The sequence below is a fragment of the Xenopus laevis genome, chromosome 9_10L (genome assembly GCF_017654675.1).
Source record: "Xenopus laevis strain J_2021 chromosome 9_10L, Xenopus_laevis_v10.1, whole genome shotgun sequence".
NCBI lineage: Eukaryota > Metazoa > Chordata > Amphibia > Anura > Pipidae > Xenopus > Xenopus laevis.
The window spans coordinates 86,631,866-86,920,223 of record NC_054387.1 but is presented as its reverse complement, the minus strand read 5'-3'; the positions used below and the strand labels follow the sequence as shown (position 1 = coordinate 86,920,223).

At 38.0% G+C, this 288,358-nt stretch overlaps 3 protein-coding genes across 18 annotated transcripts; 2 read left to right on the top strand and 1 right to left on the bottom strand.

Annotated features, from left to right (window-relative positions):
* Positions 1-11,032: 11,032 nt before the first annotated feature.
* Positions 11,033-63,409, top strand: adarb1.L (adenosine deaminase, RNA-specific, B1 L homeolog). Of its 6 annotated transcripts, none has more exons than XM_018234540.2 (12): positions 11,033-11,429; positions 45,215-45,241; positions 46,353-46,412; positions 50,063-50,137; positions 52,721-53,652; positions 55,523-55,637; positions 55,787-55,955; positions 56,784-56,932; positions 58,106-58,274; positions 58,584-58,765; positions 59,997-60,175; positions 61,403-63,409. In XM_018234540.2, the coding sequence occupies exons 3-12, from the start codon at positions 46,376-46,378 to the stop codon at positions 61,577-61,579; spliced, it is 2,184 nt and encodes a 727-aa protein (XP_018090029.1). In that variant the 5' UTR covers positions 11,033-11,429; positions 45,215-45,241; positions 46,353-46,375; the 3' UTR covers positions 61,580-63,409.
* Positions 63,410-105,745: 42,336 nt separating this feature from the next.
* Positions 105,746-116,195, bottom strand: pofut2.L (protein O-fucosyltransferase 2 L homeolog). 2 transcript variants are annotated; one of them, XM_018236101.2, is made up of 9 exons: positions 115,136-116,195; positions 113,544-113,794; positions 113,044-113,188; positions 111,438-111,548; positions 111,293-111,359; positions 110,614-110,739; positions 108,462-108,642; positions 107,983-108,106; positions 105,746-106,121 (listed from the first exon to the last, which is right to left on the bottom strand). In XM_018236101.2, the coding sequence occupies exons 1-9, from the start codon at positions 115,315-115,317 to the stop codon at positions 105,968-105,970; spliced, it is 1,341 nt and encodes a 446-aa protein (XP_018091590.1). In that variant the 5' UTR covers positions 115,318-116,195; the 3' UTR covers positions 105,746-105,967. The 2 variants fall into 2 exon arrangements, with proteins under 2 accessions (XP_018091590.1, XP_018091591.1); XM_018236102.2 differs by lacking the exon at positions 115,136-116,195 and adding an exon at positions 114,118-114,416.
* A 20,558-nt stretch (positions 116,196-136,753) lies between these two features.
* map2.L (microtubule associated protein 2 L homeolog) lies at positions 136,754-275,669 on the top strand. 10 transcript variants are annotated; one of them, XM_041577170.1, is made up of 18 exons: positions 136,754-136,808; positions 163,029-163,073; positions 203,475-203,537; positions 215,174-215,237; positions 223,254-223,539; positions 238,673-238,786; positions 243,186-243,263; positions 246,850-247,077; positions 248,623-252,147; positions 256,874-257,080; positions 257,261-257,395; positions 260,253-260,308; positions 262,712-262,856; positions 264,234-264,574; positions 266,823-266,915; positions 267,837-267,918; positions 270,537-270,649; positions 271,848-275,669. In XM_041577170.1, the coding sequence occupies exons 5-18, from the start codon at positions 223,284-223,286 to the stop codon at positions 272,061-272,063; spliced, it is 5,589 nt and encodes a 1,862-aa protein (XP_041433104.1). In that variant the 5' UTR covers positions 136,754-136,808; positions 163,029-163,073; positions 203,475-203,537; positions 215,174-215,237; positions 223,254-223,283; the 3' UTR covers positions 272,064-275,669. The 10 variants fall into 10 exon arrangements, with proteins under 10 accessions (XP_041433104.1, XP_041433105.1, XP_041433106.1 ...); XM_041577171.1 differs by lacking the exon at positions 203,475-203,537 and having other exon boundaries at positions 136,781-136,808; XM_041577172.1 differs by lacking the exons at positions 136,754-136,808; positions 163,029-163,073 and adding an exon at positions 203,141-203,346 and having other exon boundaries at positions 248,635-252,147.
* The last annotated feature ends 12,689 nt before the right edge of the window (positions 275,670-288,358 follow it).

Sequence of the window (288,358 nt, the reverse complement as noted above, 5' to 3'; positions counted from 1 at the left end):
AGAAGGGGAGGAAATAGGGTTTTACTGTGATGTTCTATAGAAATGTGTTAGTGCCACATGCAGGGAAAGCCTCTGCTTACAAAATAACATCATTTTATATTAGTTGTGTTACAGAACAGACGTATAATTAGTTCGTGTTCCAGATAGGGGTCCTGGTCCAGCATTTGCCCTGAAGACCATGGGTCTCTATATACACCCCTTCACAAATAACCCGGTCCAATGGCACTTTTTAAATTAAAATAATCATATTACTGTGTTTTCTGTAAGCAGACAATAATCTGGATTTCTACTAAAACCCCACATAAAGGGGAGGTGTGTCAGGTAAAGGTTATGGAAATATATTAGACATCCTTTATTCTCCTGAGGTTAACCTACACCACTCGCAAAATTGTGGGGGCCTGTGATTATTTACTTGCCACATCTGAATCCCAATTTAGGCCAAGGGCAGGGGTGGAGGGTGTGAAAAATATGCAGGGGCCTGGCCCTATTAAGCCATTGGGTATTCACAATTGATAATTGTGATGTCTGAGTTGCTGGGTGTATCAGTGTACATCAGCCCTATAACACAAACTATATTTTCACCCAAATCCTTCTCAACATTTGAATACATTTCTGCTACAGTAAAAATATCTACACTTTATAAAAATTACCTTTTTAGCTATATAATCATTATATATGTATTTAATTATATATTGCAATATAACCATGGCAGCAGAGTATTCAAGTTTATCGTTTCCATCAAGGCAAATTTCTTTGGCTTAACCTCTTGTTGCATGTCGCATGCAAAATTCAACTCTCTGCTTCTGTCTGCACTGTATGAAGTAATAAAGCTTGTTGTACAACTTCAAGGTAGTTGAAATAAAATGGGAAGCTCTGTGACCACACATACCAAAGGTATAGCATTACTTCAGAACTAAGTATATAATTCACCATGCTTAACTTTGTGTCTATGCTCTGTGGCCTTTGCTCCCTACTTCCCCTTTGCTTAAAAAGTTGTGAATGCTACTCACACAAGCCAATCAGGACTCAATGCTAGCCCAGAGGAAATATGGAGTTTATGAGGCACTAACACATGATTGACAGCTTGCCAAAAGTGGGAGGACATGTCACAGTGCCAAGACAGGGTAGCAGTTTAGGTTGGTGATATCTTTTGCCCCAAGTGCAGAATTGTGATTGCACTTACAAGATGCAAAAACACAGTTACAAGGGGCTCTTTAGATTGTAATTGAGAGTTAAAATGCTAATACTTTTTCCAGCAGATAATGGTATCTGTTTCTGAACTTGTCATGATTTAGGGACTACAGGGCATGTATGGTGGACCTGCCCTTGTGTCTTTCGTTTCTGGTTTGCAATTTGTATTTTTTTTCTGTGCTTCATGTTAATCTGAAGAGAAACCCATATGAAGCTTCGGATGCTGTCCTGGAAGGCTCAACTAGTCAATTGTATATTTATGGTAGCATGACAGTTAGTAGTCAGATCCTGAAAACAACAGTCACTTAAATTTCCTTTGAAGCAAAAATAGATTATATATTTGTTATTTAAAAACTAACCAGTATCACATAAGATAAACATACCTTATTCAAGAAGATATGGAAACCATGGATAGATTACAGATATGTAAGAACATGTTTTCACAGCCTCCTTTCACTTTAAGAGTAGATAGACTGTTCTTTTTTTCATCTTAACCTTTTCTTTTGTGAATTACATATGGGGGCCGATTCATCAAGCTCGAGTGAAGGATTCGAAGTAAAAAAACTTCGAATTTCGAAGTGTTTTTTGGGCTACTTCGACCATCGAATGGGCTACTTCGACCTTCGACTACGACTACGACTTCGAATCGAAGGATTCGAAGTAAAAATCGTTCGACTATTCGACTATTCGATAGTAGAAGTACTAACTTCGACCCCCTAGTTCGGCAGATAAAAGCTATCGAAGTCAATGTTAGCCTATGGGGAAGGTCCCCATAGGCTTGCCTAAGTTTTTTTGATCGAAGGATATTCCTTCGATCGTTGGATTTAATCGTTCGATCGAAGGAATAATCCTTCGATCGTTCGATCGTAGCATTTGCGCTAAATTCTTCGACTTCGATATTCGAAGTCGAAGGATTTCAATTCCTAGTCGAATATCGATGGTTAATTAACCCTCGATATTCGACCCTTGATGAATCGGCCCCATAATGTATTATCATATTATAATTTAACATCTCTGAATCGTTTATCATATATCCACTTTGTAAGACCAATTTATATTTTTTACATTATGTAAAATGTTATCAATACAATTCAATGTAACGTATGTCCCTACACTTGATAAGAGTATCTACTGTTACCCTAATGTTAGTGTTGCAACCAACTATGATGTTCTGGGGGATCGTGAAGGACAGCTGAATGAAGGGCTGACAGTAAACACTATGGCCATACCTGCAGGTAACTGTATCATACCTACACCCCCTTAACTGCCACACTTCTGTCACTCTCCATGCACAGCAAATTTCCCATGGGTGCTCCAACCCACAGCAAGATGCTAATTTTGGGCTTTTATTGTCTTTTAACAATTATGTTCCATTTGCTGATTGGAGTAGTGGTTTTGGGCATTGGAGGATAATAGATGCTGAGATGGAAGGACATGCTGTAACAGGCATAAATGTAAAATATTCAGAACCATAAAAGATAAATGACTCTCTGCATTGTTTTGCAGTAGACTATGAGAAATATCTTTTATGGCAGACAGTTGACATTGGAAGAAAGGAGCAGCAGCGCTCGAATCCCCTGCCGTATAATTAGTTTGTTAAAAATCTTTTCTATAGTGGTCAATGATATAGGCTAAAAAAACGCTCACCGCAGTTATAGTTTGGCTCGGGTGCGCTTGCCCCGACCCCTCCGCTAATAACACTCCTCCAAAATCAGAAACATGGGTCACTCACCGCTCCTGTTTGGTGGCCCGGGTGCTGTGCCCCGAACCCTCAGCATAGAGGAGACATTGATTCATGAAAACCAGCAGATTGGCACGCACTCAGCAGGACTCCATGCAGCGGTAAAATCACTTCACTTTATTACACAAACATAAGTCGTCCTAACGCGTTTCGTGTGTTCACACACGTAATCATAGGCATGGGTGCCTATGATTACGGTCTTTTTGAATTCGAATTTCGAATTTTTTTCAATTCGAAATTCGAGCCATGATAAATATGCCCTCTAGAATGACTCAGAGCTCAGTCCTGCTGTTTGTTCTTCTCCTAAACATCACCCATATTATTATTAAAACCTTACAGGTTCATTGGTCCATAATAATAAGGGACTGTGTATCGCGTAAAACTGTGAACTGTGAATAAAGCAATGCAGTCTTCATCTACAGTATCTTGGGTTCCTATACAGCCCCATTCATATAATTTGATTCTGAAAAGAAATCAGCTGGGAAATGTGATCATTTTTACAGAATATGCTCACCTTCCAGTTAAGTCAAGAAACATCACCTGTGTTCTGTCAAAATGTTATGGGGAAACTGCTCTATTAAATATTATTGTCATATTAAATATTATTTTCATATAACATTGCTTCTTGCTACAGCTTTATTCCCTTCACATATTTTCATATCAATCAATTTCTTTGTATTATATTGGTGCTACTGTTAAGTCGCTGGGGATTTTAATGTCACTTGTAAAGTAAGCCCATATTTGCCAAACAGATTTAATATTTTGTGGAGAAAACATTCACAGCTCCAGCCAAGCTCTATAGCTAAATCAATGCAATACAAATTGTAGGCATTGCTATAAAGAAGTACCCAACTAAAGAATTCATGGAACACCAACCATTCATTTAAAGAAGTGATCTGTATTCTGAATACACAGTTTTTTGTCCAATATGTCAATGTCAACCTACAAGGAATGTGCATGGAATTTACTGTAAGAAATGTTTTAACTCCTATCTCTCTTCAATGTGAGGAAGACTTTGATTTGACTTCAGGGATAAGGCAGTTAAAGACTGTAGGCTTAAGTGTGATTAACACTTAATAGCAGGCATGGGAAGGTTGCTGTAAAGAAAAGGTTAATTTTATATGCTTACCTGAGGTAGAAAATTGCAGTCAGCGAAGTCCCTGACTTGATTGAAGGTCCCGGGCGACAGCTGGGTAGAAAAGAAAGGCGACTGGTGGTTAGCAATCACGTGACCTAAAAGAAGGGGTATTAAAACCTGGTTCGCAGCCTAGCTTACCTGTCAGTCGGCGAAGATCGGTGAAGGAGGAGCATCGTCAACATGCTGTCCAGATTTGCACCCACCCGCGCACCCGGTTGTGTAATATATTGAGTATATGTTGTTAATAAAGCTTATAAAAAAAAACAAAAAACTATTGTCGCAGCTGGAGGAAAAATTTAATTTTGTTATATAAGTAGTTTCCTGGCCGGAAGAATCAAAAGGCGGAACTATTTGGGATAGGCTACCCAATGAATGAATTGGGCTGGCTAGTTTATGTATTTTGAAATTACATGATATGTAATCTACTAATAAATTCTGCTGCGGCCATTCTCCAACTAAAGTATGTTGTCATGTGTATTATTTGATATGTGTTATTTTCTGTATTATAGCATACCGTTCCCATGATCTAGCTCTGTAGCAGAAAGCTCAAATAAACAGAAAATCAAAGAATACTGGAAACTGCAATACATGGCAGCACACATATTTATACACCACTTCGTCTTCACTTCTGCATTACTCTGGCACTTCACATAAAAATTTACTTTTCTCTAATTACTCAGTGATGCTCCGTAAAACTGAGCAAAACTTTCCTTCTTCTTTGGCAAATGTGAGGAAGATTTAATACATTTGTTTCAGTGAAAAGACATCTAATGGTGTGGATGTTCCTTAACATATTCACATGAGCAGCAGTAAAGCGCCCCTGAAGGAAGAATTCATAGACTGTAGGCTGTGCTGCCAATAATCACTGTAGACTCTGCTCATTAATTGGGACTGAAGGCACTGACAGTACATTGGCCATGTGCAATCAGTGGATCAAAGTCCTGTCTAGACAGCAAACCAGGCCACTACGACAATAATCAAACAACTTCTTATTAACCCATATAGGCCAGTGCACTGAAAATGGTTTCATTTCTACTGATTTGTGTTTAACTGCACATTGCATTTTTTAATTTGTAAGAGATCATGGTTAAACATGATTACAACTCAGAATATATATGATATAGCAGCTAAAAATGCGTGTTTACCCTCTCCTACAACTAACAACTCTGCAGCAAAACTGACTGCACCCACAGTAAAACAAAAGAATAACTTGCAATACTATTTTTTTTTAAATAAATTCTTGTCTCATTCTTGTGTACTTTGCTAAAATACAAACATCTCTTCTAAATCTGTGTATTTTAGCTTGACTTTAGCTTATGAATAAAGTAAGTAAAGCCCTAATAAAAGTACTATACATTGATTAAATGGCTACAATGCAGTGACATAATGGAATCTCTTAAGGATTGTTGCTAATCCTATACTCAGTAGTTTGTAATAATACTGCCTGGCAGTGTGTCAGTGCATTAAAGGAACAGTAACATTGAAAAAATGAAAGTGTTTTAAAGTAATTAAAATATAATGCAGTGCTGCCCTGCACTAGTAAAACTGGTGTGTTTGCTTCAGAAACACTACTATTGTTTATATAAATAAACTGCTGTGTAGCAGCTTATGAACTATAGTAGCGTATCTGAAGCAAACACATCAGTTGTACTAGTGCAGGGCAACATTGCATTATATTTTTATTACTTTAAAACACTTTCCTATTTTGATATTACTGTTGCTTTAACACACAAAACTCTCCACACATGCACAATAACAATGTAGGCATGTATATATTTTTGCACAAATTGTTCTCATCCACAGTTGATCCACAGCTGGGCACACAGCTTGGAGCAGGTCCTAAACAAGGGGTAGACAACAACAATGGAGACACCAGCATAGGGCCCAACTATTAGGAGCGCAATCCTAGATTGTGATGTAGTTGTTAAATATTCACTTTCTTCTGAAAAGGATTTAGACATATAGAATATAACTTTCTTGCTTAAAGGAAAATGTGCTTGCGTAGGCAGTAGCCAAGGATCTGAAAACACATTTGCCTTTAGGTCAGATTCTGGCCTATAAAAGTTTATGGAGACAACCGATTCAAGTTAATAAAAACACTGAGAGAGCCGCTGTCCACATCCATTGCAGCAGTGTCATTCTTTAAGGATTATAACAGAACATTTTCTCTACAGTTAGTTTTTAATGCATACTCCTAGTGGCACAATGCAAAATACATTATTCTTATTATAGTGGTAGAATGAAACATATAGTTTTAAGTTTCAATACTTACAGGTTGGAGATGTCTGTCATTATATACATTTTTATAAAAACCTTTGCATCACTGAAAACCCCAGGCCTCCTTTCTAATTAATTACTTCTTATGCACCAGCCTACTGCATGTACTTTCCCTGACTAATGCTTCCATTTAGATTAAGCATATATTCCATCTGTGATGTAAAGGTATGTGTCTGAATCTGTGCTTAGAATTTTATTTTTGTAGAAATGTACAGCCTAGGCCTAAAAGAAAAAATCTATCCCTGTACTCCTCCCATTTTGTAAATTCTGAACATGGTACTTATTATTCAGACTGAAACAAGCAGGGTTGTAACTATAGCAGCCTGGTCCCACTTGTGAAAATAAATACCGGGGTCAGTGATATGAGCATAAGTGAATTACTTACACCTGTACCTTATTTAGGTCATTGTTGTTTTGTGTGAATGATGAGGCTAAGGGACAGATTTATCAAGGGTCAAAAAGCTGACTCTATTTTGGACTTGGCTATCAATGCTCTGCTCAATGCCCCTCTTCCCTCAGAAGTGCTATCACTTTGTCATATAGTGTATAGGTAACTCTCCACAGGTCTGATGATTTTATGTTTGCTTTTAATTACGCCGATGATTGTGGTTTGCACCGTTTTTGCACATTGCACCATGCTCTGCAATTACTAATTGAGCCCTCAAATTTCTAAGCCAATGGTAAAATTTTCTGTGTAAGTCAATGCAGGTAAGTTTTAAAATGTTCATGTGAATCATGCAAATATTGCTTTGGAGGGTATTTTTACGAGAATTTAAATAATTTACCTGTGGCTACTTTCACTGCCAGCATTGCCAAAGCCTCTTAGTTGTTTTGTCCCCTGCACTGTAACAATCTAATCAAATGGGTTAAGCTGTCCTCTAGAACAAAAAAGAAGGTTTTTATAGGGGAGGCTAACCTTTATAGATCATCTTATTGGCATCTTTTTCCTACAAAGCTATTATTGTCATATTGATGCTACAGTATATCTATATTATGACAATATCCAACCAGTGATCAGGGGAACAAAAAAGATAACTTCAAGAGAGAATTCTAAGAAGCATCACACGTGGTATAAAATCCTTATGTTCTATCAAGACATGGGAAACATCTGTGTTCTGTATACTGTATCTGTAAAAGTTACAGCCTGCTTCTTTTATACAAAGGTAATTTGTCTGTTTCTTTAAGTGAGGTTTGATTGGTAAAGGTGACCTGGTTAGTGTTTGATGATTAAAAGGTTACCATCTGGTGACCTGGTTTCTGTCTGACAAATACCAAGCCACACTCAGAATAATGGTATTATTATAGCTCATTTGTACAGCAGTGTACGATACTTTGGAGATCATTTTTATGGATATGTCAAACCATTGCATATTTAGTGTGTAATTATAGTAGCAATGGTGATTTATCTTTTTCAGAGGATCTACTGTCATAACAAATATTATGGATTGTGGGGGATTTTGGAGAAGTTTTAATATCTAGTATCTAGCTCTAAATCAGAGTTGTCTAATTAATTGCTTGATGGCTGGCTCCCCCCACCATGAATTTTTTTTCCCGGTCCTTCAGCCTGCTGATGAAAGTCACAGAATTTATGAAAACCCCCAAGTAACTGAAGCTAGCTCATGGATAGACGTGTGTAAAACAGATTATCAGCGCACTGCATTTATTCCAGTGTAGATTTAAATAGTTACTTCAGAGGTACAAGATTGTAACTCTGTCTGAAGTAACTATTTAAATTCTGGGGAGTTCAACAGCAGGCTGAAAGACCGAAAAGAAATCCATGGTGGGGGGGCAGCCATCAAGTTGCACTTTAAGAGTGCAACCAATAGGCATAAAATAGACCTCAAAAAGCAAAAGAGTTAACATGATTGATCTACTGGATTATACTGGAGATGTGACATGATGTTTACAAATTCTTTCTGTTCTTCTTCAGGACATACAAGTTAGTAAACTCATAAACAACAAAAAATCTTCTTCAAAAAGAAAGTAGATTACAGACATCAACTATGGTCAAGAGTGAGTTTATTGTAATTTCATCAATATACGTTTGTACAGTACACAGTGAAACAAAACAACGTTCCTCTAGGACCATGGTTCTACACACAACATAGATGTACCGGACAACAGACAAAAAGTGCAAGTGCAAACATATACAACTCCTGCAAGACAGGTCAGCATAGTGCATAGTGTGTGGATCCAACGCCAACTTCTTCAATTGTTTTTTGAGTAAAGGTGGCAATATATGGGCTGATATAAGATGCAGACAGACTAAGTCAACAGCTATTTGGGCTGTGTATGGGGCCCTCCGATGGGCTTCCCCTGACTGATATCTGGTGTAGATTATCTAGGTTTAAGAATCAGTCTGTTGATGTGGTTTTGGTTTGACTGCCTGTATTCTCAGCATTGTGATACGATATTGCACACCTCAAGGGAAGAGATCCGCTCGTTTGACATGCATGGCTACTTAAAGTCTCTCAGCTGCTATTGTTCTTTCCACTTATTTATATAGCAATGTCTTAACAGAGATTATTCATCAGTCCCTGTCCCAGCGGAGATTACAGTCATTCACACACAGTAGTGCCAATTTTATCAGGAGCCAATTAATTTGCCTGGTTTTGGAGTGTCGCAGGAAACCCACATAAACTCAGGGATAACTCCTTGTAGATAGGGCCCTAACTGGGATCAAATTTAGGACCTGGCCAATAATGCAACGCAGAAGTGCTACCCACTAGCTTCCATGTTGATTTACTATCATTCAAACAGGCCTGTATCTAGTTGGCTCCTGATAAAATTGGCTCTACTGTGTGTCGATTTGATAGGGACCTTAGATTCTACACTCCATTGGGGCAGCAAATGATGTATAAAGCCAAAATTGATCCATCATGCTTCTCTCACTACCACCCTGTTTCCCTTCTACCGTTAGCCTATAACTTCCTGGTATATCTTAAACGCTTTACCCTCTTTCAGTTCAGCACATTCACCAAGTGGTCTTTTCTACATGACATTTGTGTGGAGGTGTTCCAAGATTCTGCACTTAGTCCTCTGTTGTTTTGCCTGCCCCTGGCGTTCCAGATATTTTTAGATTTATTTAGGTCCAAATTACATAGAATTCCTTCTTAATGAATTCTCCCTCAACCACTTCAAAACTACACTCAAATGCTACCTCTTGTACCGCTTGCACACAGTGGTGTAACTACAATACAACAGAACTGGAGGTTGGGGGGCCTGGTGGTCTGCTGTATTGTAGTCCTCCCTCCCAGGCCTCCCTCCTACGTTAAACTTTGCAGCCTGGCGCAATCTAGCAGTGGCCCAAGCAGCAGTGGGAGGGGGGTATACTCAGGAGGCACTGTGAGCATTGGGCCCCTCTGCCTACCCTTTGCAGGGGGACCCGACGTGTTTTATTTATGCCACTGCATACACAGAAACTGATTCAATTTTGGCACCATTGGACCAATCCTTGAACCAATGTTAATGGCTGCACTCATTGAGGGCGAAAACTACACGCCCTTTTGACATCAACGTATTCACTTTAATAATAAATAAGGTGCCAAAACACTATCTGAGCATATATTCATCTCTGCATGTTGGGATTAAGGTTCCTGCTCACCCACCCGCCTCCACTTGCCTCATCCCTGTAGTAACCTGACTCACGGCCTGCTTTCATTTACTGTCATGGTTGGGAACGTGCCTTCTCATCGTAAACTGGAGAGACATGTTGGGCATAGCAAGGATTCTCTAGAAAGCAAAGGGACCTTAATCCCCAGAAACGACTCCAACACCTCAATCTGGAACAAATTGGGTCAGGGGTTGAATAACTCTGCCATAATAAGGGGCAAAGGACTTGTCCATGTCAGTTATATCATCATGGTGTCCTCTCAAAAATGTATTTCTGAAATAAAAAAGAAATGTATATATATATATATTATATATATATATATATATATATATATATATATATATATATATATATATATATATATACACATACATACATACAATGAAGCTGCTCTGCACTCCAAATGTCCGTATTTCTCAAAGTGCTTTATTCCATAAGTTACACCAACATTTCGGCTCCTGTTTGGGGCCTTTTTGAAGATGTTGGTAGCTCAGATGTTTATGCGCCATTCTTACATAACACCAAATGAATGAGTTTATTTCAAAGCAGGTCCAGACTGAGATTCCAGGCATTTTAGGTACACAGAGGCCCAGTGTCTCACAGACCCATAAATCGTGAATGTGTCTGGCAGTTTAAAGCAGCCCCCTTGGGATTTGCCAGTCTCCAAATTGCCATTCAGGGCCTGGGGTGTGTGTGATTTTTCCCTTTAACATTTAGCAGTTATTTTCAATAGAAACATTTAACTTTTGTTGGTTGCAACATTCCATCCTCTGACCTGTATTAATAATTGAGTTAATTAAAGCACAAATGTACAGCGCTGTGTTATATTTATACATAATAAGGCTTTAAAAACTCCACTGAATTCTCTTCCCAGAGACAACATAAATATACTATTAGTACTACAGGCACATCATGGGTTGCTTTGAATAAGTCCCAGCCATTCAAGTTAGCAAAGCCGCTAATCCAAGATGGCTCCCCTCTGGCTCTAATATCACTAGCTGAGCGGTAGCCTGGCAATAGAGGGCGGTATTACCGGCAGCCGCGCCCCTAGTTTCTGTTCCATTGTCAGCTGTACGGTGCACGCGCAGTAGGCGGTGGGCGGCCTTGTAGACAGCTGTGCGTGATTGGTTGTTGTCATGCACGCGCCGAGGCGGGAGGAGCTGCTAGGTCTTGCTGCCTGTGAGCTGACAGAGTGTACGCGGCACCGGGAACCATAGACACCGAGCTCCGGCGGAAGGGAGAAGGACTGGCAAATTTCGGCCACCAGCAGAGATAAGCCGAAACGTCGAGTTCTCATTCAGTGCAAACGAGACAGCGGGTGCAACAAGAGACTGCTCGAGGAGATCTGCTAGAGACCCACCATCTGCCCGAGGGCACGCACGTTTCATCCAAGGGAACCGGCAAGAGCCCGCACATCTCTACACTCCAAATCCTGCCAGGCCCGTGCCCTGCTCCGCTCTCATTAGGAGGTAAGATCTCTTATTGCCGGGCTACCTCGAGCCCTCAATCTGCTGAGCAGCCGCATTTGCCCAACTTCAATTCCCAGCAGTCTAAGTCAGTCGCATGCGGGGGATTCTGGGCGTTGTAGTTCAGTAATGACTAACATGGCACAAGTTAAATATCCTCTGGTTTCTGATATATCTAAGGTCTCTATAAACCACAGCCCAATGATATAACCCATTGGCACAGACACTATTCAGCCTTCTCTCTCCTGAAGAGCTGACAGTCTATTATAGCACGGGGAACATGGGAAAATGTAGAGGCTTTGCTTGTATTTGATGTTGTTACCCTGCAATGAGTAACATAAAGGGTTGTTTGCTTCTCACATACTCCTCATTCACTGAATGCAAAGAAGCCTCTCTGTTCAATTCCAGCAGGGCTGTAGCACTCACACATTTCTGTAGGACTTAGTAAAGAACCTGTGTGCAATGCTATGGTTTCAGTACAGACACATTTCTGTAGGACTTAGTAAAGAACCTGTGTACAATGCTGTGGTTTCAGTACAGACACAAGGGGAGAAACAGGGATGAAATCTCATTCTGGACTCTCTACACATTTAATGACACTTTAACTAAAACTGCCATCAGGTAGAATTGGTGGTAGAAATGCTCCTATCTACCTAAAAATTGTATCTGTCACCTTTTCCCATAGTAATCAATGGGACGCTCTCAGACTAAAGCACACGTAGCAGTGACAGGCAGACAAAAGCATATGGGCAAGGGCCACCTGTTACCGTTTTGTGCGTTTAGACAGAGCGTTTCCCCCCAAAGCTCTGACAGGTGAATGGGATGTTTGAGCACTGCTGTTTTGTGCGCCAATAACCTTGGGGTTGAAACGTTTCTTCATATAACATAGGGGCTGTGAGTGCAAAGAAATAATGTATTTACAGATGCTGGACAGACAGATATGCCCTTTTATGGTACATATAATGTTTTAACTCTATGACGTTGCTTGCTTTTTATTGGTTGTACAGCACAGGCTTAACCAGTCACTGGCAAGCTGATCCTATTGATATGTTTAGCATGGGGTGCTACTATAGAGGGAACACACAGGACTCAAGAGGAAAAGGGGCCTATTAAGGATACTGAAAGCACATCTATTAATCACTTCCTATGAGAAAAGAATGTTCACAGGTCATGAAATTTGAATGCAAGAGAAAAGTATTTTTTTTTGTTGTATAAGAGGGTTCTTGTGTCAATGAAGATGCCCTAGTTATGATGGGGGAAGAAATATTTTTTATTGGTTGGCCCAGGGACTTTTAAGTTACACTACTACATTTATTAGCCATATTGATTTTTGTGACTTTATACAGATTGTCCCAATAAGGTGGTTTTGGGTTACTTTCCACAGTAAGAGTGCAATCCTATTAGGGACCAGGAGAAATGACCATTTAAAACATGTGTTAATGATCCTTATGAAAGTATCTGTAGAAAGCTTTGTGTTGACTTTCTTTGGAGAGATAGTGACCAGATCTAATTGTGGCTACATCTTTAAACACTCTACCTCTAGATGTTAGGAATGCATTTATCTCTCTGTTGATAGGAAAGAAAAAATGATATACAGGTATGGGACCTGTTATCCAGAATGATCGGGACCTGGGATTTTCCAGATACCAGATCTTTCTGTAATTTAGATCTTCATAATACACAAAAGCCATGAATATCCTGTAAATTATATCCTTATAAAAGGTGAGTTCTGATGTTATCAGTTATAAACGGTGAGTAGTGATGTCATTTGTCACATGACTCACTGAAACTTGTGTATTATAATAAAGTACCCCCCAGTTGTAAAATAGGAGGATATTAGAACTTACCTCGGAGTTCCATGACCTGTATAAAAACACTCGGCCTTCGGCCTCGTGTTTTTATATGGTCATGAAACTCCTCGGTAACTTATAATATCCTATCTATTTTACAAAAGGGGGTACTTTATTCACTATATATATATATATATATATATATATATATATATATATATATATATATATATATATATATATATATATATATATATATATATATATATATATATATATATATATATATATATATATATATATATATATTAGATACTGAACTCTTGTGTCTGGAATTACTGTTTTTCTGGAACCTGACAGTTGAGCTGCTGTATGCATAAAGGGCAAAATTGCTATTCTGCTAAATGAATGCTAAATCAGGCTTTAAAGGGAAGTTGTCTGTTTTTTCTAGCATAACATTTTTTTTTTTTTTTTTTTTTTTGGAAGAGAGCAGTATCCTTATTCTAATAGTCCAGACTCAAACCAATTAATTGAATTGCTTGTTAAGGAGATGCCCCAAGGGCAGAATACTGAAATTTAGAATCACTGCATATTCATCTGCCTAAAAACAAGTTCCATACTTATGTGTTCAGTAACCTTTAGAGCTACATTGTAGTTTACAAAATGTGTTCTAGTATGCTGCAGTTTTTCTACTTACATCCTACTGGGTCTGTCTGAACAGGGGCATTTATACCTTGTTGGATTGAGTGCAGAAGCCTTTCCTGGACAACTCCATGTCATACTTATTGGGATAGCCCTGCCCCAGTGCTCCCATGAGAAGGACCCTCCCCAAAGCTTTAAAAGCCCAACCCCACCCCTAGTCCAGTGTCTTTTTTTGCTACTGCTTCAGTTTATTTTTTGCTCCTGTTAGAAGCAAGTTTTTTTTTTTTAACCTTGGGGACTCGGGTTGGTCCTGGTAATCATTTTACCCCTAAGCACATTACCTCAGGTGGAGTCTTCAGTGTTTTATCATCTGGATCAGGTAGGCACAGTGTTACTGTGGCTAATATCATTGGGTTTTCCTTGATCCTTGTGCCCTCAAGCCTAATTATATCCAGGGCTGTGGCAAGTGCTATGTCCCCCCATCCGTATGCCTAACTGGGCATGTCTAAAAAGCGTCCAACGGCATTGGGGTATATCACCCATACACCCTTATGATTTTTACGGATGGAAGAGGGAGGTGGCAGTTAGTTGCGTTATTCTGATAACAATATTTAGTTAGCGGCCCGAACCTTATGACCTCCTTCTCTTTTTTTTCCCCCATACGGGGGTATTATTTTTTTCTTCTGGAGGAATTTAGGTTTCAGAGCCAGCTGCCTCCCTCAAAAGACTTTCCCAAGTTTGAAGTAATTTGCAGCCTCCAGGGTTAAATAAAAGAAAACCCTGTGGTCTTAAATCTACTGGCAGTTAAAACTAAAATTAAGCTGGGAATGCCACCTTGTTTCCAGAGTTTCTTAACTCTTAAAAATGTATGAGCCAGATTGGCCATTGGAGGAACTGTGCAGCGACAATGCTGATATATACGTGGATTGAGTGCAGAAGCCTTTCCTTTTGTACATATGTATAACCTCCGGGTTCACCTGCAAGAGGCATACTTTTGCCCGCTGGCCAGTACTATAAAGAGAATGCCTTTCTAAAGCCAGTATAAGACTTGGTGAGGAAGTAGCTTTTGTTGAAAACATACAACTAAAATCTAAAGAGCATAATTAGGATACAAATGAATCTTTTTTTTTGGTTGGCATTATGGCAAAAATGAATAAGAAATGAATAATATGTATGTTGTGTAATTGCTCTTGAAGATCTTCACGAACACTTCAGTTTGCATACCTGAATCAATAAGACGTGACATTTGGGCATCTTTTTATGCTTTTCATCTAACTGTCCTTGGTGGCTTCAAGGGCTGGGGACATCTTTGTAAACGGTTTTATTATTGTTGGTGGCAATTGCAAATGCAACCTGTCATGTTATGCAAATGCCTTCATTAAAGCAGCATTAGTATGGCATATAAAGGGAATGGCATTCATTTAATTTACATTGAGATTGCTCTGCATACAGAAAGCCTGCTGCAGCATTCTTACACCATCCCCCATCCACAGACCTGTCATGAAGCTGATCACAGCATCCTTTAGCTCCATACTTGCATGCTTGTTCACGTATGACATGCACTATACACCAGTTTTGTTTCTTGTTCAAGAGAGGAATTGATTAAGTATTCAAAAGGAAATGCTTTCTTGCTTTTTCTTTTAACATTCCGTATTCAAATTTTTTTTTTTATATGTGATTGAAAAATGTATAATGTATACGACTTCTGTGAATTTCGTAGTAAATGTTGAATGGCCAAGTGGAAAATACAGCAGTTGAGTCTAAAAGACTTCAGATTGCATTAGTGTCTCTTGCATGCCAGTTTATATTTTGTAAACAGGGAAATGCATGACTCGACCAAATATAAAACCATTTTTAAACCATTAAAAAAATATATGCTGTTGCATATAAAAACAACGTACAATGATTTAGACATCGGAGTATGGATTCAGTTATTGAAAAGGAGAGTGAGATGAGCAGTTCTTTTATTATAATGTTTGTAAGCATGGATGGCCACATTTACCTTGGACCTCAGATTGTAGGATCTATTTGATTCCTATAGGCATTAGAAATAACTTGATACACAGTAGATACTTGTATATAGCGCAAAGTTCTAGCATTCTTTGTTCCTCGCATCAGCTTTCTAGGTTTGCCCTTTTCCTCCTCTACAATAAAGTTCAAACACCGGGCCAGTCCCAGGATTGTGGGTGAGTGGTGAGCATGCTCTAATTTTGTTTTATGTGCATTATGTTAGATTGTGGTATTCTTAAATATAAGTTAGGTGGATATGTAGGCAGAAAACAGCCAGCAACAGTTAAGGGTTGATGCCAGTGTGTTCCCTATTGGTGGGACATTAATAAATTTCATGATTAAGGGCTTAAAATAGAATAATGTTTAGAGTGCAACTGCTTCTGTACTGATTATTCCGACTACAAAGATCAATGCATTGGAATCAACACATAATAACTTCTGTTGGAGTCAAATCCAGCATACGGAATTACATTCAATGTGTCGTAGACTGCCGAAACAAATTTACTAGTTAAAATGTGCAAACTGTGCAAAGTTAGTTAACGGGCCCCTAAAGTGTCGAATGCAATGCCAACAAAAATAAACAAATCCAAAATATGAAAGGGCTTTGTACAGGTACTCTAAAGGAAAAAAATAAATGGACTTTTTAAATGTGCAGTTACTGTGCAATTTTAAAATACTTGTCTTGCAGGGTCCTGTAGGGCCCCCAGATAAGAACATTAGAATACAATAGAGTGCTTAAGTGGGGATAAATTGGGTCAAATGTCATTATGCTGTACTAGGGGTTCACCAAATCCAGGATTCTGTTTGGGCCAAATGTAAGCCTTTTCAAGCAGGATTTGGATTCATATAAATCCAAGTGCCTAGCTGAACTGAATCTAAACCCTATGAAAATCAGAAGGCTAGCAAGGTGTCTGGCAATCCCCGGTTTATTGGAGGCACTGGTAATAGTATGTTGTAAATTATTGTCACATCTGATTTAGCGGGTGAGATTTTTCTTGATATTTTGTGAGTTTTGGATTGTCTGTTCTGTAAATGTAAGTACTAAAATGCTTATGCGACCTTTTAAAACCTTAAAAATTTTAGTAGGGATTTGCTGTAATTTATAAAACACAAGCTAATTTTTTGGAGAACATAAAATACTAATAACCCACCCAAATATCCCCTACTGTTCTTGAAACCCTGTTTCTAGCACTGCAATTGTTAATACCAGCTATTGTATGCAACAGTGTAAAGGTGGCCATACTCAGGTTGATAAAAGCTGCTGACTTGGTCTTGCCCCTACATCATGCATTCCCAGTGTTGTGATTCCTTCATTCGACCCTCAGTGGGCATATCGGGAAATTGTGATGTGCGGATTGACCCACCAGTTGGGTGCGTTCAGGCTGAAATTTGGACAACCACTTTGGGTCAGGCTGGGGAAGTACACTCCTCCACTGCTCCCAAAGATCTCATGCCCTGGAACCAGAGGCAAGTACAGAAGTAGCTTACAGAGCGGGGAGACGTGGGTATAGGTCTTCTAATGGCAACATTTTGCTGGTTAAGGTATTGTGGGTTAGGGTTGGGTGCGGATTGAGTTTTTCCTGACCTATACATCACTATCAGAAAATATCCTCCTGATGAGTGGATCTTTACATTGGGACCAACTTACTTTGTGTTTTTGTTAGTTCAACAGACAATTTATTTATTATATTGTAATTTGAACACATCTATTGCACAAACATGCATGTTGCTGTTGGGAAAAAGAACGCAATAGAAGACTATGCTAAAACACGTATCTGAAAGTTTGTGGATACAACTGACAGAATAAAATAGAATCCATTACCTCATACGTTTAGGTGCACTTGCATCTCCTGCAACTCAAGCGTATCAAATGCATGAAAAAAAAGCCTTGAATCCTTTAGAGCTGCTATGTATGGACTATATGTTGCATAATGCAGGGAATTGGATTATAGAATAAATTGGCCAGCTCAATTAATATGATAACTATTACTTTGCAGTCCAGACGGTGTCTTGCTTTTTTAAAGGGGTTGTTTACCTTCTAACATTTCAGTTCAGTTGGTTTCAGATAGTTCACCAGAAATAGACTTTCTCCAATTACTTTCTATTGACTTTTTTATGACTGTTTTTCTAAAATTTAAGTTTAAAGTTTAAATTTTTACCTTTTGTCTTTCTAAAGTATGAAAATTGATGCATTTAGTTGAGACATTTCTTATCTTTGGCCCTGCTGAGCAGAATCCCTGAAGCTGGCCATAGACGCAAAGATACAGTCGTGCAAAATGATTGCTGTCTGTCAGTTAATGGCTAGAACATCGTCTGGTTTTAATTTTTCTTATTTTGATCTGAAAAGTTAATGGTAGAACGTTGGACTAAAATGAACACAAAGAATTAAAGGTGCACGTCTATGGCCAGCTTGAGTTTCATTAAAAGCAACTTAGAATTGATACAATAGTTGCTAATACTGCAGAGGCTGAGAAATGTATCCTCTAAATGTTGCAGAATTGTAACCATCTAGATTTGAAATAGACTGGAACACCAGAGACAGGAACATTAAAGGAGACATATAGGATAAACAAACAAAGCCTAATTTTGTAGGCAATTATGAATGTGTTGATGTCACATTGTGCTAAAAATTAATATTATATTTAAAAATAGCACCTTTATTGTAGCCCTTATAGATGCTGACTGGTCCATATTTCAAATGAGTGGTGGGCGTGTCCTAACGGTTCCTGCCAGAAGCACAGTAGGCAGCCAATCACAGCCCTGCAGAAGCAAAGACTGACTTCAGTTCCCTATCAGGTCAGCCTAGCTGCTGATTGGTTCCTATCCTACAGTACTACGTGCGAGTGCCGCTGGCTCCCCAACGCAGCCAGACAATTCAGCTAGCAGGAAGTGGAATAGATGGGCGGGACTAGTAGGGCTTTTGCAGAAATTTGTTGGTGTTTTAGTGACGTCTGTGGAAGATGCATTTACCAAGGCAAGTAACTTTTTGCAGCACCCTGGTGCCTATAAAGAAAGAATCTTTTTGCATGCCATGCTATACCTTCATGCTTCACTGCTTTGTTATTCGGAAACAAATAATGTTGCAGTCATAACATATCTCCCTGCCAGCTAGGCAGTCAGCAGAGGGGTACAGGGGGGACTCCAGGATGGTGCGCTGTGTTTTATGTGTGGAAATCACGGGGCCCCGTACAACAAAATTATTGGGCCCCCATACACCCTGCCCACACCACAGTTAAAAGACCACATAGAAATCTGCGCTAAAAAAAGGTAACCCTCCACACAGGGGTGCTTTGCCAATGAGGCGAGTTGAGGCTGTCGCCTCAGGCGGCAGCGCCCCGCTAGGTACCAGGGGCAGCAAAAATGCTGCTCCTGGTACTTTAAGAGCGAATTTCCGGGGGAGGGGGGGGGCAGCAGTAACTGCTGCTGCCTCAGGCGGCGGAGGGGCCAGGATCGCCCCTGCCTCCACACACACAAGTTATAAAAAGCTATTGATGGTCAGGGCCCCCTTAGAAGTTAAAAAAAAAAATGTGATGCCAGGGCCCCCCATAAAAGTTTTTTTTAAAAAAAATTGGTTGTCATGGGCCCCCTAGAGGTTAAAAAAAAAATTTGTTGACCAGGGCCCCTTACAAGTTAAAAAAAAAATAATTGGTGACCAGGGCCCTCCCTATAAGTAAAAAAAAATATTGGCGCCAGGGTCCCCCTTTTTGCTGCTTCAGGACTTCAATTCCGCTCCTTTTTTCGTGACTTCCGGTATTTTCGCCACTTTGGCTATTTTCGTGGCTTTGGGACTTCTCGGCGCTTTGGGACTTTGGCTGTTCGTCTTTTCGACATTTTGGCTGTTAGGAACTTCGGAAGTGCAGCACGGCTTCTGTGCTGTCAAGGGGGGCCCGGCTCTTTCGAAAAGTGCAGCAGTGACAGGCCACCTTCAGGCTCGGGCCCACTACTCTTGTACCCCCCTGATGGCAGCCTTGGTTGTGGGACAGGCTCACTGGGAAATGGGCTTAGGTTGGATCATGGGCATGGTTTTGGCATAATGGAACATGGTGGTTGAGGGGGCACGTTCTACTTGTTGGCAAGACCCACCAGATAGAATGCCTAGATGATCAATAATTTAGGCCCCAAATTAATAGTATAGGCCATAGGATTACTGATAGTGGCCCTGCTGCCAGCGACCACTGCACTCTTTGCTAAATGTATATAGTATTTCTTTCTCCTACCTGCTTCTGCAATTACTTGTGATTTTGGTAAATTTTTAATCCACTAATTTTTCTTTGAGAAATGCTATGGTCAGATGAACAAGATTATGTTTAATGATGTAATATCTATAGAGAATGCTTAGTGGTCTTGTATATTCTATAGGGTTGGTGTGTGCAACAAAGAAAATAACTAATGCTTTGTGAGTGACAGATTGCACGCTTTGTTCTTGCTTAGTTGTAATGTGTGACGTTTCTTTGGTGACAGCTTTGCCATCTGCTACTTTGATCTATGAACGTTTCCTTATATATTTTTACACTTAAATTAGAAGTTGGAAAACTTACAGAAAATGTAGTGTATATTTCAGTCTTGTTACTGGAAGAGCAAGAAAAAATATATAAATAAATAAATAAATATATATATATATATATATATATATATATATATATATATATATATATATATATATATATATATATATATATATATATATATATATATATATATATATATATATATACACATACACATACACAGGTATATGCATATATGTATGTATATACATATATAGGCTTGTTGATAGCAGTAGTTCAATATCAGCTTGAGCTCTGGGCTGCTCTGATCTGCTGCTTAGGAAAAAAATAGAAACCTTTTCTCAAATCTTTCCTAAGCAGAAGGAATCCTTTTTTTTATTTTTTTAAATAGTCAACTTCCTTGACTATTTGGTGGTCAGACTGGTTGGAAAATTACCAGTAAGGGGTGCTGTTGAAACAAAATTAATTCATGTTATCAGTATCTGTATCCTTTAATATCTTTGAATTAAAAATAATAATAATGAATATACATTGCAAAAGTGTTTAAAATAGCACCCACATCAATTTTCATTCACTTTTTTTTTAATTTAATGTTCACTTATCCTTTAACACTGTATTTATTTAATTTTTCAAGTCAAATAAAAGAATAAGGTGCAAAATTGACAATTTGGTATATCAGGTAAAGCAGCGACTCCCAACCTTTTATGTACCACGGGCCAGTTTCAAGCAAGACCATTTTTACGAGTACCGGGGGTGGGGAGGAATAAAGATGTGTGGGTGCATTTCAGGCTTACCAAAAAACTGTCCAAACAGTATTTTGGTCCTTATCATGATCAGTAGAAAGCTTCCTGGGCTTTGCACAGCTGTTGTCATGGCAATGGCATGTGAGGAAGCTGGTTTTGCAGGTCATTACAGGCTCTTTCATTGTTTTTGCAGATGGAACCAGAGGTGGCCCAGTTTGACACAGCCTGCGGCCCGGTGGTTGGGTACCCCGGAGTTAAAGTACATAACAGACAGATTATTCATAATCGCAATTATATCAAGATTAATAAAATGTTTGGTAATCTATGTGGTAGCATCTTTTATCCAAGACAGTCAATAAATCGAAGATTAGCGCTTACTGTTTAAAAACCTGTTTACAACAGTTGCTCTTTCTTACTGGCTAATGGGTGTGTACATGTGCATTTGACTGTACCTCAAAAAAACTTACGTCAGTGTAAATCTTTCTTTGATGTTATTACTAATGTCAGAAGGGCTCATTAATCGCTGCCTGCCAAAAGCAAAAAAGTAGCAACCATGTGGCTAGCTCCTATTTGGATCTACATATGAGTGCCACACTGTATGACCTGATTAGAGCCTTAAAGGAGAACTAATGCTCGGTTATGAATTAAAATGCTATAGCATAATTTATATCCGCTACTGCGTTTGTGTTCCTGCTGTATAGTTGAGCTTGGCACTGCTCAGTTCTTTTTGCTTCCATTCCGATTCATGTGCAGTTGCACCTATTGACGCAGAGGAACCCTCTCACTGAACAGTTATGTACCATTTGGCCCCCCCTCAAGTCTCTGACTAGCTCAGAGTTAGAGAGCTTAAAAGCAGGAAGTATTGTTCTGGCTATTATGTTAGACATCCAGTCACTTCAGCCTTTATACATTACATTTTCGACTAACTATATTAGAAACTCCACAAAAAACATAACTTAAAAGCTTTTTGAAAAGTTAACATAATTTTAAGCAACTTTGCAATATTCATCATTTAAAAAATATGCAGACTTTTCATGATTTTTAATGGTTTCTGACCGTTCCCTAAGCCTAGCCACTTGCTCTCCTGCTGATCTCTCTGACTACTTTGCTGAGCTAGCTGACTACTGTTACTTTGTATCAACAGCCAGCTGTACAGAACGCATTTTAGAACATCATCAGGGGAAATCATTGTCCTGCATGCTATCTCTTAAGCCAGAGGAATGCGACATGGCATGCTTTTTTACTCACCCATCATCCGAAGCTGATTTCACACCTCGTTCCTCCCTCCTCAGCCGTCGGCCCTTGCTCCTCACTCCTCAGTGTGCGCATATTCAGCCCTGTGCCCTGATTATAGTTACTTGTTCATGCCATTCCTTTTAGCCAATAGGCGTTTTAGGTTTTTTAATTGCAGCAATCAAATTCGAGCTACAGCTGACGGCTGAGGAGGAAGAAGCTAGGACCCAGGACTGATGGCTGAGGAGGGAGGAGCAAAGACCCAGGACTTATGTAGTCCTAAGCCTACATCCTCCAAACCCCACAATTCACTACACACATGATTTCAATAAGGAAAGGAACATCACAGTGCAATTCATTTTGGTTTAGGTAGTTCCTGCATGCTGGCTGTAAACTGTGGAATAGTTGTTTCCATTTGTAACGTCAGTGTTTTAGTTCCCCCCTTCCCTGCCAGGATTTCAAATGATGCAGAAAGAGAACTGTTAACCAGCTAGATTTCAGTATAGAAAATTGCATTTATTCATAGTTTTTGAAGAAATCTGTAACTGTGATTGATTAGGGGTTTCTGTGTTATTTTGGCCTCTTTATCAATTTTTGGTTTGGAAGTCAGAGTTCCCCTTTAATATTGGTCCTTGCGAATGTTGTATTTTGGGTAAAAATAAATTCTAATTGCAATGTAAATTGCGCTTTGCTCTCTGCACTGTCGGTAATTTGTGATTTGATTTGTTTTTATAAGAAACCTGACTGTATGCAGTGAAATTCTCCCTTCATTTACTGCTGTTGAAAGGAATTGTCAGAAGGTTCCTAACTGCTGGGCAGGGAAACAATCATACTTATGAACAGCAGAGGGAGCCCCCGCCTTACTTCCATGCCATGCAGAACTCCAGCAGCTTTGTTTGTTTACCTGTAGAGCAGTCGGAGACTGTGTGGAGATTTTTATTGGATTTTATTTTGGCTTTACAACACCTTTACTGTATACAACTCCAGGTGCAGGGACAAAGATCATGGAGCCAGATTTCAACTGGTTCTGCAGAGTTGGAGAAAGTTTGTATTAAACAATACAAAAACTATAAAATCCACATTAGATTACATGACAACACAGGACCCAGTGCAGTCTGCATATTGTGTTTATTAATCAGTCTGTATTGGCTTCTGGCAGATATTATTCGACTTGTACTGTTTTGATAATTTATGACAATCCCTAAGCAGCCTAGACCTCACTGAACATGTCCATGTGTTTTGGTCTTGCAAAGATGTTTAACAAAGTTACAAGAAGGTGACCCCCTGTGGCCAACTTTGAAAGCATAAATTATTTGTTTGATTAGGCTTGTGGTGCAGTAAGTTCATGTTTACGTTTAGTAACAAAATACAGCATTTCTGGCCTTATTCAATCTCAGACTTTTCTTCTTCTTTAAAAGCAAACATCTTATTGGTTTCTATGGATAACTGCTCCTGTCTCAGGCCCACATATTGCATTAACACAAACCTCTTAATGTGATAATTAGCTATAGATATCATAATGGTGGCTGATATTTTGCCCATAAATTTCAACATAAAGCAAATAAAATCTTAACTGACTAATATTATCATTTTGGTTTTTGGTGTATTTTTTTTTTTTATAGTTTCATCATTCAGACATGACTCATCTGCCTTTTTCAGTGACTAACCGTCTTCCAAATATTACTTTTAACACAATAGTTTTGTACCATGCATGAGTTCTGTTTTCATACAGGTCATGGAACTCCAAGGTGACTGCTAATATCCTCATATTTTGCAAAAGGGGGTACTTTATTTATTATAATACACAAATTTCAGTGTGTCATGTGACAGAAATGACATCTCTATGCTCTGTTTATAACCAATGATATCATTCAGCAGTGTTTATAAGGATATCATTTACAGGATATTCATGGCTCTTGTGTGATAATTAAATCTTCCAGCTGGACATCTACTGTATATATAGCACCAGTGTCTTGTAATTAACAGGTAGAATAAGGGCCTGATTTGTTATTTTGCACACACCATGTTTCTTGTAGTTCTGTGCTGTGTATTTTATCAATGTTGTAATCAGGACATGGAACTCCCTTGCTGATGCTAGCATTACATGCCTGCTTTTCACCGTTAAGCTTAATTGGTATCGTTCAGATAGCAAAGATGACTTCTGCTATCTGTAAATAGACTTTCTGAAACCATTAACAATGTCAGATTTGAAAATTATTACTCGTTTGGGAACTGGAACACTTATCTTTAAAGCAATATTGTTTTAATGCATTTTCCTTCAGCGTATTTAGATCCTTAACTCTGAGTGATGGTAGTTTTCTTTTTTGTTTGATATTGTACTGATGCTAAAGGGGTAGTTCACGTTGAAACTAACTTTTTGGCTTTTGCAATGTACGTTGGAACTATTTATTTACTGTGTGTGCTCAACCCCTATTATTTTGTAGATCCATTTTATCCTTTGAGCTCTTGAAAATCAATAAAAATGTATTGAACCAAATTAATGTTTAGGCTGCCATAAGCATCAGTATTCTAAGATCATTTATAATCATTCCTCTTTGTATAATATTTTACGTATTTGCTTTGTTTGGTCAGGGTGACGCAGTTGCTGAGGGTGCAGACAAAGGAGATTGAATATATGAGGTTGTTTTTCGGCCTGCGCTTAAACACCGGTTGGTAAACCGTCCAGTGTGGCTTTAGATGAAATACTGTGAAGGAAATCTGTACATTTAATATGCCTAGACATTGCTTTTTACTTTCTTCCACAAGCAGTTCATTCCATTCACCTTAAAAGCAGGACAGGATTTTCACTTAAAACTTTAAAGGAGAAAACCCTGATTTTTTTTTTTTTTAAGCAATAATGAATAATACATGGTTTTGGTTTTACTTGGGGCTAAAAAAATATTATCTTTAAAGGACCAGTAACATCAAATTTTTTTTAAAAAAAATTAGTTGGTATACCACGAAAAAAACCCACCAAGACTAATTAAACTTTAAAATCGCACAGCCTTTATTAAGAAATAACTTACCGAAACTCCGCTTGCGCTCCTCTTCAGAAAAGACAACACGGCGACGATTCATTGTTCGGCACTCAATTTCACCTCACTGGCTATTTCCTATAAGGAAGGCAAGGAGGAGAAATCGCCTTTTCTGACAAGGAGCGCAAGTGGAGTTTCGGTAAGTTATTTCTTAATAAAGGCTGTGCGATTTTAAAGTTTAATTAGTCTTCGTGTTTTTTTTTTCTTGCTATACTAACAAATTTTTTATTTTTTTGTAAAATTGATGGTACTAGTTCTTTAACAATGGCTCCTTTATTGGAGCTTCCTATAGATCTGCTACAGTAGCTGTCTGTGTTTCAAATGAGGGCTTGATGTATCCTAATGGTCCCTGCCAGAAGCATAGTAGAAGGGGGACCTAGCTGCTGATTGGTTCAAAGGTTCACTTGTAAGTCAGAGGGGTCAGTTTCACATGAACTGCAGTTTTGTATGGGGAACTAAAGGCGCCCAAAGTTTTCCTATCTGCCTTTTTGCATAAAATATACTTTTTACTTTAGGGATCTCTTTCTAGAAACTAGATTCGGTTTCCTACATAGCTTTTGGCTCTCAGTTTGTCAGACTTTACCATTTTAAATTATTTAGTTATAGGCATTAAAACGTTAAGAATAAAGGTTATAGTTATCTCTAAATCTGTCTGTTTTTTGAACCAAATGTAAATGTTTGGTGTCTCTACAAGTAAAGGCAGATGTGCAATGATATATGCTGCTTGTTTTGTTTGTTAAACTATGTCTGTGTATAATTCTGTCCTGTTTGTTATGTAGATTTCAGCCAAATGGCATGGCCATGTATGAATTTTTTTGTTGCGATTTATGTGACACGGCCTTTGACAACTGTTTCTTGCTACATTGCCTAGGAATAAAAAGCTTGATTCCTCTTCTAGTAATTGTATGTTCCTTTTAGTTTCTAAGTGAATTTTACATTTTCAGAACTGTTTTAAACTAAAAAGATGCTTTGTCTTGTATATGCAATCACATATGAGCTCACATTTAAGGCAGTAATCTTCAAAAATCATGCAAGTCTTAGGGTAAACATCTATTCTGCTTCCCATGGACAGGCCATGTTTAGGGAACTAGCCCACCGATATGTCACCTGTATACATTACTAGAAGAAATCAATTTAAGGACACCCCTAAACTTTAGGAATAAGACATTTTTCGCAAAACTTCAGTCAGTGTACCACAGAGCTCCACAGCAGTTACAGGTTCTGCTTTTTTTGTTTTTGTGCCCCTGGATTCCTGGAAAGTACAGTAAATAGCAGTAGCACTCATCATTGACCTGAGGTTGGTGCGGTTGCCATGAGAGACAGGCATATGTTATAATGACATGCTTTTTAGTTCAAATAATTCTTTTTGCCTTTGTCATTTGTGATTCAAATAATGATTGCTCCTTTATAACAATGTGTGTTTGTTACTGGATACATTAAATGGAGTGGTATAATAGAGAGTGGCAAAAGCACACATGGCCTTCAAAAAAATAATGTAATTTTTATTCTGTCCCCAAATTTTAGCATCTGGTAACATTGTGTTAAACTGATACTGACACATTTTTGTCATTCACAGGAATCATGCCAGCATCGCTTAGAATAGTGGTTTCAATTCCTTTCATTCATTGGAAAGTTACATGATTTCTTAAATTCATCAGTTCAGCTGTACATGCCAGTAAATAAATAATAAAAAACGTTATTGTGGGATACCCGCTTCACATCTATAGGTATGTGAGACCTACATTGGTGGGTCTTACTGTAATTTTCTTTTGTTTTCCTTTTTTTAATTGGGTTTATACTTTTTTTTTTTTTCCCCTTTCAACATCCCTTTTTTCCTTTCATGTTATGATTATGGCTTAGAGGAGAAATGCAAGGATTACGTTAAGGTGGTCATACTTGGTGAGATCTGTTTATGTAGGTTTAGGAAGGGGGGGGCGAACGAGCAGGTCTTTGCTAGTTTTGGCTACCCTGTTAATGGCTTAATCTGGCTGCTTTGATGCTTTAAGATGACCATACATATGGAGAGGTTGGCGAGGTTGTCAAATATGCCTACCTTGAGGTGGGTGATAGGTTGATCCGATGGTGGCCCCTAGGGCCCAACAATCGGATCTTAATGAGGAGAAATCAGGAGGTCGGATTAAGGACCTCATCAACGAACCGATCCGGTCCTCGATCCGAGGACCACATTTTAAGCTTGATCAATTGACATCTGACTGACTTTTGTCCAGATATCGATTGGAGAAGCCCATCGGAGGGCCCCCATACACTAGGCATTAAGCTGCCAACTTAATCTGTCTGCAGTTTATATCTGCCCGTGTATACAGCCTGTAGGCAGTGATCAGATCTTATGAAAGACCCATGAAGTACCACCTGCTGTGGACTACATTCATAGCATTATCCAGCCTGGTTCATCAATATTTGAATGAGAGTGTATTTTCTAATCATCAGGAAGGGTTGCAGACTGTTCAACCTAGTTAGCAACCAGATAGTGCACAGACGTCCCTGCCCCATTCTCCGGCCTATGCTTGATAGGAAAGCAATTAATAATGCACGTAGCCAATATTCTCTCTAACTTGTGCGCTCATGCCCATAAGTTTGTATGCACGCATATTATTCAGTATTTATTTAGACCAAACACCAATTTTCACATACAGTTTAAAAACAGTAATTAAAGAATCAATAAGACTGCAATTGTAGGATTTCCTTAAATGCAGAGAACCTTTGTTAAAAAATGGATAATAATTTCTAAATATATCTGTAATGTTATGTGTTTAAAACTAGGGCAATGAGTGTAGGAAAGCCATTATCTAGATCAGTGCTGTCCAGCTAGAGACCAAAGGACCAGTTGTCACCCTGGCATTTTTTAAGGACCTAGATATAATTTTAGTATACTTTAGCCCCGCTTGTTGGCTAACCAACGTCATGGAAAACATGGGTAGCATCAGTTTAGATTCTGCTGACCCTTCCACTGGTAAATCCCAAGGTAATATTGAACTGTATAGGCTCTGTGGAATGGCAATGAAACTTTGGCACACCAAATATGTTTTTTATGCGGTTACGATCATAGAAGATATTTACATAAAGAAATGAAGCAAAAGGCAAGTTGCACGAATACAGATAAACACACAAAAAGAAAAATAACACTGCTGACACTATTGAAGCAATAAATGCTATCCTAGCCCATATTTGCAGACATGCAGTTTCAAGCACGTCAATCCTGTAACTTCTCTTACTTGTGCAAATTCAGCATGTCTTTTTTTTTTTTCTTTCTTGCTCTTACTTCTTTCTTGGGCACAGGCCTGTAATGAGCAGTCCTGTATGTTTTGGCCCACTTTTCCTTTGGTCTCTTGGGCTCTCCTGCAGCTCTGTCCTTCAGCCCAATACTACTCTATTTGCCTTGGCTTCCTCTGGCTCGGTTTATCCTTTGGCACAGAGACAAATGTGGACATTCAGGGAGATTAGTAGCCCAGCGACAAATGCCTCTTCTTCTTCTTTTGTTGTTCATCAAATCAGGTGTGTCTAACCACCACGGAACTACAATTACTGCTTTTGCTTAAGACAGATGTGATATATGATCATTTTTATAACATGCCACTAAAATCTTACACAGTCTTCACAGAACATAAATAGATAAACTTGTAGGACATTTTCAAAACATGGTTTGTATTTAGTTTACGAGGCTCTGTGGCACGAATAATTAATGAGCAACATATCTGTAGAAAAAGGTACCACTGTAGACTGGTGAATTAATACTGTAACAAGCAGTGTTGCTATAGTCCTATCAGTACAGTCAAAATGAGCACTACTGCACACTGTTAAATTAATATTGTTACAATCAGTGCTCCTGCAGACTGGTGGATCAATCTTGTCACAGTCGATGGAGGATTAATATTGTTGCTATAGACTTCTGATCTTGTACAACTCCTGTTGCTACCATTGGAATGGTTAGCCATGATAGTTCTTTCCACTTTGTTCTACTGGGCTCTGCAAGGATGTAAATTGCTAGACATTTTGAAGCAGGTGCCTTTTTAGATGGCCCTTATTTCAGCTGTTTATAGAACATTTGCTTTCTTTTCTGAGGCAGAAGTAAGCATGCGTAGTACCTCAGAAAGCTACGTTACAGCTTATGTCACCCAAGATTTGTCACCGTGGCTTTTAAGAGACAAGAGGAGGTGAAAAAAATGCTGAAATTTGTCTGCCAGCGAGGTCTGTAAGAAACATATTCAGATTAGGCCATCCCAAAGAATCCCAAATACACTGTCCTCTCCATAGCCATCATTAGAAGACAATTCTAAATCTTAGGCTTCTTTATAGCCTATAGTTAGCGTTGCTGTACTAATTATATTCTGTATTTTACTGTTTTTTTGCATCTCACAAGGCATTGGCAATTTTCCTCCACAATCCGTTTCAGACGAAACATTTATTAAATAGATACTGCCACCATGTGGCATGTTCATCCTGATACTTTCAATCACAGGTTTGTATTCATGGATCTCCTACTTTGTCATCCAGTGCACTAAGTTTCAGGAAATAGTGTCGTTTTTGTTGTTTAAATGGCATATTTGAAATGGACCTATCATCAGTTGGCATGTTGATTAAAAAGTTCAGATCTTTTTAGATCAGCAATAAAGACTTGTAAAGAATGTTTTATTTTGGGGGGGGGGGTTGCCGGTGTTGCAAGATTTTAGTTTAAACTAATTTTCCTCCCTTTGGCGTTTTCCAGTAACTGTTCAGCAGCTCTAAACGGTTGCAGTTTTCTACATTGATTGCAATTTTTACATATCATTAGGATATAACAGTTGACTTAAGTAAACCACTGGGCATATGCTCTTGTTTATAGAATCTGCAACCTCTATTACTCAACCTTTGTTACTGAGCAACTACTAGGAAACATGAAGGTGCAAATGTATTTATTTTTTTTGAAAAATGTTCAATAATTAAAAATTTTAAGTATGATAAAAATCATTATCTCTACTGTGCTATTCAATATCAATGGAAACAAAATAAAAAAGGATGTTTAGAAAACTTTAATATGTTTTTTATAGGGAATGAGAACTTTTGGGCTGGTCCCTCTTCACCTCTTGTATTGGTTATTGTTTGTTTTTCATGTATGTTTAATGTTGACACCCATTCATTGTACAATGCTGCAGGATATGTTGTTCATTTTATAAATACATGTTAATAATATTACAATGGAAGGAGGCTTCTTTAAATGTGGTGTAGGTTAGATTTATGGTAGAATAAGTTACATTATTCTCTACCTGGGCTTGTGTGCTTGGACATGGCAGGATTTGTTGCTCAGTTCAGCAGAGCCATGGTTAAAAAAATGCAGTTCATCTTGGTATCTAAATTTAAATGAATTAATACAGTCACTCTGCAATAAAGCTAATATATTTTGTAATGTTTTAAACAGTAGGTGGTGCTGTTGTTTCAGTTTGGTCACCCAAGTTATCCGCCTGCTATTATTCTATCATGTACATATTTTACAGTTTCCCGATTTTCATGCGAAGTCTGCTGAAAATCAAGTTGTGCATTCTGTCTCCTTATAAATATTATACAGGTATGGGATTCATTATCCAGAAACCCATTATCCAGAAAGTTCCAAATTACGGAAAGGCCTTCTCCCATAGACTCTAATTTATACAAATAATCCAAGTTTTTAAAAACGATTTCTTTTTTCTCTGTAATAATAAAACAATAGCATGTACTTGGTCCAAACTAAGATATAATTAATCCTTATTGGAAGCAAAACCAGCCTATTGTGCTTATTTAATATTTACATTATTCTCTAGTAGATTTAAAGTAGAATTCAACCCCTCACTGTGAAAAATCCCCACTGGCCCCCTCGGGTGCCCCCCTCCTGCCCCCCCCTGCTAAGTGTTACCCCAGAATTATGGCCCCTGTAGGATCACTGACCGCACATGGGCGCCATCTTCCGGCACCTCGTTAATCTTCGGGTCTTCTTCCTTACCTTCGGTAATTTCCGTCACTTCTGGCACATGCGCAGTTGTCGCTATCCGGAAGATTGCTCTCACTGCACATGCACCAAAAGGGCGATCACTTTAAGAAGATTACCGAAGAGAAGAAGATGCCCTGAGCTCGGTTGCGCTCACCGTGGAGGGGGTTTAGTTTTAGTTGTATGAAGATACAAATTAAAGAAGGATCCACTATCCAGAAAACCTCAGGTCCCGAGCATTCTGGATAACAGGTCCCTTAACTGTATTTTTATGTATTAAAGCATAGTGGAAGTCTGTGGCATCTCTCACTTGCCGTGATTGATTTTATTAGAATTCAGTTAACCTTCAAATGTGTTTTTAGAGTGTGGGAAGAAGCCAGTGTATCCCAAGAAAACACACTCTGGCGTTGGAGAGCATACAAACAAATAAGTGTTCTGGTGGCATTTAAATTGACTGTACTATTACCCAGCACGCCTTTGGGAGCTTAACTAAATATAAATAGTGTGTTTGAGTCGAGAAAAACTCAACCCACACCTGCCTGTACCTGCCTCCTACCCTCTATATATAGACCCGCCCAACCCTGCCGATGACTAAAGGGACTGGCCAAGTCCAAGGGTATAAAAGAAGGAAGCCATCAGTGTAAGGCACTGAACCCACCCCCGACCAGCAAAAGGTGTGCTGAGGTCGGCCCGAACCCACCTGACCCACAGGCAACAGGTAATGGGGCATATGGAGCAAAGTAAAATGACAGCTGCAAATCTGGCATTCTCATGGTGTAAAATTGCACACCAAATTGGACCTAATGTATGCAGAGCCCCCTGCACCCACCAACAACAAACTGCATGGACCTCAAGGGTTAATGGCTGAGCCTAAAATTCAAATTCATATCCCATGGCCTGCTAGAAATCACTGTAGTTGGATGTTCTTTAATAACAATGACAGTATCTCGTTAAACCCTACACGATGACAATATTTTCCCTGAAAAAAAAAAAAGTAAAGACCCATTTTCAATAGACCGTTAATAAAATGTTATCAAATCAGCTCAATCACATTTGTCTTGAACATAAACATTGGGGATAAAGCAAATATTGTCAGGCTTTCTATTTTCTCTTATCTGAAAAAATAGAAATTAAAATAGCTCTTGATTAGAGAGCCGTTCCCTTTGGGGCTACCTGGATTAGTAGCTGGTGGGGACATGGGACCAAGCTGAAGGTGAGTTTGGGTGATAGTTGAGGAGAATGCCTATTTGCTAGCCTACATACTTTGGAAATCCCCTGTTGAAGGTCAGTTAGGGTAAGGTTTGGGGTGATCATTTATTTGTTGTACTAATTTTTAAAAAAATTTTTTTTTAATATGTCAGATTTTTAGCCATGCAAGTTTGATTAGACACATCTTGCTACACATTATACGTGGTTTTAACGTGGGGCGATTCTTCCCTTCTTTTTTGCCAAATTCGGCAAAGATGAGCATATTTGGTGATTTACCTAAACCAGCAGTTCTTTCTGTATGGTAACGATAGGGACATTGAGTCTTCTTCTTCTGAGCAAGATTCATTCAGTGATTTCATTTGACCAAAGGTAACTGCTTTCAGTTGAACATGTCCCAAGTTGCATGCACTTGTATAAATGGGCACAGCAAGAGACACACAAGGCAAAGGATAAAATACCCTCATCACGTCTGCAGTAATGTATAATGCAAAATATTATCTCCTTGTATCCTACAAAAGGTTTTCCTCCCTGTTATTTTCTCAAATAATATTAAGTGCACCAGATTCATCAGAATTCTATAATATCAAACGCTGCTTTTTCCTTGTTTATAAAAAATTAAGAACATTTTTTATTATAGGGTTAATCACCACTGCCTCTTGGCTAATGATGAGAGCAGTATCTGTTGTCAAGGCATTTGGTATGCAGGTGATAAAAGGAGGGGCATCACCTCATGTAGGGGTTGGCATATGTGTTTCTTGGAGCGAGGGTGCCTGCTAGTAGTGCTTGTGTGCTCCTTCTAATGAGCCAGTATGTTACTTTAATACTGACTTATCCACACTGAGTTTTAGCACTCTGACAACCTTGACTGCAACCAGTCTGGAGATTTGTGTTTGCCATGGCATCTCTGCTGGCTGCTCCTTGCAACATAGGGAATCTTTTCTGCCTTGTCAGGCGGCGTTTTAAAAGAAGGCGCAAGAAGCGTTCTGAAAAGAAAGGTATGGTATGCAGGTTCCTTTTTTTAACTCCGTTGTATTAAATGATAGTTTACTCTTGTAGATTGTTCTCCTTTGCTGTAGGTCTGACTGTAGGACTGTCTTTGACTGTTCTTCTACTTGTTTGTGTGTATAAAAAAAATAACACTTTGCTGACTGTGTGTACAACTTACTTATATATTTTTTCACCCGATGCCATAGTCCAGGCTTGTATAGTTCTTGCAGTATGCTATGACACTTGCTAGATTCAGTTGTTAAGTGGTTAATAGCATTTTTACTTTATAACATTGCAATGGATGATTTGGTTTAAAACAAGATAATTTCATCTGTGAACCTACTGTGGCTTTAACAATGTATAATGTAGCGTTATTTACTAGGGATGCTGGATAATGATTCGTACATGAAGTTTTGCTATACAGCTGGCAAATGTCGACATTTCCAGTAGGTTTATTTAGTTGGTACAAAATACATGCTGCTCCATTTTATTCTCAAAATATCCCTAAACAGCACTCTTTTGCCTTAATATTGTAATACGTATGAATAAATAATGCTAGAGTTTTATTATGTTTTATTTTAATAGATATTTGAATATTTAATAGAATATTTGACTAAATAGTGATGTTTCCCCTGATACCTGGAATGCAGTTTGTGATGCTAGCTTCCATGGCAGTGGAGAGGTTAATGAATTTATTACACTTATCAGTCCTTCTTTTAAGTATTTCTCCGCCATAACAGAATTATTAGAACAGCAATTCCCTTGAGTGTCAGCCTTTAGCCAAATAATTCATATGCCTGCCTTTTAGCTGTGAAATGAGATGGCTGCACAATATTCTTATTACAATATCAGTCGGTGAAGAGTTTTGCTAGAGCAGCATTTAATTCTCTCTGTGTGTTAGCATTTTCACTATTTGAGACTTGAGAGTAGAGATTTTATGTATGTTCCATGGTAAAGCTTAGTTTCATTGGAAAAATATCTGATGTGGAGCTTTGCAATTTTTGGGTATGAACTTCACCAGTATGTATATTAGGAATATGGTATCCGTTATAATTCTTCTACTTCACTGACCCTTTGTAAATGTAATAGGGGTGACTAAGACTATAAGCTCCATACAGACAGGACCAAAGTGGTGCTATATAAATAAAAATAATAATTAAAATGTGGTGCGTAGTTAGTGATTATACCTTTTTTCTATAATACTTTTTAATGTTTACTGCTCCTTTAGTAGTTGTAAACAATATTGCAAATAAGCTGTTGTTTTAATGCATAAGAAAATGTACTTTTTTTTGTTATAGTGTGATACCATATCTGTGGCATCACTGTACAGGCTATGAGAAAATCCAGTTTTCCCCGCTATGGAAAGGGCCATTTACACCCTAGTTTGGCTGACCATGTAAACACTGGCATGGTTCATATATCAGCCAAAGCTTTTGTTATACAAGTTATTTTGCATTTTATCACAGCATTTCAGAGCTACTGATGACCTCTTAATATCAAAAACCACACTTTTTTAAAACTTAATTACATACAAAATGTTGCATCTTTGCAGCAGGATCTTGACAAACTGTCAATCTGGGCAGCTAAGTGGCAGATGAGATTCAATATCAAATGTAAGGTTACGTACCTGGAATGTAAAAATCTGCAAGCCAATGATTCGCTGAATGGGACTGCACTAGGCAAATCCATAATGGTAAAGGACCTTTGAATCCTTGTAAATACAGGTATGGAACCTATCTAGGTTGCTTGGGAACTGAGGTTTTCCGAATAAGCGGCTGGAATATGAATAATAGAAGGCCAGAATGGAAAGCTGAGTAATAAAAAGTAACAATAACTTGTACCTTACAGAGCATTTGGTTTTAGCTGGGGTAAGTGACCCCTATTTGAAGATTTAAAGTTGTAATTCTAACATCCATCAAGAAATGGTTAAGTGAGTTATCTTCTAAAAATCAGTTATGATACTGTGCTATTTAAACACGTCCAGATCAATTCACGGCTAATTCCAGAATTTCACCTATTTAGCTGCTCCTTTTATTCTGTTTGTAAGCTAGCTTTAATGCCAGTGGGAAGTTTGCCTTTGGTGAAGTTGCAGATGTATTGATATTTTCATTAAGGGTACTTTGAAAATAAGTGTTTAAGTGATCCGCTTGTACTGTTGCATTCCACTGCTCAGAAGCTATTGCACCAAGATCAGTAAGGGCAGCACTGAGATCAAGAGGTACTGCTCAACCTCTGTACTCTAATCAGCCATCTGCATAGCATTAATCCTGTTATGATTACTATATGATTACTACTGTGAAAATGAAGGCTGGGGATGCACAGTAGCAAGTGAACTCGGGACCAATGAAAAAAAGAGAAGATGCGCTCCAACATTTGCTCCAAAAAGAATAAATCTTGTACTCTGTACAATAAAACTTTTTGAAAGTACGTTTACTACACCCCAGCAAATGTTGGAGCGCATCTTCTTTTTTTTCAATGGTCCTGGATATTGTTTGTGTTGAGTCAACGTGACGGAGTATTTTCTACAAACCGAGTGTTTTGAATTCCACTAACTTTCGCAAGTGAACTCAGCGCTGGGCTTCATCTTTCTGATGTTATGCTTCTGTAGTCTGCTTTCATGGAGCGATTCCAGCAGGATTCTACTGAACTGTATGATGGACCGAGCACTTACTTTGGATTTATATAATTATATCTATAGTGGATAATGTGCGTCCTACTTTACTCTGTATAGGTTTTAATGTCAGATTACTAGTAATGTGCGGTAGTAGTGTGCTGAGTGGCCCGAAACCTGCGGTACCTTCAGGGTTTACCCACGAGTCGGGTGGGATCGGGCTGGCTACCACAAAAAAAAAAATCTTCGAGTTGAGCGTTCCCTTCCACTCTCCCTGCCCCCACAACTTCACACTACGGCCTTCCGTTCCAAGAATTTATAGACTTGTGCCTGCCCTGCGCCTTTCTTGAGTTTGGGGTGGGCGCAGGTCTATAAATAGAGGGGACGGAGAAGGCTGGGTTCAGGTTGGGAGGAGGTGATGTGCTGGTCGGGAAAATCCAGGGCTAAATCCTTAGACTCTGTTTATGGTCAACTCAGACTCCACTGTTTTTAAAGGAAAGTGTAACAAAGTCATTAACATATAATGTATTGTTGTTTTGCACTGGCAAAAGCTGTGTGTTTGCTTCAGAAAGACTACTATAGTTTATATACAAGCATGGGGCCAGACATTCAATCTGGAAAAAAGAAAATGCACAGGTTACATTTGGCACCCTCGAGTGCAAACAGACTTTCCTTCTCCTTTAATATACTAATGTGTTTTCCATGATGATTGAAACAAGACATTTTATCACTGCCAAAGCCAAAATATAAACCACATCCTTTGGTAATTCTAAACAAAAATCAAAGTTAAACTACATAAACCAAAAACAATTGGAAAACCTCAAACCACTTCTATATTAATTGAACCTGGCATATATCTGTAGAATAGCTGCTAATTAAAATCCAAAATTAACTAAAGTATTGTTCTTAGAAACAGAATTGTTTCTGCCATATCCTCCTTCACAAAAACTCTTAAATCTGATTTGATTTTCAGTGCTTGTATTTAAAGTTATTAGGAGTCTGAGTCGGTACCAGATACCCAAAATTGCTTTTGACTCCACAGCTCTGGGGAAGAACTCAGCCTGCACCCAGGTTGCAACCCTAAATCGTACCCTAACCTACAAAATATCCCACACCTAACCTGTACCTGTTTCTTCTTGCTCTTTACACTACTTCTGAGCATGCCTCTGGTTCCAAGACCCAGCCCTAACCTGCAATGGTTGGCCACATTTCAACCCAATTTTAATCCAAGCCCTCCTGACCACTGGTAAACCCAGTGAGGGTTTCTGGTCAACCCGCACATCACTACAGGTCATGTAGCTCTGAGTTGACTTCTAATATGTTTATAACTTTTACTGCAGGTACATTATTCATTATAATATACTGTTCTTTATGTTCATATTTTGAGAGAGCTCACTCCCTTTACTCCATAGCAACATTCCTGCCCTCTCTTCCTCCTCCTGTATGTATCACTGTGCTCCCTGCAACTTACTGTTCCATCTCTGCTCCTTTAGATACATCTGCTCCTCTGCTGCCTCCCAATGATCCTTTCATTAAGTTGCATTCCATCTGCTTTTTGGCTTTTGCATATGTCTGAATGAGTTCAGTCTCATAGGTAAGAATGGGCTGTGCATTATCCTATGCTCTCTTGTGGTGGAACATGGACGAAATTCATCACAGAACGCACAGCGTGTGTAAGGTCCTAAAAAAGTTATTGTATATGAAAAGTGTTTGAATTTTAGTAAAAGAAGCTCATTCACTGATTAATGTTGGGGATTACTTGGGGAATGTCCGTTTTTAGAAGCATTTTTCTCCGGGAGTCCTTTGGCAGCACAGGGACAGATGGGTTAATGCACACTTCCCTTCAGGAGGCAGGATGGCTTTAAAGAAGTGAATTAGTGATGGTCTGCCCCTCAGATCCTCCTCTTCCCTGCATTAGCCCCTCCCCTATTAGTTTTTTGCCATCCTGCTCCCAGGAGGTAGGATGTGGGAGAGCTCGGCTCTCCAAACATCATTTTATTTTACTTTCTTTTCCTTTCTTTTATTATTTTTATTTTTTTATTAGGTTCTTCAGAACAAACTGCAGTGTTTCAGAGGGTGTTTTTATACCCATCTCCGCTCCACTTACTACAGCATGCTACAGCGCTGCATGGTAAGCCAAAGAACCCACAAGCTCGCAGAGTAGTTTTTCAGACATGCTGCAGCGCTGTCTTACTCTCTGCCGCTGGTTTCAGGCATGCTATAGCGCTGCCAATAACCACTACCAAAACAAAGGTATGCCTTAGCGCTGCCGCATCCACGAGTCCACAGGATGTGTTCACCTGTGTTTGAATTTCGCGCCTTCACATTTGGCGCGCCTCAAGCCAGAGCGCACTTCCGCTTTTGCCGACAGGAAGTCACTGCAGTTAATGCGCACAACGGCAAACACATACGCCATCCAGTCGCGCACAGGAACGCTGCTCAGCGTGATCGCTGTCTGTGAGGTGACGATTCCTTAGTCGGCGCTACTATTAACGAAGGGGTAGGTAGCCTTTTTCTTCTGACAAAGGCCAAAGATTCACGGGATGGTGGGCAATCCTCACTACGTGATATTTTATTTTGCAGGACACGCAACCTCAACTGATATCCCCTGCTCCTATTAATTCCCATAGCCTCTTAGCTACGGAACAAGGGGTATACCCCACAATCATTTTAATTGGAAAAATATTTTTCTGGGGCACTTATTTTCTGCACTTACTTTCTGCACTTCTTATACCTATTTTCCTAACTCTATGGCCTAACATGGCATCTGAGCAGTCAAAATCTCTAACTTCACTCACAGATACTGCAGAAGTGTCCAAAACCAAAGAATCCAATGGCGCAACAGCCAAAAGGTCTTATAAACGCACTAAGGACATAGAGCAAACTTCTAAGAAGCGTAAACCCTCAGCTGACTCAGAACAGTCAGTAGCTACTGGGGAGTCCAGTAATCCACCAAAACAGATTCCGGACTGGCTCCAAGCTTTTCAGTCATCAATCCTAGGCATGACTGCATCCATTGATAAATTGGCATCTATGCATACAATTCAACACACCCAGGATAGGGTACACATGACCTCAGCCACTTCTTGTCCTCCTTCACCAAGTCGGCCTGACCATTCACAGGACATATCCTCTGAGGAGGAGGGGATTCTGCAAGAAGCAGATAGTGACTGGGAAGACGAAGTTTCAGAACAATCACCGACCGCTGAACGCTCTCATAAGTCACAGACAGATGCTGTCAATGCCCTTCTATCCGACATGTTCCACTCCTTAGGCATTCAAGAAGAACACAAAGAAATCCAAACTTTGGACAAGCTTTTCGGCTCTACTCAAAAGAAACAAAGGAGTTTTCCTGTACACAGTACAATTACTGACACCATTCAAAAAGAATGGGCTAACCCAGATAAACGCTTCTCCAAGGATAAGAGATTGGACACATTATATCCCATTGAAAATTCTCAAAGGGAAAAATGGGACACTGTCCCTAAAGTAGACGCACCAGTCGCACGTCTAGCAAAAAGAACTACCATCCCACTAGAAGATGGAACTTCTTTTAAAGACCCAATGGACAGAAAAGCGGAAAATATTATGAAACACATCTTCTCATGTACGACATCAGCCTTTAAACCCACAGTAGCTTCAGCCTGTGTCACACGCACTCTAGTACTCTGGTTAGAGGAAGCGTTAACTGCAACGGACAATCCTGATTTTGACATGCACTCCCATTTATCAAAAGTTACCAATGCTGTACATTTTCTCTGCGATTCTTCCATGGACATTCTTCAATTATTAGCTAGATCATCAGCTCTATCCATAGCAGCTAGACGATCCTTATGGATGAAAACATGGAATGCAGACCCAGCATCCAAGAAAAACTTGGTTGCCCTACCATTTAAGGGAACTTCATTATTTGGACCCGAGTTAGATTCACTCATTTCCAAAATCACAGGAGGTAAGAGTAACTTCCTCCCACAAGACAGGAAGGGCAAATCACCATTTCCACCACAAAAACGGTCCTTTCGGACATCTTCCTTTGGCCGCAGAATGCCTCAGCGTTCCCAAAATCAAAACTCATATCAGAACACATATCAAAACAGCTACCCAAGCACCTCCAAGGGATTTCGGACCAACAAGAGACCGAATTGGTCCTACCAAAAGCGTTCCTTCAAAGGAGCGCCAGACAAACCGCAAGATCAATGAAGATTACTCTCCTACGGACAGGGAAACTGCGGTAGGGGGACGCCTTTCTCTGTTCAAAGGAGTGTGGATTCGTACCACTCCAGACAAGTGGGTACACAAAGTAATTTCAGAGGGATACAAAATGCAATTCGCAGCATCACCCCCTCACCGGTTTATGCGTTCCAGACCGCCAATTTCAGCGGCAGCACGGGTGACACTGCAAAAGGTCTTAGGGGACATGCTGGCCACAAAAGCCATCTTACCGGTACCACTGCAAGAAAGGAGACACGGGTTTTATTCAAACCTTTTCCTAGTCCCCAAAAAAGACGGAAAAGTAAGACCGGTATTAGACCTGAAAGCTCTGAACAGTTATCTTTACATACCAACATTCAAAATGGAATCCCTCAGGTCTGTGATCAACAATGTGGAAAAAGGAGACTTTTTCACATCCATAGATCTCACCGATGCATACCTGCACATCCCCATCCACAGAGATTACCAAAAATTTCTGCGTTTCACAATCCTCGGTGGCCACTACCAATTCCAAGCGCTACCTTTCGGACTCGCCACAGCGCCAAGAGTATTTACGAAAGTCATGGCAGCTCTAGTAGCACATGTGAGACTGCAACACCTGTACATTCTACCTTACCTCGACGATCTTCTTCTAAGGTCACCATCCTTCGAAACAGCCACCTACAACACTCAAAGGTGCCTCCAAATTTTACGAGATCACGGCTGGATCATCAACCACACAAAGAGCGTGTTAAGTCCTTCTCAAACGATCATTTTCCTAGGAGCACAATTCGACTCCAGAACACACACAGTGTCCCTCACAGATCAAAAAATAAGGAAGCTGAAGGCAGCCGCGAATTATGCTATAACTCACAGACAACTGTCAGCAAGAGGAACCATGCACCTTCTAGGGCTTATGACGGCCTCCATAGAGCTCATACCATATGCCCGATTTCACATGCGCTACCTCCAACTAGAATTCCTGCAAAAGTGGGACAAGCTTCATCACAATCTCGAGGCCCGAATCAACCTGTCGCAATCTACCAGGCAATCCCTGAAGTGGTGGCTCCAAACACGAAACCTCAAGACAGGGAGGATTTGCTCGATCAAACACTGGTCCCTCGTTACCACAGACGCCAGCCTCATTGGTTGGGGTGGTGTTTACGGTCACCTCAAAGTCCAAGGCAAATGGTCACCTCCAGAAAAGAAACTGCACATCAATGTCCTCGAAATCAGGGCAATCTACCTGTCTCTATCACACTGGACTCACCTGCTCAAGCACCGACCAATCAAAATACAATCCGACAATGCCACAGCAGTTGCCTATGTCAATCATCAAGGGGGCACGCGAAGTGTGGCAGCGTGGCAGGAAGCTCAGCGGGTACTGCAATGGGCAGAAAACCATGCTTGCATCCTGTCTGCAGTTTACATACCCGGACAACTCAACTGGGAGGCAGATCTCCTCAGTCGCCATTTTTTGGATCCGGGGGAATGGTCCCTCCATCCGGAAGTTTTTCGCCAGATCACTGCATGCTGGGGAAACCCACAAATAGATTTAATGGCGTCAAGCTTCAATCATCAGCTCCCCAGATACTGCTCCAGGTACCGGGACCATCAGGCAGTCGCGTTAGATGCAATGGTAACACCATGGACGTTCGACATGGTTTACATTTTTCCACCAATTCCCATGATTCATCCGATTCTACGTCGACTGAGTCTGTTCAACACCACAGCCATTGTGATCACACCATATTGGCCCAGAAGAGCCTGGTTCTCGGATCTTCTAAATCTGTCGATCGCACCACCATGGCATCTACCTCTAAGGGAAGACCTGCTTCTCCAGGACCAGTACAGGCATCCCAACCTAAAACACCTATCACTAACGGCATGGCTCTTGAGAGCACCATCTGGAGGCGTAAGGGATTTTCGGACAGAGTGACAAAAACTCTTTTGCAAGCTCGCAAGCCGACAACGGCATCCTCTTACTACCGTATTTGGCGAACGTTTATGACTTGGTGCCAAAATCAATCGTTGTCTCACTCCACCTGCAGGTTACCTATTCTACTCGAATTTCTACAAGCAGGACTGGATAAAGGGTTGGGAGTCAATTCTCTCAAAGTCCAGGTCTCAGCCCTATCGCTGTTTTTTCAAACCCCTTTGGCTTTTCAGCAAGAAGTTAAGACCTTTTTACAGGCGGCATCCCACATAAATCCACCTTTCCGACAACCCACGCCGCCGTGGGACCTCAACCTCATACTCAAAGTACTACAAACGAAGCCATTCGAACCACTGGCCACTACCAGCCTACAACTATTGACATTGAAGGTTGTCTTTTTGGTTGCTATTGCCTCAGCCCGCCGGGTATCCGAATTGGGGGCATTGAGTCATAAACCACCTTTTTGTATTTTCCACCAAGACAAGGTAGTTCTACGTACTGTACCAACGTTTCTACCGAAAGTCAACTCTGCTTTTCACATAAACCAGGAGATAGTGTTGCCCTCCCTCTGCCCGAAACCTCAGACGGAGACTGAACGCAGGATTCACACCCTGGATGTGGCGCGGGCGCTGAAGTTCTACATTCACAGAACTACAGAGTTTCGGAAGACCGAGGCACTTTTTGTTCTATATGGATCCTCTCGCAAAGGTGCAAAAGCATCCAAACACACCATCGCCAGGTGGATCAAACTTGCTATCACCAAGGCATACCAGATTCGGGGACAACCTGTTCCTTTCAGGGTCACAGCCCATTCCACACGAGCACTGAGCACGTCCTGGGCCTTATCTAACGAGGCATCAGCAGAACAGCTTTGCAAGGCGGCCACTTGGTCGTCACTCCACACATTCACAAAGTTTTACAAGTTCAATGTTTTTTCATCTTCAGACGCGGCATTCGGTCGCAAAGTTCTTCAGACAGTTATTTCTTAAAAATGTTATTGACCTGCCAGTCACTGCCATGTTAGAGCAACTTCGAGTCTAACTTCTGTTTGGTACTCCTGTCTGTTTCTTTTTTCTCTATATTCACTGCCCACCCTTCTTCTATGCTTTGGGACTAACCCATCTGTCCCTGTGCTGCCAAAGGACTCCCGGAGAAAAGGGGATTTGTATTACTCACCGATAAATCCTTTTCTCGGAGTCCTGTCAAGGCAGCACAGGGAGCCCCACCAACAAAACATAAACACAAAATTCTCTATCATTTATACTGGTCTACAGCTATGCTAAACGGAACTAATAGGGGAGGGGCTAATGCAGGGAAGAGGAGGATCTGAGGGGCAGACCATCACTAATTCACTTCTTTAAAGCCATCCTGCCTCCTGAAGGGAAGTGTGCATTAACCCATCTGTCCCTGTGCTGCCTTGACAGGACTCCGAGAAAAGGATTTATCGGTGAGTAATACAAATCCCCTTTTTAGAGGTCTGTAGTTAATTTAGTAAGAGCTTTTTTAGCCTATAATTCTTGATATTTCTCTAAAACATGTCCCTGAAACAAAATATTGCTCCATAGATCTTGCTTGACATTGGGTTGTGAATCATTTTCTATTATGAAGTAACAGTAGCCTTGAATACAGATCTGCTTTATTCCACACTGGAAAATGAATATTGAAAAATGTATTCATTATTGGGAGACTTATCCAGGCGTGATAACTGCCATGGCTATTATTCTCATTGGCATTTTAACTTGATAGCAGCTGGCTGTAATCAGGCCTGGTGCTTTATAAGATTTCTAATTCTTTGCTGTTGCTCCAAAGTGGTTATTAACATTTTTTTTGTAATCTTATTGAATTTCATGTTCTATTTCCTATAAATCATGTTTAAACATCATTCTTTTTAAAGACTTTTTTGTGTTTTAGCTTCATGTTATACCTCATTGCTCAACGAGAGTTTACAAATAGGGCTTTTGCAGAACATTCTTTTTGTCTATTAAAAATGTTGTTTCATCAGCTAAATGGAAAACTGAAGAAGCTCCATGTGGGGTCCTTGCAAAGTATAACCTGAGGTTACCAGTGCACAGATAAATCCCCCTGCAAAATAAACCGCTGCTCACAAGAAAGGCTGACGAGAGGGAGTTGTACACTGGTAATCTAACTTCAGTTTCCTTGTTTGCCCTGTTTAACGCAAGAAAAAAAACAGATTTTTTTGTGATTAAAAATAGGCAAAAAGTATGTTTAGCAAGAACTAGTTTGATGAAGGCTCACAAGTAGGGCCGATTTGTTGGTCCTTAGCCACTAATTATGCAAGTCTTGTGTTCTGCCAAGTATGTGACTATTGTGTGCACCCAGGCATTTGTCCTACTATACTGAGTGCAGTTATTTTCCCATATATATTCGTGATGTACGGGCCGGCCTGAAACCTGCAGGACTGTGAGTTTGGGCTGGCTTCTGCACAAAATCTTTGACCTAGCATTTCCGGACCCTAAATTTATAGACTCTCGCTCGCCCCTTTTGTGACGTCACTATATATATATATATATATATATATATATATATATATATATATATATATATATATATATATATATATATATATATATATATATATATATATATATATATATATATATATATATATATATATATATATATATATATATTAAAAAATACTAACAAAAAATAATTTAATGAAGGTTACAGACTATGTAAGTCCTGTGAGTGCGGCTCATTTTTGGGTATTGTGGATGATTTGCTGACTCTGCACCCAGGCATATTCATTTTTTTTCAAGAGTGTCGGCTTCTTGGTGGACTATATATAACCAATTTTTTTTTTTTTAAATTAACATAGACATGATTAGACAGGAGACTTTTATTCTGTAAAACAAAAATGTTAATCTATAATTCCATACTGAAATATAAATTTTTTCTTTTTTTGTTTCATTTCAGGAATTCTCATCAAATCTATGGCAGAAGGTAGGACCTGAATAGATTACTTTGAAAACTCATTTGATAACCTACCATTGTTATTCAGCTTCTATTGATCTGTCAAAAGAAAACTGGAATGAACCATCTTTGTGGTAACCATTATATATGACCTCTTTAAATTATATGATGTAATATTTCTAATAGTGTATTATAATTTTATGTGAAAGATGATTCCCAGATATGGTGTGCTTTTCTTGATTTGCATATTGCAATGTAGCTACTAGAAGTTACTTACAATTGTCCATGTTTGTTTTATGCTAAACCGTAACAAAAAAAACCTCTCAAAATGAATTAATGTTGCACTCTTCTAAGCTCTTCAGAGCACATTTGAGATATACAAGAATTCCTTTTTTCTTTTTTTCAAGATATTTGCACATGGCTGCAGGTTAAAATATTAATGGAGAAATGGAATGTTGTGATGTTTCACTGTTTAGAACATGTCAGAGCATAGAAGAATCATCTGGACAGTACTAAGCAGAGCAATAACACATTCCATTCCAATTATTTTTACTCCTCTGGGACTTCAAATCAGCCTGCCCTGAACTCTAACATCCCATAAGAAAAGACTGGCTGACAGCTGAAAGCTTTCAAATTAGTTGGTACTTTTGGAAGCTGAAAAAACTTTCAGAAATGAGCTGCTTCCTGAAAACACCAAATAATCTAGTCAATTTTCAGTAAAGTGCTAAAAGATGACCTTCTGGGAATCCATAAGGATTGGCCAGTTTGAATTAAGGTTGTGAATACATCTAACCTTTTATACGTTTTTTTTTTATAATCTAATACCAAACCCAGCTATTGATTGGTTAAAGCCCAACCACTATAAAAGAAACACACACTGACAGATGTGTGTGAGTTATTCCCATTGCTATTTGGCAATGTGTGGGAACGGTATTGTCAGTGTTTTGGTCACCAATGACAGTTTTCCTAGTTGCCAACCTTAAATATATTAACCCTAATATGACTGAGTTAGTTATTGAACTGTAATTTCTTTGTAACAAGTATACACAGTGATTAATGTTCCCATAGTAAACTTTTAATTGCTTATGTATATTTGCTGTTACCCTCCATTACCTCATGTTAATTTGGCCATTTGCTTTAGCTGAAAGTGTCCATAAATGAAAAATGAGAGTAAGAATATTCCATTACTCAATAAAATCAGGTAAGCATTATACACTGCTTTATCTCCTGGCCCAGACACAAAACTTGGAGTCACATGTTTAAATGTGTGGATTATTTCACTTGTTACTATTGCTGTGCAAATAGCTGTTTCAGTGTTCTTAAAGGAAAACTATACCCCCTAAATGAATACTTAAGCAACAGATAGTTTATATAAAATTAAGTGGCATATTAAAGAATCTTATCAAACTGGAATATATATTTAAGTAAATATTGCCCTTTTACATCTCTTGCCTTGAACCAGCATTTTGTGATGGTCTGTGTGCTGCCTCAGAGATCACCTGACCAGAAATTCTTCAACTCTAACTGTAACAGGAAGAAGTGTGGAAGCAAATACATAACTCTGTTAATTGGCTCATGTGACCAAACATGCATAGTTTGTTTGGTTTGTTTGTGTGCACTGTGAATCTTACAATCCCATGGGGGTTTCCTTATTTTTTTTAATATGGCAATTTTCTATTTATGATTACCCAATGGCACATACTACTAAAAAAGTATATTATTATGAAAATGGTTTATTTACATAAGGCAGAGTTTTACATATGAGCTGTGATCCTTTTTATAGAGACTACATTGTTTGAGGGGTATAGTATTCCTTTAAAGAAGAAATAAGACTGGGAATGAACTTTTGTGGAATGTATTGCCCCAAATAATTTAAAATTGAATTTAAGGATATATTCTACAGTTGAGAATTTTGAAAGTATATACTTACCTTTAAATACAATTTCAGGTCTGCTTGCAAAAATATTTAATTGGCTTTCCATGCCTGACTGATAGAGCTTTTATTTCACGTGATCCTGATTTGCTCAGTGCAAAGCCATTAAATATGCATTTTTCATATCATGGATGGTAATAATGTAGTATATATTTTATTTTGCTATAACTTACTCCAATCTATTTTTGATCAGAAGAAAGTTATCAACACATTGTATCATGGGACAAAGGTAAAGGTGTCAGCATAGCAACTTTGGCAGTTTACATCAGCAGATGCTTGTGATTTATTTTGGTTAGTGTTTATAAAGCTTGGTTGCATACAGTCATCACTATAAACATATTTAATTAAGCATTGAGGTGCTGAATTACAAAAATTTTAGCTTCAAAATTTTTATTTTTCCAACAAATGCACATTACAGGAAAGTGTGATCACTATTTCCCAGCCCGCAGTAACAAGTTATCAAATATACGATTTATGCCTTAGTCTAGTGAAAGTGTATATTAATTAAGGACAACAATTACCCACAATCATTAAAAAAAAAAAAGTATAAAAGAAAAAAGATTCCAGGATGCTGTCAAAATAAGACCTATTGTATTTTTACATTTATGTTCTGGTGGGGAAAAAGAGAGAGAGGGAATATAAAAGGAAAATAAATGATAGCAGGGAGTGTGTACTAAGTTGTGGAAGTAAAAATATACCTTAAGTGAGCTAATGATGGTGGTTAAAAGGAGTGCTGCAGTCAGAGGCCACAATATGGAAAGGTGATTTGTGGGCTTGTTTCATGAACATGTAAAACACAACAGTGTAACTGCTTCTGTGACCCCCAGACCCAATAATCCAAAGGAGACTCCACCTTACATATTAAATTTGACACAGGTGTTTCTTTCCTTAAAGGAGAACTAAAGCTTAACTGAAGATGTAGGATAGAAATGTTGTAGATTGTTTGGGTTTCTGTACCAGCCCAAGGCAACCACAGCCCTTTAGCAGGGAAGATCTTTGTCTCCAAAGATGCTCCAATAGCTCCCCATCTTCTTTACTACTGATTCACTGCACATGCTCTGTGCTGCTGTCACTTACTGAGCTTAGGGACCCACTCACAATATACAGTACACATAACATATAAATGTCACAATATAAGGCTGATTAGTAATTAATACAGATCATTACTACATGGCAGCACAGAAACCAGTGCAACTAGCATTAGAATGTAATAATCAGCCTTGTAGCATCAGATTATATTACAGACAACCCTTATTTTCTGCTTGATAATTTGCAACAACCCCCAAGCTTAGCTTCTCAACAGCTGCTCAGAGCCCATTGAGCACTTTCCAAGATGGTGACTCCCCTGTGACAAGTTTGAAGTCCTGAATCATTGCTGCTATTGAAAAGTTGAAACTTTATGCTGGTGCAATACGTTCAATATATAAAATATGGCAATTTTAACCATAATTATTTTTTAGGGGTTAGTTCTCCTTTAATCTGCATGGTCCAGTTCACAGTGGTCACAAAGTGAATTAGATGGATGTTTTACAAGCAGCCATGTGGTTCTAGACACATCCTTAGATACACATAAAAGCAGGCTTTTATGCATATTTAATTGTTTTAATTCAATCCAGTTGTTTATTCCTCTCATGTTTATTCCTCTCAAAATTATGGCTGGACTGTTTCTTTCTTTTCGTCCCTGCTTTCAACCATTCTGGGGCTACACACTGCAACCTGTGCTGCTGCAGGGTGATCAGATATCCATGAGGAGGTCAACAGGCCGTAGACCTCTCGTGATGGGTCTGCTGTTGATCCGGTTGTTGACCCTGAACTCAAATGATTGGAAAAATGAATAACCCACGATTACTTGGAATAATTAAAATTAAGAAGGGATTCAAGAGTATAAAAAAAGCCATAAATCCTTTATAACTAAAATGTGAAATAAATAGTTTGGATAATTACATGAAGGTATGGATGAAAATGAAGCGTGATATAAAGATTACTACCTCCGATGTCTTTTGAATTTTTATCAGGCTTCATTTGTTAATTTTGAATTATTAACATTAAATATAATAAATGTTCAGAGACGGCAGACTGCCACTTCTTATGAAAATTACTACCGCTAATGTCTTTTCAATTTTTAAGAAGTGGTACTGAGGGACTGTACAGATCTTATAATGATTGCAGACAAATGGGGGAAATGCTGTAGAGGAACGGGATCCCTTATCTGGAAATTCGTTACTCATAAAGCTCTGACTTACAAGTACATCTTCTGCAGACACATTTTAAGCAAATAATTGAAATTTTAAAAAATTATATATTTTCTTCTCTGTAATAATAAACCAGTACTTTGTACTTAAAGGATAAGTAAACCTTTAAAATAAGTGCAAAATTCACGAGGGGGCTATTCTAAGCACTTTTGCATTGTACATTCATTATTTATTTATTTTTAGTTTCCAAGATATTAAGGGATACATGTACTGTAAATATGAATTCATTTTGTTACAACAGCGCCACCTGCTGGTCATTTCCCCACCATTCTGACCAAGAAGTCAAGGAAGTTGTCAGGAGAAAAAAAGAGGCTGCTCTGATGTTCTGCTTAGGAAAGATTTGAGAAAGGTTTCTATTTTTTTCTTAAGCAGAAGAACATCAGAGCAGCCTCTTTCTTTCTCCTGACAACTTTCTTGACTACTTTGTGGTCAGAATGGTTGGAAACTGACCAGCAGGTGGCACTTTTGTAACAATTCATTCATATTAAAGGACCAGTAACATCCAAAAAAATTTTTAAAAAATTTATTGTACATAACAAAAAAAAAAACAAGACATATTTAACTTTAAAATCACAAAGTCTTTATTAAGAAATAACTTACCAATACACCGCTTTCGCTCCTCTTCCGTTGCAGTAATGCAATACATATATATTTTTTATTTTGCAGAGTTAAGCAGTATCCGCCATTCAAGAAACCAGCAAAAGTATTTTACAATGGATGTTGATGATGAAGAAAATCTGAGTAAGATATTGGTTATAAGGGCTTCTTTATTTTTTCCTTCTAAGCAAAGTTCTTTTTAATATTCTAAAAGTTTGCAGATTCATTAAAGTGCAAAGCAATCCCTATTCACTGGAGGTGCCAGTATGTTAAACATCCCCAATAATATTGGTGCTACATATATTGGGTTTGGCATGCATAGTTCAACCATATCAAGAGCTCTGCATAACAGTGTCTTGGGAGCCCTATAGGGGGTGACACAAAAGAAAGCATTATGCAAAAAGACATGTCTGAAATTTGTCAGAAACCATGAGCGTGATCCTGTTGTGACTTAAAGAAAGGCTCCAGAACCAAAATGGCCCAATTCATATAATGTTTCTTGTTTTTTTGTTTTTTTTTATTTGGGGCCACAGGGGAGGATGAGGCAGCTGGATTTAAGGGAATGTCTTAATATGACTCAAAGGGCAACTGTTGTAAAATTGTAATATAAGCTTCATCATACTGAAATAAAAAAAATACTAAATACAATCAATTAAAAAGTCTGTACAATTTCTGAAATAATCAAGTTTATCTTCACTATCCCCCTCTATGCATCTGTTTCTATTCATTCTGTCTTCTTGCAGGAGTTGGCAGTCTGATTTTCATAGACCGTTAGATCTAATACATCTTCTAGCCAAAAAAGAGCACCCCTAAAAGTTATATTGGATCTAACTGTCAACTCCTGCTCTCCTGAATGAAGATCGGCAGATTCTGAGAGGAGGAGAGTGGAGATTAACTTGATTATTCCAGAAATAATTCATAATTGTATTTTTATTTTTTTATTTATAATTAGAAAATGTCTTATTTCAGTATTATAACGCTTATATAAAATTTTCATTTTCGCAATAGTTCCCCTTTTATAAACTTGTTTCATGTATGAGTGATGATTGATATCCCTGCAGTGAGCTCTAGCTTCAATACTAATATTTTTTAGGTTCATGTATTTGAGCAAATTTGAGCATGCTATATAGAGTAAAAGTAAACTGCTAAAGCAATTTTTTAAGCCACTTGTTTTTGTTTCAGAAATCAATCAGTTATCAATAATTAATTGTTAATAGTTATTAATAATCAAACTCTGACCTTATTGTTTTGCATCATCTTATTTATTCAAATAATTCTCCTACTTTGGATCTGTAGTGTTTAAGAGACATAAGGCGGCCGTGCTCTTTACAATTACAAATGATTGCAGGAAAGATCGTTCGTTCTCACTTCAAACGTTAAGAGCTAAATCGTCAGATATGCAGGTAGAAACAATAGAATTCTACCTCTATCTGATGATTCAGCATTAACATCTTAATGATGGACAAGCTCCTTCAAAGGCACCCAATAATTTTCTGTCTTGGCCGATATGTTGATTTGTCTCCCACTATACATTCCCTGAATATTGTACAAAACCTTTTGTTTTCCATGATAATACCTGTGCTTGTATGCCCTCCTATACACATCTTTGTTTACCTTGTAAAATGGTTCACCATAGATTTCTTTTGCTATTTCTTGGCACCGTAAATGTTACTTACTTTTGTTATTTATAACGGATGTCTTTATTCTGTTGTAAGTGTAATGTTCCCCCAGTGGGACTTTTTGTAGATATGTACACTGTACCCTCCGCTGAGATTTTATTACCCTTTTGACCTTGCAACTAAATTCTATTTACTGTTATTGATTGACTTATTTCAGTGTTCTCATCATCCCCTTTTAGCTGGGTGCATCGCCAAGCATTTTCTGTAAGCCGCCCAGCTCTGCACCTGCATCAGAGCCTTCTGGGGGAAAACACTGCTTTATAATTATTGGGAAAAGAAATACAGTGCTATTATTCTAGTTTTTATTCTGCCTTTTTCTATTTAATCAATGTCAATATAATCTCCTAAATGTCTTTAATGCATCAACCCTTAGTGACTATTTGCCTTTCTTTGGTCTGTTGAGCGCCAAAAGGAGTAACCTATCAAGCTTTTGCTGGAGGATGTTATAAATGAAAATTTAGCAATTATTCCATCAACTTTGTTGGCTGGGTAAAGTGGTGTGTGCTTGCTTAGTTTATCGAATATTCCTGAGAAGAATAACCTACGTGAAATATCAAGTAATGTAAAGTCCCACATCTGTCTTTAAATATTCGTATTTGGGTGTTGTGTGGTAAGAATTTGAGATATCCATTTTACTGCAGAGAGAGCAAAAGATAAATTAGAATAAAAACAATGTCTCTTTCTTTTTTGTAATCGTTTTATATGACAATCATTTATAATGATCGGTATTATTTGTTTGCCGATCGCGGTTCATTATTACCGACCTCTTAAACTGCCACATTTTTAATAGGAATACATTTTTAAAAAACAGTTTGCTACTGGTATGTAGTAAACTTTAACATAATGTTGTAACATATGGGATGTGTTTAAGGTATTGCATTTTTTTAAAGCCCATAACATCATTATGTACTTTAGAAATACGCTGCCACCATTCTGTGACCACACAACACTGAACCAGTGACAAAAGTAGATAAAGGAATCTATAAATTTTGCATTTACAAGATCCTGCGACGAAGGCGTTGTAAGTTACTCTTTCTGGGCACCACAGGTTCAAGCAGCGCTGATGTTAAGGAAAATCGTAACCTGGATGGAGCTTCAGCAAAAGTCGGAAGTGGCCATGCTACCGGGGAAGGGGCTCAGCTTTCCAATGGGAGTGAGGGAAGCAACAGCAGGAAACGGCCTTTAGAAGAAGGCAACAATGGCCATTCCAAGTTCCGCCCAAAGAAGAGGAAGAAAATCCCAGGCCCTGTGTTGCCAAAGAATGCTCTTATGCAACTGAATGAAATAAAGCCTGGCTTACAGTACAAGCTTATATCTCAGACTGGACCTGTACACGCACCAGTCTTTATTATGACTGTTGAAGTAAATGGACAAGGTTTTGAAGGTTCTGGTCCTACTAAGAAGAAAGCTAAGCTTAATGCTGCTGAGAAGGCTTTAAGGTCATTTGTGCAATTCCCGAATGCATCAGAAGCTCATCTAGCAATGGGCAGAACTCTCTCTGTTAATACTGATTTTACCTCTGACCAAGCAGACTTTCCAGATACTCTGTTTAATGGATTTGAGAAACCAGAACATTCTGAGCATGTTTTTTTCTTGGGATCTAATGGCAATGAATCCTTTAATCCAGCAAGTGACTATAGCTTATCAATGATTGGAAGCAGTAATTTCATTCAGTCTCCCCTTCCAACACCATCTTTGTTCCCTCCAGCTAGTGGAAAAAATCCTGTGATGATTTTAAACGAGCTTCGGCCAGGCCTTAAATATGACTTTGTCTCTGAGAGTGGTGAAAGCCATGCCAAGAACTTTGTGATGTCTGTAACTGTAGACAATGAAACATTTGAAGGATCTGGAAGGAACAAGAAACTTGCAAAGGCAAGGGCAGCACAATCTGCTCTTGCATCACTTTTTAATATGCACTTGGATCAGACGCCTTCCAGACAGCCTATTCTAAGTGAAGGCCTACAATTACATTTACCCCAGGTATGAACAGTATTTATTTTCTTTAACTCTGCCTTTACTTCTATTTTTTTGGAACTTGCATAACACCATAGTAATGTTTCTGTTGAAGATGAAGTTAGTGACTTGTATATATATCAGATTCATTGAGTTGCATTTCCCCAAATATGGCAGTCCAGTTACTCTAATAATCACTAATATTTTATATAATCACAAATAAAAAATACAAAAGCCTCTTTGTACGTAATGTTTTCATGTAATTTTAAACCTAGTCCTTCATTACCACCAACTTTAGCATGGATTTCCACAGCCTGGCTGTGCGTTCCACTTCTGTGCTGATGTAATATCTACACATTTATTTAGGGCCTTGTAGGAATTTGTCTTCAGTTTATCTAATATTGTGAATATACATTTTCCCAGTTATCCATTTCAGCTTTGCATATGAATTTTTATCTGACTTGCCCAAAGTCTACATTATATTTTTCCCATAGCCTTTCTTTAGTGCTATAATAATATTACAAGAAAAACAGAATAGGGCATCAGCTAGAGTCCTATCTGCCTTTGGGTGACATCAATACTAGCGTGGCCATCTGAAAACAGATATATCGGAGAAAAGATCTGTGGAAAAACTAGAGCAATGAGTTTCCTATAACTCCTATAACTAATGCTGTGTTGGACCCGGTGTTCTGTGCTAAGTACAATTCAGCAGAATTTAGCTTAAATATGCCCCTTTCATTTGCTTGGCCATCAATGAATATTTTTACCAGTTAATTCTTCTTCTTATTGGTACTTTTTTTCCTGATGTATTTGCTGTGTTTAATTTAGAGCGTGCTATTGGATTGGGAGTTAGAACATGTCTTGACTTTGAAGATGTTTTTTTCACTACCATAGTTCTTTGTGGTTATTATTTAATGCTGTGCCTTGTCATACTTTATTCTCTATACTATACCATGATAAATCTGGGGTTAGAGAGAGATTCTTGTTTCTATGGGTTGCAGGGTTTTATTTTATGTTCATGTGCTCTCAGGTTAATAAATATATTTTTAAACATTTGCATTTTCTGTACCTAGGGATTGTTAGGTGTAACCACTGCCTATAATAAATGGTTTACAGTTAACCTGCTGGAGCTCTTCTTCCTTTCTTTTTTGTTTTTACTGTTAGCATAGTCATGACTGCCTTCTAAATAAACTACTAAGAGGCAGGTATGAATCAGACCTTCATTCCTAGGCCATTTTAATTTTATGTTATTATGCCTAAAAATACCCAAACCAGTATAGTTATCCAGCTTGGGACTCCCTGGTTTACTGCCCAACTAACATATTCATATTTTAAAGTATTTTGTGTTGATGTGTCAACTGAGAGCACCAAATAGGTACCATAAGGATCATATACGTACTTGGATGCTAAAAAGTGCCAAAAAAACCATTTTTAAACTGTGCACCATGTCTTCCTACATACACAAATTGCCTCTAGTCTCTGCTGTCCGAGCACAGAGACCGGAGGCTGTCTCCGTGAATACAGTGCAGCCTGCGTTAAGCAGTGCTGTATTTCTAAAGGGGTGGTTGGAGGAGGTACCTAGGCATATCTACATCAACCTCATCTTCTATGTAAACTAAGGAAATCTCTATATTATCATTTTGCAAATGGAGCTCTTAGTGCTCCTTTCATAAATAAGCCCCATATTCTGGTCATTTAGCTCTCTGGTGGATCAGCATAAAGCAGGACTTTGTTGCTGCACTAAGGGTATAAGTGTACTTTCAAAAGTAGAAGACGGATTAAGGCAAGGAAGAAACTTGAGCTAGATGGGTGTTTCCTATAAATGTGTGACAGTACAAGTGCAAAGTCTGATGCTTTAAAAAACAGTCCTAATTTCTATCCTTTCTTGTGAATATAGGTTCTGGCTGATGCTGTTGCACGCTTGGTTGTAGACAAATTCAGTGACTTGACTGATAATTTTACATCACCGCATGCACGTCGTAAAGTTCTTGCTGGAGTTGTCATGACAACAGGTAATTTACCATGTTAAAAAAAAAATAGGTGCTTTGCTATGGAACTTTATTCAAATACATCTTCTATTCTGGTTTCTTAATAGAATGATATAATTGCCATTTTCTAACTAACACAGTAGCCTGTGTGTGTTTTTTTTTTTCCTCTGTAGGAACAGATGTGAAAGATGCCCAAGTCATATGCGTTTCCACTGGAACGAAGTGTATCAATGGGGAGTACATGAGTGATCGAGGCCTTGCTTTAAACGATTGTCATGCTGAAATTATATCTCGCAGGTCGCTAGTCAGATTTCTCTACACGCAGCTCGAGCTGTTTTTAAGGTATGCAAAAAAATCTTCATTTTACCTAGTTGTATAGTCTGAGAAGAGAAAACTGTATTTTTTGCTGGTGATGGGGTTGCCTATGCAGTATCTTAAATATATGTAAATGCAGCAGCTCGTCTTTCTTTCTACATTTAGCCTTTTTCATGTTAAATACCAACCTTAAAAAAAATCCCCACTAGATATATTGTAATGTACTGTATATAGAAGGTATCCATATGAATGCAGCCAAGGTTAGTTTCATCAATATTTCGGACCTTGGTAGTACTGGTATAGGATCCCTTATCTGGAAAACCATTATCCAAAAAGCTCTGAGTTTTGGGAAGGTCATCTACCATAGAATCCATGTTAAGCAAATAATTCTAATGATTTTCCTTTCCTATGTAATAATAAAACAGTACCAAGTACTTGATCCTAACAAAGCTGCATTGATCTGTATTGTTAACACAAGTCTATTGGGTTTATTTAATGTTTAAATTGTTTTTTTTAGCAGACTTAAGTTATAGTAATCCAAATTCTGGAAAAATCCCTTATCTGGAAAACTTGAGGCCCCAAGCATTACTAATAATGGGTCCTATACCTGGACGACCATTTTCCAAGGGTTTTGTTCAAAAGTTTTTTTTCTGCAGTTAATTTTGACTGCATGCTCCATATACTGGCAGAATGCAGAATCTCTTAATACTTTTATTTTAATTTAATAACTATTCATAAGTAACTGCATTCACCAAAGACAGTTCAGAAATTAAACTTTTGTGGTGCGCAATATGTTGGCGCTCTAAAAATACCTGATAAATTATAATAAATAAATAATATATCATTGTGTTCCAGCACTAAGGAAGACCAGCAAAAGTCTATATTTATGAAGTCGGAACGGGGAGGATATAAGCTTAAGGATAATGTTCAGTTTCATTTGTACATTAGTACATCACCCTGTGGAGATGCTCGTATTTTCTCACCGCATGAAGTTGGACAGGAAGGTACTAGTAAGACCTATGTTTCTTTCCACAAAACAGATATTTTTATATACTCACATACAACAATACGATATACAGTCAACATAATAAGATTTCTTGCTGTCACAGAATTTAAAGGAGAACTGGCAGAAATGCTGCACATTATGTTTCATTGTTCAGTACCAGATGAAAGCAATCACATCCCTCTTTGGAAATCTGTGCCACCAAATATGCCTTAAGTAGCTCCCCATCTTCTTTTCTGCTGATACCCAGCACATGCTCTGTGTTGCTGTCATTTACTTGAACTTAGAGACCAACTCACAATATACTGGATATATATAGAACCAAATGGTTCAATACAAGGTTGATTAATTCAGATTTTCATTGCATGACAGATCAGAAACCACTGCAGTTAGTGTCAGAATTTAATAATCAGCCCTGTAGTATCAACTACTATGACAGACCAACCTCATTTTCTGCTTGCTGCTTTGTGACAAGCATCCAAGATAGTGAGCTACTATCACAATTTTGAAGACCTGGATCTTTACTGTTGTAGAGATGCTGAATCTTTAAGCTATTTAGTATATAAAATATGGCATTTCTAGCCATATCCATTGCTAAGGGTTTAGTTATCATTTAATTATATATATTATTTATATACAGTTGAGTGCGAAAGTTTGGGCACCCTTCACCAGATTCCATAGTAATAAATAACTACTGCAAATGTTGATGCAGAGTTTATTTCACACATTTTAAAAGTAATCTGTGGCATGTGCAAAAGTTTGGACATGAACACTGTCTTTGCAAGGTCCTTGGCTGTAATATCCATTATACTATAATAGCCATTAGGTGTTGTCACCTGTTGACATTTGCAAAGCTTAATAAAATCTCTAACACCCCAAACTTTAGGCTTTCACTCAGCAGTCATGAGCTCTTCTAAACAATTGAATGAGGATCTGAAAATGTAGCTATAAAATAATGCCATTGTAATGTCTTAAAGGAATTGCAGTTAAGGAGAACTGTGGAAGTGAAGACAAGATCTAGAAGACCAAAAATAATTTCATACAGAAATATGTAATTTGGCAAGGGGTACGCTAAGTTTGCTTTTAACTGAAATACTTTGAATACAGTGCAAATACAAAAATTATGAATTAAGTACAAGAAAGTTTTCACGTCCTTTCTTATTAATCTTTTTAGACCAAGGCGATCGGCATCCTAACCGAAAGGCAAGAGGGCAGCTTCGTACCAAAATAGAGTCTGGAGAAGGGACCATACCAGTCCGATCAAGCAGTACCATTCAGACATGGGATGGTGTTCTACAAGGAGAGAGGTTGCTTACAATGTCCTGCAGTGACAAGTTAGCAAGGTAAGCATTTAAATGTCATTTTACAAGGACATAGGAATTGGAATAACAGAAATTGCGCACGGTATTACCTTTCTATGACAGGTATTCTTTACCATTCTGGTCCAGGTATTTTTGAGTTACTATATATTTATATAGAAATCTGTTGACAACAGGGGTACATTTCTTCCTACTGTGCAGAGGATTAATTATGCAGCAAAAAAGTCCACCTATGGTAATGTGGGACTATTGTACATCTATATTTATTAAATATTGCTTGAAATGATAAATGCAGATTACTAAAAGATTTGTTTATCCCACTTTTAAAACCAGGTGGAATGTTGTAGGCATTCAGGGATCCCTGCTCAGCCTGTTTGTTGAACCAATTTACCTGTCAAGTATTATCTTGGGTAGCCTATATCATGGTGACCACCTATCAAGGGCTGTCTACCAACGAATATCGGATATAGAAGATTTACCCATACTTTATGCACTCAATAAACCCTTATTAAGTGGTAAGTTGCTTGTTGAACATGCAGTTATTGCACCTTGTTGCTTCTCTTTTATTTTAAGCAGAAAGGTGCAAATTGAATTGTCAAAATGTCTGTTTTGTGTTGTTTGTAAAAAAAAAAAAATACATAAATACCTAGGCTACCTAAAAAGCTAGGCCATGAAATGTCATCACCGAGGTCCCGGGAAGGCTCCAGTGATTGGTACAAGGAAACATCAGAGTGCTGTTAGTACACATCTGACATTGTGTAGTGTCAGCTATAGCCTGCTATGTACATACTTGTCTCAGCATTTTTCCTGTGAATTGTAACATTTTTCTTATACCGAGCAGCCCTCTGCCCCTTGTGCCTGTGGCACTGATAAGAGTATTTTTTTTTTTTGCAGCATCCCAAAACCCTGAAATGTAGTGACAGTCTCAAAATATTGAATTTATCAAATAGCTAAAGGTTAAATCAGACCATGCCCAAATTAATTTTAATGGTCAATATGCTGCCTTTACTAATAATGCAGACTGCCATTTAGCTTAATTTACTAGAAGCAATAACTGTAATGCTTACATTTTGTATTTGATTCAGAATTTAACTGAATACACAGAAGGATTCTGTATTTGGTCAAACCCCAAAGTTATGGATTTGGTGCATCTCTACTAATCTTTTATGATGCTTACAGTAGATTGCTTTTGCACAACCATGCAAGGCACAACTTAACTAATTATCATTCATTGATAAGACTGCAGCATCTTCAGGTCGAGTTTTTTTTTGACCTGCACCTGACTTGCCCCTTCCATTTATAGACCAGTGCCGACCCGCCCTGTCGATGACATCACAAAAGGGGCGGGGCAGGTATAAGTCTATAAAACAGTAAGTTGGAAGCCCACAAGAGGAACAGCAAGGTCGGCCCGAACCCACCTGACCCGCGGGTATCAGGCAGGCCTGCACATCACACCTTCAAAATACACATACTACATTGAAATCGTAGCATGTGAAACAATGCAAGAAAAGTGTCTGGTATCATGTCACTTTTTAGTCAGTGCTTTGAAACAGCAATTTTCATCTGCCCGTGCAACTATTCAGTCGAATTTAGCCATGCCTCTCTATGGGTGATTTTGCAGTAACAATCAGTTCAGCCTGCCTGCCAATTTGCTATATATATATATATATATATTCATTCAATTAGTTGTATTTTGTAAGGTTACTGTGCATTTGTAGTCACTGTAACTGGCTGTTAATCTTTTAGGAATAAGCAATGCTGAAGCACGACAGCCGGGAAAAGCCCCCAGTTTCAGTGTGAACTGGACAGTTGGAGACTTAAGCCTTGAAGTTATTAATGCAACTACAGGCAAAGATGAAATGGGGCGTGCATCACGCTTATGCAAGCATGCTTTGTACAGCCGGTGGATGAGAATTCATGCAAAGGTAATTTTTCATAAGGTTGTGTTTTTAGCCCTGGCTTTAGTTTTAGTCTTCCTTGGAAAAAATATAGGGGCTGATTTATGAAATATCCAACTAGTGAATCGTGAAATATTCCCAGCAGTCTGAAATTTCCCCATTTAAAACTCTCCTGACAGACAAGTCTTTAATGAATTTACCACACACACACACACACACACACACACACACACACACACACACACACACACACACACACACACACACACACACACACACACACACACACACACACACACACACACACACACACACACACACACACACACACACACACACACACACACACACACACACACACACACACACTTATTTGAAATGTAAAAGTAAGTAAACACTCCTTACACACACATATACATGATACCTGAAAGTACCATGTAAACAACTTTTTCCTTCCCTTCTTGATAGCACAGAATGCAAAATCTTGTGTTTTTTTGCTGAAATCTGCTGCGTCTGTCTTCACCCAAGCGCAGGTAATGTTTCCAGGTGCAGACAGAGCAGCAGCAGCAGGGGAGCAGATTCTAGGCACACGTTTCTCCGCAGGCTGACATCCATATGGTATGGTCCTAGCCTTACAGTGCCAATCAGTATGCTGTGTGCCTCTTCTTGGTCACTTCTAGCCTAATGATCTGCTCTGTAACTTGCTAGTTTAAAGCTGCTGCACACCGGAGGTTTTTTTTGTGTGTCTACAAAAATGCATGCTGAATGCATAAAAACACAAGCATTGCTTGTTATATATGTGAGTTCAGTATGTATCTGTCTATCACAGTATGAGCAAAAATGCAGCATGTTAGGTTTAAAAAACACAATGAAACACCACTACAATAAAACAATCTGAATGCACAACTTCAGACACAGCATATAATGCAATCAATCTTCTCATGTGTCTGTCAGGCTCTTTTTGCTTATTGCCATTGCCCCCCCCCTGGCCACCACCTTGTGCTCGCCTTATTAGAATTCTCCTTTTAGAAACCAGCAGGTGATATTTGCAGAGGCTCACAACTACCAGCTACTGCAACAACACTTCTTATAGTCATCCCGGCTCACATTTTCCCTGCACGCCAATTTATTTCTAGGAAGAATACTGTGTGACCTAAGCTAAGACCTGAGTCTGGAATGCTCATAATGTGTTGGGCCTCTTAATGAGAGCATTTTGGCTGTATTTTATAATTTGTATTTACTTCTGTCCAACAGTTGTCTTCCAGCGTGAGGTGTAAATTCGGGAAACCGAACGTATACCATGAAACCAAACAGTCTGCGGTCGAATACCAGTCTGCGAAAGAATGCGTCTTCAAAGTCTTTCAGAAGACAGGACTGGGAGCCTGGGTTAAAAAACCCATAGAACAGGACCAGTTTTCTCTAAATGTTTAATGCAATGGACACAGAACAGTGTTGTTGTTGTTTTTTGTAGTCTTTAAATTGGCAGAGGTTAACAATACCAGTTAAAAACCAAGGTTTTTTTTTTCTCTCTAACGTGCCAATCATCTTCCATAACTTTTGGACTTGCCACCCACTAAATCCACTTTTTAAGAACAACATTGCACAAGCAACACGTTTCCAGGAGCTGGAACTGGTTTTAATTTATTTTTTTAATCATCTGAGGCAGTTTTTCATGGCTCTGGGCTGCAAAAAAAAGGGGTTTTCAAAAGGAAAACTTAAACTATGCTCGATCTCTTTCTGCTGTCAATTTTACATTCATTACAATAGCTATGAGGGGCTTTATCAATTGGCAGCTGAAATTAAAATTTGAGAGATGCAATCCATACACACACACACACATATATATATTCATATATATATAGTTTTTTATTATTTTATTTTTTTAATATTGAAGAACTAATGGAAGCATTGTTGCTAGTGGATACACTGTTTTTAAATGGAAATCTTTGATCAATGTTATATTTCTGTCTTTCTCTTTTTTGTTGAAAACAAATCCACTGTTCACACTAATGTAGCTAGCAAGAGATATTTAGGGTAAATAAACTTGGCTATACATAGTTTTGCTTGAAGAGGTAGGCTAGCAAACACGCCCCTGCTCTTACTGAAGGGTTTAAACCAGCTGCTACGCATTAGTGTCCTCAATGTCTATTTATTTATGTGTGACTACCTTTTAATATGCAGCTTTTATTCGCAATTTCTCATTTAGGAGAGTTTGTGCTTTTTAACGCTGCAAACTGGAACAAAAGTGCATTTGTATTTTTCTGAACTCCGATTTAGATATAGCTATAAAACAGATCTATTTAGAAGTATATTGTTTGCTGAATGCCCTTTGTACAGATCGAGAATGATTTTTACAGTGTTTAATAACGATGTGAATAGCTAGTTCCGTAGCAAATAACTAGTTCCATAGGGGAAAAAAAAAATAACTAGTTCCATAGGGAAAAAAAATGTGTACAAATTAGTGAGAAAGTAGTATCCGAGGAAAAAGAAAATCTGATTTGTGCTTGAAAAGAAAAGGGTGTCACTGTATGTAATCTTAGTCTTGCATACAATAGTGTCCTTATAATAGGATATTTTATTCAACTGTAGTGAGTGTTGCAAGCATTCCGTTTAAATGTTAGATCTTATTAGCATGTCTTTACCAAACGGGGAAAAAAAAACATGTAAGTCTTACAACTCCATTAGACCAGATATATTAGTCATTTCAGAGAGGAAAGGATAGTGTCTATAAATGTTTGCTTGAAATATAGTAATTCTGCAATTAGGCCAGTTTTTGTGATGCATACTAGCAACTATTTTCTTATCAGTTAAAAAGGATGGACCCAGAACATTTCCAATGTATTCAAAAGTATTACTATGAATCCATGTATTATACAGAGAGAACTATATATTAGTCCCGGTAACTCATCACAACACTTACAGTCTGTGCGTCCATATACTTTGTCTCAGATACTTCCAGAATAAACAATAAAAGGATTGTATTCAGATTGGCAGGGATTTAAGCGTGAATATATATTTTATAAAATGTTTGGTCTGCACACTTCCATTTCCAATTCCTCATACTTTTGTTTTATTTTAAACCTTTTGGGAACATGGCTCTGCGCCGCATTTTTATAGTTGTTGCCGTTTACAAAGTGTAACCTGGTTGTTGTTTCTATATGTCTGAAACAACAATTTAGTGTCCAATAATGTTAAAATGTGATATTTAAAGTGGAAACAAATGTAATAAAACTCCTGTTTGTTTTACTAAAATATTAAGCTGGAAATAATGAACAAACAAATCTGTGCTGATATCTTGTTTTTATTGTTGGGCTGAATTCCAGAGGCTGTGCCAATGAACTGTAATATCAATGGTTATTAGACATTGGTGGAATTCAATGATTGTGTATTTTGTATTGCTTACAAAACCCCTTGGTGACTTATAATATGCTTTAGGGAGTACAGGGCTATTAAAGACCATTGACCCTACCATACCTGCTTTTACCACTAAAGTGATGTACAAATATTTGGTCTCCAGTTGGGGACCCTAATTGCTTACTTGTTTTCAAGCTTGTAAAATACAGCTATGGGATCTGTTTTCCAGAATTCTAGAGCCCCGATGTATTCTGGATAAGTGGTGTTTCTGTAATTTGGATGTCTATACCGTAAGTCTGCTAAACAATAATTTAAACATTAAATAAACCCAATAGAATTGTTTTACCTCCAATAAAAAAAATCATATCTTAGTTGGGATCATTTTTAGGGAGATGGACTTCCCTTCATATGTATGGATAACTGGTTTTAAGACTTCCCTTAATATGTATGGATAAATGGATTTAAAGGAACAGTAACGTCAGAAAATAAGTGTTTTACAGTAATGAAAATATAATGCAGTGTTGCCCTGCACTGGTAAAACTGCTGTTTGCTTAATAATCGCTACTATTGTTTATATAAATAATCTGCTGTGTAGCAATGGGGGCAGCCATTCAAAGGAGAAAAGGCTCAAGTTACACAGCAGATAGCAGATAAGCTCTGTCTGTCTAATGGTATTTATCTTTTATCCATTAGTTAACCTGTGCCATATAGCCGTTTTTCAATTTCCGCCATTGCTCCACAGCAGCTTGTTTATATGAACTATAGTAGTGTTTCTGAAGCAAACAGATCAGTTTTACCAGTGCAGGGCAACACTACATGATATTTTCATTACTTTAAAGCACTTTCATTTTTTGGTGTTACTGTTGCTTTAAGACTTCCCTTAATATGTATGGATAACTGGTTTTAAGACTTCCCTTAATATGTATGGATAACTGGTTTTCAGACCTCCCTTAATATGTTTGGATAACTGGTTTCCAGAGAACAGATGCCATACCTGTATATGAATTTCAGATATGTTGACATATACTGACGGCAGAGCAGGTGCAACCATTACAATAAACCACAAGACAGTTGGCAAGATGCTGTTCTTTCTAATAAGGTCAGTGTTCCAAAATATTTCCTGATTTATGAAACATTACAAAGAAATATTCTTCACTTTGCTATAAGGCCCTGTCTCAGCAAACCAGGGAATGAAAACTCACCTTGAAAGTAACTTTTAGTATGATGTTAGCAGTGATATTCTGAGACAATTCGCAACTGCTCTTTTTTTTTGTGGTTTTTGAACTATTGAGTTTATTGTTTAGCAGCCATTTGGTCAATACAGTCCATTTTAACCTAACAACCAGGCAGTGGTTTGCTGAGGGATGAAATATGAATAGGAGTAGACATGAATAGAAAGATAAGTAATAAGAAGTAATGATAAAATTGTAGCCTCACCGGGCAATAGGTTTATGGCTCCTGGGGTCAATGACTCCCGTTTGAAAGCTAGAAAGAGGCAATAGGAGAAGGCAAATAAGTAAAAAGATGTATTGAATTTTTTTTTTTTTTTAAACGGGCACTACCAGGGGGGCAGTTGTCACGGTACAAGGGCTTGGTGGCTTGTCTCAGTAACAGGCCAAATAACATTAGCAGCCGAGGCAAGCCTCTGTAGCACCCGAATCTTAGCCCATCCCTGCCAAGTGGATAATATACTGTTATAAACATAAGGTATTATACTTGGGTTCCTCTGGTCTGCCTTTATAAATACTTTCAACCCATCTTTTTGCCCTATCCTCTTTTGAGAATGGAGGTGAGAGAATAATGAAAAGTACTGGAGCAAGCTTTTAAAGGGGTGGTTCACCTTTAAAGGAATTGTTCAGTATAAAAATAAAAGCTGGGTTAATAGCCTGTGCAAAATAAAAAAAAATTCTAATATAGTTAGTTAGCCAAAAATGTATAAAGACTGGAGTGACCGGATGTGTAACATAATAGCCAGAACACTACTTCCTGCTTTAATCCTCTTAGTTTCCACTGATTGGTGACCAAGCAGTAACCGACTTGAGAGGAGGGGGCACATGGGCCATAATTGTTGCTTTTGAATCTGAGCTGAATGCTGAGGATCAATTGCAAACTCAGTTATGTCCAATGTGGACCCCCTTCAAATCGCTGACCAACTCAGAGTTAGAGAGCTGAAAAGCAGGATGTTGGATTCTGGCTATTATGTTAGACATCCAGTCACTCCAGCCTTTATACATTATATTTTTGCCTAACTATATTAGAAATATATTTTATTTTGCATGGCCTATCTGTTTATCCAGTTTTTATTTTTACACTGAACTGTTCCTTTAATTTTTAACTATTATAGAATGGCTAATTCTAAGCAACTTTTCAGCTGGCCTTCATTTTTTCTTTTTCATAGTTTTTGAATTATTTGCCTTCTTCTGACCCTTTCCAGCTTTCAAATGGGGAACACTGACCCCATCTAAAAAAACAAAATGATCTATAAGGCTATAAATGTATTGTTAGTTGTTAGTGCTACTTTTTATTAGTCCTCTATCTATTCAGGTCCACTCCTGTTCATATTCCAGTCTCTCATTCAGATGAATGCATTGTTGCTAGGGTACTTTGAACCATCACAATCAGATTGCCAAAACAGAAAACTGGAGAGCTGCTGAATAAAAAGCTAAATAACTCAAAAACCACAAATAATAAAAAAATAAAAACCGGTTGCATAATGTCTCAAAATATCCCACTCTACATCATATCAATTGAGCAGATTGACAGAAAGATGTGTTCAAGCCTCTTGCCGCCTGTTCACCAGCCTTTAATACATTATTAAATCTAACTGTACGCTCTCAGGACACAGGTCTGATTATTTAAAACTGGCAATGTTATGGGAGTATAGAACCAATATTAATCTGAGAGCAGGATGTTCTAATCCCTATATTTTCAATAAAAGTAAAGTGATTCGTCAAGCAAAATCACCATGTGCTGCAACTGTGTTTTATTACATTCAGTTTTATGCTGACGCTACAGAATTTTTGTGTTGTCAATCTTGCTGGCTATTTACAGCGGCTTTAGTAAATATTTCTGTGATGGATTTTTAAGAACCACTTTTCTTTCACTTGTTAAACCTTTATAGTTTATAGCCCTTATTTAAAAAGTTACCCTACTATAGATACTGACCAGTTAACATAGCTAAAAATACAAAATTGCGCTTGCTTATAGACTGTTTTGGTGGCTGCTTTTTTACTGCGTTTTCACTTTCTGTCGACTGTCGAGGTGATTTTTGCAGGAAACCACTGAACCATTTTGGAACATTTAGATTTTGATGGTAGGTCTGTGAAGTGGCGTGTGTCTGGACACGCTATTAATTCTTATCTGTTCCATCCATGTGCAGCTCTCTGCACTTGGCATATGAGGAAATGTAAAGCTGGCATATCAGCTTGCTGCACCTGGACTTCATGAAGCCGGCAGAAAAATAATCTTTTCAAGATTACCTGTCCGTGTAGCACATTGGAGACAAACTGAGGCGGGAGGGAGGCAAAACTGGGCAGGGAGCTTGCTTTTCATGTGAAAAAAGGACATTTTTAATTCTGTTCCTTAAGAGAAGGTACTTGACTGAAAAACATATAATTCAATGCAACTTTTTAAAACTGAATTGATAGTTTATCTTTCTATATTGCACTTCAAAATTCACTAAGTTTTAGACCCACATCTACCACAGTCCATTCTGTGTGTGACTATATATGTATATATTTCATATGGTCTGATTTAAGATGGGGCGCTCCGCCAATAAGGCTAGCTGAGCGCCAGAGAGGATTCCAGGGGCGGCAAAAAGCTGCTCCTGCACCTTTTAAGAGCTGAATTTCCGTTTTTTTAAACCGGAAATTCGGCTGTACTATTGTGAGAGAGCGCAATTGCGCTCTCCGCAATAGTGTTCCTGCCTCCCCTCCCGACAGGTAAGTCAGCGAGGGGGGGTGGCATTGCAGGAGCCACCTCAGGCAAAAAGCAGCTCCTGCACCTTTAAGAGCTGAATTTCCGTTTTTTAAACCGGAAATTCGGCTGTACTATTGTGAGAGAGCACAATTGCGCTCTCCGCAATAGTGTTACTGCCTCCCCTCCCGACAGGTAAGTTGTCGAGGGGGAGGGCGGCATTGCAGGAGCCGTCTCAGACGCCTCTTTCGTCTGGCGCTGGATGAAAGCCTTCAGAAACCTGCTAACATATTGAGTGTAAATGAGTATTCCTTTTGGGAAACCCAATATCCACAAATCTCCGAATTACAGGAAGGCAATCTCCCACAGAGTTTATTTTAAGCAAATCATTTTAAAAAACGATTTCCTTTTTCTCTGTAATGGTAAAACAGTACCATAAAACTTGATGGGAGCTAGACTACATGAATCCATATTGGAGGCAAAACAGTCCTGTTTGGAAATCTAAATTATGTTAAGATCCCTTATCCAAAAAACTTCATTGTGGCTAATAGGTCCCATACCTGTGCTAATTTTGTACTTGACTCTACGATTTAACGTTGCACATGAAATGAATGAAAATGGCTTGGCCACTCATTGGCTAAATTTATGGGATAAACCCAATACATTTCATGTTTAGTTTTGTGGCCAACCAACGTTAATTGGTCAGATTACTGAAAGTACCAGACTGACTTGATTACATGCAAATAAAAAGCCCACACAATTCATCAGTAAGGCCAGTTTCCAATTTTAGATTACTGTTGGTGTGCTGAGGACTGATTAGAGTGTTGTGTATAATAAGATCAGTCATTTTCAGGACAGTTTGTACAGATGCTCATAGAGTTTTGTTTGAAATTAACCAGTGTGAATGGAAACCAGGGGCAGCTTATGTGAAATATTGTACAGTGTTAACCACTGATCAAAACAAGATCCGTGCAGAATGATAAAGCACAATAATGTCTAATGACGTGAGGTCTGTATACAGGGCTGCCAGCAGAAATCATGGAGCCCCACACTACATAGCAGCACCTTGCCAACTGAGTAGAACAGGGCCCCAATAAAATAATTATTAACAAATAAGACCCCTATCAAAATCCCAATCCACATCACCCTATTCCTTTCTGAAAATGCAGTCTGCACAAACCCTGCTTACCTTGCTGTATCCTCCCCTTCACAGCACCAGGAATCCATTTTTTTTGTGTTGCTCGTGCCCCCCCTCTGCCATATGGCCCCAGACTGGACTCCTCCTCCATTGTGGCCCAGGCACAGTAGAGGGGGGTGGGGATGTCCAGTCGGGTTTTGCCGAAATCAGAGTGGCCAACCTTGACTGGCCAGTACAATGCCCTGACCTCAACCCTAACAGCTGTGTCATGAATTGGAACACTGACTATGAGCCAGGCCTGTTCACCCAACCTCGGTGATTCATGGTCTATTGGCTGAATGGAAGGAAATCCCACCAACAGTTTTGGAAACATCTGGTTGAAACCTTTCCAAGTACATAGATGTTTTATAGCATCAAATGGAGGCCCAACTTCATACTACGAACTGGTTTTGCAATAAGATGTTAGACAGTCAGATATCTGAATACATTCGGCCATATAGGTTTCATCTTTGTTATATTAGTGGGATGTTCACATTCAATTCTGAGGGGTTTGGGCCTAAGCAGGTATACAATTGTTTTTCCCTAGTCTCCCCTACTACACAAATACTTTATGCCTCTGCATATTAGAATTTAGCCTAGAGCCATAGGGGCAAATTTACTAAAGGGCGAAGTGGCTAATGCTAGCAAAATTCGCCAGTGTGACGTAATTTTGCCACCTTGTCGATTGACTAACAGGTGTGGACCTACTCTAGCACTACTTTGCACCCTGACAAAGTTGCGCTATGGCTAATTCACTAACTTGCGGATTTTCATGAACGTTACCTCTTGCACCAGACTTTACTTCGCCACCTCAGTGCAATAGAGTTGATAGGGATGGTTCAAAAAAAGTTAAAATTTTTTCTAAGTTCCAAAAAAACGCTGGAAACTTTTACTTTTTACAGGGTGATAGGCTGAAAAAGATCTAAAATTCTTTTTAGGGTACCCTTCTACCCCCCTACATTTGATAACATATGGCACCTAAACTATAGTGTGGGCACATGTGTAGGGCATTAGAACACTTTATTAAGGTTCCCTGGCCTTGTTTAGAATAATGTGTTTTCTGCTACAGATACGGCCATTGTACTTTAACTGCACGCCGTATGCAAATTTCCGATCGCTAGCTTACTTCGAACCGCTGATCGTAACATCGATAGTGCAACTTCGAAAACGAACGGTAACTTGTGCGCAACTTCGGATCTTTGTGAATTTGCGCAGCCCTGGCAAATCTACGCCTGGCGAAGTGTGGTGAAGCCAACGCTGGCGCAACTTCGAAGGTAAGTAAATTTGCCCCATAGTGGGAGCCAACAAAACATTTTCATGTGAGCAAAGTGAGTTATAAAATATTCATTCATAAATTCATTCATATTCATAAATAATCCACTGACTGCTCATAAATTTGTCCATGACACCCTGTAGTTTGTAAATATAAAGAATATATAACTTTCATATGAATTTTGCTAATACCTATTGATATAGATCAACATTTAATCGCTGTGTATTTGTATTTACACATGCAGAGGGTGGGACAGGCCCTATTTTTCCAAAGGATCTCCCAGCACCTAATGGGCCCCAGCCTAGGGTAATCCCTATCATACCATTGCCTACAACATTAAGCAATCTCTATATTTAACTTGTAAGGATGGAACCTAGGTGGCCTAGTCTAACACTACTCTATGCGTTACATACTGAATTAGCAGTGGGAAGGGTTTGGGGGCATTAGAATTGCAGTAACTTTGGTGACACTGAGGTAAGCAAGATGGCAGCTTTTAGGTATAGGTGCAAATATACTGTTCTGAATCTTACTAAACATATGTATAGTCAGTGTCGGACTGGGATGCCAGGGGCCCACCAGAAAACCCTAGACTGTTGGCGCACTTTTCAAACTACAGTATTATTCCTCCTTTCCTCACTCAACCTTTTTATTCTCCTAGTCTTTTATATCTACTTACTATATTCTTCCATTATTAAGGGGCTGATTCACTAAGGGTCGAATATCGAGGGTTAATTAACCCTCGATATTCGACTAGGAATTGAAATCCTTCGAATATCGAAGTCAATGATTTAGCGCAAATACTGCGATCGTACGATCGAAGGATTATTCCTTCGATCGAACGATTAAATCCTTCGAATCTAACGATTCGAAGGATTTAAATCCAACGATCGAAGGAATATCCTTCGATCAAAAAAACTTAGGAAAGCCTATGGGGACCTTCCCCATAGGCTAACATTGACGTCGGTAGCTTTTAGCTGCCGAACTAGGGGGTCGAAGTTTTTTTAAGAGACAGTACTTCGACTATCGAATGGTCGAATAGTCGAACGATTTTTAGTTTGAATCCTTCGATTCGAAGTCATAGTCGAAAGTCGAAGTAGCCCATTCGATGGTTGAAGTAGCCCAAAAAATACTTCGAAATTCGAATTTAGTGAATCGGCCCGTAGCATTTTTTCCCCATAAAGAAATAGGGAATGACCATGAAATAGGCTAAATGGCTAGAAGCAAGAGGCCCACTGACACCTGAGAGTTTTCTTGGTATCCAGGTGGGCCAGTCTGACATTGTGCATAGTGTTTATTTCTCTTCAAGGCTGAGATTTCATCTGAATAGTTATGGGAGTTTTTTTCATGCTAGCCTGGCTGTCAGCAGCATTTATCCCCTGGTGTCCTGGTTTCTCTGAAGTCAACTGTTTCCAAGCTGTATAATCCAATCTATCTCTGCGGAGCCAAGTCAACCCTTCATTTGTCACCTCTTGGTGTGATGCAAATGAAAACAATTCCCAGGCTGCAGATATTCCCTTCTCATACCCAGCTGTTTTTCTGCTGAGCTGTTTCCAGCTTTACCCTGCAGAGCGCTGGCCTAAAAAAAAAATCATTGCGATACAGTCCAGTTATTTGCATAAGGCAAACAGAGCATTAGAGTTAGATTCAATGTGGCCCCTTGCTGCGAGAATTCTGCTTCTCCAGGGATGGTTTTCCACTTCATGGCTTAAAAGGATATCATTTATTGCCTTCTGCCTGCTTTCCCCATGTCCCTTAGCTGGTATTGTTCAGACTTTGATATCTGACAACCTAAGACAATCATTTTCATGGAGTGGATGGCATTAAATTCCAAACTTATGGGAAGTTCTGTTTTTTTGATTATCTAGCTCTTCAGTTTGCAATTTCAGCAATCTTGTTGTTAAGGTCCAAAGTACCCTAGCAAACATGCATTGATTTGAATGAGAGACTGGAATATGAATAGGAGAGGACCTGAATAAAAATATTAGTAATAAAAAGTAGCAATGACAAATTTGTAGCATTACAGAGTATTTGTTTTTAGATGGGGGTCAGTGACCCCCAATTGGAAGCTGGAACACGTCAGAAGAAGAAGAAGATAATTTAAAAAAACTATAAAAAATTAATAAATGAACAATGAAAACCATGTGAAAAGTTGCTTAGAATTGGCCATTCTATAATATACTAAAAAAGTAATATAAGGACATCAATCTTGTACAATATGGATTTGTTATACTAGGCTGTGTTGATAAGTTATAGCCGAATAGCCTTGTGCTTATAACTCGTGGAGCTTTCAGGACCTGGTTCCATTGGGTATTAGTGATTTTGCCTTGGACTTGTCAGATATTTTACGATGTTAATCATGCAAAGGAGCAATTCTGGCCCCAAGGCCACCCGTAGGCAGCACCCATGATACCACCCCCCTCTTCTCTTCCCACTGCTCCTACCTTATCTTTCATCAGAGCAGATCCGGGGGGGGGGCGCCTCACTAGTGCAGAAAGTGCAATTGCGCTCTCCTGCACTAGAAGAGCTGAATTCCTAAAACATGGAAATTTGGCTCTTAAAATAACCAGGAGCAGCTGGTAACCTGCAGGGCAATGCCTCATGAGGCAAGGTTCTCAGTTCATGGCAGGCATGCTCCTGATGAAATAAAGTTTCCTCGTGGGGCAATTTCAGGGGACTTTGGAAAGCGCAGCGAGTGCATTTTTAATTCTAGCAGAGGGAAGGCAGTTTGGGGAGTTTGTCGCCCCAAGATGAGGTGATTAGTCACCAGGCGACTATTTCTGTAGATATTTGTTTGTAGTAGTCTGATGAAAGCTAATTGCTTATTGGTTGCTATGGGCAACTGAAGTTGTGGCATTTAGCACCCTTTTTATTAAATCAGTCCTGCGATCCATTATGCCCTATTGTGTTTCTGACAGTAGATTTTGGGCATGATGAATTTCTCTTGAACTCTGTCAGGAACAGGAGAGTATCATCTGTTTTGTCAGCAATTTTGCACATTATTTATTATTTATTATTCTAGAAGAATACTTAGCAAAAGTAAGGTCTTCACTCTGTAAACTACTTCTGGTGGCACCAGCATTATATACACTTATATGTACTGTAAAAGCACTTCTTGATTGCTGCTTTGTCTCTAGAGCCAGACAGGGTGAAGAAATACTTGCTGAATGAGAACTAAAGGGTGCCCTCTTGTGCCACTTCATGCTCTGCGCTTCTTTCATAGGTCTTTCATAAATTACCTCTATACTGGATTTTAAAGTAGGAAGTCTATAGATAGACAAGCTCTGAATTGTAGTCAGAAAACATATTCTGTCTGCCGTGACTTATGCTTCCCCAGCTTTGAAGACGTTTACTTTTTTGTCTTTTAAAAATAATCCTAAATACTTTTTATCTAAATTTATATAAATCACATTAAAACCAGAGGAAACTAGTTTTATAAAGAATAAATCTGACTACGGTATAAATCTTTTACGGGCAAATGGAATTTTGGAGTGTGAAAAACAAGTACATTTATACTCTGCCTCTTTCTGGGGTGCAGGACACATATATTATATTTAAAATGGGCTTTATATATATAGTGGTGACAGCTCTTGGCCCATTCACTCTTGGGGGGGGGCATTTTTACAGGAACTGGGTGGTATGAGAAATTTCTTGACCCTCTAACTAACTCTCACCTCAAAGGAGAATTTAACCCTAAACTTAAAAAATCCCTACCCTACATAGACCCCCCTTCTTCCTCCCCCCAGCCTGGGAAATGCCCCTAGCAATGTTAACGGGCGCCATCTTCTTCTCTTCGGTAATCTTCAGAATGAGACCGGCATAGGGGTTTTTTAAGTTTAGGGTTGAATTCTCCTTTAACCTGCAAAAACTTAATCCGCACCCAACCCCTAAATGTTGCCACTGTAGGGCCCACACCCAACCCATCTTCTTGCTCTGTACATTACTTTTTGTAATGTCTTTTGTTCCAAGACAGGGAATCTTCAGGAGGAGTGTAGTTCTCCAGTCTGACACGCACCCATTCATAACCCACAATGATTGGCCAAATTTCTACTCAAACCCGCCCAACGAATAGTCAACCTGTGTGTCACTGCAGGTTTCAGATTAAGCTACACATCACTAAACTGCACCTCTCACTTCATTCTTCTTCGAGACCTTCACCAGGAGAGGCATACAACAATGTTTCTTGATGTCTACTTTATATCAAATGTTAATTAGTCTGATCCTTTGTGAAGTGTTGGCTTTATGTTAAAGTGGGAAGAGAGAACTTCGTACTAAAAAGCACTTAATCACAGACTCATAGTTCTATGAGCACAGAATGCATACACCTTTTTCATAAACGTTCTCTTTAAAAAAAGTGAGTTGACTCGTTGATTGCTTACCCATTGCTGTTCTCTATGTATTTATCAAAGCCATTGTACTTGCTTTTGTGCACAAAGTGCAGAGCACCTAAAAAATACAATTATTATGAAAATGCAGTTTCACCATCCATTTTCTGTCCAGTTGCCAAGATACCCATGCCCTAGTGCCATTGAACTAGAAATAATGATTATCAGATTCATTTCAGCTACAGGCTAGTGAATCAATTTCCACCATGTGTCATGGCTGAGATGGCACCAAGGCCAGCTTCACAGTTTGGCCCTGCACTAGGGTATAAACCTTTAGGAGGACAACCATTTCTGCCAGACAAGTATGGATTTAATGCATGGGTTAGTGAAAGCTGTCTAGTAGTCTGAGTGATTATGCTGATAAACAATATACTTACAACTTCTACTGTGAGCTGGGTCACAATCGCTGTTTGGTTATCAAAATAGTTATTAAGCTTCAAGTGCTGGATAGCATTAGAGCACCCTCCTCGTATAAGGACCATTGAGCAAATCTCCACTGCTTGCCCCAAAATAGGTTTTTAGCAGAGGCTTTAATTTGTCACAGGCAGTTTCTTGTGGGTTCCAACCTCCATTAGCTGGCTAATGCAGCAGTCACAATCAGCGCTTAGCTCTCTTCTGAAACAGATGGTGTTCTCTTACTTTAGCAATGGGAAAAAAAAGCATAATTACAAAACCATTCTACAAAATGGACATTTTGCTGAAACACATTTCGGTCATAAAATACGATTAAACACGTAGAAAAGATTGCTGCAAATAACAGCTCTTTATAGCATCTTCCCAGAAGCCTCCAGAAACTGTTGTAATGCAGTAATGTATACTGTTCCAATCAGTATCCATTACTTTTATTTATTTTACTTTTCAAAAACATACAAACGCATATCATATAGAATGTGATTTTAAACCCTTCATGTTCTAAAGCTCCTTCGCAATCTAAAAAAAAAAAATCTATTTATGTCTTAAATTTATCCAAAACCTGGAAGGTTTCTATATGGACTCCTTTGCTAAAATAGGAAATTGCAGTACATGTACAGTATAGGACCTGTTATACAGACTGTTTGGTTTTCTAATTAAGCTGTCTTTCTGTAATTTAGATTGACATGCCTTAAGTTTACTGAAAATGGTCTAAATATTAATTAAACCCTGTTTTACCGCCTCTTGGTAAAGCTAACAACTGCTAAGCAAAAGAAAGCTATTAAACAACTGTCTAAATGATTAGTGATTAAAGGGCTAGTTTTTAAATGAACTTGTATTACAGTGACCTATTCTATCAACTTTTATTTTACTCTTCATTTTTTCTAGTTTTGAAATCATTTGCCTTCCTTTTCTGTGTCTCTTTCCAACATTCCAATTGACCCTAACAACCAAAACTATTTCTCTCCATGGATATAATTAGTACTTTTTATTTCTTATCTTTTTGTGTAGTCTCTCTCGTATTCATTTTTCCAGTTTCTCCTTCAGACCACTGCCTGTTGCTAGTCGAAACTGGACCCAAGCAACCCTATAACTGCTGGCATCACAAACAGACCTGCTGAACAAAAAGGATATAATTCAATATGCACAAAAACACCAACCTGTAAATAGTTTCAGAATATCTCGATCGTTAACTTAAATGTGATCTACTCATTTGAGGAGAAGGAAAGTTGTAAGCAATTATAGTCACTGGGAGTTGTCTGACATTTTGGCCCCTGCCAATAATAATTTCTTCTGCATTGTAGTATATGAATATAATTTCAGAAATGTAGAAATATTCCCTAATTTAAACTGAGCCAATAGAGCTCAGCACTCCTAATTCTGTCTCTTCTTGTTTATCTGCTGGAATCAGCACTTTTGCATTACATTGGGGCCAATAAGCAGATTTATGCCATAAAGACACCAAAAAAAAAAGCTTCCTTTTTAATAGTCTAAAAAATATTGAACATTCAGCCCTACACATACATAACAGTCTAGCCACCCAATGCACCAAATGGATATTGAAGTTTAGGTAAAGGTTTAGGTAAAGGTTGTTGGTACACTATTACTACTACTAGTACTCGTAATTCATGTTACTCCTAAATGTGTAGCATGTTACAAAATCCCTCTAAATTTTCTTTGGATTAACAGTGCAGTCATTTTATTTTTATAAAAGTTCTTCTTGTTTGTCAATTGTGCTACAAAGCATCGGGTCTGAAGAAATGGCTGCAGTTCAGATAAGATGGAGATCTGTACAGGTTGTTTTGTGTTTTCTCTTGCATTCCAGTACGCTTCTTTTAATCAGGTGAAGCAGGAGCATGTCCCCCCTCCCCTCGGCTGCGTCTGCCCCACATTTACCGGCTTAAACTAATAGAATCTGTTCCTACACAGACTCTTCATGCTGCACTGCCTGCCTCTCAAAGGGCTACACTGGGATTTCTAGCCTCAACAGCCCCTGCAATAATTAGCATTTCTAATGGAATTTTTACACCTCGGTTGTCTTTTGATTGAAAAGGTTATTGGGAACAAAAACTGTCCTCTTTTTTGCTCTGCCATCCCCTTTCTCATTTTCCCTAATGCTGCTCATTAAAACAAATATCACAACAGCACACAAGTCACGTGACAGATACTATACAGATAATGCAGCCTATTGTATTGGGGTGCAAGTAGGTTGCATATGTGAGACCCACAATTGATGTAGCTGGAAACCAAATCATTGCTTCCTGTCTATATTTGCATAGATTATCTGAAGGAATGTTCCTATGATCTGTTGTAGGGCCAACTTGTGCAGCTCATACTATGGCAGACTCTAAAGTTCTGGGAGGTACTGTGTTGCAGGGGAAAAATTACTGTAGGGGCAGTCCTTTCTCTAAAAATGGTGGTCATCTAAATATATGTTATGTACTAATCAGCACAATAATAAAATATGTCCAAGTTCCATTTTATATGCCTCAGTCATGGCATCTCGGCCACATCAAATCACTCTCTCAGATAGGGCCTCCATAGATGGAGAAAACACCATCTTTTACCTAATGTGTGTAAACCCAAAGAGAGGAGCGGGGTTAATGTTTTCTGTAGGGAAGGATTAATAAGAGCCACACTTGTTTAGACATTACCCCTAGGTGTATGCAGAAGGCTAAAGATAGATGTTTGGAACTGTAGCAGGAATCTAGAGAAATGTCCAGTAAATCAGGCTGGACAACATAGAGGTTGCTAAAAGAGCATTTGTTATGGTAACTAGACAGAAGCTTTAGCTCCACCAGTGAGTGATAGTGGGGATTGTATCCCCTAAAACCTAAAAGGGTTTGAGACTCCATTTTGGGTAGAGATGCTATGGATGTGAAGTAATTTGTTGTTTCATTAGATGTCCTAAAGCTAAAATCTCTGAAGAGTCAGCTTGGGTATTAAAGGAATCAATTAGTGATATATTTTCCCCAAATTCACTGGAGACCTCAACAATAGTATCAGTGCATCAAATTTATTTAGGGATTTTTTTAGCGCAATATGTCCCAAGGGATCCTCCATTGGGCGCAGTAATTAATTAGCTCTAACTCTTCCTCCCATTTTATTTTTTCTGCATAATTAAAGGGGTAGTAAAGTCTAAAATAGAATAATGCTAGAAATGCTGTATTTTGTATACTAAGCATAAACATGAACTTACTGCCCCAGAAGCCTCATAATACAAATGATTTATGTTTTCAAAGTTGGCTGCAGGGGGTTGTCATCTTGTAACTTTGTTAAACATCTTTGTAGACCAAGACTGCACACATGATCAGTGTGGTCTGGGCTTCTGTTGGGAGGTACTGAGAAAAGGCACACTGACACACAAGTTGTGAATGCAGGTGAAAACCTTGCTAAATTTTATTACCGGAAGTGCAACGTTTCGGGGCAAGCCCCTTTGTCGAGCATGCTTGACATAGGGGCTTGCCCCAAAACGTTGCACTTCCGGTAATAAAATTTGGCAAGGTTTTTCCCTGCAGAGCAGTTAGGGATAGTCTGATAGTTTCCTATCCGCAGCTGTCAGAGCAAGTAAAACAAAGGGGGAATTTCACTGCATACAGTCAGGTTTATTATAAACACGGTACACATTTTATAATTGAAGTATATTGGAGATAGATTTCTTTTTCATTAAAGAAAGTAAAGAATTGGATTTTATTTTTTTGCCTCTACATCCCCTTTAATATCTACTTATTCAATGAACCTTTATATACAGCTAGCACTGGGGAACCCAGTACCCCCTCCCCTAGAACTTAGAATAAAGACAGAGTAGAAAAGCACAACTTTATGCTTTTTTACTTTGGCTGAGTTAAGTAAGTGTCTAATATCTTTCCTTCCATAAATCTGTCTTAGCTTGCCCTTTAATGAGATATATAAAAACAAATGCTCTATAAGGCTACAAATGCATTGTTATTGCTACTTTTTATTACTCATCTTTCTATTCAGGCCCTCTCCTAATCATATTCCACTTTCCTATTCAAATCATTGCATGGTTGCTAAGGTAATTTGGATCCTAGCAACCAGAGAGAACTGGAGAACTGCTGAGTAAAAAAAACAAAACTCACAAATAATAAAACGAAAACCAATTGCAAATTGTCTCAGCACATTACTCTTTACATTATACTAAAAGTTAACTCAAAGGCAAACAACCTCTTTTAGGTACCAGCAGGCCTAGGACAACGTTTTCATTGGTGCTCCCATTTCCCCAAGATATTTGTGATAGAACAACTCTCAGCTTCAACATAATAAGACATGAAGTGAAGAAATGGTCTGCACTTATGAAGGAGACACGATCCCCATGTATCCCGCCCAAGACCAACAGCTATGGGAGCAGATAAATGACAAAATATAAAGCTTCCAGCTGATTAAAATGATGGACCTGCCATCTCTGCTAGATGCTTCTGTCAAAATTTACACCAGATGAAAACTGCTGGTGGGCCCTGTGCAAATGCCCCTTTAAAGAGAAGCAACAGGTAAGTGCAAGACAACTCATTTCTGCCAACTCTATATAATTAACAGCCTCCCTGGATTGTCCTGATTATCTCCTTATCTGTCGCAATGAATGTGACCTCAGCCATTTCCCCGACTCCTAAATGAACTCTTTCCTATCTTTCTCACTGCCGGGAATAAATAAAACACAAACAGAACTTGGAAAAGATTGGCAGAGCTAACACAGGCCAGTCCAACACTGGTCATTGACAGCTTTTCTGACCATATAATGGCCCTTATGGAGTAATCCTTTCAACAATCAAAAGTCAAATTTAAACCTACCTAACACATCCCTTTGAGACACATAGGGGCAGATTTATCAAGGGTCGAATTTCGAAGTGCAAAAAACTTCGAAATTTGACCATCGAATAGGCTAGTTCGACATTCGAAGTCGAATTTGTAGGATTTTCGTACGATCATACTACGAATGGTCGAATAGGCAAAGCATTTTCACGTCGAATTTGGCCTAATCGATGGTCGAAGTACCCAGAAATTACTTCGAAATTCAAAGTTTTTTGAGTCGAATATTCACTTCGAATTCACTTCGACCCTTAGTAACTGTGCCCCATAGTGTTGTAATCCAAACTATTCATTAATTCCTCTTAATATGCACGTCACATAGCCGTGAATCCCCCAAACCTGATGTTTTCATTTTCCTTGTTTTAGAATTCTTTAGTTCTAAGATAAGTGCCGCTTTAAAATACTTGAGGGGGAAAGATAGAACTATATTTTAACAGCCTCCCCTCATAGGGTTTCTGAGTAATTTATTTGCTCATATTCCTTGCATTAATGTTGGTATTGATAGAATATCTGGAGTATTTTCTGTTGGAACATTTAGGTATTTATATGAAAAATGCACATCTCAATCCAATTTGTCATTCCCTTTGAGGCATGATGTTCTGGCTTTTATACAATATTATTTTCTATATGAAATGGTTTGAGATTGATACTTTTTAAATTAAAACAAAATGTTCCTGTGTATTAAATTAGAGGGTTTTTCCCCCTGCTGTGTTCTGCAGATTCTAATACAGAACTGACACTGAAATAATGTACCACACAATTCTGCCTGAGATCAGTTTTGACCTTGGAAATATTATTCCACATTTTGCCTGAGGCATCAGAATATGGGTAGAACTTCCGTTCTGATGCGACACAAGGAAACACGGGCATCACGTCGGATGCGTCGAATCTAATTCAAGTAATACAAATGTCGCACGTACAAGCTGATTACATCCGACATGACAAGACTGTCGGATGAAGACGCAACATGCAGCACTCGCTTCCGACAATTGTGTCGGATGCAATCAGCTTGTACATGCAACATTTGTATTACTTACATGCGATTCGGCGCATACAACATGACGCCTGCATTTCCTCGCATCCGAACGGATGGACGCTCTGAAAATCGCCCGTGTAGTTCTACCCTTAAACTGTTACTCTTCAGGTAGTTTAATTTTCATGGGGGTCATTTACGATGTGCACAGCAGGGTGCAAAGTGTAAAAAAAGGGAGCTATCCACCTGGACTGGTGATTTCTGTGCTTTAAAGGTGATGTTTTCATGAGGGATGGACATACCCCCTCCTGCCCCCCAACCCAGCCCCTAACCTGGGTGTCCTTCAAACATGCAAATTAGGAAGCACCAGGCTCTAGGTGCAGCGTTCAACCAGCCCCAAGATGCAAATGCTTTTTAAATGAACACAAAGCAAGGGGCTTTATTTTGCAACCCTTTGTGCTTTTGCTAAGGTAGGGTTGCCACCTTTTCAAAAAAATATTAAACGGCCAGTGGTGGGGGCAGGAACTAAAAGGTCGGGCTGTGATGCAAAAAGGGGCATGCAGTGACACAAAGGGGGCGGAGCCACTGAAGGTCATGCCACAAAAGGGGTGGGGTCAAGTCATGCGTTGGTAAGGTAAGGGTATTACAAATTAGAGGCAACTACATTGCCGGTAAATTTGTAATACCGGCCCCGGCCTTGGCAAGTGGCCGGTAAAATTCTGGCCGGGTGGCAACCCTATCCTAAGGCCATCATGGTGTCATCGGCAAGCAACATTCCAACTCCTTCTTATCCTCTTCAAGTCTGCACTTCTGTGAAAAAAATACTTGAATGCATAAAGTTCGTATTCTTCTCATAGTTTTCAATGGGTCTGCAACTGTCAAATAAAATGTGAAAAATTCCCATTAACTTTTACATGAACTTGCAAGCTTTTAGATGCCAAATTTTGACAATCAAGTTTTTTTAAAAAAAAATATATATTCTTTATTAATATTGAATGTTCGAGTCTTGGAATCTCTAATTGGAATTTCTGTGTTTTAGCACAGAATAAAAAATTTGAATTTGGATGTTGATAAATCAGCCCCTAGTCTGGTGGGGCTGAAATTTCTTTTGCACTCTCTTGCGTTGCAGTTGTCTTCCTTCAGCTTAGCTAGTGCGCTGTATGTTCCACACAATCAAACATTATTATCAGTCATGACAGACATACAGGGAGCAATTTTGCCAATGTGTGTCAGTACAGCTGTAGCACAGAATGGATAACGGCTCTCTAAGGACTATACAGACTTGTGCTGTGTGTTGCACTGCTGCTACTCTCCTGAATTTGAGCAAGTGAGTGAACAGGCAAAACTACCTATACTGCCCTGTGGAAAAACTGCTCCATTTGCCATTAGCCTCAATTACCTTGTACAGTAAAGGAGATATATACTGAATAAAGTACCCCCTTTTGTAAATTATAAGGATATTATAAGTTACCGAGGAGTTTCATGACCATATAAAAACACGAGGCAGAAGAACACTGGGGTACTTTATTTATTATAATACACAAGTTTTAGTGAGTCATGTGACAAAAATGACATCACTACTCACCGTTAATAACTGATGACATCACTACTCACCGTTTATAAGGATATAATTTACAAGATATTCATAGCTTTTGTGTATTTTGGCTTTTTTGTGTGTTATAGATATATGCACACAGTACTTTTAATGTTACACTGGCTTCTATGAACAATAAGTAGTGGCACCCAAAATACATTAAATGAGAAGCAGTGGGAACTCTAGTCCCATATACAATAAATACACTGAGATGTAGTGTGTGAACTTTAGGCCCAAATACATTAAATACAACGAGAGACGATGATTAATGATACAAAATATTCAAATATGGGCTTGCACGCAAAAGAGAAAATATTCAAGGTGGTATTTGTTAAAAAGATTGTATTTAGACAAAAATGCTAAATTCTTACAACATTACAATTTATAGAAATGTCACTTAGGGGCTGGAAAAAATTTTAGCAGTATAATCAAAATGAAGTCAGAAATCGTTTGCATTGCAAGAACCTAGTTGTAGTCATTAGAATAGCACCCAAGCCGGAAAAACCCTGCTTTGCTATTGGGTAGTATTGAAGTACAATGAGAAGGCAGCAAAACAGCAGCTGCCTCAAAGCCGATCTGTTGTGCAGCACTAGCTCCTTCTCAAAGCTTAGAATCAGACACAATGCTCTGAGATGCTGCCTCAACACCAATATTACAGCTAAACTACATACACTTGCTGGTTCAGGAATTACATTTTTTATGGGAGAGTAAATTATTTGCAGTGTAAACAGTGTAATTTAGAAATAAAAACTACATCATAAAAATGATCATATTTTTATGCCTGTTACAGATTTGAGTTATATTTTGTGTTTCCATAAGTGGTGAAAAATTTTGTGAATCTGTGTTTGTTTTTTTTGTGCGAAAAAAAAAAAACACATTTGGCACGAGAAAATAAAAAACACCCTTTGACTTCAGTGCATTCGACTCATTGATTTAATTGCATTGGGCAAAATTTTGCCAACTAAAATCAGCGCCGGATTCGCTGGGCTGGACAGGTGCCCCTAGGCCGTGCGCTCCGCAAAAGTGCCAGCGTGTGAGCGCCGGAGCACTGGGGAGCACAGGCTCCCCACAGAGCCCCCAAAAATGTGCCGCCCTAGGCCCGGGCCTACGTTGCCTCGCCACAAATCTGGGCCTGACTGAAATTGTACAGTTTAGCACATCACTAGGGATTTGATGTGATTTAATATTACACTTGTATGTTTTTGTTTTTACAGCAAAACCAAAATACACTCTCTGGCCTCCCTGTAGTTTATTTGCTTTACATTAGGTAATTATGCTGCATGAGCATTGTTTGAATTTTATAACTTTCAGCTCATTTCTTTATGATTTTAATTCCCTTCAGTGATAATAAAGGTTACAGTTTATTTTTCCATCTCCGGTTATGTATTTTATGTTATGTACAGGGCACAATGGGTCTAAAACATTTTACAGTATTTTATATTGTGTATTTTTCTTTAATGTGCTGGAATCAAATGCAACAACATTTACATGGCATGAGCTTAATGAATGATAAACACACAATAAAAAACAACAACCCCCCCTCGCAAGAGTGTTGATGAGCCATACTGGATGTGGATATAGGAAAAAAAATATTTGTGAGCATCTTCTTATTTACCCTGTGTCGTATATTTTATTCATATAAAAAAAGACATATTTCCATGTTTCCTTTATTAATTACAGTCATTTAAAGGGTACCTATTGTGTCAAGAAGAAGTGCTTGTTTTTACATTACACAACTCAAAACAGTATGTGCCTTTAACAGCTACCTTGTTTAAGGAACATTTCCACAAAACCCTTACTAGAAGCAGTCAGCTATTTCACCTCTGCTGGCGGATTTCCCAGACAGTTCAGGAGAGCCAGCAGCAATCAAGACTCACGACCACAGCCAACAGTCAGGCAGACCTGACAGGGAACTGCAGTTTATGTTTCATTGTGTAGAGGCAGAACTGTGTCTGGTCACCCATATCCCATTGTGTTTTGGGAGGACAATTAGGACCCACTAGTCACCACTAGCACAGCTCAAATTAAATCAGGTATTGTTTATTATTTGTCAAGACAATATAAGCATCATTGTTCCTGGTGTTTTTGCACTCAGCGCACGCGTCTTTCTTATAATAAATCACCCTGTATGTCACCTTTAACAACTAAATCAGATGCATGTCAGCTTACAGTTTTGATATGAGATAGTAAATAATGTACAGAAGTCCCTCAAGTCAGATCCTTTCACTGTCAGACTGGAATGCCAAGGGCCCACCAGAGAACCTTATATCAAGGGTCCACCAGCCGGAACCATAAAAACCTTATTGAGAAAAACCCTGGTGTTCCCATGTTTAAGTTGACTGACTGATATAGCCTAGAACGCACTGCTTATACCCTCTAGATTGCAGGTCATTGAAGTCTAAGGGGAACAATTTATTCATAGAGATATCACAGCAATTTTAGTGGTTTCCAAAGAGACATATTCAGAACTAATTCTATGTGGGCAGCTGTGCTCTCCTGTGTGTTCTGTTGCATTATTTCTAGTACAAGCTATGTAAGGGCACAGAGCAATGCAGTGGATACAGACAGACTGCAAAGGATAGCACAGACAGACAGTGTGCAGGCAGAACATTTCTATCCCTGTGCTCCCCATAGACGCAAAGATTTTTCTTGCAGAATGATTTTAGCGAAGTCCGACCAATCCTGAAGTTATTGCGAAGTTAGTGGGATTCGAACGATCGTACATCTTATGATTTTTGGCCGACATCAGTCAGAAAATCGGCCAGATTAAAAAATCTTTATCGGTCCCAGTGCAATGTATCTATGTTTGCAGGGCCAAGCAGGCAGCTCCCCTTTGTTTTCCTGGCAGATGGGTGATGGACAATTCATACGATCGTTTCGAGATAATCGTGGTCTCACGATGACGATCGGATCTTTTAAAAATCTTTACATCTATGGCCGGCTTAAGACTATATGTGTGCTTGAGGAACCAAGCTCTTGCTCTCTTAATTACACAGTGCAAATTAATTCGGAGAAATTAATTCGGAGAATTAATGTCTTTGTACATTTCCCTGACTCCTAAACTAACTCTGTCCTAACCGTCTCACTGCTGGGAATAAACAACACACAAGCTAAACCTGGAAAAGGTAGAAAATAGTTAATCTTGTCCAGAATCTTCTCCAGAAAAAGGCAATGAGGCCAAGGTCCACCATGAAAAATCCTGGCAGTATCCCAGCAGGCCAACAGAGCCAAAGTCAGTGCTAAAATCAGCCAACAGATTTACATTACTGCTAAGGGTTGTGAGTCCTAAAATATTTTATTACAGAATATTTTTCTAGGCCTGGCTAAAACTTCCCATCCAGGATCAGGTATTGGGTGGCCAAACTGGATAAAGGCCTTGCTGTCTGCTGACATGGAGGAACAAACAGATCTTTCTGTGTATGGGCATCTTGAGGAGCCTATCCTTTACATTCTGGTAGAGTGCAGTTACAAATGCTTTTATAATAAAGATTGTCAAATGTTAACGTGTAGAACTTTTTCTAGTAATAATTGTGAAGTTGTAGAATCCCTTCTCTGTAACCAGGGGACTGGCAGATACATTAGACAATATCAAGAAAGGCTTGGATGCCTTTCCAGACATTTAGAAGTTATAAGGCAAGTGGTATTACAGAGAATGTTAATTGAGAGATTGGCTCAGAGCCAAACAGCATTTAATGATACTATTTATTTGAGGGTGGGGGTAAAATAATAAAAATTACAGAGTTTGCAAATGTCTAGTAACCCCGAACAACAAATCAGATTTTGGCAATTAAACAGATGGCCAGTTAATACTGCCTGCTGATTGGTTGCCCTTGGTTAGTAGACCTGTCGCAAACATTGCAACTTTTATCACATTACCCTAATTGTGTCATTTTTGCAAAGAATAAAGGCTGATCTTTTGATAACGTGGTCCAGTAATACAGCACATCTTGCTGGTATAAAACTATGATAATAGATATTCTCCAATTCAGTGGTTCATACTAATTCTTTTAATACGACCACAGGAAGTTAATTAGTTGTGTCTTTATGACTCTGAATAAATGAACCAATTTTAAGATGATGATTAAATTATGCTGATGAATAGCAAAAAGGATGAAGAAGCTTAAACTGAATCTTATAAGAAAAAACTTTAACTGGGGTCCAACATTTTATGGGTATAAATTGACAAATAGGAGGCAGTGGATGCAACAACAAGGTTGTAGTTAGTAACCTCTTGTGGCCAACATGTTTAATAAACAGTAGGCAGACCATCAGTGTGTGGTTGCTAGGCTAATTTTGACCCTAGCAACCAGATTGTTGAAATTGCAAACTGAAGAGCTGCTGAATAAAAAGCTAAATAACTCAAAAAACACAAATAATAAAAAATGAAAACCAGTAGCAAATAGTCTCAGAATATCAATCTCTGTCTACATCATCCTAAAAGTTAATTTAAAGCTGAGCAGCCCCTTTAATTGCTATCAGATTGTTTCTGCTGCAAGGAAAACAAGAGGTAAGTAGAAAACCCTTTTACCAGGTGCCCACCTACCCTGAGACAAGTCAATGAGATATCACAAGACATGTGATTAATGCTGTGTTGTACCTCCTCCCCCAAAAAATATCTTTGGAGGAGGAGACCCAAGGCATACATGCAGGCCCTCTCCCACCACACGTCACCATCTGCAGAAAACAAGTGACAGTTGACGTAGTAGCAGTTTGCAGCGGCTGGGGATGGCCTCCATGCAAGCCCCCTTTTGCCCTGGATGGGGTCTGCTGTATGGTAGTTACACAACTGGATCAATGAATGCAACCTAAAGCCTACAACACATAATAATAGGGTTTACATACAGGATGACTAAAGGTGGCCATAGACATAGAGATTGAAGTGGGCGATATCAGGCCCAACGATCAGATCAGAATCTATCCGATACGGTGGTCGGATTGCGAGACGCACAAACGCGGCCGCAATCCGATTTTTAACCTGCCCGATCGAGATCTGACCAGATATCGATCGGGCAGCCCTTCGGATGGCCCCACACACAGGCCAATAAGCTGCCGACTCGGTCTACAAATGAAGAACACATGTATAGGTTAACTATATTAGCTGCCTAACAATTTATACAGGATCCTTTTGTGTTGGAGAAATGTAATAAAGCAGATATTTATAACAATACCCTGAGAAGTAAGCTAGTTGTAAATCACGTCATATTTACAGTAATGACTCAATGTAAGTGTGTTTATATCATCAGACTGTAGCAATAAAGATTTTTATAAGACACTGCACATTTATTCCCATCCATGTGTAACAGGGGGGGGCGAGAGGCTGAAAATCCCCTTGATCAAAATATTATGACTGTATCTAGGAAACTGCAGAAGTATCTGGTCCCTTCAGACAGAAAACCCCCATTTGCGTGGAGTATACAACATACAGAATTATTATTATTATTATTATTAAAGGCCATGCAGGTTATTTCAGGTCACCTATGAAGGCTGGGGAAAGTGAAATGAGTAAGGATGTAGTATTCACTAGAGACTAGAGTCTTGTTTCCAAGACTATAAGTCTATGTTTCATCTGTTTCAGGATCAACAGAAGAATATTTGGACTTTAAAACAGTGACAGTTTTTTTTTGCCTTTGTGCCACGTAACATGTAACACAGTGGCCAAACATACATGTAGCACATAGACTTCAGATCAAGAGTCAAGTCAAGAGTCAAGAGTGAGTTTATTGTCATTTCATCCATATTCTTCAACAAGTGAAGAGGTCACCAGACCTGAACAAGCATTCATATTCCTTGCCATAAACTCTCAGCTCCAATTCATTTCATCTTCTATGATTTGTTATAAACCAGACAGTTGAGTGGTGCTTGGGGGGATTGCTGGCGTGACTTGATTTAGAAGATTTTCTTAATCCTGGGCGGGAATGTTGTTGGAGATTGCTGCTTCCCTCCCAAAAACATATCTTATACATTATCACTAAAGCCTGCTTTTGGCGCAGAACTAGAGAGTTCATGATGTGCTTCCAGATCTCTTAAAAGGAAAATGCATTTCTCTACTCCCAGCTGTGCCTGTACAATGCAGGTGTTACCCAAGCTGGGATCTCATTGCCTGACCCATGATTTCCACATCTGACTTGAGTGAATTCCTGTCGTGTAAAAGCCCTGCATATAATTAACCACTGAGAGATTATTCTAGTTACTTGAAGTGGCACAAAATAGATTTAAACATCATTTTAATAAATGTCAGGATTTCAACTCTGCACTTTCATTCTCTAAGCTGACGTTCAAAAACCGTTTCAGCTTTTTAGTCGGATATAATGATCTTATTTCCCATGCCATTAAATGTGATGAAAAGGAAGAGGGCACCCTTTGTGTTTGAAAAACAATGAATATGTTTTTTTTTAATACTTTGATAAAAATACACTTTGTATCCTGACAAGACAGACTCTTGTTTCTATAGATATTTCCCAGCTCCCTCTGCATTCTGTAGGCAGACAGTGCTAAGTGCATAAGGTACAGGGGTCTGTTTACTAAAGTTTGTTACAATGCTCATTAATGCTGCAAATGTATTTTCTTTGGTAGTAATACAGTTCCCATGATTACTAATGTTTAATCTTCCTAGTTTGTGTTACAAGTTTATTTACAAAGGTGCAATAGCTAAACAGCATTAATTCTATTTATTTTTTTTGGTGGACGTTTTTTGGTCAACTCTATATTCTACTATAAATTTTATAGATCGCAAAAGCCAACGCAAATTATTATTTTGTACCAATGATCGAGAAATAGTAGTAGTAAATGAATCTATCAGTCTATTGTTTATGGCCAATTAATATAACAGAGAGAAATAGGAAATCATTTTAACAGTTTGATTTATTTGATTAAAATGGAGTCTATAGAATAGGAGATGGCCTTCTGTAATTCAAAGCTGTCTGGATAATGGATTCCCATACCCGTAATACATTTAGCTGCATCGTTCTTTTCCAACTAGACCCATTAATGGGCACTGATAATGTTAAACACTGACATGACAGCATCACAAAATTGGACTGAAATCTCATTTCGGCTAAGAGATAATTCTGGCTCTAGACCAGAGATAAAGCTTATATGGATGTGATTATAGGCAAAAACATATATGAGCTCCAATATATCGGCAATTAGAGGGCAATTGCAGATGAGTAAACTAATCCTCCACTCCTTACGACATCTCTTCACTTGGGTATTCATAGGGCTTATTTACAAACACAACCACAGTGTGCAATTTTGCAATGCATTCATCACATTTTCTTACCCATGATGCAGTAATGTTGGTTGTGATTGCAAGTGGAGATTGCATCAGAGTGGAGATTGCATCACTTCTGTTGCTCAATATAAAATGATTTCTGCACGTTGGCTGCTCCTACTGTGCAGCCCACAATGAGAAATCTGAAATTACCACCACATTCAGGGTGTCTATTGCTGCATGACTGCACTTGTGGCTGCAAAAATGTTACACTGGTAGTGTATATTCAGGCAGCAGGATGGTTATAGTGGGTTGGTTATTATAGCATGTTCAACCTTCTCAGCACAACCTTTTTTCTATCCCTCTGACCCATCATTCTTCTGGGCCAATATATCAAAAGTTGAGTTTTAGTTTTTTCAAGATTTAACAAAAACCATGAAAAAAAAAATCCCGCGCACAAATATACTCAAGAATATTCTTCGGAACCTCAAATTGTTGGTATTTATTAATGAAAAGCCTGAGAAAAATCACCAGGAAAAAACTTGGCAAGTAAAAAGTGGCAAAATTCAATTGAAGTTAATTCAAAACAGCAGCTATTAACTGTGTTATCATTAAGTGTTGTCCCCATGATCAGCCTATTATGCTGGGTTTTTTAACCTATAGATGGGGACCCAAAAAAGGGACTCTATGCTGTTAACTATGGGTCACCATAATCTTTAATAAAAGGGAAACACCATTCAAATTGGGGAAAAAAATGAAATCATGTATAACAAAAGAAATTGTAATGCTAAGCAGATTTCCATCGTCCATTAAACATTTAAAGGAGAACTAAACCCTAAAAACGAATATGGTAAAAAATGCCACATTTTATATAATGAATTTATTGCACCAGCCTAAAATTCAAACTTGTCACTGGGGGCCACCATCTTGGAAAGTGTCTGTGACACTCACATGCTCAGTGGGCTCTGAGCAGCTGTTGAGAAGCTAAACTCTGGGGTCGTCGAAAATTATCAAGCAGAAAATTAGGATTGCCTTTAATATAAGCTAATGCTACAGGGCTGATCATTAAATTGTGATGCTAATTGCATTGGTTCTGAGCTGATATGTAGTAATTATCTGTATTAATTACTAATCAGCCTTATATTGTGACATTTCTATTCTATGTGTACTGTATATTGTGAGTGGGTCCTTAAGATTAGTAAGTGACAGCAGCACAGAGCATATGCAGTGAATCAGCAGAAAAGAAGATGGGGAGCTACTGGGGCATCTTTGGAGACAAAGATCTTTACTGCAAAAGGGCTGTGGTTGCCTTGGGCTGGTACAGAAGCCGAAAACATAATGTACAACATTTCTGCTACTTCTTTAGTTAAGCGTTAGTTCTCCTTTAAGTGCCATCACGTAGATTCTGTTATTTGTAGCACACAATGAGTTAATGAATAAAGTGTTACACTGATAAAAATCTGAAGAAAGAATTATTTAAATCAGTGGTAGTCTGGGTGGTTTGTAACGTCCATCAAACAGCAAAAAGCTTATCTACACTTTCCATGAAGATCTCTTCATCAGCAGTTTCCTGAAATATATCATAAGGTTATCATTTCAATTCACTTCTCTGAGAGTTTCCATGGCAACAACAAAAAGAACATCTAAGAAGGTCATGGCAGCGTGGTAGCACTTTGCTTAAATTAAAGAAACATTTTGGGTTTTTTCCCCAGTTCCTGGCTAATATTCTCACCAAAGAGGCCAAGACTCAAACGGCAAATCGGAGAGAAACATTTCTCAAGCATAGGAAAACAAACACTAGTGTTGTTCATTGTAACAAAATTATCTGAAACTCAGCTTCAAAATATGTTGTTTTCTGAGGTTGAAAATGAAACGTAACATCTGCCAAACAAGACAGCAGACTTTGGAGGGGACACTGTAGACACAAATAGGGGTGAAGTCGGCCAGACTGCAAAATGTACCCTTTAGAGCTTGAAAATACTCCAGTTCCCACAGAATGTTTATCGAAAATATTGGAGCTCCCCAGCTCCCCCTTGACTTGTATAGGGCGTATTTATCAAAAAGTTGAAAAGTTGAGTTTGCACTATTTTCACCCTAAAATATAAATATTTGATAGTGATAAATATGGCCCTAAACATCCTACTCAAGGAAACAGAGGCCTGTAAAATGTTCCTCTAGCAGTCAGTGGTGAACTCTGTTTTCAGTGTTTAGTGTTTATGATAACTGGAGTCTGGGCTGGAGGTGAGCTGACTTTCATACATCGTTTCAACATTCAGGAAAAAAGAATGTCCAGACAAATGTGATTTTTTAATATCCCATGTATGGGATTATCTGGAAACCTGATATCCAGAAAGCTCCAAATTGCAGGTAGGCCATCTCCCATAGACTCCGTAAATGATTCAAGTGTTTTTTAGTGATCTCCTTTTTCTTGTGCATAATAAAACAGTACCTTGTCCTTGGTAACTAAGCGACTTGAATCCATATTGGTGGTAAAACACCATGTTTAAATATTTTTTAGTAGACAAGTTATGGAGATTCAAATTATGGAATTAAGGATAATAGATCTTCTACCTGTAATAGCATTTACAATATCTTTAGAGTTACATTAAAGGAGAAGTAAAGCCTAGCTAAAGAAGTAGCTAGAAATGTTGAAGATTATGTTTTGGCCCAAGGCAAACACAGTCCTTTATCAGTAAAGATCTGTGCCTCCAAAGATGCCCCAGTAGCTCCCCATCTTCTTTTCTTTTCACTGCACAAGCTCTGTGCTGCTGTCAGTTACTGAGCTTAGGGACCCACTCACAATAGACAGTAGAAATGTCACAGTATAAGGCTGATTAGTAATTACCACAGATAATTACTACATATCAGCTCAGAAACCAGTGCAATTAGCATCACAATTTAATAATCAGTCCTGTGCCATCAGCTTATATTACAGACAAATCTAATTTTTTGCCTGTAAATTTTCAACAACCCCAAAGCTTAGCTCAGAGCACATTGACACAGACACTTTCCAAGATGGTGACCCCCCTGTGACAAGTGTGAAGTCCTGGATCATTGCTGCTATTGACATAATGAAACTTTAGGCTGGTGCAATAAGTTCATTATATAAAATATGCCATTTTTAACCCTATTCATTTTTAGGGTTTAGTTCTCCTTTAAATGTTTAATGGACAATGGAAATCTGCTTAGCATTACAATTTCTTTTGCTATACATGATTTAATTTTTTTTCATTTTGAATGGTGTTTCCCTTTTATTAAAGATTATGGTGACCCATAGTTAACAGCACAGAGTCCCTTTTTTTGGGTCCCTGTCTATAGGTTAAAAAACCCAGCATAATAGGCTGATCTTGGGGAAGACCGAAGACCTCAGATACTAAGTCTGTCTGATTGATATTATGTTTAAATAAAGGATTTAACTTTTTTTTATCTGGAGAAGAGCGATTATTATTTGATGCCCAGGAGTGCGCTGCCTCTAAATCTACTACCTTGATCTTGGGGAAGATACTTAATGATAACACGGTTAATAGTTGCTGTTTTGCTTTTAAAATATATATTGTATCCAGAAAGAGGTTTTCTTTTTTTTTCTGTAACACTTTTTAATACAGTTTCACCACCATCACCCGTTTTTATTTGTTTTGTTCACATTCTCTATTATGATTAGGTGTTACAGGTATGGAACCTGTTATCCAGAATGCTCAGAACCTAAGAGCCTGGGATAAGGGATCTTTTTATAATTTGGATTTCCATACTTTGTCTACTAAAAATAATTAAAAACATTAAATGAACCCAATGGGATTGTTTTGCCTCCAATAAGGATTAATTATATGTTAGCTGGAATCAAGGACAACAAATTGTTTTATTATTAAACAGAAAAAAAGGAAATACTTTTTAAAAATAGAAATTATTTGGTTTAAATGGACTCTATAGGATAGGAGATGGCCTTTCAGTAATTATGAACTTTTAGGATAACAGGTTTATGTATAATGGATCCCATACCATATTTTTGAACATTCTTTAAAGAAAAATACCTGAGCCTGATGAGGAATAAATTCATTGGCACTTGTAGTACAACTTTTTCAGGAGGGTGAAACAACCCTTTCCTTAATGTAACTAGATATAGTGCTTCCAGAAATTCTACAAGAAGGAAGTTCTACCAGATTGGAACTCCAAGACCGAAAGGAGCCATTGCAAAAAGTAAACATCCCTTTGCGCTGCTTCACCTTCAGACGTTAACGATTGATGCCTAAGGAATGACCACATATTTATTTTGGAACCAGCAATGGGTTGAAAGGCCCTGATTTGAGACAGAACTGTCAGGTTTTAGAAATATAGTCCAACAATATTATGGTCATTGCTTATTTAAACAAGAAAAGGGCCAAGATTTTGTTCTGAGAAAAGGGCAATAATCTATTTATATATCCACAAATATTATCTTGAAATATATTTTCTGGATCACTATATCCAAATACTCATTTCCCTTGCCAAAGAACGATTGTGTAGTGGTCATGTACTGTATTAGCAGAGCAGACCAGTATTAGCAGTTTTTCATTTTCTGTGTCACTGTTACAAATTTGGATTTTTTCTTCATGCTTTCACTGGAGTATATGAAGGCAGATCATATTGATATGATGGGGGTGGGTCATGTTACCATTTAAGGCTAAGGCCACACTAGGCGATAGCGCCGCGATTTGACTCGCGGCGACTTTTCGCCGCGACTTTTAAGCCGCAATCGCTGGGGAAACTTTTGCGCTGGCGTCTATGGGGAATCGCGAGCGTAAAAACACACGCGGCGATCTTTTTTCAATTGTCGCTCGAAATCGCCTAGCGAGGCAATTTCGAGCGACAGTAGAGAAAAGATCGCCGCGTGTGTTTTTACGCTGGCGATTTTTCGCGATTCCCCATAGACGCCAGCGCAAAAGTTTCCCCAGCGATTGCGGCTTAAAAGTTGCGGCGAAAAGTCGCCGCGAGTCAAATCGCGGCGCTATCGCCTAGTGTGGCCTTAGCCTAAAGGCATTGGACAAGAGCAGTACATTACTATATCAATAACCAGCAAGAATCAAAAGTTCTCAACCCCATTTTTACCCAAACGCCACAGAGACACAATTTGCCAGCCACAGCATGAGAAATTACATCAGCTTTCAGAAAAAAACAACATTAAGACATAATGGCAGCTTCAAGTAATATCCAGTTTCCATGGAGTTTTCCATGGGACCTTTAGCTTTTCCATAAGCCAGAAGTACAAGAGAAATGTGTCCTTCATTATGGAACAAGAGGAGCAGAAGGGAGGAAAGTTGTCAGACATTGTTAGAAGACAACATAATCATAGATACAGTGGGTTTTGGGATTTTGGATGTTGTGAGACCTGTGTGTGTGTGTGTGTGGGGGGGGGGGGGTGGAGAATCCAGTGATAGAAGACTGGCTACCCCCAATTAGAACTAATCATTCACCAGTTCAAGACAAAAAATGCAAGCAGAGGTTATTGGACTTCAGCCTTATACATTGGCTTTTTCTTTGTGCATTTGCACCTCCAAAAGCATGTTTGATGTTCAGCCATGCCCTTAAATCTATTTTAGCTCACTCAGCTTACATATGACTTGGAGAGTAGCAATGTCTGCACAATGAACATTTGATTGCTTTATAGTGACTATTTATTCCTGTACCACATGCTGTCCCAGAACCATGCAGGATTCTATTTGATTTGCCATAATGTGGGAGAGATTAAAAGCTACTGGTCTCGTGATTACAATGGGGGAACCCCTGAGGCTAAAGGCTGCCACATTGAATTAAGGTGTTTTCTTCTAATAAAGAATATCTTTTTGTAGTGTATGGTGGTGCCCAGTTCAACCTTTTATACTTTATATTTCTGATAATTTGTGCTCTAAAGGTATGATGTACTCCCCCTCATATAGAGGATCACTGGGACCATCATATCATGTTTTTTAGCATAAATAAGGTTGCCTGGCAAATTATTATCCTCTTGCTTGGTGAAGTTACTATTACATACTCATTCTAAAATGAACAGACTGATTAAAGGAACAGTTCAATGTAAAAATAAAAAATGGGTAAATAGATAGGCTGTGCAACATAAAAATGTTTCTAATATAGTTAGTTAGTCAAAAATGTAATGTATAAAGGCTGGAGTGACTGGATGTCTAATGTAATAGCCAGAACTACTTTAAATCTTTATACTGTAACTCTGAATTAGATACTTGAAGGGGGGCCACATGGACATAACTGTTGTGAGTTTGCAATTGACCTTAGCATTCAGCTCAGATTCAAAAGCAAACCGTTATGAACCATAAAGCCCCCCCTCAAGTCACTGATTGATTACTGCCTGGTAACCAATCAGTGGAAATCAGAGAGCCGCAAAGCAGGAAGTAGTGTTCTGGCTATTATGTTTATTTTAACACTGCTTTTAAAGAAACAGTTCCTTTAAAGGATAAAGAAACTAGAATTCACAGTGGTGTACCCTATGGGGGGTACTTACTAAAACTAAAATGTATCCCATTTTTTTATTAAAACAAAGTCAATCTAACTCCTATACTTGATTTTAATGAATTTATTACAAAATCAGCTCGAAAAAGTCGGTGCTGGAAAAGTCTCGAAAAAACCGCGTGAATCATACTACGTTTTCGAGTTGTTGCCCAATAACCCTGGCTTTTTCAGCTTATCGTACGAAAACGAGCGCAGGCAGGGTGAAGCTGGAGTATTTTCTGATTCGGATTTATAGCAGCTTTTGGGGTATAATAAATCAAGGTTTTTCCCTCTAAATATTGGAGTTTTCCCCCTAAAAAACTCAACCAGAAAAATAATCCAGGCTCATAAATAGGCCCCCTACATGTTTCCCAAAGCTGACTCCTTTTTCAGAACAAGCACAGGGTGTAGGCATCTTTCTGGGCTTTCCCAGTTGTCCCTATAGTTGACTTGGACTTGAGCTGGTGCAGTAGAGTAATATCCAAAAATGTTACTCTACATTCCACCGCAGCACAATGCTGCCATTTTACTGGCCTTACCATAGGGACCATAGGGATGTCTGGTAAAACCAAGTAAGACAGAAGTGTGGAGCTGCAACAGAAAGTTCTACAAACTTTTTTCCAAAAAGCTGCAGTGGCCTTGGGTTAAAACTTAAGGCCATTATATATTGGCCGATAAAAGCAGCCAACGCATTCTTTCTGGACTGGGTTGGCAGTTTATTGGCACACATATGGGGCCCTTCATCAAGCCAATATCAGGGCAAAAATCCAGAACTTGATCACGTAGGTCTAAAAATCCCATCAGGATGATGATCACATCAACTCTATGACGTGGGCCTTGCCCAACAGCCTGCGTTTGCCGTCACTGTGATCTGACTGTTTGGCCGGAGGGCTAAATGATCGGATGAGCCTGATATCACTCACATCAAGATGAGCATATTGGGGGAAAGGTTACCAAACAAGCAGATTTTTTAGTGTATAGCCAGCTTTAGAGACTGAATTAACTGTGTAGTGCATAATATATTGGCACACCCCATGAATTAGGGTTAGCTTAACAGGAGAAATGTGGAAAAAATGCTAACACCTAATTATAACAGAGAACATCAACAAGAAAATAAAAAAATTATAATGAACGAATACAAACATAATCAGTGCTATTTTTCTTATGCCTTTAGTCTTCCTAAAAAAGAATGTATTGGTTCTATTTATCCAGAAAAAAGTTATTTCCCAAGTGCTTGCATACACGCACACATTTCTTGCACATCACTGATCGACTTAGAGTTCTTTATCCTATATTTTTGCTGTGAAACAGGAGAGCTCATTTCCTAGCAGCAGCCGTTAGTAATTGGTATAATGTTTATGACCTCCACTGGGTGTCCTGTACTAAACTATTCCTGTGTCTGTAACACCATTCATATTAGTTGTGCCACATCAAGCAAACCAATTAGCAGTCTGGACTGGAGATGTTAACACAAAGGATGACTGAAGTTTCAGTCTTTTTAAACACTGCTTTTTGTGCATCATGAAGCAAAAGAATCTTCATCTTCCAAAATTTGTGTTCTAGGAAAGCAGCACTCATGCGCCATCTTGGGGTTACTTTCATTTCTGCAGGACGTTATAAACCATACAGGAACTAAAGAAACACAAAAGGGGTTACACAAATAAGGAGAACCGCTACTTGGTTCACAAATTCTGAATTGGGCTTAATTTGGGTACTGGGTGGACTGTGGAGGATGAGGGGCCATGGCCGTTTTAGGGTAACAGAGGGACCAGGGAAAAGATTTAAATGGTGCCCCCCCCCCCGAAATATCCTTAATCAAGTAGGCAGGTGAGCAGGATGTCCCATTACAACACTGGGAATTTTAATTGATAACATTTCCTGCAGCAAATATTTCAGTGACAGTGGGAATGAATTCTCAGTAAGTGTAGGGTTTTATTTGTCTCAGCAATTTTATCATCCACTTAACAGGAAAATAATAAAGAGCCAGAAAAAAGAGGAAAAACATCTGGAGAAGCAAAATAACCCAAATATTTTATATTTAAGCTGGAACAGAAGTGATTTTGCATAAAGGAAAGTATATTTTATTTTCAGTGTAAAATAGGGCATGATGAGAATGGCAGGGAATAGGCAAAGAAATGGCAAATACACCGCCCTGGCTTATAGACATATACATAGAGCGACAGCTTAACATGATTTGTGTTCATATACAATGCACAGAACATCTTTGACCTTAAAGTGCCCTTAGGTGTCTCTTTATTTCATATCATGTAATGAATATGCAATGGGTGTTATAGTTTTGGTTAAATCACATCTCAGTTTGTAGGTCACTATACCTAGTTGTGCAAAGGGGTCATTTACTATGGGCGGTGTAATGATACAGGGCAATTTTCCTTCACCCCCATAAAAGACACAGACATGTGTAATGTACCCAGAAAAATGCCTTGGTGACTTTCTGATTATTCTGATTATTACTTATAAGCTATGGATTTGCGGTGCATTTTTGGCAGATTTGGCATGTGTATAAAAATTGTCGCACGTCAAAATTATTTGGACGCCAATTGACTTTAATGCATTTGGACAAAATAGTCACGCGTATAAAAATTGTCGATCGCATCAAAATTGTCACGTGCCCATTGACTTCAATGTGTTTCATGAATTTTTCGCCCATTTGTGAATTTTTCCTCTGTTTTGTGAATTTTCCGGCAAAGCAAAATGGGACAGATTCGCCCATCACTACTTATAGTATAGAATTTCTATTGATGTTGATGATCAGAATAAAAACTGCCTGTAAATACTTTAGCGTATATCCTATCACATCCATATTACTACGTATGAGTCTCAGTATAGTAAATAAGTACAATTACTCTTTTAATTGCAGTGGAATCTCCTGATGAGAAGAATGCTGCCATCTTTATGCCAGGAAAATATTTTCACAAGATTATACATATTACTGTGCCTGACTTTAAATCATTATTTTAATATACATGCTTTAACTAAATGTACATGGGATGATGACCTGACTGCACCCTATCCACAAATGTATTCATGATTTCAGATATGTGATATGCTGAATGGTCCACTGATTACTGTATTATGAGGAACAGATTATTGAATCAGTGCAATTTTATGTTTTAGGATTGTTTGATTGTGGCTAAAAAATAAAGAAATTGTGGCAAATTAAATAAACACAGAAGTAATTAAGGATAAGAAAGAGATGCCTCCCTTGGGTGAAAAGGAAAAGAATCCTATCACCACTGAAGAGCCACTGGAGAGGAGCACTGAGCCACAGTTGGTTGAGCCACAAAAAGAGCATCAAGAGAAGCAGGAAACGTCTTCCTTCTCAAAGAAAAAGCGTAAAAAGCTAATGAAAAGGAAAATAAAAAGAAGAAAGCAAAGTGGCGAAGGAACAGAAGGAATGGAACGGAATGGTATTGATCCTTCCAATGCTTAGGAAGCAAAGGAAAAACAGGCCCAGACCATTTCCTTTTGAGTTGAATGGGGATTAAGGTAATCAGTCTCCTATGCAGGGATGAGTGTTAACTGGGGCATCTGGAGCAGGTAGTGGCTCTTTAATTGCCACCAGGCATAATGGTGATGAAAATGTAGTGTATGCCTTTGAGAAGTGAAGAAGGGGGCAAAGTAGATCTCATGGCCCTAAACATCACCACTTTCCTCAAACTCCTACAGAAAATTATTCTTCGAATGAAAACAATATTGATCTTCAGCCATACGGACACAGCTGAAATCTATTACAACAATGTCATCAGGGGCGCGCCGCCAATGAGGCGAGCTGAGACGCTCGCCTCAGGCGGCAACGCCGAAGCGGTTTCCAGGGGCGGCAAAAAGCCGCTCCTGCACCTTTAAGAGCCGAATTTCCGGTTTTTAAACCGGAAATTCGGCTTTACTAATGCGAGAGAGCGCAATTGCGCTCTCCGGATTAGTGTTCCTGCCTCCCCTCCCGACAAGTAAGTCGGCGAGGGGGGGCGGCATTGCAGGAGCCGCCTCAGGCGGCGCTTAGGTCTGAATCGGCGCTGAATGTCATAAAGTAGAGAGCAAGTTATAAAGTCTCATCCCTAATTCTACAAAAGCCCTGCCTTTTCTCCCACCCCCTCCTTCCTTATATTTCAAAGATTGTATTAAAGGAATTGTTCAGTGTAAAAATAAAAACTGGGTAAATAGATAGGCTGTGCAAAATAAAAAATGTTTCTAATATAGTTAGTTAGCAAAACATGTAATGTATAAAGGCTGGAGTGATTTGATGTATAACATGTCAGTCATAACACTGCTTTTCAGCTCTCTTGGTTTACACTGACTGGTTACCCTGGTTACCATGCAGTAACCAATCAGAGACTTGAGGGGGGGCCACATGGGTCATATCTGTTGCTTTTGAATCTGAGCTGAATGCTGAGGATCAATTGCAAACTCACTGAACAGAAATGTACCATGTGGCCCCCCTTCAAGTCGCTGACTAACTCAGAGTTAGAGAGCTGAAAAGCAGGAAGTTGGATTCTGGCTGTTTTATTAGACATCTGTTCACTCCAGCCTTTATACATTACATTTTTGGCTAACTAACTATATTAGAAACATTTTTTATTTTGCACAGCCTATCTATTTACCCAGTTTTTATTTTCACACTGAACTATTCCTTTAATTAAAAAAAAATGTTCAATACAAATATAAATAAAAGAATCCACAGTTTGTGTTTGATATATTGAATATTATATTCGGATTGAACTATGTCCAGAATGATCCTAGGGATCCTGTATCTGTTCAGCACCTGGATCAGCAAGCGAGCTGTTGTATGAAGCTTATAGTATGAGTTCTAGAGAATAACATGGCCGGAAACCCCTTTGCTGCTTAATACAGCAAATATAAGAAAGGAGTAATTCACCACTAAGTTGCCTTCTTCTTCTTCTTCTTCTTCTGCCCATTTCCAGATTTCAAATGGTGATCCTGGCAGGCAGTCTGTTTTGTGTGTGTCACTGAATTCAGATTTTCTTGTTCTTGCTCTTCCTTCCTTGGTTATTGGCTTTTGATTTGTTTGGCCTGAGGTTATATTCCTAGACCTGTGATCCAGCTTTTTGGACTGGATTCTGAATAATCTCTCTAGATCTTTGTGATATAAACACAGATTTAATATATTACACAGTAACAGAATACAAAATATTATCTAGGGTTATCAAAATATTTGCTGCTTATCTATAGGAGTGTGACAAGAGTCCCCTCTTATTTGTGTTAATGAATGCATCTATCATGCTTTGTTAAAGTAATTATGAAACACATTAAGAATTATTAGAGAAGCTGAGGCAGTAATCAATTTATTGCATTGCTCATTGCTTCCAATGGTGATCCTGCCGATGAGGACGTTTGCAGTGTTTGTGTTGCATCTCCTCAAGCAGATTTTACCTCTGTAAAAAAAATAAAAGTGAAAGACCCAGTGTAAAAAGGAAGTTGTATTTAACCCATTTATGGCCAGTAGGACTATGGCACACGTGTGGATTGTGCTCTTGAACAGGAATGATTCCCCTGTCTCCTGCTATGATCATCTACAAATAAGTGAATGGGAAGTGGGCCAAGAGTTGCATGCGGTGCAGGCCTTCTTGTATCTGTCTGCAAGATAAACATTTTGGGACATGTCATTAAAGCTTTTTTTTCTGAAGTCAAGACGGTATTAAGCGCTTTTGCAAATTCTCATAAATTTGATTACATATCCCTTACACGAAGGAAACATGGCATGAGCATAATATTTCTGTTCAGGACCTTTATTGAATTTCTCCGGTGTTATAGAGTGCAAGATGTAGAAGACCTACTTTGCTATAAAATTCAGGAGAAATGTTATCAGCCAAAGTAGGTTTAGATTTCCCCAGGCTGAGGTTCTGGAGCAAAACAAATGACTGCAGAGATTGTGCCAAGAAGAGAAGCATAAACAATCAAGAGAGTATATATATATATGTAATGGGAAGTACTTTCCTAGTCAAGTGGAACTGCCCTTTCTTTCTTGGGGTCTCTGCTTTATCTCCAGGTGCAGCATAATTTAGGGAGAGTATACCAACTTTTTTTTGACATTGACTCAATGAATATGGTTTTTGCTGAACATTATAAAATGAATTAAGCACCCAAGGTGTTTTTTCTATTACAGTCCACCTTTAATATAGCAACACAGTGTCTAGGCAAAATTTAACAACATTAAGGCTCTGTATAAATTGACAATTTGACAGCAGCCTAAATCTGGACCTACCCTCATTGCGTATCTGTTAATTTATGCCATGAACTTCAATAGTCACTACAGTTCAGTTTACCTGTAGAACAAGAGGATCATAGCCGTATTGTAGTAGAGCAGGCACTCGGACAGTCTTCCTAACTCAATGATTAAGGGGCCAATTCATTAACTTCGAGTGAAGGAATAGAAGAAAAAATACTTCGAATTTCGAAGTTTTTTTTTGGCTACTTTGACCATCGAATGGGCTACTTCGACTATGACTTAGAATCGAAGGATTCGAACTAAAAATCATTCCACTATTCGACCATTCGATAGTCAAAGTACTGTCTCTTTAAGAAAAAACTTCGACCCCCTAGTTTGCCACCTAAAACCTACCGAACCCAATGTTAGCCTATGGGGAAGATCCCCATAGGCTTGGCTAAGTTTTTTTGGTCGAAGGATATTCCTTCGATCGTTGTATTAAAATCCTTCGAATCGTTGGATTAAAATCCTATGAATCGTTCGATCGAAGTATTTGCGCAAAATCCTTCGACTTCGATATTCGAAGGATTTTCATTCCCAGTCGAATATCGAGGATTAATTAACCCTCGATATTCGACCCTTGATGAATTTGCCCCTAAGTGTTTGTTAAACATGAAACAAGTAAGGCTGCTCTCATGTGTACTGGATAAACTACTTTTGATTTTTACATTAGGAAGACTGTCCTTCAAGTGTCTGCGCTACCATAATATGAGTATTCTCTTCAAGAAGCACCTTCTTAATTCACGTCCGCAGTTGCATTGAGAAAGTGCAATTTTCAGCACAATTGGCATGTTTTTTCCCCTCACAATGTAGTGTTTTCACCCAGAATTCCAATGTCATCACAGTCGCAAGAGGGTGTGGCAAAATACATAATTGCACTGTGCCAGACTCGGCAAAGATTAAGACAACCATGAACACATTAGTTGCACATGGGATGCAATTGTGTGGAAGTCCACCTGGCGTAATTTCTGGTGTTCAGTGCGTGACAGTTACTTCCAATACTTTAAGCACAATTGCGCTGAACCTATTGATGCTGGGTGCAAAGGCAACCCTAGAGCTAAGTCTGGTGGTGGTGCAATTTCCAGGGTTCCCCTGCAGAAATAGGCACAGCAGCGCTCAATTCGGAATTGAAGGAAGAAGAGAGTAGCGCTGAGCACAACAATACAGAAGTGCAAAAAGAGCTATTTAACGGAAGTACTGTATCTTTAAATAATGGGGGTCTTAATATGGGGAAAATTGTTGGGACTGCACATGCAGATATAAATAACGCCTATTAGCTTTCTCAGGCCCACTGTTTCCAATACAGTTTGAATCAGAAATCTAACCATGAAACAAATCAACAAACCCACCCAGTGAGGCAGAAGTTTAGTGTCGTCTATTCCAGGAAGATATGGCTTTTGTTAGTACAGGTATGGGATCCGTTATCAGGAAACCAGTTATCCAGAATGCTCCCAATTACGAAAAGGAGTCTCACATAGACTCCATTTTATGAAAATAATGCACATTTCCTTTTTCTCTGTAATAATAAGATCCGTTATCCGGAAAGCACCAGAACATTCCAGATAACTCGTTCCATACCTGTACACTTTTGAATTAAAGGGGATATAAACTAATCGCTCAATTAAAAATAAGCCAGTTTATAACAAGCATTATGTTTTTAGTTACTGTTATAAACTGGCTCCAGCTGCTGTTTCAGACAGTACTGCTTACACTGCTTAGGAAACACATTTGTACTGCCGTCCTCCCTGTGCAGTGAAAGCCATTTGAAAGTCAGTATACCTTGCACGTATAACATGGCACCTTTAGTTAGCATGAATATTTGCTTCTTTGTATCGGTGTCAAACTGTGCAGCCATGAATAATCCAATGGTACTTGTTGACCAATAACACTGGACAACCTGGCTAATTAATGAGATCAATATGGCAATAGGCTATTGTGTTTATGAAATGGTAAATGGGAGGATTCTGGACACAATAGAAATGCAGTGTGCCATCTGCTGGACTACACAATCGTTTTCTGGTTAATTACCACTGTCAGTAAAGATGCAGAACACATTAATACAAAGAGGTCATTTATTTATACAAAAACAGAATTCAGGTATACAAAACTAACCATTTATCATGTAACACAAAGGGCCTGGCATTGAATTTTGTTGGTTACACAAAGAATCGGCAATGCCCATCACTGGAGTAAAAAAAACAAACTTTAAAATGAATACAATGACTGTATGTGAGTTGCAAGGTATGTACCCAGATAACTTCTGATTTCCTAAAATTGTTCTGCAGAGTATGTTGTCCAGATTTCAGGATGAGCTTTACTTGCATTAGTGGTGCTGGCCCATTTGTTAGAGAACTACCGGGAGCAGCAGTAAAGGCCACCCAAATGAGTCCACAATGTGCTATATGCAGATGTGCAGGTGGAATATAATATCCGTGTACACTCCTTAAAATCTGTCAACGGCTAAAGGAGCATAACACTTTTATACTGTCAATGTGATAACCGTGCCATCCATTCTCAGCCTGGTTAAATAGTTCCAAGTGTTAATGAGAATGTTTTTTTCTTCTTGATCAGAAATACAAACGTTAAGACATTAAAGGGCTTTGGATTCTGAACATGTGCATGCCTGTTCCTATTGAATAAAACAAGGGTACTCCCATGTTATAAATACATTACGTTAGAGCTCAATAATATCAAGCATTTTAACATTTCACTGGCCGGCACTGTCTGATTGGTGTCTGAGGATGATTACATTACATCTTAACCAGGGAGCCATTTCAGGTTGCATTCATATCAATAAATACAAATATGCATATAAATAAGGCTCTCTGTGCACAATACTAAGGATGTTTAGTTTCCATACTATATTATACATTTACAGAAAAATATATCAAAATTAAACCCTTGTAAATTTCCCTTTCAGTTACTTAAAAGCCTGGCTTTGGACTGGTACAGGTATAAAGGAATGCCCTGTTTAACCCTGTTATCACTAAGCTGCCTTCTCCATGTGATGGTAACATTCATATGTGCACATTAAAAATCTGTCTATGCATGCTCAGCAGCCTCACCAACCAGGAACCCAACTGCACTTCCAAGTCACTGAGGCTCACAATGAGAACTATGCAGACATATATTTTTATGTGCAAAAATTAAGTTAAGGATTGGACACTCCGGTTCAAAATAAAAAATATTTATTACATCAAAAAAAAGGTTACAAAGAATTTTTTTGGGCTAATGACATTTATTTTGAAAAAAAATGTTCTTTGTAACTTTTTTTGTTGTTGATGTAATAAATATTATTTATGTTGAACCGGAGTGTCCAATCCTTCACTTAATTTTTGTTTATGCTACTCTGGAGACTCTCCTCCTCTGGATTTGCACCTCAAATTAATTCACTGGGTGTGCGCCTCCTAACCCTATATTTTCATATATCTTTATGTGCTCAGAGTTTACAAACAAAGTACACCAGATCCATAACAAGGTTTGCAATACTGACCGGAGCTTATGTGCTCCTGTGTGTTTTGTAGCGGTTATCACTGAGAGGAAAACAGTAGTTTAAAGCAAGTTTTCTTCTAAATCAGGGGTCCCCAACCGTTTTCACCTGTGATCAATATTCATATGTAAAAAGAGTTGGGGAGCAACATAAGCACAAAAAATGTTCACAGGGTGCCAAATAAGGGTTGTGATTGGCTATTGGTAGCCCCTATGTGGATTGACAGCCTACAGGAGACTCTGTTTGGCAGTGCATCTGGTTTTTATACAACCAAAACTGGCCTCCAAGGCCGGAATTAAAAAAATCAAAAATTAGCACCTGGTTTGAAGCCACTGGGAGCAACATCCAAGGGATTGGAGTGCAACATGTTGCTCACGAGGTACTGGTTGGGGATCACTGTTCTAAATGAACTGCAAATGATTTGCTCTTGTTTGGTTGGTCTTCTAGGTATAGTCATAAACTGTTTCCTGTGTGAATAACCATATCAGACACTGTTCCATCTCAGTACACAATCTTCCAGTGGGTGGGCTGCTCACAGTCCTTTTCTTTGTCCCCACAGAAGCGATTGTAAGTTGTTTTTGGGTTGAAGCTGAGAATCTCTCTCTCCTCATGAATGCGGAATGAGAATGTGGAGACAGAGGTGCCAATGAAATATCTTGGAATGAAAAAGAGAGAGTAAGGTATACAAAGCAGCTCCAAAAATATAATTATTTTATTATTTTAATAACTTAAAAACACTTTGCATGATGAATAAAATGTAATTCTTTTTCATTAAAAAAAATGTTGGTGGCTGTAAACGTATGTGTTAATGTATTTGTTATTCACTGAAGTCCTTGTTTATCCATTTCTGGCTGCGACTCTTGAAACGATGCAGCAGAGTTGGGGAATATAGAATATTGCAATATATGGACAAACATCCCTGTTTTATTTGAGGGGTAAGGCATTTTTAGAAGCAGTATGCACAAAATGTCTCTGTCTTAAATATATTGGGTTGAGTGCAGAGGACTCTTGTAATTGTCTATATGTATTTTGTGGTCACAGCATCATTGCAACTCTTCCCAGCTATAGTCAGGTGATCCCACTGGTGTCTAATAAAAGGGCAGCTAAGTTTGGGAGTTTTACTTTGAAAGCAGCAAGTAAGTTGCAGGTAAAACTTAGTCCCTTTGTAAAATGTATAATGAAGCAATAGAATTCTTAATGAATCAGATGAAAATTGAGCATAGGACTGGCCAGATATGGGATGACTTTGACGTAGTTGGTCAGCTTAAATATATTGCAATATATGGACAAACAATCCCTGTTTTGTTTAAAGGGTAAGGAATTTTTAGTAGCAGTATGCACAAAATATGTCTTAAATATATTGATAATGGGTTGAGTGCAGAGGATCTATTGTATTTGTCTATATGGAATATAGAATAATTAAAAAAAAACACTCCACACCAAAATGTGTTCTGCTTGATGACAAAACTGAGCTATGCCAAAGGGTGCCTTTTACAAAGCTTGGTTTTTTCCTTTGACCGCAACACATCTCGGTATGGCATTTTTAAATGTAATTTTCTATTATTTTTTAAGCAAATGTTGCTTTTTATGCCAGACGTTTATGCATCAATGTTTATGCCAAAAATGTATACACCACTTAAAAAATACACCAGTCTTTACCCAATGATGCTTGGTGATCAGATGTGTGGTGCATTTCTTTTTACAAGCAAGATAAATAGGCCCCTAAGTGTAGGCCTGGAAGGGACTTTTACAAATTGACATTGTCATAGGGAAAACAGTGATGGTGCTCAAGTAAAATCAAAATGCCCCTTGTATGTTTACAATAAACAGAGTTATATCTTGGTACGTAGAATTTATATGTTTTTTGTACACTATTTCCAAAGACAATAACGTAGCCAGATAGGATATGTAAGGATGTTTAGAGATCATAAACTTTCTGATCGCACAATAAACTACTGTTCATAGACTCAGGACACAAATGCAATAGCACTAAATGTTGCAAAAGCACATTCTTTAATACATTTTTGAAGAGCACCCCAGGTGTAGATGCATGCTGTACCTCGTGGCAGATAAAAAAAACCCCCAGCATTTTGTGTGCAGAATGCAGCACTGTTCTTATCCTATATTGCAGCTTATACCTGCTAGAACTTCCTATTTTTCAAGCCTTAATGATTTGCAAGTTAAGAATCAGGTGTGGAGGGATGGCATACCTATGTTTCTCACCTACCTCCAATGAATACAATGCTAAACACAGGCATTAATGGGGAAATGCAGGTATCTGCGCCCCACTTTGGAGCTCATACACCTGCAGCAATGTTGAGAATACAAGTGCAAAAAACATGGCGTATTGTACACTTTGTACTCAGGCTGTGCTCAGCATTCTCTAGGAACTGGTCACGTCTTTGTTTTCCTTCAATGTAATGTTCTAAAACCAGCCACACAATAAGTGCAAGCAATGTATACAGCTGTCTGTCAGGAAAGGAGAAACAACAAATGCTTTGGAATAAGGCAAATACCTGGCATGCGCACAGATCCATTGGTCTATAATAGCCACACCTCCGTCCTTGTACAACTCTAGCTCTTCCCAGGTTGGCTCAAACCGCACCATTTCAGGAATCAATTTCCGAAGGGCTTCCAGATCTAAATTGTACAAAAATATTGCAGATGAGTTTTTTTAACCTCAAAATCTGTAGGTTGGTGGGAAAGCAGCAATATGACGGACTGACTGTCCTGTCTGTCCACTGTGTACAAAAGAGGCACATGAGTGGCTGCATGAACAGGAAATGTATTTTTGACTAAATTAAAGGTAAATATTTTGAAGTAAGAAAGCACCAGCTTGTGATTTAGACAATTAAGAGAATTCAGTTAAATGAACTCCTGGTACATCAGAAAACTCCCAGATGCTCAGCAACTTAATTTAACAACAAAACAATAGCACAGCATGAAATTACACGATTCCAAATATCATACAGGGCAGACCTGGGTAACACAATACCTTCTCTGTCAGCATCTGTGGCAACAAACACTTTCTTGAGTTTCAGTTTCTTCATTAGACTGTGAATTTCCTCTGCTGCTCTCTGCAGACTAGGCACATCCTCTCTGTGTCCCCAAATGAAATCTTTTCGACGTAGGTGCACAGCAAGATAAGGTCCTCCTAATGCCCAATCTGGTTTTGCCTGAGGAGAGTTTGCTGTCAGTACACATACACATGTGGTAAATAAATGAATACTGCTAGTACAATTTGATTTTACAATGGATGGAAGATCTGCATTAGTCCTCCAGTCTGTTCATTCCTGAATGCTCCTCCAGTTCTGGTTTCACAGCCTGCTCATTCTTAGGTGGCCTGTCCTGTTCTAGTGGCAGCTGTCTACCCATCAGTTGTCTATGTCTGCATCCCTGGATGTATGGCTCCTGCATATGCATACTGACCAGTCTGCAGTCCAGGCACCCACAGAGGTGGTTCTGCCTGAGGTTCAGACCCTAGTCCAGGTACCCACAGAGGTGTCAATGACTGTGCCTCAGTCTGTAGTCCGGGCTTCCATGTGGTCGGCTCTGCCAGTCTCTTAGGCCCCTATACCTGTTCGCCAGGCACCTACACAGGTTGCTTATCTGAGGACCAAAAATCTGAATCTGGAATCCATTGTCTATTATGCCTGAGGTTCCAGTAATTGCAAGTAAGATAATGGGTTATCTCTGGTCTGTTGCTGGGTTTTAACTCAGAGACCTGTGCTTGTGGCTGGCAGCACAGACAGGCTGTGGGTCATATTTACCTTATTATTACACTCAGCTGAATTGCATTAAGATGCAGTTTATCAGCTCACATGTCCCACTGCCTTTTTGACCAGCCCTGTGCTTCTCCCAGCCGCTTATCAGTCTCCTCTGCTAGCATTTGTTGAGGTCAGTTCCATTATCATGATCCTACTGTGCTCCTGTTCATAGTCCTAGTTTCTTACATCCTGTCTTACCTGTTTTAACCCTTGGCTGACTTGAAAACATACAAAAAATTTGTAGAGTTTTTCTGCAGGAAAGAAGTCTAAACTTCCATGCAGTTGTAGCACCCCCACACCCATCCCTTTCATGGTGGTCTTATGCCTGTGAAGAGGAGTGTTGGTCTTGGAGATCCCCTGTAAAAGCTACAGCTGAGAAGATTCAGCCTATGAGACCAAAGCTTTGGCCAGTAGCACCTTCACCCAAGAAATACAACCAGCCCTATGAAAAATATGACTACAGCTAAATAATCAGGCCACCAGATGGGGTTTACTTGCATGATGCAACATTCTGTTTTATACCTGTGTGCCCTAGTGTTTCAGTTTTGCAATCTAATCAACAACACCATCTATTTTTTTTGCCTTGCATCCATATATTGGAACAAAGTGTTGGGCTCAAACCTATTTGTGTCGTTTTTGTTGGCTCAGTGTTTACAGAGGTTGCTACCCCCTTAAAATTAAGTGTGATTTATCAGAAAGGTCTATATAAATACACCAGTAAACCCTCAAAGTAATGCTACTCTGAGTCCTCTGTCAAAAGAAACACAGCATTTCTTTTCTTATATTGTGTACACATGGGCTTCGGTATCAGACTTCCTTCTTTCACCTGAAACCTCCAGGGCAGGGCTTGAGCATGCTCAGTTTGCTCCTATCCCCCTCCCGTCTCCCTTCCCTGCTGTAATCTGAGCCCAGAGCTATGAGCAAGCAAGGAGATACTGAGGCAGGGAGTGATGTCACACCAAGTTTATATGGCAGCTTCTATCCTAAACAAACAGAGCTTCTAGAGCTGTTTACCCAGGTATGGTAAAGCTTTCTGCAGAATAAATAAAGTGTTATAGCTTGCACTATTGTGGCTAATCTATTGGCAATAAAATGCTTTGGTATCTTTCCTTCTCCTTTAACACTCTTGCCATTCTGTTTGAGCCTGAGGCTAAAGCTTATGCAAAATATGTAGCCACAAGAAGCTTACCTTAAATTAAAAAAATGGGAGTTACAATATGTTGATTTTATTTACTTAATGGTTATGAAAAACATCTGGGCATTTTTTAAGCTTGCATGTTATTTCAAGGGACGTGGACACATTTTAGTGCACAAATTCTTTCCATTACATTTCAGTTCCAAAATATTACTGGAACAGTATTGCTGAAAAGAATAGCTTACCTTGACTTTTGTCCAGTCCTCATGGAATATAGTCTTGTCTGATTCGTCAGTAGAGTGCAAAACATTGGCCCGGAATTCATCCCCAACTACTCGCAGATGTTTGGCAAACACCATGCTGCGTCGTGTCTGATTTCAAGGATAAAATAGTGTTAGAGGTTTTACAGCAAACAACACAAATGCTTAAAAAAAAATCAACAGTGCAGGGTTTCAATCCAGATTCAAAGTGCAGAGAAATTAATTCCAGAGACATAATACAGATCAAGACAAGAGCAAGGGTGTCCAACCTGGCCATCTAGAGAGTCATACTGAGAGACAATGCAAAGCTCGTATTCATAATAATAAACAACTAGAAATGGCACACACAAAATACATTACATAAAGAGATTATTGTTCTGCTAATAAAAAAAAAATAACCATAAAGTGGACTTGTTTAAAGTGGATCCCTACTCAAAGAATATTTTGCCTAATGAAAGAAAAATTTCATTTTAAGAAATTTAAAAATAGTAATTGTTAATGTGATTATTTCTATTGAAACAAGTATGTGTTTGTCACTTTCTGTTTTCTGGACACCTCAATAGTAACCGAAACAATGTTGCTACAGAGAAAGGATCTGCCTTTAGTGATTAGCAACACTCTGGCCTGTTGTGAACGTGAAACACGCAGCCTGTTATATACTCACATCCCAGTAATTTTTGCCTCCATAATGATCATGCAGAAGGTTTTCTGCTCTGTCTAGCATTATAGACCTAAGGAGATTAGGAAATATTTCAGTGAACTTTGTTATGTCCTTTTGATGGCACATATACTTGATAAACTGCACTTACCTTGCTGTAGTATTTTTGAGTAGGACTGGAGACATAATAGATGCTGAACCCTGTACTGATAAACAGGTGACATTTAGGCCTCTAGTCTCCTCATAGCCCCAAAACCAGCCTCTGAAAGGAAACACAAGACATAGCTTATACATTACACTGTAGGTGTTCTTTTTATTTATATAGATATATTTTAAGACGAAAGCTTTGCTCTGCTAGCTTTAAACCCTGCATTCTTTTGCCTAGTTACATATTGGTATGTTTTTATTCATTACCACTCAAAAGTAAAATTAGTATTTTTATTTTTCATTTACAGCACTGGTCAAAATTCCCCTCTCTTCGAACAAAATTTAATTTTAGCAGACTGTTGTCAGTCGCTAAAAATCACCAGCAGATGGCGCTGCTGTGTACAAATTTTTATATATTGATATATGATATGATATATAAACCTTAAAAAATGACTGTAAAATTGCTCAGGGTACAATTTACAATTATTCATATTTTTTCCTTTTAAAGCAATTAAACTGTTTATATAATTATTTTGTAAAAACATCACCACCTGCTGGTCAGTTTTCTGAGGAGAACGTGTTCAGAAGAAGAAAAAAAAACTGTTCTGATGTTGCTATGCTCCAAGATAAGATCAGAAATCTCAGATAACCTTTCTAATGTGTTGCCTGAGCACAGCAACGTCAGACTTGTTCTCAGTTTTCCTTCTAAACATGTTCTCCCCAACTGTACAGTCAGAAAACTGCCCTCCACAGGAGGAGATTTTGTTAAAAAGTTCATCATTCGCAATTTCAAAACAGTTTAACTGAGTTGAAATTAAAATAAAAAAATGTAAATTGCAAAAGTGCTTCAAATGTTCTTAGTCCGTCCTCTTATATAAGGTTTTTGGCACACATTTCTGAAATAAGCTGAAACAGCAGTGGCCTTCCCAAATATTTTGTCCCCCCCCCAGCTATGTCTCCTAGGCATCACTGTAACTATGACACAATGACTATGTGCATTCATGGCAAACGTTGCTACCTGCACTTATTTTACTATGTGAAGAAAATAATTTTGCTGAAATGGAATCTACTGCACCATGAACCCTGAACTTAACTCATTAATAACTCTTTGCCTTGACAAAAATGTGTGTATCTTGCCCAGGGCTGCCCAGGAAAATTTGCAGCCATTTGGGCATAGTGGCTGGGAGTGCAAGAATTGGACTCACCATACTATAATTGGTGTTTGATGATCCCATCTGTCTAAACCACCTTCTTTTTTAAGTCTTTCGTTTCCCATTGTATCCCCTTAAAGGAATATCTTTTTTGAAATTTAAACTTAATATGTAATTCAGCTTCCAATTACCAAACTGAAAATATTTGATAAAATAAATCTAAGTACTAATTGTGATACCAGTTTAGTATGAATTTGATTGATTTACAAAAAATTTCATAGTAAGCTGCCAGCCCTATGACAATATGAAAGCCATCACATGTTCATTGCTTCCATATTTTCAAATGGGTCAAAACTTGTTCTCGCCTGCTGAGGGCTTTCTATTTTAAAAAGCTGTAGCTACTGCAACTTGAAGGCTTACCAAGGACACTTTAAATGAAATTCTCTGTTGCAACATTACCTGTAATATCCATTCTTATCTTCAGAGTACATGAGCTGGTCAATACAAGGCCTCTGGTCTACCTTCTCCTCCCATGTGCCTTCCTTCCAGCCTTCTGCATAACCTTGAAGAACATACACTTGCTCAATAAAGGGTCCTCCAGATTCTGAAAAATTAAATAGTATATGAAGTCAATTTCAAAAATAACAGACAAGAAAAATGGGGGTCCACTGCATTTCTTTAGCAGGTGGGAGTTTTAAATAGATTAGTGTGGGTTGTTCTCCCCATTAACTTATTGACAGAACAAACTGGTTATCATACTAACAGAGTCTGGTCTTAGCAGGGCTTGAAACTGGAGGGCTATGACTGAAAGTCAGTTAGGGCAAGAATGTCTGTTTGCTGCCCTAGATACACCTGAAAGCCCAACAATGGGGTGAGTTTACTTTGTTTCTTCTGAATATAGAAACATCTTTGCACCAATAGTCTAGCATTCCATAAAATGATTTCTTACTGATATCTACCCGCAAGAAAATCTTCATACTCAATGACAGGAATATTCTGATAAAGACTTTCCAGGTCAAAGAATTCCACCCAGGGGATTCGGACTTGGTGGATGTCTGGACTCTGCCAGTGGTAAAGTCGACCCCATGGAGGCAGAACTAGAACCCAATTGGAATTCTTCAGTAAGGTTTTCAGGAGAGAGGCAACCCGGATATACACATCTCTGCGCAGATTAAACCCCTCGGGGGGGTTGACGTCATACAGCAAATACCTACAAGGAGAGCAGACATGTTTTTTACTTGCTGCAAGTAGGTCAGTTTGCTTATATTTCAAGTGGCAATATATCTTGGTATAAGTAGCGGCTACAGATCTTTGCCTTATCGATCGCCCAGATGGTGGGCCAAATCTAACTGAATAAAATTCATATCACTGTGACCTACTATGCCAATTATCAGATAATACAGGGTCCCATGCAGACCCAGTGTCTAATGTGGTCCTCACTGATGAGATTTTTAATCACGTCGCACAGATCAGTCTCACCGATCTCAGGACATCACTCAGAGAAGTCATTGTTTTGGCCTTGTAAATTCTGACCTGCTTGCCATGATATGGGTTACAGCATGCTAGCGTGAGGAACCTAAGAGCCCATGAGATGGGTTACAGCATTCTGGCCTGAGGAACCTACGGGTCCATGAAATAGATTACAGCATGCTGGTCTGAAGAACCTTGGGGCCCACGAGATGGATCACAGCATGCTGGCCTGAGGAACCTAGGTGGCCCATGAGATGTGTTGCAGCATGCTGGCCTGAGAAACCTAGAGGCACATGTGATGGGCTAGACTAGAGCATGCTGGTAGAGTCCTGCAGCGGGTCGGGTACCGGCGGGTTACACACAAAAACCTACGGTACCCTGCGGGTAGAAGTTCCGGGTGCAGGTATAGACGCGGGTCGGCGGTTCTGCGGGTCGCGGGTCAGGCTGCAGGTCTTCTCAATAGCGATATTTACTTCTTTTTCTGGTCATGTCTACTTCCGATTAAGTTACTTCCGGTTTACAATGACAGCGCTTCCTGTTTTACTCCTTTTTTTCTGATCAAGTCTACTTCCGATGATGTCACTTCCGGTTTACACAGCACTTCCTAATTCTTGATGGCGGGTTGCGGATAAGGTACTTGCAGGTCGGGTAGTGGGTCCAAGCAGGTAAGAATGTGGGTTCAGGTTGCGGATTGCAGGTATGGGTCCCAAAAAATGGACCCGTGCAGGACTCTACATGCTGGTCTGAAAAACCTAGGGGATATGAGATGTCTTACAGCATAGGTCTGAGGAAGCTTGGGGTCCATGAGAACAATGAATGGGATCATTAAGCAGAGAATGAAAAGACATGATCGCATGCAGCAGCCACTCATAAACAGGATTTCTATGGCTGGATGGAGAGGGTGCCCTGACCTAACTTTGCACCAGGCCTAGAGAAGATCTAGTTATGCCAATGTCCAGTCAAAATGCAACCTGTCGCATGCGAGAATTCAACAGATGGATCTGACAAGAATTAGACATTTGTGCCAGTGAATACAGGAGCCCAAGAGCGGACTCTGTCCCCGGCTCGTCCCATCACACACCTCCGTTCAGATGCAGCACTTCCAACTGGCAGAGAAGAGGCCGAGTGTCCCGGGCTGAACTCCCCCTCATTCCCGCAAGCCTGGGATAAAACGGAGAGCCACAGTCCCAGGAGGAGAAGACGTGGCCCCACGGAGGAAGCAGCCATATCCCAATATGCACAGCGGGGCTGCACTTCCGGCATCCAGGCTTGAGCGTTCCGTTCCTATGGAAACCAGGAGACCCCCAGACAAGTCTACTTCCGGTAATCTATAGACGGAAGTAGAACTTACTGGGACCTCAGTTAGTGACTGTGAATACTATTGCTTGGCTGCTAGGCGGCAGCAGTAAAGTTCCGATATGGGGAAGAGACAGCGAGTGCTTAGACCTAGTGTTCTGCAGTCCGACTGGAGGAGAGGCGAACAATTGAATTGGCACAACTAACTATTGGGACGAATGTCCGTATTAGCAGCAGCATTAACACATCCAACAATGGACTTTGACAGAAATACCAATAATCTATTCGTGTGTTTTTCGTCTTTATGCCAATTTGTATCCCGGTTTGCGCCAGTAGGTGTCAGTGGCAGCCCAGTGATTCAGCAGGAGCCAGTGCAGCAATATATTTACTTCCCTCTCCCCACCCCCATGCAATTGATTGACTGCAAATCACTGCAGGAGCCAGAGAAGCATGGGGCTGAAAAAAGGCTTCCCCCAGTCTAGCAGCCCTTCCATCATCCTTCCATCATCTCATTACAGAAGAGCTGGGCCATTGGGTGATCTGTGGGCACCACTCTAATCTGAGCCACTGCCAGTGTGTGTTAATGGAAATGTAAACCCTCCAAATGAATTTAAGATTGCGCAGAGTTCTCTTCTTATGAGCGTCTTTGCAATTTATCTTGATCTTTTTTTGTCTACATTTCATGATAGGGATACCAGATCATTTGAAAACTCAAGATACTAAATACATGTTGCAGGGCTGTTGACATCACAGTGTCATAATGTTTTAGGAGAATGCAGGGACGGATTAATTCACAGGCTATAGCCTAGGGGCCCAAATGAGATCAGAGGCCCACAGGGTCTGACTGGGGGGGGGGGTCCAGGGCCCACCAGGGCTGCCACATCAGAGCACCACATCTCCTCAAGGACCCCCCTCCCCAGTCACAAACCCCCCTCTCCGGTCCCCCTCACAGGTGTCTACCTACTTATCATCTTTATGCAAGGTCAGAGGTCAAGAGCAGAGGGGGAGGAGGTCAGGCTCTGTGGAGTGGGTCTGGGCCACAGGGCCAACCAGATTTTTTTCCAGCTTCCCGCCCCTTTTAGTTTTTAATTATTATTTCTAGTTTCTTTTCTTTTAATATTTATTTATGTTTGCACTGCTGGGTCCTGGCACACCTGCTGGGAGAAGAAGGCAGGCAAGGCATGTGCACGTGTGTACCCTAATGAGTGCAGATCCAGTGATATCACTGGCGTGCACCAAACCCAACCCAGGTCTGCACACATCTGGACCCAGCAGTATCCTAGAAGGGGGGCCTGTGCATGTAGCCTAGGGGCCCCACATCTCATTGATCCGCCACTGGGGCTAAAACCACCCTAGATCTTTTCTGTCTATGTATAAACCCAGGCAGAAAAAAGGCAATCCTCTTCCAACTGCTCTGTTTGTTTAAGTGCACTGACATGTATGTGCACACACAGAGCAGAATTCTGCATTTCCATGACAAATTTCACTCTTGTGCGCACACACTGACACCATCACTGCCATTGCTCATAAATTATCGAGCAGATGGAATCCTATTCATAGTCCAGTCTTATGCAAATCAATGCATGGTTGCTAGGGTAATTTGGACCCTGGCAACCAGATTGCTGCAATTGTGAAATGGAGAGCTGCTGAATAAAAATCTAAAAAAACACAAATAATAAAAAATGAAAACCAAAAGCAATTTGTCTCAGAATATCACTCTCTACATCATACTCAAAGGTGAACCATCCTTTTAAAGAAAAGTTATACCCCCAAAATGAATACTTAAGCAACAGATTATATCATATTAAGTGACATATTAAAGAATCTTACCAAACTGGAATATATATTTAAGTAAATATTGCCCTTTTACATCTCTTGCCTTGAGCCACCATTTCGTGATGGTCTCTGTGTTGTCTCAGAGATCACCTGACCAGAAATACTTCAAATTGTAACAGGAAGAAGTGTGGAAGCAAAAGACACAACTCTGTCTGTTAATTGGTTCATGTGACCTAACAAGTATAGTTTGTTTGGTATGTTTGTGTGCACAGTGAATCCTACGATCCCAGGGGGCTGCCCTTATTTTTTAAAATGGCAATTTTCTATTTAGGATTATCCAATGGCACATATTACTAGAAAAGTATATTACACACTAAGAGGCCGATTCACAAAGGGTCGAATATCGAGGGTTAATTTACCCTCGATATTCGACTGGGAATTAAAATCCTTCGACTTCGAATATCGAAGTCAAAGGATTTTAGCGCAAATAGTGCGATCGACCGATCGAAGGATTATTCCTTCGATCGAACGATAAAATCCTTCGAATCGAACGTTTCGAAGGATTTTAATCCAACGATCGAAGGAGTATCCTTCGATCAAAAAACTTAGGAAAGCCTATGGGGACCTTCCCCATAGGCTAACATTGAGTTTGGTAGCTTTTAGGTGGCGAACTAGGGGGTCGAAGTTTTTTCTTAAAGCGACAGTACTTCGACTATCGAATGGTCGAACGATTTTTAGTTCGAATAGTTTGATTCGAATTCGTAGTCGAAGGTCGTAGTAGCCCATTCGATGGTCGAAGTAGCCCAAAAAACACTTCGAAATTCGAAGTATTTTTTACTCCTTTACTCGAAGTTAGTGAATCGGCCCCATAGTGTGAGGGGTATAGTTTTCCTTTAAGCTTTTTTGCATTCTTACAAATAATAGACATGGGTCACTAGGGGGCTTCGTTACATTAGTGATAACTTCAGTGTACAGTATGATATAATCTCTCCTTATGCAGACATTTGCTAGTTCTCCAGAAAAGAAGGTAGAACCCAACTTACCTTGTCTGTTCTTTTCAGGATTTGGATAAAGTTGACTCACTAGACGTGAAACTCCCAAGTAACTGAAATATCCTTATTTTCTGCAGTCTACATATTAAGTGAAGGTTATGGGTCATATATGTTGCAAGAGTGCTTGTTGATGGTGATTAGTATGTATGTGGAGCTTTGTTATAAAGAGGTTTTAGTGATCATTTTTTTGTGTATATCATCTATCCCAGCTGTTCTCATGCTGGCATCTCAAGATGTTTGTATTGTATCTGAATTATATTAGGGTTTCCCATCTCTGAGGGGTGACTAAGGTTTAAAATAGTTATACAAGTCATTTATTATTGATAGTCCTTTTAGATAGTACTTTTAAAGAGGAAATAATCTTAAAAGTAGTTTCTTATTCAAGATAACACCAGATTATAATGGATGTGTGCCTCACAATACTATCAATTTGTATATTGGTAGGGATAAAGAGAGAATAACAATAAAAGAGAGACAGGGTATGGGCCCTCTTCTACAGCCTTTCCTACTTAAATCAGGCTGAAAATTGGTCATATATTGTATCTAATGGACAGGTTGTAAGAGCACTCCAAGGTTAAATCAAATATACAAGTACAATGGAACTGATCTGGGTAAATTATCTATTAGCACAAAAGAGTGTTAGTATTTACTATCTGTGCAAGTGCATATACTGTATGTTAAAAATTTGTTTAAAAATTCTATTCATCAGCTTAATGATACAAGCCAAACAAGTCAATCTTAAGGTGTATGGCCACCTTATTAAGTGCTTATAAAGCAAATTTACACTGGCCTGATTATATCACAAAATCTCTTTAATATCACAGAGTTGATGCGGGTGGGGCAGTGGTAGGTGTTTTGTCAGAGAGCAATCCTCTTGATCAACACTTAATAGATGAAGTGGTTTTGAAAATGAACTGGGGTGCAAGGTGGGAGGACAGATATGCGGCTTCCAAGATCTTTGCTGATCTCTAGATTTATATGCTGAGATCAGCATAACTATCTCAGGGTGGATGCTAGGGTGTGAGGGGCCTATTAGTTTGATGCAGCCATGGGAGTGCACACACTGAGTAGAGAGGGCATGCAATTCCTTCTCTTGCTGGATGCCCACAGTACTTTATCAGATTTTAATACATTTATTTATGTAGGGATGATGTATCTTTTGCATTGTATTATTGGACAAACATGCTTCCATGTCAATAATTTTTAGCTATTTACAATCAGAGCACAGATCATTAGAGATGTCGCGAACTGTTCGCCGGCGAACTTGTTCGCGCGAACATCGGGTGTTCGCGCTCGCCGGAAGTTCGCGAACGTCGCGCGACGTTCGCCATTTTGGGTTCGCCATTGTTGGCGCTTTTTTTTGCCCTCTCACCCCAGACCAGCAGGTACATGGCAGCCAATCAGGAAGCTCTCCCCTGGACCACTCCCCTTCCCTATAAAAACCGAAGCCCTGCAGCGTTTTTTCACTCTGCCTGTGTGTGCTGAAGAGATAGTGTAGGGAGAGAGCTGCTGCCTGTTAGTGATTTCAGGGACAGTTGAAAGTTTGCTGGCTAGTAATCGTTTTGATACTGCTCTGTTATTGGAGGGACAGAAGTCTGCAGGGGTTTGAGGGACATTTAAGCTTAGGTAGCTTTGCTGGCTAGTAATCTACCTTCTACTGCAGTGCTCTGTATGTAGCTGCAGTGGGCAGCTGTCCTGCTTCTGATCTCATCTGCTGACTGCTGCAATAACAGTAGTCCTTGTAAGGACTGCTTTTATTTATTTTTTTGTTGTTTTACTACTACTACTACTACTACTATAAGAGCCCAGTGCTATTAGTCTAGCAGTGTTGGGGAGTGGGACTGGTGTGCTAATCTGCTGCTCCTAGTAGTTCAGCAGCACCAACTTTAATTTTTTTTTTTTAATATTCATTTTTTTTATTTTACTTTTTTTATTTTACTACCGCTGTAGTAGTGTATAAGTTGACCTTTTAGGCATTATTTGCCCTGTAGGCATTATTTGCACACTGTTTTCTTCAACCCGCCATCTAGCTGTGTGACCTTGTTCACATTCTGTCTAAATATCCATAATATTACCGTCTCCAGAAAAAACACCGGAGTGACTTTTTTCAAGCAGCCATAATATATTTTACGTAATCCGTATCCACCGCTGTAGTAGTGTATACGTTGACCTTGTAGGCATTATTTGCACACTGTTTTCTTCAACCCGCCATCTAGCTGTGTGACCTTGTTCACATTCTGTCTAAATATCCATAATATTACCGTCTCCAGAAAAAACACCGGAGTGACTTTTTTCAAGCAGCCATAATATATTTTACGTAATCCGTATCCACCGCTGTAGTAGTGTATACGTTGACCTTGTAGGCATTGTTTGCCCAGTTTTTTTGGCCGCAGCCACTGAAGCACAGAGGCCAGAAAAAATATGCCATATAAATGCTGAAAATAGTCATTTTTGCCATACGTTGACTCAACGTATATGGCAAAAAATGACTATTTTCAGCATTTATATGGCATATTTTTTCTGGCAACTGTGCTTCAGTGGCTGCGACCAAAAAAACTGGGCAAACAATGCCTACAAGGTCAACGTATGGCAAAAAATTACTATTTTCAGCATTTATATGGCATATTTTTTCTGGCAACTGTGCTTCAGTGGCTGCAACCAAAAAAACTGGGCAAACAATGTCTACAAGGTCAACGTATGGCGAAAAATGACTATTTTCAGCATTTATATGGCATATTTTTTATGGCAACTGTGCTTCAGTGGCTGCGTCCAAAAAAACTGGGCAAACAATGCCTACAAGGTCAACGTATGGCAGTTGTTTAAAGAGAACAGTAGATTACTAGCCAGCAAAGCTACCTAAGCTAAAATGTCCCTCAAATCCCTGCAGACTTCTGTCCCTCCAATACAGAGCAGTATCAAGCAGATTACTAGCCAGCAAACTTACTATCATCTGTCCCTGAAATCACTAACAGCTCTCCCCCTACACTATCTCTTCCAAGCACACACAGGCAGATTTTTCAGATACATTTTTGCCCTTGATCCCCCTCTGGCATGCCACTGTCCAGGTCGTTGCACCCTTTAAACAACTTTAAAATCATTTTTCTGGCCAGAAATGTCTTTTCTAGATGTTAAAGTTCGCCTTCCCATTGAAGTCTATGGGGTTCGCGAACCGTTCGCGAACCGCTCGCATTTTTGCGCAAGTTCGCGAATATGTTCGCAAACTTTTTTTCCGACGTTCGCTACATCCCTACAGATCATGTGTGCATGACATTTTGATATTGATACCCGTGCCAGTACAGTCTGAAACTTGAAAAAAACAATTAGTAATGACAATTACAGAAGAAATATGCAAGTGAAACCGAGACACACCTTGTATTAAGGTTTGTCATGATAATAGCCTAGGTGCCAAATTAGGTTATGATATAGCATTTCTTTTTCCTGGCTACAAAACAACTTTTTCATTTTATGAGCTATCACTTAGTGGCCCATGCACTGCCTCTCTTTCTGTTAAAGGAGACAAAAGAATCCACTTAAAGGAACAGTAACACCAACAATTTAAAGCATTTTAATGTAAGGAAAATACAGAACAACCGGTGATGTTTTTTTCTGAACCTCTACTTTAGTTTATATAAAGAAGCTGCTTTTAGCCATGGGGGCAGTCATGGTTATCTGCTGTGTATCCTGTGCTTGAATGGCTGCCCCCATGGCTACACAGCAGCTTGTTTATATAAACTATAGTTGGGTTTCTGAAGAAAACACTCCACTACCAGTGCAGGGCAACAGTACATTATATTGTCATTCCACTTCCACTTCCTTTTTTTGGTGTTACTGTTCCCTTAATGAAATAAAAAGTACAGGAAAAGGATCACTTTATAACATTCTAAAAGGTCATTTAAAAAAGTACGTTTTATTTGGTAATGCTAGCCTGTGTTTGAAAAGGCCTAATTATGATATTTTGTAAAGATTAATTTTTTTAAATACTATTCTGACATCATAGAGGTCATTTGGCACAAAGTGCAAAAAACAGGTCCTGCAGCACTATATTCCCTATATCTCTACCTGCCCGTGAAAGTTAGGGTGTAACAATGGTGCATAAGTTTGCCATTTGGCTGGTAAAAATCATGCTTGATGCCAATGTTATTAATAGGGGAACAACATAAAAATGTAGGAGGCCAGATTTCAGAAATTTTGAGAAATATGGTGTGATATACACTGAGGCAACAATTTATGATGCAGTAATGGGATACTTCTTTTAGATTATTGATTTTAGAATTGCCATTATGATGCTCCTGTACCCCCTTTTCCCTTCTGTAACTCAATAAAAATTGACACCTATTAAAAATAAATTGTATGAAGCTGGTATTTTTTGTAGGAAACTTCAGGCGACTTCGGAAAAGGAATCGCCGCCTGTGATAAGCGTTTGGGAAGGCATTTGGGGAGATTGGTCTCCACAAAAACAAATCGATTAGTCGCCAGGCGACCTCCCTGTGTGAACTAACCCTTGGGGGCCGATTAACTTCGAGTGAAGGATTCGAAGGTAAAAAGCTTTGAATTTCGAAGTTTTTTTTGGGCTACTTCGACCATCGAATGGGCTACTTCGACCTTCGACTACGACTATCGAAGGATTCGAAGTAAAAATCGTTTGACTATTCGACTATTCGATAGTTGAAGTACTGTCTCTTTAAAAAAAAATTCGACCCCCTAGTTCGGCAGCTAAAAGCTACCGAAGTCAATGTTAGCCTATGGGGAAGGTCCCCATAGGCTTTCCTAAGTTTTTTTGATCGAAGCATATTCCTTCGATCGTTGGATTTAAATCCTTCGAATCGTTCGATTAGAAGGATTTAATCGTTCGATCGAAGGAATAATCCTTCGATCGTACGATCGTACTATCTGCGCTAAATCCTTCGACTTCGATATTCGAAGTCGAAGGATTTTAGTTCCTAGTCGAATATCGAGGGTTAATTAACCCTCGATATTCGACCCTTGATGAATCGGCCCCTTAGTGTAGCAGAGTGTAGTTGAATCCAAATAAGCAATTCAGGCGGCACTGCGGATGAATATGAGGAGGTTTATTGTAGCATATCAAGGTAACAACATCGCCTTACGCGTTTTGGGAAGACATTGCCTTAATCATAGACATGGTATAGTTGCACTTTATTCACTAGAGAGCCTTGCTCCCTGCTCTGGTGTGCAGCTAAGGAGAGGCAAATAGTATGGAGAACATCAGGTCTGTTGCCTCAGGCAGCAAAATAGCCAGGAGCTCCCATTTCAGGAGCTCCCTCTCTCAGGACACAGAATTGCCAGTAGGTGCTTTAGCACTCTTATCTCTCTGCTTGCACTCTCATCCCATTGCTCTCAACATCAACTGAGCTGCTGTCTTGGGACTCATAAATCAGCCAGCTCCTCCAAAATCATTTCTTGGCTCCATTTCAACGAGGCTTCTCAGAGATAATCCCAGGTCAGCTGCTCACATATTAACCCTCTATCTGTGCTGCCCATTTGAAATCACCCAGATACTGTCATGGGAAAAAACATTTTTTTTCAAAATGAAATAGTGCTGCTCCACCAGAATTCTGCACTGAAATCCGTTTCTCAAAAAAACATGTTTTCCGATGACAGGATCCCTTTAAAGAAAAAAAATCATAACTAGCCCTGCTGTTACAGGTGGCACCTAAGTGCATAACACAGCGATAAACTGTGGTGGGTAACAACGCTTATAGGATTCAGTAAAATCCTATGATGGCTGTGTATTGTACTTGATTTGTATATTCAATTGTAGTATCTCAGTCGTATGACTCTTTTGAAGTTATGTAATAAAAGACATTAAGTTTGCCCGGGGGCAGTAACCCATAGCAACCAATTAGCAGGTAGAATTTACTAGTCACCTGCTTAAATGCAAGCATCTTATTGGTTGCCATGGGTTACTGATCTTGGGCAAAGTCAGTGCCTTATATTACATATGGGGGTTTGTCTCATAGGCGAAAATTTATTAAAATTTGAATCAGAGTTTTTTGCCACAACTCACAAATTGCAGCAAAAGGCTTTGAATATTTCAAAATAGAAGTCCGTACCGTAAATTTTCAAGATTTAGTAATAGAAAAAACAATTGAATATTCAAATGAAAAAAACAACTCTAACCTGCTGAGTCTCTGATGAAGTTATTGGGACAAACCTCTTTTAAAGTTGTAACATTTAAAAAAAAAAAGCAATGGAAAGCTGATTTTTTAAAATAAATATCTTTCTTTTGTTGAGTTTTCAAATAACAGGGAAGGGGTACAAATAACAGTGGGGTAATACAGAGCTTTTCTTGTGACCCAAGTATTCACATTTTTCCATGAACAAGGGTTAAGGATCCAATCAATGCAATCAAATATTTTAGTAAATATGCTAATCCTTGCAAAAAAAGGGACTGAAAATAAAATTAATGATTAAGAAAAGTTTATTCATGATTATTTTTGTGATCAGGTTTTGTTAAAAACTTGAATTTGAACATAAGTAAATCACCCTCACATAGAAAATTATTCCACAATCCCAAACTGTGTCAAATACACCTCACCTCCTGACTGAATAGGGACAATCATTTAATTAATTTTATCAGCTTCTTTTTGGTTGTACCTTTACAGTACAAGGTATGTGAGAGTGATGCTCTTGTTCCCATTAATTCAATCATTGTAGCCTATATCTTTTAGATTGTAAGCTCATTTGGACAGGCCCCTCTCTTGTATTGCCTACTGTTTGTGATTTGTGTATGTAAATCTGTATATACAGTATGGGGCAGATTTATCAAGGGTTGAATTTCGAATTTAAAAATACTTCGAAATTCGACCATCAAATTAAAATACTTTGAATTTGAATATCGAATTCAAACTTTTTTCATCAAATCTGACCATCGAACAATCAAAGTAAAATTCAACGATCGAACCATTAAATCCTTCGAATTGAATGATTCGAACGATTTTATCGTACAATTGAACGATTTTTACTTCGACTTCAAAAACTTAGAAAAATGCTGTAGAAGGTCCCCATAGGCTAACATAGCACTTCGGCAGGTTTAATTTGGCGAAGTATTGTCGAAGTTTTATTAAAGAGACAGTACTTCGATTATCGAATATTCGAATATTCAAACTATTTTTACTTAGAATCGAATTTGAAGTAAATTCGAAGTCATAGTATCTTATTTGATGTCGAAGTATACAAAAATTACTTCGATTTTTGAATTTTTTTACTTCGGAAAATTCCCTTGAATTCACTTCGACCCTTGATAAATCTGCCCCTAAATATATATATATATATAGATAGATATACCAATTTATTGTACAGTGCTGTGGAATATGCTTTCGTAATTTGTGTTAATAATTATAATAATAATACTCCTTTAATGGAATAAAATCCACAGGCAATAAATGTTCCTTTTTAGAGACATAAAACTTTTTTTTTCCCATTGAAACTTGGTCATGGGTGGGTGTCCCCGTTGCTACCCTACTGTTCCTGGTGTGTTTTGCACACTATTTCTCTTGGTATCTGTGCAATTTATTTACCTGCCTTCCACAACACTTTGCATATTTTCCTATGTCTCCAGCTTCTTCAGAAAGAGCTTATTTCCAGCAACTCTGTCTGTTAGGAGCAGTGTCCAGGAACAGTCAAAGGTCTGGGCTTCCTTTTTCAAGTTTTTTCTGTTATTTCTTCCACATTTCACCAGCCAGTCTATGGCCTGTACACTGGTTACATAGATCAGAATGACAATATGGAAGTTTAGCTGATAATGGTTTGATTGGCTGAGACCAGCTACTAAGTTACCTCAGGGGCAGACCACCTTGCACTCCAATCAGGACGCAGTTGGTCCAGACCAAAAGCCTTTGGTCTTAATTATTATTATTTTTTTATATAGGTTTTCAACTATTTCTCTTATTCTTTTAAGTTCTTTTTCACCTACTTTCAAATGGGGGTTACTGAAACTATATAAAAAGCAATTGCCCTGTAAGGCTGCAAATCTATTGTTATTTCTATTTCTTACTCATCTTTCTACTTAGGACCTCTCCTATTCATTATCCAATCTCTTATTCAAATCAATGCATGGTTGCTAGGGTAATTTGGATCCTTGCAACCAGATTGCTGAAACTGCAAACTGGAGAGCTGCTGAATAAAAAGCGAAATATTAATTAATTTAAGGTGAACAACCCCTTTAAGATCTTTGCCTCCAAAGATGCCCTCAGTAACTCCCCGTCTTCCTTTCTGCTGATTCACTGTACCATCTCTTTGCTGCTGTCATTTACCTAAACTTAGGGACAGACTCACAATATACTATATATATGGAAAATCAAAGTCATGGTGCAAGGCTGATTAGTAATGAATTCAGATTCATATTACATGGCAGATCAGACAGCAGTGCAGTTTGTATCACAATATAATAATCAGCCCTATAGTATCAGTTTCAGACAAACTTAATTTTCCACTTAATCATTTGCGTATTTCTTGCCTTATTCAATTTTAGGATTTATTTCTGCTTTAAATTATTAAGAAGACAGTCACCCATCCACTGGGTATCACATGGGAGGGTTGGTAATTGGGGGCGATGTGATTTCTGATTAATTATATTTTGTTTTTAGAATTCAGCTGTGGGCACTTAGCAAAGGGTAAGTGAGAAGTTATTAATCACTAGGAAAAAAAGTTTTCGGGGGTGGAATTTATAACTTAGCCATAATTTGTCCTGAATTATTAAATACCTGCATTTACAGTGATAATCTTGCATGGTGCAAATGATTTAGAGATGTCAGTAAGTCTTTGTTATAAATTTAATGAAAGGCTTTTATTTCTTAATATGAAATAAAGTAAAATAATTAAAAAAAATACTAATGTAATTTTAATCTGTTTATATGTCGTCAGGAAAAGTAAATATATTTTCCCCAAAGCTTACTTATATCTCCTGGGTTCCATAAAATATTATTTGTCAGACATATAAAAAGACTCGTTCATTCATTTGTTCTTCTCTCGACTGTGACACAGTTTGTTTCTATAGCAACCCCCGGACTGTGCAAGAGCCCAAGGATGTGCTTCTCCTTCTATGAATACTAAGCAGCATTATGATGTCTCTATAATCAGCTTAATACCCAGTGTATAGAAACATTTCATTTGTTATCTAAACTCAATAATTTCTATTTATAAATCTAAAACAGAAAGCTACATTGTCTAAGGTTACCGGGATGTCATGTTTTTCCTCACAAGAGAATGTCAAATTTGTCATCATCCAACAGAATTTATTTTTTAAAAACAAGTCAAGTAAATTTTACTTTCAAATATATGTTTGCACTCTGCACTAGTATACAGTGTGCAGTTTGTGTGCCACTATTGTATTTCTAGGGGCAGATGTATCAAGGGTCGAATATCGAGGGTTAATTAACGCTCGTTATTCGACTGCCGAATTAAAATCCTTCGACTTCGAATATCGAAGGATTTTGCGCAATTCGTTCGATTGAACTATTAAATCCTTCGAATCGAGCGTTTCGAAGGATTTTAATCCATCGATCGAAGAATTATCCTTCGATCAGAAAATTGTTAGCAAGCCTATGGGGACCTTCCCCATAGGCTAAAATTGGCCTCGGTAGGTTTTAGGTGGCGAACTAGGGGGTTGAAGAAATTTTTAAAGAGACAGTACTTTGATTATCGGATGGTCGAATATTCGAACGATTTTTAGTTCGAATTTTTCGATTCGAAGTCGAAGGTCGTAGTCGAAGGTCGAAGTAGCCAATTCAATGGTCGAAGTAGCCAAAAAACATTCAAAAGTCTAATTTTTTTCCCTCTGTTTTCCTCTATTCCTTCACTCGAGCTTAGTGAATGAGCCCCCTAGTCTTGGTAACGTAAACAGGCACCAAATGCATAGTGCTCTTTATCACAGATGCTTGGGTAGCCCGGGTCTAAAGCAGTAGTAGTAAATGTATTATTAATGTTTTTTTTTTAAATAATTTGAAATAAAGAGATGGTCAGAAGCAGCAGTGTACTGTACTTTGTGGATAGTGTTCAAGGGTTACAATGAATAATGTGCAAAGACAGGAGTCACTTTCATTTTCAGAGGTGAATAAACGCTTAGCTGCTGTTGGCACTGATTATAATCTTGTTAAACAAACAGGGGTAGAATTATCCAAAAAGTGCAGTAGCCATAGGAACTGTATGGGTTACTTGGGCCACTGAGTCAAGTTAAAGGTTTTTGTAATGGACCAACGAGAAAGGAACAGAACCCCTGTCCAAATATATTTAGTCCTACTAAATGCACAAGCATCAATATCAATGTAGCAAAAAGCAAGCTAACAGAAGGAATAGAAGAAAAAAGTAGGGGTTGGGGAAGAGAGAGTAGAGTTTGAATATTAGCAATATAAGTTGATTTACATAAGGAGAACTTGCCTTCTATTGCTACATCAAAATAAGAAAATAAGAGGGGAAAACCCTTCCAAAATAACATGTCCTCAGTTGAAACACCCACTGCTGTTTTCCATATTGTTTTAAAGGTTTTTGAGATTTTGCCATTTTACACTGCTAATAATAGGCATTTGGTCCAGCAGCTCTCTTTTAAAGTGTCAGCACTGTGGTTCATTTGGAGGGGTTGGACTAGATGGACTTTGATCTCCCCCCAAAAACATTAACTATATAACCATGGCCTTAGGGTTAACTGTCTATACACCACTTGCGGACAACTCTGAAAGAGAGCAGAAAGAGAAAGAGTGCAGTTGACCCGAATTACTGGTATTAGCAATCTGAGTGAGTTTATGTTGCTTTTCTATTAGGGTTTAAATACCCTTTAAAGGAGAATTCAACCCCCACTAATAAAAACCCCTACCCAGTACCCTACATAGGCCCCTCTCCCTGCTCCCCCCTAGCATAGGTGATAACACCTATAAGTGCACCTAATCCTTTACACTCACCTATAGGTGCAGTGTAAGCACAGCAGAGCTCGTGGGCATCATCTTCCGGCTCTTCGGATTTCTTCGGGAAGTGAGCGCAATATTGGCACATGCGCGGTTGGAATATGCTTCTGGTTCATAGCAACTGCACATGCGCCAAAAGAAACGGAAATTGCCGAAGGGAAGGAAGAGGGCCCGAAGAATACCGGAGACCTGGAAGATGGTGTCCATGAGCTCCGCTGTGTTTACACTGCACCTATAGGCAAGTAAAGGATTAGGAGCACTTATAGGTGTTATCACCTATGTGGGGGGAGCAGGGAGAGGGGAATATGTAGGGTTCTGGGTAAGGGTTTTTATTAGTGGGGGGGGGGTTGAGTTTTATATAGGATATAAACTAAAAAGGAGAGCTAGCAAACAGACTTTTAAAGTGGACCCGTCACCCAGACATAAAAATCTGTATAATACAAGTCCTTTTCAAATTAAATATGAAATCCAATTTCTTTTTTTTATTAACGCATTCATAGCTGTTGTAAACTCATTTAAAAATATCAGCTGTCAATCAAATATTGCCTGCCCCTCCTCTATGCCTAGGCATAGAGGCGGGGCAAGCAATTACTTTCACTTTCCATTCAGCACTTCCTAGGTGTCACTGCTCTCCCTACATTCCCCCAGTTCTCTTAACCATTTAATTGTGTAGCCAGGGCATGGGGATGGACATTGGGTCCCCCATTCTGGTGCACAAACAAGACTCTGAGATGATGCAAGACTTGTCTTTATAGCAGTCTCCACAAAATGGCTGCCTCCTGCTTGCTATAATTATGAGTCCCAGACTGATGGAAACAAGATTCAAATAATTTATACAGTGTAATTAAAGTTCATTTTGCTTGACTAGCATTATAAAATAGGATTTGAAATAATTTTTTTGGGTGACGGGTCCCCCTTTAAGATCAACATTCTGAAGTTGGATGCCAAAGCTGCTGAGAAATGCTTCTGAAGTTTCCAAATGTATAATTCTTTGTCATGTTTTTGAAGCTGCCACCTATATATCTGTTTATGTAGAAATAATTCTTCCATATAGAAAGACTTGTTGTTTGCTGTTCACCTTATGCGTTGTAGCTAGAATGTTCTTGCTCAGGTCTGTGGGTGGAAGCTTTGTGCTTCTAACACATTTTCTGTTGTTAGTTAATTTGTGATGCGTGTCAGAACATAACATATGTACCCTTTTATATATTTATATGTGTAGGACGTGACTGTTGTGAAATGAAAGACAAGGACTTATCACTTATGCATGTTTGATAAAATGAATTGCTAACTAAGGTCAAATTGCTGCATTTGAGGCTTCGTAAAGCACAGCTAGATGAATGCTTTCAAGTGCCATGTTTCTTTCCATACATGTCCTTTTTGTCACTAAAAGAAAGCTCACTAACAACAATTTGTCATACTGTATGTCAACTGGAACATGGTTTCCTTTTATGTACAAAAAGTGTGTATATATATCTAATAGCCGTACCTTGTACTTATTCCAAACTGAGATATAATTAATCCTTATTGGAGGCAAAACCAGCTTATTGGGTTATTTTCATGTTTACATGATTTTCTTGTAGACTTAGGGCAGTGATCCCCAACCAGTAGCTTGCGAGCAACATGTTGCTCACCAACTCCTTGGATGTTGCTCCCAGTGGCCTCAAAGCAGGTGCTTATTTTTGAATTCCTGTTTTTTAGGCAAGTTTTGGTTGCCTAAAAACCAGGTGTACTGCCAAACAGGGCATCTTGTAGGCTGTCCACATAGGGGCTACCAAATAGCCAATCACAGCCCTTTTTGTCATCTACAGGAACTTTTTCATGCTTGTGTTGCTCCCCAACTCTTTTTGCATTTGAATGTGGCTCACAGGTAATAAAAGTTGGGGCCCCCGACTTAAGGTATGGACATCTAAATTACAGAAAGATCCATTATCAAGAAAACTTCAGGGCCCTAATCAAATTTTTTAGCCCTAAAAATTGTGTATTGAACGAATTACTCGAAACCATGAAAATTTCAATATTTATTAAGTGTAAAAACCACAAAAAGGTCTAATGCAAAACTTTGCTGTCTTAAAGCTGGCAAGACCATGTAGAAGTCAACAGGAGCTGTCCTTTTCCAACTGTAAAAATCTCTCTTTGCTTTGAGCCTGTAGATGTGTTCTGGGTTTTTTTTTTTTAGTTTTTAAGTGTACAAAAATTTGTATGATAACAAGGATTTAGAGGTTTTCATATTCTTATTTGTTTTACATTTTTATCGACGTTCATATTTTTTTTTATTTCCCTAGCATTCTGGATAACAGGTCCCATACCTGTACTTGATTAAGCACTGCTTTAAAGGAACAGTTCAGTATAAAAATAAAAACTGGGTAAATAGATAGGCTGTGCAAAATAAAAAATGTTTCTAATATAGTTAGTTAGCCAAAAATGTTATATATAAAGGCTGAAGTGACTGGATGTCTAACATAACAGAACCCAACATCCTGCTTTACATCTCTCTAACTCTGAGTTAGTCAGCGACTTGAAGGGGGGCCACTAGGACATAACTGCATTCAGCTCTGATTTAAAAGCAACAGTTATGACTCATGTGGCCTCCCCTTAAGTCACTGATTGGTTACTGCCAGGTAACCAATCAGTGGAAACCAAGAGAACTGCAAAGCAGTAAGTAGTGTTCTGGCTATTATGTTAGATATCCAGTCACACCAGCCTTTATACATTACATATTTGGCTAACCAGACCCTGGGTCTAGGGCAGCAGGATTTTAGGGGGCGGCATGCTGCCAAACCACACCCACACTGATTCAAAAACACTGGGAATGCACAGGAGACGCGTTTGTTTTTGTATTGACCATACGCAAATCCCCAGTGCTCTGGTCCCAATGATGAAAATTTGTGCCAATAAAAGGGAGGGGACAGGGGCGATGAGCGACAGCTGGCCTCGGGGCACCCGCTATGTAAATTCGGCCCTGTGGCTAACTAACTATATTGAAAATATTTTTTATTTTGCACAGCCTACCTACTTACCCAGTTTATATTTTTATACTGAACTGTTCCTTTAAAGCAGTGCTTAAATCAAGTACAGGTATGGGACCTGTTATCCAGAATTCTAGGGAAATAAAAAAAAATATGAACGTCGATAATTAGGCCTGATTGTCTCCCCCAAAACAAACCAATTGCTTTATTTTCCTGTCACCAGTGCAAAGAGTCCTATTGGTAGCCAACTCATAAAAAATGTTACTCTCCTCCCCCGGGTTGTAATGAAGCAAATGGGTGTTTATTGAAATAAAGCCTAAAGGCATTTCTCAAAGTTAAGAAAACAAACTGTTTTTCAATACAACTTATGGGCATTAGTCAACCAATTACTTATTTACTTCTGTTTTTAATTAAAAAAAAAATGTAATATTGAAGCTCAGACTGCCTTTGGCAGTTTGGTATCTCCATCAGGCTGTACTTTAGCAGAAACTGGATGGCCGCACATTGGACAATCCACAAATATTACTTTCTTTCTTTCTCTTTTAATTGATTTTTATTTGTCACGTAGCAGATCCTAAACATCCTCATTGCCTGTATGATGCTGGAGGGGGGGGATGTCTAGGTTGCTTTGCTGAGTACATATGATGGGAAAATGTCAGGTGAGCAGATGTAAAGAATCATTAAGAATTTCAAAAATATTAAAGGATAAAAGATGTGTTGCTTGGGTGAGGGAGGGTGGAAAAATATGCATAACCTGTTCTAAGCCAGTATGTTAAGACACTGTACAGCACCAGACTGATTATGTATACTGGCAGTCAAGGCACTTAATAGACGCTCTCATGCGCATGGACGCGCACCGCTCACAGGTGCAAATAGATGCTGGCCAGATTGCGAAGAGGGGACCAGACTGGGGGAAGGAGGCAGAGAAGGTACCAGTCTGGTGCCCCCCCAGCTTTGCACCTTAGGCACATGCCTACCCCTAGTTCTGGCCCTGCCAGTAAACATGTAATAAGAAAGGTCCTAAATGGGACCGAAACTTTGACAATAAAACTTTTTCTTTATTTTCATTGCATTATGAAGCCCTGAAATGCTTGTGTTTTAATAATTCCTGTGTGCCAATCCCCATTGCTCCTTGTCGGATGATGACAATTTGCATGAATAAAGGGGAGGGGATAGGGGCGATGAACAGCAGTGGGCTTAAGGGTGATCACTATGTAAATTCGGCACTGCCCACAAGACCAGAAAATCCATATCAGAGTGCGGCTGCTGATGTTTGAATATATATACATATATATATATATATATATATACACACACAAACAATGAAGGATCAGCACACTCTTTGTTTCTTGTGAATGAAGTGTATTTATTAGTAACACAACATTACATCTGACGTTTCAGTCACTCTTGGGGATCTTTATCATGGGGGGACTGAAACGTCAGATGTAATGTTGTGTTACTTATAAATACACTTCATTCACAAGAAACAAAGAGTGTGCTTATCCTTCATCGTTTTGTATACAACATGTTGATCTTGCACCTCTGCCTCATACAGAATTGAGCGTGGACACCGACAGCATATATATATATATATTTTTTTTTTAATATAAAAATGCTGATGCATGCTGAGAACATGTCTATTCAAAACCATAAATAAATCTTAATTTTCACCATTTAAAAGTATATAGGCCAACTTTTCTTGTGTCTTTATCAAAAATGAATGTTAAGAATGGGACATTCTGAGGGTTATTTATTAAAGGTCGAGTTGTGAAATCTCCAAAAATCCAAGGTGTTTACCTTAGAAACTACATTCTTTTCAAGATCTATTTTACCGTGATGCTGCAAAAAGGCCAAATCCGAAAATTCGTTGAGTTTCTGAGGTTTTTTTATACCTCAAATGAACTCAAAACTCAAATGTTTTCTAATTTATGAAAAAACTTGAATCATTTTTGGGGTGAAAAACTTCAATACTCTAATTAATTGAATTTTCTGCGGGATAAAACCCACTGAAAACACCCCAAACATCATGAAAGCTATTAACATCTTCAAATGGTTCAAGGAACCTCTGCCATTGACTTCTACATGACCTTGACAGGTTTTAGCTGGAGTATTTTTGGATTCAAGCTTTTTGCAGCTTCAGGGTATAATAAATATCAAAACATTCAAGTTTTTTTACAAAAGCACAAAAAATTTTAGTTTTTCTTTTAACCTGAAAATTCAAGTTTTGACTAAAAACTACCCTTGAAAAACTAAATCTTTCCCTTAATGTTCTGGCCCCTTGGGTTTGATCTTGCAGACTCAAATATGGCAATTTGCAAAAGGAAGCAAAAATAAGACTCAAAGAAAAAGGTCTCTGAGGACATATTATTTTGCTTCTGTCTCCATAGTTACATTTCCTAGTAACTAGACTAGCGTCACTTGTTCAGGAGAAAAGAACAGTCAAGCGATGGCTTTATTCTTCTATTCTGTTACTGTTTTTTTCATTACATATAACCAAAGGTATCTACCTTTTTATTGCACACACTAAACAATATATCTTTTCATACGGGAAGCAAATGTGATGTTCTCTTCTTTAGCGATTTTACAATTTTCATTTTATAAGATCATGGAGACCTTTTGAAAATGTCAGGCTTGATAACTCAAATAGAAGGGATGTCACAACTGCCTCCATTTAAAGGGGTTGTTTACCTTGGAGTTAACTTTTAGTAGGATGTAGAGAATCTGGTTGCTAGGGTCTAAATTACCCTAACAACCATACATCAATTTAAATAAGAGGCTGGAATATGAATAGGAGAGGGCCTGATTAGAAAGACGACCAAAACAAATTAGCAATAACAATACATTTGTAGCCTTACAGAGCATTTGTTTTTTAGATGGGGGTCAGCAACCCCTATTTCAGAGCTGGAAAGTGTCAAAAGAGAAAGGCAAATACTTTAAAAACTTTAAAAAAATAAATAATTAAGACCAATTGAAAATATGTTACAAATTAGCCATTTTAAAAGATACTAAACGTTAACTGAAAGGTGAACCATCCCTTTAAAGTAATAATATATAACATAACGGCCTTAAATGGGATGTAAAGGCAAAAAAATAAAAACCTCATTTTTACTTTCTTTAATGAAAAAGAAATCTATCTCCAATATACTTTATTTAAAAAAAGTCTGCCGCTTTTATAATAAATCTGCAGTGAAATTCCCCCTTCATTTACTTGCTCTGACTGCTGCAGATAGGAGAATTCAGATGGTCCCTCTGCAGGGAAACTGATCTTACTTTCAAAACGGCAGGGGGAGCCTCCCCACCTTACTTCCCAGAACTGGAGCAGCTTTGTTTGTTTCCCTATAAAGCAGTCGGTGACTGTGTAGAGATTTGTATCTGCAGACCCAGTGCAGTCTGCATATTCTGATTATTAATCAGTCTCAGGGCCGGATTTGCCCTGAGGGTGCCCGGAGGCCACGGCCTCCCTCTCAAAGGTTAGCGTGCATGCGCATCCTGACTTCTTGCCGGAGCACTAGCGCCGATGGCTAGTGCCCTGGAATCAAAGGCATTGCGTGTGTAGCTGGGCGGCATGCCGCCCCTTAATTGATGCCGCCCTAGGCCCAGGCCTTTGCAGCCTGGCTGCAAATCCGGGCTTGATCAGTCTTGCAGTAGATATACAGCCTGCTGTTTCCAACTTTGAAAACATTTGTTTAATTAGGCTTCTGGTGCACTAAGTTCATGTTTATGTTTAGTATACAAAATACAGCATTTCTTGCCAGTGTCGGACTGGCCTGGTGAGAAACCGGGAAAAAACACGGTGGGCCCCGCCGGGCCAGACCCCTCTCCCGAGCAGTTTCTTAAAACAAAAAAGATTTCTTTAGGCACCACACAGCGCCATTCATATGGTATGCCAAGTGGCGCCTTTCAAGCAGGATCGCCGAGCGCATCACGGTAGGGGGGCGGAGGGGGGGTATGTTGGAGGGGGCCCTGGACAGTAGTCCCGGTGGGCCCGGGCCCCCCAGTCCAACCTTGTTTCTAGCATTATTCTATTTTAGGCTTTAGGTCCCCTTTAAAGACATACTGTCAGATATATAAACACTGGTTAGAAGATGAGTGCCCTAACATATCTAAATAGGTACTGTAACATAATACATATATCATCTTAATGCCACACAAAGCGGCGTATGACTCAATCATGTGGTTTCTTAACAACTATGTGAAATAATTTATAGATGTTCAATAACTTTTTACTGGAATGCCATGTTCCCTCTTGTTGACTTGTAATACAGTTGAACTTCATTTTAAGACTTGCAATGATTAAAAACCATCAGAGAGTACAGGATCCAGGAGCCCATAAAGATGATGAATTGAAATGTATTATTATATAATAAAGGAATCGACACAGCGGATTAGCGGTAGTGAGATCAGAGTTCCACTTGCAAAACCAAAACATTTCCTGGTACAGTCGGTCTAAAACTGTATATGCTATATGTTTATAAGGAAATGAAGGCTTGTGTTAAAGTGGCTCATATAACTGTCACACACACAAGATTTCAAGCTCTCATGTCTGTGACAGGCACTCGCACATGGCGGCCACACCCAGCTACAGAGTCACGGGCAGCGCTTGTGGGAGTTAAGAGACGACTCTATGGCGCTGGGCGGGGTTATGGTAATTGAGGGCGTGTCCTGTTATTACTTCGCCTTCTCTGGAGCTGGATCTGATCAAAGCGATTTGAGCATCCCTGGTGCTGCAGCCGGAGAGTGACTGATCGGTGAGTAGAGCAATACAAGTAACTGCGACTGACGGCAGGTACATTACCTTTCATATACAACCCGTATGGATCATCTGCACCAACAGTCTGTACCATACGCTGTAGTATTTCTCTGTAGCAGCCTTACACTGCCTCTCGTTGCTTGCAGTAACCTCCATACAAAGCTTGCGATTGCCGACATGTTTAAACCAGACCTTACTTTATTCTAACCTGTATCTGCCAACCGGTTATTCTGATCATCCGTACACCTGCCAGACAGTTATTCTTATTTCTACACCAGCTACTTGTTCCTAGAAACCCTGCACCTGTCTGCTAAGGACCCCTTCCTTCCAGCATATTCATCTAATGAGCCCTACTACCACTTTATATATAATTATTACAATCATCAATCTTTATTTTCATCAACTTTCCACCGAGTTTGTATTTTCAGACCCACTTACATAATTAGCCCTTCTTCCCCCAACCCTATATCCAAATAACCATATTATCAATTCAACAGCCTTCAAATTGCCCCTTTCCTCTTATTTATGCCCCATCCAGATACCTGCCCTACCCACATGCCAGTGACACCTGCAGTGCTTTCCTTTCATTTATTCTTTAACTTTGCATTCCAACAGGTCCATCTGTTTCACAATGACATAAGCCTTTCATTTGACTCATGTACATCATATATTTTACACTGTTGCCGCTTGCTGCACCTAGAAACCCAGCTGTTCTGTACAAATACCCTACCACCCCACCCTATACGCTTCATAAATTATGGTTGTGGCTCCAATCGAATAGTATCCGTTACCCTATCAAGTCTATAACATTTGCATATTTCAGATCTTTGTTCCTTTATGATATTTTATTTCAGAATGTTTTTTAATATTCATCAGACCTTATTATGAAAATGAGTGTTTTACGCCAGAATGAATTGTTTGCAGGAGCTCATATATTACTATATACCAATAGATGCTTCCCTTTACTCATTCCTGGCTGAGCACTGCATTCTGTATTGCAGAATATTAGGACAGTGTGGGGTTTAGCAGTGTTGGCATAACAAAAGTCACCTTACAATTAGCATTTAGCACCTGTATACAGCATCAGACAGTATAACTCTTGTACTTGGACCCTTTTCATTCACTTCCCTGTCCTGCAATATATAGGTCCCCCCAGCCCAGGGCGCATCATGCCTGCAGTGCAGTAGTGCTACACACTGACAGACCAGAGAAATGATTGCTCATACCAGTGTGTAAGGTTCAGGTACATCGGCTGTAGTAAAGGCAAATGCAAACTGTACCATATATGGAGTCTGCAGTAGAATACCTGTATGCCATTAGATGTGGCAGCAGGTCAAACAGCTTAGAGGGTGCAGCATATAGTGTATAGAGTATGAAAGAATGAGTTGGCGTGGTAAATGTGGCTGATGAAATGCAGTGGAATGATGCAGCTTCCCTCCCTTTGTTTAATGCATATGCTGAAAGGACTCGTATATGAAGTAATGCATGGCACTTGCCCCAGCTCAATTCATAGCAGCCCTGGCAGCATAATGATGTGCTCAGCATTTGATTTAAAATGCTGGGCGAGATGCTGTAAATGTAATATAGTACTTGTACCATGGATAAATGCCAGGCATACAGAAGATAGAATGCTCCCTGGCACCCGCTCCTTATAGATTTATAGCCATAAAATGTAGAAAGCTAGGGGATATTTTTAAACCAAATCTCTTTTCATTAGGCTGGGGCATGTAAAAGCCAATGATCCATGCAACATCCATGGCTGATTTTCCAATACAGTGATGGTAAAATGGAGCAGCTTCTAAAATTCCTTTTGCAGTTAAAGGGATATGTTTAGTTAAAAGGTTTACCAGGTGTGGGTATAGGATCCGTTATCCAGAAACCCTTTATCCAGAAAGCTCCAAAGTCCACCTCTCATAGACTCCATTTTAACCAAATAATCCAAATTTCTAAAAACAATTTTCTTTTTCTCTGTAATAAGAAAACAGTACCTTGTACTTAATCCAAACAAAGCTATAATTAATCCTTATTGGAAGCAAAACCAGCCTATTGGATTTATTTAATGTTGACATGATTTTCTAGTAAACTTAAGGTAGGAAGATCTAAATTATGGAAAGCTCCATTTTTCAAAAAACCCCAGGCCCCGAGCATTCTGGATAAGAGGTCCCACACCTGTATTGGTAAAGGTTTTCTTCCTAAATCAAAAATCCTTACAGTTATTGACATTGAAAAGTTGTACAGTTATGAGTTATTACAGCCGGCACAGAGAAAAATATACTTCCAAGGGATCATTTAAAACCTGTGTGTATTATGTAAAAGGTGGAAAGTTAATGAATATCGATAATGCAGTCTGCGATGTTTCTCTGACAGCTGCTTATTCATTCCACTACCAACACGGACTAGGTGAACTGGCGGCTGCTGTGATTGTGAGAACATTCTAGGCTAGAGTTCTTGCTGTTAAACAATCAAAGCAAGAGATGTGTTTATACAAAATACATGATCTGTAATGTCTAACACAGCTCCTATCCAGTCTCTGAAGTGGCCCAACCCTCTGTTTTTTTTAATGCTACTCGAAAGCGCAGGGGTGTCTGAATGGCGTTCCAGTTATTTGACGTTGCATGTATGACGCTTTGACAAATGATTTGTTTTGTGCCTCGCAAATACCCGTGAACTGCCTTTAGCTTAAGGCTTTCTATCTGTGCTCATCGGTGCTTGCCTTTTGTTCAGCTATGGCTCGGTGTTACGGATGAATATTATGTGCAGTAATGAATAGACATCATAGATTATGTTTGTATGCACTTAATTATTCTTTTCCAGAGCAGAAAGTAATACAGGTATGGGACCTGTTATCCAGAATGCTCAGGACCTGAGGTTTTCCAGATAAGGGATCTTTCTGTAATTTGGATCTTCATACCTTAAGTCTATTAGAAAATCACATCAACATTAAATAACACAATTGGCTGGTTTCACTTCCAATAAGGATTAATTACTGTATATCTTAGTTTGGACACAGTACAAGGTACTGTTTTATTATTACAGAGAAAAAGAAAATCATATTTTAAAATTTGGACTATTTGGATATAATGGAGTCTATGGGAGACGGCCTTTCCGTAATTCAGAGCTTTCTGGATAATGGGTTTCCGGATAAGGGATACCATACCTGTACAATCATTTAGGGGCACATTTACAAAGCTCGAGTGAAGGATTCGAATTAAAAAAACGTCGAATTTCGAAGTGTTTTTTGGGCTACTTTGACCATCGAATGGGCTAGTTCGACCTTCGACTACGACTTTGACTACGAATCGAACGATTCGAACTAAAAATCGTTCGACTATTCGACCATTCGATAATCGAAGTACTGTCTCTTTAAGAAAAACTTCGACCCCCTAGTTCGGCAGCTAAAAGCTACCGAACTCAATGTTAGCCTATGGGGAAGGTCCCCATAGGCTTGCCTGTGTTTTTTTGATCGAAGGATATTCCTTCGATCGTTGGATTAAAATCCTTCGAATCGTTCGATTGTAGGATTAGCGCTAAATCGTTCGACTTCGATATTCGAAGTCGAACGATTTTAGTTCCTAGTCGAATATCGAGGGTTAATTAACCCTCGATATTCGACCCTTAGTAAATCTGCCCCTTAATGTGTAAGAAAGCTTTAGCTTATCCCTGGCTCTGTTGCAAAGCAGAAACCAAACAGTCTATCCAGTGCTAAGTCCGGAAATATTTTTAAAGGGTATTTTCACCTTCTTAGTGAAGAGATCTTTTCTAAGCAGCGTTGCCTTTGTTTTTTACGGTTTTAATTTATTGTGGATGTTTTCAAGGGGTAGTTCACCTTTTTTAGTATGTTATAGAATGGCCAATTCTAAGCAACTTTTCAGTTGGTCTTCATTATTTATTTTTTATAGTTTTTCTTTAATTATTTGCCGTCTTCATCTGCCTCTTTCCAGCTTTCAAATGGGGGTCACTGACCCCATTTAAAAACAAATGCTCTGTAAAGCTATACATTTATTGTTATTTTTTATTACTCATCTTTCTTCTCAGACCCTCTCCTATTCATATTCCAGTCTCTTGTTCAAATCAATTCATGGTTGCTAGGGTAATTTGACCTTAGCAACCAGTTTGCTGAAATTCCAAAGTGGAGAGCTGCTGAATAAAAAGCTAAAAATCCACAAATGAAAAAAAACCCGAAAACCAATTGCAAATTCTCCCAGAATATCTCTCTCTACATCATATTAACAGTTAACTCAAAGGTGAACGATCCCTTTAAATCATTGCATTTGTATTTTGCCTGTTTCAGTCTTTTAAAGTGGTGATTCACCTTTCAGTTAACTTTTACTATGTTATAGAGTGGCTAACTCTAAGCAACTTTTCAATTGACCTTTTTTCAATTGTTTCTAATTATTTACCTTTTTATTCTGACTCTATCCAGCTTTCAAATGGGGGTCACTGACCCCATTTAAAAAACAAATTCTCTCTAAGGCTCTAATGTATCGTTATTATTTCTTTTTATTACTTGTCCCTTTTTAGGCCTCTCCTATTCTTATTTCGATTTCTCATTCAAATCAGTGCATGGTTGCTAGGGTAATTTGGACTGTACCAACCAGGTTGCCGAAATTGCAAACTGGAGAGCTGCTGAATAAAAACTAAATACCTCAAAAACCACAAATAAAAAATGAAAACCAGTTGCAAATTGTCTCAAATTATCAATCTCTACATCACACTTAAAGTCAATTTAAAGGTGAAAACCCCTTTAGGTGAAAATGCTATCTAGCTGTTAGGGTCACAGCAAAAGACATTCAGGGTGACTGTGAGTGGTTGATTTTATTGTTATCTTTGTTGTTCTTTTTAAGCCCTCCCATAGGTCTTACATGTTAACTGCAAACTGCTGCTTGGTTTGTAGTGTAATGAAGGCCTAGCAACCAGATATAAGTTGAAATTCCAAGCATAAAGGTCCAAATCCACAGTATGGGGCAGCGGCACTGACAGACATAGCATCAGGGCACATATGGTGGATTTTAGCACCAAAATCTGCCCCATGTGTGCACTGATAAGAGTTGCACATGCATAAGAGTAGAGATGTTTTCTATACCAGCAGTTTTACCCTGCCAGAAAAAGCTGGCAAAGTTGCAGAACAAAAAAATATAAAAGTAGAAATTACAAAAAAAAAAAAAAAATAATAATTGCAAATTCAAATGAATGAATCACGAACGAATGAATTGCAAATTGTCTTATAATATTGCTGTCTACATACACACTGAGAGTTCATTTAAGTCAACTGTCCCTTTAAATGTTGGAATGTGCAAAATGTAAAAGTCACAGGAATTTTTTCCTGAGGAACAAAAGCAAATATGTATGTGATGTATTACAGCATATGCTGCATGTATAAGTGGGGATGTTTTTTACACCTCAGAATAAGTTGGAGGTAAATGCATACATCTTGTTGCCATCCTCCAGGAAAGTGCAGTGCTGTTTATAAACCCCAGAGTGTCTCAGACAGATGAGTACCTTTTGTAGATCTGTGATTTAAGTTGGTGACAGATGTAAATTAGAACAGTGTAGAGAAAGAGTTAAATAGACACATAGAGGCATTCATGTGTGACGTACAACTTTGTGCTTTACTGTTACCCCTACCCTTATAATTACTGTATCTCATTTGCTGCATTCAGGAACTCCAAGGGGTGTCAAATCAATTGCCTCCTAGCTGGAAATGGTTGGGAAATTTAGCTTTACCTTATCTATGGCCTTTATGAACTATGATATACCCGACTATAACTCCTTCAGACTGAGTTGGCAGCTTATCTTTATGAACAATCTCTGACTTCCTCTCAGATAAATATCTGGCAGAAAATTGGACAGAGTCTATTGGGCAGGGTTAAAAATCCTATTGGAATGAGAATCACATGGGTACATTGATTTGGTCCATTGATTCATTGTCAATGTCAAAAAATGATCCAACCATTGGCCTGAGGGCCAAATTATTAGATCGGCCAAGTATAGCTCAACACATAGGTGGAGATATGGGGCTGTGAGTCATAAAGCAATGTATCAGGAGCCAGTTCTCCTACATGTCTTTCAATAAGCTGGTTTGCAACATTGTTTCAGATGTCGGAGCCAGTAATAAAAAAGAATGTAAACAGATACTTCTTTCTATAGCACTAACATTTACAAATAACTGAATATGGGTAAAGAATGTATATTGGAAAGTTACAATGGAATTACATTTTCTTTCGTTATACAAAAGGCATTTTAGGCTTTGACTTCAACGCAGCATTGGCAGTATTTTTTTTTCCATTTTAATTAGCCTAGTGTCTTTAATTTCTATTCCTCTTTTTAAGGATTTCTGTTGTAGCCGTTGTAACAAATGTGGGCTGAGAAATGATGTATGATTTGCACATTAACAATATTATACTGTAATACTTTATTGCATTATCCATAAGAAAAGTTCCTCAGCTGTGCTGCTGCCTTTTTCTTTCTGCTTCTCCCATGTAGGAGCCTGCTGGGACGGGGTGCAGCAAATGGCTTTTCACATTCGTTTTGGGCAGAATCGAGCCATGATAGTCAATAAATACTGCCTGTCAATAGCAATATTAAAAATTTATCTAACCTTGCCCATTGGTTGAAACTTTCCGATGCCTGAACAGACCAGAAGCAGATTTACCAGACAAGGCTACCATTCAAAATTAAGTGACAGGTTTAGTAACATATTTTTGTTTTGTCAAATATAGATAGAGAGCTTGGGACATATACAAAACTGTTGGTGGAAATAACACATCAAAGGTTTTCTGCTGCTTTGAATCCAGAGTCCTCATTTATTAGATAGAATTATTGATGACAGAACAGTTAGAGAAACAAAAATAAATAAATCTGGAGAATGTGCTGAGACCTCATAATTTTGACAAGAAGGCTGATGCCCAGGATTTAGCTTTGTCGTGTTGGACATTTAGAGAACAACCTAATCAGCAGTTGTACAGTGATATATAGATGGAGAAGATGAGGGTAAAGATATATACAAAACACTTGTTTAACACTTAACACCCTGACAGGTTCTGTATAAGGATAACAATTGACTCTATTTGGATTGCATCGACTTGCATTAAAGGGTTGATTCAACTTTTAACTGTCTTTCATTTCTCTTTTTTTATATTTTTTGATTTATTTGCCGTCTGACTCTTTACATCTTTCAAATAAGGGTCACTGCCTCCATGTAAAAATATATGTTGTGTAAGGCTACAAATTTGTAGTTATTACTAGAACTGAACCGAATCTACTATTTTGGATTTGGCCGAACCCCCAAATCCTTTGTGAAAGATTCGGCTGAATACTGAACCAAATCTGAATCCTAATTTGCAAATGCAAATTAAGGGTGGGAAGGGGAAAACTGTTTTTTACTTCCTTGTTTTGTGACAAAAAGTCATAAGATTTCCCTCCCCGCCCCTAATTTGCATATGCAAATCAGGATTTGGATTCGGTTTGGCCGGGCAGAAGGATTCGGTTTGGCCGGGCAGAAGGATTCGGCCGAATCTTGCCTGAATCCTGAACTGAATCCTGGATTCTGTGCATCCCTAGTTATTACCACTTTTTCTAAATCCTCTTTCTGTTCAGGGCCTCTCCTATTCATATTCCAGTCTTTGATTCAAATCATTGCATGGTTGCTAAGGTAATTTGTAAAAAATGAAAACCAACTGCTAATTGTCTCAGATTATCACTCTCTACATCATACTAAAAGTTAATTTAAAGGTGAGCAACCCTTTTAAATTCACTAAACATTAAAACGGTCATATACAAGGGCAGAGTAAAGCTCAAAGTGCACAAATGGGGGCATTCCACCTTGTTTTTTATACTTTCCATCCTGCAAAACACTTAATATTGCTGCAAGATCATATGTCACATGAAGTTACATCTTGGAGGACCAGAAAAAAAACTTTCCTATAAATAACAAGCAGGTTTATACAGAGATTGTTTCTTGCATTATTTTGCAACACACAATATAGTCACTATTTCTCAGTACTGACCTAAAGGAATTGCTGCAAACTAAAATTAAGTTGTTCTTTTTTGCAGATTTTACTTGCATGCAGCATGTATTTGTTGAGCCTGTAAGTTGTTGTGTAAACCAGATTGTAGAAACTGCAAATTGTATGTTGTGCTCTGACATATGACCTTTCACATGCAAGAAAGTTTGCTTTCTCCGGTTATAATTTATGGCTGGATTCTAGCTATCTTTATGATAAATCATTCAGACCATAGTGGTTTCAGATCATATCCAAAGCACACTCTTTACATAACTGTAGGAATTTAAAGCCATTAACATTAATATATTTCCTTACCACCACGACACTTTGAATTTGCTAATTGCAAAAAAAGGTTAAATATGGAGACGGAAATAATACCACATCAGAGTGATACCATATAATTTGATGAAACTTAATACATTTAGTTCCAAAACACTAATTAGTAAGTAACACATTATATATAAACATCTGTGAAGGGATTCTGGGAACTCTGTGTTAAATAAAGACTGATAATATCAAACATATTTAAACAGCTTTAACTTTTTTGAGGGGGTTTATTTAATCAGTTATTCACATTGAATATGAGACTAAACAATTCGCTTTTCTTATCTTTTATTTTCTACTTTATTTCATGTAAACCACTCACTGGTCACTTGTCAAGTTAGCCTAGAAACCAGATCGAAGTTTAAATGGCAGACAAGAGCTGTTGGGGTCCCTTTTGCTTGGGTAAAATGATCTGCAGGGAATTAAATCTTGCTTCAAATGTATTTGTAGAAGCCATATCTCTGGGAAATCATTAAGAGAGGGTAAGCCTATGGTGTTATTGAAGCATCTGAAGATAGAAAGAGAACTGATGGATAACACTATTAGAGGTTGCGTTTATTTTCCCTACAGTCCTTTTAACAACATAAAAAGTCATGCGCATTATGATTGTAACAATTCCACAGCTCTGAATCAACAATTAAAAATCTGGCTTTACACCTCTTCTAGTATTTTATTTTGTTCCTATTTATTGTGCGTACATCTGAATCTTACTGCGCATAGGAATAGAGCAGGTGGGAGGAGGGGGATCTTGTGTCTAGACAGTGCAGCTTATTGGGAATGCAGCTACTACATTTCCCTAAAGCTGCAATGTCTGCTTGCAGTTGAATAGTATTATAACTTATGTAGTGGATGGAGGTTTCTTCATTTTGTAGTGTGTTTCAGACTGAGTATGGGATGTGACTTAGGGAAACCTACGTGTTTTTACAAGAATACGGCATTATGGCCTCAAGGGAGCATCTAGACAGTCTGTTACCTATTAGAGAAGCCATAAAGTTCTTAAGGGGCAATTAAATTTCATTTAGAGAGGACTACAACTATAGAATGAATGAATGTAATATGCTACATTGCTGGACTAGCTAATTGTGTCCAGATATGATACCTTTATAATGGATTTGATACCTTTCATAGCAATACATTTTTGCATTCCTCAAAGCATGTCAGTGAAATCAATGAAATGTTGTTGAAATGTTGCACTAGGACATAGGTCTCTATCTCCTTTCATAAAATGATGTTATATAAAAAGACTTGTTTTTTGCAAACACGTTTTAAATTTTCATTAAAAACAAGTAAGGTTTGTCTTTCGCATTTAAGCAAAATAAGGTAGTGCCCTATACATTTATATGGCTTAAACTAAGGAAGATATTTTATTGCTTTCTTCCAAACCTGATTGGAGATTTGAAGCTCATCTTCCAGCGTGTCTATTATGTGCAATCCATTAAGAACTAGTTAGTCTTTCATTTCAGTAAAAACAGCTTTAGCCTGTTGTGCATTTGACATTGCAGAGTCCTGGCTCAGTAGATTAGAGAGTCTCTCTTAGGGTGTATGCTGTGAACAGTGTGATTCACACTTCTGAATCATCTTCTGTCCTCTGGGTACTAAGGCACAGGAGATGCTAATGTGCAGCATAAATCAGCTCTGAGAAATAATGCAGCAGTGCTTTGTTCGAAAAAGAGCAGGATCCTCTGTTATGTGAACCAAAAGAATTAGTGCTTGGATAAGTCATGCTTTGGCAACCTTCTTAAACATCCTCAATATGGGGTTTGGACTGCTACAGTCAGAGTGTTGTTAAATTCACAATTATAGCTAACGCTAAATGGACTTTTTTTATCAAGAGGGTCTGGCCAGAAACAAAAACCTGCAGTTCAGTAGTCTACTTCTTGTTTTGTTTAGAAATAGTGTCCTTGGTAGTTTTCTGTCATTGGTGGCTGGCTGAGGAACTACCTGGTTAGTTTGGCAAGCTTATACTATACTGGCTGGATCTTTCTGTAGCTGAGTATATCCTGCATTGACATTGAATTACATTCAAACTACAATAAGGCAACAGAATGAATGAAATTGTCTCCAATTGCTTTTTCATTATTGAATGAACCACTAGGATCATGGCCCATGTAATCTATTACTACTTGAAATGCTATTAACTGTAAGTTCCAATTTCCATTTCCATTTTATATAATAGGATGAATCCGAGACCATTCCTAGTTTTGTCACATTTTGTCTCTAAGGTCTACAAACTCCACTTGTGCGATTCATTTAGGAAATAATTCTGTTATAAGATAAAATTCATTCATACTTATATTTATGATATTTTTCCTTTCCTGGTCATCCCCATAGCAGCATAGAAATTACATTTGGGTAAGCTCTCCCCTGTTGACATATGCAGAAAAAACCACACGCCCCCCCCCCACACACATACCTCATGCTCCAGGACCTCCCCATCTTAGTTCATAAGCTGGAAATATAATAGAGATGTTTAGGGAGGGCATGCTGCTATGGGGATGACCAGGAAAAGAAAATTACGGGAAGTATGAATGAATTTTCTCTTTTCCTGGTCATCCCTGCAGCATAGAAATTACATTTGGGTAAATAACAGAGCAATAAAATGGGAGGGAGCAGGGTCGGAACTAAGGGTAGGCAGAAGAGGCAGCTGCCTAGAGAGCAACAATTGGGGGGGGGCGTTGGGCAGCTGCCTTTTCTGCATACCCCTAGACCAGACTCAATGCTCACCAGACTAAACTTGCGTGTAAGTGAGTGACGTCACTGCGCATATGACGGGGGAGGCTGGCCGGATGGGTCGCCTAGGATGCCCAGCTGGCTTGGCACGCCTCTGGGAGGGAGACCAAAACACTGCTTAACATTTTATCAAACGCGGCTGAAAGTACAGTCAAAAAAATATATCTCAGAAGAAGAAAACAAATCCAACTTATAATGCTTAATGAAAGTATTAGGGGAAGCCCAAGTAGCTGCTTTACAAATTGATTCTGCTGAAACTCCTGCTTCTGCCGCCCATGAAGTTGCAACGCATCTGGTCGAATGAGCCTCACTGCTTGCCCTGTTCCACATAAGCTTTAGAGATGGCTTTGATGAGCCAGCCACTCAGGGTTCTCTTATATTCTAGTTTGCCTTGCCTTGCACCTCCATAGATGAAAAATAATCTTTGGGATTTTGTGAATACCTCCTGTATTCTCTGTAAATATATATGTAAATACATCTTCTAACATTCAATGGATTTTAACCTTCCTCTGAAGAAAAAGATGGCAAAACAATAGGTTCATTAAGGTGGAAGACAGAAATTACTTTTGGAAGAAAAGTTAAAAATAGTGTCCATATTACTTTGTCTTCATGAAAGACTGTATAAGGTTGATCTGAGGACAAAGCCTGAAGTTCTCCCACTCGCCTTGCAGATGTTGATGTCACCAATAAAACAGTTTTCAAGGACAGTGGCATAGAGGAAACTCTTGAAGAGGTTTGAAAGACAGATATGATAGAGACTGCATATAAAGATTGCAGAACCAAGGGTATTGGAGGTTTATTGGAGGATGAATTCTGAATACTGCTTTAAAAAACTTGATCGATCAAAGGTTCATCCACCCATTCCAATGATAGCTGACAAAGCAGAAACTTAAACTTTAAGAGAGCTCAGACTTAAGTCACAATCTAAGCCAGACTGCAGAAAATCTAGAAATTTAAGTGTCAAGGGATCCAAGGGATTCAACCCAGGAGGTAAAAGGATCCCATATTCTGTGATAAGTGGCAGATGTTCTTGCTTTCCTGGCTTTAATCAGCATTTCCACAACTTGCTCTCTCAGTTCTCTCAGTTTCAACTTCTCAACCTCCAGGCCGCAGGACTGAGAGACCCTGGACAATGGATTCTTGATCTCTAACCTCCTGAGAAGGGGGTACCAGGGCCTGTAAGGCCAATCTGGCAAAATCGCAATTACTTTCATCTGAGAAAAGAGTATATTCTTAAGGACTCAATGGAAGATCAATGGAAATGGGGAAAATATGTAAGGCCACAGGTTCCTCCAATCTTGAGAAATCATCCACCGCTATCATCCACCACTATCGCTAACCTCGATGGGGTCTTGGAAAACAAATTCTCAATCTTATAATTGTGTTCCAAGGGCATTGAGTCTATGTGGGGAAGACCTCACTTCGGACACAATTCCCACTGTGTTTTGTTGTGGTATTTCCTGCTCAAGGCATCCGCTTGCCAATTCAATACCCCCAGAATTTAGATAGCAGTCATGTTGAGGAGGTAGGTCTGAGCCAACAGCATAATTGGGAGAATCTCTTTCACTTGACTGGCATTGCCTGTTTCCCTTCTGTTTCCTTAGGTAGCCAACGGCTGAGACATTGTTGGCTCTAATCTTCATATCTGATCCTAAAAGAACTGGTTCTAGAGCGACCAGCGCCTTCCGTACTGCCCTCAGTTCCAAGACATTTGAAGGGATATGTGATAGATCTTCCATCCACATCCCCTGCACCTGGAAAACTTCTTTGTGGGCTCCCCAACCAATGCAGGATGCATCCATGAAGACGACCACCCAGTCAGGCTCTTCTAGGGGAAACCCCCTGCGCAGGTTCACTGGATTCTGCCATCAATAAAAATAAACCCTAAATTTTGAGACAGGCAAATATTCTGTGTCCAGTGCTTGCATAATTTTTCCCAGTGACAATGGAAACATCACTGAATAGGCCACATACTCCTCCTGGCCCATTTCACCAGACCTATGGTAGAGGTTAAAAGATCCACAAATCTCATAAGCTCTCTTGCCTGAATAGAGATGAGGACTTCCAGACACCTTGCCTCCGATGTAATTCGAGAGATTTTCTGAGGAAGAGACAAGGCCTAACCTGGTATCACAGAGGGCCCCCAGGTAGATCATTGTCTGAGTGGGAGTCAGATTACTCTTCTCATCATTTAGAATCCATCCAAAATGCGATAAGGTCACTCTTACTCGTGACACTTACTCGCGACACTTGTTACTCTAGTACCTTTGGGTTCCTTTCCACAATCAACATGTTGTCTAGGTAATGGTAGACTTCTATTCCCTGCAATGTTAACCTGCCTATGATCACCACCAGCACCTTGGAGAATGATCTTGGTGATGTTGATAATCCAATCGGGTTTGAAAATCAAGATCTTCTCAGGCAAACCTCAGGTAACTCTGATGCTCTTCTCCAATAAGAACACGAAAATGCATCTTTCAGATCGAGTGATGCTAACCAGTCCCCTTTGTGAACTACCGAAGATTTTGTAACCAAGAACAGGGGAATAGAAGCCTCAACCGCTTTGCTGCAGAGGAACAGGTATAATGGCTAGATGTAATCTTGAAAAACTGGATGGCTGGCAGCTCCGTGAGGTTTGTGTGAAGACATAAAAAAATCTTTTGAAAGTTTTTGAAACTCCAGGCATTAACCTCTTTAAACAATAGACAGAACCCACTGATCTAGTTTTTTTGGCCCAAATCTCCACAAATTTGAAGAGTCTTGCTCCAACTGGGAATGGCCAGGCCTCCACAAAGTACTAAACTCTCTTCTTGGTCTACAGGCTTAAACATCAGGAAAATCATTCAGATTGCTTCTTATACTGGAAACGCTTAGTCTGAGGAAGGAAAGTGCTCTAACCTCCAGATAATTTAGAAGTAATGTCATGTGACTGCTTTCCAAAGAGCCTTTTCCCCTCATAAGGCAACTTACGCAATGTGTTCTTTGATGCTGTGTCGGCATACCACAAACACAGCCATAGAGCCCTACGAGCTGCCATAGTGTAGGATATATTTCTGGCTGTCAGTCTGGTTAAATCCACTGCAACACTAAGACAAAATTCTGCTGCATCATAAAATCATTCAAAGCATCATACAAAGCATACGATGCATCTCTAGGTGAATCTTCCAAAATGGCCTGATGAATATTATCATCCCAAATCGACCATAGTCTTAGAGACTGCAATTGCTGCCACTGCTGGTTTGCAAGCGACACCAGCTGACATATAAGCTTTTTTAAATTCTGTCACCATGCATCTATCCATGGGATGCTTGAAAGCAGAGATTTCATTGATGGGTAAAGCATCTTTTTTAATAAACGGAGCATCAGCAGTAGGAGGATTCTCACAAATTTCTACATAATCCTGAGGAAAGGGGTAGGTATTGCCTAATCTAACCTCCACAGGGATCTACCTTGGACCGTTAGTCCACTCTTGACCTATGATACCTTTAATTTCAGAATGGACCTGGAAAACATTATTTTTCTTCCTAGAAAATAAAGATGTAGCAGAAGGTTCGGGTTGCGTCTCCTCAGAAGGTTCGGGTTGCGTCTCCTCCAGGTTCAAGGTACACCTGACTGCTTTAATAAGGGCTGGAGTAAGCTTGGCACCAATTTATTCCCTTTCTTGTGGCTCATCCTCAGAAGACAGTTACTCCTTTTATTCAGTAGCAACACAAACAAAATGCTAGCCAAAGCACAAAATACAATAATGCAAATCATTTTTATTATTTATTTTAAAAAAACTGTTAAAATTCTACTTGTTCTCAAACATAAATGACTCTTATTTGCTGAAGCATACTTGAAGTTAAAATATGTGCTTAGTTAGCTCTGTATTTTTCAAACAAATCTGAAAGGGGAGGAAAGTGTTGGCGGCTAGTTTCCTGTACTCATTCTTCTGTCACTGGTGAAGACTTTTTCTTTTGAGCCAGATGCAAGAAATGTATACATTCAGGGTCAGTAACAACACAAACATTTGGGCGAGGTTGAAGTACACCTTTGATTTAATACTGCCTGTCCCAACTACCAACCACTTTAACAGCCCCTTAAATGATATGAAAAAAATTAAAGAGGAGTGGTATTTTATATGTTTAAAGAAACATTTTAAAACACAATTGTAGATCTATTTTAAAATAAAGTATATAGACTAGGATAGACAAAACATAATAAATATAGAGAAATATTATGCAATTACTGTGCAAGGGATAGACTTGCAATATAGGGTTACCAAATACCAGTTATCAATAGCTGATCTGTTGAGTTGAAATAAGGAGCTAGGCACATGTAGAGTAAATGGTGCTTAACCAAATTTATTGGACACTTAGGGGCACATTTACTAAGGGTTGAATATCAAGGGTTAATAGACCCTCCAATTCGACCCTCAAAGTAAAATCCTACGAATTGGAATATCGATTCAAAGGATTTACCGCAAATCCTACAATCGAAGGAAATCAAACGATTCGAAGGATTTTAATCGATGGATCGAAGGATTTTCCTTCGATCAAAAAAACCTTAGAAAAGTGATGGGGAAGGTCCCCATAGGCTAACATTGTACCTCGGTAAGTTTAAACTGCCGAAGTATGTGTTCGAAGTTTTTTTTTAAAGAGACAGTACTTCGACTATCGAATGGTCAATAGTCGAACAATTTCAAACTTCAAAATTTGAAGTTTTTTTACTTCGAATCCTTCACTCGAGCTTAGTAAATGTGCCCCAAAATGTGAAGAAACGGATAACGTGGATATGGTAATCCCTTTTCTTAATTCTCTAGTATGGTATACAGATTCTAGCATCAGCACAAACTGAAACCAAAGATTGGTGATTTCAGTAAACGTGGGTGGCTCCGATTTTTCTGGAAAGACAGGCTGTGTTGAACTGGAATACCTTGGAGCCACCTAGACAGATACCTAAATATTGTCTTAAATTCCCTGCATCTTTTGCTATATCATCTGGTCATTTCTGTCACCCTTTTCATACATATCTTCCCTCCTCTTTTTCTCAATACCCTAGCCTTCATTCTTTCTTTTCTGAACGTCTTGTCTCTCTATCTTGTCATTTTATATCCTATTTCTTTTGTCATACATTTTCGCTGATCTCATTTTGTAGTTCCCTCCTGTTCTCTAGTTTCATTGCCCCAGGATTTACTCCTTTTCTCATTCCTACCTGTTTCCCTCTCCTTCTTTCCTTGTTGACAGTCGTATAATACATAGGAAAATTCACTGGCTATGGAAACATTTAAGGATCATCACCCTATCATCCAGCAATTCAAAGATTATGAATTATTGGTAGTATTTTAAACAAGCTAAAGTTGCTTAAAAATACTTACATGTACAGGTATAGGATCAGTTACCCAGAAAGATCCGAATAGACTCTCTCATAGACTCCATTTTAATCAAATAATTTAATAATTTAAGAATGATTTCCTTTTTCTCTGTAGTAATAAAACAGTGTCTTGAACGGGTCTTGAGTTCATTGTGTCAAAGCTGCAGACATTAGCCATGGGTGAATAAATTTGCCAGACACAAATTCGGAGTAAATTTCCACGTTTCGCCAAAACTGCGGTGAAAATTATTCGGACGCCCATTGACTTTAATGCATTTGGTAGTAGACTAGTAGACATAGCAAAATGGAACTGGGCCATATATATAAATGGATATAGTTAACTGTATTTACTGTTTACTTAAGGACTTGCAAATATATACAGAGTTGGTGAGGAAAAGTTTATTTTCCTGTGCAAACATACTGTTTAGATGTTTATTGTTCTTTAAAGACAACAAAAATCTTCACCATGTAGCACAGAATAAAAGAAAGGGAACATCATATTTTAAAGCTAATAGTGTGGGAAAAACTTGAGGAATTTCAGTAAACTGCCCTCTAATTCCCTGTGGATTTTATGTTGAGCTGAAATCCTGCAGATTCCCAGGACCTCATACCAGCTCAGTATCCCAATCTGTTGTGCAGAGAACAGTGTGCAATAAAGTGTGTTTGCACTTCCTTTTGTTCTGCTTCACAGTCCTCTCATGTTTCACTGACAGGGAGGGGTTAATATATCTAACTGTGTAACATATGTCTTTATATAATATACGTGTAGATCTTTATGTGCAACAAACCTATATACAGTCTATTAAGTTTAAATGTGCCTTCAATAATACATACAGTATTCATGAATACATACACACAGTACATACATTAAGGGGTAGATTTATCAAGGGTTTAAGTGAAAATTCAAAGTAAAAAAAAAAAAAAAATCGAATTTCAAGCTATTTTTTTGTGTACTTCGACTAGGGAATAGTCCAAATTCTATTTGAATTTGAAAAAAAATGTGAAAATTTCGAATTTCGAAATTTGTACTGTCTCTTTAAAAATTCGACTTCGACCGTTCGCCATCTCAAACCTGCCAAATTGCTGTTTTAGCGGCAACAGGGGGCGGAGCTGACCTGAGCAGTATGGCGGTGTGAGATCGTAACCTGCCTCCTCATCACCTAATGAGAATAGCGGGGGGAATATAGCAAAACACCCCCAACTCCCCACACTGAAAGCAGGGAGAACAGGGGAGCTAACCGGCTAACCGCAAACAGATCTGCATGATTCACGGCACAGCGGGATAAGGCGTTCAAGACAGCAGCGTGGAGACAGCGCACCAGCAAGTGAGGAGCAGAAAGCGGTGAAGGGAAACCCGCAAGGCAAAGTTTATTCCCGACTCACCATACTTCCGCCGTCAGGCCAGCTTGGACCAGCCTGAACCACAAGCATTTCCCACACGTCGAATAGGCGAGAGGGGTAAGAGCGACTCTCCACACCTCCCCATGCGCCCAGCTGGATAGCGGTCGCCGCAAACGTGGAGGCAGCGAGGCGAAAGCCGACTGCAGAGGGCGGAGAGCAGTGGGGAAGGAAGCGTCCTCCATACCACGTGGACGCTGAGAGCGCATCGGCGCTGCTACAACGGGACTACAGAGAGGTACCAGGGGCTGGGCTAACAAGTTAAATGTTAAATGTACCCTTGTAAAGACAAAATATTAAAAGGGTAATTGCATTGTGCCCCCTATACTTCGTATATACCTTTTCTGAAGTACAGTCTCATGGAAAAGAACACTTATTTGTAATATATTGATTGTTCTAACGCTTATGCGAATGCAATATATGTAATATGCAGGGAGCTTAAGCATTAATACACTCTGAATTCTAAGAGGACTCTATATGCCCCGCTGACTGCTTAACCCGAAAAGATACTATTGGGGGCTGCGGAGGTGGGTGCAACGAAGGAATAGGGGACCCGAGCAGGGCGCGTAGGCCCAAAATCCAGTAAGTTGACCTCCTGGACTACTTGGTGTTACCTGGCGCTTGGAGGGATTATTGATTACTGTTTGCTGGAGACGGCTCTCGGTATATATTGATATCTACTGCTGAATATATATATTCCCCACTGCTCAGAACGCCCAAAATTATTTATTTTACTTAATACTGCCGGTAAAACTAAGAAAGCCGCAATTGAGAGCGAGACACTCTCAAGAAGGAGTGCTGTGATCTGCCTTGACTTGGTGTGTGGCCGATATCAGCGGGGCACTGCTATCTACAGGTACCTAAGAACTTTTGACGCCTAAGGAGTAAAAAACCTGAGGGAGTAAAAAGTGCTGCTCCACACCAAAGTGACTGAGAAAATGGGAAGAACCCAAAAGCAAAACCGCGATGAGGCGGAAAGTGTAAAAGAGAAGTCAAAGATGCCTAACAAAAGTCCCCAGGTAACACAAAAAGAGATAACAGCACTGTTTAGTCGAAAGACAAAAGACCAAACGGAAGCAAAAAGGAGGACATCGGTCTTAGAAGCAAGAGAGGAACGCTTAGGAGCTACCAACAGGGCATCTGCAGAATCGGAAAGCGAAGATGAAGGGGAGATTGAAGACATACAGGAAAAAATTGCTAATCTACCAACAAAAGCAGAAATTAGAGAAATGCTGATCGAGGTGACAACGCCAATAAGAGAAGATATAAGGAGAATTAAACGCGATCTAGAGGAATTTGCCACTCGGATTGAAGATACAGAGAATAAGGTTCTGGAACTACAGACCAACCAAAAATCTATTACTACAAAAATACAACAACAAGATATTGACTATTTTGAAGTACTCAGAAGTATTGAAGACCTGGAGAACAGGAACAGGCGAAAGAATTTGAGGGTTAGAGGCATCCCAGAAACAATACAGGATGAAGACATAAAATCTTTTTTGCAACAAATATTTAACAATATATTGAACAGGGATAAAGATAAAGCAATTGAAATACAGATAGAAAGAGCTCATCGGATTCCGAAACCAAAAACGATACCTCCAAATATCCCCAGGGACATCCTGTGTTGTCTTCTGAGTTACGCTATCAAAGAAGAAATACTGCAGAAGGCCAAGGCTGTAGATCATATAGTGTATGAAGAAAATACTATTACTCTCTACCAGGATTTGGCAAAATCAACACTGCGAAAGAGGAGAGCCCTGAAACCAGTAACAGATGCCCTGAGAGAGAAAAAAATCTTGTACAGATGGGGGTTCCCGTTCTCATTAACAGTTCAAAAAGATGGGACCTGGGCGGTATTCAGAACCCCGAAGGATCTGGACACTTTTTTGAAAAAAATGAATTTACCTCAAATTGAATTGATGGACTGGCCAGAAGGAAACCAGCGAAAGTGGGAGCTAACATGGAACCAACAGAATGAATGGTCTAAGACGGCAGGGTCACTGAAGAAACCATCAAGAAAAGAAAAATAAAGGAGATACTTCAAGCAGAACTAATAATTAAAAAAAAACAAAAAAACATTTCGCTGAAGATTTGATTTGCAGATTTCCCCCCTCTCCCCTCCCTGTCTTCCCCCTTCCCCCCCCCTCCCCCCTCCCGTTCTTCCCCCACCAGGACACCCCTAAAAAATCAACAAGCAACAAGATGAAATGGGAAATGTGATACATAAATGTATGATGACTGAATGTAATAATGGTGGTGGGGGGATGGGGGGGGTGGGGGGGTGGGGGGAGACGGACGTGGGAGGGGAGAGGATTTATGTTAGACGAGACTAGAAAGATGGTGAGGAGGGAGAACGAAAGCAAAACAACAAATACCCTCCGGATGCTCAGGCAACCAAAACCCCCCAAAAACAGTGGTAAAACCACTAGAGCCGCAATGTGCAACAGCCAATCTTGGGGAAATATACCTAAGATATTGGCGGCGGCTGAACAAAATTTCTTTTTTTTCCGTTTTTTTCTATTTTTTTAATTTTATTAGTAAGTCTTCCCCCGGAGCGGCGCTCCGTGTTATCCCAGACCCCAAAGGGCAACTTACACCATGGTACGCACCAGTACTACAACTAGGCAACCAAATGTGCACTGTAGAAAAAGTGGAAAGTGGGCCACGACAGGCACAGGAAGTAGAGTAACGAATTTACTATGGAATTTAAGGTCTTATCGCTAAATGTTAATGGGATTAACGAACCCATTAAAAGAGCAAAGGTCTTCTATGAGTGTAAGAAAAATGAGGCGAGAATAGTAATGCTGCAGGAGACCCATTTTAAACAAAATCACCTACCACAATTAAACCTAAAGAATTATCAGAACATATACATGAGCAATAACCCAGATAAAAAAGCGACAGGAGTGATGACCCTGATACACAAAGACCTACCATTTAAACTAAAAGAATATAAGACGGATAAGGAAGGCAGATATGTAATAGTGATCGGGAGTCTGGCGAATCAAAAATGCACAATTGCTAATGTGTATGCCCCAAATAGTAAACAGACCCACTTCCTAAAAGTGTTCTTGCAAGATCTGGAAAAATATAGGGAGGGGCTAATAATAATGGGTGGAGATTTTAATATAACAATGAACCCCTTGATAGATTCCTCCTCGGGTAAAACCAACATTTCATACAAAAATTTAAAAACAATAAAAAGAGCATTAGCAGAGGCCCAGTTAGTTGATATATGGAGGATCACTAATCCGCAAAAAAGAGACTACACATATTTTTCCAAAAAATATCAAGTTTATTCTCGTATTGATTATATTATGGTCTCACAACAATGGACCCACCTATTTACACAACCAAAAATAGCAACATCCATAATATCAGACCACTCGCCAATACTAGTTAGCTATACGATACCAGAAAGTGGCAAAACAGAATACAATTGGAGATTAAACGAATATTTATTACATAACGAAAAAAATAGAGAAACAATACGTAAACTGATAAAACAGATAATAAAGAACAATAACACTCCAGAGGTCTCACCGGCTACCCTATGGGAAACGTTAAAATGTGTGTTAAGGGGTCATCTGATAGCCCTAGGGTCGAATCTAAAGAAAAAAAGAGAAGAAGAGATTCAAAATTTAATAAAAGATATAACAGATTTAGAACAAGCACATAAAGAAACAATAGCACGTAAAACGTTTAACATACTGGAAGCTAAAAGAATTCAACTGAAGGTATTAGTGAACCATAAAATGAAAAAAGCTTATTTGAGAACAAAACAGAATTTTTACGAGTTTGGAGATAAATGTAACAAACATTTTGCCAATTTTCTTAAAACCTCACAATCCCATAATAATATTCTAGCCATAAGAAACACAAAAAATAAGACATATTATGACACGAAGGGGATAGCAGAGACATTTAGAGAGTACTACCAATCTCTCTATAATATAAAAAAAAAAAAGAATGATATGATAAAGAATTCAGAGGAGATGGAAAACTTTATTAAAGAAGCTAAACTGAAACCTCTGACATCAGAAGAAGCAATAGAGTTGGAGGCACCCTTTCTTGATAAAGAAATAGAGGAGGCAATTGAAAACTTGCAGATAGGAAAAAGCCCTGGACCAGATGGTTATATAGCATCATTTTATAAAATATTTAAGACAGAGTTAATACCTTTATTAGATAAATATTTTAATTACATCTCAAAAAGCAATGGCTTCCACAAACAAGCCCAAGAAGCATTAATAACCATAATACCCAAACAAGATAAAGACCCCCAATTATGCTCTAGCTATAGGCCTATCTCACTGATAAATTTAGATATGAAGCTCTACGCCCAGATATTAGGAAAAAGAATGAAACAATACTTACCGCAATTGATACACAATGACCAAGCAGGATTCATTCCTAAAAGAGAAGCAAAGGACAATATAGCAAAAGCAATATCTTTGATACAACATGCAAAAAAATCTCAGACTCCAATGTGTCTATTTTCAATAGATGCTGAAAAAGCGTTCGACAGAATATCATGGACATTCATGGAAAGCACATTGGAAAAATTTGGGTTTGGGGAAAGGTTTAGACATAAGATAATGGCCCTATATGATAAACCATCTGCTAAATTAAAAATTAACGGAACCCTCTCCCAGACGGTTATGATACATAATGGCACTCGCCAAGGATGCCCACTTTCACCAACATTGTTCCTACTAGTGATGGAAATTTTATTGGCGCATATAAGAAACAATAGAGACATTGCAGGGCTACAGGTAAAGAGCAAGGAATATAAAAGTGCAGCATTTGCAGATGATCTTTTACTATTCATAACAAACCCTAGGGTAACATTACCAAACATAATTAATCTGTTGAACCGATTCGGGGAAGTATCAAACTTTAAAATCAACTTCTCCAAGTCAGAGATCTTGAATATAAACTTGGAGAAAGAGACAGCGAATCAGATCAAAGAAAATTTCCCATTTAAATGGTCAAACTCCTATATAAAATATTTAGGGATAAAATTGAGCGGGGATCTTGACAGAATGTACCAAGACAATTATGCCCCACTGCTAGCAAATCTCCAAGAAACAATCAATAAGTGGAAAAATATCAAGATCTCATGGCTTGGAAGAATCCAAGCCATTAAAATGATGGTAATGCCCAAAGCATTATTCGTGTTACAAACGTTACCAATAGTGTTACCCCAATCTTTTTTCAAATCAACTAGAAATCTTTTCACAAAATTTATATGGGGAGGGAAAAACCCAAGACTAAGTTTTAAGACCCTAACAAAAATTAAAGAAGAGGGAGGACAAGGAGTCCCCGACCCCTATCTATATTATATAGCCATCCATCTAGCTAGAATACTGAACTGGACTACTAAAAAAGAGAAAAAAGATTGGTGTAAATTAGAACAGGACTGGAGTAGTACACCTATAGAAAACCTATTATGGGATGATAAATGGAGGGCAAATAAGCGAATAATACAACACCCTTTAATCAACGCTTCTTTGAAAATTTGGCACAGCACTAAATTGAAGTTCCATATGACTAAATCCCCATATATACTACAACCATTATGCAATAACCCAAATTTCCCCCCGGGAATGGAAAGGGAGAAAAAAGAGAAAAAAGATGAAAGACCTACTAGAATGCAGGACATGATGAGAGAGGGAAAGTTGATCCCACTAGAGGAGATACAAAGAATATGGGGAAGACATCCTAGGGATATATGGGGATTCTATCAACTCAACCATTATATGAATCTGAATAAGAATAAGGATTGGGACAGAGCATCAACATGGTGGGAACAATTAATAGAAGAGGAACAAGATATAATCAAACCAGTATCAAAACTATATAATAGATTATTAAACAGTGAAGGAAACACAACGTGGCCGTTTTGCCGACAATGGGAGGAAGAACTGGGAAAAACTATCCCACATGAGGTTTGGAAAAAGATCTTTAAAAACGGCTTCAAAATAACAAAGGTTATGAAAAATAGAGAAGCGATATATAAAATGGTAACTAGATGGCATTACACACCCATTAAACTTAATAAAATGAATTCAGAGACATCAAAGATATGCTGGAGATGTAATCAACAGGAGGGCTCACATGTACATATATGGGTAACTTGCCCCATACTTAATGCTTTCTGGGACTATGTGCTAACATGTATTTATAAAATAACTGAGGTGAAAATTAAGAAGGAGGATTACGCATTAATTCTATTATATATAAACCTCGAAACCTATAAGCTACTAGAGGACCCACTCACCTTCCAGCTGATACAAGCGGCCAAATCTATAATTACTAAGACCTGGAAAGCGAAAGAGGCGCCTGCACTTATGAATTGGGTGAAAGCTGTTGAGGAGATAAGAGAAATGGAGGAAATTACAGCGATAAAATATAATGATAGTGCTATTTATTGGAAGATTTGGCAGCCTTGGATCAAATATAGACAATTGATGGGAGTAGAAGGTGGTAGATAAATCTTAGAGTAGATGATGGTAGATTCCCACCTACTAATTAAAAAAAAAAAAAAAAAAGATATGGAAAATGTGTAATAGTTTGCCAAGATTGGAATGTGAGGTGTAAAATTGCCCCCCCCCTAATACCCCTTTTTTTTCTTTTTCTCCTTCTTTTTTCTTTTTTTTATATTTTATGTTTGTACTGTTTGGAAAATGTTAAATAAAGAATTATAAAAAAAAAAAAAAAATTGCTGTTTTAGCCTATTGGGGACCTCTTAGAACCTATCTGGAGTCAATTGGTGGGTTTTGAAAAATTAAACTTTGTTTTAAAAAAAACTTCAAAATGAAACTTTTGATAAATTTCTGTTTTTTATTCGAATTTCGAAGGAATTAAAAAAAAACTCCCATTACTTCGAAATTCGACCCTTGATAAATCTGCTCCATAATATTTATTAAATATCTTCCAAAAACTCTTCCAAACAGTGCTATATTTATGTTTATATAAAAATATCATGCCTTCTGCAAAGGTTACATTACTTTCTACAGTGCAACATTGTAAACGCATACTTGACATTTTAATTTCCTGGTGTTAGTGGCTCTTAAATGGGAATATCAACCGAAACAAATTTCGCCTAATAAAAGAAACCATAATTGTAAGCAACTTTGCAATATACCTCCATTACAAATGTTCTATGGTTTTTACGTTGTTTGTATATGTATTGCTGTTGAAAGCAGTGTGTTTGTCCTTTTCTATTTTCTGCCCTGATGGCTCAGACTATTGATACAATGTAAGACAAGGCAGCTGATTAACAGACCTGTCTTTGCTGGGGAACTAAGATTTTTGCAACATTGTTTAAAAAGAAACTACCAGGAGTTAAGAAAATATTGCTTTCAATAGCGATTTTATTTACAAATAACTTTAAGGGGGGTTATTTACTGAAATACGAATTTATTTAATTTTTTAAGTTAAAAAAACTATAATCTATGATTTTACTTTATTTATTATTAAATTATTATATTTAATCAGTTTGGGTAAAAACTCGATAAAATTGAGTGAAAACCCAGAATTGTACAATTTTTTTCCGGGGTCTTTTCATGAATTGTTTGATTTTTTTCGGGCTTTTCCCCAAAAAGTCAGATTTTTTCTGCTTTTTGTCTGAAAAGCCCAAAAAGGTTGGATTTTCTAGCTGATTCCAGCGCAGATGACAGAAGCTTCCAAATAGGATAGGGGCCATTGCCATTGACTTATATACAACCTCGGCAGGTCTGAGATGCCGGATTTTCTGATTCTGACTTTTTCCATGCTCCGGGTATAATAAATCTGAAAAAATCCGAAAATTTGGATTTTATAGTAAAAAAAAAACTTGAATTTTTTTGAGTCTTTGGCATCGGGACTTTAATAAATAATAATAATTTTCAATAATGTATATTGGAAAGTTGCAATTTGACTTGCCATTTAAACTTACTACAAACTATACATTTTTGTGTGATGATTTTAAAAAACTATATCAGTGCTCAAGATGGAATAAAATCAGCAGTTGACCTTGCTGTAGTGTGTTAAAAATTGACCGGCATTAGATGAAGCAATATTTGCTCTTGATGAATAGTTTTTGAATTGAAATTAGATCTGTCAACTAAAATGGCATATATTCTACTCTAATATTTGCTATGTTAGAAATGTTCCACTTTTGTTTCTACTTTTTTGGCATTAGACATGGAACCCTAAAATAATTCTGGGTATAATTTGCATAAAAAAGCTTAAAGGATGAAATAGGGCACATTATGTAATACAACTAGGGACAGCAATAGACTTTCAATAGCTTCCTGTCTTACTCTCCAGAATAGGTTTAAGCCATGCAGAAATGTGATATATCTGTCATACTGTATCTCAGCTTTTGGAATAATTACAGTTTCATTTTCTGGTTTCAGAGGACTCCCCTGCTGGACTTTGTGCTGGAACCTCGTTGAGAATTGGTAAGCTCTTCATTATTTTGATCATTCAAGTTCATGAGGTTCACCATAGAAACCTTATTGCTCATTTACTATTGATATATTGCAAGCACTGGACCACTACTGCATGCTGTAGAGCCCTAGTGATCACGTGAAGTATACCCAAAGCCATTGCAAGCTGATGCAAGGTAGCCCTGTCCTTAAAAGCGGTGTTCACCTTTAAATTAACTTTTAGTATGATGTAGAGAGTGATATTCGGAGGCAATTTGATTTGAAATAAATAAATGTTAAAACAAATTTTGAAAAACTGTGAAAGCAGATAATGAGTACCAGGATCTGTTATTGGGATGTATCGTGTGCCTCTCAATTTTGGGTTCACTGATATAGATCAGAAACAGATAACTTGTCCATTATGATCATGACCCTATATGTATAAACGTCTTTTGTAGGTATTCTTTTCATCTACTCTACAGGCTATTCAATTTGTGTGATTAAAATAAATGAATGTGTGTGATACTCTGGTGGTCTAAATCCTAAATATAAATTTTTGTAAAGCTTGGTTCCCCGTTGATAAAAAATTGGCTAATCTGTTTGTCATATACATTTCTTTTGTGCCTTAAACCATTTCCACTTACGATACTTCCACTTTAGGACACAATCCTCCAAGGTCTTAACCTGCTGAAGCTGCATCCAGTTTCTGCTATATTTGTGTGCTGTCCAGTGGTGCCAGTTGGATTAATAATACTGACACCTTGATTCCCCTGTGAGCTTGTAAGAATGGAAAGGCTGTGGGAACTCTGGACTGGAACTGGTCAAAAATCATTTTTTTTTATGTTCAGGGTTTGCACTGTTTCTTTTGAGTGCAAAGCCAAAAGGAGTCACAAAGCCAACTTTTCTAACACCTGGGCCATAACAAGGTACAGTACAGGTTTAGTACATCTTTAAAGGCTTTTAAATTATAATTTCTGGAGCAACTCATGGGGATAGATACCTGAAAGTTATTAATTACACTGAGTTGAAAGTAATTAGCAGTTTAAACCAGGGCAGAACGATGCTTTGCTGTGTAAGGAGATTTATTAATAGCAGGACAAAAGATGTATGACTGTTACATAATAGATAGATTACATGTTAGAAAGTTTTTCCTATCCCAAAGGAACAGGGGGGACCTGTTATATAACATTCATAGCTGGTGCCTGATTCGATTTGGAAAGTGTAACAATTATACATCCAAACCCACACACCCTGGCCTTCTGGTTATTAAGTGCCCGGTGCTCAATGATGGAGGAATCAGGACCCTCCCAATCCTGAAAGGCAAGAGCATTTACTGGCACGCGTGGAAAGTACGAGCAAGGACAAGCCCTTACAAGTTTATTTGAGAAGATGCAACTTTTCAGGGTAACAACCCCTTTGTCAAGAATCATCCTTGTTTGTAAGTTGTATGTAAGTAGGATGTTTGTAACCTGGGAACTGTAATTAAAATCTAAAACATTTTTCTGTAATAATAAAACAGTATATTGTACATGATCCCAGCTAACATATAATTAATCCTTATTGGAGGCAGAACAATCATGTTGAGTTTATTAAAATGTAATGGTTTTTTAGCAGACTTAAGGTATGGCGCTCAAAATTACGGAAAGATCCTTTATCTGGAAAACCCCAGGTCCTGAGCATTCTGGATACCAGGTCCCATACCTGTATATATTAATGTAAAGAGGCGTGAAGAACATTGTTTTATTGTAAAAGACACCTTTTTAACCAAAGTTTACTATCACTATGGGCACTCGTATGCGTTTTTCTCATCGGTTTTTAAAAAAGCCAGTTTCAAGTTAAGGCTATGGCACTTCTACTAGCGCATTAACGTAGTGGTCGGCTTTTTTAAAAAACGCGTAAGTGTGTCCATAGCCTAACGGGAAGCAGCATGAGGTTAATTATAAACTGAAAGACATAAAAGGAGCCTAAATAGGTTTAACTGATAACTGATTGGTTACAGAATATTTGTAAAATGCTTGTAAAAATATAATTAGTGGGCTACAAAAATTGCATTCAGACTGCATTGAGTTTTACTTGCATTGCTATGTATGTTTAAATATATATTTATTTTTTCTCGGCAACCACCTTTAAAAATGCCTGTATAAACATAGCTTTGCACTTTTTTTTAAAAAAGCATGATTTGTTCAGACAAAGGGTGGAAAAAACACACTAAATGCTTATCTTCTGTCAGTTAAGGTTTTTTTGTTGCTATGCACTTTATTTCAAAGATTTGAGATTTTTGATGCGGAAAAGAGCAATAAAGCAATGCACCTCCCAAGCTGTAGACAGACAGGTTGGATGAGATTTATAAATAGAGTGCAGGAAGATAGATGCAGACAGGACTGTGCTGTTTATTCAAGCCCTGCCTTACTCTGGTCTGTAAATATACAACTTTGCAGATGTGTGTTGGAAAATTGCCATCTGTAATGATTAAAAGGAAATTGATTTTTTTAGTGCTGCAGTTGTTGTTAAATTACAACTCCCGGCATTCTCTTCCTGATCTGCTGGAAGTTCTGTTTCAGGCATATCAGGCATATTCAGTCACAATTCCAATCCTCAGGTTCTGTCATTGACTAGACATTAAATGACCATTAAATGAATACAGTGTTGTTTAGATGCATTCCCCACTACAGTATTTGTGATCAACAGACTTTGTGTGTGACTGCATTCTTCCTCTTATAGATCATGACCACGTGGTGGTCTGGGTCACTCAGTTGGCACTATGTGATGGATTTTGCTCCACGTGGGAGCTGGATGCATCAAAATCTATGTCTGCTAATTTTATCTGAAGATGATTGGCTGCATTGCTAATTATCACAGTTCAGAACTGATGTGCTCCATGTCCAGTGCTTGTTTCATGACAAACTGAGCCATCTATCTATAACTATGGAACAGCGCAGATGCATTGCCCCATCCTTAAAATAAGCTCCTAACAGTTTATGATAATACCCTGCGCATCATCAACTCTTTCCTTTTCTCCTCTTAATCCATTTCACCATAATCCTTTAGCAGGGTCGGACTGGGGGGCCCAGGGCCCCCCTCTGGGTCCCCTGACAAGTTCCCCCACCGAGCTGTCCCCTGCAGAAATGTACATACTCTTTGTATTTGCCACGACTTGCCAAAAAAGGGAGGTTGCAGCAGGAAGTCTAAGGAGCGGGTCTGGCCCGGGGTTTTTTCCTGGTGCCCCGCTGGCCCAGTAAGACCCCGTCCTTTAACCAACACTGATCCTGCCTCTTACCCTCTTCTCCCTGTTAGGATTTTTTAGGGCTCATCATAATACCCTGCCTAACACTGGCCAGAACTGGCCTCACCACTTATCCTATTCCATTATTCTATTAGAATAAACTTATCATTGCTCACCATAATGCCATGACCAACAGTGTTCCTCTCTCTTTATACCCCATTGCAATGAGCTTCCATAAAATTATTATTATTCTTTGTTATAAACCACTAATTTATTTTACAACTCTTTACAGAGATGATACTGTGTGTCAGTGTCTGCTCTAATTGATGTTACAATTAAAGGTCCCTTTTGCATTCACATACATTATGGAAATTTTTATCAGAAGCCAGTTAACTCTCCTCTATGTTTTTAGAGTATGGCAGAAAACAGAAGTACCCAAAAGATATAATCATGGGGAGAATGTACATTGATTTTTTGCTACTTAAGTTCTCTGTTCTATCCAGTACTATATATACACCGATACTTTAATCTACCTTGTTTCCTTCTCTTCCCACTCACAGCATCTCATCTTCATGTGTGCGTCTTGTTGTCCTAATCTTCACATGTTTATACTCTGGACCACAGTTTGCACCATGTCACATTATTTCTTTATACCATCTCGTTTATTTTTTGCTTCATTTAATCTACTTATATATTTGTGTCCCATCTTCACTGAAGTCTTTTTTCTGCCCTTCTCATGTTCCCCACTCACACCCAGACAAGGACCAGGAATCTCTTTTTGTTTCAAATTTAATTGAATCACAAAGTGTCCATGTTAGCAGCATTTTGTGCTAGATGTGCTCTTCTGCTATTGCGTTGTTACTGTTATACAGAGCATAGAAAATGATGTAAGGATTGCTGAGTAAGTGTGCCTGCTGGCTGCTCAAAGATAAATACCAGGCTGCTTTTAAAGTACTGAGTCCTAGGGGGTTAGTGAGTTCTAGAGTGATGCAAAATAAAGTACACAGAGAACATATTCTGTACTTAAAAATCCTTTAATTTCTTTTTTGCTTCCTATGTTGTTGATGTAACTGTTTTTTAAAAATATTTTTTTTACAAAAGCCTAGGTCCTTACTGTAAAAGAAAAAAAAGCTGCAAACTCTTATGTTAATTGCAATTATACCAGTTCTTGAGCAACTTGGCATCAAGGTCCTCAAAGAGGCTAAATATTGTCGCCTCAATATTCAGGGGCTAAGTGAACAATGTGGACCCTGATCGCTATGTGGGTTTTTATCCCACTCTGGTGAGTCTTTTAATAAATAAATAGTTTCATTTGATGTTATGGAAACATTGATGTGTAAATTGCATGTTTTCCGAAACTTTTTTTCTCATCAGCAGTCTCTGTAAACAAATACTACTTCAACAGTTTAACTTGAGTTTTAGGTGTCATATATAGTAGGACAAGATTTCCCATCTTTTCATACTATGGCGGCTAATCCTTTGTTGATAGCAAGTGCAATTTCTTGCTGCCTGCATTGTCCACATCCATCAAGTTCAAACGTTTAAGTCTATTTTAACCTGCCTAACTGCCTAACTGCTAGTTGATTCAAAGGTAGGCAAAAAAAATCCATTTGAAGCCTCTCCAATTTGCCTCAGAGGGGAAAAAAATCTTCATGACTCCAACATGGCAATGTGATGAGTCCCTGGATCAACCTGTACTATGAGCTATCTTCCAAAACCCCATATTTACTCATTTGCTAAAAAGCCATCCAACCCCTTCTTAAAGCTATCTAATGTATCAGCCTGTACCAATGATTCAGGGAGAGAATTCCACATCTTCACAGCTCTCACTGTAAAAAATCCCTTCTGAATATTTAGCTGGAACCTCCTTTCTTCTAATCAGAATGGGTGCCCTCATGCAAGTTGGAATGACTTACTGGTAAATAAAGCATTAGAGTATGTTAGTGTATGATCCTCTTACAGTATACTGTATATTTATACATAGTTATCGTATCCCCCTTAAGTGCCTTTTCTCCAGTGTGAACAACCCCAACTTGGCCAGTCTTTCCTCATAGCTGCAGCTTAGTTTCCCTTCTCTGGACCCTCTCTAACAAATAATGTCCTGTTTGAGCTCTGGAGACCAAAACTGCACAGCATATTCTAGATGGGGCCTTACCAGCACTCTGTACAATGGAAGAAAAATCCCCATCTCCAGTGAATCTATGCCCCTTTTAATACAGCTCAAGACCTTATTTGCCCTTGAAGCTACTGACTGCCATTGCTTGCTACAGCCAAGTTTATTATCTACAAGTCCTTTTCCATTATGGCTTTGCCTAGTGCAGTCCCATTAAGGGTATAAGTAACTTGCATATTTTTACATCCCAGGTGCATGACTTTACATTTATCAACATTGAATCTCATTTGCCACTTAGCTGCCCAGATTGCCAGTTTGTCAAGATCCTGTTGCAATGATGCCACATCCTGGATGGAATTAATTGTGCTGGATAGTTTTGTGTCATCTGCAAACACTGATACAGAAACCGTCCCCTAAGTCATTAATGAACCAGTTAAATAAAAGTGGACCCAATACCAAGCCCTGAGGGATCCCACTAAGAACCTTACTCCAAATAGAGAATGTACCATTAACAACACCCTCTTTACCCGATCCTGTAGCCAGTTTCCTATCCATGTGCAAACAACTTCATTAAGTTCAACAGACTTTAGTTTAGAAAGCAGTCGTTTGTGGGGCACTGTATTAAATGCTTTGGCCAAATCCAAATAGATCACATCTACAGCTCCCCTGTCCCTCATCATAAAAATCAAATTTGTCTGAAATGACCTATCCTTCGTAAAGCCATGCTGATTACTGCTTATAATGCCATTCACTAGGACAAAAATTTTAATGTGATTCCTTAACAAGCCATCACTGATATATTTAGCTGAGCCAACAGTGCAGCTATGAGGTGGGTTTGGGAACTCATGCATTCAAAATGCCCTTCAACTACCAATCAATTCTAGTATTTTCAAAAAAATCCCTTTGTTCCTTACAGCCCTTACTATGGGGGCTGCAGCTTAGCACAATAGAACCTCATACTGAGCATCACTTTGCTAGTGTGATGGATTGTCTCTATGTCATTTTCTATATTGTTCAAAGTTTGGTAGGTCCACAGCTGCCTTTTGGGTGTTTGAACTGTCCAACAGCAACTAGTCCCTACACTAAGAGAATATCAAGAAAGACTAATTAAATTGCCCGATATTCGAAGTCGAAGGATTTAATTTCGAGGGTCGAATATCGAGGGTTAATTAACCCTCGATATTCGACCAATAGTAAATGTGACCCTAGTTGATCTGATTTGTAATTCAAGAAATGCGGCAGTGGACCAAAAAGATGCAAACTGTACAAGTGTCAATTCATATGTATAGCTAAGTTTGATTGTTCCATTCATTCTGGTCAACAGGATTGTCTGTGAAAACCTACCACTGTCCTCAGGGCCGCCATTAGAAATCACAGGGCCCTGTACAACAAAATTTTTGGTGCCCCCTGGGCCCCGCCCACACTGGCGCCCAAGCCCCACCCAGATCCCGCCCACTCCACATCACAGTTAAAAGACCACACAGACATCAGTGCTAAAAAAGTAACTCACCCACACACACAAGTCATAAAAAGCTATTGATGGTCAGGGCCCCCTTATAAGTTAAAAAAGAAAAACATTGGTGCCAGGGCCCCCCATAAAAGTTTTTTTTAAAAGCATTGGTGCCAGGGCCCCCCTTACAAATAAAAAAAAATTGGGGCCCCAAAGAATTTTTATAAAAAAACATTGGTACCAGGGCCCCCCTTAAAAGTTAAAAAAAATTGTGGCCCCAAATTTTTTTTTAAAAAAAAACATTGGTGGCAGGGGCCTATAGAATATTAAAATAATACATTGGTGGCCAGGGGATTAAAAAAAACACACAATAATTGAACCCGTGCCTTCAGGATTTCAACTATACTCCCCAGTGTTATAGTCAGCCTTAGTTTTCAGGAGCCTGTATACAAGCAGTTCCCAACCTTCTTTACCTGTGAGCAACATTAATATGTAAAAGGAATAACGTAAGCATGAAAAATGTTCTTGGGGGTGCCAAATAAGTGCTGTGGTTGGCTATTTGGTAGCCCCTATGTGGCTGCTTGTCACCTACAGGAGGCTCTGTTTGGCAGTACATCTGGTTTTTATGCAACTAAAGCTTTTCCCCAAACCAGGAATTGAAAAATAAGGACCTGCTTTGAGGCCACTAAGAGCAGCATCCTAGGGGTTAGTGAGCACCATGTTCACAAGCCACTGTTCTAGACTGTTTCTATAGTTTGCCCGCATCTAGAAACCCATAGCAAACAGATATGTGTTTAATTTTTTTTCCCTGGCTCCTTGGGTTTGGCACTTTCCCAAGTAGACATTACAAGCCAAAGTATCAACAGCAAACATAGAAACACAGATATTGTTATTTGTGTAATGATCATCTACCTCTATGTTGTGTATCATCTAGTTCTGCCAAGCAATTTCAGCTTTAAAGCATGTGTAAACTTCAACTGTACTATATCTTTATATATGTTACCTAATCTTTGCTCCTGATGGGAAAAGAAATAGCCCATGAACAGCAGACAAACATAAAAATTCTGTAAAAAAACAGGCGCACATGGTATTCATGACCATGCTTTGAAGGAAACCTACGATTTCATATGGTTTCCTTAAAGCTGAATTATTTCCTTATGTGCTACGAAACAGTACACTGCCTTGATTGTCTTTACCATAACATTGCCAAATATAGATTATAAAACAGAATTTAGACCTTTTAAAATGACAGAGCTCATTGAAAACAGAATGTTACTGCTGCTCAAACATTTTATTAGTGGACTCATATTCTGAGTGGGAGACTCTTAATCCCAAATGATCGCTTACAAGAAATAGAAACACATATTGATCATTTTTAGAGTAACCCAAGCTACTCTCCTTGCAAACAGTTAGAGTCAATATGTCCAACAGCAATAAAGACTATGGTCTTGCTCATTCCTAACATAGCAAATGTAAACTCAGTACTGTGTAAAAATGATTATAAGACAGATGTGGCTGTACTCAGGGTTGCAATGATATTTAAATGTTTAAAAATTGCAGAAAATATCACCAGAACAAATTCACTCATTCATGACCATTGATATTCATGATCATAATACGATCAAACTCATGATTGATCATTGATACATTCTAGTATCCAAAGGTTTACCATTTGCATAAAAAGTATTCAGTGCATGCATATGAAAACAATGGGGTCTACCAAGTAAAGAAAATGTTTTCTTGTAGCTGTGGTAAATTTAAAATACATGTTGACTGTGGATGGGTAGTTGTTAGACTGCCATTGATGACTGTGTGTTACAATTGACAATAGGTGAACGCTATCATTTATTTATAGACTCACTTCACTGTAGAACTTCTTGTCAAGCTTAGTGTCAGCATAAATACTATCATTATCTTTCCCTATAGCATACAAAAAATTCACCTTAAACATTTTCTTTTGTGTTTTTATGAATTATAAACGTTTTGATCTGAGTCTCTCTCCAGTTTGAACTGTTAATGGTTGTGTGGTTGCTAGGGTCTCATAGTCTAGTAACCAGGCAACTATCAATAATTCAAAGTGAAAGGTCTGTGCCTCTACAGTAAGAAAAGCAACAAGAAAAAAACAATATTTTCAAAGAATATAAAAGACCTAGAAAATCCAGATAACATTTAAAGGACAAGGAACCCCAAATAAAAAGGTGTGGTTATCCTTACCGCCACCACAGAAACAATTTGATTGACTCTCCCTCCCAGTACATGGGATCATGTGCAGTGCTCCATGCCTAAGGCTTGTGGAACTGCCTATTTGATGGATTTGGCTTCAGAATAATACATTGGCTACTCACATGATGGGACAAGGCAGAAATAAATGTAATCTAAATGGTTGCACATATTATGGGGCAGATTTATCAAGGGTCGAATTGAAAATTCTAATTTTAAATTTCTAATTTCGAGTTTAATGTTAGTGTACTTCGACTAGGAATAGTCCAAATTTGAAAAAAAGTTAAATTTGAATATCTAAATTTATCATGTACTGTCTCTTTAAAAATTCGACTTCGACTAGTCGCCATCTAAAACCTGCCAAATTGCTGTTTTAGCCTATGGGGGACCTCCTAGAACCAATTTGGAGTCATTTGGTGGACTTCGAAAAAATCCAAGTTTCTTTGGGGGAAAATTTTGATTTGAACGATCGAATACAGCCTATTCACCCAAAGTTAAAAAACATGTTTTTTTCCCCATAAATTTCGGTTGGTCATTTTTCATTAGAATTTCTAGTTGATGGGAGTTTAAAATAACTCCCATCAACTCAAAATTCGACCCTTGATAAATCTGCCCCTATATGTGTATGGGGATATATATTAGGAGTTCTAAAGGTCCAAAAATATAATGTTTCATTAGCATGCCCTTTCTTTTCTACCCTCCTCATATGAAAAATATGTATGCCATTGTATGGTATAATATATTATTATGTTATTTAGTCTAAAAAAAATGTAAAGGTTAAAGGAGAAGGAAAGCTCCAAGACAGTTTATTGTCAACAGATTAGCCACAATAGTGCAAGCTAGAATGCTATATTTATTCTGCAGAATGCTTTACCATACCTGAGTTACCAGCTCTAGACACTGTCTCTGTTTGTTTAGGATAGAAGCTGCCATATAAGCTTGGTGTGACATCACTTCCTGCCTGAGTCTCTCCCTGCTCCCTAACAGCTCTGAGCTCAGATTACAGCAGGGATGGGAGGAGGGAGGGGGAGAGGAGCAAACTGAGCATGCTCAAGCCCTAGCCCTGGAGGTTTATGCTGAAAACAGGAAGTCTGATACAGAAGCCCATGTGTACACAATAGAAGGAAAGAAATGTGATGTTTCTTTTGACAGAGGACTCAGAGCAGCATAACTTTGAGGGTTTACTGGTGTATTTATGTAGACCTTTCTGATAAAGCTTACTTAATTTTAGCCTTTCCTTCTCCAAAAAATATCAAACATACATACAAGACTGAAGAAAAATTAAAATAATGTTTGTAAGGCATAGGGTAAATTTCTCCTACAGGAGCCAAAACCATGGTCCTTAGAGTTAGGGAATACATAAAGGGAGGGAATATATGTGGGTATATAAGTAGGTTCCAGGTAATTATTATTTACCCCTTACAGGTCTCTAACCATAGAATAAAGTCCACACTGCAGTGACTCGTTGGTTAGCCCCCTTTCACCATTAGCCACAGACAGGTAGTTTCTTATTGGATTACTGCTGGGCTATATTGTTCCTCCATTATGTGTGCAAGAAATAGAAAAGGTCAGTCTAGTAATGATGGATCATTTACATAACAGTAGAACCTGATGAAAAAAAGTAAACAGGCCATTAGAAGCAATGCTACTCAGGAAGGCGTGGAAATGCCTGGAAGAAAGGTGAGGCTCACTAATAGAGCGTTACCGCTTCATGTCATCTAAGCATCTGTATTGTTGCTTTAATCCCTTCTTACCTTGTAAATATTTCACAGACCCAACAAGCATCACATATAGAACAGTCTAGGTGGTTGAGATGAAAAACCTGTATGCCTTTCAAGCAGGGGCCTATTTATGTTAATGTTGTGCAAATATAATGTGTTTTGTGTGTGTGTGTAGACACTTTCACCAGATTTTGTTAATCGATATTCAAAATTCTTTGTGGTGAATGGGACTGAGCATAACACAGAACTAATGTTGAGAAGCAGACATTTCTTATATGAACCTCCTTTCTATAGATTTGGTTAAAGCTCTGTATTTTTCTGTTACTCTAGAGTAAATGAAAAAAAATATGAATTTGTAAAACCTATTACATTGTTCTCTTCTATTTTATGCTTGATTGCATATTTTCATTTAAGCCAATTGTGTCTGCACTCTACAAAAACTAAAACAAAAGAACTGTTGTCTGGTGATGTTTTGTTATAGGAATTTTAATGTTTTTACCCACAGGCTCATATTGACCTTAGGTTCAGTGGATGTTCTGGTTTTTGGATAATAACGCCTTACTGTAGCCTCATCATTATTTTTTATTAGCAAACACTGTGTAAATGTACAAAACATTAGCATAGAGAGTATATTTAACATGGTGTAACAGACCTGGAGTTCTGTTACAATGATATTGCCAACAGGGAACTGAAAAATATCCTTCTTAAAGGTAATAAAAAATAGCTAATTATTCATTTTAAACAGGCAGATGGGATGATTATGGGGTTACCGTGCCTTATGTACAGACCCTAGAGAAATGGAATCGTGCTTTTCCGCCCCCAAGGCACAGTTCTGTTTATAGCTTTGCTCTTAGGGCAATTAATTGTATTTATGTAACATGGTGATATTGCTGCTTTCTTTTAAAAAGATGTTGTTTTCTGTTCAGTTTGCCCGGAGTGATTGAAATTCTCTACCCCCCCTTCCCTTCCCCCCTCTTTTTCCCGAGGAGCTTTTAGGTTTTCAGATGCGCTCCGTTAAGGCATAGTAACCGTTTCTATAGCAACTGACATGGAGGTAATTTGGATGACGGCAAGTTAAGCTCTGTTTACTCTTTCCATGCCAAGGATGCTTCATCACTATTATCTGATTGCAGAAACAGGATTTTGTGCTGGCTAATGCAACACACACTCACACTGTACAGAGAGAATATAAATCATTCACATCAGTTGATTCCCAGTAGCGCTACAATGCCACACATCTGGTAAATATGGCGGGTGATCCAACCTTATCGGCAAGCGACTCAAGTCATATGAATATCAATCCCTAGGCATTCGGACACTTCTCTGTTCTATGATGCCAGGCCCAGTTAAAAGAATGAAAATAAGGTTACTATGACTACACAATAAATGGTGTGAAGGCAGTCAATACATAATATTTTTGTAACAAGATCCCTCTGATCCTGTATTCTGTATTATTCTATTAACCTTGTTTGTTAAATGTTTCTAAGACCCTGGTTTGTTATACATTAATGGAAAGCACTACATAACTTGCTGAAGCCATATAAATAAATGATGATGATGGAGATGATACAGAATACTCGAAAAGACCAGCAACTCCCTTCTATATCTGGCTTTAGCACTCAGAAGGGACTTATGAGTATGGAGTTGGCCTTTTCAAGGGTGCAACCCCAGGAATTTTCTAATGTTTTTGGCTATGAATCAGAAAACGTATACATTACATATAATATATAGTTTATAAAACTTATACATTATGCATCATTACTACAGTTGCTTCTCTTTCCCTTATATCACTTTATTTCACCCATTGAACTGATAGGAACCATCCTGATAAGCAACTATGAAACAAGGGGTGCTTACATGATAGCCACATGCTCATTTTTTATGTTTCATATCTTAGAGGCAAATAGATAATAATAATACAGGTATGGGATCTATTATCCAGAATGCTCGGGACCTGGGGCTTTCCTGATAACGGGTCTTTCTGTAATTTGGATCTTCACACCTTAAGTCTACTATAAAATCATGTAAACATTAAATAAACCCAATAGCCTGGGGTTGCTTCCAATAAGGATTCATTATAACTTAGTTTGGATCAAGTACAAGCTACTGTTTTATTACTATAGAGAAAAATAAATTAGTTAAATTCTTTTTATAATGGAGTCTATGGGAGACAGCCTTTCCGTAATTCGGAAGTTTCTGGATAATGGGTTTCCGGATAACGGATCCCATACCTGTACTATATATACATATATATATATACTAATTATTCATATTCAAAAGCTTAATTAAAATCTATTTACTTTTCACTTTCTCTTCTTCTGAACAGAAGGCTGCCCCTGGCCTCGAACTGTCTAAATATTTGCTAATTAAGCAAGATATAAATATAGTGTAGATTAAGCAGTTCCACCACATAGTTTAGGAATATGTTCAGTTACACAAATATATGAAAATATATTTATTAGTATAAAAGCAGCAGGCATTTTAGCTGTGCTTCTCTGTAGGTGTGATGCAATGTGATGCTGAGGTTTGGTAGCTTTGATCAGAGGTCAACTCAGCAGCCTGTTTTTTTAAAAAAATGTTATGCCTATTAGTTATTGCACGTTTATATGCAGTACTGCATAAGGAGTATGGAAAGTAATCTGGTACAATAAAGCCAGGTTTTTTGAAGTACTAAGCCTACACAGAACATTTTGGGTATCTGTTTGGTCACAATATTCAAGAAGAAGGAAAGTGATTAACAGTATTATAGCAGGATCTTGTTCATCCTTAATCACTGCAGCCTTGATTTCTCTGTACAAACATTCTCCTAGAGTCACTTAAGAAAATCAAACTCTCACCAGGGAAATGTGACCTCTCTGTCGACCGTAGCCTGTCCCCACCTTGTGAAATATTGACTGGTAAACACGAAGAGCAGGAATGCCTGAGCAGAAGGACATTTGTTTGCTGGAAAGCTTATCTGCAGCCAGCAAGAGAGCACAAGTGACATATTTTTTAGAGCTGGTGTCTGTTTTAGGGAAGAGTTTTGGCAGATCTCCCAGGAACATATGGACTTCTTTTCTATCACGTGTTGCTCCTGTGCCATATGCTGCTATAATTTATTCAGCTAATCACTACTCAGGATAGGGTTGTATTTAGACTCATGATAAAATTCATATGCACCATTACTTCATGATGCATTGGGTACAGCAGCATTTAATGCAGTCCACTGGACGCAACACAGAATCTCAATACGAATGTCAAAACAATCATAAATAACCTTCTAGACTTTTTACAGAGGCTTTTAAAAGTGTGGTTTAGCCATTTTGCTTAGGGCTTCAACTTGTACCTGATGATGCTGTTTGTATTTTATATTATGTTACTAGTCTGTTTAAATGAGTCCATGCTGTTGTGTGGGACAGTTGGATAGATTTGCATTTTATATGTAGAAATAATATGATGTAACACTAAGGTATATTTATCAAAGAGTGAAGTTAGAGATCGCCAGGGTCCTCTAGAGTGAAATTCCGCCACTCTTCATTCATTTCTATGGGATTTTGAAAGGCGTATTTATCATAGGATGAACTTTCACTTTCACCCATTGATAAATCCTATTTTAAAAAACAGAAATGAATGGAGAGTGGCGGAATTTCACTCTAGAGCACTGTGGTGATCTCTAACTTCACTTTTTGATAAATATACTCCTAAATCTAAATCTAAATCTTTCAAGTCAATTATTTTGATCCATACATTAGTGGCAATTGGCAAACTGTAGTTGGGAGCAAAAAGATAGCATTATGACAAAGAGTACGGTAAAAGCAATAATTGGCTTAAATAATAGTGCATGCCTTAGGAAGCAATGCATTTTGTATTTTAGTTGTACTCTGTAATGGGTGACAGTAACTGTCCATGGTACCCTGGTATTCAGTTAGTTTCATTTTTGCTTTAAAAGCCACCAGCATCTTGGGCTGGGGACATCATAGACTTGATGGCGCCCCGTAGCTAAAATTGCAATGATGGTTTATCATCAGTCATGGGGTGGTTCACCTTTAAGTTTTTACTGTGTTATAGAATGGCAACTTTTCAATTGGTCTTCATTATTTATTTATTATTATAGTTTTTGACTCATCTGCCTTCTTCTCCTGACTCTTTAGAGCTTTCAAATGGGGGGTCACTGACCCCATCTAAAAACAAATGCCCAGTAAGGCTACACATTTAGGGGCAGATTCACTAAGGGTCGAATTTCGAAGTTAAAAATACTTCGAAATTCGACCCTCGAATTGAAATCCTTCGACTTCGAATATCGAAGTCGAAGGATTTAGCGCTAAACGTTCGTTCGATCGATCGAAGGATTTTTCGTTCGATCGAACGATTAAATCCTTCGAATCGAACGATTCGAAGGATTTTAATCCAACGATCGAAGGAAAATCCTTCGATCAAAAAAAGTTTAGCAAGCCTATGGGGACCTTCCCCATAGGCTAACATTGACTTCGGTAGGTTTTATCTGCCGAAGTAGGGGGTCGAAGTTTTTTTTAAAGGGAAAGTACTTCGACTATCGAATGGTCGAATAGTCGAACGATTTTTCGTTCGATTCGTTCGATTTCGTTCGTATTCGAACGAATTTAACCAATTCGATGGTCGAAGTACCCAAAAAATACTTCGAAATTCTAATTTTTTTCATTCGAATCCTTCACTCGAGCTTAGTGAATCGGCCCCCTAATGTTATTGCTGCATTTTATTATTCAACTTTCTCATTCATATTCTAATCCCTTATTCAAATCAATGCATAGTTGCTAGAGTAACTTTGACCCTAGCAACCAGATTGACGAAATGGCAAACTATAGAGCTGTTGAATAAAAAGCTAAATAACTCAAGAACCACAAATAATAAAAAAAATGAAAACCAATTGCAAATTGTCTCAGATTATCAGAATAAAAGTCAAGGTGAACAACCCATTTCAGATTTTGCATTGTCTGCATGGCCCAAGCATTTTATTTCACTCCAGATTTTAATGCAATAAATGTGATTGTGTGACAGACGTTGTGGCAGAGGGCAATGTTTTATTTTCATAGGTTGCTAAGCAACAAGTGTCAGTCTAAAACATTGATTAAATAGTAAAAAATATTCGTAGGCTTATTTAGTAAAGAAGCTACCAGTAGTGGACAAACATTACACTTTTTATTACATAATCTATAGGTATGCAAACCCACTTAGGGCTCTTACTGACGAGTGGTTGAAGCTGCGATCCCCTGCGTTCAATTTTTCTGCGTTCAGCCGCAGGGGAGCGCAGGACACATTACGTTTTTTCCAATGGGGCTGTACTCACACAGGCACGTGTAGGCGCAGGACGCAGGAAAAATGCAGCATGTTGCGTCTCCACCTGTGTTCGGCGCCTACACACGCCTGTGTGAGTACAGCCGCATTGGAAAAAACATAATGCGTCTATTCCTGCGCTCCCCTGCGGCTGAATGCAGAAAAACGGAAAGCAGGGGAGTGCAGCTTCAACCTCTCGTCAGTAAGAGCCCTTACAGAAGTTGTAACAAATTAGTAAATGCTGCACCCAGACCTAATTAATGCCTTTAATTGAAATCTCCTTTGGTGCAATAATTCTAGAGCACCAGTTATTTCAGCCTGGTCTTGCATTTATATATATGGCACAAGGCTAGCCTGGTATCCCTTAACGCCACATGGTGGAATTGGTGGAAGCTGGAGAACCCTATGTCATAAAAATGAATTGTTCGCTCAGTTTATTTTAATGTAGAGCATGTTAAGCATCTGATAGAGGGGTCCTTATTTTTTATAGCATTTATGTTCATGTTAATGTATTTACACACATAGGAAGAGAAATGCTGATAGAATATTTGAGCCTCTTTGTTTTCAGTGTGTTAAAATCAAGAATGTCCCCTTATAAACCTGTCCAAGAAAAGAAGGGACAACTTGGAAAATAGCCACAAGAGCCTGAAATTTGTAATTGCTGCAGTTACTATAGCAGCTGTCTGAATGATCAGCAGGGGAACTGACCCAGGATCAGTCATAGCTTCCTCCAGGAGAAGGCACACTGGGATCTCTGTCTGGCTGTGTGTGTCATTTTGTCAACATAACTAAAGGCAACTCACTGAGTCAGGGAAATAATCATGCAAACTGTGTACCCACATACAGGAATCTGAAAAGCATAACTGTAACTGACACTGAATATTTAGCTCCAGAATTTTTTTTTACTGCCTCTGTGTAATTATCTCTGTCTTTTCTACAAAGGGGAAGCATGCTACTGTATTAAAAAAAAAACTAGATATATTTAACAACTCTTTCCTTACAAGAACTGGCACCTGTCTCTTTGGCTGAACATTAAAGCGGCAGGCAAAATCCACAGGGGAGGATATGTCCTTAGGTCGTTGCTGAGGCAAGGGGTCATTTTAAGTGATATAAGCAAAGAGAATACCCACTTTTTGATGCACTGCACATTTTGCCTCTGGCTCTTTGGCAGTTTAAATCTTGAAACACAAGTGGAATGAAAAAGCATGGGCTTACTTTACTCTTTCATCTCAGCATCTCAGGGAGAGCAACGTCACAATCTGACTTCTATGAAGGGTGTCTCACCAGCAAGTAGTGTCCTCTGAAAGTCTGTAGAAATGTAAGCTTTATAGATAATAGAACACCTAAGCCCTGTTACAGGGCGAAATGTATACAGCCATATGCATTAGTACAAACATCAATATTTCTTCCTGGACAGCTATGGTAGCTGTGAGAAACAGCCTGGATTTATGCCCATTTCTATTTCATATTAATAGGTGATTAATGCAATAACATCTTAACAGTTACTCAGCCCTCTTGGCTATAATACTGATGTCAGCTTTGCATCTGGTTAATAAACAAGTTCCTGTGTGACTTACCAGATGTCACCAGCTAATGCAGGACCCTAAATCTGTATTCCCCACAGTGCTCAATTATTGCATAGTAAAATCAAGTAAGCATGCTAGTATGTATCGTGATCATTTTGCAGCGGGGTACTTTTTCATTATAGCCTAGGTCTCATATATCACTTTACCTCTGCAGAGGAATGAGTCTGCCAGCTGCAAGTCATTAATAAATAAATTAAGTTCCCTAAACAAAATCTATTCCTGTATTTAACTGGACATGTACAGGAAAATAAAGATAAACTAGGTGTAATTTCTAAACAGGACATATTTTCCTGATAATACTGCTTTCTACAATAAAATCTTTTTCAATTTTAAGATAACGGAATAATGATATATAAACTCCATGAAAAAGCATATGGACTTTGAATGGAATTTTTCAGTCACTGAGATTCAAGGGTCACCAACCAAAGTCGGCTCATGGCATATCCATGCAAAACGGATTATGTAAAGAATTCACATCCTTCTGACAGATATGATGATGATATCCATATTGTCTTAAACTATGGGATCCTTCCATGTAGGAATAACAGTACAATATATTTCCATATTCTAAAGACAGTTGATTGAATTTACCACTAGAATAAAAAAACAATTTGCTCCACTAAGCCTTCAAAGAAAAATATGAATAGGAGTATATTAAAAAGACACCAGTGAGATTGTCTGAAGGGAACTTCATTATTTCTGCACCGGAAAACCGGGATTACAGCGATTTTGATTTTCCTGTCATTATGGGATAAACCTGAGAGTATTCATGAATGTAGCATAAAGTAACTTTGACTAGCTACCATGTTATTCACATAACAATAGACTGTTCAATACAAAAATACCATATATACTTCTTAATAATAAGAGGAAAATCTTCAAGTGTTCTGATTATAAAAAATGAGAAATTAACTTCTGCAGTGGACCTTAATGACTATGAACAGGTACAACAATTTAAGTACCAGGGTGGTGGGATTACCGAAGACAGGGACATAATGACTGCAGGAAACTGGTACTACTTAAAAAAGTTGCTGATGATTCTTCATTCTGAGGAGATATGTAAAATTACTCAGGTACAGGCTATAATTAAAACTAGGTGATATACCTTGCCTACACATGATCGCTCACTAAGAGAAACGATGACCTTCTTAACAACTGGGAGCATCAATTCCTGCAAAAGATATTCAGAGCTGTCCATTATAACAGCTGGAGGATATGGATAGGAATACAGAAGTAGTGGGCCATTAATAGCCATTCGTTAATATAGGGCCAGTAATATCCATGGACATCAAGGCTATTGAGTTGACTTTGGCACATTGAGGGGAATGGAAGATGACTGCTTTAAAGAATGTCTGCAATACCTGTCCAGAAGGTCACCTCACAGTGAAACTTCCCAGAAAAAGGTGGAGGAGCTCAGAATATAGAGCTGGGGCAGCTGGTATTGTTTCATGAAAATGTGGGTACTGGATGTGTTCAAGGCACTACATAGAATGTAGTGATTAGAACAAGAGCATTATTTATCTTAGTCTATCAAGTGCCACTACTATTTATGTTCTAGTATCTCATAATTCATATTTAGAAAGTGTTAACATTATGCAGCACTGTTGAAAAGTTGATACAGTCCTTTCTCCATTTGAGCTTAGGTTCCCTACCATTCATTTTCACACAGTTTACCTGTGTGTGTTTTTGGTGTGTACCATGAAACTGGAGCCCCTGGAAGACATCAGTACACATATACAATGAAGATACAAACAGCTGACAGATCATGCCCTGGTCTAAATCAGTTGTGTAAAATAGTGGGAGAACAAAGCACAAAGAAGACCTGGAAACAACAAAATCGGGCTCATTTTTCCGAGACCACAGAATCATACCCTGAATCCCAATGCTGCTAGATCTGAGAATTCAAACAACTGTGGCCACATTTGATCATTGGAGGTAATACTTCATGAAAATAAGTGATGTATTGCTGTGTGGTTGAACTATGGATTTAAAGTTACTAAAATTTAGAAAATTTGGTTGATATGGGTAAGCCCACCAATGAACTTTAGTAAATTACCCCAAACAGATTTTTCTGATATAGGTGTGTATTCATATATTCAAAACAATGTATCTTTAGGATTACAATATGTTTATTCCAGTTTGAGGATATTATAGCTGTGAGAGACTGTAAAGGAACCTGATCAGTTTTATTCAGAAGTCAAGGATAACCTATAAACAAATGATCATAATGATTGCAAAATGAAAAACAGCACCATAGTTAAGCTATATTAAACAAATCCATGTATATTAAAACATTTCATGAAATGCTGGAATGTAGGGTGAAGAATATAGGCGTGTATTAGTAAAAAAAATCATGGAAACATTGCTAAAGAAGCAAAGCAATTATAACATTGAATCATTTCTCATTTCCTTTTTCTTCCACAGTTCTTCATACAATACAAGCAGTGGCAGAAGTAGGAGGCAAGCTGTAGTGAAATGCATTATGGGGATTGTGTAGGATGTTAAAGTACATATAGTTTTATTTTTAAAACAAAGTAATTACTCTTAACCTCAAACATTTCTGAGGCTGACTTTGTCTTAGGAAAATATCAGAGCGAGTTTACCATGCCTTATCCAAGACAGGAACTTATAAAGAGGCATTTACTTCACAGATAATGTTGATTAACCACAGTGCAGTTTTTTTACAACTGCATGTGCATTTTTTCCCACAATCGAGTGCAAATTATCTCTTAAATTTTGGGAGTGGGGATGTGTAATTTCCAGGACTTTGCATTAAAAGATGTAATTCTGTAGGAAAATTTAGGATTAAATTGAATATCTGTAACAAAAATAAAAGTCCATTGAATTGACTCATTCAAGGCCCTGTATAAGAAAGAACTTCATTTGAAATGTGAATTGGCATATGCGAGAGATTAGAGTCCTGCTTTGGGTCGGGTGCCCACTGGATACCTACAAATCTATCGTGGCTGCAGTATGGTGGCCATTTAGCGAACAATACCTTTTACAATGTTAAAAACGATTGCTCTGTGACGTAATTTCCGGTCGGCGCAGTGCTTAAAGGGATACTGTCATGGGCAAAAAACTTTTTTTCAAAATGAATGAGTTAATAGCGCTGCTCCAGCAGAATTCTGCACTGAAATCCATTTCTCAAAAGAGCAAACAGATTTTTCTATATTCAATTTTGAAATCTGACATGTGGCTAGACATTTTGTCAATTTCCCAGCTGCCCCTGGTCATGTGACTTGTGCCTGCACTTTAGGAGAGAAATGCTTTCTGGCAGGCTGCTGTTTTTCCTTCTTAATGTAACTGAATGTGTCTCAGTGGGACATGGGTTTTTACTATTGAGCGTTGTTCTTAGATCTACCAGGCAGCTGTTATCTTGTGTTAGGGAGCTGTTATCTGGTTACCTTCCCATTGTTCTTTTGTTTGGCTACTGGGGGGGGGGAAAGGGAGGGGGGTGATATCACTCCAACTTGCAGTACAGCAGTAAAGAGTGATTGAAGTTTATCAGAGCACAAGTCACATGACTTGGGGCAGCTGGGAAATTGACAATATGTCTAGCCCCATGTCAGACTTCAAAACTTAATATAAAAAAATCTGTTTGCTCTTTTGAGAAATGGATTTCGGTGCAGAATTCTGCTGGAACAGCACTATTAACTGATTCATTTTGAAAAAAATGTTTTTTACCATGACAGTATCCCTTAAATGTTGGAACGGGTCGGGTAGGTTTCCTTTGGTTTCAGAAAGCAGATAAGCAGGTGGGGGTCGGGCTTAGGGTAAGCGGGTATGGGTTGGGCATGGGTCTGAAAAAACAGACCTGCTCAGGACGCTACCATAGATATAAGTAAGAATGGTGTAAGCAACTGATTCAGGGCCTGGACAACAGGCATCTCTCCTAAAAATGCAGCAGGACATATGGGGCTGTCAGCTTGGCTCACACATGAGAATGATAGAGCCACAAGGACCCATTCATTGAGCAATTGCACCTGTACCAATCCTGTTTATGGTAGATTTATAGCTAATTCCTTTAACGTGGGTTTATGAAGAAGATCTTTCTTAGCTAGAGGTTTTCTCATTGCTGAAGCACATCAGGTTTACTGATCAGCAAATGTGAACTAATTTGAGTGAGAAGTCACATGCAAAATAATCATCTTTTGGGGTTGGGAATCTCCTTTCTGTTATGCATAAAAAGTTTCACTATTCAGGAACCCGGCACTACACTGAAAAACTTGAAATCGGAATCCAGTTTGCAAAATACTGTATTTCACGATAGTCCTTTCATGCTGTTTCTGGATAATATTCTGGAGATCAAGGGCCTCAGAGAGGCTTATTTTTAGGCCTATAGGTTATGTCTTACCCAGCCTCACTGCAGGCATTTGCAACTCCTGCTAGATCACGGGTTACATACGATGCCTCACAATACTGGTGCAGGAAGCGATAACCACAATGAATTCATATACAAAGCTTAGTCTCTCAAATAATTTGGTTCCAGTGGTTCATAAAAAAAACGGATAACCTTTTATTCACTGAATGATATTCACAACCACATTCACAGCCACCTTCTTCCAGCAAGTGGGGATCAATGAGACAACATGGTGACTTCTCATTTTTTAAGAATAGGAACCCTGAAAGTTTCTGAAATCCTTGGCCATTTACATAACTGACAAGGAAATACTTTGTTCAATTACAGGGAAACATGTCCCACTAAACCAGGCCCAACACTTAGCTGGCTTAAACACTGGCAAGGCTGGCAAGACCTTTAACTCCCTTAGCCAGGGTCGGGCCCCAGCCCTCTATTGGCCCCCTGCTGGCCCAGACCCGCTTCCCCGATCTGCCACCCCCCACCCAAAAAAACAATGTGTGCCGCCGTTCGCGCATGTGTGCGTGGGACCCAGAAGTTTGTAACCTGGTGGGCCCCCAATGCTCCAGTCCGACCCTGTCAGTAGCATTTCCTGAGGTATAATGTCCCAGTGAAATTCTGGTGTCATAATTAGCTTTGTGTTCCTCAGTATAGATTAATTTCTTCAGGTCTGATGTTGTGGTGTTAATCTTTGCTCTTAAAAGATTAGGGTCAGTGAACATGAATTGTATTATACTTCAGCAAAAGTGGACAAGAAGCAGGTATCAAATGTATTAATATCACTTATATTATTTGCTTCACACGGCACTTCAATTAATGCATTTAAGATTCCATATATTGGTTATAAAAATCGTTTCTGTTTTTTAGCAAAATACAGATAAAAAGATTATGCTCTTTACATAGAAGACAAAGCAAAAAATTGTATGTCATACAAATATTTTATAGTCCTATGTTCCAAGTGCAATAAGTTCCTAATTTATGCAAAGGGAGTTAGTTACTTTCCCAAAACTACAAATAGAAGGTAACAAAGGGACAACACTAGTAAAAACATTGTTTAATCATCTTGTTGAATTGGCAATGGGATTACATAAATACAATGAATGTGCTGCTTCTGAAAGAAAAAGGACCTCTTCATTCTTCTGTCTCAGCAATCTGTCTCTCTTTTGCTACAAAGTGCGTTTTGATGGACAGTTATCTTTAATACATCATTGACTTGTGCTTTCTTTGCCTAGAGGAAATATTGAGCTAAACATCTTTCAGAAAAACAGACTCTGATGCAAAAACCTGCATGCAGACGGAGAGAGAAAGAATGCTGAAATGGGGGATAGTGAAGAGAGTATTTGTTAGGGATGCACTGAATCCAGCATTCAGTTTTGGCCGAATCTAAGTGCATGACCAAACTGAATCCACTTGACTTTTCGTCACACAAACAAGAAAGTAAAAATGTTTTAACCACACACTGCACAAGTGGTTCTCTTTCCCCCTTTTCCTCTAATTTACATGTGCTGTCTAGGCCACACATACAGAAACATCCTCATGCATTAGAAAGTGATCTTACAGTTCCCCTCACTTAATCCACTTATGTTCTTACCCTAAAGAATATATGACTCAAATGTACAACTGAACATTTTCTGACTGATATCCACCTGTAAATAGCAAACAAATGAGATAAAATAGAAGCTGTGTTAGATTGGGATGCCAAGGGCTCACCAGATAACCTTAGACCATAGGCCCACTCTCTTCTTATTCAGTTTCCCTATTCTCCTAGCAGAGCTGTCAGCCCCCCACCCCCCTTCCAATTTTTTGGAAGTTACAAGATTTTGCAGTCTGTCCTGGGTCTCACATCATTCTCACGCATTCCTCTGATTTCTGATGAATTTCCACAATTGGCAGCGAAACATGCAGAACATTTGACAGCAGCAGAGTGATATTTGCATGTGCAGATCTCTTTCTGTGACTTCAGGATATACTTTGTGCATGATCACTTCCACTGATGTCAAGTCCACTCACGTCACAGACCTAAACATTTTTCAGCAAATCCCCGGCTTCACCACCTGGAAAACTTGACAGCTCTATCCTAGTCTCTTCTCTTTTACCTACTTCCATCTTTACCTTGCCTTCTCTTCATAGCTTCTCTTTGTCCTTTCATAAAAGAGATGAATGACAAAGATAAATGCATACAAGAAGCAGCAGAAGAGCCCTCTTGTACCTGGGCCCACTGGGGGATTGCCTGGTATCCAGACGGGTCAGTCCAACACTTTATAGAAAACTCTTTGTTTTAAGAGATTATAAACTAGAGGTTACAGATTTACTGCTAGCTCAGTCCATTATATGCTGTCAGGATTTAATTCTACTTATACAATATGGGTGGTATTTGCTAAGAAGAAGAGAAAAAATGTAATGAAGCACTATAACACACACACACACACGGACAAATACAAGAGTCTGCACTCAACCCATTATCAATATATTTAAGACAGAGACATTTTGTGCATACTGCTACTGAAAAATGCATTACCCTTTAAACAACACAGGGATTGTTTGTCCATATATTGCAATATATTTAAGCTGGCCAACTACGTCAAAGTCATCCCATATCTGGCCAGTCCTACACTTAATTTTCATCTGATTCATTAAGAATTCTATTGCTTAATTATACATTTTACAAAGGGACTAAGTTTTACCTGCAACTTACTTGCTACTTTCAAAGTAAAACTCCCAAACTTGGCTGCCCTTTTATTAGACACCAGTGGGATCACCTGACTATAGCTGGGAAGGGTGGGAGCTACAACATGGAGCTGGTCACTGCTCCTGTATAACTATAACAAACAAGGGAAAGTTGTGCTCACCGCTAATTTTTAAAATCATTATATATATATATAATTAATGAAAGCTGAAGAATTATTTCATATACATTTTGTTACTGATATTTGTGGTCAGTAGAGTTGTAATTTTGAATAATATACAGTAGACTAAACCTAAAGTTGCCATGCAGATGTATAATCACATTTATCAAAGGATTTGATGACTTTGCAAACAGAAATGAACAGAATACTGCCCTAATTCATAGCTGCATTTATTTGTACATATAGCTGACCCAAACAACTTGTTAGAATAGCCATGCCAGCTGTTTCTATCTACTCATAGATACAGACAGTCCTGCTCAGTACACTGTCTTTGCTCCCTGGTTTTTCCAGTACCAGAGCAACAACACAAGCTTATTTAAATGCTAATTCACTGCCATCTGCTACTTTTACATGACTCTGCACTTGCCACGTGACATCAATTAATATAATCGTGAGCTTTTCATCAGTTTAGCCACTGTGTCACATAGGCAGACTAGCATCTGCTCTTCTTTATCATCACCACTCCTCCATGGCATCACATCATAAAGTCAGCAGGGTCTGGCCCTTTAATGAATGGTTCAGTCAATCAATGCCTTCTGTCATGACAAAGGTTAAACAGTAAATCCTCACTTTTTTTAGGGATGTGCACAGGTAGCTAGGATACTCGTTGCATGTTGTTGGTACAGATGGCTGGGTGTAAACAGCAGCTAGTAAATGTGTGCAACACACTGTAGCACAACTTGTTCAGCACTAAAAGTTGCTAAGGTGGTGTTTGGAAAGTTGTGACATTATAGGACATGATAAAAAAAATATTATCAAAAAAAACGATGCCCCTGCACTTCTTTCGAAGTGCCCGTGATTTTTCATTAGCAATTTCTACCAAGTGGAATTAATATCATGGGGCTTATGTTTGTAAACGTGGATTGCTGCAACCTTAAGGTCAGTTTAATATTTTCAAAATCCCATGGTCCGCTCAGCAGAAAATACTGGATGGGCACAGATTAAAACTGTTGTGATATCAAGTAGGTATTCTGATAAACTAATGTAGTCAATGCAAATTCTATTGATATTCATTTACAATCTTCAATCTGTGGGATGATGTTGCAGTTAAAAAGAAAGAGAGTAAAGGAATGAATGAAAGCTGTAGGTCCCACTGTTGTAAAGTAGTAGTGTCCAACCATGCGGAATAAGACAGTTGCAATCACCCTTTAAGGACACATCAGTCTTGCCGATTACAACAGCTGACAGAATTCCAGTTGCCCACGATGGGAAGTGATCTCCAGCAATTTTACCTTTTACTTAAGAAAAGCTAGCACAAGAAGATGGTGTGATATTAACCTTAATGCAATTTACAGCAGAGCTGCTAATTACTTTGCTTTTATAGCCTTCCCATCCCAATTTGATGTGTTAGCAGAAATGCTCACAATTCATTTACACATATGTTATATGGATGGTTTTCTACCACTGCTCTATTCCACCTGTCATTACTATTGATAGGAGTCAATGAAAAGTGTTGTATGGTATGCACACTGAACATGAAGTATTTTGGTATGTTTTAACCATCTGAGTCAAAACACCTGTGTTGTTAGCCTTAGTCTGCAGTTTTGACAATTGTGTTTCATTTTTATAAGATATGATGTAACCACCTTAGGAGCTACCAGGGAGGCAGACCCTACAACTACCTAGGAAAAAAGAGAATCAGTTTAAGGGAGTGTGTGTCTGCGGGTCAGCTGCTCACAAAATGCATGTGTGGTGTTACCCCAAAGTAAGTCAAGTTTTTCCTATGGGTGGAGTGGCGGCAAAAAAGTATTACATTTTGCTGAGGAAGGTATGCCCCTGGATGTTACTTTCAATTTAACAGGGATTTTGTGGAAATCCAAGTTTACTGTAGCACACCACAACAATAAGATTAATGTTTCAAACGTGCTTTAATGGCTCCATACATACAAGGCAACGTTTGGGGCCTCGCTGGGCCCTTTATTACGCCTAAAAGCCACTCATGCTTCAAAGTATAAATAGTGAGGGAAGGGGGAGGGAAAATCGGAGGGCTAGTGGAAGGAGATAAATTAAGTATACAGATATTGTATTTAAAAAAAGTCCTTATAAAGTTCAAGGATCAAAATCCAATCTTGACCTCCCATCTGGTTCCCAAAGTTAAGTGCAACATTTTTATATTGAAAAGGAATTTAAAAGTAAGGGATCTGTATGGGCTCATTTACAACTACAAATGCAGTTGGGCCCGCAGAAAATTGGATGCAATTTTTGTACATTTGACACCATTCATTAAAGGTACTTTTGCTTAACCATGCTCCCCACACTTGCATGTATTGATGCCAAGGGCCATTGCCCCCACCTAGTCTGTTTGGGTTGTGCCTTTACATGAGTGTGGAATTACAGCCACCTTTGACGTGACAGTTACTTCAGGGTTCCCCTGTGTCAATCGGCAAACTCCACATGCATAAAAGGTGGCCTTTTGATGCAGGGGAACCCTCTGAAAGTGACTTTTATTCTATAGTTTCACCCTGCGAGCATTGTTGATATGCAGATCACACTTGCTGCCAAACCCAATTTCACATGTTTTGATACATCATCTGCAACTCCCACTCGCAGCCTCAATTACATTAGAAATGTGAAGCAGGATGCTGCATTTTTGGTAAAAACATATGGAATTGCATCCTAGATTATTACACTTTGCACACTACACTTGCATTCGTAAATTAGCCCTGTAGTATCTAAGGTTACACTGAACACAGTGGCACCAGGAAGCCTTTGTATGGCAGACAGTAATAGATGGTGGAATACAAGAGATGACTAGAAAATAACTGGTATGTCAGTTTTAATGAATATACTACTTAGCTAAAGTAGGCTTTCCTTCTTTAATAAATACTTGTCATCCGCTGGATCCTTCAGGCCTGGACTTGCATTTCAGTGGCAATCCCTTGAAAGCATAAAGCTATGTGTCAATGTTTTTGCAGAATATTTGTCATTAGATGGATTAGTCACTGATTATAGTACTGTTCTAACTAGGGTTCAACCATGCTAATATACTCTCCTAATCAAGCCAGATTGTTTCAGCACAGTTGCACATTTAACAAGTAGAGCAGCCTTTTTTAAGACATTGTTATATTTAAAGAATTGTTTAATAAGAATTGATAGTGACTGGGAGATTTTCCGAGGACTATGGGATATGCCCTGCATGCCTCAGAGATTCTCTGGTCATTAGGGAGGCATCAGCCAAAATTGAAATGACAAATCTGAATGTGCTGGCTACAGCAAAACCAGCAGGGGACAAGAAAGGCATGGAAACTCCCCCTCCAAATCAACATTCCGGAGAGAAATACACTGAATCCAGACATTTAGGATTTTCTCCACCAGTTGCAGTTCATTTTGGAAGTTGTAGTTCAGCAAAAAAAAAAAAACAGGATGGCAGAACCATGAATGTGATTCAAGCACATTCAGGTATCAGAAAACTACATGCTTAGTGCTACATTCAGTATGCCATACAATTTTCCTGGCATAACAGGCCCCTGACCTACAACCCCTGCATCATGCTGTAAATTAACTTGTAGGGGGCTGGTGGTTTAGTTACTCCTTATTCAGGTAGTCTCCTACAATTTTGTAAACCTAAATGGACCCTGATTTTTATTGGGAGGAGAAGCTGTATCCTTTTCCTGGGTTAAAGTATTCTCCTGGCAGTTCAGTAACTGAAGATATTATTGTGTGCTGTCTCTTTGTATTCTACCTGCTGAAGAATGTGGATGGTACTCATTAACATGCCCTTTTACTTTTCTCATTAGCCTTGGTGGAGGTAGGTCCAGTTGGTGTAGATAGTTTTGTAATAACTCACTCTAGGAGTTAGACATATGTCAGGTTAGCTAGTGAGCTGCCTGAAGCTCCACCAAGGAGAATTAAAAGGATTTGCAGTCCTGAGTGTACCACCCATAGCGTAGGGATTCATGTGTACAAATTCTACTGCAGCTCACCTAGGTTCCACTTGAAGGGCCTGATACCTTTTCTGGAAATAAATATCGGCCTTCCTATGTATTTATCTTTTTACCCTATTAATAACATTGGGGTCAGCCATCAATTTTAACGGCCAGGCCTGTAAAATACCGACCAGGTGGCAACCCTAGCTGTCTTCTGTCCTCCAAATGGTTGTACTACATTCTGTAAAGGAATTGCCAATTTTTTAAAGAACCACTGGCTCCCGATTGATTTAATCAACATTTTTAAAAAATAGAATTAAAATGTACTTTGTGGGTCAGAGTTAAAAAAAAGTGTGACATTTAGGGGTAAATTTTACTGTGATGAGTTCTAATTCCACACTTAAATCTGTCCCTAAGAAAGACAGCCTTCTTAAAATGTGGAGCTTTCTGGATAGCTAGTTTCTGGATAAAGGGATCCCACACCTATATTGAAGCTTGCAGTCTGGTGTTTCCTGTGATTGGCTACAATCTGATTTTTAGCCAGTAACAAAGGTGTACTTTAATAGATTAGCAATTGGACAGAATCAGGTTACAGTTCTACTGATGTCAGTTGAGATTCCTATTGAACAGCCCATCTTAGTGGTGAAAAAGAATAATGACTTTTCTTTTAATAATCGTTTTTTTTATAATTTTATTTATTTTTGTATTAACGCTTTTATTACATTCCTCTCCAAAGGAACAAACAGGAAAGTTTGGTGTATTGTATTCACAATAGCAAAGGTTTTATCCTTACTAAACTAAAATGTAAAGGTTATTTTGAAAGTTGCAATGGAAATAAGGAGAAAAGAAGGACGAGAGTTAATCTTATTAGATGCTGATGAGAGAGGGAGCCAATAAATGTTTATGTGGGGTAGAGTGGGCGATCTGCATCTCTAATAGGGTCAGGCTTGAAAGCAGCTTGTATAACAACATTTTCATAGATTACAGGGGGCTCAAAGGATGATATTCAGCCCCATAGTTTTATCTTTGATCGTGGAACTAGCAAAATGTGTTTCTTTGGGTTTAATCATCTTCTGTGTGGGTAGCATTGAGTGGCAATAAATGTTGCACTACATTTTGTTTAACACGTTGCTTTCCTGAACAATTCTGCTCAGAGTCTAGACTTCATAGTCATGATGTCTTCACACTGTGTAGGTGTCTCTCAAAGGGAGCCAAGCATGGCAGCACTGAGCCTTTAGAAGGAAGAATGGGGGAACAGCATGTGGTATTTTGTCAGTCTCTTCTGTTGACTTCTTGTGGCGTGTTGACTGAGAGCAATTCATATTCTATGCATGTGTATTAAACATCTACAGTAACCCTGTAGGTTTGAGATTGTACAGAACCCCAAAACATGATGTGCAGCAGTTTTAGCCTGTTTTCAAAGCTTTCGTTCTTTATTTAGCTTCTTTTTCCAGCCCATTCATAATGTGGAGTAGGATTAAGAGCAAGCAGAGCCACTTTGTCCTCTTTCAAAACAGTGTTTTGGTTCTTTTTTTTTTATTTCCTGATATTTTTTTTTGTAGCAGTTTAAAGAAATTATACATCATTCCCTGTCCTAGTAAAGCTAACAATATAAAGTCCCTATCATATTCTCACACTGTTGGACCATTTTTATCAGGAGTCAATTAACCTGTCTGTATGTTTTTGTAGTGTTGGAGGAAACCATAGGAAACCCATGCAGACTCAGAAAGTAAATACAAACTCCTTGTGGATAGTGCCCTGGCAGGAATTTAACATTCCTAAACATAAACATATTTAAAAAATAGTATCATTCCCTACATTGTTATACAGTGATAAAAGGAAAGAGAAATGCACATAAGAATACAGTGTTAAGTCTTGTCTCATTCCATCATGAAGTCCATCAAGCTTTGCTTGTTTCAACACCCTGCTAATTGGCCTTTCCTTTAATTTACTTTCTGTGCTGCAGTCTGTCCTGATTCCAGCTGCCAGATTTTTTGGTTTACCAGCTGGTTCCCTTCTGTCCCCTAAGTTTGCCAAGTGCTGCACAGTCATATGAAAAATGTTGTTTAACAGAGCAGCATGATTATTATTTGAGGTATTGTGGCATTAAGGAAAAACTTTCTCACTGGTCAAAAAAACACCCTCAATCCTCAAGGTCCTATTGAGGATAATGCTATTGCTATTTCATAATTGGGGCATGCACCTATCATAACTAAGGAGTATATATTGTATTATTAAAATTTAAACGAGCGACTACCCACCTGGAGTAACTTGATAATTGTTTTTATATAATTTTACTGTGAATTTTTGATAAGGGTTTATTAACTTTTATTTAATCTACAATTTGTCTTTTGTAGATTTGTATATGTTTTTCACAAAACTGGTGACTGAGAGTACAGTGATTCAGCTGTGTATCATTGGGGCACATTTGACAAAGTACCCATAACAACCAATGAGCAATTTTGATCTGTCTACTGCTGGTAGAGTAATAACATAAATTTCTAGCTGGTTGCGATGGGGAACTGCAAACTGGCAGATTTGCCTAGCATTAAATAAGCACGAGTATGTATTTTTAGGCATAAACTGCTAAACAAAATGCCACTAAACAAAACACTCAGCCTCATTTAGATTCAGTTCAGGAAAGATAAAAAAGAAGTGATATGCCATCTGTTACTGCCATTTCTTTAGATAAATTAAAACTATCAAGCAGCGTTTAAAAACAAACTAAAAGGACAGGTACATTATGACAGAGAAAACATAAAGGATTATAGGCCAGCAGTAATACTTGACAGAGCACCGAATTTCTTCATGAGGCTTATTAGTGGACAAATATGCACCTGTGCAGTTAATGATCACAATCAATCAGTGATTAGCTTTGTTTAGTTAGAAGCAAAAATGTAATTAATTGCAAGGGTTTAATGATTAGTAACACATTTGCCCACATTAAATGCACCCTACTGGTTTCAAATGAATGTAGAACTGGCAGGTTTGTTCAGAGGCATCATGGTTAGTGTAGATTGTTCTAAACAGGATTGCATTCAAATGATGGCAATACAAAAGTTTTAACCTTAGAAAGCAAGTTGCAGGTAAAAAAAAGCAGTAGAATTCTATGAATCAGATGAAAGTGAGTGTAGGCCTGACCAGGCCAAGTTTCACTTTGTTATAATTGGCCAGTATGTATTTATCGCAAAACATGGACAAACAATCCCTGTTTTGTTTAACGGAGAGGGCATTTTTAGTAGCTTATTAAACAAAAAGTCTTAGGGTCACATTTACTTTGCTCGAGTGAAGGAATAGAATAAAAAAAACGTCGAATTTTGAATATTTTTTTTCGGCTACTTCGACCATCAAATTGGCTACTTCGACCTTCTGTATGAATTTTGTGGTCAGAGTCTCATTGCACCCTAGGCTAATAGTGTTAGTGTTTGCCAGTTTTGGCAACAGCTGTCCATCTTATAGATAGCAGAGTCCCTGTCCTGTTTTTCTGCAGAGGTCTTAATTTTGGGACACAAAATGGCTGTAAAGTACAAGCAAGCTCAACCAGTTTAGCATTCGGCAATGGTTGAAGATTTGTTTAAATAGCGGAATGTTACTAGATGCATATTCATATTTGACAAATTTGAAAACATCAGGTATGTAAGTCAATAGAGATGTTCTTTATTGAACACATATGGCACATAAACAGCATTTATGGCACAGTGTCTTAGGTTGCTCAGATTAGTGAGCTTCTGAGCAGAGTGGGGATAAATCAGAAGCTTGATGTCTAAAGTCATCCATAGATTTAAAATATATACCAATAAGTCCCAAACCTAGTTTACCCCAGTCCAAACAATCCGTTCCACCTTCAAACATCCAATTCCAAAGAACGGATTGCTGTATCCCTCAAAAAGATTTAAGCCTACTGTCAGATTCTTTACAAAGCTGTAGCTGCTGTTTAACACCCAAAAAGTCTATATAACGTTGACCTAAATGAACTAGGTACATTTAGACCAATCTTCATTTAATTTATTATGGTTAGCTCGTCCAACAGGCTAACAAGTATATGTGGGAAGTGTTGTGCAATGTTACCAAATATGCATCTGATAATAAATTAGCAGCAAAGCCTGAGGCAAGAATGAACTGTAAAAGGGCAATAAATTCCTTTTTGTCAAATCGTCAAATTATCAATGCTTAAAGAAAAACTTTAAGCTGTTAGAATAGCTTAGCCAATGGACATTAAAAGACCTCTAACACTAGAAACGATGAATTATTCACATACTGGTTTTTCGGCCCTCTTCAAGTAAAAATATTTTCTTTGAAGGGAAAGTCATTTTTATTTAGTTGTGTAGTTATTTTCCTTATCTGCTGTGCACAAAATCTGGAATCTCATTCGGTCTCAAGTCTCTGTTGAATTTTAGATGCTACTTATTCATGAAGAGAGTTACAAAGTGAACATAAAGACAGTATTTATTTATATATATCTATTATTTATCTATTTAAAATTATAATCTGGCCTAAATTCATATACATATTCATATAATATTTAAAATATTACGTCTTCAATAAAAAGTCATTAATTGTGAATGATCACTTTCTTAAGGATAAGTTTAAGGTACCCAATTATATGTTATTTTGTTTGTTCCAACTAATACCAGCAGTACGGGTCCATTTACAGGGCATTACTCTGCTCAACTACCTAGACTTTTCTAAAGCTTCTATACCCAACTAATTCTAGGCTCCTTCTATTATAAGCTCCTTTGATCATAGGGACAAATTTGCCAATGAGCGAATCACTTTTTTTGCGAAAATTTGTAAAAATTATAATTCACAGAGACATCACCAAATTACTAAAAGGACAATAAAATAGTTTGCTAGCCAAAAAGCTCAGCACAAGAGAAGTTTCGCAAATGGCAAAGTGGAAAAGAGGCAAATGAAGATGCATACAACATAAACGTTACACTTTACTCGATAAACAAAGTACACACAAAGTGCGTATATATAGAATTTCGAAGAGGCTTTTAAACACCTGTGAGAAGAATTTTTAAATCTACTCTTCAGTATCTATTGCAGCTTTCCCATTACTGAACATACTCTGGGGCCTTGCTGTCTATGACATAACTTGCATGCCTATTCTTGCTTTCGCTTAAAGACACAAGCAAGCTCTTGTGCAAGCCTGTCATTTTTGCCACGCCGTCAATAATAGACTCAAGGACACAAGAGAGAAACTGACAGTGAGACTGAGAAAGACAAAAGCTGCTGGCATAAAATGGCATTTGGAAGAGCAACACAAAATAATCAGGAACAAGACATTTCTCACTCAAGATAATGCTGATTCATTGGCTCTTTATATAATTGTAGAATGCCAACCATTGTAGGATGATGGTAATGTCTGCCCACTATTCCAAGATTCTAATAATCTGTAACAGGTAGCTCTAAGAAGCAAATCAGAAAGCCATTGATGCTATCCATCTCATCCAAATATCTTATCAAGACGTTTTTGAAGTTCTTGGATAGTTGTGTGATCGATAAGGACTTTATATGTGAGGGCTTGCAGCCAGGTCAAGAAAGTAGATAAATAGGACTGTTTATTAAACCCTGTGTTGCTACTAAACTGAAATTAAGGTTGTATTAGATATTTTATGGGTGGGGGTAAATCTGTAGTGTTAAGGTCCACACTATTGAAAAGTCGGTTCTGGGTTATCACAGCCAAATTTATATCAAGATGAGGCCTTGCTGTAGCCATCCTGCCAGTTTTGTACTCTGTTGCCACAAAGATTTTAACATCACATAGGGGAACACTATCAACCATATACCATTAAAGTCACTTAGGGGGTTATTTACTAAAACTCACATTTTTCTCAATCCAGGATTTTATTTTATTTATCAATAAAATAACTTGAAAAAGTCAGATTGGGAAAACACTTGATAATATCGATCGATTACCTGAATCTTATGAATTTTTAAAATTTGACTCCGAAACGCTTTTTTCAAATTATTGGACAAACCCCCCCCCCTCAAAATTTTTGGATTATAGGAGGAAACCCAGCGAAGATCACAATATCTTCAATTGTAAAAGGGACATCTCCCATTGACTTAAACATGACCTCGACAGGTTTGAGATGGTGGATTTTCAGATTCTGACTTTTTTTTATCTTCGGGGTATAATAAATCTTGAAAATTTTGAGGTTTTGCCCTAAAAACCTTGACCAGAAAAAAAATCAAGGTTAAAAGGATACTGTCATGGAAAACATGTTTTTTTCATAACACACCATTTAATAGTACTGCTCTAGCAGACTTCTGCACTGAAATCCATTTTTCAAAAGAGCAAACAGATTTTTTTATATTCAATTTTGAAATCTGACATGGGGCTAGACATTTTGTCAATTTCCCAGCTGCCCCTGGTCATGTGACTTGTGCCGGCACTTTAGGAGAGAAATGCTTTCTGGCAGGCTGCTGTTTTTGGTTCTCAATGTAACTGAATGTGTCTCAGTGGGACATGGGTTTTTACTATTGAGTGTTGTTCTACCAGGCAGCTGTTATCTTGTGTTATGGAGCTGCTATCTGGTTACCTTCCCATTGTTTGTTTGGCTTCTGGGGTGGGGGGGGGAAGGGAGGGGGTGATATGACTCCAACTTGCAGTACAGCAGTAAAGAGTGATTGAAGTTTATCAGAACACAAGTCACATGACTTGGGGCAGCTGGGAAATTGACAATATGTCTAGCCCCATGTCAGATTTCAAAATTGAATAGAAAAAAATCTGTTTGCTCTTTTGAGAAATGGATTTCAGTGCAGAATTTTGCTGGAGCAGCACTATTAACTGATGAGTTTTGAAAAAAAATGTTTTTCCCATGACAGTATTCCTTTAAGTAAATAACCCCCTAAGTTTGTCTAGGTGCAGTAACCCATAGGAAACATTCACGTTTGCTTTAAAACAGGTGACCATTAGCAACCTGCTAATTGGTTGCTATAGGCGATTAGGCCAGTAGCAAACTTTGTACAGTTGCACCATTACCACCTATAACTCTTATCTAGTTAATTTTACTATACATTCAAGGACTACTAAAATCTCCAAAAATGAAAGCACTTTTGCAATTTTTTCCCTGTGTGTTATATAAGTTGTTTCTGTACCATACAGCAGCTCCCTAAAGGGGATCTAACCCCCAAAAAATTATTGATTTAAAGTTACTTGAGTTTCTCTACGAACTTTTGCAATTTACATTGATTTTCTATATTTAGAGGTTTCTGAGATACTAGCATTTATTTACAAGCTTTTGGCACAAATGAGAGTCAGTAGTCCAAACAGGAAACAAAATAAAGAGCTGTTGAGCCAAGCTTGCTATTAGCTATTAGTGAATGTGCGTCCTGTATTTTTAAGGCTCAGTTATGCCGTCAGTTTCTATTCTACAAAGAGTTGAGATGATACTATTATGTTCATCCATACTTTTCTTTTTCAAGGATGATATTGGGATAAATAAATAAAAGCCTGTAGAGTAGTAGATTAACAGTCTTTTTTATTATGTACATTGTAACTTAGGGATAAATGAAATATTATTCAATCAATATGTTTAATTAAGATTGCCTAGACCAATGCAGATATTTATGGAACAATATTCAATCATTATGTTTAAATTAAGATTGCCATAGACTAATGCAGATATTTATGGAACAACCCATCTGTGATTTTTTTCTGTAATACAGTGGAGGTATTTTAAATGTAAGTATGTGACCTTGGTTGTATGGAGGGTATCTCTTCCCTAACACACTAATTGATTGACCCACCAAACAGATTAAACACTAGGAGACAGGTTTGGCGGAAAAGGTCACACTATATGTATTGAAAACTCTGTTAACAAAATTAACTCAGATGTCAATAGAAGGAGGGGAAGATGTATGGCTTTATTTCGTAGGCCATGCTCGAAATTCTGTTTACTGTTCAGTGTCAAAGCAGTCAGTAATTTGATCCTTAAGGGAAATACAACATGTGCTGATTTGTTGATGTGTATTGTGTAGGAAGGACACCTAGGGGGTTATTTATCAAAGTCCGAATTTATCTCAATATTTTCTGCTACAAACCAGAAAATCCACTCAGGTCTTTTACACTTATTTTTTGTTACATTTTCCCGAGAATTTGCATTGCGGGAAAAAAAATCAGATTTTCACAATTGTTTCGGATTTTTCATCAGATTTTCACAATTTTTACAGATTTTTCATCCGATTTTCACATTTTTTTTTCGGGTTTTTCACCCGAAAACTCAAAACTTTGGGTATTGCACAAAACCCAGTGCACATCAAAAAATCATTAGGACTTCTCACATTGACTTATATGCAACCTCTACAGGTCTGAGATGCCAGATTTTCTAATTCGGACCTTTCCATCCTCGGGGGTTTAATAAATTCCAAAATATTAGTGATGTTTTAAAATGTAAATTTTTTTTTTTTTCGTGATTTTTGCATTTGGAGTTTAGTAAATAACCCCCTTAGAGTTTATGTTGCAACAAAATGACAGTTATACTATTGCGTTAAATAAATATTTCCATAATTCCACTTCCTTTAATATATATTATTATTATATATATTATTAGATATGTTATTATATCATATACTGGATGCACAACTTTTTCACCTAGTCCTACTCTCCAGAGCATACCAAATTTTATGTTTGTTGCTATTCTAATTGCTCTATATCTAGATCTACCTGCTAATTGTCTTCTGAATGGGCTGCTGAGCAAGTTATATATGAAGTTATGTATAAACCTGTAGTCTGCAGAAGTTTGATTTAGTATATATTGTTGCTATTGTCTTCCTTTTGCATATGATTGCTTAGGTGCTAATATTCTTTTCTGATATCTTAGAAGCATATAGTACAGGTATGGGACTATCCAGAATGCTCAGGACCTGGGCTTATTCCAGATAACGGATGTTTGCGTAATTTTGAATCTCAATTCCTTAAGTCTACTAAAAAATAATTAAATCCAATAGGATTGTTTTGCCTTCAATTAGGATTACTTATATGTTATTTGGGATCAAGAAAAAGGCACTGTTATTACAGAGAAAAACGAAATGATTTCTAAAAATTTTAATTATTTGATTAAAATTGACTTTATGGGAGAAAGCTTTCCCGTAATTCTAAGATTTCTGGATAACTGATCCCATGCCTGTATTGTTTTTAAAGAAATGTTTAAAGTGTTCTAAAACTCAAAGATCAAATTTTGCCAAATGAAAGAAACTACAATGCTCAGCAACATTTTTAAAAGTTATTTGTAAATGTAATTGCTATGGAAAGCAGTATCTTTCTATACCTTTCAGTTCTCTGCACTGCTGGTCCTCACAATTGAAATGATGTAGAAGGAGTCAGCTGTGTAGAAGCATGCACAGCATTGTGGGATTTGGAGTCTTTCCTGGAGATAAGCTGGATCTGCAACAGTGTTTTGATTGAGAAACAGCATAGCAAAAAGTGAAATAAAGTGTTTAATTAAATTTGCTAATAAATTTGTAAATATATATATTGGAAAGCTTTTTAAATGACATTTAGTTTTATTTATTCACATACTCTGTAACTAGGGTAGCCACCTTTTCTGGAAAAAAAAAAATACCGGCCTTTCCATATTTTTTAAATTTTTCCAAACTATTAATAACATTGGCAGCGAGCATAGTTTTATTGGCCAGGCCAATAAAACACAGGAATAGGATCCATTATATGGAAACTTGTTATCCACAAAATGCCGAATTACAGGAAGACCATCTCCCATATACTCCATTTTAATCAAATAATTTGAATTTTTAAAAATCATTTCCTTTTTCTCTGTAATAATAAAACAATACCCCTCTTTGATCCTAATTAAGATAAAATAAATCCTTAATGGAAGCAAAACAATCCTATTGGGTTTATTTGATGGTTAAATATTTTTTAACAGACTTAAGGTATGGAGATACAAATTATGGAAAGATCCCTTTTCTGGAAAACCCCAGGTCCTGAGCATTCTGGATAATAGGTCCCATACCTGTTCTAGAAACCCTATCTGTGCCCCATTTTTGTAGATTTCATAGTTCAGAAAAAAGCTATTACTTTCAAAAACTGGCTTTCTTTCAAACTGGCATATTTTATATCAACAATGCAATCCAGGATTCAGTTCGGGGTTCGACCTTTTTCAGCAGGATTCGGATTTGGCCAAGTCCTTCTGCCAGGCTGAACTGAATCCGAATGCTAATTTGCAAATGCAAATTAGGGGTGGGAAGTGAAATCGCATTACTTTTTGCCACAAAACAAGGAAGTAAAAAATGTTTTCCCCTTTCCACCCCTTTATTTGCATATACAAATTATTTGAATTTGGTTCGGTATTCTGCCGAATCTTTCACGAAGTGGATTTGTTGCATCCCTAGTCAAAATGACATGTGTATCCAATGCACAGGGTGTCTTTTATCATGACTAGTTCATTGACAAACATTTTCAGGCAACAGGGCCCTGTGCTATAGTAAAACTGGCTAAATAGTAAACATTTTTCATAGAGATCAGAAGCACGCACATATCTTTGACTAGTAGCAGAGGGTATTTCTGGCTCATCCATTTGGATTAGTCTTCATATAGATAATGTTTAAGTGGTCCAGCTATCTATTTCTATATGGTCAACAGACAAATCCCAACATTTATTTCCTGAAAAAGAATGGAGGAGTAAATAATACCGTGTGCTGCATATGCAGAAGTGTATTTGAGAGGGGTCTACATCTTATTCTAATTACTGTGGTCAAGCGTGCTATTAAAGAAAGGATGAATGTTTTTAGCAGCATCCCTCATTTAGAAAGATTTCATGGCTTTCACCGTGGCCTGTAGAAATGTTCTCCCAGTCTCATTATACAAAGAACCTCATTTTTATGATGACAGGGCAAGCCCCTGGACATGGTTCTTCTTATGCATAGCTAACCCTATGCCATAGAGATGTTTGTGAGGGAGTTGATAGTAGAATTCAATGAGAAGAAGCTCTAGTGGTGCCTGTCATTGTACGTACATGATGGCACATCTCTTTCCTCTGTTACTGTATCTTCTGGAAGGTTCTGAAACTAGTGGTAGGCTCAGAGTAACATTTGCATTACTCTCTTCTCTCAATCGTATTTTATTCCAGGGTATCCTTTGCTCATTCTGTATCACATCGCTTTCTAATTTATCCCTTATGCTTTGTTACCTTGTTACGTTCCATTCCATCTTACCACCTGGTTGCTCATTCCTTGTTTCTCTCCCTTTATGTCCTTTCTCTCCTTTGTCTCCCTTGCTCTCCCCTCCCTCCTCCTTGCCAAATAATTCTTCTTCTCTATCCTCCAGCCCTTCTCCCCCAACTCCCCACCTCTTTTTTTCTGCTGCCCTCCCTCTCCCCCTTCTTTTCAGTACCACTGCAGGCTTCATAGTGACTGGCTGGTGGTTGACACAGTCCTGGGCAGAGAGCTGGTGTAAGGAAGGGAGGGGGTGAATAAAGCAGATCTCAGCTTTTGTATTTCACAGCCTGCCTGATATCAACCAGTTCTAATTCTACCTTCTTCCTAAGCGCAAGCTTCAGCTGAATTAAAACAAAGAGCATTATGCTGCAGTGCCAGGGAACAGAAGGTGTGTTAAATCCCCTTTGCTACTGTCTGCAGAGCACGCCTCAGCTCGGAGAGTGCATCTTCCCAATCCTTTGTACAAAAAGCCTAATGCATTTCTTCTCTTCTTCCCCCTTCTCTTTATCTCTCCAGTTCCTGCCTGATTTGTGTGTTCATTCCTGTATGCCCTTCCCGGTACACCATCTGGATAAAAAGGTATTTATTTACTTTAATGGAAACCATAAAAAGGTATTGAAGAATGTGTAATTGACTTACATATTGCACAATGCCATTTATTCCATTTCATGTTTGGTAGACATCAAATGTTCTCTTAAGGTGGTTACCAAAAAAATATTTTTGCTGATACAGAACCAATTGAGGCGATGAAGATAGAGACATGCGGTGCTCTATATTAACCCTATTGTTTCAGAGGGAAAAGACAAGGGCAGCACATTAATAACTATATTAAATCCATTTGTTATATTCGCTCTAAGCTACAAGGGCCGCAGACACGCCACATACCATTGACTGTAACTAGAATTAACCAATTATGGATCTCATAAGGTAGAATTCTTTACTTGTTCTTTGGAATCAAGTGGTTAATCAGTTCTACTGGAGGTGGAGGGGGAGACAAGCTTTGTCACTGTTGTTTTTGTGTGCAGGGGGTGTATTTTTTTTCCGCTGTATCATCAGTGTGTTGCAGGGTTGTAAAGGTGCAGACAAATCTAAATTTTGCATTTCCCAGAGGGCCAAAGCTTTCTCATTATATATGATCACAAAAGTCTCTATCAGTGGCATATGCCGCAGTTCACATATCCATAGGAATAACAAATATAGGTGCAATTTTTGACTAGTACCCATTGCAGCTAAATATAAAAGAGGAAATCTCTGATTGTAAGGGTTTTGCAAATAATTTTTGTGCGCAGTTTGAGTAAATATGGGTTTCTAGTGCATACAGGGTCCAGCATTATTTCAAAATAAAGGTGCTCATGGCAATAATGTCACAGTGCAGGCTATTACTCAAATGTTTCAGTCATAAAACTCTGTACAACCTGTAAGTAGCAGTGGAGATGGTGTGGCTTTGTCATGCTAATGTACTAAACAACGGATGAGAGGCATGTGTATGATTACCATAAAAATGCAAAGCAAGTAATATTACTGAATTCAGCAAAACAATCACAGGCTACAAGAGATCTGTGACTGAAAATGATTGCAAGCAAGCATACAGTATACATTCCTTCTGTGTTTTATAGTTAAAGGAAACCTAAACTATAAGTTTTTTTATTGATGAGGAGGAATGTACTTGGGCTTGAGAGTTGCGCTTTTAAAGATTTCCTGCTCTCCCTGCCTCATGATGTCAGAGACGCAAGCAGTGGGTTGGCTTAGAATACTCGGACTCAGCTCATAGGGGGTGGGAAGCTTTAATAGATAATAAATGAAATTAGTGCATCTTTGGAACATGAGGCACATTTTCATAAATGCAGTACATTATGCTGCATCAAAACATTAAAAGAAGTAGAGCTTCACTTACAAAAAGTGGGCACAAAAAACTATTAAAACTCAAAGTACAAGTGCTGATGTGCATTTATCTGTATCACTGCTGTGTGCAAGTTGCATTTGTTTTGGTGCATAAGGCACAAGGCAAAAATAGTCCAGTGCAAGAGAGCCTAACATCTGCCTTGACAAGGTGCTGTGGAAATATCTTTCTGTGTGGTCATTTAGTTGAACTGAAAACGCTACAGGCTCTTTTCAGTCCAAAAATGCACATTTGTATGTTTTTGCACAGAAATCACCAGGGGCCTTGTGTTTTCTGTCTGCTAAAGGCACATATATTCCCTTCTATCTAGCTCACAGCATCCTGATAGGGTTGCTGGGTTTAACACTGGGTAATTATGCAATAATATGTATGAATTATATCTAATTGTGACAGGGAAATCAACAACCATTTAAATACACAACCAATTTAGCTTTTTTTAAATACAGGTATAAGATTCGTTATCCGAAAACCCGTTATCCAGAAAGCTCCAAATAACAGGAAGGTCATCTCCCATAGACTCCATTTTAAGCAAATAAACATTTTTATAAATAAGTCCCTTTTTCTCTGTAATAATTATAATAATACAGTATCGTATATATGTTCCCAAATTAGATATACTGTACTTAATCCTTATTGGAGGCAAAACAATCATATTGGGTCAGAGCTGTCAACTTTATAATAGAAACGATTGGGAGATTTGCCAAAAATGTTCAGGTTTGTGATGTAATAGGAAGTGTTGTCACAAGAAGTGCCATTACGCACATGCGCAGAACCTCTCCTGAATCTGACAAAACATCTCCACTGACACTATTGATTTTAGGGAGAAGTTCTCTCCAATCTTCCATAAGGAGTTTTATGCAATACACAAGGCTGGAAAACTGTGTATCAGCTAATAATTTACATTAGATTCTTCCCCTCTGATGTTAGCACCTCTTGGTAGCAAGATTAACAAAACAAGTATCACAGTGCATAAATTCACTGCAGAAAAAACACAAGCGCAACGGTGCTAATTAGACTGAGATTAAGACTCTAATGCTTAAACCAGAATAAAAGGAAATGTAAAACATTTTCTTATTTTTTGCAACCTAAAGGGATACTGAGATATTGCAAATAATCTTATACCTGTGAACCTCCAGAATCCAACATCAGGAGATAAAAACCCAACATATCCTGCAGTACAGCAACCCAATTTTTCTGGCTTGCCTCAATTCCCTTATACAATTAAAATGCATCCTAGATTCTATAGGGAGTTGGATCTGAATTTTTTTTAAATAAGAGGTGAGGGGATGTCAGTGAAATGACTGATGACATATGAAGGTTTCCCCTTAATGTAATTGTTGCCTCTGTTTTATGTTTTATATTCTCAGATAGTGGCATGCATTTAGCTGTTGATTTATGTAATTTCTGCATAGGTTCAAAAATATTGTTTGTCTTTTTGGGTTACCACCTGTCCCAAGTTTTGCCCTGTCTGGGTGGAAAAAAAGTAAAAAAAGAAAAGAATATTTAGTCAGTTTATTTGCCTTTGCACAGTAAAGCTCATTTATGATCACAAGCACTAAAATTAACTAAAACTTTGGTGTGCATTGACAACATTCATAAAATATACTTGAACCAGTACATGTTCCTTGCGCATGCCAGCACTCATGGGAGGCACCAAAGCACATGCCCAGCCTTTTCTGTAGGGCATACTGGAATTATCAGCAGCCTGGATGGGGCAATAGTCAAAGGGTTGCTCTAATACAGTCATCCCCGACCAGTGGTTTGTGAGCAACATGTTGTTCATCAACGCATTGGATGCTACCCCCAGTGGCCTCAAATTAAATGCTTATTTTTGAATTCCTGCCTTAAAGGCAAGTTTAGTTGCATAAAAACAGGATGTACTGCCAAACAATGGCTCCTGCAGGCTGCCAGTCCATCTAGAGGCTTCCAATGGCCAACTATAGCCCATTGGAAGCCTCTATTGGCCCAACATTTAAAGGGATACTGTCATGGGAATTATTTTTTTTTCAAAACGCATCAGTTAATAGTGCTTCTCCAGCAGAATTCTGCACTGAAATCTGTTTCTCAAAAGAGCAAACAATTTTTTTTATTTTTAAATCTAATATGGGGCTAGACATATTGTCAGTTTCCCAGCTGCCCCAGTCATGTGACTTGTGCTCTGATAAACTTCAGTCACTCTTTACTGCTGTTCTGCAAGTTGGAGTGATATCTCCCCCTCCCTTTCCCCCTTAGCAGCCTAACAACAGAACAATGGGAAGGTAACGAGATAGCAGCTCCCCAACACAAGATAACAGCTGCCTGGTAGATCTAAGAACAGCACTCAATAGAAACAGCCAGGTCCCACTGGGACACATTTGGTTAAATTGAGCAGGAGAAACAGCAGCCTGCCATAAAGCAGTTCCACTCTAAAGTGCAAGTTCTGAAAGCACATGACCAGGTAAAATGACCTAAGATGGCTGCCTAAACACACCAATATTACAACTAAAAAAATACACTTGCTGATTCAGGAATGACATTTTATATTGTAGAGTGAATTATGTGCAGAATAAAAATTGTAATTTATAAATAAAAACTATCATAATAATCATGACAGAATCCCTTTTAATGAAATATTTTGAAGGGTTTCTGTGACTTGTAGATATTACTATGGTTAATACCACAGATAGAATAGTTCCATATATATAGTAAAAAAAACTGCTCATGAAAGAGACAGACTACTGCATCTGAATTGAGAACATTTATCTCTTGGTAAATACTTGCTGTCAGTGAGCAATTATAGGTGCGATAGGCATTTGGGTCACCGAAACAGCAGGTGAGGGGAGAGGGTGATGAATGGCAGAACCAGATCACTATTATTCTTTTGCTCCCAGAAGACATCTGCAAAGCCACAAGCTGTATGGCTAGCCAAGGGCAAGCCTAACCTACTCAATTCAAGTAGAAAAAAAGCTTGTCTGGGTTCATCTATCTTAAAAAGTGTTTGAGTTGCATAAACCCCTTTATATTTCTGGCATTCTAGAGAACAAAACTATACAACCAGATTTTAACTTCACTTAAGCCTCAGGCATGTTGTTCGTTTAATTGTACCCTTCTTTGACTGGTTCAAATCTTAAAGGCCCAAATGGTATTTATCCCAACCACATAAAAATTTAACAAACATTACAAATATAATACAGTTCTTCTTCCAGATTTTAGAATGTGTGCGGTTCAGATAATTTTTAAAACCTTTATTTACCTAGTATTTTAAAGGCAACACGGAAAAACATCACTTAAGAAAAACCTAATATAAAGGACATCTTCTTTTGGAGCAACAAATAACTTTATACATTATGCCCAAATAAACAACTGTTATTATCCTTCATGCACTACTAGCAAAATTATTGGAAAAATTTCCAATAAAGCACCAATTTATATAAGATTTTGCAGTATTAGTGTTTCTCAAACTGACTGCCAAATCACATTTGGGTGGTTACAAGTATTCCAAATACTCGTTACTTTATTTGGTAAAACTGGACAGCTAAGAAAGTAAGTCAACCATACTGCTTATTTGTTCTCTTGGGTATTTAAACCTTCAGTAGAGGTCATTGCATTATTAAAAAAGGTGGAGATTAGAAAATTACAATATACTGATTAGGTCAGGAATGTTAAAAGAAAAAACTGCATTTTTTCTTTACAAGGCTATGGAAGAATTAGAGGAATTTTGATTATCCGTTTTGTACAACTTACCTAACTAACTAACCTCTCTTATAACCCTCAGGATATTGTTACCCAACATTCATAAAATAAGGGTTTGTTCACCTTTAAATTAACTTTTAGTATGATATAGAGAAATACAGTAGAGTGATATTCTGAGACAACTTGCAATAGTTTTTATTCTTTTTGAATTATTAATAATTTTATTCAGCAGCTCTCCAGTCTTCAGTTTCAGCAAGGGTCCAAATTATCATGCATTCATTTAAATAAGAGACTGGAATATGAATAGGAGAGGCCAGACAGAATGGAAAGATGAAAAAGTAGCCTTACAGATCATTTGCTTTTTAGATAGGGTCAGTGGCCCCCAATTGCAAACTGGAAGGAGCCAGAAGAAGAAGGCAAATCATCCAAGCAATAAAAAATAAATTCCAATTGACAAGTTGCTTAGAATTAGTCATCTAACATACTAAAATTGGCCTGAAAGGTGAACCGCTCCATTTAAGGGGTGGTTCACCTTTTTCATTTGTGGTTTCTGAGTTTTTTAGCTTTTTGTTCAGCAGCCCTCCAGTTTGCAGTCTGGTTTCTACAGTCTAAATTACCCTAGCAACCATTCATTGATTTCAATAAAGAGATTGTAATATAAATAGGAGAGGGCCTGAATAGAAAGATGAGTAATAAAAAGTAGCAATATAGAGAATTTGTTTTTTAGATGACCCCCATTTGAAGGCTGGAAATAAGGCAAGTAGTTCAAAAACTGTAAAATGAAGGCCAATTGAAAAGTTGCTTAGAATTAGCCATTCTATAACATGCTTAAGGTTAACTTAAAGGTGAACCACCCCTTTAAAACCATATAACAATTTGATGGCATCACAAATGGGAGACTTGCATCTGATAAAGAATGATGCAGCTAGCATAGCTTCTCTTTTTCTGGTACTTTGGAGATTCTGAAACAAATTTCTCTTAGATATGACACCTATGCTCCCTCCAAATATTGCCAGTTCTCTCACTCACTGTTCTTATGCTACCAACATTTATACCAACCCATGTTTTAGTAATATTCTGTTTAATCACACATATTTTTTATGACTGTAAGTTTGTCTAATTTTAAGAAATCTACAATAGCCCATAAATAGTTGAGGCTGAGATATCTTTGGGCCATCCATGGCTTTTGTTTCATTATTCTGACTTGGGACGGGATGGGTTTCATTGAGAGGGAAAGAAGATTTAGAAACTTGCTACTTCTCAATTCTTTTAGGTAAATCAACCGTACTTATGGATTGTCAACATTAGCAACCATCTGATGTCAGATAAAATATTACTTTCTTTTGTTCTCTTCAGCCAAGAAATGTCCTCCACATGCAATTGCCTACTCAAAGGCAAACTACTAAAAGCAGAACACTAGATAGTAACAAATCCTGGTCCATGTCTGGTTCTCATAGCTTTTTTCAGGTTAAATGTTGTGAAGGCAAGTGGGTGTGGGCTTACTTATGTGACACACACAGCTAGTAATTATACCTTTGGAGAAGAAAATGGGTATAATTACAGAGAACTTTGTCATTCTACAAGGCATGTGGCCAGGGTAAAGACGAGATGTATTGCAGACTGATACTGTTTGGAGCACAGGGAAAAGGAGCTGTCCAGTGAAAGCTGCTGAAACAACACAGTAGTTTAGTTCTATAGTACTGTATTATAATTAAAGAGTCATTATTAAAGGACCTTCATGTGACTTGTAATAAGGTATAGTTGATCCCTTAGGCCAAAATATGTCTCTGCAGTACGTAGTCTTCTATATTAGTTCTGGGTACTGTTTGAGTAAAGACTGCACTGCATTGTAAGTCATGCTACAGCATGGTCTATAGGACTTTGGGGGCAGATTGCCTAAAGGCTGAAGTGACTAACGCTGGCGAAAATTTGCCAGCGTGACGTCATTTCGAAACTTTGCCGATTTTGTAATGGCCGCAGGCGACACTTCGCTAGCGAAGGAGACGCCAGGAGAATTTTTGCTCTGGCGAGTTGACATAACTCTGCAAATTCAGTAAGATGCAGATTTTACTGAACATTACCTAATTCGCCAGACTTGCCTTCGCCAGCTTAGAACAGGCAAAGTGCAATGGAGTGCATAGGACTTCCTAAATTTTTAGTGCAAAATTTTTCTAAGTCCCAAAAAACGCTGGCGTCTTTTCCTTTTTATAGAAATAGCCTGCAAAGGTCCGTAAACATGTTTTTGGGTAACCGGGTTCTAACATATGGAACATAAACTATACAGTGGGCTCATGTGTAGGGCATTATAACCATTTAATTTATTAAGGTTCCCTGGACTTGTGTAATGTAACGTATTTGCTGCAACATATACGTCCATGTAACTTTATTATTTCCCGTCGTATGCAAATTAGGCAACGCTAGTGCATCTTCGCTTTGATTGCTGAAGTAACGATAGCGAAAATTCACCAGCGTTCACGTCCTGGACGCAACTTCGCACTTTAAGTGAATTAGAGTTGTGCTAGCGAATTTACGCCTGGTGAAGTGTTGCAATGAATGCGAAGCCGTCACTGGCGAATTTTTGCTGGTTAGGGAATTTGCCCCATAGTCTGCATACACCCATCTTCCATTTCTGCAATATACACACATTCATAGCCTCTTTATTTGTGCTGATAGACTTACCCTTTTAGGAAATCAATGAGCGAATATAATTAATACAAATATATATATAGGAACAAATGTTTGCACTGTAAAAAAATCTTCTTTGATGAAGATGCAGAGTCAAAGCATTATGTACAGTTCAAAAGGACCCACTACCAATCAAAATCTGCACGACCTTGGCTCTAAGTACAGATTGCAGGAAATTTTGTCAGCTACTGTAGCTGTAACATCATTATTTTATTTTTCCCTTAAAGGGCTAATGTCACTATTTTATTTGTTCGTAGTGTGGCACACTATGGTGGATATTTAATAAACCTCAAATTTTTGTGATCAAGCTTTTTCATTGCCAAAAACTTGAATTTTGGAGATTTATTATACTCCGAAGCTGCAAAAAGCCCAAATCCGAAAATCTGCTGTCTCAGACCTGTTGAGGTTCTGTATAAGTCAAAGGGAGAGGCACCTATCTCGGTTTTTGTGGTCTGCGCTGGGTTTAGCCCGAATATCTGACTTTTTCGGGCAAAAACTCACAAAAATTTGAGTGATTCAGGAAAAAAGCCTGAACATTTAGTACTATTCGAGTTTTTGCTCGATTTTATTGCGTTTTTCCACAATCCGGTTAAATCAAGTTTTTTATTAATAAATAAGATAAAATCAGGTATGGGAGTTTGATCTTGGCCTTTTTTAAATAAAATATAAGATACATTTGGATTTTAGTAAATAACCCCCATGTGGTGTTCATCAATAAAAATTGAACCAATACCTAGTTAAGTACCTAAACGAGGTCACTATAATATGGAACTATAGCCTTGAGAGAATTTAGCAGTTAACAGGATTTTCTTAACAAGCTTACAGCTTCTTGTTGCAAAGGTCTTTATGGTCAATTCAAAGCACTGCCCATCATATGTACCTAAGCACAAAAGAAAGAGTGCATTGTGAGTCTGATAATTTTAGATTCAATTTGAAGGGGAATTAGCCAGATGTAATAGGAATTATGTGTAATTCTATGCACAATGACCGCTGTTCAATTCCCAAAGTGTTGAAGTTAATTTATACTTAAAAATGTCTCTGGGGGTCAGAAATGTGTAACCCTTAATAGCTCTTTGAGTGATATATATTATTCAAGGTCGAATATGGTCGAATTAGCTGTAGTTTACAACATTTTGCCCCATTGGTGTTCCCATAGGGAACTAGGAATTTTGGTCAAACTTTCTATGGGCAGTGATTTATTAGGTTTTATTTAATTTTAGTTTTAGTTTAGGGCAAGACCTTGTGTGTAGTCTCTAAGGAACCTTTTATTTTATTCTGGAAATTAGTTTAAGTTTATCTCTACATAAAAAATAAAATAAAAAAATAAATATATATATATATATATATTATTTTTAAGTGTTTCATGCTTGTCAAAGGTATTTGTAAATGTAATTCCAATGTCTTTCTGACTTTTCAAGCAATATAGCAAAAGTAATTTCTCCTTCATGCTTCTTTCACACTAATGCAGGCAGGTACTGCCTTCAATAGAAATTATTTTTACAATTAACATTCTAAAAATGGAATTGATACATATTTTAGAAACATTGTTTACAAATGCATATTCTCTTTTAATGCAGCAACATTGTTTGGTGGAAGTTCTATTGAAATCTCATGGAGGCTCAATTCATCATGGTGTTCCAAGGCAGACATGCCCCTTCCCCTAAAGTTATGCACTATGCCATAAATAAAGGTTGTCTTAATGTCACTTATTTCTAAAAGGATCCTGCATTAATGTTGCAAAAATGCCAAACAATACATTATATATTATGATGTTAGATCATGCCATGTATCGATTAGTGACCTTGTATGAAAGCTACACACATATATATGATCTACTGTATTCTATACTGTTAGCTTCCAGCACCCTGGACAGTGAATAGCCATGTTATGTTTATCTAAAATAACTGCCAGTGTTATTTGCATTCTACTGCTACTAAATGTGACTTGTGTAAATAGCAAAATATGAACACTGAAATGAGATCTAAGGAGAGTCATGTGGTTTTTAGCTATGGGGCATATAGGCTTGATATATTTAACCAAATGTTGTGTGCCAATTTATTGCTTTTCTAATAGTTTGATCCAGGGTGTGTGTTTTTTAGTTGTTGTTTCATGAAACAAGGTTCACCTTAAAAAAAACATTTTCAAAGGGTGAACTGCAAATTACTTTTTATGAATACTTTTAGCAAGTTACGCATCATTTCTGTCTATTACTATTTGACCTACTCTGAGGAGCATGCTCAGTGAGAGATATAACTCATACTGGATCAACTTCTGCATCATATTGTAACGTTTGGAAATTCACAGATGTGGCAAACTGAGCAGCTACTGGCAAAATTAAACTATTTTTTAAAATATATAAAAAAATAGTATGGTAATGGTAGCATCATTCTGCGTGGCTGCTTTTTATCAGCAGGGTCTGGGCATTGTGTAAAAAATAGAATGAAGAATGGATGGTGCAAAATGGAAAGTGATCCCAAGCCCAAGGTCAAAGTATTACTAAAGTCACTAGCATTTTTTTCCCTGTTCTCATTAACATTATATATTGCCTTTTTTATTTTTCTGAAAATCTTTTTCAATGTAAACCAACACCACTTTACATTGAAACAAAGCTATCTGCTCAGAACTCTTGTGTAATAATGACTTAAAGGGGAAGGAAACCTAGTCGGCGCAAACCCCCCACCCCCACTCCCGTTTGTTGCCCAAATTAGACCATTCGCCATCTAAAACCTTCCGAATTGCTGTTTTAGCCTATGGGGGACCTCCTATAACCCATTTGAAGTCAATTGGTGGACTTTGAAAAATCTAAGTTTTTTTGGGAAAAACATTGAATCAAATTCGATCAAATGCGATATTAATTCGATTAGTACAATTCAATTCAATTTTTCTTTGTTTGATAAATAATACACATTTTCTGTACTCATTCGTTTAATGAGGGGTCAATGAATAACAAAGGCAAATGCAAACATTTATCTTCTCCTTCTAAACAGCAACGAGAAATATTTAATTGATCCCAGGTGATTACTTGCTTTTGTTAATTGGAGCCTTTGTATTGAGAATGAAGTTCTAAATAGGTCTTCGGATATGTGGTAATCAATATATCTATTTATTTGGGAGACATGTCAACAAAGAACCAGGAGCACTTTGCAGGTTATATTTAATACTATTTACTTAATTAATACATGGTCATTAATATTCTAGTTTTACAATATATTGTTTCCTCTGATTCAGTTATTGTTTGACCTTCAATGGGGCTTATAAAAACAATGTTTTTAATATAGTAATGTCCAAATTGAGCTCTCCTGTTGTTTGTCTGCAAATGACAAAGTAAAAGCTGAACATACCTGATAATTACAAATATCCTAATTCATCAGAATTAAGAGTGACAATTGAATTACTTACCTTATTTCCGTCCCATCCGACGTGACGCCTGCGATTTTGAGCAGCGCGGCGGAATCGGCCGTGTAGTCCTGCCCTTATTCTCAACCTTGTTAACTCTGTAAAATGTAAAAAGCAGTTCAAAATGAATGAATACAAGTAATAATAAACACATCTTTAGCCATATGAACAATGATTATAGTACAACCAATATTGGATATTGTAATATAAGCATTGTACATATGGCTAAACTTGATGATCGTTCTTGAAATCTAAGAAACATTTTATCTTGGTTGTACTATATAAGCATTGTACATATTGCCAAAGATGTTATCCTCTGTCCAGAACAATCATCAAGTTTTCAAAGAAAATGATAGACCTGTGTTGTCCAGATATTTATAAGGTCAGCATTCTTGGTGTTTTGCCTATTAAGCACAGCAAGGCATATTCTATCGGAAAGCTTCTCATCTGATGTCACAAAGTATTAAAGTTACAGGTTCTAATCTGATGTCATAAGGTATTAAAGTTAGCAAATCAATACAGTAGAGTACTAAAACATACTGTTATCCTTTATTTTCTGCAGGTAATATTTCTCTGACATCTGACATTACAAGAGCTTATTAAAGAAGTAGACTGACAGTTACCAGGTAAGCTTTTTGCATCAGACCATTGGCCATATCATTTCGATTTTTAAATACTTTTTTAAATAATTCAATTTGATTTGATAATTCGATGTTGAGTATATGAAGTGCAAACGCAGGAAAATCTAGAATTAAAGAAGCAAGGGAAATAAAGTTTATGTATTTTTTATACAATACTGGTATGGTATCTGTTATCCAGAATGCTTGGGACCAGGGGTTTTTTGGAGAAGGTTTTTTCCATTAATGTTGGGTGCCATGCCATAAAGCTACTATGATATAAATATTTAAAATAAAAAAACTGAATGTGTTTTCTATAAGGATTAATGCTGGCTTTGATATCAGTAAGTACTATTAAGAAAAAGCAAATCTGTAAATGCTTTATTCTGGTAATGCTGTATTCTGTATCTTTCTAGTTCCTTGACAAGAACAGATAACCTAACCAAATAAAATGAACCAATTATACAAATGTCTGTATACTACTTTCCTTTACTATACTGCTTTCCCGTATGAAAGAATCCAATCATGTAGCTTGCCCATATAAGACAATTTCCATATTAAAGCCTCTAAGTGATTCAGGTCACGATGGAGAGAGTATTAGGCCTTTATATTTTAGTCATTAAATAGTAGTATGTCTGTAGGCTGGGAATGAAAAAGTTCCACAGCAGTGCAAGTATTTACTAGTCTGCCGAAAAATGTTTTTTTATAGCTATTCGTACTGCATTATATCTTTATTTTTGAATCAGCTTTTTCTTTCTGGCAAACTACAGCAGAGATTTTCAGTATCTCTGAAAATGTCAACTCCAAGGGCGTTATTTACTAAACCTCGATTTTTTCTGGCCCAGGTTTTTTGGGCAAAACCTCGAATTTTTTAGAGGGGGAAAAAAATCCGCCATCTCAAACCTAGTGAGAAGTCAATGGCAGAAGTCACTTTTATAATTTAATGATATCGAGATCTGCTCTGGGTTTCATCTATAATCCAAAAATTTGGGGTTTTCGGATGATAAAATGTAAAAAACTAGTGATTTGGGAGTCAAATCTGAAAAATTTCTACGATTTGAGTTTTGGCTTGATTTTACTGAATTTTTTCACGACCCGAATCTTTTGAGTTATTTTATTGAGAAATAAGATAAAATCGTGGATGGGAGTTTGGTCAAGCTTGGTTTAATTAAAATATGGGATAAATTTGAGTTTTAGTAAATGACTCCCCAAATGTCACAATTAGTAGCCTACAGGCTGCCCCTATCCACTGCACTGAGCTGCCTAAGAGGAGCCAGCCCTGCAGTTTGGGCACCATTGGACTACTGTTATTTTTCTTTCTCCTTGGTTCCCAGCTGGTGAATTTTTACCCTCAGAGTCAAATTAATATGAAGAAGGCTTACCCAGGGGGAAGGACTTAAGTGCATTATTAGCTTCTCTTGTTGTTTTCCAGTTGCTGCATTTAACAAGGTCTCACTGCAGAACTGAAATACTGCATTGCAGTTATCATGCCAAGCCTTAACCGTTTATCTCTTATTATCAATGTAGAAATCAGAGTTACAACCCCACATCTTGGTTTAGTTGTATAAGAACCTAAAGTTACACTGTTACTAAGAAACATGACTCACCCAGTCTGCCCTATATTATAGCAATGCATTATTGATCATATTTTTCACTTTGTTACAGTGTTAACTTGTATGAGTGTTAAAATGTTGCAGTTATTAGCTTTATTGTCTCACATTCTTTAAATCTGAGTACATGGGCATTAATGATGTGCGGGCCGGCCTGAAACCCGTTGGGTTGGGCGGGTTCGGGACAGCTATCGCAAAAAATCTTCGGGTCATGGGCTCACACTGCCGACTTCCGACCCCGTCAATTTATAGACCCAGACATCACTTCCGACCATTCACACTTTAGCCATAGGTAATAGCAAAGACTATGCATTAAGAATGGGTAGCATCTAGTGGATGACCCAAAATAGCAGTAATGCAACAATGTTTGTCTTTGTATTCATAAGAAAGTTGCTAGTATGTAGCATGCCAATTAAAGATATTCAATATATGCCAGGTGGAATAGGATCTATTTTCCTGTATGCTTGCAACCTGAGATTTTCTGGATAATCATTTTTAACTGAAGTTTGGATCATCATGCCTTATGTTGGATTAGAAAACATTTAAATAAACAAATCTGTTTACCACCAATATGGATTTATGCTAGTTTAGTTATGATACAAGGTTCTGTTTTATTATTACAAGGACAAATAATTGAAACAATTTAAATTATTCTCATGTATGATTCTCATGCAATGAAATAGGACAGTTTTGCCTATGCCTCCAACCCACCAAATCCATTCTATTTGTCCTTTTTTCTGGAGTAAAACAGCAGGGGGTATGCAGGAATAGGATCTGTTATCCAGAAACCAGTTATCCAGAAAGCTCCAAATTACAGGAAGGCCATCTCCAATAGACTCCATTTTAATAAATGAATTACTTCCTTTCCTATTTATTTTTTGAAATAATAACAGTACCTTGTACTTGATATATAATTAATATTAATTTATCTTATGGTTTAATTGTGGTATAAATTATTTTTTTCAGTAGGTATGGTGATCCAAATTATGGAAAGATACCTTGTTGGGAAAGTCCCAGCTCCCAAGCATTTTGGATAACATGTCCCGTCCATAAGTACAGCCTTTTCACAGCAAATGTTTTTTTTTACTGTATGTTAACGAAGAGCTTTGCCAGTTTTGCATGAGATACTTTTTCTGAGTGGTCCTGTATTTTGTGCTATTTACAACTTTGGATAATGCTGTATTGAACCATGTGGTGCTAGGTAATGCTTTGTCTGGCTAGAGTATTGGTTATAAAATGTTGCCCTGTAGTGAATTACTACAGTTTTGATTTAAAATCTCTCTGCTATTCATTTATATTCAGTAAAACCTTAGATAATACATGCTCATGAATTACCCTAAAGCCCTGCTAGGTACAGTTGGTTACAGGTCTTTCTAAATTCATTCTTGCTTTCTAGATATAATATAACGAATTCAGTCTAAACATTATGTGCATTTACAACTTTCACATTGGCTGGTGTTACTGGCCCTTAAAGGACAAGGAAAGTTAAAACATGGTATTTTTAGCCCTATTCATTTTTAGGGTTTAGTTCTCCTTTAAATATATAATTGACATCTAGACAGTACTGCAGAATCCGAATCACCGAACTATGAAATAAGCATTTTGTAGGCAGTTTGAATGAACTGATATGATTACTACAACATCTAACATTTAGACAGGACTCGGATCTTCAAAAAATTATTGGTGAAAAACCGCTGATCACTTATAGACGTAGTAAAAATCTACATGACAGATTGATACACAGTCATTATACCAGCTCTACGAAAAAGACCTGGCTTTCACACAACACTAAGGGATGCCACAAATGTGGGAACTGTGTAGCATGCCCGTTCGTTTCTAAAAGAACTACGTTTATTGGCCGCCTAGACATTAAAGAATTCTCCATCAAACACTTCATTAATTGTAAAACCACCGGCGTCATATACGTTATGGAGTGCAAATGTGGCAAGAGATACGTTGGCAAGACAAAGAGGGAATTCAGGAGGCGTATCATGGAACACGTGGGAGATGTTAAAAATAAAAGAAATACCTCCATTGCCAATCATATCAATGATCACCATAAAGGTGACTGTAATGTGATGAAATTCATTGCAGTCGACCACATTATGTCCACCACAAGAATAGGTGACATTGACAGAAAATTACTACAACGTGAAGCCCAATGGATATACTGGCTTAATAGCAAAACACCTGTGGGCCTCAATGAAGGGTTCACATTCAGTCCTTTTTTGTAATATCATCAATCTAATTAAATCTAAGTTTTCCCTATTTAATTTGATTTAGTATATTGTTTAAAACTTTTTCTCACTGAAACAGAATTTAATTGATATAGCTACGAGCTCCAAGATAATCTGAATTAATCAGAAACCCCTATCCTTTTATCCTATATGAGGCAATTGTAGCAAATATACTTCTCCACTTCCTACCTCAAAAGTAACCTTACGATACTTTCAAATGTCACCAAATGGACACAATTATATTGATACATTATGTAGCCCTGCATTGTCATAATCTTTGACACCACAGGGAACGCTCTAGCGCAACAAAATGAGTTACACATGCGCAGTACGAATCTCCTGACGACACGTAATACTTCCCTGATGGGCGCATACTTGTCACATGACCAGAATGACGTATGCGGAAGTACGCGCACAACAGCTAATGGCTTAGAAGCCTATTTATACTGCACTGAGAACACGCGCAAACCACCTATGCCCCTGAAGAAGCCGGCGTTACCGGTGAAACGCGTCGGGTGTGCATAGGTGGACGGTGGGAGACCAGCTCCCTTCCGCTCCCTACGTAGCCAGGTAGAAATTCTGGGGATCACCTAAACAAAACGGAAGGGAGGTGCGGGAGGCAGCGGTTTGGAGTGGGCACTATTTGTGGTTGCACTTTCAACCAAATTTGTCATTAAGGGAGCAACTGTGAAAAGTTAACAGTTGACTTGAGCGCTACTAATGAGCGGTTTTTTGGATACTTTTTCACTTTGTATGCACGCTCCAGTGGGAGCGAAGTTAAACGAAAGTGCCTACCCTTACTTATCACCTATCCACCTATGTGGTTTTAATGAGTTTACATGTTTTTTAAGGGCACAGCCCTGTATCTCTGCGGCATTCAGACTTCGGCCTCAGAGATTCATTTATGTGTGTGTTTGTTCGTATTCGGCGAGTGCGGTTTTTAATGATAACAATTAAATGTTAAGTTTTAAGGACTAAATTTATTTCAGCACCTGAACTAGTTACCTGGTGAACTATTGAGTGAATCTGGGAGTCACCCAGTATTCAATCTCATGAATTCGCAATTGTTTATTTTTATTTAACATCTAACATTTGCAGACAAACACCTGTATTTTGCAATGATGTCGATTTGCAGAAACGAAAGGAAATCAAAATATAACGAGGCATGAAATCTTATTAAAGGTCTTATTGCTACCAAACAGCTCTTCTCTTCTAAACCAGAAAATATTTTGGTAACTTTATGGCAAATACAAACTTTTAGTTCCCTGAAGCATTTTAAGATTGTAGTGTGATTTTTAGCAGTAATAATGATTATTAGCAGTAATAATGATTATTAGCAGATACCAAGAGACCTTCAGGGGTACCTTTATCATTGGATACAATATATAATATATATTTTATATATATAAAGCAATAAGGACCTCAGGATCTGTACTTAAAATGTGATACAGGCTTGAACCACATTCTTCTTTTACCACATTCTGCCTGATTTTTTTTAATTCTACCCAGGTATGGAAATTATCCAGGAACTATTATCCAGAAAGCTTTAAATTACAGGAAAGTCATCTCCCATAGACCCCATTTTAATCAAATATTTCATATTTTTTTAAAAAAAAATGATTTTCCTTTTTCTATGTGATTATAAAACAGTACCTTGTACTTGATCCAAACTATGCTGTAAGGAATCCTTATTGGAACAAAACCAGCCTACTGGGTTTATTTATTGTTTAAGTGATTTTAGCAGACTTAAGGTTTGGTGATCCAAATTACAGAAAGACCCTTAGGGGAGGGACAGGAATTGGGCAGAGGCAGGACGGGAAGTGGGCGGGCAGATGGGGTATCTGAGTGCGCTGGGCCAGATTTTTTTGTTGGGATGCCGAGCGCACTCTACTTACGTCACTGACCCCAGGTTTGAAGCATTCTGGATAACAGGTTGCATACCTGTGTATTTATTTTCTGTTGCTGGGACTAATAGGAGATTATGAAAGTACTGTAGCATGTAATGAAAAGTAAAAGAGCTAAGTGAGTCTCTTTAATTCCAGATGGGATTCTGGAGCTATTAAGGGTCATTTAAGACCACTAGTACAGTGTGCAAAGTGTAATTTCAGATGCAGTATTCATGTCTATCTGTAACTTTTGCTGTGGTCACAAATGAACCTCACAAGTTGTTATAAATAATGTTAAACTTATTTCCATGTATTCTGCCAATTTGTGTCCAAGAGAAACCATCAAGATAAAGTAATCAGAGTGACCAGATTGCCCAGTGGTTTTCATTACTAATAGGTAATTTGCTTGCTGGTATGTCTTTTACTAGTTAGATACAGTTAGTGATTCCCAGCTTGTGTCTACTAGTAGCACAAATGGTATAGGTCAGGACAGGTTTTTTTTTATCTGTTTCCCAGTAGCCTTTACTAGGTCTTCCAGAATATGCACAAGCAGGACATTAGGGGCCATTGATGACCCAGGAGGAGTTGGGGCAAGAGCAAGAACACCTTTGAGAAAAAATATGGTGCTCAATGATGAGTGTGTCAGGCAGCATAACCAGCCCTGTCCTTACTGCCTGCTTTCTGCTACTCTATGCCTTGTGGATAGGGGTTGGGGCACCTACAGTATGTGCCTCCGTTGCCTTGCCTGCTTGAATGGAGCAGGCACCTCTTGAATGGATTCAGGGTGCAGTCTGGATCTCTCTGCACTCCGAAATGGAGCACAGAGGCCTGCGACTAATTGCACAATGGAACATGCAGTGGGCAAAGCGCTAAAAAGAAAATAGCCAGTTGCATCCTTTTTTGCACTTTGCACACATGAGCCTAATTGTTTTTACAGCTGTATCTCAAAATTCAGCTACTACTTTCTGTTGAACTAAAGGTATCACATCTTTCCTGTAAACTGTAAGTTGCAAAATTTACAGCATCTGGCATTGTCAGCTATAATTTATATACTGGAAGCACATACGTAGCTGCCTTTATAGAGTTTCAGTAATGAAAACAAAAGTGCTCCCATTGCTAATTATTAAGGTACATTGTGGCTACTTTTATATAAAAAATAAATATTGCTGATTATTGCTGCCCCACTTCTGTGGGTTCTACCTGTATTATTTTATCATATTAATAATGACTAGATTCATGGTTTTCCAGTATATTTGGAACACATTCAGTTGACAGAGAGAATGTTGATTGTTCAGACAGCAGCCTTGCTAAGGCAGAATACATACAGTGATGTGCAGCCTACTGTATCATCCCAGAGAGATCATCCATGCAGGTGTCATATGCTCAGCAGAAGCAAGTAGTCAGCAATAGCGATTAACAGGATGGAAAAATTGGCCTGATTTCTGTAAATGTACAGAGAATGACCTAGCATGTCTAGCCTTAGGTGGCTCTAAACATATTCATGTCCACAGTAATATGCTGAAATAATAGGAATTTGAATAAAAACCCAATGACCGTCTGGCAGCGTGCAAAGTGTTCTTTGTACAGTGCGTTCTGCTATTGTAGAATTGATTCAGGCCTTTGGTAGGAGTTGGCAATTATTTTTTTATGTAGTTTTTACATGTAGCTTTTTTTTTTGTGGAAACCTAGAAAGCCCATAGCAAATTAGTTGCATATGAAGCACTGAATAGCTGACTCTTTTGCAGGTTCAAGATCTTTTTAGCAGGCATCAGAACAGGGTAAGGGCAGCATAATGTGAAGCCAGTTGAATGTGGTTCAAAAAGGGCAATGGCACAGCCCAAAAGGCTTCATTTTAAACTGGAGTAAATCACCATCACTGTGCAGCTTGTTTGCCATCATTTGTTAAAATGGACACCATACCTTGTCATCCAATTACAGTATACTTTATTGAAAGTCATAAAATAATGTATAATGCAAGACTTTTGCTTGAAGCTATTTTTTATATTCTGTATTTAAAGGACCATTTAATATGGAGTACAGGAGTACAGTGTTCATAAACTGCCTCTGTATAATAACTCCAGATATCCAAATGAAATGCTGTATGTTGTGGTAAGCACTGGCATTTACTTTTCAGTCCTCCCTTCTATAGCACTTAGGGAGCAGACACAAGCAGCCTTGGATGCCCTAGCCAAATGTAGGCAGTCTGATATTAAGCTATATAAATGAATGTCAGTGTTTATATATAAAAGCTACCTGTGTTTTTTTTTACCTTACCTTTTTGTTACCTTTCAGGTACCTTACCTTTTTGGTGGACGAGGAAGTATGACGGACAATAGGCAGGATGAGCCCAAGGCCACCCACTGGGCACCTGGGCAGCTCAGCGAGGCCTCTCCTCTCCCACATGCCACAGATATGAAGGAACAAGGGGGAGCAGGGGAGGGAATGGTCCACAGCTCCAATGGGATTCCCTTCAGAGAGGCAGAGGAAAGAGCATATGGGGAGCGGGATCTGCCGGCCTCTCATTCAGCTGGTAAAGAGAATGGCATCAATGGAGAAATGTCATCGGCAGACTCTGCAGGTAATAACTCTTATCCCACTCAAATCCTATATTTATTCCAAAATGGTTTCCAAATGGTGAAAGTATTATTTAAGCCCTGCTTTAATTTTTAAAGGAAAGTTCACCCTCAAATGCTGTTGATGGATCTACCCTAAACACCTTCCAAGTAAATCTTCGTATTTTAGCTTTTCAATAGCTTTAGATTTATTAGGTTCTGCACCTCAAAATAGCATTTGGGTTGGCAACAAAGAACAGTTTGACTGTCAGGCTTCGTTCTTAATTGTTCTTTAATTCTTGTGGCATTCTGTGCTGCTTGCTTGCATTGTACTGGCTGCCATGCGTGTGTTTTACAGACTAAAAATCTATTTCTACCCCCTTATAATATACTGTATAAACTAATTCAGACGTTATCTCACACCACTTGCTTCATGTGCAGCCTGTAGAGTAGGATGGCTAATAAGGAACCTTTGAAACATGCGCTTATGGAGCATTAATTGGTATATGAACTTGGCTGCCTAATTTTCGAGCTCTGCATTATTGTGAAGTGCACTGAGCTAGCAATTGATGACTTGTTTGAATGAATTCACTGCCAGAGGCTTGCAACTACATTGCTGGAATTCTCTACAGTATGAAAAGGTCACCACTGGTGCTTATACATTTTCTTCAGATATATGGCTGAAGGGAATGCGACATGCTAGGTGCAAGGATGTTAGCGTACCAATTGGTTTTTGTTGGTGGCAGTTGTTTTGTGAGTGGGTAAGAAACAGGATTGTTTCATAAAACTCTTCGCTACAGCTACAGTAGTCCTGCCATGGTTTTAACCCCTTAAAGGGGTGGTTCACCTTTAAGGTAACTTTTAGTATGTTAAAGAAGGGCCATTTCTAAGCAACGTTTCAATTGGTTTTCATTATTTTATTTTTTTATATAGTTTTATAGTGATTTGCCTTTTTCTTCTGACTCGTTGCAGCTTTCAAATGGGCGCCGCTGACCCTTTCTAAAAAGCAAATGCTCTGTAAGGCTTCATATGGATTGTGATTGCTAATTTTTATTACTCATCTTTCTATTCAGGCCTCTCCTATTCATATTCCAGTCTCTTATTCAAATCAGTGCATGGTTGCTAGGGGAAATTGGACCCTAGCTACCAGATTTCTTAAAATGCAAACCGGAGAGCTGCTGAATAAAAAGCCAAATAACTCAAAAACCTTAAATAAAACATGAAAACCAATTGTGAATTGTCTCTGAATATCACTCTCTACATCATACTAAAAATTATCTGAAAGGTGAACCACCCCTTTAAACCACAATATCAACATGCCCAAATGTGCCCACATTTTATTACCAGTTTTGTTGAATTGGAATAGCTTGAAATTGCAAGTGCCAGATTGGTTTAAAGGGCCATTTTGAGAATTTTTGAGAACTTATTTTTGGCACCTAATTGCTGTCTCTCTCACGGCGTTAAAAATGAATTGCTTGGAAGCGACAGAACTAGCACTTTACAGGCATGCTTTGCTTAATAATACACATGGGGGTGTTTTGAGCTTCACTACTGGAACATTTAAAGGACTCCTTTCAACACAGAGGGAGAAGATAGGGGTGATTTTGTACTTCAGCATGCCCAGTTGCCATGTGCATTGTGATTAAAACATGATGCTTCATGATGTTCTTTCATAGGATACAAGATGCTCCAGTGCCCCATACTTAATGCCTGTTCAGGACAGTCCCTTGTACCCAAGAGCTCTTTGCTCTGCACCTTGCCTAAACATGTCATTAACAGCCCAGCTGTCACAATGGCACAGAGCTGCTCTGCACCAGACTCAGCTGTTGATTACTGTGCACCAGTGATATGCCATCAACAAAAAACATGTAGTCTTTTTGAGTAATGTTTATACTCTTTCCCTCCAGACCAGGGGATAATTCATTTTCAATGTAATGATTTTCCCCCTAAAAGACAAAAAAAAAAACTTGCTGCAACCGATATGTTTTACATTAAAGAATCGTGCTCTGCTTTACCTTGGCTTTATGAGGTGTTTAATTAAAATTAATTTAATTGAAAAAGCTAGCTTTCAACAGGTTTGATCTTTATTGTTTTTTTTTTTCCTTATTATATTTGTGTGTTCATGGTTTTTGCTTATTTTAAGCCAATAAAATGGAGGGGGTCCAGAATGAAAAAGGGGGTGGCAAAAGGGAGAAATAGAGCAATAATTCTATGTTCTAGTAACAATGCAAAAATACAGTATGTATGACTGACAGTATGAAATTGAATACACAGTTGAGGCAGCAATAGTAATCGTTTTTTTTTACGATTTTTTAAGTAAAAAAAGTCAGACCAAACCAGAATCCATGATTCTTTATTCTTTATTTATCATTGAAAAAACTTGATAAAATCATCTCTGTAAATTTTTTTTAAAAAATTTGTTTTTTATGACCGAAACGCTCTAATTTTTTGTGAAATTGCTCTTAAACTCCGTTTTTTCAGATTTTTGCCCGTAACTCAGAGCAGACCATGATATCTTCAAATTTGAAATGGAACCTTTGCCTTTCCCTTTGAATTTGGATTATTTAGATAAAATGGAGTCCATGTAATTGGGAGCTTTTTGGATAACGGGTTTTTGGATAATGCATCCCATACCTAATAATAATAAGACAGTACCTTGTACTTGGTAACAGCTAGCATAAATTCCTATTGGTAGCAACCTAATCTTATTGGGGTTTGTTTATATTTTAATGGACCATTTCTAGGTCTCATTTTGATGAATAAAGCAAAGGTAAATAGTGTCTTCTGACATTCACACGGTTAATCATAATAATATAAAAACGAATAACCCGATGTATGTGTTTTTATAAAACAGAAATTGTCACCGGGGTTGCAGTGGAATAGCAATGCAATAGTATAACAATGAACATAGAGTTCAGGTTGGCATAGGAACAAGAGACTGGAAGTATTTCTTTCCTTTGGATATCGCCTGGGAAATCTATTCTTTTCATGTTCACAGAAGCTGTGTGTGTGTGTCCTTATAATGCAAGTGAATATTGCTCATAAATGATAAATGTCTGTCCAACCCAGACTTTCCTTTCTCTGTTATGCTCTTTCTTTTTGCTTTGTCCTCTTCCTTTCTCTCATGCAGGGTAGAACAGAGTTTGGTTTTAGTGCTCAAACCCATATTGCATGCATTCAGACTGGAATGATTTATTATATATGTAAATCATTTAACTGCATTTTGATTTTCTTGCATCATATAAATATGCAATTTACTGTAGGTATGTAACATGCTAGACCTGTCCGTATTATAAATTAAGCCGTTTCCTGCAGTGTTAGAGGCAAATCGATTGAGGAAGAAGCAATAAGATTACATTCTGATTTGATGGTCAAAACCAGATGCTCTGCTGATCTGTCGTCATGACAACCTTCTGCAGGACCAGTGGTCTTTTCTTGCAGTGGGAGTATAATAATGGGGCGCAGGCTCAGCTGGACAGTTAAGCACATTTTAACAATGTCTCTGCTACATCAGAAAAAGAGAGGACGAACAGGGCTCACAGCTTCGTAATTAACTGGCCTGGTGCTGCTGAGTCTTTCTCCCAAATGGAGGTCACATACTTCACACAAGTGACAACATAATAGTAGACCATTATGTGTCTCCTATTTGTTTTAAAATGATTTCCCTTTTAAAGGAGAAGGAAACGTTAAAACGAAGTAAGCTTTATCAGAAAGGTCTATATAAATACACCAGTAAACTCTCAAAGTAATGCTGCTCTGAGTCCTCTGTCAAAAGAAACACAGCATTTCTTTGCTTCTATTGTGTACACATGGGCTTCTGTATCAGACTTCCTGTTTTCAGCTGATACCTCCAGGGCAGGGCTTGAGCATGCTCAGTTTGCTCCTCTCCCCCTCCCTTTCTCCCCTCCCTCCTCCACTCCCTGCTGTAATCTGAGCCCAGAGCTATAAGTGAGCAGGAAAGACTTAGGTAGGAAGTGACGTCACACCGAGCTAATATGGCAGCTGCTATCCTAAACAAACAGAAAGAGCTTCTAGAGCTGTTTACTGGTATGGTAAATAATTCTGCAGAATAAACATAGTGTTATAGCTTGCACTAGTATGGCTAATCTATTGGCAATACATTGCTTTGATAGCTTTCCTTCTCTGAATTTGGAGAACATTTTTAATCTTGTCCATGAGTTTTCATGTGATAAACCACGAGAAAACTTTTTCATACTGAAACTAATACTGGCCCAAAGGATCTGTGAATTCAGTTTTTCTCCATTGTCATGCAATACAGTGCGGGTTGGAGTACACAGTTTTTAATGATTGATCCCCTTTACAGTAGTTGCTTTCCGCACAATTGCGGAAGATGTGGAAGGATTATGAGGTGCCAGAATAACTTGTTGCCATAATTGATAAAGGAACATATACTGCTGTTTAAGACTGTAAACATTACACATACCATTTGTCATAGTTTCTGATTCACTAATATTGTAGACTTGCTGTTGATTTAGTGGGCCTGGGTTTCAAATATTGCCATTCGTTTGGGATTCACTGTAGATTTTGCAACGTATGTGGAACATATCATTCTGTAAGAAATCAGCCTGTAAGACAGAAAACATGCATCTAGTATATACCATTGTATATCGTTGGTTATGCCTTGTTGTCTTATGTATACCGTATTATAAGCATCGTTATGCATAAAGTTTGAAGCATACTTGACATACTTGGCTTGTGCATACATACTGGTGCAACAGTGATTGAAGGCCGATTTTTTAAAGAAATGCAGTGGAACATACCCAATAAAAAGTACAGAGCAGAAGCTATTGCAAGTAATTTTGTGTTACAAGAGGCAGATCATTGCAATATATTTGATTGCTATCTGCATTATAGTAAGTTACTAAAGGTGTGATGGTGAACACTACTACAAAACATGTTGAAAGTTAACAATTTTTTTGTTAACTTTTAGGGGCCCATTTACTTAGCTCGAATGAAGGAATAGAATAAAAAAACTTCGAATTTCGAATGTTTTTTTTGGCTACTTTGACCTTCAACTACGACTTTGAAACGAACGATTAGAAGTAAAAATCATTCGGATATTCGACCATTCGATAATCGAAGTACTGTCTCTTTAAAAAAACTTTGACCCCCTACTTCACCACCGAAAACCTACCGAGGTGCAATGTTAGAAGGTCCCCATAGGCTTCCTGGCAATTTTTTGGTCGAACAAAAATCGTTCGATCGATGGATTAAAATCCTTCGAATCGAATAGATTTTTCGTTCGATCAAACTATTTGCGGTAAATCCTTCGACTTCGATATTCGAAGTCGAAGGATTTACATTCGGCAGTCGAATATCGAGGGTTAATTAACCCTCGATATTCTACCCTATGTAAATCTGCCCCCTTAGTATGTTACAGAATGGCTAATTCTAAGCAACTTTTCAATTGGCCATCATTTTTTAATTTTTATAGTCTTTTAATATTGGCCTTCTTCTTCTGACTCTTACCAGCTTTCAAATGGGGGTCGCTGACCCTATCTAAAACCAAATGCTCTGTAAGGCTTCAAAGGTATTGTTATTGAAGCTTTTTGTTACTCATCTTTCTATTCAGGCCTCTCCTATTTATATTCCAGTCTATTATTTAAATCAGTGCATGGTTGCTATGGTAATTTGGACCCTAGCAACCAAATTGCTGAACTTGCAAACTGGAGAGCTGCTAAATGAAAAGCCAAATAACTCAAAAGCATCAAGTAATAAAACATGAAAACCAATTTCAAGTTGTCTTAGATTCTTCTTTTTTGAAGTCAAAGAGAATGTGTTAGAGTAATTTTCTTGGGTAAGGGAAATCATTCTTTTAATTTGACCCTTTAGGGGGCATTTACATTGCTATAAAATGCTGAAATAGGAAAACTACCTAGGAACAGTGCAGTTCTTGTCTCATTAATGAATATAACATATTAATACTGCCGCTATTTTTTGGCTGGTTTCAGTGAACTAATAACGTCAGCGTTTATTTCCCCTGCCATTATTTGCAGTCAAGCATTATGGGAGCTGTGGTGCAGCAAATAGGCTAGGGAATAATATAAAATATTAAGCTTATTTAATTTTTTGTGGTATAAAGATAAAACCTGTTTTTGCGCCATCTTTCTCTTCTTTAATTTCTAAATAACAGTGACCTAGGGGCTGCATTTTAAGGGTTTTTAGGGGCTTTTATTTTATTTAGGAGCTGCATTCTTTTTACATTTATTATAGGCACCCAATTTTCACACCCCCTTAAAGCTGTCACCCTAGGCAAGGTCCCTCTAATATGCTATATATGACCTTGATGATAGAAATAAACATATTTGAAACTTATTTCACAAAATTAGTGAAGAGAAAGCAAATGAAGGCTTAGGGGCAGGTTTATCACACTTCTAGGTTTTCTTTTAGGTTTTCTAAATGATGAACTTTCACCTCCTAATAAATATGCCTCTAAAATCCCATAGGACAGTGGCAGAATTATACTGTGATGAACTCTTATTTCACATTTATAGGTATAGGTATCCGGAAATCCATTATCCAGAAAGCTCCAAATTATGGAAAGGTCCTCTCCCATATATTTCATTTTATGCAAATAATCCAAATATTTTAAAATGGTTTCCCTTTTCTCTGCAATAACAGTACCTTGTACTTGATCGAAACTAAGATATAATTAATCCTTATCGGAAGCAAAGCCAGCCTATTGGGTTTATTTAATATTTACATTATTTACAAAACAATATTTACAATTTTTATAGTAGACAAGGTGTACCTCCCAACATTTTGGAAACAGAAAGAGGGACAAAAAGATTTGGCCACAACCCCTAATTACCATGTTCATTTTACAAAATTTGGCAGGTTATGAAAGTTTGAACACAATTCTATGTTTTTTTATGTTATTATAGTTTTGCTAATGAAGGTAACCTGCTTATCTTAAACTGTTACAAAAGTATCTAAGTATCTATTCTGGGCTCTCTGCCAAAAGCCAATTAAGTTAGAAACTTTGTATCTTTTTCTGGCTGTTCAGTGCAGGAGATCAAAGAGAAAGTCCGGACATTTCAGTAACAAATCCGGGAGTGCTGGCTAAGCTGTCAAAATTGGGACTGTCCAGCCGAAAACATTTGGGAGGTATGCTTAAGGTATAAAAAATTATGGAAAGATACGTTATCCAGAAAACCCCAGGTCGCAAGCATTCTGGATAACAGGTCCCATACCCGACAAAACTCGACTTTTTCGGATTATCGGACGAAAACCCCAGCTGTATTGTATTATCCAGCTCAGATCATGGAGTCAAGAAACAAATTCAGGGACATCTGCCATTGACTTCTACATGACTTCGACAGGTTTGAGATGGAGTATTTTCGCATTTGGAGTTGTAGCAGTATTGGGGTATAATAAATCTCTAAAAGGTTGAGGTTTAACAAATAGGCCCCTAAGTTTTTACATTTATTAAGACTGTCAATATATAATATGTGTAGCTTTCAAAACCACTTTATATATATGATGGAAACCTAGGGGAAGGGTTTATTTTGGAATTAAGTTGTATCTTTTTAGAGTCCTGTTTTGTTGTTATGAAGAATATCTTTGCATTACATATTTTTCTTAGTTCCTTCTGATGCTTGACTTCTCCATATTAGATTATCAAATTGATTTTGATTTTGGAATTCAATGCAAAAATGATTAGTATATTTTATACAGTGAGACAAAAACCCCATGGACTTCTGCAGAGCTGGTTTGCTTGGATGAGGGCCAGCTTGGAACCAGTTGCCCAGTTGCCTTGGAAACATACTGCACCCTGCTTGCCAAAGCTAGTCATGTTTTGACTGTGCTGCTCTGATGATAATTATATCCTTGCGCTTACACTTACAAGTGTCGTCTTTATATATTCATATCCAAAGAAGCCCAGCTTGTCATTGATGTAAAAACATTAAATCGCAGCGTGACATATACATTCCCTATCCACGTTGTTTATTTATGTGTTTTAAAGAAGAGTTCAGCTACTTAATTCTTCGGGGATTGGGTATATCAAACCATCAGTTTTTTAGTATTTAATTGGGTTAAGGCATTAATTCTTAAGATAAAGCCTCCCTGCTGTTGTTTTAGACCAGAATAGAAATCTCATTCAAATGGGTAACACTCTCTCTCCTCCAGCTCCTTTTTAAACTGAAATGAAGCTGATATGTGAAGGCTTAAGGTTCATAAACTGACATGTGACAGCTGAACTGCTTGAAGAATTTTAGGAGGGCACTATTGTAACTATAGCACCACAGGTCCCACCTTAACGCAGACAGTGGCGTAACTGGATAAGACAGCAAATAATTTTTCAGGCCCCCAAAATGTTTAGCGGTTGACCAATATTTATTGAAACTTTATATGAATTAGGGCCTCATTTTACCTCCTGAGTCCCCCTGCAGCCGCAGGCTCTGCTTCCTCTATAGTTACGCCCCTGCACGCACACTTGTACCAATATACAATCTCATAAAAGATCCCCCTTGCTCCTCACTGTATATAATCTCACGTAGCCTGTGCTTTGGCGTGGACATCAAGTATTCCTTTCTGGTGCATACGTGAGGGGTAAAGCAAAACTTGCCTTGATGATTACTTCTACAAAATTCGCCAGTCTGCTTGTTATGATTTTTGGTTCCAAAAGAATGTACGAAGCCAGGTTTGACTAATTTGTTTAATGCAAGTAATGTTTGTTCTGCTTGATTAACATGAGAAAAAGGATGTTTCATTATTTTATAGAGTGACAAGTCTCCTTTAAGTTCTTCTTTGAAACGATACTCATGAGTCTGAATGAATGCACTCACTTTATTAACGCTGTTGTAGGAAATATGACACATTCAGGCTTGGTCCCTGTTTTTTGGGGGGCTGCTTTTTACTGAATTCTGTTAATGTTGTTACTTAAAAGGGGAACAAAAGTGAAAATGAAAATTTATTATTATTTATTATTATTTATCTCACTGAAATAAAAAAAAACTTTCTAAATATAATTTAATTAAAAACTATGTTTCTGAATTAGTGAAGTTGCTGTTTCCTATCTCTCTCTCAGCAATCTACTTCTCTTCATTCTATCTTCATGCAGGAGTTGGAGTCAGATTTGATGGACAGTTGTGTCTTATCCTGTTGGAAGGGGCTCCCTTTAAGTAGATGTATTAGAGCTCAGTCTTTCAAAATAACCAAAAATACTCTCTCTCTCATGCAGGATTGGTGCTGGAGTCAGTTATTTCAGTAGACTTTTTTTGGTGCTGGAGTCAGTTATTTAAGTTAGCTCTTCTAGGAAAGGGAGCCCCTCTATATTAGTATTATATGATATGTATTAGATCTAACAGTTTAGCGAAATATGACCCCCACTTCTGCACGAAAAGGAAAGACAGATTGCTAAAGGAGCAATAGTGAAGAGTAACTTGATTGTTTTAGAAACGGGACAAAACTGGAAAGATTTGTATTTCCCTGAGATAAAGCCTATATTTAGTCTTCATTTTTGCAATAGTTCCCCTTTAATTATTTTAGTGCTCTAAAATGTTCCCAGTTCTTACTCTATTTCTTACCCAAGGCATGCTTATAGTTGTCATTTAAACAGCAGCTGCTATAAAAAAGCCACACAGGCATAACCAGATCAGATGATGCTGAGGGTACTTATTATAAATGCAATTAGCTGGGAGTTCACTGATTGCAAAATTATACATTTATACTGTTCTATTTCTTAAATAGCCTGATGATTGCAATATATGTTTTATAACTCCTTATATTTTCCTTGTAAATGTTTATACTTACATAAATATGTTGCTAGTGGCTGTTTGGGGGTTTAGATCTGGATTTGAATATGGTGGCAAAATAGCTGGGTGTTTGTGGGGTCCAAAATACTTATCTTTAATTGGCCTTGTCAGGATGTCTAGTTGGAGGCCCTCAATCTCTCCAAGGCCTTAGAGCACTTATTTAATGCAGTCCAAGAATAATCAAAACTTGTCTCCCAGCTTATTTTTTATCAAAGGTTGGATTTTATTTTTAGGTTTTTGAAACCACAACTAAACTCACAAACTCTAAAACTGCAACATGTCGTGAGAATCCAAATAAAAAAAGTACGAACTGAAAATTATGCTGAATGATGCTCTAAAAAATACCAATACCTTGAAAGACTCAACATTTTTCGGACATATTTCTAGCGAAACTTCCATTGACTTCTGTTGGACTTTGACAACTTTTACCTGGCAAAATTTTTTTTTTAAAAGTTTTTGTGGTCTTTTGCACTTCATAAATCTCACATTTTTAGAGCTTTTTTTAAAAAAATTAGAAAACCACGAATTTTTTGAGATTCATGGAAAAAAATCGAAGTTCGATTGTTAGTGAATGACTCCCCAAGTGATGTGTCTATGAAGTTACTTTGTTCATATATATTTCCACACTGAAATGAGTGAGCTAAAGTCTTGTAATTTTTTTAGATAGAGAACAGCTACACATGCTCAGATTACATTCTGATTAGTCACATTGCCAAATAGAAAGTTCCAGGTTGGCTGATGACCCTTTAACATGCAGCAAACGATGGCTTTGTTTTTAAAATAAAATCTGAATTCTTTACTGCATATAATGAGGCATCATATATGTAGTATGCACTGTTTTTTTACTATTTGGCTAATATGTTGATGTGCTTCCTTTTGTTGTATGAAAAAAAGCGAAAAGTAATTTCAGTTAAATCCAAGTACATGTGACTACTTTGCTGTCAGACCCTTGACTGCTTGTGACAAGTATGAGACACACCATATTGGCTCTGGGTTGCTAAAACCCACACCAAAAATAGACTTTTGCACAATTAAATAAAAATTAATTCTAGGCAATTTTTCAATATATATTGATAAAAATATTTACTGGTTTTAAAGTTATTTGTACATGTATTTAGCATTTCTCTTTAATTATGAAAAAAATATATTTTTGGGTGGACATCCCTTTTAAAGACTATGGCACGATGGGACTTATGTAAAAATATTGATGCTGAATTATACCAGTGCAGTCAGTCATAGCAACCAATCAGATCTTTGCTTTCCTTTTCTAACTTGTATAAGGCTATTTTAAGCCTATTGCTGATATCTATTTGCCACATCACTTCTGTAGCTTAGAACCAATGTTACTGCATGAGTCCTACCTTGTGCAAGGTAATTAAAATACCTGTTACTTTCCACAAGTCTCTGTCCCGTGAGTGATTATTGCATGAAATAGAGTTGCCATTGTTGACCTCAGCAAAATAACAAGGCGGGATAATGACACTGGGGCAGAGCAGTGACATATGAGGGTGCGGTCATGACATTTGGCGGCGTGTTTGTACCTTGTGGTGCTTTTACATCAGAGGTGGTTTTGGACCAGCACATAACTCTTTTGCCTACCCCTAGTTCTTGCCTTGAACTCCAGCACATCCTTTATATGGGAAGAGACCAGAGGGTATCCGTCATTTTGATGATGTAAAACAGCTGACTAAATAAATCAGCCCTGAATGGTTTAATATTTCCAAAAGCAAATGTATTTCCAAAAAAATGAGAATTTGCTCAGCAGTCTGCTTGATGTAAGAAGGATTGGGAATTCAGCTGTAAAAAAAACATTGTGGCAGAATGTCAGCACATTCCCAGTGATACATCGCTGATATATATTCCCACTGACAGATTGAGAACACGGGGGTAAATTCATGATTCTCTCTGCAAGTGACTTGGGATGGTGCTTCATGCTTATCTATGCACTTAGCATCTTACAATATTGATTTATTGGCTTCAGAAGTTTCAAGTTGGCAGATTTGAACCCAAAGCAGCAATTTGGAAAATGGCTATTTTGCCATTTTCACTCTTTATAACTTGAGGTTGTCATTTAAAATAAATACATACTGTATTAGTCGCTGGTCTTTTTTAATGTCATTCATTCCAATCTGCCCAAATGTCTGTAGAGTAGAATGATGCTAGATAACAGTACAAATCCTTAGGAATAGAAGACTTTGATCAATGGCCCCAAGAGAGCTTTGTATCAATACAATGCAGAGACTCCACTTGTCAGTGTCTTTGCTCTAATTAGAGTGGAGTTTTATAGGGCAGAGTGCAAGCAAGAAATATAAAGATGTGGGTCCCACATAACCACAGTAGAAAGTCTAGTCTGAACGAATAATCATACAAATATGAGCTCAAAAATAATGAATTACTTCAAACTAACCACTGAAAAATCACTTAATTGTCTTTCTTTATCGTTATGGATTCCTTGAATTGTATAGTAAATTGAAGCAAAAGCAAATGGATTTATATTACTTGCGGTGCTGAATTTTCTTTTTCTCGAACTTTTCATGAACCCAAGGAAAACTTAAAAGAAAGTAAAAACTGAGCCTTCGAGCTTCAGCATGAGCTTCTCGCTCTGCTATATTTAGATCTTATCCATTAGCACAGAAGTGTTTGTGCCTTTTTGAAACTCATTAATAGTAAAATACAGTTTCCACCCCAGTGCTCTGTTCTTTTGTCTGATGGAATGAAAATCAGAGTGAAAAAATCGTAAGTATTGTTGCTTTTGAGGAAACCCCTTAAGGATGTCTTGGTACCTTTGACTCTTTATAAACCCTTTATGTTAACTGCAGTTTTGTAGTGTGGAACATACCAGTGTCTTTAAAGACTTTGGGCAAGATTCAATACAGTAAGGAAAAGTTATCTCATGGTTTATCACGTGAAAACTCATGGACAAGTTCCAGTTTTTTCCCATAGAAAATAGAGTTTTCACGAGAGAAACAATGAGAGTTTTTCTGAACTGAATTGCATCCAAAATTGAATTTCCCAAAACCTTTTTCTCACTGAATTGAATCTGGTCCAAAATATGGAGATCCAAATTACAAAAGACCCCTTATTCAGAAAATTCCAGGTTCTGAGCACTCTGGATAGCAAGTTCTATGCCTATAAAAATAGTTACTTATCATTTTAATATTATTTTTAATTAATTGTCATGGGAGAGCTTATCGACATTGCTAGACTCCCACACAAATATCACTAAAGCTTCTTGGCAGCTTTAACTGCTGAGGTAGCAAGAGTTTACATCCAAGTAATAAATCCAAAGCTAGGCTGTGTAAATGGTGCAAGCTAAATATTAATGAAATTTGGAAGCCAGCTGAACAGTCACCATTTAGATCTACTGGTGAGGTATCTGTTAAGCATGGTCTTTTCTGTCTAAAATGTTATTATCATGGGTACATTACTTTGTTCAATTTTTGTGTCCTGTATTATTGTACTATGGCTGAATACCATGGGCTAGGTTTTGATCAGTGCGGCATATTAATAGTTTATTCTAGGGCATATTATTAGTTTATTGGTCAACAAGCTGTGTCTAGGCAAAGGGAAAAATATACTACAGGAAATGCAGTTTGGAAAAAACACCTGGTATGAAAAGTAAATGCTTGTTTATGAGCTTGGCACATCTTCTCCCATACTGAAGTAGCTTGACATACCTTCATAGTTATTGAGCCACGCAACTGATCTGTCACAGAAACATACAAACATATATGAGAAGAGCTAGTTATTACCATAAGACCTGCCAGAAGTGTTGGTGCCAGCAGTGTCTAGACTTGTGTAGAAAGAACTGCCAAATTCCTTATGGAACTGTACTTAATTATTGTACTTTGTATCCATTATAGTAGTGCCGTCATGGAGCTCAAAGGCCTGAGGCTGTTCTTAAAAGTTAAGGGCTGGATAGAAAAGTGTAAAAACATGGAGGTTTGCACCTGTTTTGCATTTTACACCCTGACGCTCTGCACTTTTTAAAATTTGTAAAATTGAAAAGTGATGGGAAAAGCAAACCTGCCAGTTCAACATCTGGCCGATTTTTGGCCAGATATCGGTTCGATAGCTCCATTGGAGGGCCTCATAAGCTGTTGACTCAGTCTAAAGTACTCGAATCAGCAGCTTAGACGACTATTATAGAAATATGGGAACGAAAGTTGCCACAAGAGTTACTAATACAGGCCATCAGGTGGAGGTTGGAGAGCCAATGCCATTGGGCTGGGTTAATGACATCATAGGTTAGGGCCTGTGTAATAGGTGAGTCAGGTCCCAGAGCTGTAAGTCACAGAAAACAGAAACGGAGGGGCTTTAACAGCTTGATTGGGCAGTGGAGGAGACAAGGCAACAGCCACGAAGAGTCTAAAAGAGAAGTCCTGTAAAATCCTGTCATAGTGAATATGTTTAGAACCCCCAACCCCCAGTTAGTATTATATTGCCTGCAAATCAAGGCCTGGCACAATATATGTGGTAAGATTCCGTTCATGCACAATACAGTTGTAACAACAGAGCACATCTGAGTGAAATCAAATATATAGGTTTAAAGGAGAAGGAAAGGTGTTTTTATTTGGGGGTGCCAAAAGTAATTGTATCTACTTACCTGACACCCTGGGCTGGTGCTCCTACCAAGAGAAAACTGCAGCCAGCACAGAGCGATTGCCTTCCTGCTTCTTCTTTCTTCAAATTTATCGGGGCAGACGCTTGTGCAGTACAACAACATTTTTAGTGCAAAAATGCAAAGAAAAAAAGAAAGAAGAAAGAAGAAGCAGGAAGACGATCACTTTGTGGTGCTCGCTGGAATAACCCCAGGGCCAGTGTAGTTTTCTGCTGATAGGAGCACCGGCCTGGGGTGTCAGGTAAGTAAATACATTCACTTGGTGGTGCCTAACTTTTGGCACCCCCAAGTAGAAAACGCCCCAAGAGGTCACTGAAAGGATATTTATTTAATTTAAACACAGTGTAAATATCATTGACAATTAAAGCATTGATTCCATGAATTGATACTTACCTTTTTATATACTTTTTTCCCATACAAATTCTGGCTGGTGGAGAACAACTTGCCTCACCTCATAATTACCAACAGTAAAACACAGATTAGGCTTCCTTTATCACATCTGTCATTAGCACACAAACCTGTTGGTGGCTATAACTGTACATACATTGCTTTTAGAACTGCCTATATGCGCCGTTATCTATTCTATGGGATATAATGCTGATAGTTCCACTAACGAGAGAATATAGCTTATAGCAAGATGCCTCAAGCTGTGTTTCCAGTCTAAGTGAGAGCTACAGTAAATAAGCCCCTACCCTTGCATATTAACATATTCTGTATTGTTTGCTTGTCTTGTTTTGCCCCTTTTTGATGCTTCGGCAGAGGAGGTATCTGCACGAATAGTCCAAGTAGTAACTGCTGATGCTGTAGCGGTCCTGAGAGGTGAACAGGAGAAGGAAGCCCAGCTCAAAGGCCCACCAGGAGATCCTCCTTTAGGTAACACAGGGAGTAGTTGGGGTTGTGTGGGTGTGATTGTGCTGTGCTACAGAATCTTTGTACTCAACTTAGATGTCATCTACTGGGACACACTGACAGTTTTTAGTGCGTACTAAGCAACTGAATATAAGTGGTTGCATGTATGTGGTTATGTATACAGTAGAAAGGAAATCAGATGTGCTGTAGATTGAGAGCAAGATCTGCAATCTGTAACGCTTATGAATACTGATGGTCTGCATTATTCTATTTAATATCATTGCTTGCAGGCTCCTTTATCTAATGGCTTTTTATATTTTAAGGACATAAGAAAATGAACATAACAGTTCAATGCTAAAGTAGCTTTAAAGCTTAGCATCTTTATTATTATTAATAAAATGTATTTAGAAAGCATCAACATATTCTGCAACGCTGTACAATAAATGGGTATATACACTGTACATACAGATTTACAAATAAAGCACCAATAACCGACACAAGAGGGGAAGAGGGCCCTAACCTGAAGTGCTTTCATTCATTATTTACTGTGTCCTTGATACAAATGCTCTGAAGTTGCCACTTAATACCTTTAACCAAATCTGCTTATCAAACATGGTGTGCAGAGTATCTACCTCATTTGTTATATTTGGGCACATTTTACTGAGACCACAAACGTAATATTTGGCTAAAGAAATTGGAAACACTGACATCTTGTGCCATTGCGGAAGAATGCACAAGCCCACAAAATAAAACCTCTCATACATTTGAATGCGTGTTAGCTTGACTCAACTGCTTATGCATTAAAGTGCCAATGTAGTAATGTGATAATGTAGTTGGCTAAAGTGAAGGAATTGTTTTGTCTTTAAATGTTTACCTAGACAAGCAATTTCAAATACATTTGTTTTTTAGATTTAGCAACAAAATCTGGAATTGAACACTAACAATCAAGTTTTTTTGACTATAAAATCCAATTGTTAGTGAAAAAAAATCAAATTTTTCATGATTTATTATACCCCAAAGATGGAAAAAGTCAGAATCCGAAAATCTGGAATCTCAGACCTGCAGGGGTTGTATATAAATCAGTGGGAGAAGTCCAAAAAATATCCTGATCTGAGTAGGGTTTCATGCAAAAATCCAAAAATTTTGTGGTTTTTGGGCAAAAATCCTAAAAAATCAGATTGCGGATTTTGTGGGTGGAAAATCCCAAAAAATTGTACAATTCAAATTTTCTGACAATTTTCATGATTCTTTCGAGTTTTTCCCAAACTGGAATGTTTATGGAAATTTTTTTGATAAATAACGGAATATATTTCAAAAAATAATGAGATGAATGCAGCTGATGAACATGGGGAACTTTTTTTTATATAAATTCTACATTATATGAAAAAGGAAATAGTGTGTTAATACTCAATGGAGAGAATTAATGGATCAATAGCATTACATACTGTATAATAATTTATTCTGGAATATATTATAGTAGAATATGTATTTTACAAATGCAGCTTGATTTAAGGCAATATGGAGTGAATACAGTAATATGGAAATGACTACGGAAAAGCAGAAAGTGCTTAATATTGAGTTAATCAAAGTAGCAGTCACTTCATTTGTAGAGCCTAATGTACACTGTTATTGAATACTTGAGTGGTTATTTATCAAAGGCTGAGTTGTTTTTACCCCCCAAAATTTGACTTTTCGAGGGTACTTTTCTGTAAAAACTCGATATTTTTGGGTTAAATTAAACTCGAATTTTCCGGGTTTAAAAAAAAAACAAAAAAACCCACATTTTTCAAGATTCATTATGCCCCGAAGTTGGAAATAACGCCAATCTGAAAATACTGCAGCTAAAACCTGTCAAGGTCATGTAGAAGTCAATGGCAGATGTCCTTTGAACTATTTTTTCGGTGGGTTTCACTCGAAAACTTGATAAATTCAAGTATTCGGGTTTATGTCCCGATTAAACTCATTTGAGTTTTTTGCATTCAAGTTTTTTCATAAATAGGAGAACTTTCTAGTTGTGAGTTTGTTTGAGCCATACAAAAACTCACAAACCTCACAAACTTGACCTTTGATAAATAATCCCCTAGATGTTGATGTTTAATAACTGCTTATATAATTAAACATAGCACATATGAGATACTCGTTGGGGCAAATAATATGCAACTTTTCGGTTTTTTATAAGATTGTACTTGGAGTTGCAATTGAATCCCTGTAGTAATACAGTGTTGTCCTACTGGGACTTAATTCTTTAATGGGTTTTTTATTTTAATGTAGTAGGCCTATAGTTTGTAATAGTAATTAAGCTTATATAGTTTTGTATAGATTCTACAGAATTATGTGTCAACCACATAAACGTAATGATTACAGACAATTATTATATACTAGAAAATATGCACACAACTTAAATATAAATAATACAGTAATATAATTTGAGAAAAATATGGGTCCTATTTTTGCTTTTTATAAATATATTGAAAACATATTTTAATCATTTGAAAACAGAGTTGAAATGGTCTTTAACTTGATAACGTTTATCTCAAAATTATTGTCAACGTTGAAATAGAAATTATGAATAAAATGTAAATGAATTGGATGGATTTTCACCAGATCTCAGTTGAAGAGCAGGATGTCAACATTCTTCATAAATAGGAGTGATAAAAAACAAACCTCTGAAATAAAAATGTGTTGCAATCAAAAGGAACTTTTATAAACTGGAGAAGGAGGAGGACCTGGTCCAAACTTACATTATAATGTTTATAGCAAACATAAATCAATTTTTATCCAATATAATACTTATTGTCTTAAATACTATGCTTGTTTTAAATTGATACTCAGATATGTTTTTGCATTAGTACTTAGTCCTAAAGTAGATTTACTACTACTAGCATACATTTTGAGGGCTGTGGCAGGGCATATTGAAGGTTGTGGCTAGATCTTTTGAGAACAGTGGTGGTCGTTATGGGACTAATCTGCAAGCATGATTCCTTCAAAATGCTGGACAATACCATATGTCTAACACAGTCTAAAAAGTGGATTAATAAATAACAAGTTTTTTATAAGTATTAAATGTGACAAGCATTTGATTACTAAAGTACCATTTTGGCTGATATACATCAAAAAGTTTTTGCAGCTCTCTCAAAATGAAAAAAAAAAAAGCCTGCTCCACTGCATATATAATAAAAAGGTGAACTTCTGCTTTAAATGGCACCTGTTGGGGGTAACAGTATTTTTTTTAATCGCCCCTGCCAGTGCTAGCCCACTCGCACCGGGAGGGAGATACCAGTGTGAGTGGCCATGTTGTACATAGCACATGCACATTATTATTATTAGCCTGAACCTTTGGTTGAGGATAATATTTTTGCAGAACAGGTGCCCTTTAATGACCTTTTCTATTATTGCCTAAGACAGTGATTACTGGGAGAAAGGAGCTTTTTATAAATAGTGATTTTTTTCCTGAAACTAAATTATAGGAGAAAATAATGTAATAGCAAAACCATGATCTAACAGTGATGGTGTCTTTTGTTAAAACATTATCATCAATGTTTATTTCCTTTCATTTCTGTAGCCTTAGGGTAAGGTCACACTGGGCGGTTCGGGGAGATTTAGTCGCTGGCAACTAATCGCCTCGTCTTTGCGGCGACCAATCTCCCCGAACGCCTTCCCTCACTCTTGCCCTGGCTAAAATGAAAAAATCACCGGTGCTAAGTCGCCCGAAGTTTCCTCGTGAGGCAACATCGGGCAACTTCGGAAAACGAATCGCTGCGTGTGCCTATTTATCAGATAGATATAATTGCTACATATATAAATTGTCTGAATCCTAGTAGATTACCAACAAGTCTCTGTTGACCTAGGCTTTACAAAGAACTACAGCGAATGTGAACTGTATGCTAAATAAAAAAATGTGAGGACTAGATCGGATGTGGCACAAGGAGCACAACATTAGTGAATGAAAACCCCATGGCTGTTTTGGCTGTATGTATGTATATTTGTAAAGCCTTGTTAGGGAGCCGCAGCACTGTACAATACATAAAAGTGCAATATAAATAAAAGTACAATATATAGTAAATGAATGGTTCTCTGTTTTTGAGAAACAGGTCATCTTCCTCAAGGTTTAGGGGTTCCAAAAATATTTTCTGTGGGTCCTTGAAATCTGTAGTTATGTCAGAGAGAAGCACTCGCATATCATGTCCTTTCATGGTAGTGATGATAAAGTTCTAATCATGAATTAGCAGTAAACTAGACACAAGTCCAATGTTTAAATATTTGGAATTATAAACCAATGATCACAATGTGACTTTCCAAGTTTAGAGTTACAGCTTACAGAACACTGTCCGTGCTATGGAACTTTATTGTATCAAACAATGATATCACTGTTTGTGGAAATTATGTGATTGCCCTGAAGTTTTTATTTTCTTTCTGCCTTTAGCTGTTGAAGATACGACCAACCTTCCTCCTTCTCCTCCACCATCGCCAGCTTCAGAACAGATGGGTACAATTGAGGAAGGTAATTATTGTAAGGCCTCTTAACTTTATATATAGAGCTGTTGTGGATGTTCAATTTGCAGTTGAGGTTTGGGATCCAAAAACTGGTATCAATCACTTCTCAGGCCAATCTATTTGTTACTTCTTTCAGTCCTGGAATTTGTTTTTTGTAAGAGAGTTGAAGATACATGTTCACTCACTGTCCACTATTTTAGGTTTCCCAGGCTATAGAGATTATAGACTACAACATATGAAATTTGTTAACTACATTTTTATTTGTTAGGAGGCAGTAGATGCTGTTGCTCTGGGGCAGGGTGGCAGATCGAAATCTTGGAACATCACAAGTGACTAAATATTAAGAAACAGAACTTCAAATGGCTCAAAAAATCAGTGAAATTTTTACTAGAAGGATTCAAAAAGGGGGTTATTTATCAAGGTCCGACTTTATCTCAGTATTTCTAATATCCAACTTCGAGCAACTCCGAATTCCCAAATGGACCTTATTTATGAAGAAAAAAAAGCCAGAAAAAATAGGGTTGGGCAAAACTCCGAAAACTCCGAATTGTTTGGAGTTTTCTGCCAAAACTAGTTTTTTACTCCGAATCCCAAAAATCATCGGATATCGGTACGAATATCAGCACAGACACTGGAACCATACCCATTGACTTATGCAGGACCTCGAGAGCTTTTAGATGCCGGGGTTTCGGATTCTGAGTCTTTAGACCATCAGACTTTAATAAATCTCGAATAATTCATAGTAGTTCGAGGTTCGGATATTCGGAGCTTGATAAATAACCCCCTTATTGTCTGTGGTTTCACAAATGAACCTTCAAAAAGTCCTCCTTTCACTTTAGTTTTGCAAGTAAAACAAGGAAGAGCTGCATCTCCTACAATAAACTCGTTCAACACTTTGCCCATATATCTATCCCTTTCTCCTTTCTTCACTTTGGCCATAAATTAGGTTTTGCCTCAGGTAGCTGGTCTGTCTCCTGTTGACTATTATACATGATGAGTTTTCATGTGATAAACTATGAGATAACTTTTTCTAACTGTATTGAATCTGGCCCAATGTATTGTTACACTTCACTGTGGGGCACATTTACTGTGGGTCGAATATCGAGGGTTAATTAACCCTCGATATTCGACCATCGAAGTTAAATCCTTTGACTTTGAATATCGAAGTCGAAGGATTTACCGCAATTCGTTCGATCGAAGGAAAAATCGTTTGAAAAAACTGATTAAATCCTTCGAATCGAAAGATTCGAAGGATTTTAATCCATCGATTGAACGATTTGCCTTTGATCAGAAATTGCTTGGAAAGCCTTTGGGGACCTTCCCCATAGGCTAACATTGGTGCTCGGTAGGTTTTAGGTGGTGAAGTAGGTGGTCGAAGTTTTTTTTAAAGAGACAGTACTTTCGACTATCGAATGGTCGAATAGTCGAACGATTTTTAGTTTGAATCGTTCGAAGTCATAGTCGAAAGTCGAAGTAGCCAATTCGATGGTCAAAGTAGCCAAAAAAAAAACCTTCGAAATTGGAAGTATTTTTTATTCTAATCCTTCACTCGAGCTTAGTAAATGTGCCCCTGTGTGTTTATTTCAAAGGCTCCTATAACATGTATATAGTAAAGTTGATGTGTAGACATGGTAGAGGCAGTTCAATTTATAATTGGGCTATAGGGCCCATATTGAAATCTAACATGAAATATTTAAATAAATTATTTCAGTTTACGATGTTACTGGTTCTTTAGTATGCACAAGTAGCTTCCCACTTTTTAAACTACGTTCCAAATGCAATTTCAGTTAAATCCACAAGATCATGTTACATATTTTGTTTTCATTAAATACAGCCGTTGGTGAACTTGAATACGTAGAGACATTTGTAGGATAAAAGAATATGTTAGATTCCTTCTGGCATCCTATGTTCCTAGTTCTTTGCTGTGTCTGTTCTCATTCATACCTTTATGTTTGCATATCAAGAAGAGTAAATCCATCCAAACTATGTTCCACTAAACTGTTTTGAAGCAGAAGGATGTTACAAGCTTTGAGAACTATCCACCTAAAGGAACCAATAAGAGAATCAGTTAGGTCCTAAAAAGGCAAAGAATGTGATTTTTAGGGGCAGATTTATCAAGGGTTGAATTTCGAAGTAATGGGAGTTTTTTTGAACTCCCATAACTTCGAAAGGCGCATAAAAAAAAGACCAATCGAAATTTATTTTAAAAAAATCAAAGTTTCTAACGTCGGGTGAATAGGCTGTATTCGAATTGTTCTAATCAAAGTTTTAGCGCATTTGATCGAATTTGAAATGAAGTATTTGCCCCAAAAAAAAAGATTTTTCAAAGTCCACCAAATGACTCCAAATAGGTTCTAGGAGGTCCCCCATAGGCTAAAACAGCAATTCGGCAGGTTTTAGATAGCGAATGGTAGAAGAAGAAGTTTTAAAGAGACAGTACATGATAAATTTCTATATTCGAATAGTCAATTTTTTTTAAAATTCGGATTGAATTTTCACCTATTCGATAGCCAGTTGACAGAATCTTCTATGTCTCATCTCTGATCTGTTATCTGAAAACCCACTTTCCTGAAACCTCCAAATTATAGGAAAGCCATCTCCCATAGACTCAATTTTAATCAAATAATTAACATTTTTAGAATATATTACCCTTTTAATAATAATAATAAAATAGTATCTTGTACATTACTTAATCCCTAGCATTCTGGATAACAGGTCCCATAATTGTAAAACAAAGTGGCTTTACATGATTGGCAACTCTTTAATAGTTTAAATGAAGGTGCAAAATTTGATTACAGCTCTTTCATAGTTATCTCACTGTATTATTATTAGTTATAATACAAATATTTTCTGCTGTGAGAGCTGAATGTCATTTGGGACAGATTTATATCAGTGAGAGACATTTATTTTGTGCCTTATCAGGAGTAAACTCTCTTAAAGTCTGCAGGAAAATCTGGATGATTTTTCTCATCAAAATTGGATTTGGTAAGCATGCTAAGCATTCAGCCAGAGGGAGATTAGCAATAAATAATACAATATTACAATAAGAATGAAATTGTAGTCTCACCGACCCCCCTTCTGACAACTTGACAAAAATAGCATTCAGCAAAGTATGAGAAACAATAAGGCAAATCATTAAAAAGTAAAAAATTAAGACCGCTTGCTAATATAAAGCCAATCTCTATATATTTTGGATAGTTTACTATGGACCCTCTGAAACCCACAGCACTTATCATATACCCAATAAGATTACAATCTTTATACTACACTGTCCAGAGGCAATATAAATACAATTTACTTTGCATGCATATCTTGCCTAATGCATTTAATTTTCAATTGCACACTGAAATCATAGGCATTATTTCTTACATTAGAGACCCAATTATTGCTAAGAACATTTTGTTTTAACCTATCCTATCAAGGCATTATATTCTATCCCCTTTTTCTGTGCTAAACCTCTAGTGTTCAGAAATCGAAATTTGCAGTAGAATCTGGGACCCCATTTCTCTTTTGCTGTTGAAATCACCATGCATTACATTCCTGCCAGTGTCTTGTCTGTTCTCTTCATGTCACCTTGTTTTTCAACCCTAAAGAAGAGATGGTTAAGGGACCTTTTCATGAGGAGGAAGAAGAGAAAATTCAGGGGGCAGAAGGCAGTGAGACTGCAGTCTTGGAACTCAGAGAGAACCAAGCTATTTCAGGCTGTGATGTCAAAAAGCAACATGAAGACATTGTTGTAGACGAAACATCTGATGTGAAAAGCATATCTAAAAGCACTACAGAATCGACAACTGTGGTATTGCCTTCCTTACCAGAGGAAGGTGTGTTCCATGTAAACGCTGCATGCAATAATGGCATAGACCAGCTTTTGTTCAGTGTTGCCCTAAGGCTGTTCCATTCTTACTTGTTGTCATTATGATTGGCTTTGTCGTTCTGCTACGCTGAATGCAATCCTTTAATTGTCACGGTGTAACTATGACATGGTTTTTAACACCGCAGTAGCCGAGTTTGAAAGTTACTTTGCCATGATACAATTATGCTTTGCTGCTAAGCCAATGCTTTATGTGAGCCTTCCTTTGCCATGTGAGATGTGTTTGCCAGTCACATTGCTGATAACAGTATTCTCTTTTTATTTTTATTTATTTCTTTTTAGTGCAGAAATTGTTTTTTAACTCTTTTCCAATATATGTTTTATTTCTGTTGTCGTGTGAGTTTATTTTCTGTTTTTTTTTTTTTCAACTAGCAAATGCGCTTCCTCTGGCATGTTCTGCAGCTGCCCATTATCAAGCTATATGTTTGCATTTTTTTTTCTTGCCTATATAATTGTTGTTTTCTCTTTGTACTGTATTTGTGATGTGGATAATGAATGTAAATAATGTTGTTTCAGACAACAAGTAAATATGAAGACACTTCACAATCACAAAACACTTACATCAAATGACCAGGCAGTAGTTGAAAGAGGTGGGGGATTAGGTGGTCCTGTTCAATAACTTAACATTTAATTGTGAAGCTAAAAAAAAAGCCAAAAAAGTTCAGACAAATGTTATATATATCCATTTTTTATTATACCTAGACATAGCAGCTCACGGTCACCTGTCAGTTTAATGTATATGCTGGCAGTCTGCATACTATGCCTACCAAGCTTGGTTGGTCTGGTTTTGTCCTTCAAAAATGTAATCCAGGGAACAATGCACATATAAGTCAGTGAATGCAAAGTAATGGAAATGGACTAAACCAGTGGCATCCAGACTTTGGTCCGGAGAAGGCTGGAAGGTCATCTCTTTGGTTGTATACTGGAACTGACTTGGGTATTATTAAAAAATGGACATAACATTTATTGGGGTATTGGATGCATAAATGACCACCACCCTAAATCTTTTAAATTTTGCTTTCATTATATTGAGTGATGATACAGTTTGACATTTGAAACATACAATGAAATGTGTAAGATAAAGTCATAACATGTACAGTTTGTTAAATGCAAAAATGCACTGTAACCTGCTTAATGAGAACAAAAAATACATTCTAAACACTTATTTTATGAAGTACTTTGACCTTACCAATGCAAGCTGAGTATGTTTTTTCTTTTCAGTGGGCAAAGCAGTTCATATAAAAGTTTAGCACTTAACTATTATATTACTTGCATTATTATAATCCAGACTGTACAAAAATTCTATTTTATTATATGAAAAATACTTGTTTCATTAACCAGGGATTCAGTGTGCTTTCTGAGCTTTTGTACTGAAATGAAAACATGCTGCTTTTTGATTTATGCTTCTTCAATTTATTTGCAATGCAGAGTTTCTAAGCATGTTGTTTGTACTTTTTCTGATTGAATTATGTGACAAAAGAACAAATTGCTTTAGATCTTCTTACAGCCTCGAAGATAGCAGCACAAGAAACATTGGAATCTACTCCTCTCTCTGTTGAAGCCATACATTCTGTTGAAGATTCATCACCAACTAAAAGTGGGAAAGATATAAAGCAAGACACCCTGGATCTGCATACACCTGAGATTGAAGATAAGCGACTGCCTCCGATGCCTTTAGAGGAAATTACAAGTGGGCAGATTGGATTTGAACCCCACCATGTTCATACTTTCTCTATTGAGCCATGCACCCCAACATCACCAAATGTTCCAAAACATAACTTGTATGACATACCAGATGAGAGCTTAACACTTGAATGGAGCACAATCCAAGATACAAGCAAAGATTCATCTATGAGAGACAAAGATGACTTTTCAGCAACTGAAAAAAATATAGAAGCTGAAATTCCAATTTCTACCTTAACTATAAATGAAAGTGAAATCCCTTTATCTCTAGATAAAGCTGAAGGTCATCATACTGAAGATGAATTTTCTTCACATACAGATTCAGTTTTGAAAGACCTTCCAAACATAGCCAACACAGAGCTGTCTAATAATGCCTCAGCCAGTACCGTGGATACATACAGAGGTGAACATGTTCTTTCAGATGAGCAAGACGTGATTTCTGAAAAACCCAATTTAGATAGTATGCCTTCAACTTTAGTTTCCAGTAATCTAAGTAATGAAGCCTATCAAGCAGATGTGAAAGATGATGGTGATGTTATGTCAGATGTGTTGAAATCACATTCAACAGATGCCATAGCAGTTCCACCAAAACAGTATGAAACTGATACTTCCAAATCTAGTGATAGTGCAGTGCAAAGCAAAGATACTGTAACTAAAGAATCTGACAAAATATCATTGGACAGTGAAGTGGAGGGTCCAATAAGCCCAAAGGAATCTGCCAAAGTTGATGAGGAATTTGTTTCAGATAGTTATGATGCAACAAAGAAAAATGACAAAGACCTATTAGAAGCTACAGAAATGAAAGGTGAAATGTCTGAGCTACCTCTAGAAAATGTAATTTCTCAACTGAAAGATGAAAAGGAAACTGAAGAACAAAAATCACCTGTTTCTGAGGATAAGTCAGGAATGTCCACATATTTTGAGACATCTGCTTTAAAAGAAGAAATAGACAGAGAAATTCAGCAAAGTAGTGATTATTATGAACTTACTGATGTCAAAGAACCACAATATGAGGCTTGCTCTATCCCTCATATAGCTAAAGAAGAGGAAGATGAAGAGAGTGGGGACTTAGAGCAAGTCACCAAAGAAAAGGTCAGTACTTCTGCTCATGAAGTAGGCTACAGCACTCTCACTTCTGGAAAGCTTCAAGCAAGCATTTATTCAGGGGATCGCCTGTTTACTATAGATCCAAATATCTATGCGGATAAATCAGAATTTCTGAGTAAAAACAAAGATGATCTAACACTCAGTCGCAGCTTAGGACTTGGTGGAAGATCAGCCATTGAACAAAGAAGCATGTCCATAAACCTTCCTATGTCCTGCCTTGACTCCATAGCACTGGGATTTAGCTATGCTCGTGCTCATGATCTTTCTCCCCTAGCTACAGATATTTTGTCTAACACAAGTGGGAGCATGGATGAGGGTGATGACTCTGATTTACCTGCCACAACACCAGCTCTAGAGAAAGCTATTTCTTTCCCAGAAGAGCAAGAGCACAAGCGAGCAGAAGAGGAGGAGGAGGAAGAGGAAAATAATGATGCAGAGAAATCCACAGAAAAGGAAACATTTGAGTTAGAGCCACTGTGTGAGTCAGATTATCAGGCTAAAGAATATTACAAAAACGGTACCATCATGGCACCAGACTTGCCTGAAATGTTAGATTTAACTGGATCACGATCCAGGCTAGATTCAGCTAGTGCAGATTCTGAGACTGCAAGAAGAAAATCTGGAATATCTGAAATTATTATTGATGAAAGTTGTGTACTTCAGGAATCTACAATTGAGGGAAGTAACCTTTTGGTAAAGACAGATAGTCAGCAAGAAGAATTTGGCTATTGTGTTTTTAATAAGTACACTGTTCCATTGCCTTCCCCTGTACAAGACAGTGAGAGCCTTGGAGGAGGGATGTCAACACTTTATGAAAGCCTTGCTGTAGATCCTTCCATTATTCAGGTTAAGCTAGCAGCGGCCGAAAAATTTGGAATAGAGGGACAAGATATATCCAGTGAAACAGTTTGTTGGGAGGCAGAGTTAGAGAAGAAAGTCAGTGAGATTAAGCTTGACACAGTTGTAGAAAAAAGTGAGGAGCAAAGTGATTTAAAAGAGGTATCTGAAATCGCAGATTTTATAAAGCCTGAATCTACAGATACACCTTTAAAAGAGAAAATAGAAGGTCCAGAAGAAGAATTATGCATAGCACAGTTTGACAAAAAATCAGTAGAAGAGTCAGGAGAACAATTTCCACAAGAAACTGAAGAAAGAAAATCCTCCCCTGCCGATATTTCTGGTGCAGAAATAGAGGCCCCATCTGAAAAAGCAATGGTTTCTGCTGAAGACACTCAAAGTAATCTTGAGACTTCAGAACTTATTAAAGATGCATCACATCTCAAGAATGAGATTCAAGAAAAGATTGGCATTGCAGAGGAAGATAATGCAATAGAACTTGATTCCAGTTTGATCAAAGATATCAAAGAAACAGATGTTGAAGAGGTTACAGTTTCTAAAGATGAGACAAAGCTTCTTGAAAGTGACTTGAAAGAGAAGGGTGCAAAGCCTGACTTGGTGCATCAAGAAGCTATGGATAAGGAAGAATCCTATGAATCTAGTGGAGAACATGAGCAGTCTCAGGAACCAGCAGATGAAGTGTCTAAAGATACATCTCTTGTGTGTGCAGATGTGCAGAAAGAAGACAAAGAAGATACAGCACCAGAATCCCAAATGGAAACCCAAATAATGATTTCTTCTAAAGATGATCTTAAAGAAGAGGAGGCAGATGAAATGCAAACTGAATGCCTAAGTGAGCCTCAGGATGAGCAAGTGGTAGAGGTCAGTGTCGAAAAGGAAATGCCAAAGGAGGAGATACAACAGCAGTTAGATGAAGAATATGATGAAGATAGAAATAAGACTAAAGAAACAGGAGACAATGAGATAACATCAGATGCTCCAGAGCAAGAAACAGAAGCACAGGTACCCAACGAAGAGCCAGCTGTAGTTTTCACAGATGATGTAGTAGAAGTAATTGAGTCTGTAGTCACAGTGGACGAGGGTTTCATTCAAGTAGTACAGACTGCTGTAGATGATAGTGAAATTATGGCTCATAGTGTGCGTTTTGCAACTTCAATGCCCGTAGAGAGTGAAGAAAAACCTGAAATAGAGGAAGACATAGAAGAAGCAAAGGATGAACCAAGAGAAGGATCACCTTGTGCACCAGCCTCCCCACAGAAAGAGGACACTCTGTTTACAGACTACAAGACAGAGACACAGGATGATTATAGAGATGAAACAACAATTGATGATTCAGTGTTAGACACAGACAGCATTTGGGTGGATACTCAAGGTAGGCAATTTTTTTTATAAGATGACCATGTCTTTAATTCACATGTACATTGTAAAACTGTTTGTGAGGAAAAACAGATGAAGAGAGCTGGCTGCTTTAAAAAGTTAAATGAATTCCCATTCATTTTTATTATTGATTTATTAAATCAATTTTGATCCATCTCGGTACTATTTTAGGCAGCTTACCTGCTTGCATTGTGCTGATATATTTTATTGGGTTTCCAAATGAAGGACTTGGTAATAAAGCATCTTAGTACAGGTCCCCTACTTTATATCATATGTGTAGATTTTGTTTCTCTCACAACATATTTGACACAAGCTATATAATGGTGTTGGCTAAACGTGTCTTAATAACTTACTAATTATGGTACCTGCAATAATGAGCAAGTCCACTGGGGGATATGTTTTGCAAACGAAGAAGAAGAACAAATTTGATCTGAGTACAGTGTATTCTATTTTGCCTTAGTTCTTACAAAAGTACTTGCTTTACACTGGTTACATTTTTCATTCTCCTACAACATGGGTTTTTAAAGTGTATGTATTTTATATTCCTTATCCCTATGAATCAATCATAAGTAGTTTAAAAGAAAAATTGAAAACATTTTCAATTAAAAATGGAATATTTTGAATTCAATTCAATCAACAGAGCCGTATTTATATATAGGCGTACAAGGCCAAGGGCGATGGGCCTTGGGTACCATATATATAACATATATATAACAAATTAAAAAAATTCTTGAGAAAAATAAAAAATTACGTTGTGTGTGACTGGGACTGACATCATGTGTAGCCTTGCTCGTTATGTCACTCTGCAAGTGGGGGATTCCCTTAGGTCCGATAGCACCAGACCAAATACAGCAATTATCCTCAAATGTCCACAATAAATAGGGATATAGAAATAATCATATTCTATTCCTTATTGTGCAAAGGGAGGAAACTTTAATTTACAAATCACACACATATATATATATATATATATTAAATATACATTATGCACATGGGCACTTTTAAATATATATATATATATATATATATATATATATATATATATTGCACATTTTTGTATATGAGTCTCCTCCCATTCTTACAATTAGGAAAAGATTGGGTTATCTGTGTAATTTTATCTCTATTTATTGTGGACACGGATTTGGATATAACACTAGGATTTTTGGGAGTTGAAGTCCATCTCTATCATGTGATCCTAGAGATGGTCCTTGATAAAGGCTTGATAAAGGGCTAGTGTAAATCCCCAAACATCACCTGCTTTTTGGCAAAAAAAAGGTGATGGTGTGCTGCTGGATTGGATTTACTATAGTTATTAAAGACAGATGCAATATGCCTGCACACAATACTTTTTGATTGAGTTTTTCAAATTAAATAGACAACAGAATGCCATTAACGGTTTTGGTATAGTAGGGTAGAATTTAAAGAACTATGTTTTATACTCAAAATAGTGATTCTAAGCAGAAATTAATTCCTTAAATAGCCTAAACATTTTGCAGAAAAGCTTACTATATAGTTACAGAAGAGACTGTAAAGGATTTGCTAACCACCTGAGGCCTTTTTTTGCTAAACAAAGGTCTACTGCTATTTATCAAATTTAATTAAGGAACTATACAGTGGACAGAGGCAACTGTTTGAATTGGTTTAACATCCACTGATTTGTTGTAGAGTAACATATGCACAACAGACAATACATAGAAGGAATAAATATATATGGAACAACATTTATTGGTGTAAAACACTCATGTAATGATGTAAGACACTCATGTCATATCATTAACGTACAGTAAGTGGCCTATTTATTAAACCTCACATTTTTCTGGTCAAATTCAAATACACGCATGATTTTGTTGCAACGTTTTTTTGCACAAACTTTTCCGAGTAGATTTTTTGATAAATGAGTTAAATTTGGGGATGGTAGTTAGGTTGACTTTGTTTAAATAAAAATAATTAGATAAATGCATATATGAGTAAATACCCACTATATGTTGCATAATTGTCATACGCTATCTAAAAAATTGCAGCATAGAATATTATGTAAAATTACTAACAATCAAAGGAATATTTACGGGATGTTTCTAAATTTAGGGGGGGGTGATACACGCTAAATTCTTAAAATTTTTAAAGCAGTCTTTATGTAGATGTGCTGCACGCTCAGCAATCTCTATCACCATGTTGTGGACCATGTTATTATAGAAGTTTCCTACCACCTCCAATATGATTTTGTATTTTAAGTAAAAATAGCGCACTTTAAAGTTTTTAATTAACATTTTATACACCCTTAGTATTATGGGGATTCAGCTGCTATAGAAATTATATATTTTAGGGGGTACCCTGATGTCCCAATGTACTGTGAGTGCATTTTACCAAGGAAGGAGGTCAAGATAACATTTCGCAGACTGGACATGACAAATTTAGGAAAAACAGTCAGTCTGGACGAGGCAGTGCCTCTCATTCAACAGGAACATAAAGAAGTATGGTCAAAAATATTTGGGAAGCAAGAAAGAGAGAGATTGGAGATAAGAATAAGAATAAAAATTACGCATTTGAGTGTCTGTTAATGGAACAAGATACTTGCAGAACTGGAACAGGAATAACTGAATGACTGGGACTGACTGAACAGAAAGCATCAAAGATGTTTTAAATTTATACAGACATTTTATCAAAAGCTTTTAGCTTTTCAGTTGTTATCAACTGGCAATAATTTAGTGTGCCCCTATAAACGTCTATCATAAATTCAGGGAGATTAGTCGCCCGGAGACAAATCTCCTGTTCTTCAGGGCAACTAATCTCCCCGAACTGCCTTCCCGCCGGCTAAAATATAAATTGGCACTCGGAGCGATTCATTTTCCGAAGTTGCCCAAAGTTGCCTGACGAGTGCCATCCCGCCAGCGATTTAAATTTTAGCAGGTGGGAAGGCAGTTTGGGGAGATTAGTCTTTGTCACCGAGCGATTCATCTCCCCGACTAATCTCTCTTAATCTGCCTGTGTGCCCTGATCCTTAATATGGTTAATTTAATATTGTTTAGAGCTAGAAGTGTTGCTAAAGGCACAGATTGAAAAGGCATTGTCTAAAATATATTCCCTGTTATATTCCACTGTTGTGAGGAGTTGCAGACTACAAATCAGCGATATCCGATGGCACACAGGTCTACAGGAATTTTTCCAAAAATTCTTTATTTACGGATTGCAAATGCAACATTTCGGGGAACAAAAATCCCCTTTGTCAAGCATCCTTGCTTGACAAAGGGGATTTTTGTTCCCCGAAACGTTGCATTTGCAATCCGTAAATAAAGAATTTTTGGAAGAATTCCTGTAGACCTGTGTGCCATCGGATGTCGCTGTTTTGTATCCTATTGTGAGGTTGCCGAGCCTCTACCCTTGTGCACCAGGCGTCTCTTAATTTCCACAGGGTGTGCGTGGTCCTACACTACTTCTAACCTGAGTTGCAGACTACAACATCGTCCGAATGTTAGAGACTAGTTGTTGGAAAATTATTCACAGTAGTTGAATGTTACAAAATCTAACCAGTGTAAAGCTCATGCAATATTAACCGATTTAAATCTAATTTAATTAATCTATGGAAAATATAGATTTGTATTATTTATGCTGTGATCTTTTTGTTTATTTAGCTAGAAAACCAGTCCACCTTAGTTTTAACTGCAACTCAATATCAAACTACCATCCTGTTTTCTAATGCAGTGCAATGAGCAAAAAAGTGATACTATAAGACCTCCCACTTGCATTCTTGTTTTCTTCTCCTTCTACTGAGGAGTTGGCAGGGCTTCCTTTGTGCCTCCATGGGAAGGAATCATTGCAGTCTGTTCAACAATACCTTCTGCCTGTAAGAGATAAGTGTTCGACACAGACAGTGATGTTTCCCTGTAGGCTCTGGGAACAAACATTTTTTAATGCAATAATCTGCAACAATGTGTGGCCAGTGTGATGGATGAGTCCATATAAGTACTGGGTTATCAATAATCCTTGTTATTGTGCACCAGTTTGGTGAACATTTTAGAAGGAACATTTATGGACAAGTGGGCAGTGCAGAAGACTGAAGGATCTCTGTGGTAGAGTACACATAATTAACAAAACAAACTGTTTATCAAGGGGTGCTTTTATGTCTGTAATGTAACACTGGCACCCATACAGAGGTTAAGAAAGCACTCCAACACTTCTGGCCTGAATATGGGCTCTGATAGGGTGTACGTTTTTGCAGATACATAAGAAAAGCCAGAGTGATTATTAGAACAACTTAGAAAAGATAACAAGGGCAACATTTGCAATTTGAGTAGAGGGTGTATTCAGCATTTAAACAAAAATGCAGAATTAGCAGAAACATGACATGTAAACTAAGACCTGAGAATTTGAAAGGCTTTTTTTTACAGTTAGGGACCTACAGCTTTAAAATGAGTTTGGAACCTAACCTATTTAGGGAGATCAAAACTATATGTTACAAATATATTTTTACGTTTAAATAATAGTACTAATTTTTGAATACGGAAAGTCAATTTTCAAAGATATTCAAACCCATTGTATATTCTGTTGTCTTCTTGATGACCTTTAAGGTCATGCATCTTGATATGTAAACAAGCCTGACTTTTTGGAAGACACAATAGTTTTTGTGATTATTTTGTAAAGTTAGGGCGTTATATTCACAAAGTTTGTTGGGTGGCTTCTGGTGTGAATCTGTTCTGCTCTCCTAATTGTCTCTGACTGTGCAGATGATGACAGGAGCATTATGACTGAAGCAATAGAAGCCATCCCTAAGGAGGAGAAGGCAGAAAGAGATTTGCAGAGGACATCCACTGAGAAATATAGGAAAGAAAAACCTTTAAAATCTGGGCGTGCTCGAATGTCTACTCCTGAGAGGAAAATGGCTAAAAAGGAACCAAGTGCAACCTGCAGAGATGAAGTGAGAAGGAAAAAAGGTCCATCACTTATTGAATATTTATTTTAATAAATATTGGTTTAGCTATCAAACAATGCCTAACTGTTCTTTTCCTGCAAATACTGTATATATATTTGTACATAATATATCAAAATGTTTTACCCCTGACCATGTCCTCTTTTTCTCTCCCTGTTTGTTTTCTTCTTTTCCCTGGCTGTAGCAGTACTTAAGAAAGCTGAAACCGCTAAAAAAACAGATGTTCAGCCCCACTCCCCTTCAAGGAAAATAATTTTAAAACCCGCTGTCAGACAGTCTAGACCCACTCATCTGTCCTGCGTGCGGAGGAAGCCGGCAGGTGACTGCTCCGTTCATGATTATTTTTGCAAATGTGGCTGGCAAACATGTTTTGGTTGGTTTTCATGTTGCGTTGCTTGCAAACCTCATCTCTGCAGCGTTATTCCTCTTTTTTCTCATTTATTTTTTTATTGGAATTATTTTTTTTCAGGCTTCAAAACAATAACTATCCCATGTCAGAGCCTTGCTACATTATTTTCATCTTACCTATTCTTTATTTTCCTGTGCTATTTGTTTGTTTGTTTATTTATGGATTCTTGTTCATTTCTTTGCAGACATCATGATCACATTCGCTTGCGAGAGCCATAAGATTGCATTGGTTGTATCTTGGCATAGTGACTTAGTGCTTTCTTAGAAGTTTGTATATCCATGTCTCTGTTCTGGTGGAAACATCATGACCGATTGCAGCCATGGTACACATTTCCATTGAATTGCTTCTGTCTCATGCATTTTATGAACATTAATTTTCAATTTACTTTTGGTCATTGAAGGGGTCAGTACTCAGTAATGTTCTTCTGTGTTGTTCTTTTGAGCAACTACATTTCTTAATTCTTTTATTCTTATCTCATTTTCAGGTGACAGTTCTGTATAATTAAAGGCAGTTGTGTATTATTAATTTAAGTAAATGTCTTTATATGCTTAATAATGGGCAGTGTTGTATTGCTCACAGCAATCAACCATGGGGATATTTGATTACTAGGTGCTATTTTGATCCTGTAATCAGGATGATGCTTGTTTGCAGAGGGGGCAGACACCATTGTCCTGCCTTAAGGGTAAGGCATCATGTAAAGGGCTCAGCCCTGAATGCTCAATTGCATTCTAGCCAGCAGAGTTGCAAACAGACCATCTTTATCTAGGCAGGACACCAAAATCAAGTATAACTTAAGTGGGTTCTGTTCTCAGCTATAGCTCAGCATGTGACCTGCTAAGGGTTGCCTGCACCGGATGGCTACTATACCTAGTGGTGCAGCAAGCAGTACCTGCATTAGTCAGACCTGTAGGCCATTTAAGGTGAAATATATGATCTATGTTTATTTGCTGTACTGGAAATGGCATAATTGTGCATTATGGTTCTATATAGGGCAACATGTGCATCAAGTCTAGACAATTGCATCAATAATACCTTCACCATCTGTATGAATGCTGAACCCAAGACGCTTACAATTCTTAGTTCTAGGTGCATTGAATTTGGTACTACGCAATACTAATATTGTATACAATAAATATTGTGTATGCAGGCATGTGACCGCCCATTATTGTTAAGGCATAGAATAACTAATCCGTCAAACATTCAAAATACTGATGGTTTGGGGCCATGACAAATTGAGATATATATACTGGTATACATTTTATTTATTACAAAGCACCAGTTAGTATGCATTGGTGTTTGAATACTGGTTGATTGGTTGTGATGGGTTTTATACCTGGAAAAATCTTGTCACTGTTATGAGATTAACCTGTGTTGAATAAATTGCCTATAATTGGGAACCAAGATGAGTAGATTTACCCATCATCTTGGAAATATTCATATTTCTGTTTTGTTAGGCTTAATGGCATTGCAGTAGTTATGGATACTTCTACTAAACACTTCATTCCTAAAACCTCCTCTGTGGATTGTTTTATCACTGATGACCAGAGCTATGGTAGTTAGTTCCTGATTTGTGAAGTGGCATCGCTACTTCTTTTTTCTTGGTTTTCTTAAAATAGAACAGTTTCAATCAGCTGTATATTGCAGCCTTCACTTTAAGCTGTAACAGAGTGTATTGAATGCTGCAGTTTTTTTATATTACAGAGCAGTGTTGGTCAATCTGCAGCTCCAGAATACCCCTCAGGTATAATAGCTGGTTTTCAAATGATTTTCATCTCTGTCAGGGGATAGCAAGGCATTTTCTTGCTGCTGAGTTGGAATTGAGGGCAAATAACTGTATTGCTCATTGTATTGTGTACTCTTCCAATTTCCTGTAATTAGCTTTGATTCTGAATTGGTAGAAACAGATTCATTTATTATAAATCCTATAAATCATGGAATGGGTCTCCTCACATGCAGTTTGCATTCAGCTTCATAAATCATACTTTCTCAGATATAATGAAACTCAATTCAAATTTTTATGCACACAAAACATTTCAGGTATTTACTGTAGGTAAATTGCTAGGCCTTTGTATTGTAGGCCTTTTTGTATTTATCTGTGGTGTGTTTGTAGCAGGCCATGTTAAGAATAAATAATTTCTAATATTTTTATTGTTTTTCATTTTAAACTGTGCAACGTGACAGGAAAAGTGTATGTACTCACTAAAAACAAGATCTGGTGAAATACAGACTTGCCCTTGACCTTGTGTTGATGATAAAGCAGACTACCAGTGATTAACCAGGTTGTCCAGTAATTGTTTCTAATACAATCTAAAGGTCGGGGGTTTGTTTTTGGGCAGTAATAATGGATCCTGATACACATTGTTTTTCTTTTCTTGGTCCTGTTATTTTAACCCATGTTGTGCATTAGTGACCAGAGCAGTTTTGCACAAAAACTTTTAAAATCCATGAGTCAAAGCGCAAAAGTGATCACAACGATTGGTCACCAAAGGGTAGGTAAAAAACTCAAAATCAAAGATAATAAATAAGTAAGAATGTCGGTCAAAATAAACCTAAGTAACTGAGCTACATTTTGTAGCAAAATCAGGTAATGTTTAGTTAGAGTGAAATAAACATTATTAGAAGCCCTAGCACATGCGTGAATCTGTCATCAGGGGGGTGTAAATAGGAGTCAGCCTACAGTATATCTTACAAGCAATTGCCTGGCTCTCTGTCACTGGATATAACCATTCAGTTTTCCTTTATTTTGTTTCTGCATGCGTACCTGTAGGGGGAGAATCGCAACAGACCCCTAGTGCCCACCGACATCCCAGAGACCGAACTATGGTGAGTATAATAAAGAGCTGTGTGCTTACTTAATGTTCAAATGTAATGCTTGTATTAAAAAAACTTGGTAACTATTCTAGATTGTTTGTACTTACTCTAAAGATAGCACAGTGCCCCAGGGAAATTTACACATGGATATTGCTGCACTGGCCATTAAATGAATGTTTTCTAATCTGATGTAAATGTGCAGAGAAGAGAGCAATTATGGGCACTCTCGTACTTTCTCAGTTGTTTATAGTTCTTAATAATTTAACTGTTGCAAAACATACTATTCTATCACGGGTGTTTCTGCACATCCTTGTTCAGTGAAAGAAGTTTAACGTTCATTCAGTGCTAGAAACAACAGCCTTATACAAAATGTTACAATATATATGACGATTGAAAGCAGAGATAAGTCAACTGAAACGAGTCCCCCACTGGCTGTAACACTCATATCTTCAATTTTACATATGCACACCAACAATACAGTATCCTGACCGGAGAGCATTACTGTCTGTGTGAGTGTGATTAAATGAGAAGCTGAGTTTGTCTTTATGAATAAATGGTGGAGGAGTACGTTTCTGAGTGTATTTGTGTGTATTTGAATGTAGGTGTGTTTCCCATGATTCCCACATCTGGGTGTGTGTCTTTGTGCAAATTAGTATTGCGTTGTCTTTCTGGCAGCACTTCAGTGGGCAATCTAAGAAAGGTACCTAATCCAATAGAAATACCATAAGTGTGTATTGTAATAAGAACAAATATGGCTGCCCCAATATTATGATTTTAAAATATGCAGATGAAAGCTTGAAGACCGGTCAGGGCTAGAATTAAAGTGAATCATGCATATTCATGGGTTTATACAAGGATGTTGATAACACAAAATTTTCATATATTACTATGCTATGAGATTAACTAGATCACCAGATCATGGATTTCAACGGGGGTGTTATAAGACCCAAAATGTGTGAAAGTCCCTTAAGTAGGCACATTTGCATACAACATTTTGTTATACATAGCAAACCCTGAACTCTGTACTTGTCCTTAATTCAACAACATGGACCAACATCGAGTTATTTTATCAATGTAAGCAAATACAAAATGTTGCAACTTAGTACTAGAAGGCAATCAACATGTGCAAAGTATATTTTTAATGTTGCTAAAGATAGAATCACCATCTAGATATTTGGATTACAACAGTTGCAAATGTGTGTAAACATTCGATACAAATACATACAATACACAACACAAAACATATTTCAGAGGGCAGGTAAAAATAGAAGATGTCCCTGTACTAGAATAATGAACTTGCTAAACATCTTAATTATCTTTTGTGTATGAAATATAAACTAGACTAGAATAAGTATAGTGGATTCAACAATAAACTTCTAAAGGTGAAGTTCAGTTATCCTGTCATTTGGCAGCCACATAAGAGATCTAAAAGACTGAGACCTAAAACACAAGAGGAAGGTTAATTGTTTATGGGTGGTCCTCTGGGTAAATCTAGCAACATCAAATCAAGCATTGTTATAAGGGGACCAGGGTGCTGATAGCTTTGTGTTTTCTCAGCACCAGTAGCTGTTTGTACTTCATCTTGGAATCTACAGGGAACTTCTACAGACAGGCATTGAACAAGAATCAATCTTTAACCTGCATAAGGGGTGAGACCCCCAAAGGAATCCTCTCTTAGCTAGGATTAGCCAGCTTGTGCTATAAGAGTGGGTCAGAACGCACTTAGTACCTGTCAGGATAGCTGCGCAGCCCAAATCTTCAACAGAAGGTCTGTGGGTTAGTACCCTGCTTGTACACAGGTAGACGCCTGGCAACCCAGCATAGAGGCCTCAGTGATAAGGAATGTGCTTCTCTATAGAAAGGATCCCCATTCTACAAGCAGTGTCCAACAGCAGACCTGGCTGGGTGGGACTGTAGTGCATTGCTCATATTCTTTATTAAATGTTACACTGAATTATTTTTTGATGTTTTATGATCATTTTGCCTGATTGAACATATTATTGCATTATAACTGTATTACTCACACAGTTGACTTGTTACCCTTCAGTTGCTGCATACGCATACCTTCTAAAGAATTCCTGACACCCAGCCCTGAGTGAAAGTCCATGCTGTCGCCTAAATTGTACTTTAGCCTAGCATATCAAGGGTTAACCGCCTTCCCGCGTTATACTATCAATATAATTCTACACTTATGGAAGTGTAGGGTGCAGGAGCATTTCAATTGTGTTAATATGTGCTCTCCATTTTAGAGCTCCCACACTTGTTAGAGCGAATATACAGTATATGGCCCCTTCAGACTAGACAAATCAAATATAGACTAGTCAAATAGACGGTTGCAGCAGCTGTTTCAAATGTTGCTTAAAAATCTCTCAGCTTGTAATCACTTAACCTTGAGCTTTGTACTCTATTATTTAGGATGGGGTTTCCAAAAGCCCAGAGAAACGATCATCCTTGCCAAGACCTTCCTCCATTCATCCAATCAGGAAAGTGTATCCAGACAAAGAAGACAATTCCTTTTCCACCAGCACATCTGTCTCTTCTTCAGTGAGGCGTACCACAAGTAGGTACCTGGTGGAAGCACAAGTTGGCTTTGTGTTTGTACTATATACAAGTATCATGTCCATTCAGATGCCTCCAAGTAGGAGAATTGAGCCCAGATTCAAATGCATGACATGTTGTACTACACCAGTGTGCAGTGTTCAACTCTTCTGTTTCCTTACTCAGTAGTTTGGAGTAGAAAAACATGGCTAATGTACTTTCTAAAATAAATGGTTTTTGTGTTTTTACCATGCAAAAATGCAGTAAATGTGTTGATTGGGCATCAAGCTTTTCAGTAGGACATTAATATTTAGGATATTTGGGAGATACGCAATTGCAAAATGAAAGTTTTTGGGTGATTTTTTAGAATTTTTTGATGTTTGCTACTTTGAAATAGAAAGACATGGTTACCTATGGTTTCCTGGAGTATATAGTATGCCATATTCTGGGTAGTGCTTTGAAAATTCAGTAATTTACTGCTGAGAGTAGAAGTCAGAAATCTCCATAAAATATACATATCTAATATTGGCACATTCGAGATACTTGAGGCTTTCCACATGAGTTGAATTTTTGTGCAGAAAATAAAATATCTTTCTGGTATAAATCCCTATATCATGAAAAACAGCAATTTTTTTGGTATTTAGAACTCTAAATTTTGTTCCAAAAGTAGAAATACACAAAATCTCAGGCAGGATTTAGAATGCTCAGGTTCTCCTGAAAAAACAATGTATACTTATTCTATGTAGATTAAAAATCCGCTCCAGGAAAGGCCCCTAAAGGGAGAGAGCACAATTCAAAAAGCGTTCAAAAAATGTTCAAAAACAGCTGGCACTGAGTGAAATGGGAAATTCTGCTTAAAGGGTTAACACTACTTTGTTAAGGCTGTAAATAAAGACTTCTCTAAAGACAGATGTCTCATAATCATTCTGACAGAAATTCTGAAATATGCCAAAAATTATGGTTGTTTGGGGCCATAAAGTATTCCTGCTGAGCTGTGCCTTTCCAGACATAACATGGGGTATATTTACTAACAGTAGGTAATTCTATGGCTTGGCTGTAACCCAGAGCAATCAATTAAATGTTTGCTTTCATTGTTCTACTTGTAGCTGGTTGGTCAGAGGCAATTAGTTATTTGTTGCCATGGGTTTATGGCCCAGGTAAGCTTTGTCCAGTGTTTGTAAATTAACTTGTTCATTTGTTCAGGGCTTTGGAGTGGTGCACTGTGCATTCCTTTTACCAGGTTAAAATCCAACATTGTTCTTTGTAAGTGAACAATTCTTGCACTGAACATTTATTAATCCTCCCAGGATACAGGAGTTGCTTATATGTTAGTACCAGTTTAGTACACTGCAAGTTCCTATTTTGCATTTTTTAATTTATAATTCTAATTTGTGTTTAGGGTCTGAACCTATCTGGAGTCGAACAGGAAAGAGTGGCACCTCAACACCTACAACACCAGGATCTACTGCTATTACTCCTGGGACACCACCCAGTTATGCCTCTAGAACTCCTGGCACACCAGGCACACCCAGCTACTCGCGCACACCTCGTACTCCCGGAACACCCAAATCTGCCTTGTTGTACTCTGAAAAGAAAGTGGCCGTGCTTCGCACTCCTCCAAAATCTCCTTCAACACCAAAACAAATCCGAATTATGAATCAACCTCTGCCAGATCTAAAGAGTATTAGGTCCAAAATCGGATCAATAGACAACATAAAATATCAGCCTAAGGGTGGTCAGGTGAGGACTTGCTACTGCTTATGACAATAATACTACAAACAGAAATCATGTATATTACTTAGGGGCCCATTTATTAAACCTTGAATAAAACTAAAATTTCTAGGGATTTATTATACCCCCAAAGCTGCTAAAAATCTGAAATCTGAAAATCCTCTCTCTTTCTCATACGTGTCGAGGTCATGTAGAAGTTAATGGCAGATGTCCCTGAAGCTGTTTCTTGACTTCGTAATCTGCTCTGGTTTTCATCCAATAATCTGATAAAGTCGTGTTTTAGAAGCGTCAATCATACAATATGAATTGACACTTGATTTTGTTATGATGTTCTTTCACTCCAAATTTTTTGTGAGAAATTATTTGTAAATGAGTTCAATTCACGGAAGAGAGTTTGGTTGACTTTGTTTTAATAAAAAAATTAGATTAATTTGGGTTTTAGTAAATAAACCCCTTAAAGTGTAGTACATGTAGTAGCCACTGTAGTATCAAAGACCCACACCACACAGATATGGGTTTTGCATTTAGTACAATTTTTCTTAACATAAACCTTTTCCCTTAGTACTGTAAATTGCTTCTACTTTCAGCCTAAAACTCACACCATGATTGAGCTGCTTGCAGCAGGAAATTAAATGTTTTGTTGAGTGCAGTCACCTCCTGTGCATCAGTGCTGACATTACATAGTCGTAACCGGCTCAGTGATGTTATTGCCAAGTCATGGACCAGTGCAGCCACTAGAATTTCAATAATAGACCATTAGCCTTCCACTTCCTCTGTGTTCACTGTTTACTAAAGTAAATGATTATATGTTTTTATATGATTTGTGACCAATTTTTTAACCCTCTACATCTGCAACCAGTAATCAAGTTATTTGCAACGTTGTCACCAAAGTCAAAGTTCCAAAAAATGTGCTTAAAGTTGCTCAGAGCTAAAGGCATAAAACAAGTGTAAACTTCTAACATTATGAAAATGAAGAAAAAAGTGATAGTTGGCTGGCACTAAAACCATGAAAAAGAATTGAAAATGAATGTAAAGTGCTCAGCGTACTCTGGGCTGTTTTACATTTGTTTTTTAAAGTTCACCTTTAATTAAAGGCAGTTCTCCCCAAAGCACTAAGTTTGACCAAGGGCAGTAACCCATAGCAACTAATAAGATGCTTGCTTTTAAACACGTGACTGGTAAATTCTACCTGCTGATTGGTTGCTATGGGTTACTGCTCCTCTTGGCAAACTTAGTGCCTTTTATTACATAACCCCCTTAATATTTAAAAAATTATAAGCTACAATGTCACTTTCTTGAAATTCAATAGCAGAACAATATTGAACATGCTTTGCTTTATGTAAAATGAACAAATATCACTCATCTCACCCCAATTAAAGATGACAAGTCTTATCAGAGGGAAAATGGGAACAGGTCTGGAGTGACATACTAGTTTCGGCAAAAAAGTCAACATTTTGTCACTTGACATATATGTAACGTTGACTGCGAGGCATTACTTTTTTGTTTTTTTTTGGTCTTGCTTTATAAAAAAAATGGCTGTTCCTGTGATGAGGCAAATGGAGATCTCAGGGGGCACATTACCAAAGAGTAGAGTTGCATGAGGGCCTAAATGCCACTTTAAATGGGCTGTTCGCCCTTTAAATTAACTTTCAGTATGATGTAGAAAGAGTCAGAAGAAGAAGAAGACAACTAATTCAAAAACAAAATTGAATGGCATTCTATAATTTAAAGGTGAACCACTGCTTTAATAAATGTCAGGGGACATCATGCACGCTACTTTTTAATTCTTTCCCTAATAATTCAGCACATTTCTCCTTACAACACTGTTTAAAGGGATGCCCCACCCAGGAACAGTTGTGTTTTTGCATATCAAAAATGAAAAATGTAAGTTATTTTCAATTGCAGGTGAAAGCAGTGTTTATCTCTTTCTGATCTTACTGACTTTTTAAATAATATAACAGGGGCCATTTTATTCATTGGGTCTGTTGATCAGCCGGCTTGCAAAATTGTTTCAGAAGTCAGAGCCAGGAGTGCAGAGAATATAAACAGCTAGTCAGATACTAATTTCAATTGCAAATACTGTACATTTACGAATAACTTTGAAACCACGGGACATTTATAATGAGTGTATATTTGATAATTATGCAGAATTACTGATGTATTTCAAGTTTTTGGGTGGAGGATCCCTTTAAGTCGACATGATAGAGGAGTGCTAAGTTCTCATGGGCACACTTACTCTGCCTCCCATTCCTTTTAGGTTAAAATCTTAAGTGAGAAGATTGATTATAGTGATGTTCAGTCTCGTTGTGGTTCCAAGGATAACATCACTCATAATGCAGGGGGAGGACAAGTAAGTAAGAGCACACTTTGTGATGGGATCTCCTCCCCCAGTTCCTTGGTACTCCCTCAAACGTTCCTTTCAGGTTCCACCCTCTTTTAGCTGCACTTTACATGTCAGCTCCTGGCCTGTCTTTTTTGTACGTCTTGTTTTCACTCCCTGTTTGAACTTCCAAACCTTTTCCATTGACCTGAGCAGATTTTGTATAAACATTAGCAAGGGAACAATATGAAGCCTAGCAATATGAAGCATCTCCATGACATCAGTTACATCAGGAGTTAACTAACTTGTTTACCAAGCCTTACAAGCTGGTTTATGCACAAAGGCAGATTTTATTGCTAGCATATTTATAAAAACTCTCAATTGTCTTAACACTGGATCACAACTGGAATCACAATGTTTGGATAATTTTTACAAGTCGGACTCATTAAAAAAATGTAGATTAAATATTTTTTGCTGAAGTTCTATCAAATTGTAGATTAAAAGTGATTTTACATTTTAATAAGTGTAATGCATATCCTTAGGCCCCAACAAAAGAAAAAAAGATAATTTCCAGAACTCCATTAGTTGTACAAGTAAGGACCAATAAATCTACCTGGGCTTTACCAAATATGCAACCAATCCATACTGTTAACAAACAATGATTTGATCTAATTAATCATCAAAGTTTGCTCAAAGTCAAGGTACTAGGAATTCTAAAGACTGATCCTTACATTTAAACCTTTTCTCTAATGCTTTCCAGGTAGAAATAGAGACTACTTGGGTCTTCTCTTAATTGCTGCACAGCTTAGTGGAAGCTTTCCACACTGGAGTTTTGCACTTTCACTCCCTCTGTGTAACAGTACTAACACTTTTTTGTAGATACTTCACCAGCTTTTTTCAATCTTCTGTTTATTTTGCATTAATCTAATGCTATCCTTCTGTGTATATCAGATCCAGATTGTAAGCAAGAAGATAGATCTCAGCCATGTCACATCCAAATGTGGATCTCTGAGGAAAATACGCCACAGGCCAGGTAAGACATAGGCACTGACACCATCACTGTTAAAAATAGCAATTTTGGAACCAAACAAAACAGTTTAAATCCAAACAAATTTCAAATATATAATATTCTACAGAAATGTTTTATAATTTTATGGAAATGTATCTCCAGTAGTCCCATCTAAGAAAGTATTGTAGTCTCTGTTTCAATTCTCCACCCATCCTGACGATCTTGTACAGTCTAATGAAACACGAATATGACATGAGAAAATATATATCTGTTTAGCAAACTAACCTAGCACTTGAAGTCAAAAAGCTCTGTAGGGAGCAATGCATTGTGGGGGGGAAGTGGTGTTCTTGTGGCAGGGATGAGTCATTAGTAATGTATGCTGCGATCTGCCCAATTCCTCCCACACTGCCAAAGCTTTTGGAGACACATTACTGAAGTGAAGAAATAATCTCATTAATATCACAAAAAGTAGAACCTACTGAAAAACCCATATGAGGCCTTGATGGGTTTGCCACCAAAGGGAGTTCCGAAACTAAAATGCAAGTTGCTGAATCATATCTTTTTAGCGGCTAGGCAAACTATAGCCAAATGCTGGAAGTCCCCGTCTATAAACTACAATATGTTCAAAAATAAGATTGATTGGATTTATGTAAATGAGCGTTTAACAGGGCTAACACTTGATAAGACGACAATAATGCAAAAAATATGGGAACCTTGGGTTAGATACAGATTTGGAGATGCACCATCAGTGTAGACCTAACAAAAAGAGCTCCTTCAATCATTTTACTCCATCCGGCTTAGATAACTAGTACAATTGCTGTCTCCTCTAGTTTGGTTAAAATTTATGTTTATTTGTAAGACAAATTACGTTATTGAACGACACAGTGATGTTTTTATGTCGATTACAAGTACAATACAGGGTCATTTCAGTAGGCTTGTTATGTCATTTGCTATAATGCAAGACTTTGATAATGTCTAGAAACAACTACTCCAATGTTATATAGCTTGTAACAACAAATTGCTTGCAGGTAATTAAACAATGGATGTTATTGTGACTCTATTTCCAGCGTATGATGTAGCGAACAGTTTGCTCTCTGGATATTGTGATCACTGTTGTTGGGCTTGTATAATACTATGTATAATATGTAATGTATATGTAGAAACATCACGGATGATATGTTTATAAATAAAAATATTTAAAAAAAAAAATCACAAAAAGTAGATGTTATCATGGTTACATTGATATTTTCCTATTTTCAATATGAAAATGTTTATTTTCCACAAGTGAGGGAAGAAGTCATCTATATTTTAATACCAGGTGATAAACTGGACTAAGTGATTGAAAGCCCACTAAAATCAGTTTTCCATCGCTGCTAGTGATGGGCGAATTTGTCCAGTTTCGCTTCGCTGGAAAATTGGCGAAATTCGAGAAACGTCAAAAAAATGCTCTGAAGCTTGCGTAAACGCTCGCTTGACGTCAGCATTAAAGGAACAGTTCAGTAAAAACTGGGTAAATAGATAGGCTGTGCAAAATAAAAAATGTTTCTAATATAGTTAGTTAGCCAAAAATGTAATGTATAAAGGCTGGAGTGACTGGATGTGTAACATAATAGCCAGAACACTACTTCCTGCTTTTCAGCTCTATAACTCTGAGTTAGTCAGCGACTTGAAGGGGGGCCACATGGGACATATTTGTTCAGTGAGTTTGTAATTGATCCTCAGCATTCAGCTCAGATTCAAAAGCAACAGATATGACCCATGTGGCCCACCCTCAAGTTTTTGATTGGTTACTGCCTGGTAGCCAGGGTAACCAGTCAGTGTAAACCAAGAGAGCTGAAAAGCAGGAAGTAGTGTTCTGGCTATTATGTTATCGATTTCCACAAAAGTTCAGTTTAAGGGGTAAAAGGCTTTGGCACTGGCCTAGCCAAACGCCAGCAATTAATCCAAATACAAAAAAAACGCCAATACCTTAGTATGCTGCAATAGGGGTGATCCCAATTTATTCCATGGTGCTACCAGACACTGCAGTTACAATCAGTGCAGTGTCTGGTAGCACCATGGAATAAATTGGGATCACCTCTATTGCAGCATACTAAGGTATTGGCGTTTTTTTTTGTATCTGGCTATTATGTTACACACACAGTCACTCCAGCCTTTATATATTACATTTTGGCTAACTAACTATATTAGAAACATTTTTTATTTTGCACAGCCTATCTATTTAGCCAGTTTTTATTTTTATACTGAACAATTCCTTTAACAATGGGAGTCCAAATAATGTTGATGAGTGACAGTTTTGACGTGAGCAACTTTACCGATGCGCGTCCAAAAATTTTTGACACTGGCAAATTTTCACAGCAGTTTCGCAAACTTATTTGCCAGCAGCGAAACACAGAAATGTGCCGCAAATTCACACCTTGCAAATTTATTCGCCCATCACTAATTGCTGCTTCAATAACTTCTGTGACTTCACCAGAATCTTTATGGTGGGATATATTTGGTGTTAATATTTGTTGGTATACAGAACATTCCCAGTTGCAGTATTTCCTCTTTACCTTCTGAGGGTCATTCTTCATTTCATGGGGCCAGCTGGGTCTTAATCAGAAAATCAAAATTTACTTTTATTTGACTTATTTGCACAGGTGGTGGAAATGTGAGGATTGAAAGTGTAAAACTTGATTTCAAGGATAAAGCACATGCTAAAGTTGGCTCTTTAGACAATGCCCATCATACGCCAGGGGGTGGCAACATCAAGGTAAGATATAGATAAGATAAGATGTAAACAAAAAGGCAAGGAATATATTTATAATTATATATATATCATTAAATATAAAAATATATTTATAATGCAGGTAAAGTAAAGACTCGCAGGTTGTGTCCTGCTTGTTGTAGGTATTAGGTATTGCTACCTAAATGAGTATTGCTGATAAGTCCGTATTGAACCTCCATCCCATTCTTTGAAACTGGCCTGCTTTTTACATTGTCTCCCATGTTACATAGTTACTGTACATAGTGGGGCTGATTCACTAAGGGTCGAATATCGAGGGTTAATTAACCCTCGATATTCGACTAGGAATTAAAATCCTTCGAATTCGAATATCGAAGTCGAAGGATTTAGCGCAAATACTGCGATCGTACGATCGAAGGATTATTCCTTCGATCGAACGATTAAATCCTTCGAATCGTACGATTCGAAGGATTTTAATCCAACGAACGAAGGAATATCCTTTGATCAAAAAAACTTAGGAAAGCCTATGGGGACCTTCCCCATAGGCTAACATTGACTTCGGTAGCTTTTAGCTGCCGAACTAGGGGGTCGAAGTTTTTTTTAAAGAGACAGTACATCGACTATCGAATGGTCGAATAGTCGAACGATTTTTACTTCGAATCCTTCGATTCGAAGTCGTAGTCGAAGGTCTAAGTAGCCCATTTGATGGTCGAAGTAGCCCAAAAAAAACTTCGAAATTCAAAGTTTTTTACCTTCGAATCCTTCACTCGAAGTTAGTGAATCGGCCCCAGTAAGTTTGGTTGAAATAGTAGCAACTGCTATTTGATCCAGAGGAAGGCAAAAAACCCAATTGAAGCCTCTCTAATTTGCCTCAGAGGGGGAAAGATTCCTCCATGACTGCAAGATGGCAATCGGACCAGTCCCTGGATCAACTTGTTCTATGAGCTACACTGTATTGCCTCATTTGCTAAAAAGCCATCCAGCCCCTTCTTAAAACTATCTAATCAACCAATGATGGCTGATGTTTTCATTATTCACATGAGTTTTCTCACACTTGCATAATAAACAAGACCATCTGTGTTTTACTTATAAACCTGTTCATTATAACCAATATGCAAATGTACAATACATTAGTAAGTCTTATGTTCTAGCCTGCAATATAAGTGTGTTTAAATCTGTACGAACAGCAAGATTCTAGTTGATCTGAATTTTATCTCTGCTGCAGATTGACAGCCAGAAGCTGCATTTCAGAGAGCAGGCGAAAGCCCGCGTGGACCACGGAGCTGAAATCATCAGCCAATCGCCAGGTCGTTCAAGTGCGGCCTCTCCTCGACGTCTTAGCAATGTGTCCTCTTCTGGAAGCATCAATCTCTTAGAATCTCCACAGCTTGCTACTCTAGCAGAAGATGTCACTGCAGCCCTCGCGAAACAGGGATTATGAATGTTCTACTTTAGCAGTGAATGAAATTAAATAATTATAAGAATAATATGAATATTAATGATTATATTTAAAGCATGAGCTCTTGGCAGGATTTGGGCTCAGAGCAGGTGTCATTCATTCCTTATCAGATTCCTATAAAAATAAACCAAACACAGTTTGACTAAACCTATGTAAGTGTAGGGTTTTTACACAATATTCATAATGCTCTCACAAAGAGTCACATTCTATTATATGCTGCTCACAGGGTAGATTTTCTGGCAATAGACTCAAAGGTATTTTCACGGTAGTTTATCATCAGTCACTGGCAGAATACCAACTTTCAAAGACAGTATTAGGATAATTCCAAAGCATAACCTAAATCACTGCTCTTGACCATATTTGCATGGAGCCCTACATTTCTTGTTGTAAGCTCAACATGTGCCTGCCAACCATCTAAACAAAGTTTGCATAAGAGCCATGTATATTCAGAAAGGCTGATCATGTTCCTGTTCAGTTTGATATTGGTCCAGCTGTTGCATCATTGAAAATGATCCTATTGCTTTCTGCTTTAGAGGCTGAGAGGAGAATACGTACACACTCACGTCCAAATAAAGATGGCCATTTCACTGTGGTAAAAAACATACCACCAACATAGAAAATGTGCATCAAAGGAAATAGGGAGGCAGCGTTGTAAGGGAAGAAGCTACCAACATAAAGCACTTGTTTTAAGACTGGAAATTATATATTAGGTAGCCTCTTGGCTGCTAAAAAGGCGTGCACTGTGTTTTTAGGCAATAACGTGCAAGCCCTTTGAAGCAGAAGAACTCATACAAATAACAATTAGCTTTGTGCATAGGCAAACATTTCCGTCAGTTTTTTTTCTTCTTGTTTGATACAGTATTATTATTCTAGATGTATATATATTTCTCTGTGGCCATGTTTTCATTCAATCTCCTAAACCTTTCATACACTTGAAACTTTTCATTTCTTAATCACAGTATCTGTGTCTGTTGCACCATTTGGTAAAGCAGTTTTAGGTAGGCATAATGTTAGGAAGCTTCTCTTTTTTCCTATATAAAAATTTTAAAAAAAACTACAAATATATATATAAAAAAAAAGAAAGTAAAAAAAACTAAAACGGAAAAAAAATGCAGAGCTCTTTAGCATGAAATAGCTGTATGGGGTGCTGGGGAGTGCTGGCTGTCATGGTTCAACTTTCCTTTCTATGCTAGGATAGTACAAAAACAAAGTGACTTTGCTTTCCTCGAGCACCTCATTTTTAAAGGGCTGCAATGTGAGTCGATTCTGGATTTCACCCCTATGACATGTCTGATTCCTTATTCCCTCTAAGAGAGAATCGCAAACAAGGCTGTGCCTGTTTTATGTTCCCCATTTGTTAAAGCTTAAACCACATCAGAATTGCACTTTTGTAAGCAGGTTGACTTATTAGTATAAGGGGAGAGTGATTCAAAGACGTGTTTGTAAAAGTTTTAGGCTCTGGAATAATTTAGAGTATGTAGTAACCCAGTTTCAGCTGTATTACAGTGTATCAAACAGTGGACAGTTTTGCATCTACTGTATATTAGTGAATGTTTTGAGTTTACTCTTTATGTCAAAACAAGTTGCCTCTTCATGGGTGGCAGGCTTTCGACACCAGTACAGGTCTGAGTTAATGTTCTGCAAATGCCTCTTTAAAGGTTTATCAAGGGATTCATATATTCAGTTAGGGGGCACATGACATGCTATGTCATTTCAGCTTTTCTCAATAAGAAATTTGACAAAAGTTAAATTTTAAAAAAAACCTGTACTCAGTGAGCAGACTGAGCTTGCATGAAAAGTCTCAACACAACTGTACAATTCTCTACTTTTGCATGCCTTACTGGCATATATAGTGTTGTTCAATATATCAATATCGCTGATCTGTGGCTTTCTGACAGTTCCTGCACAGTTCCCAGCATTAAAATAAGGTATAAATGAGAGATTATTCATGCCAGGAAGTAAGGCAGAGACACTCCTGTTAAGTGGTCAATTTCCCAATAATCACCATACCAAAACTGTGTGTGAGTGCAAAGCGAGGCCCCTTAAATTCTGCTCAAAGAGGACAGGAGCATGTGTCATATTAGAAATCAAGACTTTTTAGCCTATGATATATTTTTTATTAGTATGGAGGTGCCTTGAAAGTAGACAGTTAATATTAGCATATATCAGTAGCAGCCACCAACAGGCAACTTTTCATGTTCCTTTTTACTGCATCCTGGTCAGTTCAATAAACTTACAGCAGCTAAAAATAATACTAAATGAGATTTTATGATTTTTGATGGAATAGTCAGTGCTGTTTAAAACAGGACCTTGTAGGAATAAACACTTAATACCAGAAATAATTTATCGCTGTAATAGGCTGAGCTGCTTGCACTTTCTCATCAGTGATGCTTATGAACAGGCAAATTATTGATCAGTCATATAATGTGCATCCAGTTTCTATCTTCATGAGGGACGCTCAGCCTACATAATTGGCCAAGCATCAGTTATCACAATCTGATGAAGGAACAACTAGTTTACCTGTACTTTTTGTTTATACAGAACCCTAGTTATAAAATACAACTAGCTGACCAAGTTTGGAAAATGTTGTTCCTTCCCAATCTCAATAATGTGATTAAGCAATCAGTATATGAAAGAACATTCTTAAGTAACATGTACAGTAGATGTCATCTAGGCATCGACAAAACATATAAACAGCGGAGTCATTGTAAGTAAGTTCTAGGTGAAATGGGCTTTTGAATTCTTGGTCCAGTGATGGAATCCGAATGCTCTTTCAAGTGAGGAACTCCTGGCACAAAGTCAGATACCAACCATTCTATTTTACTGTAAAAAAAAGCAATGCTAGCTGCTACAATGTTCTTACTACATATGCATGACGGCAAACTTGCAGCAAAGGAGCCAAAGGGCTGCAGTATATCATAGTGAATACATTTTTGATTGATATGTATATTTTAGGAGTTTTGCTCTAGAGCTGCCTTTTTTACATTGTGATCTGTCACTCCTCATTAACTAAAAAATGATGACCATGGCAACGTTGATATTGGTGGCAATCATTTACAGTATATTTAAACCACTGGCTAAAAGGCAAAGTTACCAACAACTGTGCCATTTATCACTAGAAGAGAACTGTAGATGCACATCCTTTTCTAAAACATTCTTGGACAGTACAACCCTTGCAGATTCTGTCCAGCTTCACTGTGCACTGCCTGCAAGTTCATAAAGTAATTACCCATTTTCTGTTGGGGAAAACAGGTTGGGATTACTTTTTTTTAAAAAATGGATTAGTACTTTGTAGAGTGTGCAAATTGCACTCAGTAATGTGACCTTCAAAGACCAATAAAATTTACCTTTAACGACCAACTTTAGCAAATGGGAAAAATAGTGCATTGCCCCCTGTGATCTGTTTCCAGGGGTGCATAGTTCTGACAACCCATGCATTTACCTTATATCGTTAATGCCTGCACAGATAATGAGGTGTTCAACGTATGGCTGGTGGTAGCTAGTTTATGTTTTCAATCCAATTTGCAGATGTATTTGTTGCTGTATAGTGATCGTTTTGCAAAATAAAACTGCTTGTCATGGTCTGAATTTATTTTTTCTTTCCAGCTTCTCATACACACATTTTCTTGGGATAGGTACAAATTAAATGCACAATAATTAGTCATTTAAATAGATTTGTGTTGTTACCTTTATTTACTGTAAATCTATTATTTTTCCCATCTTGGATAAGTAAACTCCAGGTCATAATATAATAGCGATACAGGTATGGGATCTGTTATCTAGAAACCTGTTATCAAAATGATTTCCCTTTTTTCTTTAATAATAAAATTAATAAAATGCATCCTTATTGGAGGCAAAACAATCTTAATGGGTTTAATCAGTGTTTAAATGATTTTGTAGTAGATTTAAGGTATGGTGATACAAATTACATAGTGACCGCTTATCTGGAAAACCCCAGGTCCCATACCTGTACTTATAAGATTTAATACTGGTACAGGTATGGGATCCCTTATCCAGAAACCCATTATACAGAAATCTCCATATTCCTGGAAGATCACCTCCCACAGAGTCCATTTTAAGAAAAACAATTTGTATTTCTTTTTTTCTGTAATAAAAAAGTACCTTACACTTTATTGTAGCTAAGCTGCATGAATCCATATTTGTAGGGTTTATTTAATCTTCAAGCGTTATGGATAATAGATACCATACCTGTACTTTAAAGGACAGTACCGTCTACAAAGGAAAGGGTTTTATATACAGATATAAAGATATACATCTTAGGAGCCTACAGGTACAGGCACTTTGACCCCTTAAAACCACAGCTGTAACCAACTATGCCCCCAAATTTTGCACTCTCCTTGTCCACACTTCTTAATGCCCCCAGAAAGAATAGATATTATGGAGGCTATGTAATAAAAGGCACTAAGTATCGGTTACTGCTTCTGGGAAAACATGGGGGTATATGTGCAGTACATTGCTAACGCTATTTTTTAGTACCCCAAAACACACAGCAGCATAACAGTAGTGCCACTTTTTTTTTGTGGACAGTGTTATTAAGACAAGTCTTGTATCATCTCAGAATCTTGTTTGTGCACCAGAATGGGGGACCTGATGTCCATCCCCATGCCCTGGCTACATAATTAAATGGTTAAGAGAACGGGGGAATGTGGGGAGAGCTGTGACATGTAGGAAGTGCTGAATGGAAAGTGAAAGTAATTGTCTGCCCCGCCTCTATGCCTAGGCATAGAGGCGGGGCAGACAATATTTGATTGACAGCTGAGATTTTTAAATGAGTTAATAATTAAATGCTTTAATAAAAAATAGAAATTGGATTTCATGTTTAATTTGAAAAGGACTTTTATTATAGAGATTTTTGTGTCTGGGTGACGGGTCCACTTTAATGTCCCTCAACACTTAACCAATAGACATATGCTATGTCACCTTGTTTTTAAAAAAAAAGTTCTACAATTTGGGCTTTGTGGAGCTGGGTCCTTGGACTTGAGGAAGACTACTGATATTTTTACATGCTACATTTTAGTTATCCATGACTGCTGAGATGCCATCATGTTTCGATACCTGCTGTCGCACAAGGACAATCTCCAAATTAGGGAACCGTGCAAGAGCAGAGCAGTCAAGTTAAACATGGTGGAGCTCCATGATTTTCAGTTATCTTCCCCCCCCCCCGCTGGAACTAATTCTACAACCTGCCACCCTATCCTGACCTACCCCCCCCCAGACATGAGCCTGACATGCCTTAATCTAACACTACATATAATTAAAAGTACTTTGCAATTATTTCAGAAACTGTAACATAGGAAAAAACACTTCTATTCAGTGATGGACAGACCAATATCATCTATAAATAAATATATAAATATAAATGATATTAGCATTTATTTTACATTGTATTTAACATTGTAGTCATTTTTGTCATGTCTGGCCTTAAATGCAATGGCACATTTGTATCAATTCTTGACAAGTTATCACCCACGTGATTAATAGCTCCCAATAACAAAATGCTCATTGAACAGCAATAATCAATAATCCTGGCAGCACATACTGTACGTGTTAAGCAATTGTCAAAAAATGTTGATTATTGTGTTTTCGAGTACCAATTGCATGACGTGAGTGCACCAGCAATTAATGGCAGTTGGCTTTTATATAAATGGGAAGTGACTCTGAGCACTTTATCACCAAGGTTGTATCCCATGGGCATCCACTGGATGCAAGGAATCCTTATGGGATCATTTATTATGAGTCTACATAATCTGTTCAAGCTTCCATCTGCCAGAGTTGCCATTTTGCTTAAATCCGTGGAAACCTGCAAGGAAACATTCTCCAAAATGAACATTCTCTAGAGATCAGAATGGACTAGTAGAATGTAAGTGATACATATAATGAAATTACTCATTGTAGGGACAGCTGGGTTTTGTAGTGGATGTTGGAAACCAAATTAGACACTTTAAAAAAAATCAAAGCTCTACTGTTATACTTAGCAGTAGTCACTAGCTACTTGGCAAGAAGATTTATATGGGAGCCACCATTTAGTCAACATTCTGAGAACAAGTCCAGTAGAACCTGCTCTTAGTAATGGCATAGAACAGAAAAATGTATGGAACTGGAAGCATCAAGTTAGCATAATGAAGCTCTCCACAATTCTAACTTCTTGGCATGACACCATGTCTAAAACTTATCAGCAAAGGTGTGTTTATCAGGGTCAAGCAGAGCTGACAACTACATTGTTAATTGAAAGCAGTACATGATACTCTTAAATAACAGCTTTTTATTGTCATGTATTATACATTTATACCCTTTGATAAATTAAATTAGTTGAGCCTTGAATTGAACCCATTGTGATACTCTACCTGGGACCTCTCAATCTTCTAATAGGGGCACAATCTGCCCAGTAACTTTCTTAGTGCCTAAATACACTACTAGCCCCTACAGTACTGATAAATGTTTCTGAGGTGTAGCTATGGACCACATAAGCAACTTGAAAGTAGAATCCATCATCATTTAAATTTTCTAACATAAGGGGCAAACAACTTATAATATTTGGAAATGGCTTCCGAATATGATACTGCTAGTTGATTTTCAACATGATATTCCTATATGTATGTAATATAAATAGAGAATTTGCTTAATTGTCTTTGATTGATAAATACACTACTGATTAGTACATTTGTTTTTGGCAGCTTTATAACAGAAGAGGCCTAAGGGCTCATTTATATATGGGTAGATGCAAGAGAAGGAGAGCTAAGGGGTAAATAGTGATGCCCATAGAGCATCATACACTTGCTCCTACCCATAGTGCATTGTTAATTGTGTTCTGCATCTTTTGTTGAAGAGTATAGTGATGAGTGGTAGAAGGGAGCCCTGTACGTAATGCCTAGCAGTATGTATTTATCTATAAAGAGGGTATTATGGCATTATAACATTTTGAAACATTTTTTTAACAGACGAGAAAGAAAACGAAATGGCCTACAAAATGATATTTCTCTGGTATTACACACCCACAAGAATCCGTAGGCTTAGTGGCAACCCAGACAACTCCACCTGTTTTAGAGGGTGTGGGGAATAAGGATCCTTCTTACTCACGTGGTGGGCCTTCACGGTAGCTCAAGAATTCTTGAAGATGGTAACTACTCTACTCTCCAAGGTTCTACACTGCACCATACAAGCAGCCCCATGCACTTGTTTGCTAGGGATAACAATCAGAGCTGTACAATCTAAACATGTTAACAGCAGCAAGATCTCTTCTAGCAGCAAACTGGAAGCAACCAACTATTCCAAGATTGCAAACATTGATAACAAAGGTAAACTGGATCAGAGTGATGGAATCCATCATAGACAAACTTCCAGTTATTTGCTATGAATTGGAGCTGGAGTGGTATCTGATTTGTGGAAAGGCCCGGGCCTAGTGCGGCAGGATTATAGGGGGCGGCATACTGCCCAACAACACCCACATTCATTCAGAAACATTGTGTGCTAATCCCCATTGTTCCAGTCCCGATGATAAAAATTTGCACAAATAAAAGCGAGGGGCGAGGAAGTGTCAGAGGGCCGAGGGGTGTCCGCTATGTAAATCTGGCCCTGGGTATCCATGGGCCCAATAACTTGACAGCACCCAAGCTGGAACAAATAATGTGACATGAGATATTTGACGCAGAATATGACGTACTGCATTTCTACAAATGGGTACAATCCATCAATGTTTCCTATTTCTTTTCCCCTCTGTCCCTTGCTTACCCTTCCCGACCCCATTTTTACATATCCCAATCTATTTTCTTTTTTATTGAAACATGGCATAATTGACACAGGGCGAACCAAGCTGAGCTCAGGACACAAATGGACAGATTTACTAAAGAGTGAAGTGGACTTATTTTAATGAAAATTTGCCAAAAGAACAATTCACAGGGACATCACCAGTTTAGTAGAAGTGGACGGTACACTAGCGAAAAAGCTCAGCAATACCGAATTTTCGCACCATTTTGCCAAATAAATTTTTGCTCAGGTAATTGAACGTTACTCACCAATTTTATAATCTGCCATTATGTTTAAAAATTGTAACTGCTATATTTGAAGCTCATGCCACATTTGTTTTGGGTTGGTCTAGGACAATAGTAGATCTCTTTTGTATTTATTTTGCTTCCTTGGACATTTTTAATAATAAGTGGCCACTTCCAGCAATTTCACAAACAATCACTAATAAAGACATATATGTTACCTATATGTACCCACCACATTTAAACTGACGTAAGTGTAAGTATGTTAACGAAGTTTCACCAGGTAGAAAGTAACGCTAGAGAAAATTAGAGCTAGCGGCACTGATGAAGTTTCACCAGCAAAACTTCATCAACGTTCATCTGCCGAGACGAAACATCTCATTTTGATAAATATGTGTATTCAATGCAAAATAACAGCTGACGAATTTGCGTGAAGTATGGTGAAGTTTCCAAAAGCAAAGTGTATAACTAGCGTCCTGTGTCAAATGTTATTGTATCTGTATAATCTCTGTGACACCAACATAACAAAGATAATACTAATGGCTAATTGTATTATCTTTATCTCTTTTTTTTACAAAGAAAACCAATAAAAAATGTTAAATTAAAAAAAGAAAACAAAGAAGACAATGCAATCAGTTGCTCACCTATCTCTCTCCAAAACATAACCATATAATTTAACTGGCAACATAATCTGCAAGCTTCTAAAGGTAACTCTATGTACAACAACAGTCCAATACAGTAGTAGTAAATAGTAACGTGTCCTGTTTGAAACTAAATATATCCTAGACCAGAGATACCAGATCAAATCCTGTCTTGTGTGATGATTTATGGCTCCCAGGATGAAAGGCATTATTTTCATGTTTCTGGGGATTATTTCTCATAATCCATTGTTCTTCCTCTCCATGTATGTTTCTCGCTGTAATCACTCTTGTTCTCACTGCCCCATCCTCCCCCTTACAGACTGCCTTCCTCTATTGCTCTTTCATTTAACTGCCGTCAGCTCAGCCCTAGCAACCCATCTCTCTCACAAACAGCCACTCTCTGCTCTCTGGCTTTTTTTTTGTAAAGCAAATATCACTATGAAGACTATACAGCTTTTCATCTCACATATGCCACTTATTGACTTATTGCAGGAGGAAAGGAGGAAAGATGTGCATTTGTAAACATCTTTTATTTTTTTTTGGATTTAGAAAGACATACAAATATACTGTACATATGGTTTAGAAAACCCAGTGAGATGAGTTATCTGCTTACTTTCAGTGGGACATCTGAATGTTTCATAATGGAAGAAATGGTGGAGCTTAATTCATACAGTTTGAAACAACAACCCTACAGTGTCTCCTAAACCAATTAGCATCAGAGCCCACAACCATATCAGCATTGCACCTCCTTGAAACATTATATTTCTGGAAAATATCAATAGTTTTGGTGGCACTCCTTCAGTCTGTGTTAAAAAAGCACAGTCTCTGTTGGGTGGCAATGTACATAGCAGGAAGAATTCTCCGTTAGAGGACTCGTCGTTGCTAGCAGTGTGAGCATGTGCATTAGATTAATCAAGGGGAGCAACACAGCATACACCATAATGGATGACTTGCAGAAGCAAAACAGAACATGAATGCCCAGGGATCAGCATTTCTCCTCCTCTAGATCCCCTAAAACTGACAGTGATCTGCAGTTCTCTAGCCACTGTTCCTCAAGAAAGGAGTTGACTTCATATTTTGCCAAACAGCCTTATATATAATGACTCAGTTACATGGCTCATATCACTGGTGCTGTCCCAGGTAATAGAATGGATGCAGAATTACTCACAGTAAAATATGTACAAATTTGCTTGAACGTATCTATAGGAGCACCACATGCAGGTTTGCTGGTTACATATTCCTTGTATATGAGACACAAGAGGACCACTGTGCAAGTACAGTCACTCAATGTTGCCCCAGTTAAATAAAGCACAACTGAAGGCCATTTCGGTGTATGAGCAATTATACGTGCACTTTGCACACAACCCACATACTTTGGAAGCTTGTTGCAGGTCTCTGTGCTCTGTTTGGGAGAATAGAGACCTATGGCCACACCAATGAATACTGTTTTGTCAGTGCTGTATTTATAAAGGAGACACCCTACCCCCTACACATGGCATTGTGGTGGCAGACCCAGGCGAGAATGACAAGTCAATGTTATGTTCTGCACCTTGCACTGGATTTTTAAACCAGCACCAGGTGCAGAGTGTAGCCAAACAGCAGGCTCTTACCCTTCTCAGTGCTTTTGCGCAACTACTGATCTGTGGGGCCCCCCTAAGTGCTATACCCCAAACTGACTCTCAGTATGTCTATACACATACATTGCCTCTTCTGTAAAAAAAAAACATGCATTTGAATCAGTACATACTGGGATATAAGGCTCTGGGACTTGTTCCTACAACATAGTAGTCTTTTTACATTTATTTCTGTTTTACTCAAACATACAATTGGTGCTATGGCTGAGTGTAAAACTGGATATGCCACCCTTGGGCTCACTACATGCAGAGTTAAAAACCACCAGGCTGCTTAACTGCACTCAGTGTCCCACAGTCCTTTGCAGTTATAGAATATGCAGCAATATTGCCACTAAAGGGTTTAAGGCTAGTTCTCTGAGTGGGATTCATACTCTTCAAAGGGTTAAATGGTCACCTCAGAACTATCTAATAGCACAGGCTGTGGGTTATTGCTTTTCTAAGCAATAGAGTCATTTATCTGACACTATTTTTCTGTACCTGCCTCTTTTTAATGCAGCTCCATTGACCTTAGAGTCGAATTTAGGTCTAAATCCTCAGCATTGGGGTCAGCCTCTGAAATAAAAGCCCACCGTTTTTTTTTGTTCACAAATCCTTCCAATTAACCCATTGCGAATCAGTATTGTATACTAAAATAGAACTGACCGCTCCGTTCAAACATCATGCGGCTAATTTATTCTGGAGCTGGTCTGGAGCAGCCGTAACTATGACAACTCTGTGAGTCAGATACTGCAGTCTGTTAGTAGAAGCCAGCCTTGTTCCCTAGGGTACAGATAAAGATGCAGAAAATGGCTACAGGTTGAACATAAAAGATCAAATCAAAAGTAAACCATTTTGGATGGAATTAAATAAAATATTTCTTTAACCCAGGTTGTGGATTTTTTGTGAATACAAGTTGGGAAGAGAATGCCGAGCAGAAATCAGTTTGGTGACAAATAACATGTACTGATTGCAGAACACTGTCTTTCCTACGTGCTGAAGACTGATACAGTATATGCAGCTCATTGTGGAAACCAGGATCTTTGTTCTGTGTAAACAAAATATAATTCCCTTTGCAGCCCTCCTTACATGTAGTTAGGGGCATTATCACCAAAGATTAAATAATCCTCAGTGGGAGGATAAATGTTATTTTTTCTTGTATTATCCCACAGCAGGGCTGCAGCTGGTATATCCTGTGTAAGTTTTTTAAATTCAGAGCAGGATGCAATTATAATCCATTCAGGATTTCTGAAGCTAACACAATAATACAGGTATGGGATCTGTTATCCGGAAACCCGTTATCCAGAAACAGAAAGCTCTGAATTACGGGAAGGCCATTTTATCCAAATAATCAAATTTTTTAAAAACTATTTCCTTTTTCCTCTGTAATAAAAAAACAGTACAGGTATGGGACCTGCTATCCAGAATGCTCGGGCCCTTTTTTCCCGGATAATAGATAGATAATAGATGTTTCCGTAAATTGTATCTTCATACCTTAAGTCTACTAGAAAATCATTTACACATTAAATAAACCCAGTAGGCTGATTTTGCTTCCAATAAGGATTAATTATATCTTAGCCTGGATCTAATACAAGCTACTGTTTTATTACTACAGAGAGAAAGGAAATCATTTTTAAAAATTTCAAGTATTTGGATAAAATGGAGTCTATGGGGTATGTCGGATACATGCTGGCGGTGTGGCATTAATCGTGGCACCTTATTACACATTCTTTGGGATTGCCCCAACATACGGAAATTTTGGTCTGAGGTCCTTGTGACCTGCAAAGATAAACTTCAGATGGACATTGACGATTCACCTGCAACTGTCTTGCTTCATCATAATATGGTCTCGGTGCACAATTACAAAAACTCCCTGACACAATATGCCCTAAACGCTGCCAAAATGTTGATCCCTCGAAAGTGGAAGTCTGCAATTGTTCCGACTATACATGAATGGATTGTAGAGATGGAAGAAATCCGTAAATTTGAAGAACTCCATGCAGAATCTCAAACCTCCATACAGAAACACTGGGCAACTTGGCTTCCATGGTGCAATTACATGGATGATCTTAAACAATGTTCGTGAGCGGTCTGACCCTGCCAAGCCATGTCTGACTCCACTGCATAATCCTCCTCAATTTTTATTGCTTTTAATGCTGTTCTTAGTTAGAATACACCTATATTTGGCATAATTTTTCTGAGCTAATAAGAGCTTTTATATATTCATTTTCCTTCCTTTTCTTAGATTATCTGAACTCTCTGGCTCTGGGCCTGGAACCCCCTTCCCCCTCTTCTCTTCTCTCTTCCTATTCCCCTTCTCTTTTTTCAATCCAGCTGCTGCATACCCTGTAAATCACGATATTAGAATGGAAATCTGAAGTCAATCTTGCTAGAATTTTACAGTAACACTTCTTTTTTTAATTTCCATGCAACTGTATCATGAATGTCAGCAAACTTAAATGCAAATGTTTTGTTTTTGAAACTATCTGAACATTTAAAATGTTTCAATGCGAAGGATAATGTACAATATACTCTTGGTTATTGTGATTGTATGCTATGCTGGATTCCTGTTTTCTGTTGAACCTCAATAAAAAATCAAAAATTTTAAAAAAAAAATGGAGTCTATGAGCCTTTCTGTAATTTGGATCTTTCTGGATTACAGGTTTCCAGATAACGGATCCCATATCTGTACCTTGTACTTGATCCAAACTAAGATATAATTAATCCTTATTGAAGGCAACCCCAGCCTATTAGGTTTATTTAATATTCACATTCTTTTCTAGTAGATTTAAGGTATGATTATCCAAATTACTGAAAGATCTGTTATCTGGGAAAACCCCAGGTCCCTAGCATTCTGAATAACAGGTCCCATACCTGTATCTGTCTTTCCCTTAGTCTGCACATGAGTTGTTGACCTATAGTGTAGTTGTGGAGTTATGCTTATGCTTATAACCAGAGTGCACATTTCATGTATAAAAGAAATAATAAAGTGGTTCTTACTGTAGGTAATTAGTGATGGGCGAATTTGCGCCGTTACGCTTCGCCGAAAAATTCGCGAAACAGCGCCGGCGTCTCGTTTTTGATGCCGGCGCCCGTTTTTTTACGCCGGCGTCCGTTTTTTCGGAAAAATTTTATTTTGACGCCGGCGAATTTTTGCCGCAAATTTTCTCGGGTGTTTCGCGAATTTATTCGCTGGCGGCGAATCGCGCAAATTCGCTGCGAATTCGCGCCTGGCAAATAAATTCGCCCATCACTATAGGTAATGTTTTTACAGATTAAAGACGCTCTAATTCTTATTTTATAAGTCCGAAGTGTTGATCTTGTAGTTTTACATTGCATAGTGGTGATAATGTTTTTCTATACAATGAACAGAAGTAAGCAAGCATATTTTTAGTTTTGTTGCCCATTCATTGAGTCTACATTTCCAGACAGAGCTTGTTGGAGCAGATGAATCCAGATTACAGGATTATATTATACTCTACATATACATAATATAGCGCTAGCATATTCCTCAGCATTTTACATATAGTATACTGTACATCATTTGCATCAGTCTCTGTCCAAGTGGAGCTTACAGTCTAATGCCCTTATCACACCAACTCCACCTTGCTGGTTACAGTGTTAGACATCTCAGCCTCCAACATGCTGTGGTTTCTGCTCTTTTAGCCTCTACAGGTATGGGATCCGTTATTCAGAAACCTCTTATCCAGAAAGCTTTGAATTAAGGAAAGCCCACCCCCATAGACTCCATTTTATCCAAATAATTAGAATTTTTAAAAATGATTTTCTTTTTCTCTGTAATAATAAAACAGTACCTTGTTGTTGATTCTAATCCAATATATAATGGCTCCTTATTGGAAACAAGACCAGCGTGTTGGGAATATTTCATATTTACATGATTTTCTAGTAGACTACGAAGGTACTGTATGAAGTAGACTAAGAAGGTATGGAGATCCAAACTACAGAAAGATCTTTTATCTGGAAACCCCCAGGATCTGAGCATTTTGGATAACAAGTCCCATACCTGTTCAATTTTGTGTACTGTGCTACATCTCTTAGCCTCCACCATAATGTTTATTGCAGTTTAATAATACCTGGAGGATTCAGGTCAGACAAAACTCATTATCCTTTCATCTAATGTCTACTGGACCTTGCCTATCACTTTTTTCTTATTATGCTTATAAACTTTCCAAATGTACAGCTTAATTAATTTTTCCGAATTTTATTTTACATTACAGTTGTCTTGTTCCTTAGATATATTTCCATTGTTTTTATCTGGGCCAATGAGAGATGAACAAATATGTTTCTGGTGGGTAGGCATGATGTTTTTTTTACCACTACCTCTTTTTAATCTGTTTCCCAGTTGCTTGTAATTATGACAGTCTCACTAAATATGGTATGCCATATATCATATGCATATTAAATAGATATTAAAAAGATGTGCATTTATTATACTTGGACTTGCAAGTGTTGAATGTTGTTGTTGTGCATTTATTGATATGTGGCCGCCTGGTTTCATATCTTAGCTGCTAGAACAGCAGATTCAATATCCACCGAGAATATCCAAGATGAATTACACTCCCTTCTGAGAGGCCGTAGGGTCTTGCAAATTCCTTATTCATAGACCAAGATGTATTAGGTTTCCCTTTGTATTATGTTTGACTTTGTCACCAACTGCTATGATAAATAAATCCCTGAGCTAGTTGCAACATGTGTGGTCTTGTCTTTTATCACATCACTAGTTCTCCTATTATATTTAATGGGATTAATACTTTTTATTTTTAAATAATAATATTGCTAATTCAGTTATTGGTGTGCTGTGCAAATATGTATAACAAAGGCTGTTTTACACTCCAGGCAGACAATTTGGGTCAGTGTAAGCGATGGCAAATATTTGGCTTAAGACATAATCATATAAGGACAGCACAGATAGCAAGGCTCTGACATCTAAATATATGCAATGAGGGGACACCGTTGGAGGAGATATCATAAAAGGGTGATCTTCAGATGGTTTCAACAAGCGTTCAACAAACAAATGTTTCCCTAGATGTGTTTTAGAAAGATAAAAAGAAGATATTTTGAAAGAACTATGTTGACTGCAGCATTTGGATCTTCTGCCTTTCCGGTGCACCTAATTATTTGCTGTAAGTGCTAGCTAATAAGGTTTCCATGCAAATGAATGATTTGTCATGAAATATGATAGCCAACACTATGAAATTATCTGTTGTGCTGTTGGGCTGTCACTAAGACAAGTGGGATATTGTGGGGTCAGAGTAGGGAAGCAGACCTGTGACTGTCTAGATGTTACCTGCAATTCCCAGCATACTGCCAAGGCTGTCAGTAGTGCTGGTAGACTGGTAGTAGTAATAAGAAATATCAGGAATTACTGAGGTTACCCATTACTGAAATAAAACAGACTGGATCAAGGAAGAATTGTTGGGTTGGAAAAAAAAGAATATTATATGAAATGTATCTCTTGCAGTTGTTACTTTATTCTAAGCGTTTCAAGTAAATCAAACCTGGGTGAGATATGCAAGAGACTTGCACCTGTATAGCACCTGTATGTGTTAATTGGGGGCAGAGAGGTAATGGAAATATCTTAGATGATGTCTCCCTTGGGAATCACACCTCTCAGTGCAGATTTTCTTCCAAGATCTTATCTTTATATGTGTGAAATGTATATTTGGAGCCCGAGCACATGAGAAATAACGCAAAGAGTAGTTTATACCCACCCCTCCATCTTCTGCAGAAGTTAAAAAGAACAAGAATAATGGGAAAAGGGTTCGGCAACAACGAGTCTTTATTACTTTTCTTGCTCAAATGTTTGCAGGATAGACAAATGGACTGTTTGTGATCTTCCTACAGCCTTTTTTTGTGTTCAAATTTCGTCTACTGATATGATCAGTATTTTAATACTCTAAAGCAGTGAGATAAAATGGATTTTAGGTTATGGGAGATTGATAGGAGAAGCCAGTAGAAGTAGAGGACACTCAATCAGGAGTGCTGAGGCTTGTATTGCA

What these genes read in the sequence shown, in the direction of transcription:
- adarb1.L (XM_018234540.2), top strand. Translation starts at nt 46,376, where the DNA reads ATGAGAGTAAGAATATTCCATTACTCAATAAAATCAG. An exon ending in CCATTACTCAATAAAATCAG is followed by an intron (nt 46,413 to 50,062) that starts GTAAGCATTATA and finishes TTTATTTTGCAG; the next exon opens with AGTTAAGCAGTATCCGCCAT. An exon ending in CAATAAACCCTTATTAAGTG is followed by an intron (nt 58,766 to 59,996) that starts GTAAGTTGCTTG and finishes TTAATCTTTTAG; the next exon opens with GAATAAGCAATGCTGAAGCA.
- pofut2.L (XM_018236101.2), bottom strand. Translation starts at nt 115,317, where the DNA reads ATGCCGGAAGTGCAGCCCCGCTGTGCATATTGGGATATGGCTGCTTCC. An exon ending in AGGACTGGACAAAAGTCAAG is followed by an intron (nt 108,643 to 110,613) that starts GTAAGCTATTCT and finishes AACTCTCCTCAG; the next exon opens with GCAAAACCAGATTGGGCATT. An exon ending in CACAGATGCTGACAGAGAAG is followed by an intron (nt 108,107 to 108,461) that starts GTATTGTGTTAC and finishes TGTACAATTTAG; the next exon opens with ATCTGGAAGCCCTTCGGAAA.
- map2.L (XM_041577170.1), top strand. Translation starts at nt 223,284, where the DNA reads ATGACGGACAATAGGCAGGATGAGCCCAAGGCCACCCACTGGGCACCT. An exon ending in GTCATCGGCAGACTCTGCAG is followed by an intron (nt 223,540 to 238,672) that starts GTAATAACTCTT and finishes ATGCTTCGGCAG; the next exon opens with AGGAGGTATCTGCACGAATA. An exon ending in TTCAGTGAGGCGTACCACAA is followed by an intron (nt 262,857 to 264,233) that starts GTAGGTACCTGG and finishes ATTTGTGTTTAG; the next exon opens with GGTCTGAACCTATCTGGAGT.